The 263,979-nt window shown below is 29.9% G+C and overlaps 10 protein-coding genes and 1 long non-coding RNA gene across 22 annotated transcripts; 5 read left to right on the forward strand and 6 right to left on the reverse strand.

Moving 5' to 3' along the window:
* Nucleotides 1-939: 939 nt before the first annotated feature.
* LOC105153705 (protein Skeletor, isoforms B/C) lies at nt 940-118,133 on the reverse strand. Of its 5 annotated transcripts, none has more exons than XM_087406363.1 (12): nt 116,145-118,133; nt 70,215-70,401; nt 35,753-35,978; nt 34,376-34,487; nt 6,885-7,123; nt 5,200-5,380; nt 4,498-4,518; nt 4,049-4,409; nt 2,685-3,005; nt 1,996-2,119; nt 1,568-1,859; nt 940-1,287 (listed from the first exon to the last, which is right to left on the reverse strand). In XM_087406363.1, the coding sequence occupies exons 2-12, from the start codon at nt 70,279-70,281 to the stop codon at nt 1,144-1,146; spliced, it is 2,088 nt and encodes a 695-aa protein (XP_087262489.1). In that variant the 5' UTR covers nt 70,282-70,401; nt 116,145-118,133; the 3' UTR covers nt 940-1,143. The 5 variants fall into 5 exon arrangements, with proteins under 5 accessions (XP_087262489.1, XP_011067017.1, XP_011067016.1 ...); XM_011068715.2 differs by lacking the exon at nt 116,145-118,133 and adding an exon at nt 75,161-75,458; XM_011068714.2 differs by lacking the exon at nt 116,145-118,133 and adding an exon at nt 70,743-75,458.
* Nucleotides 118,134-142,136: 24,003 nt separating this feature from the next.
* Nucleotides 142,137-148,194, forward strand: LOC105153297 (protein BCCIP homolog). The gene is made up of 3 exons (XM_011068051.2): nt 142,137-142,311; nt 146,380-146,640; nt 146,767-148,194. The coding sequence occupies exons 1-3, from the start codon at nt 142,201-142,203 to the stop codon at nt 147,301-147,303; spliced, it is 909 nt and encodes a 302-aa protein (XP_011066353.2). The 5' UTR covers nt 142,137-142,200; the 3' UTR covers nt 147,304-148,194.
* On the reverse strand, nt 147,898-158,891 carry LOC105153283 (uncharacterized). Its single transcript, XM_087406370.1, has 10 exons — nt 158,699-158,891; nt 153,561-153,995; nt 152,105-152,218; nt 150,989-151,083; nt 150,667-150,820; nt 150,418-150,546; nt 150,195-150,340; nt 148,697-149,216; nt 148,533-148,591; nt 147,898-148,350 (listed from the first exon to the last, which is right to left on the reverse strand). The coding sequence occupies exons 2-10, from the start codon at nt 153,988-153,990 to the stop codon at nt 148,204-148,206; spliced, it is 1,794 nt and encodes a 597-aa protein (XP_087262496.1). The 5' UTR covers nt 153,991-153,995; nt 158,699-158,891; the 3' UTR covers nt 147,898-148,203.
* Nucleotides 158,892-166,960: 8,069 nt separating this feature from the next.
* Nucleotides 166,961-172,777, forward strand: LOC105153284 (hexosaminidase D). 2 transcript variants are annotated; one of them, XM_011068034.2, is made up of 2 exons: nt 166,961-168,969; nt 169,036-172,777. In XM_011068034.2, the coding sequence occupies exons 1-2, from the start codon at nt 168,750-168,752 to the stop codon at nt 170,502-170,504; spliced, it is 1,689 nt and encodes a 562-aa protein (XP_011066336.1). In that variant the 5' UTR covers nt 166,961-168,749; the 3' UTR covers nt 170,505-172,777. The 2 variants fall into 2 exon arrangements, with proteins under 2 accessions (XP_011066336.1, XP_011066337.1); XM_011068035.2 differs by having other exon boundaries at nt 166,964-168,906.
* An 801-nt stretch (nt 172,778-173,578) lies between these two features.
* Nucleotides 173,579-186,350, reverse strand: LOC105153285 (ras-related protein Rab-28). The gene is made up of 4 exons (XM_011068036.2): nt 186,074-186,350; nt 177,712-177,897; nt 176,587-176,820; nt 173,579-173,969 (listed from the first exon to the last, which is right to left on the reverse strand). Exons 1-4 carry the CDS (start codon nt 186,146-186,148, stop codon nt 173,745-173,747), a joined length of 720 nt encoding a protein of 239 aa, XP_011066338.1. The 5' UTR covers nt 186,149-186,350; the 3' UTR covers nt 173,579-173,744.
* A 549-nt stretch (nt 186,351-186,899) lies between these two features.
* FipoQ (F-box/LRR-repeat protein FipoQ) lies at nt 186,900-201,500 on the reverse strand. 4 transcript variants are annotated; one of them, XM_011068037.2, is made up of 8 exons: nt 201,416-201,500; nt 200,750-200,849; nt 191,738-191,937; nt 191,186-191,460; nt 189,565-189,831; nt 188,941-189,310; nt 187,532-187,735; nt 186,900-187,260 (listed from the first exon to the last, which is right to left on the reverse strand). In XM_011068037.2, exons 1-8 carry the CDS (start codon nt 201,421-201,423, stop codon nt 187,125-187,127), a joined length of 1,560 nt encoding a protein of 519 aa, XP_011066339.2. In that variant the 5' UTR covers nt 201,424-201,500; the 3' UTR covers nt 186,900-187,124. The 4 variants fall into 4 exon arrangements, with proteins under 4 accessions (XP_011066339.2, XP_087262443.1, XP_087262445.1 ...); XM_087406317.1 differs by having other exon boundaries at nt 200,750-201,418; XM_087406319.1 differs by lacking the exons at nt 200,750-200,849; nt 201,416-201,500 and adding an exon at nt 198,890-199,158.
* A 10,509-nt stretch (nt 201,501-212,009) lies between these two features.
* Nucleotides 212,010-236,898, forward strand: Zip99C (Zinc transporter Zip99C). The gene is made up of 5 exons (XM_011068038.2): nt 212,010-213,090; nt 226,930-227,040; nt 228,046-228,293; nt 232,932-233,520; nt 233,821-236,898. The coding sequence occupies exons 1-5, from the start codon at nt 212,856-212,858 to the stop codon at nt 233,988-233,990; spliced, it is 1,353 nt and encodes a 450-aa protein (XP_011066340.1). The 5' UTR covers nt 212,010-212,855; the 3' UTR covers nt 233,991-236,898.
* A 71-nt stretch (nt 236,899-236,969) lies between these two features.
* Nucleotides 236,970-240,790, reverse strand: Sil1 (Sil1 nucleotide exchange factor). Of its 3 annotated transcripts, none has more exons than XM_011068042.2 (4): nt 240,391-240,790; nt 239,351-239,640; nt 238,568-238,833; nt 236,970-238,498 (listed from the first exon to the last, which is right to left on the reverse strand). In XM_011068042.2, the coding sequence occupies exons 1-4, from the start codon at nt 240,503-240,505 to the stop codon at nt 237,745-237,747; spliced, it is 1,425 nt and encodes a 474-aa protein (XP_011066344.1). In that variant the 5' UTR covers nt 240,506-240,790; the 3' UTR covers nt 236,970-237,744. The 3 variants fall into 3 exon arrangements, with proteins under 3 accessions (XP_011066344.1, XP_011066346.1, XP_087262303.1); XM_011068044.2 differs by lacking the exon at nt 240,391-240,790 and adding an exon at nt 240,065-240,276; XM_087406177.1 differs by lacking the exon at nt 240,391-240,790 and adding an exon at nt 239,848-240,008.
* Nucleotides 240,791-242,988: 2,198 nt separating this feature from the next.
* On the forward strand, nt 242,989-249,698 carry LOC105153289 (nucleoplasmin-like protein). Of its 2 annotated transcripts, none has more exons than XM_011068039.2 (5): nt 242,989-243,208; nt 243,458-243,573; nt 245,185-245,398; nt 246,629-246,702; nt 248,399-249,698. In XM_011068039.2, the coding sequence occupies exons 1-5, from the start codon at nt 243,187-243,189 to the stop codon at nt 248,504-248,506; spliced, it is 534 nt and encodes a 177-aa protein (XP_011066341.1). In that variant the 5' UTR covers nt 242,989-243,186; the 3' UTR covers nt 248,507-249,698. The 2 variants fall into 2 exon arrangements, with proteins under 2 accessions (XP_011066341.1, XP_011066342.1); XM_011068040.2 differs by lacking the exon at nt 248,399-249,698 and adding an exon at nt 247,660-247,983.
* Nucleotides 243,498-245,178, reverse strand: LOC147909734 (uncharacterized). The gene is made up of 2 exons (XR_015545095.1): nt 244,576-245,178; nt 243,498-244,172 (listed from the first exon to the last, which is right to left on the reverse strand). It is a non-coding gene; the product is annotated as an uncharacterized LOC147909734 (long non-coding RNA).
* A 143-nt stretch (nt 249,699-249,841) lies between the features above and the next one.
* On the forward strand, nt 249,842-254,125 carry LOC105153298 (uncharacterized). Its single transcript, XM_087406178.1, has 5 exons — nt 249,842-250,411; nt 251,038-251,179; nt 252,097-252,500; nt 252,586-252,752; nt 252,869-254,125. The coding sequence occupies exons 1-5, from the start codon at nt 250,304-250,306 to the stop codon at nt 253,098-253,100; spliced, it is 1,053 nt and encodes a 350-aa protein (XP_087262304.1). The 5' UTR covers nt 249,842-250,303; the 3' UTR covers nt 253,101-254,125.
* The last annotated feature ends 9,854 nt before the right edge of the window (nt 254,126-263,979 follow it).

The raw sequence follows: 263,979 nt of genomic DNA on the forward strand, positions 1-263,979 counted from the left end.
ACAAGAGACCAGTTCCAAAGTACTAGACGGTGTCCTTCTGTCGAGTGGGTCCTAATCCTTGTAATTAAAGACATTTATTATTATCTGTACCCAAGGCACATTTACTTTCATTCCGTTTTAGGAAGGTCCACTCTATAGTATATACATATTATAGCATTGTTACACGTATAGGGGATAGTTTGTAACTTGCACATCACCCTTAAATATTATTTTTTCTTTACTTTCTTGTACATAATTCACATTTCGTTAATCTCTTTTCTTTCTCTTTTTCTCTTGATTGACTACTCTACGTATTATTGTCAAGTCGACAGCATTTATAAATGTATTTCTTACGTATTATCGTCGATTTAAAGTTATATTAAGATCAACTATAGTTTTGTGCAAAATTTACATTGTACATGCTGATACATCTCCATTTCTCAGCATCAAATTTATATCTATATATAATTACGTGTTAATCATCTCATCTTCAGATATCGTTTTGACATATCCTTCCCCTAAACGATCGTTCGTTACTGTCAAAATTTCAATAATTATTCAGTTCTTATTACAATTATTGTCAAAATTTTATTGATTATTCAGTTCTGATCACAATTATTGTCAGAATTTCATTGATTATTCAGTTCTGATCACGATTATTGTCAGAATTTTATTAATTATTCAGTTCTGATCACGATTATTGTCAGAATTTCATTGATTATTCAGTTCTGATCACGATTATTGTCAGAATACCTATTTCGATCGTTATTATTGTCAACTCAGCTTTATATGTCAAAGAGAATATGGAAATTTTGCGTCCATACATGTATATGTGTATGCGTGTACCTGTGTTATATGTATATGTATGTATATATAATATATATATATATATATATATATATATAATATATATATATATATATATCTCATATGTATATAATATGAAATATTGAATCTGGTAGGTCTTAAAAATATTTTGCTAATCTTTTACCTTAGAATAGACCTTACATATTAAATACTTTCGTACAACCTTGTATGTGTTTTGTCGATTTAACAATCGTACATTGTTGTATAGCTTTCGTAATTATTTTAAATCGATCAGTTTTCGTCGTCATCTTTGTCTTCTATTATTTGTTCCGCATTGAAAGAAGGAAACGCAATGATTCATCTTGAGAATAAAAGAAGTGCAATAATGGCTACAAACGTCGTAAACGTTTGAGGCAGAACTTGACTGATGCCGTTAATGTTTCTCTGCGATCCCGGGTCGACAACATGAATTTTCCAGCCCAGATGTTTGTGCGTGAAACACTGAAGAAAAAGTTGTATGATAAAAAGTTTGATATTTGAAATCTCTCGAAAAATCTAATAAATTTTAATTTTATTAGGTGTTGGAATTAATTCGTAGCGTTTTTAATGAAAGAATGTTATTTATTTCACATGAGCATTAAAAAATACATTAATGAAAGTACTTCCCATCACTTGTAAAACGCTACGAATTAATTCCAACACCTAATAGATTGTTTACTAAAATAATTTGTATCTTCGCAAGTAGTTATTCAATTTTTGACTTTTCTCTAATAAGTTATACCTGATAATAGACTAAGTCTGGCGTATCCTCTTTCACAGTCCATATGAGCTTGGCAGGCTCGCCCATGTCGCATTTAAGTTCGAGCGTTTCGAAGAAGCTCTTGAATGTCTTGTAATTATCCGCATTATTCACTATGAGACGAGTCCATTCGCAATAACGGCCGGCTGCAGTTGCGCGGAGATATCCATTGGAATCGTACTCTGCGCCAGCAAATACCCTTTCATCCGTTTGTTTCTCTAGATTTTGTCCGAGACCACCCTCCGGACTGTCAGTTATATAGAATGGATGATACCTATATCAAAGATATGAATGTTTCATAATAATGTATTTTACAACGTCTTATTGGGAATATTATATAGAATATATAGCGATCCTGTATATACGCACTTTGAAGGGTACGTATTATCATAAATGAGAATACGACTCACCTAGCGGGATTGGCAGGATCGTCTCCACCCTCCACGATGAAGGTATAAGTTTTTCCTCGCTCAACGGTGATCTCTGGGATCAGTAAATCATTAATGTACCATGCGATGCCCCAAGAAGGTGTACCTATAATTACAATAAGAATCACTGATCGATCTTAAATTACTTCTATCATTTAAAAAAAAAACACAAACTGTTCAAGATTATCACAGTACTAATATCATTTGACAGTATTGTTTTATATAATGATAGAATAAAAAATGTATCTGTAAATTTATCGATATGACAGACATTATTTTCATAATAAGATACTATCTTTTAATTATATACAGGGTGATTTTAATATATTCAGAAAATAAATGATTTTTGTCTCTTGCAGTTTTTCTATAAAGTTGATAGTATTTGAGTAAAAAATTATTCAAGACCAATATTTGGCAATTTTTAATAATTAATCTCGTTAACTATTGCGTAAACTGCAAAATGATAAATGACTTTTCGACTCAATTCGATCTTCTTTTATAATTAAAAATTATATATATATATATAATTTTTAATTAAGTTCCAAATATCGTCATTAGCAAGTAATTTATAAATAATTTATAGTAATTTTTTATCAGCGTAAGACTATAAGATTTTATTTAATAAATGATAATACACTTAGATGCGTAATTCAGTCACAACATGTTAATACCTGTGATTCGTGAGTATCCTCTTTTCGCACCAGTCGGCCCAATCTTTGCATGGAAAATATTTTTATCATTGATGACAGCCGGCGTCCAAGGTTCAAGATCAGGAGCGTCCGGAATATTGTACAGGGAATTTGTACATTCGTGAACATTTATCGACGTAAAATCGATACGAATATCCTCAGTGGTCTTATCGAATCTCTCATGAGCATTGGCTTCGCCTCGCGCATTTAGAGATCCGATGGCAGCAATCACGCTTGTTTCTCTTTCTGGAATCATTCTGTCTTTCTCTGGTTCGTTAGTCCTTAACGGACGTGTGTACGTAACTGTAAATTGAAATAAAATAATAACGCATATTAACAATAATTCCTCGTTTCGTATACTTTAATTAACTCAACAATAATTACAAAGTAATCAAAGGAGCATATAGTCACGCGTAGAATCGTCTCTTAGCGTAAAATCATATATATTTTTAAATTCTTTAAAAAAATAAATTCAACCAAAAATATGAATTCAAGCAATAAATGACCAAGATTAGACTATCTTTGGTATGTCATATAATTAAAATTTAATATATAAATTAATATAAAATTACATAGTTCTCAAGATCTTAAAATAGTCGAAAAAGCGGTAACAATAATAATTCTCCGTTTCATATACTTTAATTAACTTTATATAATAAACATAATTCAAATTATATTATATAAATACATCCAGAAATAGTTTTTAGTTCTCACATTAAAAATCGCAAATATCTATAGAAATTTTAAATAAATTTTCAATTATCAAATTTCTATATATTTATCTAATAAAAAATTTTTCATGCATGAATATGTATAAATATGTAAATTTTGTACCTAGTACGTTATACTCTATCTACTTACTAAATATAATTAAATTATTATATAAAAAAATTATTCATAAATTTTTTTTATATAACTGATTTATACATATAACTATAGTTGTATAATTATAAGCAACTGCATTTTTATAAGATTAACATTGTCTAATTGTAAGATATAAAGAATAAAATATCTATGATATAAAGAGTAAAATTGCTAAGGAATTGCCAGGGAATAAAGCAATTAGCCGTGTATTTCTTCCGTCGCTGTCGCGTTCATAATATACGTATATGGGAAATACGTATAGGACACTCAAGTAAAACAATAGATAACATTTTATATTGCATAAGATAACGAAAAGACGTTTTATATATTTTCTGCAATATACAAATTATCTCGCAATAACGTCAATATAACATTAAAATATGCAAGAATTGTGACTCATCAAAGAGTGATTTTAATAATTATTTTAAACATTTTAACCATTTTGTTTTATGATTTTTTGTTCCGTTTGGATAAAGACGTACCCGTTGTTATGCCATTCTGCCTTTCCCCATGCACAAGTATTGCATCGTTCCTTCCACCGATCCTCTGATCCGGGCATACACCCCTCTTGCCGTCACACTGAGATATGTCCGTCATGTAGTAATCCTCGGCGATAAACTTGCCAGTTTTATTATTGTATCCGATCACGACGACGTCGCCGCCGATCATCTCGGCCTTGCCATCCCGACCTGACAATCCAAATGCCACGTATTGATCCTCCTCGATGCGTCCTGAGATCCGAATCTGCACGTCCTCACCCTGTAGCTGCCACTGCACTTGAACACGGCCATCCAACATTTCTTTGCAATTGGTCACCTGCCTAGGTGCCGGTGTGCTGCTCGTCTGAAAAAATAAAGGTCGCACCTGTGACCTCACTACGGGAGATTATCGTCCATGCGACAAAATCGTGCATCGATCGCGTTGTACTTACTGGATTGTACCACCACGGCGGCTATTCCATTTGAAAATAACGACGTTATTAAGAAGAAAAAATATACAGTGATTGAATTTAAACGACAATCCAATAAACATCAATTATAATAACATTAAAATATCCAATATGCGTATCTAAAAAACTTTGTAAAGACATATCATAAGAACGTCTTTTATATATATATCTAAAAGATATCTAAAAGATATCTAAAAGGCATTATAAAGATTCTTTAGACATACGTATATATGTACAATGTTATATGGATAACATTAACATTATGTTAACTATTAATTAACTATTAATTGATGCTTACTGGAAAATGTGCTAATAGTTTCATTATATTATCAGAAAGACAGGATTGAGAGCTTTTCGAGATCTAAAATCTATCTTATTTTTAATCATATTTAGCTTTTAAGAAAATATTGTTGCTTAAAAATAACTAAAGCAAGATTTATTGAAACAATTTCTATTAAATTTAAAACATTAGCGACTACATATATTTTATCATATAAAGACGCAAACGTTCCTCTTAAACAGTACATTCAATTCATCTCTATTAAAGCGAAGCTTTTCATCATGTATATCAAAGAGTAAAGTAGAGTACATTATTATTTCACAGTAAACGCTAATGAGGGTACATAAGGCACGAAAGTTTGGATCGTATCAGACCGGCAGATTGGAGAACTCATTTTGGTTTACCGTAATTTTCGTTTGGCCAAGAGCCGGTGGAACATCGAGGTCCTTTGGAATTAGAACATGCCCGAAATTGTGTCTGTATTCAACGCACCACACCGCGAGCCAGTTGATGTCATACACCGTCAAGTTCCCCGGTAAGACGATTTCAATGTCCTCTCCTTGGTACCCTCTTAATGGTACCAAACTGTCGGTAGATCAGATAAGATTAATAATCTCGTTAAATTGAATAAAATGTTTTATATTAAGAAAGAAAATTATTTTTTTAGAAACAGACAGTTAAAAAAACAGACGGTATTTGGAAACTTATTTAAAAAATTACTAAACAAATTTATTTGCATTTTATATATTGTAATTGTAATTATATGTAACAATTATATAGGATGTCTGATAACTACTGCATTTCCTCTTAAGGATATTCTTGAGGTAATTTTGAGACGAAAATCTTATTATGAAAATGTTGAGACTACAATAATTTTTGGAATTATAAGCTAACTTTAAATGCTTATAAATAAAAAATCATTTTACTTTTATAGTATATCTTATAGTACTTTTAGTACTATAGTACTTATAGTACTTTTTTATCTCTATTATTTCTGGATTCTTTTGAATAAAATTCTAAGACAAAAATTCTAAAACGAAAATATCGAGGATAGATTTCAAATTACACACATCTTCAGCACTAATCAATTCAAAAATTATTGTACCTCGACTTTTTGTATTAGGAGATTTTCGTCTCAAAATTACCTCAAAAATATGGAAATACGGTAATTATGAAACATCCTGCATAATAAAAGAAAATTTATTTTTCATTTTTTTATGCGGAAATGATGTTATGGCATCCATATCCTTCTACAATTAGTGCATACTTCTGTGATTGCGTAATTCATATATGTTCATATATTATACAATAATTTAATACGAAGAATAAATAAATTATCTTGAATAATGTTGTAATTATAGTCCCTCTTGAGCCAAATTTTTTATTTTGAAAATCTATATTTTTTAAAGTCATTTTAAAAAAGAAATGGGCATTTTTTATCAAAATCCATTTAGTCCTTATTTTATAAAAATAAAATTAAAACAAAAATTTGAAAAATGGTTTGAGAGACTATAGAGAATTAGGAATATCTAAATTTTCATTTAAAAATATTAAAATATTAAGTTAACATGCATCTTAATAAAATATTATGTGTCTTATGATAAAGATTTTCTAAAATAACATTTTTTAAAAGAAATTGACCGTTAATCAGTATACAAAAGTATCAACAATACAAAATCATAAATGTGACTTTTCCAGGATTATATAAATATTTCGAAAATTTTTTAAACATTGATTTTTTTTCTCCAGAAAATAATTAGAAACCTTATTGATATACATCAACTCTTAAGAATCCTGGATTTTTGCAAAAATTATGGTTTCCACAATCAAATAAGTAATTACTTAAAGTATAAACATAAATGGAGAAAATAAAATTCGTATTTTAAACAATAATTACAATTATTAAAATATAAAAACTTCAAAAGTATGAAGAGAACTTATTTCAAAATAAATTATATCATTTTTGATATTTATTTACTTCTCATATAATTGTTTGTATAATTTTAGTTTTTATATAAAAAAATTATAATATAAATTTTTATGAAAATTATTTAATTCATTATTTTACAATGATTATGTTTCAACTGACCTGCCCTGTTCATTAGGGACTTTGATACCAAAATGGCTAGGCTCGGAGCCATTGCCTACCCAGAAGTAAGCGTCTGGTCCGCCACCGTCGTAATGCAAATTTGGAATGTAGATCGTTTTACTGTCTAGAATACTGATGTTGCCACTGCGGAGGCCATGCGCCAATCTCGAAAATTCAGGAAGTACTTGCAATTTCGGTACCTTCAAGTCAGGAGGTATGAAAACATCGCCAAAATCGACCTGGAATATATGGAAATAACGTATTTATTTCTCTCTCACATACAACAATTTCAATGATTCTCTCTCTCTCTCTCTCTCTCTCTCTCTCTCTCTCCTTCTCCCTCCTTCTTTTCCTTCTCCTCTTTCTCCTCCTCCTCCTTTCTCTCTATAATTCTAATTACTTTTAAAAAGATGTTGCTGCCTCTAAATTGTTCATACAGCTTTCCCAGTAACGTCTGTATATTAATATCTTTTTTTAATTGTTTAGGTTTAATTGTTTAATTTTATGTAATAATAATATATATATATATACACACACACATACACACACACACACACACACACACACACACGCGCGCGATATTCTCACAATTTGAATTCACAAAAAAAGCTAAATCATAAGTTTTGATGCAATATAATAAAAATTAAAATGCCTTTAGTAAAAAAAAGAGAAACAAACATTAATAAAATGTATCGCATATGAATTATATATCCCAGTAGAATTTTTTTTACATAAGAACATATAACACTCCCGTGACAAAAGTAACAAGTTGAAATTTTTGGAATTTCACATTATTTGCCAAATATGTTCTAAATATATCAACTTTCAATCAGAAAAAGTAATATAATTTGAATTCAAATATGAAATAAAAAAGAATTGAAGACGGGAAAAATGACACAAAATAAATAAATAAATAATGAAAGTTTAGACTATCTAACATAAAACTATAAATAAAATTAATATTAATATCTATGTTACTTTTTGAAACAAATAATTTAATTGTAATTAGTTATAGTTAATTTATATTTAATAAATAAATAATTAACTTTAAAATACACAATTTTTTCCTTTTTCCTGGAATAATTTTACATTTTTTACTTACTATTCTTTACTGTTACTATTCTTACGTAGATACAATATTTAAATATATATAACTATTTAATTATTCATAAAATACGTCTATGTATATAAATTTTTTATTCTATTTCTGTTTGCGTATGTATAAAAAGCTATTAAAAAGAAATAAAAAAAAATTAAAAGCATAATTTTGGCATTGTCTATTATAAAAAAAGCGTAATTTAAGGAAATGAGAAAAAAATGTCTATTTATATGCATTATTATATATAAATGTAATAATTATTTAAAAAGTTATATAATTGTTATAATTATATGTATATATAGAAGTTTTAATTATATATGTGTTATAGAATATTATATAATATAATAATGTAATTGTATTTTGTACCTTTCGAAAAGAAAAACAGTGCAAAAATTATTTTTCTAAATATTTTTTTCAATTATTGTTTTTAATTATTCCTTTTTCTGTTATATGATAAAGATTCTGACAAAGATTAAACAAGAGAAAGAAAACATACGTATATGGACATATTTTATACATAATTATACACATTTATGTTTTTATATAAAAATTGTTTAATGGGCATATTGTAAATCTTTTTTAGTCTTTGTAATTGAAGTTATTTTACCAAATCATTCCCGCAAACTCGCTAGTTTATCCTTTCAAAGATATGCATTTATATCTTCACAATGTCGTCGAAAGAGTCGATCTATCATCCCATACCCAGCGTTTGAGTTGACGTACCGATGACGAGGGGCTTCGGCTCGTTTATATTCTAAGTTCCGTCAAACGTCTTAGTGAGGAACATGAGAACGTGAGAGAAGAAAGTCGGGAAAAGAATGAAGAGAAGTAAAGAAAGAGAGAGGCAGAGAGTAAAGAAGCAAGTTATCGGTCGAAAGTTCGTAAAATCCAAGAAACCGATTCCACCCTCCGTACAGAGAGTGGGGCTGCATCCGTCCTCCTTCTCTAGGGAGCATTTTATGGGAGAAAATTCAACGTCCGCGACGATTTCTCAGCTCATTCCGAAACCCCGAACAAATCTATTCGTGAATGGCGAAATAGCGAGCTTATATTATACCAGCCCTCCTCGAGCGGATTTCTTTCGTTTTCTGTCTCGCGAGAATAATATAATCGAGTTTCTGCTAAAAGGTGATCCTCTTTTAAAAAGCTTTCCTACATAAGCAAACTGCTATCTCAATTCTTCGAGATTGGATCTTTTAATATAAAAATATGAAGGATATTAGGATAAATCAATGAAAATAAATGTTCAACGTTGTAAATGTCGTACGTAATTATTTTGGAATAATAAAAAAAAAACTTAGATTTTATGACCATAAAAGTTACTAATACTTATGTACGTCAAGTACTTTTATGAATATTTTTATTTTTAAATGAATAATCTCTTGAGTAATTGCATCATAATAAATTTATGCGCAATCGTCCAAATCTAAATGGAGATATTATAATTACGATTGAAAGGGATCCTTGTAATTTCGCATTTTTATTACTATCAGTAGCTGGCTAACTAAAAATTGGAATAAATTTAATTGAATTGGTAAAATAGAAATTAGGTAAATAATAGTATCTGCGAAAGACTAAATCAGAAAGATGTGTATGCAAGAAGGAGTCTAAATCCGCAAATAGCTCGTTAACTAAGATTACGTCTTTGAAATCGCGATGAGCTATGATTTTCTCTAGGAACAGCTTCCCGAGGAATATGCTCTGGAAGTTACAGAGTACATTTTGCAGAATTCCGCGTGCAGTACACAAATCAACGGCGCGGGAGTTTCTTCGGTTTTGCAGAAGTTCCTTTGTGCGATATATATGACCGTGCGCCAATTTCATCTCTAACAAGCACATCAGACGAAATGGCTGGAAAATTTGACGTTTGCATGTCGTACCCATGACATCATTTACATTTCTATATATTCCCGAGAAATATTTTACTCGCATCCTTTGAAGTTTGGAAGCTCCACAGTTCCGTAATTAATTCTCTCCAATATGTCAATTGCTCTCCTTAACAAGTTATCAAAGGTATCACATAAAGTATTAAATAAATACAAGATTGAACTTCCACTTTCCCATCGACAAAATGTTAATTATGTTCTTATAAAGATTATTATATGGAAAGAAGGGCGTTTGTCAAATATCTATAAATTTAGTTCAATACAAATTTGAAGATATTTTTATTGAGTTATCAAAATAATCATGCAAAACAAAAACGTTCAAACTGGTTACTATAAAATGTCAAAACTTTTTGCAACATTGCTTATCACGTTTATATTTCCTGCAGAATTATTTTGATGGTCTACAAAATTATTTTCACATTGTATTTATAAAAACCTTTTCTAGATGCAAAATGTTCTGTTTGCGTAATAATCATATAAATCATTAAAAGAAAACGCGAAGAACTATAAGCATGCTAACTAAATATTTTCGAATATTTATTATATTACAATAGCACAAAACTTACAGTCTGAAAGCAAATATTAATTCTGTTTATCAAATACATTTTAACGTTAAATTTGTATTTCGCTTTATCCCTTTTTCTTCTCTCAGTTTATGCGATTCGCGAATTAAACATGTATATAATTACATTGTAGGAATCATTAATTACAGATTAATTTATGGCTTATCTAAATCTTTTATGCGGCTCATGTAGAGACGATTTGCAAGTAGACAATACTTCCTCAATTTTTCACGAATCGTTTTAAATCAACGACACGCGGCCGCTCACTAATTTCATCATTAATAATAATTATTATTGACTAGTTAGGATGAACTCCCTCGAGACTTCGAAATTTGCATGCGCATTAATCCAATTTCGTTTAAGGGCTCGTCAATCATATCGCCCTCGACTAGCTGATGGCTCGATATACGCCGAGAAATGTTCTGTACGAATGAGCCACGAGATGGAGCTCTTAACAATTTGAATGAAGTATTCTTAAAATTGACCTTCCAACTGCAGCCGCTTAATATAATCGAATAGGTGCTACAGTTATCCGATAGGAATTGGCAAATATTTATCGATTAATTTGAAATTTTGCTGGAAAAATAAATAATATTCTTTGTTAATCGATAAAAAAAATGAGGAAATTTGAAATTTAATAAAAAAAATTAAATTTTTTTTCCTTATAGAAAAATACTTATTTATCGCCGCACCGTTTCTTTAATAATTTATGTATACGCGTAATCGATAACAGCCACAAGCACTGCAAGTTTCTGAACTAAATTTATGCTCGCAACTTCGACTGATTCCGGAGACTGTAGTAATAGCTCTTTGTAATGGAACGACAAGAAATTACTCCATTCAGCGACATTAACCTCCTACGGCGACGCGTATATTGGCAGTAAATTTGATAACACCCACGTAGCTTTCCTTAATTATCGATAGCCTCCGGTATTAAACAGTGATATAGCGAATATATGACGTTACTCATTCAATGAAATGAACACCCACCTGTCGACGTGTTGATTCGCATCCTACGTCACAACTTATAATAGACGGAATGATTTAATAAAATATAAAATATATAGTCTTCGGCCACATAGAGAGACAAAGAGAGGGAGAGGGGGAGGGGCAGGGTGAAGGAGAGGAAGGGAGGAGGATGGAAGAAGAGAGCGAGAGAGAGATTAGAAAAATGCAATATTTTATATTTCTAATTTGCGAATTTTTTTGCTCATATGATATGTTATTAAACGATAAGATATAAAATAATGTGACGCAGTAGAAAAAATAAAATTGGAATGTAAAACTAAAATTGCAATTACACAATTAATATCTGCAGATCAAAAAAATTCTTCCACGTGATAAACTATTACGAATGAGCTATTTTTCTCAGACGTATGTGAACAACTTATAATAAACACGAATAGACGAGACACGACATGTGTAATAACCAGAAGTTATTTAACATGCAATTTTGTGTGTGTATAATTATTCTTTTTCTATTGTAGAAAGCATAACAAGATATATTCGTATTACGACCGGATTATCAAATATCCGACTGTTATCGGAGTTTTAAAACCACTTGCACCACAGATTCAATCGCATAGATATCGTGATACATGGTATCATTCGATAGCGAAATATTGCTAATAATTAAGTGAACGGTACTCAAGTCGAGTGCACCCTCAAAAAAATCTGCATGAATATCGATAGGAATTATGACTCATATTATGATATAACATATAATGATATAACATATAATGATATAATCGTGCCAAGTAATTTTAATGCATCCTAAAGGTGAACTAATAAATTCAAGATGTAAGAATATATAAATATACATATAATTAAAACGCTTTAGTTTGTTGAATTTTATTTTTATCAGAATAAATTAATTTTATTCAAATCAATCATTTTATTACCAGACTTCGTATAGAATTCAGTGAATTCTGAAAACTCGTCGCACGCTCATTTAATCGGAGATTACAATATTAAATGGTAAAGTGGCTCTTTTAAGAATTGGCAAGAAGAACATTTAAAGTCGAAGGAGCCAGATTTAGATCAATTTTCTCAAAAGTTTTTTTTCTTAAAAGTACATTTATTCAACGTCACACCCTGCAATTCAATGATATTGGAATTCACGCCCCCGCGCCGTGATATATTGACCCTCGGTTAATTTTTCATCGAGAAACCGACACGGTCCTTCGAAATCTCTCCGTCGTTTAATCTTTTCGCGATGATTTCTCAAGAAAAGCACGTTACGATCCGATTGTCCGCGATTGACTGCTGTGCAAGAGGGCTGCGTACATTCTGGTTTATAAACCGGGATGCGGCAGTGCGGGGATTCTCCTCGTCAATCCGATACCTTTGATGTAGCCGTTACATCCCCGGTCCCTCCACTGGAGATTTCGAGCGGGTTCGCTGTAACGTCTCGTCCTCCCTAATAGACTATTTATCTCATAAGCTCAGATTTAGATTCGGATTAGGGTCTATTATGCGAACTTCCCTACGAGGGCATGTGCATACGTGCCAGACAGGAGTGTAGCTATTAAAGCAAAAAACTAAACAGTATTTCATTTATTTTTCTCTATTTTTATCTTTTTTTATAGTAAAAAAAAAAATAATTGATGGGACTACGTTGCTATCATTTTAATTTAAAATTATAGATTATTGAATTAAATTAGTAACAGCGCATCACATACAACTTCCTAGTTTGCATTTATTTATTAAAAAATTATCTGTAAGAAAATTCTAATCCTCTCTCTAATTTCTAATTTTCCTAATAAAATCCTAAAATAGTCAAGCAGAATGCAGACCATCATGATATCAAAATGACGCATAGTGACTACTGAAAGTTACTTTTCAATCAGTCACGATTTATTTTAATGTTATTCTGATATGATTTATTATTCTGCTTGGATAAATCTTACAAATTAAATAAAATTATCTACAAAAAAATTTTAAAGCTACATCATTAATTCAAGCACATACGTATATCGACGATTAGAACGTCTCGTTAGAAACTATTTTTCCATGGTACACAAAAGATTCTATGATTCACAAAAGTTGTAGATTACACTAGCCTATAAAAAAATCAATAAAACGCTCGAAGTTATGCACAAATATGATTGCGAGAGATTCAGGCGATTATCTTGAAGACTGTCGATTAAAACGTTGCCGAATTAATGCTCATCCTATGTTGTTATCTTTACAGTAAACGTTATTACTAATAGAAGTTTTCGTATATAACACGTCTGAAAACTCGCGAAAACCTTTAAAATATTTTTTAGTACTTTACATAAGCATTAATTTAGTTTCAAATGATGAGAAAATTACGGATATTTAAAACATTTGAAAATCTTAAAACTATATATAAAATATATAAAACGATTTTATAAAAAATATAAAGTTAAAATCATAATAATAATAATACTTATAAAGATTGCTAAATATTTAGCAAATATCAATTTATAGTAGTTTACGAATCTTTTTACTAATTTAAAATTTTTTCTTGAACATTCGTTAAATTTTGTTTCTTAATGCAACTGTATAAGACAATTAAGAAATACTAACTTCAACAGTCAACTCTAATGAGAAAGTAAGTTTTTCTAGAAATGAGCAAACCTCGTTTTCAAATTATTATGCCTTTAGCTCAATTATTATACCTTTAGTTCAATAATTGCTCAAGTCGACGTACTTCAACTTCATCAGCATTGAAGAGTGTTTCCAAAGAAAAATGAGAAACGAAGTACTTTATATTAATTCAACCTTTATTTTTCTCTACTTCTTTCGCGCATTTCATATACGTAGTATATTTCTTTATATAAAATATATATTTTATATAACTAAATAATAATATTTTTAGATACAAAACATTATAATAATCAATCGTTTGACATATATATATAAATGATATCATCAAAGATATGGAAACGTTATGATAAGTGTCAATATCAGTCTTCGCCTAAGAAGCAATAAAATAACGTATCTCTCTCTTCCTGTGTATGTATTACGGGGGCGTTTTTTCACTCCCCCACGCAATTGAGATCTGTGCACTACTGATACACCCGTTATAACCGTGGGTGGCTACTCGAGCAGTCGATATTCAATCAAATAAATCCCCCTAACAAACTGGAGAGTCACGGATAGCATCGAGAAACAATTCGAGAAGGGAAAAGGGATAAAGCACGGTGAATCTGTGGGAGAGAGAAAGAGAGAGAAGGAGGAGAGAGAAAGAGAGAGGGGAGAGAGAGAGGGGGGAGAGAGAGAGAGAAAGAGGCGGAAATGAGGGACGAAAATAGAGAAAGGAAGGGGGAGCAAGCCAGACGGGGAAAAGAAACGAATGAGTACGAAGGGGACATTACGTATCGCGGAGATTCCGGTCCCGAGCCGGGGCTGTATATTATTTTAGCGCCTTATCAGGTCTGCATCACCCTTCGTCGCACGGGGCGTCGTCCCCCACAACGCAATCGCCCCCTGTCGCGAGACGTACGTCCTTTCGGAAATTGAGACATCAGGTCTCGTTAGGCGACGCAATAGCATCGTCCCTTGCGGCTATTCCATCGGTTCGCTGCGCGAAGGCGTGTGACGATATAGTTTATAGCTTCTGTAATGCGATGCACGCATGTGATCATTCTTCAAGGGCTGGTAATACTATAACACGGTGCTAATAATAATAACAGCATTCATTGATAGCTTAGGATTGACCCTCTACGAGAATCTGTACTAAAATACAGAAAAAATAGATGTATAGATTAGAAGAAAAAGGAATAAAAATAGTAACACATACAAGAAGGTAAAAAAGAGAGAGTTTAAATTATAAGAAAAAGAATACTTATATTTAAAAAATTATAATAGAGAAGAAAACAGAAATGAAATGTAGTATTAACTAAACAACTATAAAATAAAGATTAAGGAGTAACAAAAAATATGGGAAGGTAAATCATAAACAAGTATTCTTGAGTGAAGCTTTAAGGTAAAACGGGGTAAGACATTTCGATAGGGAATATACCCCATTATAAATATTTAAAAAATGGCAACTGTTTTGAATAATTTGTCTATACCGCCTGGTAGGTGATCTGTTTTACCTATAAAGCTTTATAAGACACTGTTTACTATTTTAGACATATTATTCTAGATTGGATTAATTGATACAAGATTGGATATATTGCAAGGAAAAGAAAGATAAAAAAAAGAGAAAGTCGTCTAAAATCGACATTTACTAGTACAATATATATTTTTCGATAAATATTTCTTTGTTGAATAAGAATTATTCTATTAATTGTAAGTAAGGGAAGCGCAATTATGATCAAAGTTAGAATAATATTTCTATAATCTGAAATAAGTGTATTTTAAATACACTTATTTCAGATATTTGACTATGCACAGATTACTTTGAGATCTGCAATACAATCAATTAAAATAATAATTATCTCACAAATTAAATTGATCGTTGATTTAAAAATTGAAAATTATTCAATAAAATTATTCTCTCCTAATTTCAAATATCCATGTCCATTATTATTTCTCTTATTATTTCTATTTTATTTTTTTACATCGGTCGATGTGTGTTTTAATAATTTTTATACGTAATTTCTTTTCATAATAAGAACATCTCTTAAAAAGATATCTCATATGCTTTTTCATATAAAATTTTTTTTTACGTTGGAAAGAATCGAATAATTCGTATCATTATTCGACAAGAGTAAAATTCATAAAGATATCTTTGTGTAAACGCATATCGTCTTGTTTAGCAAGATCAAAACATATCCTTTTATGAATGTTCTATAGGATCTCAATTCAAAGTCGGAGGACAAACAATTGGCAAGAAAAAGATTTGAGAGAGAGAGAGAGAGAAAGAGAGACAAGGAGAAACAGTGCAAAGGAGATAGCAGGTTGAAATTAGAGTTAAAAAAGGCCTTCTATTCGCGAGATCGTTTAAATAAATGATAAATTAAACGAGTCTTCCTCGTCTCCGTAGTACCTCTATATCTTTAGCCGCCAAATTTAATGGAGCTTTTTTAACCGAAACTTTTTTACTGCCTCGGATAAGCTTTTGTTAAATATGTTCCACTGGGCCAGGGTCTAATTACGTGAGTTTCGAGCATCGTTTAAAAATTCACTTTTAGCGGAGCAATACTTGAGAGAGTACAAATAGAATTTTCGAATTTTCCGCAAAGATAACGTTCGCGAACTTTAATGAGAAACAAATGACAAAATATTTATTAGCTCGGATGTAAAAGTAAAATATTATAATAACAACAATTATTTATTCCACATATTATACTGAAAAAAAATTTTTAATTTTTGTGACTATAATTACGTGTTACTATAATTATGGTTATTACTGCTATAATGTTAGTACTGCAATAATATATATACAGAGTGTCTTACAACTATCGAATTTCCTGTAAGGACATATTCTTGAGGTAATTTTGAGACGAAAATTCTAATATCGCGCGCGCGCGCGTGTGTGTGTGTGTGTATATAAGGTGTCCGAAATGTGTGGAAAGTCCCTAATGTTTCGAAAACTAAACATTTCTAAAAGAAATGTTTCAGACAAAAGTTGCAGGGTTTAAAAAGATCTATTTAATGATCTTATCAATTTGATCTCGGGTGATGCCACCAAGGTCAAATTGACCGAGGTTATTGACCGAGTATATTTATTCTTTTCATATTAAAAATAGTTTATCTATTGATATTATATTATAAAAATGTTTACCACACAAACAAATATAGTTTTTAAAAAATTTATTTTGAAACATATCGTAGTATCTCGCTATTAAATTGATGTTTTGTTATATGCTGCGACATTAATTATGTGTACAAATAAATTCCGTAGAAGCAACAATAATTTCTTAATAAAAATGTCATTGCATATTTATGTAATTTTGAAGTTGCTGAGAGGTTTTCCTGAAGCACCTTCATCACTTGTAATATAGTCATGCCTGAACGCGTGAAATATCAGCCTGTGATTAGTAAACTTTAATCATTATTAATTAAAAACCTATTTTAATCCCGACATTTTCGTATTAAGATTTTCGTCTTAGAATGTTTCAAAGAATCCGTTCTTAAAAGGACGAGTGTCAATTATAGGACTTCCTGTATATATATATATATATATATATATATATATATATATATATATATATATATATATTTGTGATAGAATTGTTCATATAATTATTATATGTTTTATTATTAATATTATATGTATTATTAATATTATTATAAATATAATAATATTATAATATATTGATAATATGGAACTGTAATCATAAATATTAAAATATAAAAATATATAATATAAAAATTTTTCTACATTATAACAAGAATCAATGTCATGTTATCAAGAGTATTACTTTATTAATTATGAGAAAAATATTTTGATTATATTAATAAAGCACATATAATAAAGAGCATTTTGATGAGATCAAACAATATATTTGTGATTGGATTTCGTATTTTATAGCTAGAACGTTTGATAAACTTAACTATAAGAATTTGATTAGTATTTTCGATTGGATTTATAAAATTTCTAGTTAATATTCAATAGATATTTTCTTCACTAAAAAATTATACTGATCTAATTAAATAAATTTAAATTATTATCAGAAAATTCTGATACGTTTAACAGGAAGGAACTAATTACGTTCATCTGGTAATTTTTAAAATAAAGATTTGTTCATCTGATAGTTATAATATATGAATTTATCAAATTTCCAATTTATATAACCAGAGATTTTTTTCCAGAGAGTGAAAGTATTTTTTTACTTTACGCAACATGCGTTATTAAAAAAAAAATGACAAATACTTTTAAATATAAAATTATTTTATGAGAATTGTGTGTGTGTGTGTGTGTGTGTGTACTTTCTATATTAAATATTTAAATCGATTAGCTTTCTTTTCCTTCTGAATTGATACTCGGAAACAATTACTAACAGTGATATTTTTTTTCCGATTATAGTTTTGCAAAAATATCTGTGATCTCTAAAGATGACTGAGCTAGCCCTCCAAGTATGTTACGACGATATTAGTAGCAATGTAGCTTATCCTACTACAGTATGAATGACGAAACTTTCCCGGCGATAGAAGGACCGGTGGGCGGTCCTCTGGGATACCTGGAACTTTCGTAAGCTCTCGTCCAATCGGCGTGTTGGAAAACGAGAGGTAGATAGAGAGGATAGAGAGGATGCAGAGAGGGACACGGAAGGGCTGGCAGGGTGAGGAAACAGAGAGCTTTTACTCTCTGGGTAAAAATGACAATTTTTGTTGGAATACCTAACTGTGGTTAAATGCATGCGACGTTAACTTCACTTTACTTTGCTGTGTTTCCTTTTTTTTTCGTTACTTCCTTCAGTTATGTTCACATGCACATTTTGCGCGATTTCTCCTGCTTTTCGTTGAATCGACGAGCCGATGACCTTTCTCGTCGATTGGTTCCAATCGCGAGTATTGGATGTCTGTTTGAAGAGAAGGGTCAATGATCTTGTATAGAAGGAAGAAACAGTTTTACGCCAAATGTCGGACGTGATAACACGTACAATGTTATTTTTTGTTATATTAATTCTGTTCTGCGAATTTCTCCTCTGATACAAACAGAAATACATGTAGTTGGTGTTCCAACGTCGAAAAGAACAATTTCTGGTGTTTGTTTTGCAAAGCCGCGAGCAGTAATATTTTTTTTTCGTATACTGAATGCTGAGCGTTTCCGCAGTTTCAAGCCCTCGTCAGAGAAAAACACATGTCTGCTTGTCGAAAATAAAAGTACTGTAATATATGAACGTGCGACGATAAAAATAAAATACTAATAACGGTATTTATACATAGATACTGCAAAAAAATGATTTGAACTTTCTTTCCCGTTTGCGTTATTATAGACTATTTTCGTAATGAAAACTCGAATTCGCTTATTGCCCTCTTTGTACATCATCGGAAAAGTAGGGGTATAAACTTTTAATAAAAATAGCAACGAGAACCATTTGCTCTCTTTAAATTTGCGTTGCTGTTGTTTACCGTCGAAGACTCACGGAAAACCCAATTTATGTCAGCCACTTCGATTTATCCATTTTCGATCGAGCTCCCATTGATATCCAGAACGTAGCATGGGCGTGTGTACGTCAGTGCAATCGATGTCTATTCGATGGGATCCGATACATTCGGCATACATCAGCATCAGCTGGAATATACACCCACGAGGACGAGTCGACGCGTAGGTGATGCCAAAATGGCGCACGAGACATTTAATGCCCTTCGACCTTCCGTAGATTACACGTGTACTATGTGTATATTTCACTCTGAAGTTGTTTATTAAAAGTCTGTTTAAAAATGAAATCCAGTTTATTATATGCCTCAAAAGCCTTAAAAACCTTAAAAACGAAGTATTTATACATGAACATGCAACGTAAATCTGTTTATTATGAATAATAAAACATAAATAAATAATCAAAATCATCAAATACAGAATGGAACGTGTGAGTATTAATATCGATAAATTTAGACAATCGATAAGATAATGCGCAGAAGTTAACAAATACAATAGTTAATCGTACGTGGGTATCGAGTGCACGTTATTGTGAAAGAAACCATTATCGCAATCTACTCATATTTTTCGAGCGTGGAAATGATTGGATACGCAAATTACGATAAATAAAAGCAAAAATTTTTGTTCTCTTCTTTTCTTCAACTTTTTTTTATGGGATTATTTTAAATTCCTTTCTTCAAAATATGCTTTTTATTTCAAATATAAACGCTTAACGTGAGATTTGGACACATTGAAAAGTAATACAGTGTAAAGATATTTCTCGTATCTCTTCTAATATGTGCTAAATGACAAATCGAGAATCACCAATGTGATATAATACAATACAAAGAAATTAGAATAAATTCATCCTTTCTAATTATGTTACATATCTTTTGAACCATATTAATAATTCTCCATTTGGATTATTTAGCGTAATACTTTGTGTCGTATGTTATAATAATATAAGTCTATCTCTTTTTACTGACTGAATGATGAATCCAGTTGCTGAACGACTTCGAAAATTGTCTAATCAAAACTATCGTAGGAGATACTAGATAGGAGAAGATACTTTCAGGATCGAAGGCTCTGACCTTCGAAGGCAAACTCTTGGCTCTCGACCTCGATACCTCGCCGGTCATCAGGGCCGTGAGGTTGAGCCCTCTACTTTCAAAATGGCGGCGACTCTAGGTACGGAATACCGTGGCATAGACAGAAGAGACGAAGGGCAAGGGGAGGATACGCCAGTCCCGAAAAAGTGAGAAGGGACGAGGACGAAATGAAGAGGGGAAAGATGAAAAAAAGGATGAAAGCTTTGCATCATTTCACAGAAATGAAACGGTGGATAGACAGAGCGACAGCGTAGAAACGAATGTGGTTCAACGAAGAGCTACAGTTACGGAAGACGCAGAAATGCGAGAAGAGAGGAAAGGGTTGCACGACGAAAGAGAGCCGACAGAACGAGGATGAGTGATATGTACGGGATGGCAAGGGTGGAGTGAGAGAAAGAGGGGGAGGAGGAGAGAGAGAGAGAGAGAGAGAGAGAGAGAGATATCCTCGACTACCAGCCAGCCAGAGCCAGTCAGCCAGCCCCGGCCAACATCGACCGGGTATTGTCGCATCTGCGCTTGCGTCACTGTTATCCAGGACTATCAACCTTGCCTCAATTCCTGATCGTCCGTTTTCCGTGTCCCCGTTCATGCTCATGTGTGCGTGTGTACCGGTGCTCCGTGTACGTACGCACGTGTAACGCGCGTATATACGTGTGCGTTACGGACACGCGGTACGCCGGTATCCCGTGTGACTCGCGCGCGGCGTTATCCCCCGCGAGGTGCGAGAGAGCGAGGCGTTCGTCGTCTGCCGTGCCGAGCCGCGCCGACCGATGGCGACCGATCGTGCGACGCGGCGGATCGAATCGATGGACGTTGAGGTTTCTCGTGTTCGCGGATAGTCATTTTCTGCATGATCAATGAAGCTCCAAATATGTGAAAGCCAACGCGTGTTATCATCGAAACTATTGTTTCCTGGGAACGGCATTTAGCACGTTAATAATATTGAGTTATTACGGTTTTCTTGTCGTTAGCGAAGAAAATAAACATAACATCTACCAGTTGTTGTATTTTAGTAATAGTACAATATACAAGTTTTTTTAATATAAAGCAAACACTCTCTGATACAATACACGATCAAAATAAAAATATGTTTCACCAACGAAATCTTTTAATTTTACTCTGAAATAATTATTCTCTCTAATGCTATAATAAGTGTTAGTGGGAAAGTTATCAGAACTTTTTATATTTTTGGCCAGCAGATTATTGAAATAATTTAAAATTTTTTAACAAGTTGTATGTAGAAAAGAAATAAAAATGAATATGTTTAATATTTTAATCGTGTTCACGCATATAGTACTCTGTGAATTCAAGTTAATATAACTCCATTTATGACCTTTAATCTTCCGTCTACAAACATATTTTTATTTCTTCCGTCTAGATCTTTTTTCAACCCAAGTTTTTATTAATTTAGGCTTTCAAAAAGTATAGAAAAATTCAAGATTACTTTTTAACATCTCTACTAGATTACTAAATAATTTTTTAATTTAAATGTTAAAATTTTTATTTAATAAAAATTAAAATTTTTGTAAAAAAAAATAAAAGTGAAATTTGAGAGTAAAATTTTGTTTGTGCCAAAAAAGATCTAAATTGCAGATCAAGATCGAAGATTAATTAAAATGTACGTAAGTGTGTAAATGTAATTTAGAGTTTTTGAAAACCTATATACTCCGTTAAATTCATAATATCACAAATATCCAATTATATCTAATTTGAATTATTTTTAATCATTTCTGTAAGTCGCCACTGCACTGCTCCTGTTCAGTATGTCGTTAATTTAACTAAAACAATGAAATTAAATTGAAATAATTAAATTAAACATTTTAACGTAAGAAAATGTATTAAATTTGATTTAATTTAATTTATTATACAGTGCTACAATGTTGTTTAATTTAAAACTTAAGCAATTCAATAACAGAAATAGATTGATTTATAGTTTGACACACAAGAAGTTAAAAATATCAAAATATTACTCAAGGCATGAGTTACCATTGCTCTTTCGATATCTAACAGTATAGCAATTAATTATAATTAACAAGGGATTATAGGAATTCGTAAATAGAAAGAAACACCTAATTGAAAAAAATCGACAAATGCGACATCGTAACATCTACTGTGACCATCACTATTTAGAAGAAATAATTATATTATAATAAATATAAAATGGACGGAAACAATTTTTAATGAATTATATTGTAATTATCTGTCACATTGAGAATACGATAACGGGTCAAAACTGTCGTATTTTTATTATGTAAAGATTAAATTTAATTAGTTAGCAATGAACATCCAGCTTAGCTCGTAGCTCTTTTATTATTTATCTATTTTAATTATAATTATTCTTCATTAATTTAAATATATATAATATTTTATTATATATACATATGCAGATAATTCCGATTGTATAAACAATTAGTTATAGATCCTAATCGGAAATCGTAAATACTTGCTTTGGTTAATTTGTCTACCGATTTGTACATCGACATCGTACACGGAAGCGCATGCCGACTGCTACTGTATCTCCTAGTGACAAGTCGTTTGCCGATTTGTCAAGATTATTGATGGTTGTATCAATGGATAAATGCTTTACGTCTGACTGCACTTGCTGTGCGAGTTATTGTTGCTTCAACAAAATTAGTCGTACGAAAGTTAAGTACTATAGTTAAGTCAAATTAAGCGAAAATAATAATATATGACTAAAGTAAAAACGTTAATTGCAAAAATGTAAAGAAAAATAGAAATGTAATACGTGATAGAGTTAGCATGTACAATTTTTAGTCTTTCTCTTAGAAAAATATAAAAATATTAGTATAAATTAATAATCTTTCTTTTTTTTATAATCTTTCCTTATGTTTATACCCAATTTTATTAAAATGTTTATATAGTAATACATTTACATATATTTATTCTTATATCGGATATTTGATTATAATAAAAATCTAATGTGAATCTTAGGCCGAATAATTAGAAAACTCGAATACTAGAAGTTATATTTTATTCTATTGAAAAAAATCATATTTTAGAAATAGAAATTAGTTTAATATATCCTTAACTCTATATTAACTCTTCTTAAAATCTTAATTAAATAAAATTGTAAACAATAATTCTTTGATACATTATGGAACAGGTTTGGCGTGTACACGAGAACACTGTGCACAAAACCGAAAAGAGAGAGAAAAAGACACAGGGAGGGAAAGAGAGAGAGAGAGAGAGAGAGAGAGAGAGAGAGAGAGAGCTCGAAGTCGATTAATTCAAATTCTACTGTAATATACATAATACTTGTACGATTTATTTGTCTCAAAAAGAATTTTAATCCGTTGAAGAAATATATATAATATATAAGTTGCCAAAAAATAAAAATATAAATTATTAAAAAAAAATAGTTACATTAATGTCACTCATGTGAAAGGATTAGAATGATAAGAGGATATTTCATAAATATATTGTACCTCCGAACTAAAATCTCCCGCAAGACGTTTTCCCAAATAGTCTGTAAAGATATTGCGGAGATTCCATGTCCGATATGAAATCGATTATTAACGTTGACTTCGGCGAAGAACCAGGATTCAACGACATGGAACGACTCTCGAAGTTATACGACGTGCTTGGAAAGCTTTTGCATCACCAATACAATGAATGATGTCAATATAGGAAAAAAAAAACGTTTCAAAGCTTTTACGCATGCTGCCATGAACTTATCAATGTCGCTTTTATATTCTACATTGTTGACGGAATCGCAAAATCGCTCACACATGTCACTAAATTCGATTATTTTGCTGAAATGACTGACGGGTTACAGAATTTTGACCAAACAATTTTGTCATGGTATATTTGCAGATACTTATTTCGATATATGCGATGAAAAAACGATGATGAAACGATGTGATGTGTTAATGTATATTAATAATGCATTTTATAAATAATAAATTGTTCAAGCGCAACGAAAAATGCGCGTTATTTATTACTGCTCCTGTTTCACGGCTCCATTAACGTTCATTTCGAATCAATTTGGTCAAGTCAATGTAAAATAATTGGATTATATGTAAATATAACAAAGAAATAGTGGTAAATAAAAAAGCGTAAATAAAAAAGTAACAATAGTAAAGCGTATTCATTAATAATTTCACTTTTTAATAATAAATAATAAAAGCGCAACGAAAAATACGTGTTATTTATTACTGGTCCCGTTTTCCAGCTCCATTAACGCTCATTTCGGCTCAATGTAATCAAGTCGATAGGAAATAATCAGATTATAAAAATATATAACGAAGAAATAATAGTAAATAATATATAAAACGAAAGCAACAATAGTAAAATGTATTCATTAATATTGTAATTTCAATTTCTAATAGCTGTAGCAAATTTAATTCAATGTAATTATCTCATTGTCAGCATCTCTTCATAGTTTTTAGAAAGATATTAATATACAGGTAACATATACAAAAAACCTATTATTTACAGATAGAAAGTATACACGATACTGATAATGAATAAAAAAGTCTTAACACATGCAGTAACACTATTCAATGGGTCGCCTTCAATTTGACATATATAGCATTTTTATTTAATATTTGGAATGTAGAATCACGTAGAAATGGAATTATGTGCTGAAGGATTCAAAATTATGGCAAATCGTTATTTTTTTAGTAAAAATCGGAAAATCTGTAAATCCTCATATAAGCCATAAATTGAACCAATTTTGATCTTTTTTCATCTTTCTTATCGTAATTTTAAGAGAACGATGTTATTTACTGAATGTAAAGTATTTCCCATATAAATTTTATATCACATAATGGATATTTTTTAAAGTCATCATTTTCATCTTCATTTTTGTACTGATTTTTTATTATACAGAGCAAAAAAGAATATTTTTCTCTTAAGATCACAATAAGAAGGATGAAAAAAGACCAAAATTGGTGTTTACTCGATTTATGGCTTATATGAGATTTTCCGATTTTTATTGAAAAATGACGATTCATCATAACTTTGAATGATTCCCTTAGCACGTAATTCCTTTTCTGCGTGATTCTACATTCCAAATATTAAACAAAAAACGTTATACGAGCCAAATTGGGGGCGGCCCAATGAATAGTATTATTGCTTAGTGAACATAAGTCAGAAGCTTAATCGTTCCTGAGATATATATGTGTATGTAAACAATTTTGTATATTAGTATTATAATTGACTTATTGTCTTCTACATGTTGCATACAACAAAAAAGAGAGAAATTTAGATAAGTAGCATATTGATAGCCTATTTGGGAGAATCACAAATCTAAATGAGGTAATCTCTTATAATGTTCATCCAATCGTAATGGCTAGTTGATCAGTCAACTTACTGATTCTCGATGAAATTTTTTATTATAAAGTGAATATAAAAATTGAATGAGAACATTTAGAACGTGATTTGTAAACACGTCGCAAGCGACATGTAAGGTCTCATCTACAATAATAGTACAACTGTGCCGCATGTCGCGAGTATTAACGTCGCAGGAAAATGTCATATGTCGTAAGAGTGTCTAAATGAACATCTACAACAGTTGTAAGATTTACTGTGTTGTGATTGGCTGAGCTCATGCGACGCGCTTATTGTCGTAAAAAGTTGAAGACTTGTTACACAATAGGGTCGCAAGTCGTAAGTCATCAGAAATTGACCAATTATCGTCGAATATGAGAAAAATAATCGACTATAACTGGTTAATTTCTTACGGTTTACAGATTGCAGCCGAAAGGCCGAAGTTGGCTCAACTCCGTACGATAAGAACTCTTGCGATTAGAAGCAACACCCGTACGATAAGAACTCTTGCGATTAGAAGCAACACTCCTGCGACATTCTCATACGACATGCGACACAGCCTGTGCAACTATTGTAGGCTTAAAAGCCAATACAGACGTGTGCAAAAGTATTAGGCACTTATAATTTTCTCGCATTTTAAAGCGAAAAGTTAAATATCTCAGCGAAAAGAAATCTCAGAGAGGTTTTCAACCAAGCATTTTAAAGCGTAAAGATAGGATTTTAAATCTGCGTTTGAATCTTTTGTCTACGATATTTTATCCTAAGTTATATAAATTTGAAAAATTATATTTTTATAATATTTTTGTTTTACTTTAAAGCGCTATAGTTCAGTAAAATATCAGCGAACAAAATTTAATATGAAAGTATCTTAAAGTAGGCTTCCTATGCTTTAAAATGCTATGCTTTAAAATTCTATGCTTTTAAGATATTATATTTTTTATTATGTGAAATTTTATTGTGTACAAACTTTTTTTAAAATTGATGATCGAATAAAGTTTTCAAAAAAAATTTGAAAAAATTTATATGAATCAAATACATTATGACACATATTTTTTCCTTTTGTCTTTTTTCCGTATATTTTTTAATGTTAAAATTAAAAAACATTTTAGAAAAAGTAAGTTTTTATACAATAAAATTTCACATAATAAAAATACGATATCTGTATTTTAAAAGCATTTTAAAACTTAGGAAGCCTACTTTAAAATACTTTCGTATTAAATTTTGTTTGCTGATGTTTTATTGAATTGTAGTACTTTGAAGTAAGACAAAAATATTACAAAAGATATCATTTTTCAATTTTATGTAAATTAGAAACAAAATATCATAGAAAAGATTCAAACGTAGATTTAAAGCCCTATCTTAACGCTTTAAAATGCGTGATCGAAAATCTTTCTGAAATTTCTTTTCACCGAGATATGTAACAAGTGCCTAAATACTTTTGCACACGTCAGTTATGATACTAACATACAAAATTGTTTATATCTCAAAAAAGATTTACTTACAATTTTAAGATTTACTTTCATATTAAATAATTTTGTTTGCTGATATTTTATTGAATAGTAGTGCTTTCGATCTATGTTCACTAAGGCTTTTTTACTTCTTAGTATAGTCTGTACTATCTACCATATAAATGCTGAATGATTTTCTTAATACTCTGTAGAGAATTTAACGTTAGTTGAAATATGACATCTTTCATCAATAAATTAAAATAGAAGAAATTAGTCAAATAAATGCTAAAAGTTCTAATAAATATACCAATGTTAAAGAAAACATGGACATAATCTTATGGTCAATGAAAACGGGATGCGTTCCTTTATGCGTTCTCTTTTGGAGGTTTCAGGAATCCATTCTAAGCGCTTATTAAATGATGCTCTCGCGCAGGGTTGAATCGTCCACTTGGTGCCAGAAGCAATCGTACTCCGTCATCCCACTCCGAAAACTATGAGGCGTTTAATTAACTCCGGGAAGGCCGGGAAAGAGAGGCCATAGAATTCACATGCAAATGCTCTGTGACACGATTGCAGAACAATCATTTCTTTTTTCAACTAAAACTCGGCTACCAAAACGACCACCGACTTCTGACACTTCGTGCCAACTAAATTTTATACGGAAATATCATCATTTTAATCTAAAAGCAAAATTTACTCAAAAAACTCATAAAAAACACAAAGGAAAGACTCTATATCTTTTTTTTATAAATATGCTTTTTTAAATATATTATGACATAATTTTTCAGAAAAATAGAATATTCCAATTGAGAAGATGGCAAGTAAAAATGAAAGAATACATTAGAGCTGGTTATTTTTGTTATATATGAAAGAATATTCGATTAAAGATGCTAATGTCATGTTAATATCGCAGAAATAACGATTGTAATGGGATCGGTTGAGGAATGTAAAGTAATTTTGAATTATCACATCTTCTGATGACGTAACAAAAATAACAAACGTCCGCAATGTACTATTGGTAGATAGCATAATTTTACTTTTATATGGTTTGTCGTTGGTGTAGTCGGATGTGCGAATGAATCACCATTCGCAAAGGATAACGAACGCAATCGCGCAATTGCGAGTAGCAAAGTAGTCACGTCACGCATAGGTCAACCAGAAAGTAAAGAATAATGTAATCGACAGATGATGCGAAAGTTGATCGATGTTAATACAATTGCATTAATTCTTGCAGTAAAAGTCGTTACTATTTTTTATGTTTCTTTTGGTAATATGCAGAACTCTCATAGAATACTGGCGGATTCAGACATTTGTCAAGGGAAGAGGATGGATTTGTATATTTTTGGATTAACTTTTTGGTTACCGGATTTCTGAAACATTATGCACCAACTGTAACGAATTAATAAAAAAAAAGGGAAAATTTAATTATTTCACATCATTTTTTTGTATCTTTCTGTTCTTATTACTTATTATTAAATTTACGCGCCGCAAGTAAAATTTTTTTAAGGTAGACTATTTAAATTATCATTAGCATTACATTAAAAAAGTGCTCTGTAAATATTTAATTTATAAAACATTTTATTTAAAATTATATTAACAAACAGGAATAATATATACGCATAACATTTTACAATGAAATATAATTTACACTTTCTATTTCTGATAAATCTATCGAACACTGTTTCTTTATCAATCTTTATGTCTCTAAGTAACAACACAAGTTCCAAAAGTTTCTTTTTACTCATACGATCTCTTAACCAGATTTTCAAATGCTAAAGGACTGAAAAACTTTGATAGAAACGACACTTATCAGCAGACATAGTAATATTTCAAGTAGTGTCTTGCAATTAATAACTTTCACATAACGTTGCATAATGCGGTATTTACAACAGAGCACTAAGTTTTAATAATCCGTAAAAATTTATTATTTATTTTTATCCGTAGGAATTCCTTAAATTAAAAAATATTTTTGGAATATCAAAATTGTGATTAAGCATTTTAAAAAGATTAGAAATATTAAAAATATATATAATATTTTACTATAAAATATTTTTTTAAAAATGTGTGTGTATGTGTGTGTGTGTGTGTGTGTGTGTGTGTGTGTGTGTGTGTGTGTGTGTGTGTGTGTGTGTGAGTGTGTGTGAGTGAGACCCCAGGAAGGAGGGGGACAATGCCTGTTCTGCTTTAGAAATGCCCGTGGATCTGCCAGTGTCATAGAGATTGTAGATTGCATTAAAATTGATTAAGATGCAGATTTTTTAAATATTTATTGATATACCATTTTGTAAAAATGTATACCTGTTCACATATATATATCGCTCATTAACAATGATACAACTCAAAAATGTTTTCTAGAAGTTTTCTTTGAATGTCTTTAAATCATTAAAATTTGATAATATTAATTTTGAAATGCAAATCTTATGTAATAACTGATTACTAGAAGAATAAAAATATGTACTTTTAATTTTTGTCTTTTTTCTTTTTTTTTCATGTTCCAGTTCTTTTTTCAAAAACAGCTAAAGAATCACAATTTTTTAATTATATTGCTATAGCAAATGAGCGATACGTATATTAAAGTGTCAAGGTTATCTACAATCAATAGTAGGGATTAAACCGAGCGAATAAGAGCACAGTGTAGTAGCAAATGAAGATTTTTTTTTCCTTTTTCCACTTCTTTATTCCAAAACTTTGAGATAAAGTGTAATTGGCAATGTAATTAATGCAAAGTTTCAGGACGGCTACTTTGTTTGTTGGGATTTACTACATCAAGTCTGTCAATTTGTTGTTTGATTCATCCCTTTCACATAAAGGAGTGACTAATATCTATTATGTATTTACTAAGGAGGACTTCAAAGTCAGGCAAAATGTTCAATTTCTTTGGGAATAAAGAAGTGGAAAAAAAGAAAAAAATCTTTATTTGTGTACCATCAACAGCTGTACTTTCATTTGTCCAGTTTAATCCCTACTATATTGTTTTAGGTTGAAGAGTCCGTAATTTTGTACTTTTTTCATTGGTTATCTACAGTAAAATGGTTTTTATTACTCACTTATTTTATTGCTCATTTAGTCTATAATTTATACTGTTTTAATCTTTATTTTATTAACTCAAAAATTTCTTGTAATAATATATAATATAATTGTGTGTGTGAGAAATAATCATATTATAAAACTAATGGTTTCCATAATGAAGGTGCATAATGCGTTATACTATATTACTATACATATTCAGGAATATGCGGATTTACTTTCAAAAGATAGTTTTAATAATAAGAATGATGTTAAAATGTATCTTGAATTTTGCACAGTCAAACTTTATATAATTTTCTAAGTATTATCGCTCATTGTTACGTGCAAAGTATAAAAAATTCGTAGCCGGAAATTAAAGATGACGTATCCTACGTCGTTTAATTTACATTCTCGCCGTGCAACGCGATGAAATCTTAAATTATTATACATAGGGTGTTCAACATTTTTCCAATAAGTGGCATTTATAGGTGAAAGAAGTGGCGCTCCTCCACTCTGAACTCGATCGATGGCATTCTGCTCACGCGTTTATGATGCGAAACGTAGGAAGGCGATTAATCGTGAGTAAGAGTCGTCGAATCAGGAGAGAAAAATAAAATACCACAGCGTAAGGAAGAAGGAGACGAGGAAAGAAGACGATAGCAAGCCGGCTTTAACAGTTCGAGTTACTTCGCGAAAGGCGAACGTCGATGCTGGAGATAAGATTGCAACAGGACGACGAGAAATTGTTTCCATCCACTATTTTTCACTCCCGCGTGCGATATAGACACAGGGCTTGCATGACTATCTTGGACGGTGGTCCAGAAGACAGGATAGATGGAGAGGAAAAAAAATTACGAAATCCTACCTGATTCAATGGCTAAATCCATTGAGCGGCGGTTTGATATAGCCGAAGGATATATCTATGTTCTTTTGAAAGGAAGCCCGGATTTGAAGGAAGAACACGAAGGATACGTTCGCGAAGGAGCGGGTCTTTGAGAGGAAGCGGAAGGAAATCCTGAGAGCCAGCAGGGAGAGAAGGATGGACGAAAGAAGGAGCGAGAGAAGAGGGCTTACCCTGACAATACATCCGTTCTCCGGGGGTAACGCGAGGGAGTGCTGACTGACAGACAGCTCCTGTCTACTAGATATCCGAGCAAAACCTACACCACTCTCTTACACGTTGTATATTATAGTATCAGCCGTCCTGTGTTGGAAGATCTACCATTTCTTCTATAAATCACAGAAAAGTCGGAACTCTTAGAAACGTTCCAATAATGTGCATTATAAGATTTCCTTTTGTGATCGACCGTAATCAAGGAATATCCTGTTTGATCAGAAACATTTCAAGTTTTTTTTAGATAGTACCGCCATTCGGGGTCAGGACGTTCGATAAATACCGCAGAGACCCAGGGCAAGTTTTTCAACCGTAGTGACAGGCGCTATCAGTCCGATAGCAGCTATCACTGGCAGGAAATTGTTTACTTTCTTGTAACAAGAACGCTCCTCACACATTTCTGCTTAATAATAGTACTTTTGATACTTTTTACTGTACTGTATAGGTACAGAAAATCTACCGCCGCACCGTAAAATCTTTTCCCGGAACGGAATCTCCCCTCCCTCTGGGGTGGACGCTTGTCGAATGGTGCGGTAGGGCGGCCGCAAACAGGAGCGATTTATACCAAACCCTCTAGTTACGAAGACTCGCAGCGATCGTAATGGGACACCCGGTAGAATGGACCGTAGGCGGCGGACAGCGCGTTTTGCGGTGACAGAGCGTGTCTGATGGAGGGTTGTCACGGTGCGGGAGCACCCCTCAGACTTCGATATTAAAGCCCTCCTCTAATATAAGAGCAAAAGCTCCACTCTCTACCGTCGATATGCTCGCCTCAAACCTTTTTCCCTTTCTAGAGGCAGTGATATCGCGTTTGTGTGTCGTTATATTCATACGTGTAAGTCCGATAAAGGGGCAAAAGGAAAAACTAAAGGGTAGTCCCGGTGAAACGTAGACTCGCGCGGGCATTGAGATTTTCAAACACCGACTTTTAAGGGAAAGCGAAATCTATTTAAGAGAATATATATCTCTATCTTCTAATTTGTGTCTTCTTAAGAGAGAGAGAGAGAGAGGAGATGAAAAAGAGCTAAGCATTGGATTAACTCGAGAGTAAGCATATCGTGCAAAATACAAAAGAAAGAAAGGAACACTAAATTTTCGTGAATTTTAAAATATGAGAAAGTAGGAAAAGGGAAGAAAATGTATAGGACATTGTTATCTTTAAACAGAAAATTAATTGAAAATATCTTACCGAAAATTATTTATATGATATACAGAAAGAAGAATTTTGAACATATCTAAAAATTTAACTACAGACAGAAATCTTAAAATAATTTTGTTGAATCGTTAAAACAATTCTGTAGAAATCTCAAATATGATGAGCAATGCTGCAAAAAATTTTGACCATCCTACATAATTAAATTCTACATAATTTAATCATCCTACATAATTATTTTGATGATTAATGAAATTATTTTCAGATCTGTATCTAAATAAATTTTTAGACATTACAGTAAAAAAACTGTCCTTTTCGTAAGTTACTGTAAGGTTCTGTTATGAAAAAAATAAGTCATCTATCTATAAGTCATGAAATTGTTTCAAGTTGAATATTAAATTCATACATTTTGTTTCAAGCTATGAATATCAAAAAGAAATTTCAATATTTTTTTGTAAGCGTGATATCGCTAACGGTGCATGTTTACTCGCAATCACACGCGCAAAGAAGATACCAGAAAGATAAAGAGACGCCGGAATCGCACGCGCGTTTAGACAGGCGTGCACCCGAATAGAGAAGCCGGAGAAAGCCGAGAAAAAAGGGAAGGGCTTTTGGAACCCACTCACACGCACGTGCACGCGTACGGGGCCCCTAGACGCGGCTTTCGTATCCATCTCATACGCACCATTGACCTCGAATGCGACGTCCGATAGAGCTTCTCTGAACCTCCTCAAAAATCAAGTTATCTCTATTCTCCGCGCATCGTGGCGTTTGGAATAAAATGTGCGATATACCGGAGAGTCAAACAGGGAGCGTTTTGCGTCTCGCACGCGCATATCCTTTGAGAAACAACTTGAAATCTACCGCGAATGTCGAAAATGGATATTTAACTATTTATACTATCAAAAATGACGACACAGCACCTCGTGTAATCACGAATTTGTGAAATGAATGTGTGAATTATTGGCAACATTCATATTGTTTTGATATCAAAGAAGCAATGGTAATTCAATTCCTGGAGTATAACATTTTGTTATTTTTTATTTCCATATATATCGAAATGTAAATCAATCCATTTCTGTGGTTAATTTCAAAGTAAATAATATCCGTATTAACGCACTTATTGTTAGTAAATAATAAACTAACTTCTTTTTTAGTCAAACTTAATATATTTTCTTTAGTTAAATTGTTCAATTCCATTGTTTAATAAAATTATCGAAATATTGAGTAGGAGCAATGGCGACTTTTAGAAATATATTAAAAATAACTCGAATTGAATATAATTTGACTTGATTATGAATTTAACAGGGCAAAAAATATAATAATTGAGTCAATGCTCCTTGCTCTATTGATATATTCTTATATTTTTTCAAATTTATCATAGATCTAAAGATTTATTCCAATCACAGGTAACAATTGACAACTGAACTTTGTTCAATTGTCGTCAACCGTTGTAAGTTTTAAACTTAATCATTGGCCGCATTCAACAGAACGTCTATTTTGCAACTGTTGGAAGTTTTCTTCGCGTTCATTAGATTATTTTTAGATCTAAAGGAATAGTCTATTTCAACGAAGAAAACAGTTACAACAGTTGCAAAATAAACGTTCTGCTGAATGCGGCCATTAATCACGTTACTACACAAAATATTTAAAGCGCTCGGCAAGATGTTCAATTATCCATAATATTTCGATACGAGATGGATAGACGATTCGTGAAAATGGGAAGAAGTTTAAATCTCGGATTTTGTTTCAATAAAACAATATTGTATATACAATTAGCATACGGAAAATATCAAGATCGATCGCTACAATTTACTCACTGTAAATCTTCTGCACCAAACGCTCAGCCATTTAATGTCTCGTATGCGCTTTCCTCCGGGTAGCCTCAGGATAATGTCTGTGTAGTTGTATGCCTCCAATACTCGTGGATCGCTGTTGAAGAGGAAAGAAAGAAATGAGAGTAACATACCTAAAAGTAGCAAAAAGGTTTAAAACGTAACTGACGTAGAATATAATTGAAGCAATTATTTCCGAAATCGCAAGTTCGTGAATCGGAACTGCTCGGGCAACAATAAAAACTGCGGTGCTTCTATTTCTGAAATTCAGCCATTTTTGACATTTACATATTTGCATCACACATGTAATTAGATGAATTTGAACTGTTTTGTATTGTTCTCGTATTTTTAGCGTATCCCATAAATTATTTAAATTTGCGGAAGTTATATAGACTTATCTCATTTGTTATACTGACAGATTCGATCGATTTTAGATGCTTCTTGGTATCGCCGACTTTGTGTGTCGTGCGAACGATCAAGCGAGCAAGGCTTTCCGAGGGGAAATGGACGGAGGCGAGTTGTGCATGCGGTCAGGGCTGTAGAAGGCCGAAAAGGGCGCGAGTATAAGAGAGGTGGCGAGAGTGATGCGGAGCGAACGCGCGGCAGTCCGTAACCAAGGGATGAAATGAAATTCAAAGAGCCCGTTGTGCGCGTGGCCGTATATAAAAGGGGTGGCGGGGGAAACGGAAAGGTGAGAGGTGGGGGATGAAAAACAGAAGGAAGGCCGAACGAGCGAGTCGTACGCGGGAGAGTGCAGTTAATAAAACGGGAATTATACGCCAATCTCGTTCGGATTTCATCTGCGCGAGCACTTTATTACGTTTCTACTCGGCTGCTTCCTACCCACTTTAGTACACGTTCGAAAAATCGTGTGCAACGAGTATCGTTTTGGTATATATAATACAAAACGCCGTATACACTGATAGCCTCACCTTTCCACATTAACCGCGACAGTCGGATTATCAATCTCACATAAAATTGCTCGCTTATCATTATGTGGCACAAGCAATTTTATTGCTTACATTAAATAGTCTAATTAATTTTAATTAATTATTTATTTTCTTCTACAAACTTACTGACTGTATATTTTACTTATATTGTTGTAAATATGATCAATCAATTCTTTAAAAAAATACATATTTTTCTCATATGTAATATAATTATATATAAATATCGAAATAATATCAAGATTAAAAATTGCCTAATTAATTTATGTTAATTACGCGTGCTACTTCCTTCTCTATAAATAACTCTTCTATTTATATTACTATAAATTGTTATATAATTAAAAAAGAAATATATGTTTTCCCTCACAATATAATATTAAAATATCATAAATGTAGAAAATAAAATATCAGTTACCTGCCCTTATCAGTCTCAGGATAAGGTACAATGTAACCTTCAGGATTAGGTTGGCTGGTGTTGCCAACCCAGAAGTAAGCATCTGGGCCGGTGCCGTCGTAGCAAAATCCTTTTATGAATATCGTTGCATCATCAACGGCATACACTTTACCTTTGATACCGTGTGCGTATTCTTGTAGGGTTCCAATTAATTTACCATAATAATTAGGTCCGTTCCTGGCGTAACCTAAAAATAGAAATAATATAATTATAAAATGTTATCTCTCAGTACGATTAAAACACATACATATCATCTGCCCGACTATTTTATCATTACAAATAATATTTACTATGTTATTTATAATTCAGAATCTTTTTTGTCATTTATAGATATTTCATACTAAATATATGAATTAAATATATGTAGTCTAATATTTTTAACGCTATTGATTAAAAGTAAAAAAAAAAATAAAATTAAAAGTTAAGAAATACTATTAATACAAAAATTTATATAAGGATTTGTACAACTTCTTCATGAATAAAATAATTATTAATAGTTCGCGCAAAAAAAAAAGAAAACAAATTTTGTGATCATTATTTTCTATCTTCTTGTTATTTTCCTCACTCGCGCATGTATACAGCCTGCTTTTTAACGTTATGATTGTTCGACTTAACTAAAGCTCCTTGAAAGATAGCTAAAGCGATTTGTGAATTTTGTCCAAACGAGCAACGAGCCGGGGATACCGAGGAGGAAGTACGCTTCACCCTCGTGATGTAGGTTGGACGCATCGCCGCCCCGATACAAAACCGATGCGATGCCGCCTCGACAGCGCAAAGGGAAGCCGGCGTGGCGCGGTTCCGCGATTTGCATGAATTTCATTTCATTTGCTCGACAGGTCCGTAAAGCCGTTTGCGGGCGTTGCAAATATATATATAGATATATCGGGATATCCACTCATGGCAGTAAAGATCAGAGGGCGTTTAGTCCGTAGTCTGGAGAGCAGACCTTGATGATCGCACTGTCTACGCGTCTGGGAAGAATAAGTTTAAAAGCCGAAACGCGGGGAGGAGGTACTCGGAAACTTAGCCAAATACGTCCGAAGGGTAATACTGGTAATAGAGATAAAGGCTCGATGCGGAAAGATGGAATGAAATTAACGGATTAGGGCTTAGCCCTTAATCCTTGGGGAATCGGCCGTAGAACACGCGCGGACTTAAAAACCATATCTCGCTATTGGTCCTCTTAATTCGATGTATCGAATATGAAGAGTGCTCATAACTACAAGAATATAAAATGCGAAATTTACGAATGTGGAAAAAATATTTCGTTAAGTTACGGAACGTTTCAAAAATATATTTAACATCATCGGCTAAAATATTTACACAATGTCCTAGTTTTAGAACAAATAATAATAATAAAATATATGAATATTTGAAAAGATATCTTATATATATTTTCACATCTTTTCTCTTTCTTGAAACAAACATAAAGTTTTATAAAACATATATCTATATAAAAAAATATAATACTGATAACTACAAATTTTACAACGTACTTTAATCCTTTAAGGTTTGACTTTTTTTGAAAAATTGGTCATATAATATGCGTTTTTCTAATAAGGATATAGTGTAACGCAGGGAATTATTCTATCCTTAATATTGATAAATAACAGGAATAGAAAAACGCTCAGGATTTATTGTGATAATACTTTTGAGATTTTCACGGTATTTTCTTCATAAGTGCCAAAGAGTTTGAATATCTCAAACACATAGTTTGCTTGGCATCTCTTTTTTTATTTTTAATTTTTAATTTTTTTTATTTTAATAGAGGGATGCCAAGCTATACCTCCACGTGATGCATCCTGGATAACACCCAAATAGTCCGAAATGTAGATATTTATGTTAAAACACTATGAAATAAATTATAATTGCGAACAATAAATTACAATTTTTTTAACGTAAAAGTGATTATAACTCGGAAATGACTTATTTCCGGATCTATATTTATATAGCTTTTTTCCCTTCTTTTTGAGTCCCGAATTACACTTCGAAATATCGTGAATTAGTGATTTTCCGAACATCCTATATATATGTAAGTCATATCGACGGTTAAATCGTATCTCCATTGTATTTTCTAAACGAAATATTTTTTTTAAAGGTGACGACGTGACGCTAATATCATGATTTAAGTACTTACGATCATTTTCGTTTTGTCTTCGAGCGGTCCGTTTACGAATGACATTCAAAATTGATTTTGTTCAGTGTCTGTGATCTAAATTTTCGTACAATTTACTTAAGATGTTATTAATATTGTGTGAGTAATTGAGATGGAATAAAAGCACAATTCTACTTAGCACAAGTCCTTTTTCTGGAGATTAGCTTTTTATATAATATTGATCGTAATAGAGAAGTATTGTAACGAGTAACTTCTTAAAGAAATTACATAAATTGATACTGTACCCAATTTTTTATAATTAAATAATTTATTAAATAATTTATTATTAATATATAATTATTATTAAATAATTTAAATACTAAGGTTATGTCAAGATTGGAGAAGTTAACTTTTCCAACCTTAGCACAACCTTAGCCTTTTGTTATAAAAAATTGCAACGTCATTATCAAATTATAAAAATTATTTATTATAAAAAGTAATGAAAAAGTAATGCTTTCCAATTCTAAAAATAACATACTAAAATTGAATAGTTGAATAATACTTGTGTCACTATAATCTTTACATTATATCTACATTTAAGAAATAAGATGATTGAGTAATTGAATAATACTTTTGTAATTACTATATTTTGATATTTGTATAAGAAGTATAATATCTACGTTTGTGCTGAGTTTTTTAAAAATAATTTGTTAAAAATTTATTTATTAGAAATTTAGAAATTATTTAAATAAATATTAAATAGAGACAATTAAGAGTAACTTTAATACGCGGTAGTTGATGTGATTATATTATTAACATATGTTTCAAATCTTACATAAATACAATAACCGAACGTTTCGACTCAATTCGAGTCTTTTACAGTCTTGCGTAATTAAAATTCTTGATACATCATCAGGTAATCATACGAAGAAATAATAAAGTACAGCATGGAAAGTCTCTCAGATTACCAAATCTATGTAACCGTCAGTTAGCTGTTTAAGTGCGAGCTAAAGCAAAGATAATATCAATAAGGAGATCAGTTACTAAAAAAAAAAGGATAATAAATTATTATTATGGAGATTTACTCACTGCACTCCATAATTACACAATAAAATACAATATGTTAAATTAAATATAATAAGTTAAATTAAGATCGACGGATAAAACCAGTATAAATTTCTTATAAGATATAATGCTCACAGTATCAAAAGTCACGTATGTAAATGAGCGTTAAAAAATAAATATTATAAGTAAGGAAAAATAAAGTCTTAAGGAAAAGAAGTCATTAAATTGGAAATCTATGTAAATAGACAAATAAGTGTTATATGGTTAAAAGAAATTACTTGTTAAATTTTTTAAAAATTTATATCTTTCTTTGCAAAAACTAATGATTGTTTGTTAGACGTATGATTTAGGAACATAATGGTACAGTTTAACGACTTGGTCTCTAAATTGTACCAAAAATTACTTTTATAAAATCTTAATTTAAATAATAGTTTAATATTTATTTCCATAAAAATATTGTTTTGTTTTATTATCAATGAACCATATTTTGATATAAGTACAGAAATATTTTGAGCTTTTCAGTATTTTTGTTACAATTTTGTAAATGTTAAGAGGTACTATATAAGCGTTTCCCCTTATATGTATATTATAATATAGATATTAGAAATTTATACTTTATACTATTATTACTATTATAGTTATAATTCAATAATCGCCATGCAAAAGTTAAATCTTACATTGTTAATCCAAGAATTTTCCGATCTAATTACTACGCTAATAATATTTTATATTTCATGATTGTATTTAGTCCATATAATCTTTTAATTAAAATTTGAACTATTTCTTTTGAAACAGGCCTTAGTTAAACTGAGTTAATATTTACCAATGATATAATATGATTTTTTAACAGATACTCTAATATACATATATATTATTAATATGTATGTACGTATTATTAGATCTTAAAAGATTGATATAACAGTAAAAGAACTAACGCGCAAGTATGTAAAACTTATTTTCCTTATTTTTATGCGCAGTATCTTTAACATGTGACAATAAGATAGAGAATAAAATATATCGTTACATTGTTTAATATTTTCATTTAAAGAGCGATGCATAGAAATCAAAATTTCCAAGCGTCAGATTGATTCTGACACTTGAAAGAAAAATTTGCTTCACAATGATCGTTTAAGTGCCCATGTGGTATAAGTGACGTGCAGTTGGCGTTTCTGTATTTAAAGTAGCGACCCGTTAGCGTCGTTGTAGCGCGTTAATTCGTCGCGGTGATTATGGATCCATTAGCGTGGCAGCCAACAAATAGCACGGTACAATCCAATAACCGTCGTGGCCCATAATAAAAGGGGAGGCACCAGGTTTAGGCACCAGTCGGGGGTAGTTTAGCCGGTGGCGCATAGTCGCGTGTATACACACATCTCCGCAACATTCGTGTGTACGGAAAGCTTCACAGGCACAGACGCGCGTGTTCACGGGATCCGAAGGGTGGCTCGACACCCTCCCCCCCATGCAGGACGCAGCAGATAGCGATCATTGCGTTCATTGTCGCATCACTGTAATATCCTCCCGTTATAGTAGGAGGGTTAGGGGTTAGGGCGGATGGAGAAACGTTCGCGGGAGTCCCCGTCGATGTCTGCGTGAAAGTACCGAACGGGGTGGACGATGAGAGAGGGTGGGATAAAAGCCTTCAGCGTCATTTCTAAAGACCGACATCAACGATGTCTCGATCATCAACCTATTTCCGTGAAGCCGTCAACGTGGCGTAGCAAAGGATGCTCAAATTTGCGACTTCTAGTATCGTTTAGTATTAAACTGTAACAGTATTTTTAGAAATATATAAACAAACGTCAGTGCTATCAATATTTTTGTTCAACCTAAAAAATTAATTCTAATAAAAATAAGATCAATCTGAATTTAATTTCAACAAACTCAAAAACAAAGTTTAGATTACTATATACAGAGTGTTTCATAACATGTGAGCATAACTTCAGAAATAAATTCAAGACACAAAAATAACATAAAAAATTCTTATAAACATTTATTCTATCTGACCTTGTTTTCGAATTGTCATATTTCATTAATTCTTATTACAAACTGAGTTAGTATAATGTTTTCATATATTTCTGTCTTTAAAAATATTAGAAAGACACAAAAACGTATGAAGATGTGTGAAGATCCCACATTAGGTCATTTTGTAACGAGAATTAATAAAATATGCAAACATTTGTAATTAAGAAACAAGATCAGATAGAATAAATAGATATTTTCATGAACTTTTATGTTATTTTTGTGTGTGAATTAGTTTCTGAAGTTATTATAAGATACCCTATATTATATATATATATATATATATATATATATATATATACCTTCACAATTATATAATTGCAGGCAACATTATGTTAGGGATAAATTATTCGGTATGAGTTATTATATCTTACTCGATTTGAAGATTGATCTTTACACACTGGTTTAAATTCATTGTGCAGTTTTCCGAAAGACTCAAAGGACTGCACGCTGTATTGGAACTTGAATTCGCTCAACATTCGGGATGAATATCGGCTTCGGGCGGTGCAGTGAGCTCGATGGTATGGCGAGCTATTAAATGACGAATCATATTCATGCACGAGCATGCTTGGTATCTTTTACGCCAGTAAAATCGGAAGTTTTAAGCAAACAAATTGGCCAATTTTATTCATATTCCGACCCGTGACATCAAAATATAAAAAAAAATCTCAGTATATATACATATCTCTCTGCCATTTTGTTAGATAAAAGTTTTCTCGACCCGTGTTAATTTGAATCAAATCGTTGCCTCTATTTATTTCAATGGATATTTGCGCCATTTGTCTTCAATATATACATATCTGTATTTTTCCGCGACAGCGAACAATTTAAAAAATACTTTTAACTCTATGGAGCTAACACTAAAGTCTGTAACTTAATTACTGATGCTGGATATAGATATAAGGCTCCTATTTAATTTATGTTAATTAAAAGACATTAATTAATTTCAAAATAACAACATATCTCGTATAAAAAAATGAATATTTTCACGTACATATGTTGTAACTTATAATATATATAGTGAACAAAAAAATGACATGCTTAAATAATAGTTCTTAAGCTATGTATCAAATAATTTTTAAGCACGTATATCAAAGATGTTTTGTATGTATAAATGTGAGTACACATTTTATATTTTTTACACTATAACTACAAAATTATTTAATACAATTATTAAGCCATGTCTATATAACAGCTTTTGCTTATCACATTATATAAGCTGCAACATATACAAAAATCAACTATTTTCACTTAATTTTTTATAATTAGCGCGGGGTTCTTTGTTTTTGTTTATAATGCATTACAGTTTCATATTAGTTAAAAATTATTATCGTTTTCTAAAGAATGTATTACACGTCGTATTTTTTTTAATAAAATGAAAAGAATATGGAAGCATTAGATTTTTCTATATTATATTTGAAAGTAATACGAAAAGTTTAGCGATGATTTAGAACCTGAAAAAGTTATTTCAATAAAAAATAGACATTTTAAAAAAATAATTGAGATAAAATTTTTATTTAAACTATAAAATTTTGTTGTCAAATGTAAATATTAATCTTATTAACTGTTTCATACATATATATTTATATAACATTTATTTTTATACAAAAAGATTAAAATTGGGAAATATAAATTTCCAATTCTAATCACTTTTTGTACAAATACATCCTTAAAACAAAGTGCATTTCTTTAGTTCGTACATCGCAAGTGAGTGTATAAATTAGATATAATCCACACAGATACATATAAAATAACCGAATGGATTAGTCTCTAATATAGGGAAAATCAGGGCTGGTTGCCGTACAGAGTGGATTATCAAAATGCTTATAATTCAAACAGGACATGGCAGAAAAATCTCTTTTTTTGATTATAAATTGCTGATATAATATTAATTTGTTGTGTAAAATGATTTATATCAAAAGCATCGTATATATTATTATTTATAGAGAAAAGGCCCCTGTTATGAGATACCAAGTTCATTTTAAGTAAATGCTAAAAGTTTATGGGCAGAATTTAAAAAAATAATAGGTCATTTTGAAAGAAATTTAATAATCTTTAAGATAATGTTATATAAAATTTAAGTTAAATTTCATTTTCTTGAAAATTAAAGAAATGTAAAAAATGAGCAAATCGCAAAATCAAAAAATTGTACTCCTAATATGAAATGTCCCGAAAAATCGATAATAAAACACAAAGTATATCAGTATTGTAACTAAAAAAAAAACTTTATTTAATATTTCTTAAATACAAATAAACACAATCAGGGTGCGCGAAAAATGAATATGAGATACATTACATCCAGAACTCGTCTTCAGGTCTTTCAGGTCTTGAAATTAAGCATCGCAGAAATAGGCATTCATTCCGATTGTCCTTTTTATTATTGTACAATAACATTTATGTTTAGCAACGATTTTCACAATGACATGGGAGGATTATATTTCATGTTAGGAATACCCTGGGTATCTCATATTTCTATGCCTTACAGTTTTACAATCATCAAATCTAACTTCTGTAATTAAGTAATTCACATGTGTCATATTTTTCTATTAATACGACTCTTTCTTTACTCTATCATTACATGAATTTATTGCCAAATATTTATTTATTAAATAATAAACAAGGTTTAAAGGCTCATTTCAATGAAACTTAAGATATCCAAATTCTAAAATCTTTTTTTATAATGACTACATGATCTAATAATGAATTTTCTACTAAATAGTTCTCAATCCAAGAGCAATAAATTCATGGTAGAACCAATAGATAGCGTCTATTAGTTTAGCAGAAATGCCACTATTTCATATTAGGCGCCTATCATAATAAAGGGCTTTCATCTAAAGACTTTTAAGAAAAGGAAATTAATGAGTGAAATTTTTCTTATCATCTATTTTGTTGTCTGACAAGTCTTTTGTATTGTTAATTGCGATATCCCTTCATAGAAAACTACATGTCTTAGAAAATCTTTGCTACAATTAAACATTATCCTGACAAAATTTGTAAATACAATCTCTTTTATTAAAAATGACTATGGGTAGATTGACCAAAATAACGAGATTAGATGACAATCAATTTTAATATCTTTAGATTGACACATTTTTAGAGAATATACTTACAAATATATTATATTTCATACAGATATATAGGTATGTTTTTTCATTTCATATAGAAACTATGAAAACAAATTACGTATTTTATTATTAAAATAATTATTTTATTTGTATTAATATCATAATTACTATTATTTCTCAGAATATAGAACTGATATTAAATTAATTAAAATTAAAATTGTGTTGTCCACAACAAATATGCTACTGCCAATTCTAGAACGTGTGACAATCGACCAGAACAGGGATCAGTTGTTATATTTTCGTAGCTTCATTTAAAATTAAATAACTTATTTTATCCGATTAGAAATTTAGCCAAGGATTTTAGCAGAACCTATTCAGGTTGACCTTACTTCATTATTAGATCCTGATAAGGTAAGTTCATTGACCTGATCAGTCATATAACGCAGCATAGTAGTCGGATCCTCATCCGGATAGCTTCATCAGGTCTTGATAAGGACCTGATAAAGGACCTTATCAGATCCTTATTAGGACTTGATAATGAAATAAGGTCAATCTAGCTAGGACCTGCTAAAATCTAGATAAATTTCTAAATCGGGAATTGTTCAAATGCTATTAATTTAGTATCACATTCCAAAATAAGCAAAAAAATATATATTTCAGAGAGAAGGCATACTCTGAAGGAACTTTATAATCTCTAGATTACCCAAATCGACTTGACTTCTTATAGAACTTGTGGACGATTTTCTTCTTACGAGTAACTCGTCCATCTCGTGACATGGATGCGTACTAGAAACAAGGTCAACCATACTCAAACCTAATGAGAATCTTCTTATATAGGTATACCTTTCAGGATTAACTTAGGTCAACCAAATCAGGTCCTTATAACATACAACCTTACAAAGGTCGACCATATTCAAACCTTGTTAGGTTGATGAAAACCTTGTTAGGTGTATCTTATTTAGGATTATCTCACGTCAACCAAATCAGGTCCTTATAAAGTAATAAATCTAACACAAATTCTGGTCGTATGATATGATGAATTGATGAGTAATATTTTTTTTAATATGTAGGTGTATTATAACATATATAATATTTCAAAATCACAGACATCCACTTTTTTCTAAAAATTACTAATCAAAAACTGTGACAACCGGCCTTGATCTCCCTTACTCTACTCCGAGTTTATGGATAATTACACGGTATATAAGAGGGTTTCCTACATTAGAGGGTAAAAAAAATTCGATTTTTTTTTTCATAAATCGATAGTACAACTTTTCGAGAATATATCCCTAAATTTTAGAGCAAAATTCGAAATCTTTCAGTGTAAATTCAGCGCTTGTATATACAGATGCATGGAGCGCAGGTATAATAAATAATAAAAAAAACATTTTTTTTAATTATAGTTCTAAACTCTTAGAGTACTCTTAGAATATTTTAGAACTCATTTAATTTTCATTCTGGAAATTTTTTTCTGTCTCTTATATATTATAGTTTTGATGATATTCGCTTTGAAAGAAAGAAAAACCGATTTTTTTCAAAGGAGCGTTTCATTCCCTAAACCTCGAAATAAACACAAACAAAAAAATATGGATCTAATATTTTTTTATGCTCTACAATATATCCAAAGCTTATTAAAATCGGTGAGATCGGTTCCCTTGTTAGTAGCACGAGAGAGGCCTGAGTAGAATGGCTCAAATTGCTCAAAATGAATTTCACGAAGAAGCTGAAAAATTATTGTATGTCTCTGGAATAACAGATTAATCTTCGTACATTATAAGTATTCAAGAACTAAATCAAAAACTTTAAACGAGTTTTTCTCAAAATCTGTTTTTTGCATTTTTTTTCAATTTTGTGTACACGATTGAGAAAAAAATATTTGGTCGATCGATTTCTTTTAAGGCTCGTTAGTTAGTTAATAGTCAACCATCCTTGATGAATCTAAAAAGTTAAATAAAAATCAACATTAACAATTTTTTTTGCACAAACAAACGGCTGCTACTTATTGAAAATCATAACTTTTTTTTCAAAGTCATACAAAATTTTTATTTATATATATTTTTTTTAATTTTTTAAATTTATTTAAGATGGTATTTTATAAAAATTAAAAATATTTTTTAATTTTTTATTTTCTGCAAGAATTATAACCACTAGGTTGTACACAAAATCGTAATGTTGTAACGAAGCGAAAATGTTTAGATTTTTATTATTTTTAATACCTTTTTTTTTATAAAAAATAGTACGTATTCTGCAATAATTATATTAAAACGTGCAGAAATCGATAAACATTAATTTTCCTTTTGAAAAAAAATTACAAAACATTATCTTGTTTTCGATCTTCTAATGTAGAAGACTCCCTTAATAGATTATGTAGGTTATCTGACTCGATTGTATTAATTTATTTCTTAATTTATTCATTCTGTTCTTATTATATCAGTAAAGCAAAATGCAAACGTCGTGATTATGATGTAATATTTCGTAGATAAGTAATTGCTTTTTATAATGAAGAGATGATTACTAATTTTCGTAATTCATATTATCGTATAATAATATTTGTACAATATTTAGACTTTACAACTTTAATTTAATTTATATTTTCATCACAATGTTTTGTTTATAATCAGAGAGAGAGGAAGTTCCTTGTAAGTTGAACTAATATAATATGGTCAATCTTGGCATGCTGAATGAACATGCATCGATTATTTATAGTATTTTTTTTTGTTATTCTAAATTCATAGATTCTAACTCTGCTAAAAATCGTAGAGATAAGCAGATAGGTAGAAAAATAAAAAAGTATAAATAAGTCAATTGTTCGAAAAATACAATTCTTTGTGTATTTTTACATTTTAGTATGTCAATATAATATATTTTATAAAATTGACATTGGATCACTTTACTTTTTCTAACATTTCTTTAACAAATTTTTTTACAAAAAAGAAGAAAACTGGATATACTTAAGTCATATTGAATATTACATGTACAATTTTCTCTTGTTCATAAATACTATTTTCTTTATGTCTTTAATACATTCATATAATTAAAAAAATGTCTTATATTTGTTAAACGTTCATAAACGTTTTCTCTTTTGAACCTGATCAACTTTTAATTTTCGACTCATGGCAACAAAAAATTAAATCAAAATCACAAAGCTTACAGTGAAAAAGATAATGTATTCAACGGCATTTGAAAATAATCTTATTGATTTACAACAATATTAATAAAGTAAACAAAATTTTATTAAAATAAGAGCATGACGTATTTGTTTCATTAATGATATTATTGATATTAATGATGAATTGATATTAATGATGAACAAAATTAACAAAATTATTTTCAATTAAAATAATACTATTGATATACATAATTTTTTTTCAATGTAAAGTAGATCATAGATCAGAGTTCCGTTATCTTACACATATATTCATATATCCATATTTTCTCCATTTGCATATATCTTTTATAGAAAAAAAAGACAATTTCAATAAAATATTTCTCATTGATGAGGAGAAACTCGCATTTAACTAGCCACTGCATAAATGAAAGCTCGCCATAGACTCTGTGAGATTCGTTTGAAAGCAAGATATGGTGCTAGGACGATCAAGGGAGTTCGGTCAACATTTGAGCACGGTAAACAGCACCCACTTGTCAATACCCTTCCCTCATATCTCTCTCTCTCTCTCTCTCACTCTCTGTCGATCGGCTTCCGAATTGCGTATAGGTCTTTCCAACACGATCTCTCCAACATACATTGATCTTAGCTAGGGTCATCTTAGAGACCGTCGCGCCCTGGGAAATACCCACTTGGCTCAGAGCATCACTCAACACAAAGCATATTACATGCGCCACAAATGCGTTACGCGTGAGCATAAGGTTCGTTAGCGCGTGACGTATGATGGTCTTTACTATCGCTATCACGAATCCGATGGATCCTTTGTGCCGTGCATTCGGAGGATCAAGCGGACCTAATCCGCTTTTTGCTGGACAAAGCGCGAACGTGCATCGTGATGTACGTACGTAACTCGGTAACAGATCGGGACAAAGTGGCTGAATGCGCGTTTGAATTTACGGCAACGTGTCCTCCCAGAAGGAGAACGTACGTTTTCGTTGTCTCAGCCGTGCGTGGAGATCAGTCTCGCATATATTTGTCCGCAGCAATTCCGAGCCCCTCGGAAATTGTATTCGCTTTCATTGTCAGAGTATGCTTTCCACTGCTCGCGATTAGATCTCCAATTTTCAATCCCTGCCGATTACAAATCGCCAATAGCAGAGATCTTCATGAAAGAATCTCGAAGCATATATGGCAATAATATTTGACTCTTTATATTGTAGGTATTTTCTAACGATGTACACTGACGACACTGTGTAGTATAATATACGATTCCGTATTATAACATAAATCGTATAATTATACACAACTGAAATGTTATGTTCAACTATCGTCGTTTTATATCACGAACGTTTTATGTTATAAATACTAATTTTTTTACATTTTATTTTCATTTATTTTTCTAAGTGTGATATTCTAATAAGAGTGTGATATTCTTTTAAGATTTGGATTTATTCGAGTATAAACGTATGAATGATCCTTTTTTTATTTCATTCTTTCCTTTATTTCTGAGAAACCCTTTTTTTTATTTTTGGCGGTAAAATAAAAAAACTAAGCAACGTTTCAGTTACAAATCGAAATTATGTATTACTGTATCACACAATATATGACTTGCGATGAACTTTGCATAAATCATTTTGAATACTTAAAGAATTTTTTCAATTTAAATTGAGATATTTGTTATTATTTTTTAAGTTGAAATGTTATAACAATAAGAAATAATAATAAATACAATAAATAAATTTCAAAAAGATATTGTTGAATAAGAATATGCGATGCTACTCACACAACTGTTTCGTATGTGTGTATATAATTTTTATATTTATTTTTATATAAGTAAATACCAATACATTTTCCATTTCAAATTTTTAGTGGGACTGTATTTCAGATACAGCCTTAATTCTTTGACAACATATTATTTTAATTCTTCCATCAACAATAGGGATTTTTGAAAACAGAATTTTATTGCTTCGGATTTTTTATATAAAATCTGAAAAAATTTTGATATTCTTATCAAAACTTTAATAACGGATTTTTTATTATTATAAAAAGTTGAATTGTATTTTACTTATTTTTTTTTATAGATTTAAAAAGTGGCCACAAAAAATTTTTTCGCATGTTTTTTGGGCCTCAATTTTTGAATTGAACTATGTGCCAAATGATATCCTATAAAAGATATCAATTACAAAGAAGTTTCAGGTTGAGGAAACAATTATGTTATCATAACTGGAAGGGGGGGGAGGCATGTATCCATACAAAAATTTATTTTCTTTTATAGTGTGATGTTCAGTTGATCTTGCCTTGATCGAATAACTGATTGAATAACTGTGATCTTGCCTTTGTTGGCCAGGACGGAAGCGACGCACTTGTACACAGTTCAATTGCACACATCACTCACATCGACCGATTCCTAATAATTTTTATCTGCTTTACCAATGAGATTATATTAATCAATTTAAATTAGTCAATTAGTCGATATGAGCAATTGATATACACACGGCTGGATCACCTTCTTAAAATTCCGGACCTCACAGACCTATGATAATTCGATAATGGATTTTGATTCTACCCCTCCCAGCTCTGTTAATAATTGTCATCTCATCTTCAAATTTTTTTGTGTTTAATATAAGATAAAATTTGACATACAGTTTCAAAATTGAGAATCCAAAAAACGGGCGATTTTTGCGGTCACTCTTTGTTTATCAAAATTTACAATTGAAATATTATGATGGTGCTTTTAAATTCAACAGGATTGTGTCATATATTTCAAGATTACATTTACACGGAATATTTACGTATTATTTACGTAAATTTATACAAATCTTTTTCATGTAGACAATAAAAGCAATGTGAAATATGTAAACAATTATAAATGGAATAATATAATAGAGAAATAATTTAATATAATAAATAAAAATATATAAGCGAGATGTAAGAAGCTTTAGTGCAGTGTAGTGCAACGTTAAAGAACATAGACTTCAATGATCTGTAAATTGTTTACACAAATGATACGTAAAATATAGTTCACGTAATTTTCATTGATACATGTAGGTGTAGATTATTATATTTTATTGTGCTTAAACGAACAACTCTTTAAAGTAGAGTTAACTCTCTGTCTAAATCTGAATCTTTTTTAACACAAATGAAATTTTTCTCTCAAAGGACCATGCTCAATTTTATAGAGGAATTTGGGCCCCGGATGAACAACTTTAAGACATGCCTAAAATTTTAAGATATCAAAAAAGAATCAAAAATTCCATAAGCCCAACTTTATAGCAGAGATTTCCTGAGTGCTAAAATTATCCAAAGTTCGCTATCATGACCATGTATTACTAGTCTTATCCAATTTCTCTGCGTCCAGGGCACCTCCCCGCGGTAATGACGATAACGGATTGTACCAAATACATTGAAGTAATATCTAAACAGTTCATTAATCCGGCTAAGTCCCTGGTCGCGATTCATGCTGTCATGTCATAGAAATTCGGATTTGCTTGTAATGACGGCGATGTCTCTGGAGTTCGCCTTGGGGAGGAGGGGGAAAGGAAATTGGACAAGGTACCAATCGGAGTAAACCAGCCTTTGATACGGGGATCACCTCGAAGCAGCTACTAGTCGCAATGAGATCCACTGTGGGCAATGTGGAAAATATTTAAAAAATCAGTCGCGTAAACATTTGTTGGCTGAGCAAGAGCTTAGTAATTCCATGAAAAGAGTCCCACTCAACACATTTAAATATATATCATGCCTATTGGTGCCATTATAAAAGAAAAAATGTACTGAAACGAAAGAAAACGTTACAGTTAAAAATACTGAATCGCAGCCTCTTTGTCAAATCAATTAAAACCTTTTGTTTCATACTTTGAGTGTCTTTCTCCCCTCTTCATCGATATATATCATTTATAACTATTCATTTCGGGTCCAAAAAAGATTTTAGTTGTCTTCGTCAAGATTGAACATATTCCAGATACTAGATGATTCGAGAAATCGAATAAAACCAATCCTACATGGTCATAATAGCGAATGAACAGCTGTAGCACTCAAGAGACTCATTTTACAAATTTGTGCATATGGAACTTTTTAATCCTTTTTTTATGCTCTACAATCCTAGCTAGATCTCAATGCTGTTCAGCCAGCGCTCAAACTGGACATAGTCCTTTCTCCGAAATAAAAGAGAGCGGAGTCCAAATCCTCCTCTTAAAAAATATCTTGCAATATTTAATTGATAATAATGTATAATAATAGATATATATATATAAAAGAAAAAGAAACCTTGATTTTTTCATATTTTTTGAAAGCTTGGAATAAATATAAAAAAAACTGCGGGACTGGATAAAAAAAACCTAGATTTTTAACGGAGGAAATAAACATATGATTACAGATGGACGATTAATTAGCTTGAAGTTTCTAATGTAAGTCAGTACGCGATCGATTATGCGTCGGATAGCTTATATGCGCTTTCACTTTCGTCGAGCACAGATCGAGCAATGTGGTCGACCAAGCGAAAATCAGCCGGCGGCGCGGGCGTTCCTCCGATAGTGAGTGAGCAACAGCAAGAGATTCCCCCGTTGCGTCGCTCCGTATAACGCTGGGCTTTCTCTGTAAGAGAGAAAGTAACGGGGAACGGCTGTGACTTAGGACATTAACGAGACTAACCGGATTCATCGTGCAACGGTGGCGGCAGTGACGACGGGAGCGGGAGAACCGACGGGGAAACTGAAGAAAGGAGAGCACCGGGTGGTGGCACTGATTTTAATCAAGATATGGCCTGGCAGCAGCCAGCGGTGGATCAAGCGAGCCAGGGCTTATCGATTTTCTAAGTGTTCCCGACCGAAGGAACCGTCGCGTGTCGTCGCCGGCGTGAATTTGAAACTAACGGAAAGAGAGATTTGCACGCATGAATTTTGTTATCCGCCTGATTATCAATCACATTTGAATTTTTATATTTCTTTTTCTATCAACTTATGGAATATATAGGTTCTATCGTTGAATTTAAATTCCAGAATTAAGAAAAATGGAAATCTTTTATAGAAATAGCTTTCATGTTTAAAAATATTTAATATTTAATATTTAAGATATTTATTTTAAATTGCTTATTAAAAATAATTATTAATATTTTTTTTTATTAATTTCTAATATCTCCAATTTAAGTGCATACGATTGTATATCAAAAATCTAAATTTGTTGAGAGAATTAATAAATTTCAAAATTAAAAACTTTATTTTTTACTTTAAAAATATAAGAATTTTTTTCTTTTATTTGACAGTATTTTCACCAAGTATATATATTTCGAGATTGTGTCATTTGTATTTTATTAGTTATCAAGTAGACTATTTTCTTATAATCCTTTGTATGCATTGATCATATGATTTTAAAGTCAATTCTTATCTTCTTGCGAAAGAAGTAATTATTTAAATTTATATCTAAAATAATACTGTTCACACAGAAACAATAAGATATAATATCATGCTATATAATTGCATAACACGGATATACATATACATAATTTTAAACATCAATCATCAAAGCATTTCAATTTAAAAATTAATTCAAATGAACTTAATATACCCGATAATTTTAAACATTATCAAACAATTTACATGTTGCATTTTTATCATGTATGTGACATATTAATATATATAAGTGATTAAGAAGAAAATCAGTTTTGGAAATATTCGACCAAATAAAAAATTATGTTTTTTTTTTCGAAGTTAAATTCAAAAGCCATGCCACTGTAATTCTTATTTGCACTTTTGGATTAAAATGTTCAGCTTTCCTTTGATATACAAATAAGGGAAGTTTAATAAGAAACGTTAATCCATCACAACTCCAAGGTATTTACTAAAGCAATTACTATGTTCTCAAATACACCAACGTACTTTCTAGAAATGTTCAAACGCACATTGCACAATAAATTTCTAGATATATTCGTAAAATATCATTAAAACCAATATATTACGGTTAATTCATTTCTCTCTCTCTCTCTCTCTCTCTCTCTCTCTCTCTATATATATATATATATATATATATATATATATAAAATATCGTAATTTATTCTCGCATTCATAGTGAAGCCTTATATTTAGGGTTTCCTTAAATTTATCTTCAGATGCCCTACGAATTATTTTATTCGCTACTGAATATCTAAAAATAAATTTAAAGAAGCCATAAATATAAGGTCTGACTATGAATATGGGCTTTAAGTTCATTGTGTTGTAATACACAAGTCGAATACAATGAACGATAAATGTAAAAGTGTTTCGATATTATATATTTTATTATCAAAACATAAAATTATAATGCTTGCATATAATTATAATAAAAAAAAAATTCAATTTAAAAAAATAATAAAATTAATAGCTTATTTATTAATTATTCGATTATTACTTTGTCAAATAAAATATTAATTATCAATACTTAGACACTATCTATGCTTTTTCTAAAGTGCTATAACAATTATGAGCACTAATTTTTCTGCAGTGTATTTTCAATACATACACACAAGAGAATTTAAATATTATTAGTTATCAATAGTTATTTATTTGTAATTAAAATAATTAATTTGAGATTAATATCTTTACTTTATCAGAAATATGTATTCAATAAACAAAAATATTTATTTTATCAATATTCATGATAAAAGCTGATTTTTTTCTCAAAATTGGGTATAAAAACTATCTATCGCAATTACAAGATAAAAATTGATAAAAATAATTTCTGTAAATTTTATTTAAGCATCAGTTAAATGAGAAATAGCAAAGTCTAAAAAGACTGCGTTCTAAACAAAGATGGCATCGTAACTGATAATTATCGAACACACAGACGAGGTAATCTCTTAATAGAACGTGCGAGTCGACGGCTTTTATCCATTCAGTAAGAAGAGTAAGACTGATATTTTTTGTCGTTTGCCCGTTAAGAGATTAAAGCCAAGGACTTCGCACGTTTCGTTTTAGGACCATTATATCCTCTCGAAATGGAATAAGGAGAGACACATAGGAACACAGAGAAAAGAGAGACAAAGAGAAGAAGGATAGAACGAGAGGCGAGGAGAGAGAACAAGAGAGAACAAGAGAGAACAAGAGAGAACAAGAGAAAGAGGGGGGGGGGGAAGAAGAAGAGGGGTGATGCTGAGCTTGCAGAAAGGGTGCCTGGTGATGCGTACTATATCTACCTCGCCAAATGCATTAAGACTATCGTCCCGTCGTCCCTCGCAATATTGTACTGACTGAATCATGTGACTCTTGTTAATGAGCGCAGTTCGAATAAGTTATAATATTCCTCACACTTCATTGGGCGCAATAAGTGCGACGAAAAGATCTCTCTATCGGCGGCGACATGACGTTCCGCTTTTGAACGACCGATATCGGTCTGATATAAACACTCGTGTGGCTCTCGAACGCTAGAAACATCACGCGCCAAACTTCTTTCGGTCGATCGATTAACATTCGACTCAGCGAACGCTGCGTCGGCGTCAGTTGCAAAAGAGAAATGAAATCTCGAGAAAATAGAACGCGTGCCGCGAGAGCAAAACCGGTGGCTCAAGTCGCACCACGGAGTGCCGTTTCCGAGATGCTGAAATAAGAATATCGTTTTATGAGACTCCGTGGTTGTCGCACAACTTGAAAATTTATCTTACGATACGACGTGATTCTCCGCTTTCGTTTTGTTTCTTCTTTTAAATGAACTGCGCCCTTTCAATAATATAAAATTCAGGATTCCTTCAAGATGGTTTTTTAGTAAATCGAGTTACCCCCATAGAAAAGTAATTTTTTAATATAATGAAATTGAACTACCGAAATTGACGTGTGCAAAATTCTATGGTAGGTTAACGGTGAGATAAAAGAGAAAAACAATGTTGAAAATGTAACGTTTCACGTATAACTTAGTGACAGAGGGCTCGCAGACGCTTCTTTGACTGCACACACAAATCTTACCATAGATTTTTCTCAAAAAACGAGATTATAATAGTTTAAAAAATTACGATTTTAATGTTCACAAAAAAGTAATAGGTCAACGTCCATTTTGGAAAGATATTTACGAGCACAAACTTGCATATAAATTTAACCCCGAAAAGTAAACATAATCTTATCTTGTTTTCGTTCCATGAAGCATGCAGCATTTGATTTACTATCGTATATTCCATACTATTTCATTAAAATATACACATACTTTTAATATTTTATGTAAATTATGCAGATATTTGTAATTTTGGGTGGGCCCTGGTGAGGCCTCCTTTTGCAATTTGAGTTTTTTCCTTGTACAAGTAAAATGTCATTTTCAATTTCTTCGAAAGGAGGGAGGAGCCCAATTTTCGGCACTTTACTAAAGAATCACGTTAACCAAAAAACTATTTAATAATATAATAAAAATTTTAGGGAAAGAAATTGGACTCCTCCCTCCTTTATTTCGAAGAAATTGAAAATGACATTTTACTTGTACGAGGAAAAACTCAAATTGCAAAGGGAGGGTTAAGACCGATCAATTTAATACTAAAAGAATAATTAATTACTTAAATACTAAAAACACTTTTGTTCAGTGCTTTTTGTGTTCCAAATAAATAATTACTGTCTTTTAGTAATAAATTGGCCAGTATTAAGACAGACGTTTTTTTCGAGAGACATCCTGAAAATGTTCTTAGAACATTCAGAGCAAGACATAGAGATGTCCATTGGAGATCTCTGCTATATAGAAAATTATAGAGTGGATATGAAGAGAGTGGCCAATGCAAATGCCTAATGCTGATTGGCTCCGCCATTAAGTGTCCTTACTGTTAATTAGAAAGAAGACAACGTTAACGAAAGAAGAGGTTAAGATGAGAAATTGCGTCATATAGATACTCCAGATATAGGACACAAAATGGCGACTTCCGGCTAATTGGCGTTACTCTCTTTATATCCTCTAAGAAATTAGCCAGTATTACTTTTATAAGGGTAAGAATTATATAATATATATATATAATCACTCTATGAATTATATATTGTGTATATATTATAATTTAAATTAAAATTATCTTTCTTTTTTTTAATACCTACATTACTATGTATTTGAAAATATTAAATATTATGTAAATAATTTACTATAAAAATTTTATAAATTGTCTTTGGGACTGTTTGTTATATGTTATAAATTATAATATAATCATAACATTTAATTGTAGAAAATACAATTGAAAGTCAGTAATTGGCTATATTACTTCATATATATGACCTCGTATATATATATATATTATATATATATACATACACCGAACGAAAATGATCGTGAATAAAGATCGAGCCAAATGTTCTTATATCGATAACACGTACAACACGTACCATAGGTAAAGGAAACGATATTACACAGCCCGTCTCTTCTCTCTCTCTCTCTCTCTCTCTCTCTCTCTCTCTCTCTCTCTCTCTTTGATTCGCGTTTGAGTTCCACCGCGATATGAATGTCACCTTCTACGCACGTACAAGCGTACGCATATGCGCGCAGACACGTAAATGTGGGTACCGTCGCATATCGATTGAACGGCGTATATGTATTTATGTCTCCCGTGTAGAAGCAGGTTCACGTAACATGCCGTGGGAACCGAAATTGTCGAAACAAGAGGGATGAGAGAAGAGTGAGACCGAAGGCGGTGGTCTACCCCGCAAACTCATCGTCACGCCGGTTGGAGGTGGACGATGCGAGATTGGGCGATAACGGATAATGATATCCTGCCAGGTCATTTGTCATGTATCCATGTACAACGCATTACACACGATGTCGACGACGGCGCGTGGCGCGGCGTGTGAGCGTCTACCGGAAGTCGCAAAGTCGCACCCGACTAATAGCTAATCTATTCCGGGCGATACTACTTTTAACTTGTTCGAGGCTCGATTATAGTGACGATTAACGTTAATCTTGATCAAACTTCTGCTTTCGGAGTTATAAAAATTATATTATAGATATATCTATGTTTTATAAAAACATTTACTTTTTAACCACATAGATTTAAATTCATATAGGAACTGCATATCTGCGAAAAGTATTCTGTACACGTATAATATTTTAGGTAATATTTTTTCTCATTTCATAAAAAAGTTATATATTTTCATACAATATAAATTTTTTTAGTTTATAAGATTTAGTTTATAAGATTTTGTAGATAACAGAAAGAAATTTTTATAGCAACCATAATAATTTTTTATAATAATGAATCAGATTCTTTTATGCTGCAAACATGATTAAGATGTTTCTTTTTTTCTATTTTGCGATATTTGATTAAGTAATTGCAAGCACTTGTGGAAGATAAACAAGGAAGTCGACTGGTCGATAATGATCTCGTAACGGAACGTGTATCTCTTGCTTATCTAATAAAGCATCATGTACTCTGAAGATGCTCAAACGTAATTGTCTAAGGTACAATCGGCAATTTGAATATCCATCGCTAACTTGTTGCTGTAAATTACAGGCTGAATAATTTAGTCGATTGAGATGTGATGATTATTGCTAATCACGCACAAGTTTAATACGAAATATAAGATAGATTTTAAAACTGTTACGAATTACACAGTGCAATAAATTTTGACAACTTTTTATTTTTTGAGTTATAAATGTTTCTTATAGGGCTTTTTTTTACTAAAAAAGGATATGTTTTCCAATAAATTCCATTTTTTCCATAAATTTTTCTTTCAATTTTGGAAATTCTGCTTCAAATTTCTTACATATAATAATGCAAATTTATAATATACAATATGTGTATATGTAACATATAATTATCCTAAAATATTAATAGCATTATTATTAAATCGACGATCAATTAATTTAATTGTGAGATTATTTATTTCCATTTATAATTGTGTTTTAAGTCTGGCAAATCATATCGGCGGACAGTTTATAGAACTAACAATTGTATTTACATGTATATATACATATATGAATATTAATATAAGCACTAAGATCCACTTTGATAGCGTTTTTCTTTTACTTATGTTAAACACTTATTGGTTTAATAATACATAGATATTATTATTCTGGTTTTACTCATAATTACGTTTCAACATCGAAAAAAAAATTCAGCGCACAATTGCAGTCAGATATGTATATAAATTCACATAAAAATATTTACAAGTACTAAGATCCGCTTTGATAGAATATAAGAATTCTTTTATTTAATTAGACTTTTCAGTCGATTTCATTTTTAATACTTTTTTTTTAATACTTTTTTTTATTATAATTTAAATATTTAAATATTTTTTTACAATACATATAAATATGATAGTGTGAAACTCTTTTTATTGCGTATGTATAATTTTAAGTAATGAATTAAAACAATAAAAAAGTTTTATTGGCAATATTTAATATAAAAAATATTACTAATTTACAATCTTTGTTTTTCAATATCTAAATAGTCATTCTATGTATTTTATTTTGTAAAATAAAAGAAAAAACAGTTATAAGTTATTTAAATTTCTAAATTTTTTAAAAAATAAAGTCCTTAATTTTTCATTGCTGATGATGGAACATTTTTATATTCTTTTTAGCAGCTAAAAATACATAACAATCATCTCCCTCCACCAAACACACACACACACACACACACATACACACATACACACACACATTTTGGCGTTGAGAAATAGAATAAAAATGCAAATATAAAAATGCAATAAAAATGCAAATATACAAAGAGATATAATCATTTCAATTGTAGGTGAAAACCAATTCTGAAATGTTTTCAATTACATAACCTTCAGAATTAAAAATAAAAATAAGAATACACTCGTATTACGCAAAGCAAAACTATAAAAAAATGTTGTCAACAATCGAACTTTAATTTATCTCTAAAAAGAATTGAAAAGCATAAAACAATTACAATGAAATTACAAAAATATATTTGATTTTAGAAATATGTAATTGTTTACGGTACTATATTTCTAATACTTTTATGTATGTAATAAATGATTCTTCAAACGGTAATCTTTTTTTATTACGATCTTGCGCATCAAATCCTCGTGCATTCCCATGATTGTAGATACCTACTTCAAGTAAATGCCAGTCTACATCGATCGGTTTCTAGGAATTCGAATCGCGTATCAACGACGACCGTCGAACGTCGCGCGAGCATGAAAGGCACGGGGGTAGAAAACACGGAAGTACAGACAGAAAGAGAAAACCCCTGTTAATGTAATGTTGCAAAAAACACATGTAGGTTTCAAGTGCATTACACTGAAAAAAAATTTACTAAATGTTTATAAATATTTCTTTGAATATTCCTAGCGTCCTAGCGAAATATTTATTATATGTAAACATATTTATTAGATACAAGAATCATTACTTTGATTTAACTATCATATATTTTATCATTTATCTAAATATTTATTTACTGTAAGTAAATATTCCGCTGAGACTATTCGAAGAAATATTTATTAAAATTTAATATATTTTTTTCTTAATATATGTATGCATGTATGCATGTATGCATGTTCATTGTATAAAACTATAAATACTCCATATTTATATTTTAATTTTTACGACTCGATAACGATTTGACGACTTAACGATTATTGCTGCTTTTATTGCAAAACGTTGTATAACCATTGCGTAAAAACATCTTTTTTACATTTCTTTTTTGATTAGAACGGGATAAAAATGTGAGATACAATGCAATCGTAGACTTTCCCGAACCAATATCCATTAGTTAAATTGTTTCTCTCAACGTTACTGCTCAGCTTCACTCACGCAGGATCGATTTGCTCGTTTTAATAATGGGTAGACGCGATACAATTGTCGAGGTATGCTGCAAGGGGAAAGATTTGACAAAAAGGAACAAAGGACGAGGGATTAAAGAAAATTTGTGAAAGAGAGATGATAAGTTTTTACATAAAGCTTGGATGTCAATCGATAAATTTACAATACCGACACACGCGAAATTGCATTGAAGAAATTCGAAATGAAGCTGGTTAAGTTAGGACCTCGAAAATCTGAAATTATGAGAAGCTGGCGGATATGGCACAATGCATCCAAAAAATGAGGATCATTCATGAATCAAACAGTATTTCTTTGGAAAAATATAATACATTTATGTAATAGAATAGTGAAAACATCGTCCGGTAACAAAAATAAATACCTACTTAAAAGCAAATATGCAAAACAATATCTTTTGCGGATATTCCCTTTGTAATTATCCTATGCTATTCTCTGTACAAACGAGTTCAAGGAGAGAAATCTCGGTGCTTGCCTTAGAATGTAAAAGACGAAAGAAATTTATTCTCCGATTAACGAAATTTCCAGGAAACAATATGTGAGAAATAAAAATTTTAATCTATCAAATTTTATATATATAAAATTAACTGACAAACACGCTATCTTATGTCATATCAAAGTGCATCATATGTCTGCGAGAATCAATTTGTTTTTTAAAAAAACAATCCTTTCACGAATAAATTATTATGTTTCTCTTAAATAAAATAAAAATACAGCTTTGATCATAGATATGAAGCACTCAACTTATTGTATTTTCTTAAAAAAAGAGACAATTAAAACAAGGGAAAACTAACAAAAATACTAAAATTAATATAAGAATAAATATTATTTTTAATAAATAAAACCGGTTTTTAATATATTTTTTGTTAGGTACAAAATGTTTATCAATTTGTTGGAGTATTTTATATTTATGGCCAAGGCTATATCAAATCATCTTATAAAAAAAGACAATCCTTCAACAGTAAATAACGTATACCTAAAATTCGCATAAACAAAAAAATTACGCAGATATTTTAAAACTTATATCTATTAAATTTCATAAGCGAAGCAATAGCATAGAATCAAAATAAACAAATGAGGATATAATCATATCGTAGGGCTACAAATCTGCTTCTTCAAACCGCTACGTCTCGGATAAGACCAACGTGTACGAGTCATACACATCACGGAATCATTTAATTTTAATACATGATCGATAAATGTCTGCGATTACGGAAATCCGGTATGAAGAAAGGTACTGTGATGGAATTGAGGATCGCAAATTTCACGATTTGTTCAGGATTCGAACCGGATCAAAGAACGATGCGATTTCCGTAATGCGGTTGTTCACAGGTGGAAAATTACGACAGATTGTGACGATTAATGGTAGAAAAGAACGAGTAAAGGTAGTTTTCTCTTTCTTCTTTTTCCTCTTCTCTCTTTCTCTTTCTCTTTCAAATCGGCCATTTACATCGATTAAGCTTGAGCCGCAGAATTTGGGGATGGCCGACGCCGTATGCTCATCACTTTCAACGTCCATATAAATGCCACACTGGGAATCGCACATCTGGCGATCGAGCAACAAGTACACGCATTAAATGTATCCCGCTTACCGACTCCAATTACATAGAGTGCACCCTGTTGTACATGTGGGACATGTCGTACTGTAACTTTTGCAATTTTTATATCAATAAATTCGAGCTAGAACACCGAAACCGCCATTCCACGATTTTAAAACGGAGACAAATAATATTTTATATTAGAATATCACTTCCTTACTTTAAAGTAATACAATTTTAAAAATTAAGTAATTAAAAAATTTAAAAAAGGAAAAAACTATCTTTCAACTTGACTGAAAATTATTGATTAATCAAATAATATCACATAAAGAATAATCTTAATATGATTAAATTTCTCATTTTTGTCATTTTTGTCATTTTACAACCTTTGAAAAAAATACTTTTAAAGAATCACTCCGAATCACCCTTTGTAATGATTTAAATTATTTTTTATAAAATTCAGGTAATAAGTTCACTTTTAATAAGTGATAAGATAATGTTTGCTTAATTTATTGATAATAGTCCGATTGTGTTTTCTCAAACTGTGTTATTTTTAAAGTAAGCGATATATATGTATTAATAAAATATCTTATTTTCATTATTTCAAGTTACAAGATAAAAATAAATTTAATTATTAAATACGATGTATACAGGGTGCCTCTAATTATTGACACAGCGCTTGTAGTTCGCAGAGCGGACTAAACTCCAAAAGCTTCTGCTATTTTGCAATTTTCGCAAAATGAGATATTAATTTTTAAAGATTGTCGAATAAGGGTAAAATCAACATTTAAGACAACTTTAAGATATTTTTCAAAGTTCTTTATAAAATATTTTAAAGACGTTTCTTAAAAAACTCTTAAAGATGTCTTATGCGTCGACTTTAGACATTCTGCACATTGGATAATTAAAAAAAATTGCAAAATGGTAAAAGACTTTGCGATTCAGTTTAGTCCGCTCTACCTGCACATAAGCGCTGAGTGAATAATTAGGAGATATCCTATATATGGTTTGTTATTATTTATTGATCAATCTCAAGTTAATATAAATAAATTTCATACAATTCAAAAATAATAAAATTTATATGTAGATAAATTTAATATGTAAAATTTTATTTCATTAATTCTATTACCTTCGTATGTATAGTAACTTTTTTATGTTATTGATTAGAATTTATCGATAGTTCTTCGATTCATATAATTAACACTAAGTTATTCATAATGAGCAACAGATAATAATATTATCTTTCTCTTCAAAAATTTCACAATTTGAAGAAGCGATACCAATTTTAATGGTAATCTAAATCACAAGCGTGAGAAAAGATGACGTATTGCTCAAATTCCACAGGCATTCGTAACAATAAATTCTTTCTATTAATGTCAAGGTGCACAGTGAACGCAAGGTCGAAATCATAAGACGTAACCACTCTATGTAAAAATAGAAAGCGAATAAATACGCAACCATATTATTTTAGACTTTGTGAATGCTCTGTTGTTCTCCGAAGAGGCATAATTGTATCTTAATTGTGCGTAATCATTTAATGCCTAAATAATTATAGCATCATATAATAAAAATAATATATGTATATAAGTAAATAATCTATCTAAAACACTTTTGTAGGAAGTGTAATTGTCGAATGGCAATTATATACCTACAAATAGCTCTTATCAAAGATTTGCAATTTTATAGACTCTATAATTTTTCTATCATGAAATTACTATGACGTGATGTAGAATGATATTAGAATTAACTATTTCGTTTCAAACTTGTCATGAAATGGAAAATGTGACAACAATATATTTATAGTACCTACATATCTGTTTTTATATTCCATGTCATTCATTAAAGGCAAAATTCAGCAGATATCAAATTGATAGATTATTACTGTCACTTATAACAATCAGAAAAGAAGTTTTTCTACAGCAATAAATTAACGAAAATGTGCGTATATGATTAATATGTTATAAAAAGTATTAAATAGATATGATATTACAAAAATGTCTAATTTCAATGTAATATAAAGAATAAAACGTTAATGCTGACAATTATGTATCCCAAATATCTAAAGTAAGCTATTGATAGTTGATCATGCACATAAGCATCATAATTTCTGTTATACGAAGTATTGCCTATACAAATATACGATTTTCCGCGTATTGTATAATTTCTCTTACTCGTATAAATGAAGAAGAAAGCAGAGAAACAGCAATGCCCCGAGAATCAATCGTTACACTTATCAAACGATTTTCAGTTTTTTCATAATGGATAGCATTATGATAATATCGCGACGCCTGTTCGTTCCCTTTCTCATTAACCATCAGACACGATTTGCTCGCACCGCGAAAAAGCGCAGACGATTACGACATGACGTTACACGTACACACAAATCCTTTGGCTATCCAGCGCTCACAGCTCACACATACGCGCATACATGTATGTATATGTACACTATGAAGATATCTCAGCGCTTGCGCAACCCGTGCCTCCACATGTACCATTACGTGCTTTACTACGACGTTACTACGACGAGTACTACTATCGTAGCGTACCGTGAGGTTGAGCAAGCTGAACATTGTAAACTGTAGGCTGAAGCTCGATAATAATCTCACGGTACTAAAGAGTAATGGAGAAAACAAATGCTTGGTTATGTTACACGGAGGCTCGTAATCGTACAGACGCAAAAAACGTTTCCCATCACACATTAATTTAAATTTAATTTACTTTAATTTATTTTAATTTAATTTTAATGTAATAATGAAGTAAGCATTATGATATATTTATCTGTGGACTTTTAAAGCTGCATCTTTAACCTAATTTAACTTAATTTAGTTAAAGATGACATGTATTATTAAGCGCGTTAATACAAAATAAAAATCACGTTCAAACCGAAATACAAGAAGAGTCCTCCATAATTATTGCTGCCAAACTGTTCTCATGTATTTCAAAGATTTGGTACAAGCATATTTAATAGATATTAAAATAAAATAATAATTAGATTTTATTCGAAGTTTAAATTATAAACACGTCGCGCGATAAATTCAAAGCTATAAATTGAAAGCTTTTAATGTTTGTTGAAGCATTATTTTTTGAGAGATGAATAAACTTCTATGATGTGTGTTCATATACACTGAGAGAAAAAATAGTTGCAATTATTATAATTTAAATATAATTATCATATACCATATATATATATATATATATATCATATCTATATATGATAATTATTATAATTGCAACCATTTTCTTACGTCATAGCATATTATCAACTATCATAATTATCACAATCATAATTACAATCATAATTTAATTATAATTATAGTCCTTTTCTGCTATATGTATTTTTTGGTAGAACTATAAATATAATAATTATTATTATTAACATCATAATAGTAATAGTTATAAAAACGAAGCTTTTACAATAACCATTTTACCAATTATAGTTACAAATATTAAATACTTTTCTCTCGGTATACTCTTTAACGTTTTTAAAAAACAATTAAAAAAAAGACGGTCCAAGTATAAATAAAAAAAATCGTTACTACTTCTCTCGTTACTACAAATAGTTACAATAATTATTATGGCTTTTGGCAAGTCCTGTACATTCTCTCCACAGAGAAACAAATATCCGTGAAACATGAGCCGATGTGTCGAGCGATGAACGGTCGATCTCTCGTGAAATATTGTCGGTGTCACGATTCGCAATATCCAGGCTGTCGGAGATTCGGGACGGCGCGGTTCGCAGCGCAGCGCAGCGCAGCGCCCGAGGGATTCGCAGCTTATACGGGTAGACTGCGTTTCGGGATGCGCCACGCACCAACAAGTACTCCCGTATAATCTGTAAGGGCGCGGAACGAATGCGATCGAGACTGGTTCGCTGACCCGGAAATAATCCCAGGAAAAGAAGATAAAGAAAGATAGAGCTAGACAGATAGAGACTCTTTCTTTCCCCCTCGTGTTTGATAACGCACGAGTACCTGGGGGGTGCTCGTGATATTATGCCCCGCCAGCAACATGCAGTCGTATGTGTATACCCGAGAGACCTCGCGGGTTATCCTGAACGAGAACGGACGGACCGCGCCAACGGAGGTCGGGTATTGTCCGATTCGAAATTCGTCGAGAGCGATCGAACAGCTCTGACCGGGGTTTATTGGAGGCTACATGCGCTCATCTCGCCGATACTTGCGCGTCGGTGTTCGTTGTGTACATCAATTCGATCGTTTGGAATTTGCCATAGTGCTCTGAAGTGGGAGCCGCTGATCGTCAGCGAGAATTTTTATCATAGAGTATTCTTGGCCTCTCGGTCAGTTCTCTACGAGTGCTGTAGAAAATTCTCCTTGAGAATGTATTACACGTATCTTTTAACAAAATGAAAAAAATTACAGATTTTTCTATGTTTTTTTTTCTATGTTTCTATTTGTGTGAAAGTACAAAAAAATTTAACGCTGATTTAAAACTTGGATAAAAATTATTCCAATAAAAAGTAGATACATATTTTTTTTTAAATAAATAAAATGGACTAAGTAATTTTTTATTTAAACTACAAAATGGTATTGTTAAATATAAATATTTATCTCTATTATTGAACTTTCGTATGTATGTAATATTCATTTTTATATGAAATGTATTAATTTCCAATTCCAGTCACTTTTTTGCAGAATTTATACACCAAATATATTCTTAATATATACATATGTATAAACGGTAATAGACAGATAATCGACAGTTTTTCAGTTGTAAAGCATTGAAGAAACGGAGAATCTTGCAAACTGAGAGAGACTAACTCACAATAAGTTCTAAAATTATGAATTTTTATTGCTAGATTATAAATTTACAGTTAAAATAATTTACAGTTATTTAATGTTAACTACGAAATAATGTTTTCTTTCACATGCGCGAAAAAACATTCCCTCAGTTCTATAAAAATAATATTACGCAAAATGCTTTCTCTGGAAAACGTTCAGATATACGGGACAAAATTGTTTTAAAAATAAAAAGAGTTTAATTACAAAAAGATTTCGACGCAAACGTACGTTTATTAAGTGAACACTCTATAAATAAAAATAAAATGAGATACAGGAAAAGAATGATTAGAAAGTAATTCGTAAAGAAGCATTTTCAATTCAATTTCTTCTAAATGTAATTTAGATTTATTATAAGAAAAGTTACAATATTTACATAGCAATTAATTAATTAAAAATATATATAAATATTATATATATGTATATATATATATATATATATATATATATATCTCACCCGTTTATAATTAGATATCTAACGAAAAAGTAGCTATAATTTCTGTAATATTATATGATATGATATTTACAAATTAGCATACAACGTTTATGATAATACAATAAATTAAAAGAAAAATATTAATTATCAAGTTTAGAATTACATGAAATTAATAAAAGAAAAATATCCAAGCGAAACATAAAGTCATGATGGCATCAGAATGATTATTAAAAGTTATTTTTCGATCAGTTGCAATTTTAACGTCAAAATGTTGTCGTGACCTGTTGTTTTCTTTGAGTATATATGATGTATTGTGAAATCGTCTATCCAAAAAATATAACATGTACATTTTTCAAAAATTACATTTATTATTAAGAATCGACATCAAATGTATATATTGTTATATGCGTGCATATGTGTTATAAATAGCGTGTCTACATAAAGATTAAAGAATTAAAAAGCATAGGATTATGTAAAATCTTATTCCACGTTTCACTTTGATACTCTTTGCTCGTTATAATTCATGACTAAACATTTTAAAATTTAAATACCAAAAAGAGATTAAATACATAATAACTTATTTTTTTATTAAATACAAGATGGATAACTCGGTATTACTTTGTATTGTAAGCAAAGTAAGGTAAGACAAATCGAATTCCGGGAGGGGGGAGGGGGAGGGGAGGGAGGGGGGAATAGTATGATAATGCTGATTTATTCGCGCTTTTGTGTTCAGTGTAAAATCGCTGAAATGGATTATCCGACGATTTTGGCGGAGCCCTTCGATTTACAGACGATGGCGAACTGGTTTGAAAGCGAGTTCGGTCGATGAAACCGACGTTTGAGAGGAAACGAGCGACGAGACGGAAAGCGACCCAGCATCGGTAGAAAGAGACAGGTGGAGAGAGAGAAAGATAGTGATGCCGAGTGAAAGTCCTCTAGCAAAAACCAGGCCAGGGCTTCGGGTATCTTGGCGCGAACACACTGTAGCCATTATGCAATTACGACGACGCATTTACCGTCGCCTGTTCGCGCGTTGTATCGCCAAGATGCGACCGCGTCCCCGTTTTTCTCTTTGCAATTACCTTCTAAATCGCGAAAAGTTTTCAAATTACTACCGCAGTATCGCAACGAATGTCCGCACGACATCGCGATATTGTTTTTATCGATTAACAATGACCTACTCCTACTGCGATCAAATGCCACGTGAAATAAGGCCGTTGGCTTTATCTGATATCGCAGGATTATCATTTTTCTTTCCTTTTCACAACGTAATACAAATGTTCTTCTGATCTACGATATTTTTGAGATATCAAACGCCTTCACGTTTTTAAATAAAACAATCTGATATATAGGAACTCATAGATCTAAATATCAACTTCTTTATTTTAAATCGTATGTAAAGTTTCAATAATAATGTTACAAAAACAAATACAGAAAATGTAGGAAATCTTAAAGGATATCTTGCGTTCTTTGAAACCGAGGGAATAAGTACACCGAAAGAATTTATTGCATATCATTCTTCTCGAGGTGACAGTAGAAGTAAATCAAGGTTGTAAATATATTGCCTATGGTTATATTAAATTTTGAGTCCTTGCTTCTCTCAGATTATATCGCGTCAGATGTACGTTCGTGTACACGTATACGTGTATATAAATGTAACATTGAATCGTTTGACCTTAGAAAGAAGGACAAGATGACAAGGGCAATATGTTACTCAAGTAACAAACTGACATCATTTATCGTCAATAGAGGGAGTTTTTGCAATACCGTTTATCCAAATGCAGTGAACGCTCAGGTTATCTTCTTCTTAATAACTAATTAGAATATTAATAATAATAATAAGAAAAGGATAACATGATTTTAACGTTCACTGTATCTTATTTGTCAAAATGATTTAATATTGTTAAAATAGTGACAAATATCGACTTCCTACCTAAATAATTTTTACAAAATAAACATAATTCGTTCACGTTTCATGGTACCTATGTAATCATAAGTCTTTATACTATTTCTGTTTATATAATATATTATGAATAGCTTGATCAGATAACGATTGTGAGATAATACATCTGTGCAGAGAAAGAGAAAGTTAACGTGGATTACACAGAGGAATTTGACGAAATTTATGAAATTGTCACGTATTTTTTTCTTGAAAGATCGAGAGGCCAGCGCGAGTATTCCACAAGGAAATTTTCCCGCATCCTCTTGTGCCACGAACGGAAGGCAACGTAATTTAAATCGCTTTGTAATAACAAGACTTGAAATATGAACGTTACCGCAAAATAATGGAGGCGGCATAATAACAATAACTGTAGGTAACTACTTGCATTGCTTCTACAGCAATGCGATGCACCGCACGTGAATCCATTTTAAATTATTATATATATGACTGCACAACTCTTTCAGAGTATACGCCATAATGCCAGTCTATTATGAGCTGAATAAATATATTAACTTTTACGATATGCGGAAAAATAGCTGTTTGCGCATTCATATAATGTATATATTTCCATCTAAATGTTACAGACGCAGTAATATGACGCAGTAATGCTAAACTATGGATACTTGAATTAAATAAAAAATTCGGATTAATATCAAAAGTACAAATAAAATACGATAAATAAACTCTTATAATACATGATTTTATATATATATATATATATATATATATATATACATCCTGTAATTATAATGATTAAGTAAGAAAATAAAATTAAAAAAAGTATTTTGAGAAAATGTAATTAAAAATATATTCTATCTTAAGTCCTGTATTCTCAACAATACCAGAAAAAAATTACAGAAATTCATCTAAATAATTTTTCTAATTATATTTCAATTTTTTCAAAATTATACTTCATGTTAGAAAAGCGATCTGAAACACTTCCAGAAAGCAAGCAAGAATTATATTATATGCGCGATTTTTTTCTTTGTTAAGGTTTGTTTTCTAAGCGTTGTTTTCTAAGTTAAGGTTTGTTTCTTTATAGTTAAATTAGAGTATACACTCTTTGTACTTAAAGTGAATTAAATATAACTAATAAAAAATAAATGCCTTTAACGGTCAAGCGATCTTAGATACTTAAACAATTCAATGTGAATTTATATGCTACTATATATGTAGTCATTGAAATTGCGCTCTGAATTAAATTAGATATACATTTGAAATTTGGCGAAAATAAGAAGAAAACTTCCGATATACCTAATCCAGACTGCTTTCAGAAATTTCATCATGTAGTGCACCCACACTGAAAAAAATTGTTTATTTGACTAAATTAATTTAGTTGTCTTTATTTCTTTCGATGAAGAATACATGTATACGTATACATGTTTCATTGAAAGAAATAAGGACAAATTAAATCAATAGTCAAATAAACCATTTTTTCCTCAGTGCATATATTATTTTGTTTAATGAACAAGGATAAAATGATACTTGGATGAACTCGGTGAAATTACTGAACGCAGCCTAATATACAGTAAAAAAACAAATCTTTGATTTCTCTGGCATGATATCGCATACTCCGTCACGCGTTCGACAATTGCATTCTGCTCGTTGACCGTTATAATAATCGAAGGGACTTACCGAGATGTAATGTGGCGAGAGAGAACAAAAGCAAACCGGAAATAACTCGCTGTGGCGTCGCGTCCATTTTTCGGTGGTTCCGGCCACTGCGGGTCGAGTCCTCTTCTTTTCCGTTACTGCTGCGGACGGTGGTGATGATGGCACATGTACACACACACGGAACCACACGCGCGCACTTATATTCGATCTGCAATTCGAAAAGAACACCTCGAATGAGCCTCGCGTTAATCTTCTCCACGGACAAATCCCGTCGGTCACCACAATGATCTTTAATTTGTATATAACAAGAGCTATGATACGTTGGCTAATTTAAATTTTAAGTTATTCTCGATAATTATGCGATAATTATGCAATGCGAATTGAAAGAAATCTCAATTTATGGATTAAAAGACTTTAATGCGATGTATTTGAACGTCGGAAGAAAAATCATGGGTCGGCAATGAAAAAGACTTGATAGCGACAGAAACGATCTAAATCGTAAGAATGTAACATTGAGATAAATGTTTTTATTTGGATTTATAATCTTACATGACACGAGAAGAATATTTGGAATAAAAAGATACTGATACGTCGACGAGATATTTGCAGCTCTTGATGCGCGTCAAGTGATGCGGAGTCGACGAGCGATTGTGTTCAATAGTTCAATACGCACGAGGAGCGATCGACGACGGAATCGATGGTAACGATCTACCGGCTGAAAGCCGACTGAAGAGAAAATTCGACATCGATCGCGTGGCAGCACACCTTTCTCGTGTGATCACGCGGCTCACAATCCGTGTAAGATCCGCTCTTACCTAAAGATCATATTTCTAGAATACAAAAACCGAGAGCATTTTACGACACGGAGAATTTCTTTATATGTAACGACCGATATATCTTCAAAACTTAGTTACTATGTAACTTAAGAATTCGTGTTTATAATATATTTTGTTACTTATTAAGTTCGATTTACTTTTGCCAATGTATGCAAGCTCTATCTTGATTCTAGTTTATTAATTGCTGTAAATCAATTTTCTTTTTATCACATACAGTACACTTTATCAGAGGAAATATCCTGGGAACATTCTGGGAATATCCTTAGGATGTAGAATGTCTTTGGACATCTATAGGAACATCCCTTGGAGATGTACTATAGGATATTTGCGTTTTACAGGTCATTAGTTCTCCTGACATTATTATTATTATTATTCTCTCGACATGCTAATTATTTCGCAGTGTAGAGTGTAGCCACAAAAAAAATCCAAAACTAATTGAAAGATAGAAAACATTTGAAATTACATTGGTCGGCAAATAAAAAATTTTTCGACATAAATAAGCAAAGAGATTCATATATTTAGTCAAGACAAGTCTTGGTGCTTAATAATATTTCTGCATGAATTTTCATAATTTTCAGTTCAAATAAATTATGTGCCGATTTGTTGATTTTAAAACACAGTCTTAAAACTGGAATGCGTGTAGTATTACAAATTAAAAATGTCAAGCAATTTCATATTACTGATGCTAATAAATATCTTTAAGACAACATAAAAAGACTATTTTTTTATAATCAAATAAATGAATCAAATAAAGTGGTCTTTAATCGCTTTTGCTCACTAAAATATAAAAAAAATTCTGTAGTACAACTTTTATGTTATTAAAATATTTATCAGGACGTCATTTTTAATAGAAATATCTTTATTTTCTTTCAATCGCTTTTACTCGCAAGATGAATTTAAAGTTTTTTATTTCTTTTCCTTTCAATCATATGAAAAGAGATATGTAACAACGTATATAGCACACATGAGAAATCTAACTTTTATTCTGATTTCTAACTTGACACTTGAAATATAAGATATAAGCTTTCTTTAAAATTTTTGTAGTGGTTTACTTTCATGATGCAACAGTTATAAAATTTATTTGATATATTTATACAAGATCTACTAGAAAAAAACTATTATTAGATATTTAGATTTTCAAAAAAAGTCTTTTTATACATCATGATTCAAAAAGTTGAAACATGTTCTATACAAAAATGACGCGTGTTACGAATTATTTTGTTATTTTGATTGAATAAATATAATATAGAAAAAGACTTTTTAATGAAAAACAACGAAGCACAAATTATAGGTTTTATTATAATATTATCGAAATCTTGTTGATCAATATTATTAGTCTTCGAAAATATAATTTTATTAAAATTTATTTTTTCGATAAGTCCTATTAAATCTTACAGGCTGTACGTGTACACGGAATAATATTACTGTTATTCACAAAATCGCATGTACACGGGAGAAATCGGTCTATATTCATAAGGTATTTCGAAGTACTTTGCAAGCATCCGCTGAAGTATATTTCCTAGCTAGGTACTATACGCTGCGGCAAACAGGAATTTATGTGTTAGCGCATCTGGCAAACAAGAGCTCATGCTAACATGTTTGGAAAGTCTCATTACCTAAATTTACTTGCCTGACACGGTATACGTTATACGCCAAAATTGTAGAAGAGAGAGTTAAGTGTAACGCAAGGCAATGATTAAAATGTCATTGATGTCGTCAAAGAGCAATTTATTCACGCGTCATCTTCGATATCGTTCCGTGACATGCAGTTTATTGAACTTCGATAGAACGAAAACAAACTGTAATTAATAAAAACGGTTTATGGACGTTTCAATAAATTATAGTTCAGAACTAAAATTTTTTAGTGATAAAAGACTTTTTTCACGGGATAATGTGATGTGCGACGTTCAAATATTTCAAAAATGTGAAATAAAATAAGATTCGCGCGATTTTGTGAATAAAAATCTAACTCGCATTTTAAAACTCGGTATTTTAAAAAACAGATGCACGAAAGTAAAAGATCGAATTTTAAAGATATATTATAAATTATACATTTTTTCTCTTTCCTTTGCAAACAATATTTTTTATCTTTATATCATTGGATACTAATAATGAAACTTTATTCCAAATTCTGTCATTGTTTAGATTTACCGTAAACATATCGCATCATAATAATTGTACCAAATATTTCAAATTATGTGTTCTTATGAGCATAATCTCCTTTTATCACTCGATAGCGCAGTATGGACACACCCGACATTTTGGCAGTGCTTCGCTCGGAAGTAATTTCCATCTATCGCGATGTAGTTCTCGAAAAAAAAAAGTTTATTTCGGACGATGAATAAAAGTGTTATAGAAATATTATTGCACGAATAAATCACACTTACAAATATCGTAAGTCTTTTTCTTTGTATCAATAAAACCAATTCAGTGACAAATTTTGGCTTGTTTCTAATAACATTTACATTAAAACAAAATTGTTCATGATTGTTTACTTCTTTGTTATTACATATATAACTTTACACCGCGATAAAAAAGTTTCAATTTATGTCACAAGCCTTCTCATATAAATTTTTCGCGTTAATCATTTGTTTCCTTTTTGATGCAAGACATCATATATTTTATATGCACCAATTCGTCATCATTATTCCCAAATTTTTTCTATTTAGTAATTTTTGTTCATATTCCGTTTACATTTTATCTTCTTGTATCTTTCTATTTTTTATTTATTATCAAAAATAATTTTAAATATTGCTAACGTACATGTATTGCCTTTTTAAAATCTATAAAAATTACTGTAGCAATTAAGAAATTACACTAGTGTGTAATAATGCGTTTTTTAAATTATATAAATATAATTTTCCTTGACATTATAAAACTTGTATTTCTCACAAATTCATTCATTCACGGCTCAATATATGTATAATTATTACGATGTCACTTTATTTTCATGAATTTCTTATTATCGCAATAATGAAATGTCGTACAATCGATAAATCCGTAAATTCAGCAAATCCATAAATTCATAAAATCTTGTTCCTATATGTATAATTCCATAATGTGTTCGAGCAGTTTAGTTACTGCTCGAGAAGCTCTGTACTGATTAATTTGGGTGCCTCAACATATAATGACGTTTAAATCGTTTCATTATGCAATGATACATACCAGTCTATAAAGAATTTTGTATCTTTATCGATCGTTAAAGAATTCTTTTCTACAATGATAAAATAATTTCATGAAAGCATACTAAATTATCACGAAACGATTGTAAAATAGAAAACAGCTAAGAAACTAACTTGCTTGATGCAGCGATAATCAATTTTCTACATGACATTAACTTATCATCATATACAATTTAAAAAAATGTATTTGATTATGTTTGTGACATAACGTACGTGCACCGCCAATAAAGAACAAATTAAAGAAGAAACAAGTTCAGTTGCAACTTTATTTATGACAGATGCATAATCGTAAATCAAACTTTTACAAAAAATAATTAAAGTTCGCGTAACTTTAGACATGCTAACAAAAATCAAAAATTAATACATACTGTGTTGTACCATTTGAAATACCATCACGCGATCACTCCTCGATCGTAATCGAAACATTTTCTTCGTTTTAAAAGAAATTGGAGAAAGTCTATTTTGATCAAATTCTTATCATGAATGCTATAATATCATATGAAGTTTCCGCCATCATTAGAATATTCTTCGACACGCGATAATTACTAGATTGTTCCGATAATTACTAGATACGCCGTCAATACGATATACAACGCGCTTTTATAAGACCCGAAATAACAGAGATTCACCCTCTTCGCGCTGCCACGTAACCGACCTTCCCATGCACATCGGTCCACATTAGCAGAACTATTCTTATGTTCACCGACATCTCTCTCCGCGCACATAGCACATCATCGACGCGCGAATGGCGCGGTGAATCCGCGCTAATTTTCACCTGCCGACCCAACCCTCTCGATCATGCATCCCTACATATATCCCGTCGATGGACTCTTGGCCACCTCTCATCAGCGATTATGTCACCGCGGTCGTGCTCACGTTCGCAGATGATGCTCCGCGGCCTTATCGCGCGCGTTATCCTCTCACCGGGGACCTTAACAACCCTCCTGACCTGATCAGGCTACGCACGGCACGGCAGCAGCAGCAGCGGAGCCGGCGCCGAGAGGCCACCACACACCACGGTGCCACCACCGTGGGACGCGCGTTTTCGTGTGGATGTGGAAGGACTGACAGTGGCGGTGGCGGCGGCTCGGCACTACTCGCGAACTCGCGCCGTTCGGGAGCGAGTACGCGTTCCCCGGGACATGTATTGGCGGGTAGGAAAGCTCCACCTATCGCGCGACCAAGTGGGAGGGCACAGGAAGACCCGGAGCTTGCGCCCTCCGACTGGCCCGCGCACCAAGCACAACCCCTTCCTTGGCTTTTTCCCAACTTTCGAGCTTGTGGTGCGCCTCGTCTCTCTCTCTCTCTCTCTCTCTCTCTCTCTCTCTCTCTCTCTCTCTCTCTCTCTCTCTCTCACACCCACACACACACACACGCACACCTCTTGTTCCATCCCTTCAACCCTCTCCTCGCCATCGCTCGCCGCCGTCATTACCATCGCCGCTACCACCCTGCAACCCTGCGAGCTTTCGCCTTTCTCCATCCCCTCGATCTCCACATCGTTACCCTCCTCTCCTCCATTCTACATCCTCCCTATCCTCACCACGACGGGACTCCTACCTAATGCGATACAGGGAACTAAACGACGAAATTCGGACTAACAGCAGCGGACCGCAAGCACGAAGTCTAGGAGTTTCCACCGAGAGACGTGTGGAAGCAAAGGATACCCTCTGCTCGTAGGTTCTTCTTGCATTATCTCCGGCCAAATACCGTTCTTGTTCTCTGCCTTTTTTACATTCTATGTGCGCGAGTGTATCTTTCTACTAAATTTCGAGAATTTGCAACCACGTTTGTAGAGAAGTCACTGAGTAGATGATTTAATCGTTTCTCTTGTATGAAGTAGACATCCTCGCGTAGTTTTTTTTGACTTTGCAGGTAAAGTTGAAATGTAAACCGAGGATTAGACGTTCTAAGATGACGAAATCTACATTGAGTTACGTCTCTTCGGAAATACAGTGCCGTTCGATGTATCTAAAACCGTTGCTTTATCTTTGTTTTATACATATGCTTTTTATATATATGCGTTTATGTACTTAATATCTACTTGACGTCTCTGTATGGAATTTTTTTTATGAATAGTATTTCGAATAACAACAAAGTATTTATCCATGTGGAACTAACTTTTTCGTTTTAAATGGAGTCAAAATATAAATTTTTCTCCTGCTATTTATTTACCTATATATCCTATACGAATGCATTTGTATACACGTATATACATATATTCGTAACTATTTAATGATAATAATTGATTTTCCTTAACAAGTCGTTTTTATTCTGTCGTAAAAAGTTAAGATGTCTCAAATCCGATATTATGCTTTAATAACTTTAATTCGAGTAATACAGTTTTTCAAATAAAGAGAGAGAAAGGAGAGGGGGAGAGAGAGAGGGAGGAAGAGAAAGAGAGGGGGGAAGGGGAGGGGCGAGGGCGAGAGGGGAGAGAGAGAGAGAGAGAGAGCATCTTTCATTTTATACAAAATCCCACAACCGTTGTACAATTCTTTAATTTTCCCAAAGATTAATTATGTTTGAAAATCTCGATAACGTCAAGGAATTACAATAGTTCTCGAGTTATAAACGATTAAAGTTTACCATTATATCGCGGGGAATTTACACGCTCACATTCGCAACTGCATTTTCTCCACAAAATATATATAAATTTCAATTGATTATTATATTTCTTTTTTTTCTAAAATTTTTAGAGGAGAGGAGTAAAATTCTGAAATAGATAAGAAATCATTTTTTTTACGACGAGATTAAATTTCATTTTCCTGATTTATTGAAATTGCTCAAAAAATTCCTGATTTATTGAAATTACATGGTTCCGTTATCTAATAAAGATAATAATAAATCGATGATAAAATTTGATGGAAATAACGATAAATATTTTTTTGATAAAAGTAAATCTTTTCCTTCAAATATACGACAGAGACTTGATGATCCAATAACAGTTTGATCACTGAAATTAATCTTCCGGAACTGAAATTTGTAATACAGTTATTGAATATAAAACTCATTTCATTTATGTTAATTAAAAGAACTAGTTAATGTTAATTTCAAAGAACCAAAATGACATAAAAAAACACTAAATACATTTTAATAAGAATAATTTAAATTTGCATGTTACATTAACCTAAACAAAAAACATTAACCTCTGTCATACGGCACGCTTAATCAGGTTTAATAACATCTGTAGTTGAGTATGAAATTGGCCAATCATAGCTATTCTTCGGAAGAATGATACGACTGTGATTGGTCAGTTTCATAACCACGAATGTTATTAAATCCAATTAAGGATGCCATGTAAATGTAATTATTGAAATGTTTGATATTTTTGATAAAGAGATTTAAAATTGAATAGGTTCAAAGACATTATTTTTTTTATTAATTTTAAGAAATCAAAATAACATAAAAAATCAATACTATAATTGTAAATATATTTAAATAAAATAATCCAAATTTGCGGATGTAACATAAAGAAAATTGAATTGTTTGATATTTTTGACATTTATAATGGATCCAGTAGATCTATCGTGAGTTTCGAAGTATTAATTTAGAAAGAACACAAGAAACAGAAGAAAATTTCGGCATATATTTATTTTATAATACTTTAAATAATACTAGTTACTAAATACGACTATACTGTACTAGCCAGGACATATCACTCGGCATTTATTTTTATATCTTATATACACACGCAATTGTCTAGGGGAAAGAGGGCGGGGTAAGATGATGAAGAAGGTAAGATAACAAATTATTAATTTTTTAAGGATAATAATGAAAAGCAAAGATTTTATTTTGTTTATATTTTTCTCTAAAACTTCTTATAATATAATATAAAACAATATAAACACATCATAATAAATCTATTCATAAAAAGTATATTTTTAATTTAAATTGACTTTTCATCTTATCTTTACTAAAAGTCATCTTACCCACATATGAAGGCAAGATGACAAAATTGATATATCCTTAAAAAAATTAAATTTTAAAGAATTGTAATTTATTTAACAACTTTATAATTTTTACAAATGATAACTAAGACTGTAGTGAACTTAAAAAAAATAAATCAGTCTCTTTACCTCATCACAGAAATTAGGAAAAATCGACAAACCTTAAGATCGTCATCTTACTCCCCTTTCCTCTACATAAAGTCGCCGCGCTATCATTCGCCTGTTTACACTCGCGTAAACAGTAGCGTGACCAACTCTTGATCAATTTTACCTTAAAATATCAAGACACAACCAAAAAATCCAGGACTTTTTGTTATATATTTTTTGAATTACAAAAACACCTTGTAATATTAAGGGGATGTGCTGAAATGACGGCCGAACTTGATCGAGGTCGATAGTATAGACAGATTCATAAAAGAGCTATAAAACTTTTGTATTAAGGAAATATCTACGTCAAGTGATAGCTCTACAAATTGAAAAAAATGGAAATTTTTAACTTTTTTTTTATTTTGTATAAAGTCTATTGCAGCACTACCAAATTTTGCGTCTACTTTAATCCTATAAAAGCATTTTTGATTCAGTAAATTCGGAGATTTATATCAATCTGCAAAGTTCCGACAATTTGGCCACTAGCATCCTTAATTAAATTAAATAAATTAAATATATAAGAGTGACCAATTTTAAACGTCGAATATATGGAAAAATATGAAAGATACAGAAAAATGTTTAAGATAAAAGTACTGTCTGAGGGATGCAAATAATTAGATAAAATTAATTTGGTAAAATTAATTTTCAAAAAAAAAAATCTACATATCTCATTTTAGAGTCTTAATTTACATGTCTGAATTCAAATCATATCTACGGTATTTTTTACTAGCTCTATAATTTATAATCTCAATAAAATTTTTTTTTTTTCTGATAAAATGTCAAAATGTATAAAATCGAAATATTAAAACATAAAAAAGTTTTGATAATAATTGAAAAAGTTATATCAAAAAATGTTAAAGAAATATTAAAGAATATTAAAGAATATTAAAAAACGAAAACAATATTAAAGGAATACAATTTGTGAAGAAGTGCAATAATCTTTTTTTTTTCTAAGAAATCATATCTCTATGATAAAAGAAGGTGCAAATAAAAATAAGTAGCGTTTTGAAAACAGGAAAATATGAATTTTAAGAAAAAAAATACGTCATATTGTTTCATTCCAAAAAGTGTAATTATTTGCACAAGAAATAGAGACATTTTTATACACTCGAAATAATGATAGCGGAGGTATGTCGGGCATTTTCTTCTTTAAAAATGCAATGAAAAAATTTTATATTAAATATATAACATTTTAATATTATTTACTCATGATTTTATAGCTCCGAGAAAATAGAGCAATCGTTTCACTAACATGCCTCTCTCGCAAAAATGCTTTTTTTGACAATGAATATATGTTTTAATTTTAAGAAGAGACAACTATATATATACTTGAACAAAATATACAGCAAAATATACAGCACTAATAAACAGGCACTTACTAAAAAAAAATTTTCACTTTCGGCAAAAATCTGTCGAATTTATATTTGATGAGTTCAAGTCATCCAAGCAAAATTTTTATTGCATCAAGACAACAACAAAACGATTGCATCACGGTGATCGAAAGAGAAAGGTTCCAAGTTATAATATTTTACCCCCTCACGTCAACTCTGCAATATTATAAAAATAGCGTACAAAAATAGCAAAACCGACTAAAACGAAGATTAAAGTACTTATAAAATAAAATTTAGATTTTTGTGAACATTTTCAAAATTTTAATTTATAACAATAAAAATAATAACAAATAAAATAAATAAATTATAAAAATGTATTGTTCATATAGAAACGGAATGGTTTAAACACAATTTTTATGTATAGTTTGTTTAAAATATAAATATTAACGCATTTGTAAAAATGATGTCTTTACATCCTTAAAGCTGAGTTAGTAAACATCATGTCTTAAGTTATTTAAAATATGCTTAATAACATATTAATGCTGCTTTTAACATATTTTAAACAGTTTTTTTATAAGACTATTTAAATGTATTTAGTATTAAAAATATTAGGTGTTGGAATTAATTCGTAGCGTTTTTTTAATGAAAGAATGTTATTTATTTCACATGAGCATTAAAAAATACATTAATGAAAGTACTTCCCATCACTTCCCATCTCTTGTAAAATGCTACGAATTAATTCCAACACCTAATATGTGTTTGAAAAAAACAATATTTTGTTCTTAAAAAAAACATCTTTTGCTATTTCTACTTAAAACACAATCGCGGCAAATATCAAAAGTAAAGCCGATATTCATAGTTGATTCTTATATTTAAAATTATCTTAAGTACAGTCTTAAGATGTTATGAATAAAAAGAAAGCCGCATTAGCATCTTAAAACATTGCTTAAAATAAGAATTGGAATATGAATATCGGCCTAAATGACAGATTCTCACGGCTTAATTCCTATAATCAACGATAGGCGTATCGAGGCGACGGCTGATTATATTGTAATTATCGAAGCGGTTATTTCATGGGGTTTATATGTGTAAGATAGAAACCGAGACCATAAGAAATGGGAATTACAAACTGTTGCTTTGTAATATTTACAGGAAACAATTATTTCCTTAGCGAGATTCGGATTTGAATATATCTCGTGTCACGCTGCACATTTTTCGCCGATATAAATGTGATTTATCCATTATTTTCCCATTGAAAACGTGAATTGATACACGAATCGCATCCAATTTCAACTAACAAAAGAGCATGATATATCAATTGTTTGTTAATAGCATATAAATTTTATTTGAATGAAAATTTACGTATTCCAAACGCATACATTGCTGAGTTTCAGTTGTGTATCTTCAGATAGTCCGTGTTTCGATTAATTATTATAAAAGAATTCTGATTTTAAAAAACAATTTTCAAGGTTAAACTTCATGATTTTTTTTTAAAGAAATTATATATATACGTAGAGGAAAGTCCCCTATTATGAGATAGTTGCCTAATATGAGATAGAAAATGTCATGTCATGTCACAATGTCATTTTCAAACGTCATCCACTTCATTTTAAGAACCATAATAAGACTTCTTGACATCTAAAAATGTCTAAACATCGTAAAAATGACAATTCTTATATTTCTTATCATTCACGTAACGTCATAAACTGACATAAAAAATACGTCATTATTTTCATGTTATTAACGGAATAAATGTATGACGTTATTAATTGATCACTAATAATGTTACTGGTACAATTCCCAGTGAGAAATGATAATGGAATCGATGTCGATTCATTGGGTTGGTCATTTATTTGACGTCATTAAATATGATATTGTAAAGACGTCATAAATAAATGACGTCATTAATTAGTCAAAAAGATATCGTCATTATTACATCTTAAGTAGGTCACATGACGTCAATAATTTAAAATGACTAACTATCGACGTTAAAATAACGACAGCTTGCTAGCTGCATTATTGTTGTGTGCATTTACTTGAACATGGTTCTTATGATTTTTCTTTCCTCGTTCATTTTTAAAGTTTTTAATTATTGTTTAATTTTTTATTCATTGTAACTATATTTTATATACACTTCATGATTTATTAATTTTGATTTGGTAGGAGAAGACTTGGTAAGTCGAAACTGATCCAACATCATTACATTTCAAATAAAATTTATGTTTATTTAACATTTTTTTATAGTGTTCTTGACCTTCTTTCTTTATTGTAGTATTGTTTTACACAAACGAACCTTGTATTTATATTCATGTATAAATTATTAAAAGTTCTTCTAAACTCAATATTATTCTACTTTAAAATAATTGAAGAATTTGTATTCATCTGAAAAATATAAATTAATAAAATTTTTAATCTATATGAATAACGTTATTGTTCGTTCTAAAATCAAACTTTAGAATTTATATTTTTTACTGAAAAAGAAATAAAACTTTTTAAAAAATTAAAACTTTTTCATGTTTACAATGCCGAAATCTTAATAAAACTTTCTTATTCTTATTTTACGGATAATAATTTAAATAAATTAAAATTTTGTTGATTTGTTTGTTTTATAGATCAATAGAAAACTTAAAACTCTTCAATTATGTTCATTATTATATACTTTAAGATGGGATATGCTTAAAAAATATTGAGCTTACAATTAAAAAAATTTCAAAAATTCATATATATATAACTTAAACATAAATAAATATATATATCCAAAACTTTATATTTTTAGCTTTACATCAAATGACTTTTTTTTTTTAATCATATTATTCATCTTGAAAAACATCGTTTTTTGAATTGACTAGAATCCTCTCTTAACTTGATTTTATTATATCATATTTAATTTTATCGTATCAAGTTAAACAGGATATTCACTGTATTTATTTTGTAATAAGTCAAACATCCGTGATTGTTACAGACTAACACGCAACGCGCGGTGTCCGTTTTCATATCATACATACCATATGCGCTATTATGTACATAAGGTCATCGCACTATCATTCATGCTTCGATACCATTAAACTTGTGCTAGACTATGTGCGATTCGTGGTGATTCGCACTCTTCGATTTAGTAAAAAAATCGCTTCGCTGACGAATTCGCGAAAATCGTAAAAGACGAATGCAAACTCGATGAACATGTCAATTTGTGCTATTGGCAAATCTCATACGAACAGCAAATTTCAAACTGTCTCGAAATCATACGTTGCGCAAACTTTAGGCAACGACGCGAATCGTTTTGTGCATTGTTATCCCTTGGAATGTGGATACCAAAAGCAAATGCGATCGTGAAACAATTAGCGAGCATCAATTAAATCCCCGCGATAATCAATTAATTCCCATAATCAACGATTCAAATGCACAGAACGGATTGACTCCGAGCGTTACGACGCTTTTAATAAACTGCACTATCGCGATTAATTTTAAATTTTTATATTTATTAGTATAGTATTAGGAGTATAATTTAGTTTTGAAGGTATTTTTTTCTCAAAAACTCATTTATTTAAATATGATAATGAACGAATATCTTGATCAAAATACTTTCCTTCGTTTTGTATAATTTTTTCCCATCTTTCTGACAAAAGATGGATTTCGCGACGATAAAAAGATTTTCTTTGGAGTTGATCCAATTTTCAACATCAAATTTTCGCACGTCTTCGAAATTAGGAAAGTGTATATCTTCTAGAGCATGTTGCATCCCAGAACAAGTAAAAATCGGATGGAGTAATGTCTGAAGAATACGGGGTACGGCAATTCCCATTTCAGTGACTCTACTAGTGTTTGCTTTACTGATAATGAAACATGAGATCGAGCATTGTCGTGAAGAAGGATCTTTACATCGTTTACTCGCAATTGGAGGTCGTTTTTGGTCTAATGCTTGCTCCAATTTGTATAATTGTTGTCGATAACGATCAGCGATAACAGTTTCTTTCGGATTTAACAGTTCATAGTACACAACACCTTCTTGATCCCACCAAATACACAGCAATACGTTTGAATCGTGAATATTGCTAGTTGGATCAACTCATGACTTTTCGTTTAGAATTATCAAAATAGATCTATTTTTCATCACCAATTCGATAAAAAAAATTCTTCTTTTTTTTGTTTGGCAATCAACGAAATGCAAATGTTCAATCGGTTCGCAATGTCATTTTCCGATAACTCATGTGGAACCCATTTTCCTTCATTGTGAATCTTTTCCATATCATGTAAACGTTTAGTAACTGTTGTACGGTCAACATTTAATTCTCTGATAAGTTCTGAAGTGGATTATGCTGGATTTTCGTCCAATAATGCTTGCAAATCTGCATTTTCAGCTTATTTGATTGTCTCGAGCGATCTTTGTCGTTAAAATCACTACTTTTGAATTGTCTGAACCAATATTCACATGTTAATGTTAATTCACATCTTAATTGATGGAGCAACATTATCATAAGTTTCTATCAAAATTCTAACTTTCAGCCGCCGTTTTTTTCTGATTAAAAAACAAAAGCAATGTCAAAAAATGTTCTTTAGAAAACTCCATTTTTTTAAATGATATAAACACAATGTTTACTGCGTTTATTGTTAGTAAATGGCTAAATATCATGGAGTAATAATAAAGCATTAAGAAACAATAATTGTGATTGGAATGTATTCGACAACACTAACATTAGTGTGTCATCCTTTGCAAAACCTTCAAAATTAAATCATACTCCTAATAATAAAATTTAATATTCAAAGAAGCTACGCGATTTGAGTTTATCTCCATGTTTAATACATCGTTAAATGACATTTAATGTCGGATAAATCTAATAAAAACTTGCAGATTTTCAAAAAAAATTGTAACCTTGGTTGAAAATATGACACCTATTTTTTTCATTTATCTGGGATCTTTTTACTTGCTTTGTTATTGACTACCAGCATTATATATAAATTTAAGTAGTTCTTGAAACAAAGCATAATTTATAGCAAATATCATAATCAATTGAACTAAAATTTTAAATAATAATTAATGAGATACCTGATATTTTTGACCAAGGCTATATGTACAAATCTTAGATATAAATACTTTTAAGATTTTTACTATTTTTTTCAAAGAAGCTAATCAGATTCTATGTTTTGATATATTGTTAAATGGCATTTGAAAATATTAAAATTAAATATTTGTACAAAGATAATTTTTAAAAACCTGCCATCGTTCGTTAGATTTATCCACCGCAAGGAAACGAGTATATCGAATGAATTGAAACACGTATCATACTTGCTTATTCATTCGTCATAATGCAGCAAAATGCACGTTGAGTATACGATTAACGTCAAGAGTTCCGTGCAAAGTGTGATTATCATATTCTGATTATTAGAGCGCGTGATTGTATAATTAACTGTTGTCTCGAGTAAATGTTATGTGAGTGTTGTAAAGAAACAGCAAACGGAGGTAGAAGAGAGAAGGAAATAAAGGCTAGAGAGATGATGTGAGTAATTCGTTATTCATTTATTACTTGTAAAAAAGATCGATCGTAATTATTTCACGCGTAATAACTGTACATACGGGCGTGAGAAATATTTTTTTAATGTCAGTGTTTCCTCATATGTCGCTATAATTTATATTTCCAATTGAAACAGAAAAAAAATGTGCCGTGAGACCCAATGAATCTTCATCGCGGAAAAAATGCTTTCATAAATAATAGATATCGTGTTAAATACATTTTTAATTGCACAATGCAGTTTGCAAAAATCTATATTTTAGTGTCTATAGACGCATGAATTTCTCAACGTGTACAAAATACCAGCAATATGTCAACAGCTTTTTCGATCGCTTTTTTAAGTATGTTCGATCACTGATACGGATAAAATTATTGCTTTCATCGGGTCAAACAACTCTCGTGGATATTGTACTCAAAGGCTCGTAGGAAGCGCGATGTCCGGAAACGATGTCGAAGTTGTTGTGATTTATGCATATGAACATCTATCTCAAAAAGACAAACGAATTGTCTCGTGAATAGAAGGTGGTGTGTGTGTGTGTGTGTGTGTGTGTGTGTGTGTGTGTGTGTGTGTGTGTGTGTAAGATCGAAAAAAAAATATTCTTGCGCGAGAACGTAAGCGAGTTTATCGGTTTCATCGCATAAAAGACGTTATGAACGATTTTCGATGGTACTTTCTTCACGCGCGATCGCTCTCGAGCGATGAACGTCATAATCGCGATATCAACATAAAAAAAAAAATATTTTTGGAAGATATCGGAAAAAATAACTCACTAAGAGTCATTCAACTACTGCGAATAATGCTCGCATTTATTGCGAAACTTTGTCTAATAATAAACTGGAATTACATAAAACTTTTTTTATAATAATTTCAATTTTTCGTTTTGCAATTTGTCATATAAAGTTTCTGTAATTTCTTCGTTCTATTCCAATATTGTTTATGCTTAAATTGAATGTAACTGATTCTTATTAAAAATAAGCCGTAATAAAATTATAGATAATAGTTTAAAGTTGAAATTTTAAAAATACACTTGCACTTTGCAATTTTTTTAGAATATAAAACGTATAAATATACTATAAAAAGTTAACAGTTTTTAACTTTCAGTTAAAATGTAACAAAATTAATTTTTTAATATATTCCACAAAATGTTTAAAAAAATAAGAAATATATTTTTTATCTTTATATATTTAATTTTTCATATCAATATGAAAATAAGTATGAAAATTCTTTGCAATTTATCAATATAACATCAATAAACATATAAATGTATAACATGACTCTGATAATATATTAATATATGACAAGTTGATACGAAACATCAATGTAGAGAAAAGAAGACGGTAATCTAGAAATGACATAGTAATGTCTCACTAAGGCAAGCGCAGCTTCATGGCGAGATACTGCCGTGTGAAATAGACGGGAAATTGTGGAACATTACATATTTGTATAGTTTACACTGTATTCTGCGACTATCAAAATTATTTGTTCATTTGCTTAGACCACGTTATAACTACTGGTTAATAGTGTTTATACCGTAATATCATAAAAACTGCATTTTAATTTTGCAGGTGCGTATTCTTTATGTAATTTTTTCAGATACCAAGTTAACATCATTTGTTGTCATTTTGACATCAAAATGATGACAAATGATGTGAGCTTGTTACCAGGGCTGTGTTCAGATTCTCGCTCAAATGCTATCCAGGTTATTTTATCCTTGTTGCTTACAGAATATTAAACACGAATAACATCTTATATAGAGTTTTACGATCAGTACAATCGGCTCAGTACTGGGTTAGAACTGACTGCCATAATTCAGGTACTGACGCAGTACTGGCAAACTACTGATCCAATATTGGATGATAATTTGGGCAGTACTGGCAAATAGTACAGTCACCAGTAATGGCCTAGTATTGCTTGACAGAACTTTGGCCGTCATTTGTCAGCAAGTCATTTGCTAATGATGGCCCAGTACTGATTGATAGAACCTTTACTGTCAATTGGCAGTCGTATCATTGGCTAAACGTTGATTTCATTGTAACTGCTAACGACCTCATATGAGATGATACTTGATGAGCACTTGGATGGGAATCTGAACGCGCCCCTGGATTGTTAATTGTGCAACTTCAATCTACCTTAGAGAAGATATGAATGTGGCTTTCAAATAATATAGCTTAATTAAATTTAGTAACGAAATGTGTAACCGACGTAAAAATTATGCTATATAAGAATTGTATGTACTAGTTGTAGCCTAGTAAACGAGAATGGATTGGAATGGATTGGAATGGATTGGAATGGATTCAGATTTTCAGAAATACATATTCGCGAATGTTAAAATAAATCCTTTTCAGTCCGAGAATGCATTTTTATTCATTTATAGAACTTGTATGAAGCCCATTTCTATGCCTTTTAATATAAAAGTAATATTAACTTTTTCTGTGCATCATGTATACTGCTCAATTTAAAATTCTGAATAAGAGATGCAGTTTTTCAATCCAAATGAATCTCCAGTTCAATCCAATTCAATCCAATTTAATAAAGAAAAAGTTCTTTTTTTATACAATTGGATTCAATGGAACACAATAACAAGAATTAAATAAATAAGATTTAAAAAAAGAATAAGATAAAAAAAGAATAAGAAAAAAGATTTCTTTTTATTCCATTGGATTTAATAGGCTTAAAATAAAAATTTCAATCTATTTAATCCATTTTTGATTACTGAGAGTATTTTATATTCCTTTTCTATGCCATAATATTGCTTTTTTCATTCTTTAGTTTATTATAAATTATGTTCATTCTTTGTATACTCGAAGAACTTTTATTTATCACTGAAAGAAAAGATTGGCTGCTGCAGTAAATTAGATGGTAAAATATGGCATTTTTAATTGGTTGCAGCAACCAATTTTTGGTTGCGTTAGCCTATTGGAATTCTATATTGACATTGCGGATAGGCTAATCAAAGGTGCAATCAAAAATTGACTGCTGCAGCCAATTAAAAATGTTATACCATATTTTACCATCTAATTTGCTGCAGCAGGCAATCTTTTCTTTCAGTGTAGCACAATTGATATCTATGGTTAACAAACTTGTGCCAAAAGTAATTATGTAACATGAGTATTTAACTGAATTATTTTAATAAAATGAGATAATAATTTTCTCCTTTTCTTTATTGATATTATATGTCAGTATTATAATTTATCTATCTATAATTCTATCCTCGTTTCATTTTTAGCAATTGAGAACAATTAAAAAGTATCAACTAAATTAAGTTTAAATTTAACAATAGGAAATAGAACTTTTGAGACTATTATTCTTTCTAAGATAGATCGCAAAACTGGAAAGATCCGACATCCAATGTCACACGAAAGTAGGTCTTCATATCGTAAATGAACGACGCCGAGAAAATTTAACAGGACAACGATAGCATCTGGATATCTGTCAAACTTGCTGCAACCGCATTAAACAATCGCATTGGCAGTTTTGCTAATACTAGTGATATCATATCAGCCGATCGGTTATTGTGCGATTTAATTAAACATTTCATTGCATTCCAAATGACAAGCAAGACAGATATATAGATGCAATTGAGAGAATATGACCATATGCATGTCCATATGCGCGATCATTTCATGGATGCAACAGGGAAGAAGAGTTTAATTAAATATTTAATTACGAAGTTCAAAAAATGTCTAAATTTAAAAAAAGATAAAGATTCTTTGAAGCATTCTACCTGGATGGAATATCATTAGACAAAATTTAAATTTTATTGTGTAAAAACTTAATTCTTCGAAAATGTTTTTCAACTTCTAAGGTAATAAGTTGACAAAAAAAAGGCAGAAGAGAAAAAACATCAATTATAATGCTCAAGTTGCATAAATTTTTTCAATTTTTTTTAAAAACTTTTTCGACCGTTTAACAAATTTTATAAAATTGAGTCAAAATTGTATACAATAAAAAAATTCTATATCTTTGCAAAAAAATTGTCATAGCAATTTTAAAAAATGCATTTTAAAGCTAAGAAAGTCTATTTTAAAATGCTTATCTATTAAAGGAGAAGGGTCTATAAGGGCTGATTTTGACATTATTCAAATTTTGTCCAAACTCATGAAAATTTATTCTTTGAGGTTCATTATATTCAATTTAAGTAATTTTAGCTTAAACGGAACGGTGATGTTTGCCGTATTTATACGACTCATTTTCTAACACAATTACCATGATTTTTTAGGTTTTTTAATAAAACATACTATTCAAAATATTAATTTTGTATTCAAAATATTAAATAAATATGACAATATCACCGTTCCGTTTAAGCAAAAATTAAAATTATTTAATTATTTAATTATTTAATTATTTAAATTTATTTTGAATATAATTGACTTTAAAGAATAAATTTTCATGGGTTTGAATAAAATTTGGATAAGGCCGAAATCGATCCTTATGGATCCTCTTCCTTTTCACGAGATACTTAAGTTTATGTGAAATGCGAAAAAATTGCAAGCGTTTTCAAATTTATAGGGTAGTATATTTTTAATCCTTAATTAACAGTAAGTATTATACTAAAAATGTTTTTTGTATATGAAAAAATCCTAATCTGAATAACAGTGCACAAATGTAAATAAATATATAAATAAAAAAAGTTCCATTTTCCAATAATACTAAAAAAAATGAAGTATTTTGAAACTATAAATAATATAGCATTGCAGTAATATAATTTTTTTGACACAGATATAACCCGCTAAAATATTTTCTATATCAATAAATTTAGCAATAATTTGAATAAATATATATATATATATATATATATAAATTAAGATATCTCTCACACGAATCTGCTCGTAGTAACGTTCTTTGGAAGTATGATCTATCGAGGCATCGAATCCGTTCTTCCTATAAAAATGTTCCATTTTTCACATTTATTACTTAGCGACAGCGAAATGGCATCGAATCATGGATTCGGCGTTCACGTTACGCGGGCAGGCTGAAAATATGACAGTATTTCAATGAGAAATAAACTTCTTGCTCCGTAATGTCTTGGGTAACATATATATTCCCGTTTCCCTGCTTCGCCTCACCGATTCGTTCAAAAGCATTTCGAACATTCTGGCTCACTCTCTTTCTTTTATATTCTCATATATTCTTTTTTCTATCAGCTAACCGATAGAGTTATGTGATTTTTCTTTTTGAACTTACGCTTATTGTCAGAATTACTACTAAACTGGATATCAAGCTTTTTTTTTATGTATATCTTTTGCCAATATCAAGAATGAAATCAATCCACTACTCTACATACGTCATTAATGTACTTTTTGAGTAGAGATATATATATTTATCAATCTCGCAATTTCTCTTATAAAAATTTAATACTGAAAGGTAGTAATTAATTACTTATTTTAAATATTAAAAATACTATTACTAATGCTTTTAATATTCAAAATAAGTAATTGCCATTAAATTAGCCAATACTAAACTGGATTTCTGTATGGTTTGATAGAAAGCTATATAATATAATTATATTACAGAACTATAATCAATCTTTAAATTTAAATCAATTTCATCATTGTTATCTAGATATAAGGTAACTGGACTCAATTTGAGCTCACTAGCTTTGAGAATTTTATAAATTTTTTAAAAATTCAAAATTCAAAATTAATTCAAAATTTTTAATTTAAAATTAAAAATTAATGGTCACATTCGAAAAAACTTTTGTAAACATTGAAAAAATATAAATCATATTCATATATTTATATAGATGCAATAAAGATTTAAAAGAAAGGTAGCATTTTGAACAGCTTAGCAAAATGTGTACCCACAACTGCGTATGTTTTTCCTTTTCATACAAATTAAAAATATGGAAAATAAAGTGATTCAACGTTATTTTTATAAATTTATAATTTTATTGCATAAACAATAAACAAAAATAAGTGGCTAAAATTTCAAAACAATATTATAAAGAGTATACATCACTACGCAAGATATTGGCAGCAAACAATAATCAATTTATTAAACAAAGAACCATAAAATATAGACGTTTCGGTCTTAATTAGATCATCTTCAATATAAATACAGTAATTAAAATAGTTTACAACAATATGTTATCGCTGTTCATTCTACTAATAATTTAAATCATGAAATTCGTATCTTGTCAGCTATTATATAAGCTATTATTACAAACAATTTACTTAATTTGTGATAATTGAATCTTGTCATTTAAATAAAAATTAACGTGAAAAAATGCTCATTATGTACGGATTCTACAAGTTTGTCCTTTAGGAGATTATTTTCAATGTGTCCATTATTTTAAATAAGAATGACTAGATGCTCGAACACATAATTTTCAGATTCTGATAAAACAACAAGTTCATTTTATCTTATTATATACTATCGTTAGAAAAAAGAGTGAATTAATTATACATTACATACTTGTATCGAAGATATAACCAGAAACCCAAATTCGTCAAAAACAAGATTATAAGTTATAGATATCGCTAACAAATGTGCTCACTACCTCAAGATGCCATTTACATACATAAGCTAGAGGAGATAAACTTAACTGTTGTGTGGGGAACATGATGTTCAATATAGAAGAATATATAACAGGCAAACGTTCTATATTATTCTGTTTATTTAAAGGAGCAACTTGCTTTTTTATAAAAATCATTTCTGATATTAATCTTACATAAAATGATGATTCTGAGTCTAATACTTAAATATCATCCCAATTAAAATTATAATCATGGTTACTTTGATGAAGCGATACTACCGAACGAGAATTTATTGATTTTTTAATGTCAACCTTATGTTCGTGTAATCTAGTTTTCAATTTTGTTTGTCCCACATATGAGAAATCACAATCAAGACAGTTAATTTTGTATATAACATTACATTGTTCTTTTATGTCCAATTTATCTTTCCCTAATTTATCCTTCTCAATTTATCATCCTATGTCATATAAAAGAGGGGTGATAATCGGACAGCTGGACAGAGTTTTATTTCTATCACATCCAGAATACCATAGTAATAATATTATAGATTTGATTATAGTATTATTAAAAAATGTGTATCCTATTGATGTAATAGTTTCTACCATAAATAATAGATTTAAGACTCTGTCAAAAAGAAATGATATATATGAAAATCTACATTCTGTTGATAATAATATAAAAAAGTTCTTTTCAATTCCATATCTTAATGAAATTTCGGAAAAATTCAAAATAATTGCTGACAAAAATGATCTAAATGTAGCTTATAAACCTATGAATAATTTGGATCGATTCATAAAATTAGGGAAAGATAATTTGGACATAAAAGAATAATGCAATGTTATACACAAAATTAGCTGTTTTGATTGTGATTCCTCATATGTGGGACAAACAAAATAAAAATTGAAAACTAGGTTACACGAACATAAGGCTGATATTAAAAAACCAATAAATTCTCGTTCGGTATCACTTCATCAAAGTAATCATGATCATAATTTTAATTGGGATGATATTCAAGTACTAGACTCAGAATCATTATTTTATAAAAGATTTGTAATGATTTTTATAAAAAAGCAAGTTGATCCTTTAAATAAGCAGAGTGAAACAGAATGTTTGTTTGTTATATATTCTCCTATATTAAACATCACGTCCCCCACACAACATTAAGTTTACCTCCTCTGGCTTATCGGATATGTTGTATATAAGTGGCATCTCGAGGTAGTGAGCACATTTGTTAGCGATATCTATAACTATACAATCTTGTTTCTGACGAATCTGGGTTTCTAGTTATATCCTCGACGCAAGTATATAGAATTAATTCACTCTTTTTTCTAACAGTACTATATAATAGAATAAAACGATCTTATTGTTTCATTAGAATCTAGAAATGATGTGTCCGAGCATCTAGTCATTCTTATTTAGAATAATGAATACACTGAAAATAATCTTCTAAAAGACAAACTTGTAGAATCCGTACATAATGAGCATTTTTTCACATTAATTTTTGTTTAAATGACGAAATTCAATTATTACAAATTAAGTAAATTGTCAAATTGTTTGTAATAACAGCTTATATACTGACAAGATTTGAATTTCACGATTTAAATTATTAGTAGAATGAACAGTGATAACATATTGTTGTAAATTATTTTAATTATTGTATTTATAAAATGGTCTAATTAAAACCGAACTGTCTATATTTTATAGTTCTTTGTCCTTTTATTAAATTGATTATTGTTCGCTGCCAACATCTTGCGTAGTGTATGACCTTTATAATATTGTTTATTGCATAAACATATTGAAAGAGATGTATAAATATTTAATTAAATATTAAATATTAAAAAAGCTGTTTAGCAATTTTAACATTAAATATCTGTATTAACTCTACTCGTGTGAAGGAACTCCAATAATCAAAAATCGATTTTTTTCTTTTTGCATTTGTTTGCTCATCGTTTGCTCACGAATGCTCCGTTGACATTTTCGTTTGCTCTTCCTTAGTTTGAAAGTTATGCGCAATTTAATTTTGGAATACTTCTTGGATTTTTGAAAATTCTATACTTTCGATTCCTTTGAGACACAAACGATTTAAAGAGATACAAACAGGTATAAACAATGTTCTTTCTGGCCATATTATCAAAAAATTACATGCAAAACAATTATAATGAGTAATTTTGAGACCAACTATTAAAGATATATATTTTCACATTTAAATAGAGTACAAATAAAACTTTTCTTTTTTAGTATAGTAATTAAATGATTTGCAAAAGTAAATTTACAATTGAAATTAATTTTATAGAATTATTTATACATAATACCCCATCAAATTACAATTTTCTGTATTATCCATCTATACAAACGTAAAAATATTAATATATTACCATTATGTTATGTAGAGTATTATAAAAATGTGTGCGTGTGTGTGCGTGCGTGTGTGTGTGTGTGTGTGTGTGTGTGTGTGTGTGTGTGTGTGTGTGTGTGTGTGTGTGTGTGTGTGTGTGTACATTTATACAAAAACTATATTATTGTAAAAATATACTATTGTTATTGTAATTTTCCATCTATAATAAAAATATATTTACACAAAGCAAAATGTTAATATTTGTAAAATTGCACAGTTTTATATATTTCCACTATAAATTTTATAATTTTTATACATATTACTTATGTAATATTACAATACATACCATTTTTACAATGCTTTTTGCGATATCTTAAAATTAGGCTCTGACAAAAAATATAGCAGGATATGTAATATGAAAAATGCCCTCATGTCAAGTTAGTCTTGCCATCGATTGTTATGTCTCTATAAAAGAAAAATTTTCACCAAGTTTTAACCCGTTATCTTCACTGTTGTGAACAAATCAATAAACCAGGCTACCACTAACGAGCAAAATAAAAGCAAATAAAAGTCGTTTAAGTAAGTGGTGGTAAAAATTTTCAGGTGAGCTCTGACTTGATCGGCAATTATAGCATATATTATATCGAACAAAAAATATTTGTATGTCAATATGTAGATATTAATATATGAATGCATATATGTGTACATAATATGCATTATAAATGAATAATTATATGTAAAACTCACGTAGAGGGGCGCACACACAGTGCTTTTTGTTGTATCGATATTACATTTTTGTTTTGATTACCATTTTTATGTTTGTGCGAATATTGTGCACCTAATAAAAAGACGACGGTCTATACTCATTGTCAATATCCAGATGTCTACCTTTATTCCTACATCACTGCGTTAATTCAGATATCTCAATTTTAAGAATATATTTATATTTTTTTATTACATTTTTATATTCGTATATATCGGTAACAGCTTAAGAAAATTGTGTATAATTCGTTGACGAATTATGTACAAATATTTCTATAAAATTAATTTCAATTGTAAATTTACTTTTGCAAATCGTTTAATTACTATAACTAAAAAAGAAAAGTTTTATTTGTAATTTATAACTTTATTTAAATGTGAAAATATACATCTTTAAATATACATCTTAGTTATCCCAAAATTACCTATTATAATTGTAGTTTTACAATTATACTATTATAATTGTAGTTTTAATTGTAATTTTTTTGACAGTGTGACCAGAGCCATTCAGAAGAGCATCATTTATACTCGTTTATATCTCTTTAAATCGTTCATATCTCAAAAGAAATCGGAAGTACGGAATTTTCAAAAATCCAAGAAATATCTCAAAATTAAATTGTGCATAACTTTCAAACTAAAGGAGAGCAAACGAAAATGTCAACGAGACATTCGTGAGCAAATGATGAGCAAACGAATGCAAAAAGAAAAAAATTGATTTTTGAATATTGAGGGGCCAACTTCACACGGGTTTTAACTTCTTCTTAAAACTATGCTTATGAATCTTGCAATTCGGACAAGTAACACGTCCTTTATCGTTTTTAGTTGCACTCTGCATAATCTTTATAAAAAATATTTATGACAAATGTCATACTTATACATATGCTCGGATGTGACCTACATTGATATCACCATACAAAAAGTTCTTTTTCTCTAATTATAAGCAAAATGTTGCGACAAAAATATAGTATATATAAATAAAGTATGTATATAGTGATGTATGAATATATATGTATGATACAATAACATGAATTAAGGAAAATAATAACCACGTTTTCATAATTATAGAAAGCAATTACTTACTTATGGAATATTACATCATGATCACGATGTATCAGGTTTTCCTGTTTCTACACAAACAGAATATGATTTATGAATTAATGCAATCAAGTCGTACGGATCACCTGCTCGAATTACTACTGTCATCTGTTAAATTAATCATATAATTATATACAAACAGCGAGTGGTCCACTTTGGGAAACGGTCCAAATTGGGTTCAGTTACCGTATTATTTATTACTGAAATTCTAAATAAATCATTAACTCTCGATGCGAGAATTTTGCACTTTTCGTCAGTAACCTAAGTCTTTGAATTTCAATGCAGATTTTCATATTATTCCAGACTGTATAAAAATTTCAAAAAACTTTTACATACTCGTGAAAGTTTTAATGAGTTTTTACTTTCACAAAAATCGGATTGTATTTTACTTATTCTTTATAGATTTAAATTTATCTACAAAAATTCACAATTAAATAGAGAGGCCGGCGGAGAGTTAAATAAACAAATTTTAGACCTAAAAATTAGATTATAACTAACGATATAAACTAACTTTTTCATGTATCATTCAAAATTCTCCTTAACATTATGGAATTAAAAAGAAATTGAATCTTCATTAATTTAAAAAAATCTATTACAAACATAGGAATAATTTTCCTATAATTTCCTAAAATTTTAGATATTATTCTTGTGTTTCTGATATATCTAAAATGAACAGAATTCATAATCGATTTTTTAAACTTTAAACGAAATAGCATGCCGGTTACATCGATATATCGGTATATGGTATTGGTATATGGTATTGGTTAATAAATAATATAAATATCCCGACAAATTGACGCACGAATTATGGAATTATATTAAATCATATCGAATTTCTTCGAAGCTCGAGAACTTTGAAAGTCCAAAACCTGTCCTGGATTTCCCCGCGCCATAAAAGTACTTCGCGCACGGACGCGCATACAAGCCGATAAATTCATAGAACCTTCTCTAATGCGGATCATAGTTATTCGTGGTTTCGTAAATTCGTTTCCGCGACGAGAAAATTATATCGTCATTTCGCCAGAGTCGCTATTGGTTTTGCACCGAGAGAAAAAAAAAGTAATAATGTACCCACTCCTCGGAGATCCGCGTTTCCACGTCTCGACATCCCTCTCGTTCCCCTGCACTCGACAATAGGCGTCAAGCTCGCTCGTGCGACGAGCGCTGAAGGTATGGGTATGAATTTCAAATTAGTCGATTCCGACTACACGATTCCTTCGTAAAGTAGACCTATCTGTGTATTGGGTATACAGGGTGTTTAAGAAATCCTATCCTTGATTTAAACCTTCAGCCGATACGCAGCGCTCTCAGAGATTGGCTCTCGAATTTTTCAATTCATGTTTTGGAAAACACACATTAAAAGAAGAGTTTTTAGTATTTATGATTACAATTAGATAATTAGATAATTATATAGTATCATAGTTATATAGTTACAGTTATATAATTATATGATATTATAATTGTACTGCTATAATGTTAGTACACTGAAAAAGAAAAGATTAGTTGCTGCAGCAAATTAGATATAGCATAGTATTTTTAATTGGTTGCAATAGCCAATTTTTGCGTTAGCCTATCCGCAATGTCAGTATAGAATTTTGATAGGTTAACGCAATCAAAAATTGATTACCACAATTAAAAATGCTATGCCATATTCAATCTTTTCTTTCAATATGATAATAAATATATAAATTCTATCGATATATATTAAAACTATAAATTATTGTTGTTGCTATTGCTATAATTTAAGTATAATTAATAGTCAATTTTATTGCCAACTCTATATATTTGATGAAACTATGTATATAAGTATAGAAAGAAAAGTCACCAATACTATAATAACATACTCTGTTTTTAAATAATATTTTTCAAAAAAGCTAAAAATAAAACTCTACAAACACCATAAAAACTAGAAAGTGTTTTCTATCAGATAGTATAGAAACTTTTAATATTGTTTGCAATTTTAAATTTCCGAAAACCGAATCCCTCCGATTTTAATAAAACTTGACAAAAAGTTTCATTTCAGGGCAAAATTAAAGCCCTTAAAGGGATTTTTGGCGACTCCGAAAAAAAGTTATTTTTTAAAATAAAGTAAAATGAATAAATATTCGCGTGGAAGTCATATGGCCCTAGAGAGCAAGTCACTTCGCGTGAAAGTTGTGCGCTCCTAAGCAGGAGGAGAAGTGGGATAGGACTCGTTTTGCATGGAAATCGTGCGCTCTTAAGCAAGGATGGGGGGAGGGGATGAGAGTCGCTTCGCGTGGAAATCGTGCACTCCTAAGGGAGGGAGGTCGCGTGGAAGTCGTACGGCCCTAAGCAGGGGAGAGATGGGGAAGGAGTCGCAACATGCATTTCATTATTTTAATTTAAAGAATAGCTTTTTAGTAGCAGTTACCAAAAATTTAAGGACTTTCTATTTTTTTTTTAACCAAAAATGAAGTTTTTTACAAAGTTTCATCGAAATTGGAGGGATTTAGTTTTCGGAAGTGCACTCTAATTTTGCAATATTATTAATTTTTTTTTCATAAAACAAGCAAAAATGAGTTGATAACCTATTTGATGAAATGGTCCAAAATTAACACAGTAGGCAATAATGTCATATTCTTATTCTTTTTATATATTCCGCCGATGATCTTGACATATGTTGTGACCCTGAATGACCTTTTAAAGGTGCGCGCTATCAGTCATTTGTGTATATTATCCTTGTCTCACGTCTAATAGACGATGAAGATAGAATGACATAAATAACGCTAACCCCGAATGTAGCCCAAAGGTTTTACCTTACCATCCCTCTCCCTTCTGCTTCGAGGGGTATGGGTTTTTAAGCGAGGCGAAGCAGTGTTGCCAACTTTATGTTTTTTTCGCTAGATTTATGTTCCTATCAGTTGGAGTGCAAAAATTACATTTTAGCGAATAGCGGATTTTCTGAATTATTTTGAAAAAAAACGGCGGATTTTTTTAATAAGCTAATTTTTATAATAAGCTTTTTTTAATAAGCTTAATTTTTTAATAAGCGATGGTCAAAGACGTGAAAATGTTGTCATAATTATGATCTTATTAAAAAAACATTTAATATTATTGGAACAAAGAAGGCATAACCATATGTATATAAAAATTTTGAATACATCATTTTTTACATACTTTTGAATAACTAATGCACATCGCTATATTATATGTATAAACACAATACATAAACACAAAAAATATAAAAATAAAAATGTATTTTCGCTTATTATACAAAAATGTATTTTACATAAATATGTATGTAAATATGTATTTTAGTAATAAAAATGTATTTTAGTCCCGTTTATTCAATCGATTGATTAGCTTCTTTGGTATAAAATGGATTTATTACATTTATTTATAAACTAGAACTTAAGTATTTGTTGTGTACAGAACATTTATGTTTTTTATAAATAAAAATCTAAATTTAGAAAACTAATTTTATACATATATATATATATATATATTTACATATCTAAATTCATATAACGATTTATTATTTTTAACTTACTTTTTATAATAACTTTTTTGTAAAATTTAACTAATTTTTAAAGTTTTTTGTAACATTTATTTTATTTCCGGAGTTTTTGAGCTTCATTTGATGATTTACTTTCTTAGATTATTTTTTTAGAGTTTCTTTTTGTAAAATTTAGCTTATTTTTAGAGTTTTTTTGGTAAAGTATCTAGTGGAATTTTGAAATTCAGAGTTAGCAACACTGAAGTGAAATCCAGTCTACATTCTCTTTGCATGGAAAGTCGGATCTCTTTAGATAGTGAGGAAAGTAAGATGTACCTTGCTTTACGTTGAAAATCATGCGCCTCTATAGGCAAGGGGATGGTGTGGACCTCATTTCGCGTGGAAGTCTTACGCCCCCAAACAGGGGTGGGGGAGGTGGAGTGAAACTCGCTTCGCGTGAAAAGCCATTACGTAAGCAGAAAAAGGTATAGGATAGTTTTTAGTATTATATGTGGCAGAAATAAGACATTATTTTTTAAATTTATTGGTTAATAACTTTGCAACGAACAATGATCACTAAAACTTTTTGAAGATCACTCAGGGTTATGATCTTGACAACATATGTTAAAATCAAAGTCACTGCGGTATCTCTGATCAATTATACTCTCTTTTTCACAGAAATCATCTGTGTAAAGTACTTACAAGTGAATGTATATAAGATTTTTAAAAAACTTTTCATCTCGATATAAAACGTTTTTTATTGTTTTATATTATGCCTACTTTATGCTGTTCTGTAAGACCCAAGCATGCGACAGTTTTTTTCAGAGTTTTTCTGTATAAATACACGATTGCTTTCAACTCCGATAAAAACAAGATTATATAATACTTAACTATAATACTTAACTATTAACTTAGTTTATGGCCAATTTCTTCACTTAAGTTGTGAATAACCTTATCCAAGAGATATCTCCATTGTATTCTGGGAGATATCTCTTGGATAAAGTTATCTTACAAGTGAAGAAATTGGACATTTGGGATCTTATAGATAGATGTGCCGATTTATACTTCATCCCATTTTTATATTTTAAAATCATATTATGAAAAAAGAAAGAAAACATATAAATAAAACTGATTTAAAAGCTACAAACCTGTACATATATAACGACATAATATTATTAATAGTATAGTCACCACTATTGTATAATTATGCAATTTGCAAAAGAAAATTGTAAGAATTTTATATTCGCATCTGTAAAATTAATTTTTAGCTAATTTTATATAGAAATAAACTACAAATGTGAGTTTTTACTTCTTTAATCATCTAAACAGAGATCATATTTTTATCAGTATTAAGTATAATAGTTAGTTTCCGGAAAATAAGGGAGTGTCTCTTTAGAAGACTTATGCTATATAATATCGGCGACTTTTCTCTACACGTAGTTATTATGAACATTTTAGGAATAATAATCATAATTATGATAACATGTAATTATAGTTACATATATTAAAAACTTTTCTCTCAATGCAAATACGTTAATTATGGAACAGGATAAGAATTTCATATTTCTATTTTATTTTATTGTTACTAATGCGTTTACAGCTCCTGAGAACTCCGTTTCACTGGAAATCTGATATACAAAATTTAAATAGAGAATTGATTAATCGAAATATATCAGATTTATATGTGTACGTCGATTAAATGAAATTAAAAACTTAATTATTGTTTCTTCCGCGATATATTTAATTATCAATATCACATACACAAGATAAAATAAAGCGAGAGAAAAGAATATATTTTTTCTAAAAATATATAAAAATATTTCGAAACATACATCCTTAAAAAGTGAATACATTCAAAATATTAAAATACAGAAAAATAATGATGACAAGTCGTCATACATATATAAGCATGAGCTATCTCTGCAGTTTTCATAGACATTTATGTACCAATCTCTCGGTTATTTTGGAAGTTTTTCGAAAGCAGAACGATTGAGTAGACCTCTCTAAAGCCGTTAAAAATAGAGAAGGAATATTTGCTCTATAAAGGAAAGTAATACAGTGGCAGATCGCAGGTCAACACAGCGAAGAAAACGGATCGAAAGAAAGACATCAGGGCAAGAGTAGATGCGGCGGGATACAATTAAAAAAGCTCGAACTACTTTGTGTCGCGCCCAGTCCATACACACGAACTTCGTAGAACGAGCTTTCTCCAAATGCTCTCTTCGAATCTTTTGTCGTATTTTATTTCGACCTTGGCTGTAAGGAGGACCACATATTTTCCTCGGCCGTTCGCGTTATCTACTATGTCAAGTTACGTACGTCCATTTCGCTTGCCGTTGATTTTTTTTGCAGCGCGCATCATATACGCAATGACAAATCTGAAACGACATTTCGCGAAGGAAATGAGACGGACGTTTTTCGTGCTCACGATAAGTTTCATCTGGCTCTGTCTTTCGATTTTTCTCGACTTATGCGCGCGATGTGTTTATGAGTGACGATCTCGAATCGGTGTTATAAGAGGCCTTTAAATATTGATCTAAAATTTAAAAAAAATAAGTGTTTGATTAAGAATATTATCTTCAGTTCATGTCGCTGGCATACATTTGTTATTAAATTCATGAAATATATTATAATAAAATTTACTAAAATACATTTGTTATTTTTAAGTGAATTCACTGAAATTATACAAAATGCCGCGAAATTATACGAAGTATTCTAAATGTCGCGTATTAATATTTTAGTCCGAAAAACAATTTGGCGCGCAGTTTGAAAAGACTACAATATGGTATGTATGCAACTACATATATAGTGTATTACATATATTAGTAATTCAAGATTGAATTATTTTAAACAATGAAGATCCAGCTTCGACCGTAATAGGCATTTTAAATTTTACATATATTACAATTGAAAGTATAACATGAAAAGAAAGTGAAGTAATAGAAATTGTTTATTTACTATTAATTAAAACGTTATTCCTTAATTTAGAACTCTTAAATGCTCTATTAAAAAGTTACTAATTTTGAGATCATTTTTTTATAACGCGCGCGCAGCGATATGTTCTAAAAGGAAATCGATTCACTTAAAAAGATAAAAAAAAGTTTGTTTGATGATACAGTATATGTTTTGTTAACACTAAAATTTGTTCTGTACATAAAATTTCGTTGAGAAGAAATAGATACAAGAATTATTGTAACAGAGCGTTTGTGTGTGAAGTTACAAGTAAAAGTAACATTAATCGATATGACGTTCCCCTCTTCTGCTCGGGGCTGTCGCTATTGAACTGTCAATTTTCAACGATATGTTATTACGAGATGAGATAATAGTAAATATAATTTTATTAATTCAAAGAACGAGCAAAAAAGTAAACGCAACATGATATTTACGTTGCATTAATTGCAACAATGGAAGATCTAAATGATTTTCATGGTGATGGAGAGCAAAATGCTGTTAAGTATAATTTTCGCAGTCATGAGTTTCGCCCTAGCACAGCGGAGATGCGCCCGGCATTGTGTCAGAAGTTTAATATCTTCCCAAGGGAGATCTTTTGAGTTAGCTTTTGTGGCACGTGACCACTGTGGATTTACACAATAGTCTCCATCAATATCGTAACTAACAGTCGAACAATCTGCCTCGAGCTTCAAAAAACAACGCCAAAAAATAATTTGAAAAAAAATTTCATACTATTTATAAATGTAAATATTTAATTTAAATTTTAAATTTAATTGTATATATTTATTATATTAAGAGAGAGAATATAATATATTTCTTAGCAGTAAAGAGAGTTTCTAAAGTCAATTTAATAATTTCAAAAGTAAAATTCATTACTTAAAATGTAGAGATTTTTTAATTGTTACAAAAATTAATACATTATTGTATGGTATACGAATTTTGTAAACATTTCTATATTTTTTTCATATTGTTCATGATTGCAACATTTAATAGTTAATTATACAGTGAGTGCAAAAAGTATTCGTACAGAGAAAATATTTTCAAAAAAAATTTTATTTTTAAAAAGTAAATATTATCCAGCGATAAATGAGTCATTGAATTGATGTCAAATCAATATCGATATGATGATTTCAATATCAATTTGATGTCGATTTAATTGACAATTATTTCTTGCTGGGTAATTAACAATTTATTCATAAAGAAATAGACTGTATCTTAAAATAGACTGTTTCTTAATATTATATATACCAAAAGGTGTGTATTAATTATAGAAAATATATCATTTGAAAAATAAGCGAAAATTAAAAATTGTATTGTTTGATTGCTCAAAAAGTTATTCGTACAATCGAGAAATTTACCTTCAAATAACGCTTTAAAAAATTTCCTTGTATGAATCCTTTTTGCATTCATTGTTATTTAAACAGAATTAGTTTTTACATAACACATATACATACACACGTATACATATAATATATATGTACATATACATACTTATGTAGAATAACTAAAGAAATCATATTCTGTAAAAAAAATTATATAATTTCATTTAAAAAAATGGAGATAATCTTTATATCTTTTTGGTGCTTCCACCTAGAAAAAAAAACGTGACCAAAATATATCCTTCTCGAAACCGTTTCTCTTTCATTTCAAACATTTTTTTATATCATCAAAAATAGGCGAGATATTTTAGATAGTCGATTTAAGTAGACCACCTTGTATATACAATATATATTATATATATATATATATATATATATATATACACATACAGTGTCCGCCAAAAGTTCTGGGCCGGCTAAATATTTCAGAAAGTACACATTTTTTGAGAAAATATTTTAGACAAAAATTGTAGGTTTTAAAAAGATTTATTTAATCTTATCTTATTATATTTGATCTTATCAGTTTGACCTTGGGTCGCGTCGCTAATGTCAGCTCATATCGACTTTTTTAAATGAGACATTCTATTTTTTATTTCTAATAGCCGATCAAAAGCTTTTCAAAACGTTACAAGTTCATTTTCATTAAGTATTTTTCGAGTTATAACGCTTGGAAGTTACAATACCGCTATTAGTATTACCCAAGGTGTCTGACTGACGACTATGACCTCTTGAATGTTGCTAAAGATCATGCCCTGAATAACATTTTTAAGCTCAAGGTCATTGAAGATTGTTTCTCTTATTTTCATTTTTATGTAAAAATAAATTTTCAGTGAAAAATGCCTCTTCGAATCGAATAATTTTCTTCTGTGGTATTTTCTCAGGAACAACGAAGATATTTTAAAATATTTTAAATGATCAAGTTATAGGAAACATCCTGTATAGTTTTCATTTTTGTACTTATTTATTACTTATTTGTTCATATTTATTCAATTTGTCACTTGTTTAATACAGATATTGTTCAAAATGTTTGTCTTTTGCAGCAATGCACGCTATATTTTGTACGGACAGTTCGTGTTGCAGCCAAGCATTGATCTATTCAACGTAATAACTCGTTGATTCTGAACTCTTCTGTCTAGAAATCGCGCACACTCTCCCTCTGAAGGATTATCGCTAAAGTCGTACACGAAAATAATATTCCGTTTTGAAAATAATATTCTAAAAATTACTTTTATCTTTTTCTGTGATTTCCTTCAAAACAAAGCAAAAACGAGCATATCTTTAAAGAAGTTTTTTCTTAGTTTATCGATTTCCTATATACGCTCCCAAGTTTGGCCATTTAAATTTGGAATATTTTGTACATGTATATGTGATATACACAGGGTATTTAATAAATAACGATAAATCTTTCGCATAGGGCTAGAGCGGATTAAACTCAAAAAGTTCTCTATTTGAAAAGTTTCTCTATTTTACAATTTTTGCAATAATTAACAAGATATCAATTACTATACATAAAATATTGGTTTTCAATCATTTTTTATTCGAGTTTACAGAAAAACAGCAAGAGACAAAAACCAAATTATTGAAAACCAATATTCGATGATTTTTAATAATATCTGGTCAACTATTATAAAAATTGTAAAATGATAGAGGACTTTTCGACTCTAGTTTAGTTCGCTCTATCTGAGAATTTTATCATTACTTATCAAACACTCTGTACTTATATGTACAATGATTACGGCAATATATAACTTACAATTAGTATATGAATTTCATAAAAGTTAAAATATGTATTATAATAAAATTGTTAACAGATCACAAATATATCTTCTTATTTCATATAGGAAAAATACATAACGCAAGATAATGAAGTTATCCGATTACACATAGTATATATTGTACATATATGAATTTCGAGAAAAAAGATTCATTAAGTAAAAATAAAAATATTTTTTTATAAGAAAAAAGCTATTTCTTAAAATTGAACACTACTTTTTAAGAGATTTATAGTAGTAGATTTATTAAAGTAAACAAATAAATTTATCAAATACGATAAAGAAAACTAAGAACGAAAGAAGAGAACTAAGAACTTAAATTTAGATGTTTCAAATAATACATTATATATTCTTATATTACATTAATTTATTTCAAAATAAATTTATCTTGAAAAGAATTTTTTTTATTTAAAAAACCATGTTTTCATTAAATCAATTATTTTAATAAAGAACATTTTTTCTTCCAATTAAAGAAATAATTATAAAAATTTTTAATATACTTATTACAAATAAATTCATCAAACTTAAAAATAATTCTTTTCATTTTTAAAATATATGTCTTAATTAGATTAATTATTGAACAAGTAATTTTTAAGAGGAATAACGTATTTATTACAAAAAATAGGTAAATTCATTTATAAGTAAAAAGAATTTTTTTAATTAAAGAATTTACCATATTATTTATTTAATTAACATTTTTTTGTATATTCACATTTCTATTTTTTAAATAAATATTGATGCTTCAAAAATTAAATATATTTCTTTTTAAAAAAAAAACATTTTTAAATAAAATTTTGATGAAATTATTTATTTTATTAAAGCGAATCTATCTTTTAATTTAAAAAATATTGTTTTTAAATTTATTTTTACAATTTTTAGAATAGATAATGATTTTTTTGATTAAATAAATATCTTTTATTTACTTATCTCATAATATTCTTATAAAAAAAAAATACTGCAAGATTTAAATAAATCATGTCTGAAAGAGTATTTGAATAAATTATTTGTTTCTAATCAATTAAAAGTCAATTAAGATTTTCTTAAACTTAAGATTTTTTTTTTAGTGTTATTATGGAAAACATATGTTGTTTTCAATTTCTTATGAAGTTAATACCTCTAAAAATGAAAAATCGAAATTGTATACATTGTGATAGTCACATTAAAGAATAACAACAAAATTCTTTTTATTTATAAATCATAATTTCTTTTACTTTGTCCAAACTTTTCACATTTTTACATTAATATGAACAAATATCAGTCAATAAAATGTAATATAAAACTACTCTAAACTCATGAATGTACCTCATTATTGCTGATTATTCTTTGCTATTAAAGTTCATGAATAATATCAATATAGATGTATAATAAAAAGCAAATTAACGTTATAATATATAATACATACGCGTGTAAACTATTGTATGTTAAAAGAATAATTAAAAAAGTAAAAAAAAAACAATAATAAACGACATTCCTAATCGACATTCAAAGCAGATGCCATTGTGCTTTTTGTCCTTATGCTTGAATCCCTTTCTTCGACTTTAGTATAAATGAGTGCAGTTCTTCCGTCATTACTACATCGTGAACGTGATTTATCGATATCGACAACAATTATTTCGGAATCAGAACTCGAGACTATAGACAATAAATTGCATAGCTAAGACAGATGTAAAATCTATTGCATACGTAAGTATTTTTTTATATCCCAAACGAATCCTCGAAAATTATTTCAAATAAACTTATTCAAATTTAAAAAATGTTTTAATAACCTATTAATTTTTACTTGTTTGAAAAAAAGAAATTAATCCCATGTAGTAATTTATATATAAAAAGAATTTTTTTTAGACTGCATTAGAATTCAAAAGGAAATCCAAATTTCAAGTTTAATTAATAATAAATAATATAACAATGTTTAATAAATTCTTTTTTCATACGTGATGCAATTGCATTAAATAATTATTTGTAGGCATGTTAAACGTAAATGTAAATGAAGATATATTTATGCTGTAGCATCAATTTTTGATCGAATATATGATTATTAGATTTTTTATTAATTCAGCAAGTGGCAAAAGACAAAACGTACTTTCGATAATATCGTTTTTTAAATACAAAAATCTCTGTAAATATTAATTAAATGCTGATGTTAAATTAACGCAATTCTTCTTTGCATATTTATCTGAGAAAACAGTTTCGAGAATACTTTAGGATAATTACTTTGCCCCAGAGCGAAATCTAAAGCTAACAAGGCCCGTAAGTAAAGGTAACAGAGCACGTCTCCAAGGATTTGAGCGGTCTACGGAAATCGAAACTCTGCGATGTGTTGTAAGTGACATGATGACTGATCAAAGTATTACGGAATTTAGAAACAAAAGGAAAGTTATCTCCACATATTGTTTCATTATAATAATTTCCTATTAATAAATACTGTTTTTATTAATAAATATATTACATTGCATAAAAATTTTCTGACTTTTTATTAATTCCATTTTCAAAATTTAAACGGTTGAAATTGATTTATTATGATCAATTATTGTAAAAAAATTGAATAATGGCACATTTAATCTGACATGATACTACATTATACATTATAAATATATTATTTATATTTAATATAAGTCTACAAATAAATCCTACAAATTGCGCAATTGTGTCGATTGCTTCATACATAAAAGAAATAACCAGTTCACTGTGTAAGAAATAAAAATTTGATCTCACAATAGCCTAAAAAAAGCACTAATTTTATTTTCAAAGGTTAATATTTTATTAACAGTAATAATAATAATTAAATAAGAACAATTAGGAATCCGCGCTGTAATAGGTGCGCTTAAATTACTGAACCAAATCTCAGTCTACTTGAATATATTTTCATATACATTTTGGCTAAATTTTAGCCTTCTTCAACATGACGTAGACAATTAATATAATAGAATTGCTCACGTGGAACCTTTGATTGTCTCCTACTTATTCTTCATGTTCAGTAAATTGGATAGCCTCATGTAGATCGAGACCTTAAAGTTGTCAATATTTATAGGAATAACAACTACTTAAATATGTATAGATTATGCATAATTAATCAGAAAGTTACCTCAGGTAGCACGTGTACATACATAAATAATAACGTAGTTTAATTTCCGGATAAAATTATAATACAAAAATATCACATATAACTAAGAATAACGTAAAATTGTCAATGATGTAAAATCGAACTAGACAACGATCTTGACGGTTGCGAGTCAGTTGTTAAAATGATACATAAATATAATTGTCATCTAAAGTCAAACATTGTTTGTCACTGTTGTACATAATTACTGATCGGTTAAAAAGCAGTGGTAACAAAGACTTAATAACTCTATGTCTGTGTTTAAATTAATACCTTTCTTTTGATGTTTAATATTTATCATTTCGGAAATCAGTCGTTTGCTGTAATTTCTCTCATTGTCTAAAATTTCCGCCTTGTCTCAATTGAAATTATGATTGTGTTACACTAATGGAAATATATTCAAAGGGTTTCAAGATGTTACTAACGGAAATATATTCAAGTAGACTGAGGTTTGGTCCAGTAATTTAAGCGCACCTATTACAGCACGGATTGCTAATTGCCCTTATTTAATTAATATTATTATTATTATTTTATTATAAAGAATTTTACTATGACTTTTTTATATTTTTTAAATATTTTATTGATGCATCACCGGTCAAAGTTTGCAAATGCTCGCAAAGACGCTACCTAATTAATTAAGATTATAATTCGTGAGACGCGAACGGCTTGTTAATGCACCCTCGTTATATAACTAGGTGCAAGGTAGGAGGCTGGAGATGAGATCGTAGGTTTATTGATTCGGTTTTCTCCGCGGTGGAGTTTTTTCCTCCCTCCTTCCTCCGATCACCCTTTCCTTTCCCGTCTCGCCCGGTCCTTATATATTCTACCCGTTACTTTCTGTTGTGCATTCACCTCCCTTTCTCCCCATGTTCGCATCGTTAGAAGTAGGACGCAATTTTCGAGAGCTTGCCTTCGATTTTTTCCAATTCAAATGATACGAAATTAGTCTAGTATAACAGCTCATTTTTGTAAGGAACATCCATCACACATGTTCCTTACAAAAAAATCCATGTATAAGAAATAATATATTTACAGTCCTCTCTTCTCTCAATTTTTAGATAGATGAACAAACAGAAGACTATTAAAATCATCAATAATATTAAGCTAATGATCCAATTTATTCTTTTTTTTTTTATTGTATTGCAGATTTATATCATGGAAAAGTTCCACAGATGAACTGCACAAGATTCATGACAATAGTAAAGCAAAAATATCTTCATGTATTCGTTCGTTTCTTTTATGAATATTGTAACTTGCATTTGCGAACTTGTGCATATAACATTATAATATTATTATTTTTATTAGTCTATTAGTATTATTTATTTCTTTGCATCGCTTTTACGAAAATATTCATATAAAAATTTAGTGCCTTTAGCAAAATTATTTAGTTGAAACATTTTTAACAGCAATCAAATATTTTGGTTTATTGTTCACATCGATTAAACAATTTAATTTATATAAAATTACAGTTTTGTTTCGTACATTTTAAGCAAAAATTTTGGTTTGATATATTTCAATCAAATTTTGTTTACAGGAAAATTTTGGTTTATAGAACAAAACTTTTTTTCTTATTGTAGATGCTAAAAGATCGAGATATCATGTGTGACGGATCGAATACATACGTAACGATAGAGCACAAACATTTTAACATATTCGTGCACTTGAGACGAATATACAAAAAAGAGATTACTAACAGATTTTAGATATTTTATTGCTGGATGATAGATCTAGCGAATTTAATAGCTCTATTATTACACCGATCAAAAGCGCTATATGTGTCTTAAGTCTTCTTCGCGTAACAATCTGACATTATAAAAGACATTATAAACTTCCCGTTTGCTACTTTGACGTTATATGATGCTTTTCTTCCATTCACCGTGCAGTCTATTCTACCTTCCGAGCTACTTATTAGATCCTTCGTCCTACTTAGAGTACAGTTTTATTAACCATTTCCATCTCCCTTCTCCTCCCTTCTTTCCTTACCATCGATGATAAATTCAATAACGATAGAGGCACCATAAACTCGATCTTATGCGCACCAATTTTCATTAATTCTATATATACCGTTTAAACGGTATATATATTTTTTCCTTTCACTTCTTATCGATTTGAAAATACTTCATGAATTGACACAGATATATGTATATTACGTCGTTATTATAAGCATCAATTAAAAAAGTGTACCCTAAGACTGAACAATTACAAAATTTATATCAGTATATGATTTGATACATACGAGACACTAGTTCATTATTTAATATTTTATATTATAAGTTGTATATATATAATTTAATATAAAATAATATACACGGTGTTTCATTTCGAGTTTCAATACCATACCTCGTAAAATATATTAATATGCATATAACAAGTTAAAGATTATATACAGGGAAAAAGTATTTTAAGATTTAAAAATCATTACATGATCTAAACACTTTTTCTTCTAACTCGTGGTGTATTTTGGGTATTATTTTTTTTTGTTTTTAAGATTAATAAGATATGGGAATCTCGAAACTTGAAATAAAATATCCTGTACAATACGTTCCGCTACGTTTCGAAACAACTAAAGAAACGCGAAACGAGAGACATTTCGTTGGAACATTTATCGTTCAAAAGCGCTATGATATCCTCTTAGAAAAGACAACGTTCGTAACAACGGTCAAGAAACAATAAATGGTTTCGGGAAGCCAACGTTGAGGGATGAAGCAGAGGAAACATCGAAAGACAGAGCAGAAGAAATGACGGTAGCGGATCTGTGGATGTTACGATGTAAGGAGTAACACGATATTCCCAATCCGGTGCGGAAGCTTTAGAAACGAGATAAAGAAGGGCTCGCGAGTGCAATAAATCCCCGGGTTTCCTTCGCCTCCCCCGTTTCGTCTACTGCCACCGCGCAGCCCCGTCGTAAACCTCGAAGGAAGCTGATGTCGACTGCTTGATCGAAATGAATTTACTGTTTACTCGTAGCCGCGCCGCCTCTGCGATACGATTCAAGAGTGCAGCTATGAAATATAGCCCGCACGCGATATAACCTGAGAGTCGCGGTTTAGAAATCATTTCCCTCTCCTACCCACTCAGCCGCGGCCCTTTTTCCCAGTCAGTTATATCGATACCAAAATGTGACGGCAGCCGCGGAATACGAACGAACTGAAATGGACGTGTCGAGAATTAATCTCCAGACAAGTTTCAAAGCGAATTGTCTCTCCGCTCGTTTTTCTCCATTTCATAGCTTCGCCTTTGTAGTGAAATGCCTCGATGTTCTTACGACGAGAAACACCATATATGCAACGTCATCGGTTCGCAATATATGCCACGTTTGAAGGATCAATTACTTTAGTCTTTATTATTTGAGATCAACGAAGTCAAAGGCGAATCTTTACTTTCTTTATATAAAAGTTAAATTTAAAAGTGTAAAAATATCTGTTATTCAATTTTGAAAATCGCGGGAATTAATTATCTCCTACGATAATTTCGAAAGATCTTGCTTTCTTGCTTATTCTAAGGAATCGTTCCGCGATGAGATTGTTGCATATTTTATGGAATAACTTACATAATCCCCCCCCCCTCTCTCTCTCTCTCTCTCTCTCTCTCTCTCTCTCTCTCTCTGCGAATATCAAAATGTTTTTACAAAACGAGATAAAAAATGAGTTGTTTGTCTTTTTCTAATTATCTAATTAATATACTTCATATATAATTATATCATACAATATATCAATTGTCATAAAACAGTTGTTAAAAGAGTTGTTTCGCGGCAAAATTTAGAACAGATAACATCATTAGATAATCGTTCGTAACTCATTCGTAAAATTGCACGTCTCCATGCATCCGACCAGGGTTATACGCGTAAACGATCTTTCGCGCGCGATAAAAAAGAAAAAAAGGGAAAAAGAAAGAAAGGCGAAGAAGAACACCATCCCCGTTTGCGACGCCGTTTCCGTGCCCTCTTTGCAGTCTACGAAAGACACGCGACCTAAAATCGCATTTGAATAAAGCAATTTGTGCACGCGCCGTAATCCAATTCAGCCTTCTCGCTAGTTTTCGCTACGCGGAAGCACCAATAAATCAACCAGTTGCGCGGCGCATCGGCCTCAGCACGCCCCTACGATGTAGCCATATGGCTTAATTTCATTCGTAGAGCGTGTGGTACTTCGAGAGGTCGGGGAAAAAAAGCATTTTGCGTATGAACAGGAAGAATTGACATCGCGATGTCAATGTTGCGGCTCAGCGATTACATTCGCTCGATCGCTAATAATAGTGATCTCCGCGATATCGCATTGAGATCAAATTAATTTCGCGGTCACTTTGTATTTAAATTACAGCTTATCAAAGGGCAAAAGGATATATATTTCAAACTTGATATATATTTTTTATATATTGTTTTTATCTTACAGATAAAAATCTCTTTAGAGTATTTATAAAAAAAAGTTCTTTATCACAAAAGTAAGATTTGATTACGACAATTTGATAAAATGTATATATATATGTCTGTACAAGATCGTCCAAATATATATTAGATAAAAAAGTATATAAATAAAATTAAAAGTGTGTGTGTAAATAATTTTTCTTATAGTTAATATCTTAAAATTTTATTCACTCGAACTAATTAAAACATAATCTTTTCTTTTGAATAAGAGAGAAGGCTATCAATTTATTTTTAATTCAAGTAAAAATCATTGAACTATTTTATTGATTTTAATGAGAATTCAATGTCAAATGATTTTTTATGTAATGTAAAGATGAAATAATTTTTCTTCTCAATTTTATTATGTATTTTTCGATACTTCAAAAAAGTTTCCTTAACAATTTTTTTTTAATTTAAGAAAAAACTGTTTTCTTAAGTGTGTGTATGCTTATTAAAATTAAAATTACGCAATTTAAATAAATAATAATTATGATATAAAATTTTTCAATTTAAGTATAACAAACTAAAGCATTAAAATTAGAAGATGATTTTTTCTTGAAAAATTAACTTGAATCAAATTTAGGTTCGTCAGCATATTTTAGTGTAACATTTGTTAAAATGTATATTGTAAATGAATTTTTTTCATATTAAATCTTTTCAATTTAAAAAAGTATTTTAATAAATATTTATTTAAATTCATATTTCTAAAGTTATAAAAATAATAAATATGTAAATCTTTAATTAAATTCTTCACTAAAGTCGTTTATTCGCGAGTACGCTATATGGACGCGGCGGAGTTATATTTTTCGTAAATATAAAGCTACATACAGAAAAGAATAAAAAGCACAGCATTTGAGATTTTTCATCCGTTTTCTAATTAAATGTTAATAAAATAGTATCTTGAAAGCGAGTCCAAAACTATAAAATGAAAGTACAATAAATCAAGTATATTTTTTGACGGTACAATTTCGTTTTGTACTGTACATCTTGTAGTTAGAATGTAATAATAATATATAAAAAATTTACATTTATTCATTTTTATGTTCAAAATCAGTAATTAGGAAAAAGTAAGAGCTATAATTTAAGGCGCCTAGTGATCCCCAGTAATATCAAAAATCGTGGATACTCAGGAATCTTAATATACATTAATTATTAAAAAAAATAGTTTTTTCTAGTTACAAATAATTTACTCAATAATTATTTGCTTGAAATAAATATATATAATTAATAGAAAATCACTAATTAATAAAAAATGAGAATTATATTTCAATAATCATTAATCATATTGCAAAAAAATATTTGTTATAATTATCAAATTATTTGCTTTATTAAGGAATAACATTCTTCAAATGAATACATACAATGCATTTTAAAAAAATGCGTTTATAGTTGTATGCAAACAAATTATTTATTAAAATTAAAGAAATTTTCTTTTTTTAGTACATTTTTTTCTCAATATTAATTTTCCATCTGGTTTTTATCTTACAATTAGAGAAGACACGGAGCATTGCATAGGTCCTAATCGAAAGCATGTTTAAGCGCAGCTTAGACACGCTTATTATTCACGTAACAGCTCAAAGTGCGCAATGACGTATACAGAATAGTAGTTCGGAGCGGCGCGGCGCGGCGCGGCGCATCCGACGCTGCGCGAAGCGCCGTTAAAGGGGTAATCGTTATAAATCGTCGTTAGAACGTTCCAATCCTCAGACCCGCGGGGGATTGATGGATCTTTATCCGCATTACGTCCGACTGATAGAAATAAACGTCGGCTCATTTCTCTAATCTGTTCACAATTATCCCTTTGCTTTCTCCTGCAGGTTATCGCCGCGGAGTCCTCAATAATTTCAACTTGACTATTTATCGCGATGAAACAGAGATTTCTTTACTCTGTAAATGGACATTTTTGCACGGATATACAAATCTATATTTTTCAGATCATATAGAATGAACGAAACTATTTTGTGGTACTGTAATATCAAAATGTAACACTATTATACATCGCGCACTGCTGCAACAATTCACGTAAAGATATGAAAGAATGAATATATTTGCCACTGAGAGAACAGATAAAACAAGAAGAATCACTAAAAGTGGATTTACCGTAACTCTCCTTAAAGCAATGGCATTATATCGGAAGAAAGTTTTAAATCCGATTTATAAACATTATTTTATGTATGAACTTTTTGAGCTTTGTGAATGCGTGTTCTACATTTTGTATGTCATGAATCATCGTAGACACGTAGTACTACTTAATTAAATGCGAATGTTCCGTAATTGAAGCGAGTGTGTGTTGCGCAAATGCACATGTAAAATTTACTACCTAAACATCACAACGGAAGAACGAGGCGAGAGAAAAATAAAGACAGAAAGAGAGAGAGAGAGAGAGAAAGAGAGAGAAAGAGGGGCGGAGGTAAGTAATCCTCTCCTGAATTTTATAGAAATCAGGATTTCAGCCTGTTTAAGAGCTCATCGATAAATGCCTCGCAGAAGCGAGAGTTCCCGATAGAAGCAGGAGACGTAAAATAGACAGTCCAAGGCAGGTGAGACAGCTACGCTATACGAAACAGCGCTAAGAAACATCGAACAGCCAAGAAAACCAGAAGCAACTTGCTGTTTGCGATCGCGATGTGGGTATGTGTTCTGCGTACGTGTAAGTGTAAGTGTGTGTATGTGATGTGAAAATGGAAATGTGGTAGGTACACGCGATGTCACGCGCGTATATTGCCGAATGAAGTGTACGACGGAGAGTGGCAGTTGAGAACATCCATTCAGCCGAACATCTAGAGGGAAACCAGCTCTGCGATCGCGAGACGTCGTCACGGCCGCGGCACAGTCCAACTTTTGACGCCGACATTGCGGCAAAGTGGACCTCCGCGTGCCTTTCCGGAAAAAAGGAAAAAAAAACAAAAAAAAACAAAGAGAACGTTCGCTCGCGGATGACGACGCTCTCGATCCATTCGAACCCAATACCAGAGGAACAGAAATTGGGAGACAGAAAGAGAAAAAAACAGATGGAAAATAAAGAGAGGTTCGGTAGAAGAAAAAAAAAGTGAGAGAGAGAGAGAGAGAGAGAAAGAGAGAGAGAGAGAGAGAAAGTGACAGCCATCTCACCGCCCGCGCCACAGCTCAAAGCACTCACTAAACGTCACGGGAGAGCACGGACAGAGAGGACTGCCGATTGGTGGTGGTTGGTCAGTGTCGGTCAATTGTTGCTGTCTACGTTCAACGGGGCAAAGTGTCTATAGGCCTGGGACGTGCTTTTCAATAACCTACAAAGAGCACTGGCTCCTCTCCCCCGTGTTGTCGCAGTACGGTCGCCCGCGTAGCGCCCGGACCGACGTACGCCGTGGTGCCACCTGACAGACTCCGGGAAATTCGAGAAAACGGTATTTCCTTCGGCCCATGCGCGAGAACTTTAATCGAATTTCGGCGTTGCAGCGCCGACAACGGCGACGCGGCCTCGCTCCGCTGCACGTGACAGACTCCAGGATCACGTAAATTTGAATTTTGCCGCGCGCACGCGCTCGATCAGCCGATTCCCCAATTTCTTTTCCACGGTTCATTCAATAACGGGATAGGATTCGCGCGATAATAATCGCAACGATGATCTTTTGCTTGGCTTTCGCGCGTTCTCGCGATTTTCACTCTTCTTCCAATTACTTCGGGATAAATGTGTCACTCGATCTTCTCGCATACGAAAAAAAGCTAGAAAGCATTTAAAAAGAACAGCAACAGAAACCATCGCTGCATTTTCTATCATTTATCGCAATTTATGTCGTTATGTGTATAATCGCACGTGCACGTAGCAACTGGATAATATTATAGAAAATTTACATTATCTCCAATAGCGGTCTGTCCAGTTTGCTCACTAACGAAATACTATTAAAGACCTTCGGCCCTGGGCAAATTTTCGTGACTATCAATGGGACCCGAAAGACCCGGGGATAATTGAAGAATGATAACGTTACCGACAATTAATAAATGATTAATTAACAATTAATTTATGATTATTAACATAAATATTTCGAATACGTTATTAAATTCGTGATTTTTTATTACATAAAAGCTGTATAAATAAGTATGCATATTTTTAATGATAATATCTTATATATTGTCGAAAAATTACAATTTTTCCTCTGCAGTTATTATCTCTATTAATAATTAAACTCGGATGATATCATTAAAATCACAGTTTTAAATAAAAATCGAGTATTATTAAATTTTAAACATATGTACACTGCATTAATTCGTTGGGTCATAGTAGCGGCCCGACTTATCGACGTTTATTTTTTTACTCAAATACTATCAACTTTACAGAAAAACTGCAAGAGACAAAAATCATGTATTTCCTTCTTATAGAACTCTAAAAATTTTTTCAGAATTTTTTATCAACTTTTTAGTACTGCATTTTCTTGTTTTCAATAAATCGGATCGCTACTATGACCCAGCGAATTAATGCTCTACACTTTACATGTCTACAAAACTAATAAATTATAAAATTAGTACCGTATTACTAGTTTATTATTCTTAATCACTTAAATTTAACAGGTACACGAATTTCCATAAGCGCCGAGGGTTTTTAATAGTTCCTCGTTGGTATATTGACGAATAAACATAACAAATCTTCGAAAAATGAATTTTTTAATATCCAGAGAAACATTAAGAGGTTCATTGCACAATAAAGATATAATATAAAACCAATGAATTTATAAAAAGTAAAATCGACTTTTGGTTGACAATGCTTGAAATGTAAATGGTGATAAGCAGAAGCCTTAATTAGAGAGATTTGTATGAAATCATCTTTTAAAAAGTATGCACATCTAACTTATGACTATCTATTCCTATTATCTTCATTCCTTGCCCTCAAATTTTTGTGCCTCACATTTGTAACAGGCGCTGGCACAGCGTCACATAATTAACACTTGATTATGGTGGATTTAAACTGATTTAAGCGAACGGAACCGACTTTTCGCAGCCATTTATGTCAAGTTACCCTAAGTCGCCCGCAACATACGAGTGGCGCCATCCAGCTGCATCCCCCAGAATCTATCTTTTGTCTCTCGCGCCAAAGCAAAACACAACTCGAAATTCAATGACGCGAATTGTTAATTATCATGAAAAAATAAAAATCAAAGCGTTTTACTTTTAATGTCTGCGCAATAATGTCCCGAATCGGATATTCTAAATTTATTTCCGACTACATACGACTATAACGAAATAAATGGATCGAAATTAATTGCGCGTCACATTTATTTTACTATACGAATTCCTCTTTTGTGATTTTTGTAAAATCATTGCTTCCAAAAAAGTTTAAAAGAATATAAAAATTTTCCAAAGACGCGAAGTGCAAAATTACAGAAGTACAAAAAATGCATAAAGATGATTTGAATAATTTATAACTTTGACTTTATCATCGTCATGTCCAATCAGAAATAAATTTAGATTATTATTGTACAAATATCAGAATTAAAAAGTTTGAGCTTCATTGACAATTACTAAGAATTTGCTCGATAAATCAGTCTTAGCCATTAATATAAGATAAAGCATATAGTATCTTAGATTTGATAAAACGGTGCGAGGCAAAATATCAAGGCAATCTATCCTAGGGCAGCATTCATAGTTTCTTCTTATTTCAAGATTGTCTTAAGTAATATCTTATAATATGGCCCTCTGATTGGTTCGTGACTTCTTAAGACTGTACTTAAGACGGTCTTGAATACAAGATCCGACTATGACATATTAGTAATGTCGACTAATAATCGATTAATACTTGACGAATGTCTCAAAAAAGTCGACTAAAAGTCGATTGAAAGTCGACTATAAGTAGATTGGAAAAGTCAAGAGTTTTTAATGAAATCTAAATGTCGACTAATAGTTGATTATAGTCTCGAAAATAATCGACTATTATTAATCTAGCTAACTAAAATTGATAAGTTATCGAATAATCAACATCTATGTGGTTAACACTGTTCCACTTCTTTGTTAAGTTATTGGGCATTGATAACTGAAAGATATCTTATAGTTATTAGTGCCCAATAAGTTACCACAAAAATAGAAACATTAATCATCCAGAAATTGATTATTCTGTAACTTATCAATTTTGGTTAACTGAGAGGTCTTATTATAATAAATTTCATTTTCCAGAGAAGCACAATATACTCATGTAAACTCTTATTGTCAAGGACTTTTCAGTTTAGTCCGCTCTATCTACTCAGGATGGATGATGCTGAAATTTAAGGACATTCTATATAAATATAATTATATCTATAGTAACTAATTATCAACAGTAGTATGAGATATTGAAATATTATCATCACTAAATCCATGATCATCATTACTGTTTAGAAGTATGGAAGTAAATTATCAGCAGTAGCAGTAAACTGGTGAAAATCAGAGACCAATTGTTAAGTATTAGTTCGAGCACTTTACGCTATTATCATTATCTCATTCTAATAGTCCTGCAGTTGTTATATTCGTAAATTTAATTATCATCAGAGCAGAAATTGATGAATCGACCAATCTATTCATAACAGCGCTAGGTTGTTCATTTTCCGGTTAGATTTAAGAACGTGGCCGCTTCACGAGATTATTCAAATAAAGCAAGATTTCTCATAAGGAGAAAAAGTATTAACTTTTACACCCATTACATAAAATTAACATAAAATTTACACCCAAGTTCGGCAGCCGAAAAAACAAATTATCCTTCGTATAATAGTGGAACAGTGTTGCCAACTATGAATTCCGAAATTCCGCTAGATACTTTACCAAAAAATTCTAGAAATAAAACGGCGCGGGCACACTTGTTTTCCTGGGCTGCGTTCGGATTCCCACCTGGATGCTGCCCGGATATCATCTTCGTTGTTTATCGAATATTAAACAAGGATGACATGACACCCAAGTAGCACCGGGTGGGAATCCGATCTCAGTTCTGCTGGATTACTAGCTGGATTAGAATCTTGCTGTCAGTAGCCTAGTTTACACCAAGAGTTCCGAGTTAGAATGCAAGTAGCAACCAACTGCAGTCGAGTATTCCCTGTTACAGTCGAATGACAAGGGAATGCTCGACTGCAGTTGGTTGATTCTTTCATTTCGACTCGGATCGAATCCTCGGTATAAACTAGGCCAGTGCCAGCATCGCAGCCAATACGATGATAAGAGGTTTGTTTTCTGTTCCTGCACGAGGATTGCACTAAAACTGAACTGGAGGTCGATTCTGTATCTTCAAACAAGGTGAAAATTACAAAAGTGAACAAATTTAGGTGTTGATTAATGAAATAATCAGTATTCTAGTAAATTCACTTTTATAATTTTTACCTCATTTCAAAATACAGAATCCCAAGAAATTGAATCAACTAGAGTTCTTTATTTCATGAAAAGGAAGGAAACAGAGGATTCGATTGATACATTTTCTTATGCATTACGTGTTATGCATTATGCAAGAGTTTATGCTCCCCGCGTACAGGCAAAAGATAAAAAACATTTTAAGCTGCTTTTTGTAAGAAAAATCTGCTGCGAGCAAGAAAAATCGATTCGATGTCAATTCCATTATCATTTCTGACTGAGATCCCCACTCCGTCACATTTCAAATTCAGTGTTGAAAAGCTAAAGCTATTGCCTCCTTCCTTTTCATCGAGCGAAATTTCGCTGCGAAGTTACTCCCGCTACTGCCGTGAATAAAGGAACGTTGAACAAACAATTAAAAAAATTAACCAATCAAAAAATGCTTCGAAATATTTGGCCAATCAAGTGGGCCATAGCCAGAGTCAGCGTTGCTTCGCTCATAGTTGGGCAGTGTATTTTATTAAACTTTGAGCGTTTATTCGCCATTTTGATGAAAATTGATGGAGTGATAAAACCTGTAGCACAGACTTCATTTATTTACTTTTTGGAATATATAAAAAAGAATCTATATTTCTTTTTTATATTTGAAAAATTTATAAAACAAATATTTTTAGAATATCGAAATTGTAATTAAGAATTTTAAAAATATTAAAAGTATATAATCTTTTGCTATATTATTAGGTGTTGGAATTAATTCGTAGCGTTTTTTTAATGAAAGAATGTTATTTATTTCACATGAGCATTAAAAAATACATTAATGAAAGTACTTCCCATCACTTTCTACTACTTTTGACCATCTTTCGGGCAGTGAATGAATACCGCGTCGGAAGAACTGTTCATCTTTAGATGAAATCCAGGAATCGAACCATTTTGTACAATCTTCGTAAGATGTGAACTTCTGCTCGCACAAGCTATGAGCTAATGATCGAAACAAGTGGTAGTCGCTAGGTGCAATATCAGGAGAATACGGCGGGTGCGGTAGCACTTCCCATTTAAGTGTTTCCAGGTATGTTTTTACCGGTTTTGCAACGTGTGGGCGAGCATTGTCGTGCAGCAAGATGACTTTATCGTGTCTTTCGAAGTATTCCGACCGTTTTTGCTTCAATGCACGGCTCAAGCGCATCAGTTGCCGTCGGTAGAGATCTCCAGTAACGGTTTCATGCGGTTTTAGCAGTTCGTAGTATATGACACCCTTCTGATCCCACCAAATACAGAGCAGGAGCTTTGAGCCATGGATATTGGGCTTTGCCACTGATGTTGATGGTTCGCCGGGCTTAACCCATGACTTTCTGCGCTTTGGATTGTCATAATGGATCCACTTTTCGTCACCGGTAACAATCCGATGCAAAAAACCTTTTCTTTTCTGCCGTTGAAGCAGCAGTTCGCACGTGAGAAAACGTCTCTCAATATCCCTTGGTTTCAATTCATATGGGACCCAATGTCCTTCCTTCTGGATCATGCCCAAACTTTTAAGACGTTTTCCTATTGTTGAGAAGTCAACTTCCAATGACGTAGATAATTCTTTAAGTGTTTGACATGAGTTTTCATTGAGCAGTGCCTGCAAATCGTTATCTTCAAATTTTTTCGGCTGACCAGGTCGCTCCTTGTCATCCAAGTCGAAATCACCAGCTTTAAAACGTGCAAACCACTTCCTACACATTTGCTCAGCCAGAGCATGTTCACTATACACATCCACTAAAATACGATGAGCTTCAGCTGCACTTTTGTTCATATTAAAGTAATGAAGCAAAACTCCCCGCAAAAACACTTTATCTGGCACAAATTTTGACATATTCAATGAATTATACAGTATTGTTATTTATGATTTCAAGAAAGGTTATGTACGGCAAATGACGTCCTATGATAGATGTTTACAATGTATACAGAACTATAGGTAACAACGAAATAGTGTACTGCTTGTGCCATCTCTTGTAAAACGCTACGAATTAATTCCAACACCTAATAAAAAAAAAAGAGGAAGGGAGACCATGGTTTCTATAAAAATTGCATAAAAAGTTCAATGTCGCTACTGGGTATGATTATACTGTGGTATAACTATATATGTAGCGACAGTACGCAAACAAAGGGTTCAGTTTTGTTCTATGCACACATTGACTGTAAAACCAAAAATATGACAAATTGTCATAGCATTAAAATTGTGGCGACGACAGTCTACCAGTGATTGAAACACAATAAATTACGATTGAGAGCTGAATGTATAATTACACGTATTGAGATGAATAAAATAGGTGATATCCCTTGTATTTTTGGGTATCAAATTGATTTTTATCCATTCTATTCTCCGGATTTCAAATAGAACGAAAAATCATTGAAGCCTAATTCTGTAATTTTGCACAGAAATTCTTTTATTTATTTTTTTTTTTCATTTTTGTACGCGGCAACTACTAAATTTCTTATTCACTTTAAATGATTATCGTACGTGAATAATGCGTTAATTCTGGCTCAAATTTGATCTGGAAGGATTTGAAGAGTGATACTTTCCAAGTGTGATATCATCAAAACTCTTGTGAGCTCTTATATCTATTTGGTCTATATTTTTAGTTCTAACGGAATATGCCAATCAAATACAAGAGCTCACTGAGCGCTCAGGGTATATGAAACACATTACTATTAATTATTAACTTGCGATTATATTATAATACTTATTAATATCGTGATGAAAAGTCATTAATACATTTACGACAAGACTTTCATCGCATTTAAGATAATTATCCCGATAATTTGAAGTCCTTCCACGTTGTGACAAGGTTAATATCCGATACAAAGAAGAAAAAAATCTTCATAGAAAAGCGAACTTGATGTATTCTGATTCCACATCAAATTCATAAGATCCATTCGCAAAAAAAAGTTAAGCAATCCGTCAGACACCAGCTTATTACAGAAGGATGTGAATTCCAAATCTTTCAGACCACTTATGATAGAAATAATTTTGGTAGCATCTTAATTACATTTTTATTGCATTTTTAATATAATATCAAAATTTGCGAAGAAATTATATGTTCTGCCACACATTATTACAAACCATCTCTTATTAAAAATAAAAAGATAAAATGATTTCCTTTTGGAATGGTGATTACGAAGGAATATATTTAATAGTAATAAAATACATGCATTATTGTAATTTTTTATATGTATGAATACAAAAGTATCTCGGGTACCAACTGTTTGAGATAAATCGAACTTGATAATAACGAGATTTTAAAGAACTAAGTATGCTTTCTGAAAAATTTGTTATTATATAATATTATATATAAAATTTAACAATCTTTTTTTTCTGCATTTTTCCAAAATTTTAATTATTAATACCTCGCTAATATAAAGGTATCCATTCGACTTATCTCGAATTTTTTGTATCCACACATTTTTAATTAAATTCATGTAATCACGATATCATTAATAAAAGAACATAAGGTATTTTGATAAAAAAATTATCTAAATCGACAAAAATCAAAATTTGTTAAATATAATCTCGTAATATATCTGCATGTATTTTATCATAGAAAAGTTTATAATATACATATAAATTAATAATTAACAATATTCTGGAATGGCGGGATGTCTCCAATACCTAAAAAATGATATTAAAATAACAGTTAAAAAATTAACTATATACATTCGTAATCATATTTTTTTGTTAGAGCAATCATCGAAAAATAAGCAAATTATTTGCATAAAGCTTAAATTTATTTACTTAACAATTTGAATTTAAAAAAATAATCATTATATGTATATCCATACATTAATTATATAATATTAAATTCGTATTGTTATTTAGATATGATACTATTACTAACATTATTATTACTAGTGGGAGAACATTTAATAAAACAAAAAAAGCGGAAATTGTATGTTAAAGTATACTACTAAATTAATTTCGTAACTTGATTTTAAAATATACAGCATATAATTGTCTGACTCATTGACAAAATTATTACTTCCAGTGCAAGACGAGAAAATTTGGGATTAATTCCGATTCTGTACAAGAATTTCTAACAAGATGCCAAACTAGACTTTGCGAATGGACTTTACAGAAAGCGACGAGGAATAAGTCTTCGTATGGTATTGTAAAAATAATTTCGACTTTCCGTCGGTACAAATCACGCATTCACTGCATCAACATAGCATCCACTTGATGCGAGAGACAGCGATGAGACTTTCGTACATAATAAATTAATCATTAATATTTGTAATTTTTAATGTTAAAAATATAAATGTAAAAAACAAACAAGAAGTTAACCTATATTACCTCAGTCAAAGCTCGAATCTTTACTGACTTATTTAATAAATTAAATAGACGAAAAATTGACGATTATTTTAAACATCAAATTTTTAATTAAAAGTCACTTAAAATTATTAATGACTTTTTCATATTTACAATAAAATCCAAATTAAAAAAAATTTTTTTAAATAAACATCTATCAAATTCGTTAAATTAATAAACAATTTTTGTTATCATATGGTTCGTCGATTTCGTGTAATTTACATCAATAAAGCAACAATAAATTTGATTTACCACGACAAGATAAATGCTATCTGTATGGAATAGATATATTTAATATGAATATATAAACATTCCAATAAATGTATAATTTAAATTAGTAATTATTGCGGAAATTACAAAAATAAACATGATGGCATTTACCTGGACATAGTTCACATAAATTTTATATTACGTATGTAATATTATTATACATACATTTATTTATGATAAAATTAATTACAATATTAATGCGTATACATACTTCGTATAAGTATAGAATTTTATAAGATATTAAGTTTCAATTTCAGGAGAGTTGAAAATTCAATGAAATTTAAAATTATATATAATATATAATCATAAAATTAAAATTATATATAATATATAATCATATTTGACAATTGGATTGTTGACAATTAAATAAAATTTAAGCTTAATTAAAAATTTTATTTAATTTTTAATCTTTTCTTTGCAATTATCAAGTACGTACACATGATGTCTATGTATCCTTATCTACATATTATAATTTATTAGTTATAATAGATTTATTGTATAATATTTTTTTAGTTTAATTATATTTATTTTTTAAAACAAAATTTAATTACCCGATCGCGAAATCTATTTAAGTGTCATTTTATTTATAATAATTTAATTTTTCAATTTATCTACATTTATTGTCTTTACCTATACAGTCCCTACCTATCCATATACTTGTCCTATCTAACCGTATTTTCATTTATTCGTGCCTATTCGCGTATCCTATCTCTGTTCGTATATTTCTACTTCCTACATTACTTCATTAACGTGTAACGCGAATATAATACGTTAATAATGTTCAGCAGAGAAAGCAGCTTTGCAAATATTGTAAAATTCTTCAATACGATTGGTTCTTGCTTTAGGTTTTTATGAATTTAAATGAATTAATGATATTAAATCAAATTTTACAATAATTGCAAAACTGCTTTCTTTGCTGAATGCAGCAGCTAATACCTAACCATGTCCTATCGTGTACTGATAAATTCAGAGAGATTACCTAATTGCGATCGAATTAAATAAACGAGCAATAAATGATAATAATTAAAATAGACTTTTAATTTTTAAAATACAAAAAATTAATAAATAACAAAGCTAATGAGAGCCATTGCGGATAATGAAGTGCAACTAGAATTTGTAGATTAAAAAACCTACAAAACTTGCACTTCATTATCTGCACTAGCTCTCATTAGCCCTGTTATTTGTTAGTTATTGTATTTTAAATCAACAATATAAGAACTCGCAATTTGCGAGTAAGTTACCCTCCCGAATATTCAGAATTTATCTTTATATATATATCTTTCAAAAAATTAGATTGGTATTACACACCAACACCCACTTCGTTCAGATCCTCGTCTTTTTTCTGGCCAATATTCTGGCTTAATATGCCAGAGATCGACAGCAAGGAGAAATATTCCTTTTTGCTGCCGACTAAAAGCGTAAAATTTTACGCCTTTGTATGATGCGCGAAACACGAACGCGTTGCGAAGGGGCCACCATATTAATCAAATTGATTAAATATTAATTATCAATAATAATAATTTTATTAATACATGTGTGTGAATAAATTTATTCTTTATTCGTGTCTATTCGAAACTAAAAATATAAGTATTTGACTAAAAATAAATCTAAATTTAAAAAAATCTCTATGAGGGATATTTTCAATATTTTGATTTTATAAATCTCAAATATTGTGAAATTAGATTCAAATTTCTTAATATAAATTTTACACAATATAAACAAAACTTCAAATTAAATTTAAACCAGAAATTACTAAATCGATTACTATCCCATAAAATTTAAGGCCCATATACGTATTCTTCTAACGATTCGAACAATTCGTTGCTGAATCTCATCTCAAAACATGCAGAGAGATAAGAAATTCATATAAATGATGTAAGATCCAAAAGGGAGATAATTTTCCCTTACATTAATAAATATCGTATATCGTTTATGTTTTAAATTAATACAATTATTTTCTGCATAATTTATTATTTCAAAATTAAGTATTTTAAAAGATGCAAAATTCCGAACGCGATTTTTTAAAATAATTATAAGATAAAATTTTTGTATTTCTTGACACAATGAATCTATGCTGGATCTTACATCATGTTACTATTTTGACTGGTATAAAATCCAGTTACTACATATAGATAAGTTATAAAAGTTTAGGCTAAAGTAAGTGCATTTAATGCAATTTAGGTAAATTATAGTAACAATTAATAATCATAAAATATTTTTTATAATAAAAGCGAGGTTAATAAATTATACGACAAATGCGCTACATTAAAATATCTGTTATTTCACTAGTAACAAGTATACAAATAATAAATGTGAAGCAATACAAAGAATATCTTTGAAAACAGTATGTTATATACATATATGTGTATGTATATTATTTTTTTCTGCACCAACTTAAATAAAATTTAATCCTGAATGAATATTTGAAAATAGGATAGATAGAAAGAATAATAAAACTATACTTATTATACTGTAACAAACACTGTTCTATATTATTAATAAAATCTATAGACAAAAAAACAATTTCATTTCTCTAATTTCATTCTCTAATTACTTTTTATATACATATATTCTTTATATTTTTTAATTTAATGTATTTCATTTATTTAAAAAATACGAATACTTTATTAATTTTTGTTTTTACTTCCACGTGACCATTAAGACGTAATAGACAAGGTGTTTGATAATTCTGTTGACAACGCTCGTAGGTACAGCAAACTAAACTGAGTCGAAAAGTCTTGTATCATTTTGCAATTTTTACAATAATTAACAAGATATTAATAATCGCTCAATATTGGTTTTCAATAAATTTTTACTCACAAGATATTAATTATTAAATAGCCGAATATAGATCTTCAATTTCGGCACTATTTAATAATTAATATCTTGTTACTATTGCGATGATCTATTGATCGCACTAATCAATTTTACAGAAAAACAGCAAAAATTGTTTGTTTTCTTCTCATAGAGCTCTAAGATTTTTTTCAAAATTTTTATCAACTTTTTAGTATTACATTTTTTCATTGGCAAGTATTTTTCATTGGCAACATGTGAGGAAATACGATATTAAAAAATTCTGAAAAAAAATTTTAGAACTTTATAAGTAGAAAATTAACAATTTTTGTCGAAATTGAAGATCAATATTCGCCACTATTTAATAATTAATATCTTGTTACTATTGGGAAAATTACAAAATGGTAGAGGACTTTTCGACTCAGTTTAGTCCACTCTACCTGCCCACGAGCGTTATCAGTACAATTATCAAACTGTATATATTTTAATGTAAAACATATTTAAAAAATCGATTACATAGAATCAACTTTTATGATATTTTTGAGATTTAATTATTTTGTATCAATTGAATTGAATTACATACAACTGAGATTAAATTACTTATATTATTATTTTATATATATATACACACACATATATAAAATATATTTGTGTTAACATATGAATTTAGAAACAACATTTGAGCCTTTAACATTGTAATTTTCTTGAATGAAATAATAAGTTCTACTTTATTGTTTTAGTTAAATTAATGAGAGATTGAATAAGAACAATGGCGAAAGATTATTAAAAATAACTTAAACTGAGTGTAATATGATATTATAAATTTTACAGTGCATGTACAATAAAATAAGAAGAAGCATCCAGGATTAAATTTATCCTAATCTGTTCTAACTTATCCACTTTAAGATAATGGATGCATGGAATGCTACATATACATTTATAAAAAATATACAGGTATATTTTTGTTAAATTGATGCATATATGCATCTGTAGATATATTAATAAAATCACCACGCATCCGTTACCTTAACAAAAACATCAATTCATCACTCACCAATTTGATGCGCGACAGCGGAGTTTGACTTGCATCGTCGCTACGATGATTCTGTAACAAAAAGAATATAAAATCTAAATTAAAACAAAGCAAAAAAATCAATTAATATTAAAAAAAATATTTAGTAAACGTAATTCTCTTGAAAATAATCACACAATTTTCAAAATATTTTTACAAGCATCGAATTTACCATTCACTTACATATTTATAAAAATAATTATATACTCGAAAAAATGTTATATAATAGACATTACATATATAATTATATATAAAGATTTTTTATATATGAAACATTTTTTCCTGGGCATTTTCTAAAAAAATCTTAAAAATACATAGATATTTATAAAATTTCAAAATAATTTTAAGAATAAGAATAATTCTAATTCTTTTTTTTCTAATTATTACTTTTAAATCATTGTAAAATAAAGCGAATAAATAGAAAAAAGATATTGATTTTACAATAGCAAAAAAGATATTTACCGCAAGGTTGCTCCGCCGGTGCCCGATGCCTCTCCCAGACCTCCTCCTCTTCTCAAAGTTGGGGTTGATACATCCTCTCGCACTGGACACTCGCGAAAAACACTCGCGCGCGGACTATAACTTGAGTCCGATTGAACGACACTCCCGAAGAACGACGCGACGAACCGGCTGCGGTTCGTTCATTTTCAAATAAAGCGGCAACGAGAGTACGTTAGCTTCCCCGTTGGATTTTTATACGAAGAGAACGATTTTATTCAATATCTAAAAATTTATCTAGATATATCATTCAGATCCGAAAATTTTTAGATTTGAGAAAAACCTTTTCTTTTCGTATAAATATCCTCTGGGTACTGAGCCCTCCCATCACATCAAGGTGTACCCGTGAGAGGAAAGATAATCTGAAAAATGTAATAGCTATTATCTATATTACATGCAACCGGTTAACTTTTACAAACGAATATCAAACACAGTCTGCAATTCGTTATCATTGTGAAATAAATTTACAGCAGCTAAAAGAATTGAATCTTTTATTTATAGATGATGTCTGTAAGATATGATTAAAGTCAATGAAATGGGCTATTTAAAAAGCGATATAAAAAAGAAAAATGTTTCTTTTATTATATCGATAATAATAGTTTCAAAGAATTACGTTTAATTTTTAACCGGATCGTATATAACGGAAGGTGCACAAAAACAAAAAAATAATTAAATTATTAAACTATATTAATTCTGAAAGCAGGAATTGCATTATTTGCATGAGAGTTTTTTATTATTCATATTAACGTTTTATGACTGGTGTGATACCGTTCGTACAGACAAATGCGGCCGTGTCGCGTGCCGCTCTTCTTCACATTTCTTTTTGAAACATATAATAATCGCAAAAATGCTAGATATATAATAAGAAATGTTGTATTTTATGAATGTTCACGTAATACGATTACTAGAATGATTAAACATTCATAAGGTACAACGTTTCGTATTATATTTAGCATTCTTCGCGATAAGATTTTAAAAAGTAATGTGAAAGAATCGCACGCGACACGACTACCTATTTCTAAGAATCTCAGTAGGGGACCGCGCAATAATTACGCGTAAACGTAAACATGACGCGCCGCTCCGTGCCACCCCGTACCATCCTCAACACAAGGTCGCGCCAACCGTAAAATCTGTCTAACTGCCGAAATAAAATGAATATTACGAATAAGTAAAATAATATATTCTTCCCATTTTTAATGATTTTCGATTAATAAAACGATTATTTCTAATTTTCACGGCGCGAGTCGTTTAATGCGATATCATAATTATATTGCGATATAATTATGATATCGCATTAAACCGAGGAACATATTTGACGTTTATTTTATAATTTTAAATATCAATTTTTCGTATCAATTACAATGTAATGCTGACAAAAAGGCAAGAAGTAAAAAGAGATTCTTATTAGCGTGGTCTTCCTTACATAATTGCTCACGTGAAATAATTTTAACATCTCAATATTATATCTCAATTTTAGAATAATAGTATGCATCTAACAATAAGAATCTCATTTTTATTGTTAGTTATCGTACATCCGCGAACGCACGAAATATTTAAAATATTCATGAACTGCGTATGTGAGTAATGAATCTTAGAAGTAAAGGGAAAAAGTGCATACAACCTATAATCCTTTTCAATCCTTAATATACTCCTTAGTTTTAGGCAACCTTATGTAATTCGCGTTCGTAGATATTACTATTAATTAATGCGACACGCGGAGCGACTCGAAAACACGTGCATCTTCCACCGAGATCGCCTAGCGAATGCCAAATGACGATCGACCACCGCGCCGCGCCCCCCTTCGCCTTCGCCTCGCGACCCACCGCTTTTCGTCGCGCGCGACCCCCTTCCCCCCCAAGCTTTTCGCCAGATGTTTTTAGATTTCACCCAACTATCGCGTATGAAAAATATTCAACGATTTATTCAATTATATTTTTCATATTTTACATGATTTTGACAAACGGATATCGCCGTACATTTCACGTTTTGCTTTGTGGCATCTCGGGCACAATCCTATATTATTTGCATGGTTCTCTTAAACGAATTAGTAATTATTCGCGTGAGATATTTTTAATATTTTCAATAATTCTCAATTTTCATAATTCTTTTTAATGATCCATACTTCAATAAAGATAAAATATTCTATATATGTTCTTTATATAAAGATAAACGCAAAAAATCTTAATAAAATTAAACAATTTGTACTAAATACAGGTTTGGTTAAAAGTACGAAATATCTTGTTAATCGTTATTTAATTTTTCAGTTAATAAATTAAGGCACTCTACTTTTACTGCAAATTATTCTGTGTTTCAGATATTCTTTAAACGCACGTATAATAAAATATAAAATAGATTCCGGAAACTTATTTAAAATATTAAATGAGTCAGAAATGTAATTATTTAAAATAATAAATACTAAATTTCTCTTTTAATTTTTTTAATTTAAAATGTATACTTTAACTTTCATCGCTTTTACAAGTATGTAAAAATTATTAAACGATTTTTACGTATATTTTGGTAACTTTAAAAAGAATATGTAAAATTATATTTACAACAAATACTTCTGCATTGTTGTAACTAAATATAGTTAACAAAATGAGAAAAATGTACTTTTTCAAAAATGTATAACTCTGAAACATAAATATTTAAACGTTTTAATGCATTTAAAATAATCTAAATTAAAAGTTAGTAACTTTTTACCTTTTTTGTAACTTTTAACGTTTTAACTAATTACTACCTGACAATCCTGAACATATTTTTCGTTTAAATATTAATTCAATTAATTTTAAATGCATTAATTTTTAACATCATTTAGTTACTTTTAAACTTTAATTTATTAACTTCTTTTAAATTAAAAATTTATAAACTATTAACTCTAACTTAATTTAGTTCAAAAAAGACATTAACGTTTAAATATTTATGTTTCAGAGTTATACATTTTTGAAAAAGTACATTTTTCTCATTTTGTTAACTATATTTAGTTACAACAATGCAGAAGTATTTGTTGTAAATATAATTTTACATATTCTTTTTGAAGTTACCAAAATATACGTAAAAATCGTTTAATAATTTTTACATACTTGTAAAAGCGATGAAAGTTAAAGTATACATTTTAAATTAAAAAAATTAAAAGAGAAATTTAGTATTTATTATTTTAAATAATTACATTTCTGACTCATTTAATATTTTAAATAAGTTTCCGGAATCTATTTTATATTTTATTATACGTGCGTTTAAAGAATATCTGAAACACAGAATAATTTGCAGTAAAAGTAGAGTGCCTTAATTTATTAACTGAAAAATTAAATAACGATTAACAAGATATTTCGTACTTTTAACCAAACCTGTATTTAGTACAAATTGTTTAATTTTATTAAGATTTTTGCGTTTATCTTTATATAAAGAACATATATAGAATATTTATCTTTATTGAAGTATGGATCATTAAAAAGAATTATGAAAATTGAGAATTATTGAAAATATTAAAAATATCTCACGCGAATAATTACTAATTCGTTTAAGAGAACCATGCAAATAATATAGGATTGTGCCCGAGATGCCACAAAGCAAAACGTGAAATGTATGGCGATATCCGTTTGTCAAAATCATGTAAAATATGAAAAATATAATTGAATAAATCGTTGAATATTTTTCATACGCGATAGTTGGGTGAAACCTAAAAACATCTGGCGAAAAGTTCGGGGGGGAAGGGGGTCGCGCGCGACGAAAAGCGGTGGGTCGCGAGGCGAAGGCGTAGGGGGGGCGCGGCGCGGTGGTCGATCGTCACTTTGGCATTCGCTAGGCGATCACGGTGGGAGACGTACGTGTTTTCGAGTCGCTCCGCGTGTCGCATTAATTAATAGTAATATCTACGAACGCGAATTACATAAGGTTGCCTAAAACTAAGGAGTATATTAAGGATTGAAAAGGATTATAGGTTGTATGCACTTTTTCCCTTTACTTCTAAGATTCATTACTCACATACGCAGTTCATGAATATTTTAAATATTTCGTGCGTTCGCGGATGTACGATAACTAACAATAAAAATGAGATTCTTATTGTTAGATGCATACTATTATTCTAAAATTGAGATATAATATTGAGATGTTAAAATTATTTCACGTGAGCAATTATGTAAGGAAGACCACGCTAATAAGAATCTCTTTTTACTTCTTGCCTTTTGTCAGCATTACATTGTAATTGATACGAAAAATTGATATTTAAAATTATAAAATAAACGTCAAATATGTTCCTCGGTTTAATGCGATATCATAATTATATCGCAATATAATTATGATATCGCATTAAACGACTCGCGCCGTTAAAACTAGAAATAATCGTTTTATTAATCGAAAATCATTAAAACTGGGAAGAATATATTATTTTATTTATTTGTAATATTCGTTTCATTTCGGCAGTTGACGCGACCTTGTGTTGAGGATGGTACGGGGTGGCACGGAGCGGCGCGTCATGTTTACGTTTACGCGTAATTACTGCGCGGTCCCCTACTGAGATTCTTAGAAATAGGTAGTCGTGTCGCGTGCGGTTCTTTCACATTACTTTTTAAAATCTTATCGCGAAGAATGCTAAATATAATACGAAACGTTGTACTTTATGAATAATTAATCATTCTAGTAATCGTATTATGTGAACATTCATAAAATACAACATTTCTTATTATATATGTAGCATTTTTGTGATTATTATATGTTTCAAAAAGAAATGTGAAGAAGAGCGGCACGCGACACGGCCGCATTTGTCTGTACGAACGGTATCACACCAGTCATAAAACATTAATATGAATAATAAAAAATTCTCATGCAAATAACGCAATTCAGAATTAATATAGTTTAATAATTTAATTATTTTTTTGTTTTTGTGCATCTTCCGTTATATACGATCCGGTTAAAAATTAAACGTAATTCTTTGAAACTATTATTATCGATATAATAAAAGAAATATTTCTCTTTTTTATTAAATAGCCCATTTCATTGACTTTAATCATATCTTACAGACATCATCTATAAATAAAAGATTCAATTCTTTTAGCTGCTGTAAATTTATTTCACAATGATAACGAATTGCAGACTGTGTTTGATATTCGTTTGTAAAAGTTAACCGGTTGCATGTAATATAGATAATAGCTATTACATTTTTCAGATTATCTTTCCTCTCACGGGTACACCTTGATGTGATGGGAGGGCTCAGTACCCAGAGGATATTTATACGAAAAGAAAAGGTTTTTCTCAAATCTAAAAATTTTCGGATCTGAATGATATATCTAGATAAATTTTTAGATATTGAATAAAATCGTTCTCTTCGTATAAAAATCCAACGGGGAAGCTAACGTACTCTCGTCGCCGCTTTATTTGAAAATGAACGAACCGCAGCCGGTTCGTCGCGTCCGTTTCTTCGGGAGTGTCGTTCAATATCGGACTCAAGTTATAGTCCGCGCGATTAGTCCATTTTCGCGAGTGTTTTTCGCGAGTGTCCAGTGCGAGAGGATGTATCAACCCCAACTTTGAGAAGAGGAGGAGGTCTGGGAGAGGCATCGGGCACCGGCGGAGCAACCTTGCGGTAAATATCTTTTTTGCTATTGTAAAATCAATATCTTTTTTCTATTTATTCGCTTTATTTTACAATGATTTAAAAGTAATAATTAGAAAAAAAAGAATTAGAATTATTCTTATTCTTAAAATTATTTTGAAATTTTATAAATATCTATGTATTTTTAAGATTTTTTTAGAAAATGCCCAGGAAAAAATGTTTCATATATAAAAAATCTTTATATATAATTATATATGTAATGTCTATTATATAACATTTTTTCGAGTATATAATTATTTTTATAAATATGTAAGTGAATGGTAAATTCGATGCTTGTAAAAATATTTTGAAAATTGTGTGATTATTTTCAAGAGAATTACGTTTACTAAATATTTTTTTTAATATTAATTGATTTTTTTGCTTTGTTTTAATTTAGATTTTATATTCTTTTTGTTACAGAATCATCGTAGCGACGATGCAAGTCAAACTCCGCTGTCGCGCATCAAATTGGTGAGTGATGAATTGATGTTTTTGTTAAGGTAACGGATGCGTGGTGATTTTATTAATATATCTACAGATGCATATATGCATCAATTTAACAAAAATATACCTGTATATTTTTTATAAATGTATATGTAGCATTCCATGCATCCATTATCTTAAAGTGGATAAGTTAGAACAGATTAGGATAAATTTAATCCTGGATGCTTCTTCTTATTTTATTGTACATGCACTGTAAAATTTATAATATCATATTACACTCAGTTTAAGTTATTTTTAATAATCTTTCGCCATTGTTCTTATTCAATCTCTCATTAATTTAACTAAAACAATAAAGTAGAACTTATTATTTCATTCAAGAAAATTACAATGTTAAAGGCTCAAATGTTGTTTCTAAATTCATATGTTAACACAAATATATTTTATATATGTGTGTGTATATATATATAAAATAATAATATAAGTAATTTAATCTCAGTTGTATGTAATTCAATTCAATTGATACAAAATAATTAAATCTCAAAAATATCATAAAAGTTGATTCTATGTAATCGATTTTTTAAATATGTTTTACATTAAAATATATACAGTTTGATAATTGTACTGATAACGCTCGTGGGCAGGTAGAGTGGACTAAACTGAGTCGAAAAGTCCTCTACCATTTTGTAATTTTCCCAATAGTAACAAGATATTAATTATTAAATAGTGGCGAATATTGATCTTCAATTTCGACAAAAATTGTTAATTTTCTACTTATAAAGTTCTAAAATTTTTTTTCAGAATTTTTTAATATCGTATTTCCTCACATGTTGCCAATGAAAAATACTTGCCAATGAAAAAATGTAATACTAAAAAGTTGATAAAAATTTTGAAAAAAATCTTAGAGCTCTATGAGAAGAAAACAAACAATTTTTGCTGTTTTTCTGTAAAATTGATTAGTGCGATCAATAGATCATCGCAATAGTAACAAGATATTAATTATTAAATAGTGCCGAAATTGAAGATCTATATTCGGCTATTTAATAATTAATATCTTGTGAGTAAAAATTTATTGAAAACCAATATTGAGCGATTATTAATATCTTGTTAATTATTGTAAAAATTGCAAAATGATACAAGACTTTTCGACTCAGTTTAGTTTGCTGTACCTACGAGCGTTGTCAACAGAATTATCAAACACCTTGTCTATTACGTCTTAATGGTCACGTGGAAGTAAAAACAAAAATTAATAAAGTATTCGTATTTTTTAAATAAATGAAATACATTAAATTAAAAAATATAAAGAATATATGTATATAAAAAGTAATTAGAGAATGAAATTAGAGAAATGAAATTGTTTTTTTGTCTATAGATTTTATTAATAATATAGAACAGTGTTTGTTACAGTATAATAAGTATAGTTTTATTATTCTTTCTATCTATCCTATTTTCAAATATTCATTCAGGATTAAATTTTATTTAAGTTGGTGCAGAAAAAAATAATATACATACACATATATGTATATAACATACTGTTTTCAAAGATATTCTTTGTATTGCTTCACATTTATTATTTGTATACTTGTTACTAGTGAAATAACAGATATTTTAATGTAGCGCATTTGTCGTATAATTTATTAACCTCGCTTTTATTATAAAAAATATTTTATGATTATTAATTGTTACTATAATTTACCTAAATTGCATTAAATGCACTTACTTTAGCCTAAACTTTTATAACTTATCTATATGTAGTAACTGGATTTTATACCAGTCAAAATAGTAACATGATGTAAGATCCAGTATAGATTCATTGTGTCAAGAAATAAAAGAATTTTATCTTATAATTATTTTAAAAAATTGCGTTCGGAATTTTGCATCTTTTAAAATACTTAATTTTGAAATAATAAATTATGCAGAAAATGATTGTATTAATTTAAAACATATACGATATACGATATTTATCAATGTAAGGGAAAATCATCTCCCTTTTGGATCTTATATCATTTATCTGAATTTCTTATCTGTCTGCATGTTTTGAGATGAATTCAGCAACGAATCGTTCGAATCGTTAAGAATACGTACATGGGCTTTAAATTTTATGGGATAGTAATCGATTTAGTAATTTCTGATTTATATTTAATTTGAAGTTTTGTTGTTTATATTGTGTAAAATTTATATTAAGAAATTTGATCTAATTTCACAATATTTGAGATTTATAAAATCAAAATGTTGAAAATATCCCTCATAGAGATTTTTTTAAATTTAGATTTATTTTTATTCAAATACTTATATTTTTAGTTTCGAATAGACACGAATAAAGAATAAATTTATTCACACACATGTATTAATAAAATTATTATTATTGATAATTAATATTTAATCAATTTGATTAATATGGTGGCCCCTTCGCAACGCGTTCGTGTTTCGCGCATCATACAAAGGCGTAAAATTTTACGCTTTTAGTCGGCAGCAAAAAGGAATATTTCTCCTTGCTGTCGATCTCTGGCATATTAAGCCAGAATATTGGCCAGAAAAAAGACGAGGATCTGAACGAAGTGGGTGTTGGTGTGTAATACCAATCTAATTTTTTGAAAGATATATATATATAAAGATAAATTCTGAATATTCGGGAGGGTAACTTACTCGCAAATTGCGAGTTCTTATATTGTTGATTTAAAATACAATAACTAACAAATAACAGGGCTAATGAGAGCTAGTGCAGATAATGAAGTGCAAGTTTTGTAGGTTTTTTAATCTACAAATTCTAGTTGCACTTCATTATCCGCAATGGCTCTCATTAGCTTTGTTATTTATTAATTTTTTGTATTTTAAAAATTAAAAGTCTATTTTAATTATTATCATTTATTGCTCGTTTATTTAATTCGATCGCAATTAGGTAATCTCTCTGAATTTATCAGTACACGATAGGACATGGTTAGGTATTAGCTGCTGCATTCAGCAAAGAAAGCAGTTTTGCAATTATTGTAAAATTTGATTTAATATCATTAATTCATTTAAATTCATAAAAACCTAAAGCAAGAACCAATCGTATTGAAGAATTTTACAATATTTGCAAAGCTGCTTTCTCTGCTGAACATTATTAACGTATTATATTCGCGTTACACGTTAATGAAGTAATGTAGGAAGTAGAAATATACGAACAGAGATAGGATACGCGAATAGGCACGAATAAATGAAAATACGGTTAGATAGGACAAGTATATGGATAGGTAGGGACTGTATAGGTAAAGACAATAAATGTAGATAAATTGAAAAATTAAATTATTATAAATAAAATGACACTTAAATAGATTTCGCGATCGGGTAATTAAATTTTGTTTTAAAAAATAAATATAATTAAACTAAAAAAATATTATACAATAAATCTATTATAACTAATAAATTATAATATGTAGATAAGGATACATAGACATCATGTGTACGTACTTGATAATTGCAAAGAAAAGATTAAAAATTAAATAAAATTTTTAATTAAGCTTAAATTTTATTTAATTGTCAACAATCCAATTGTCAAATATGATTATATATTATATATAATTTTAATTTTATGATTATATATTATATATAATTTTAAATTTCATTGAATTTTCAACTCTCCTGAAATTGAAACTTAATATCTTATAAAATTCTATACTTATACGAAGTATGTATACGCATTAATATTGTAATTAATTTTATCATAAATAAATGTATGTATAATAATATTACACACGTAATATAAAATTTATGTGAACTATGTCCAGGTAAATGCCATCATGTTTATTTTTGTAATTTCCGCAATAATTACTAATTTAAATTATACATTTATTGGAATGTTTATATATTCATATTAAATATATCTATTCCATACAGATAGCATTTATCTTGTCGTGGTAAATCAAATTTATTGTTGCTTTATTGATGTAAATTACACGAAATCGACGAACCATATGATAACAAAAATTGTTTATTAATTTAACGAATTTGATAGATGTTTATTTAAAAAAATTTTTTTTAATTTGGATTTTATTGTAAATATGAAAAAGTCATTAATAATTTTAAGTGACTTTTAATTAAAAATTTGATGTTTAAAATAATCGTCAATTTTTCGTCTATTTAATTTATTAAATAAGTCAGTAAAGATTCGAGCTTTGACTGAGGTAATATAGGTTAACTTCTTGTTTGTTTTTTACATTTATATTTTTAACATTAAAAAATTACAAATATTAATGATTAATTTATTATGTACGAAAGTCTCATCGCTGTCTCTCGCATCAAGTGGATGCTATGTTGATGCAGTGAATGCGTGATTTGTACCGACGGAAAGTCGAAATTATTTTTACAATACCATACGAAGACTTATTCCTCGTCGCTTTCTGTAAAGTCCATTCGCAAAGTCTAGTTTGGCATCTTGTTAGAAATTCTTGTACAGAATCGGAATTAATCCCAAATTTTCTCGTCTTGCACTGGAAGTAATAATTTTGTCAATGAGTCAGACAATTATATGCTGTATATTTTAAAATCAAGTTACGAAATTAATTTAGTAGTATACTTTAACATACAATTTCCGCTTTTTTTGTTTTATTAAATGTTCTCCCACTAGTAATAATAATGTTAGTAATAGTATCATATCTAAATAACAATACGAATTTAATATTATATAATTAATGTATGGATATATATATAATGATTATTTTTTTAAATCCAAATTGTTAAGTAAATAAATTTATGCTTTATGCAAATAATTTGGTTATTTTTCGATGATTGCTCTAACAAAAAAATATGATTACGAATATATATATTTAATTTTTTAACTATTATTTTAAAATCATTTTTAGGTATTGAAGACGTCCCGCCATTCCAGAATATTGTTCATTATTAATTTATATGTATATTATATAATTTCTATGATAAAATACATGCAGACATATTACGAGATTATATTTAACAAGTTTTGATTTTTGTCGATTTAGATAATTTTTTTATCAAAATACCTTATGTTCTTTTATCAATAATATCGTGATTACATGAATTTAATTAAAAATGTGTGGATACAAAAAATTCAAGATAAGTCGAATGTATACCCTTCTATTAGCGAGATATTAATAATTAAAATTTTGGAAAAATGCAGAAAAAAAAGATTGTTAAATTTTATATATAATAACAAATTTTTCAGAAAGCATACTTAGTTCTTTAAAATCTCGTTATTATCAAGTTCGATTTATCTCAAACAGTTGGTACCCGAGATACTTTTGTATTCATACATATAAAAAATTACAATAATGCATGTATTTTATTACTATTAAATATATTCCTTCGTAATCACCATTCCAAAAGGAAATCATTTTATCTTTTTATTTTTAATAAGAGATGGTTTGTAATAATGTGTGGCAGAACATATAATTTCTTCGCAAATTTTGATATTATATTAAAAATGCAATAAAAATGTAATTAAGATGCTACCAAAATTATTTCTATCATAAGTGGTCTGAAAGATTTGGAATTCACATCCTTCTGTAATAAGCTGGTGTCTGACGGATTGCTTAACTTTTTTTTGCGAATGGATCTTATGAATTTGATGTGGAATCAGAATACATCAAGTTCGCTTTTCTATGAAGATTTTTTTCTTCTTTGTATCGGATATTAACCTTGTCACAACGTGGAAGGACTTCAAATTATCGGGATAATTATCTTAAATGCGATGAAAGTCTTGTCGTAAATGTATTAATGACTTTTCATCACGATATTAATAAGTTTTATAATATAATCGCAAGTTAATAATTAATAGTTAGTACGATCTAATTGTTGTTAGTATTTCCATTCCACATTTATCAATACTTCATTAAACATTAGTTTAAGAAAATTTGTGTTATCGTATGTATTTTCGACATTTTCGTATAATACCTCATTTCTAAATTTTGTTAATTGTGCTTCTATAATATAATTCTTATTACATTTCGAACAACATTTTTTATTTTACATTGTATTGTAAATAATTATTGTGTTATTAAAGTATTACAATAAAATATCATATTAAAAAACTATGCAATGTAATTGTTAATTATTTTATTGTATTTCGCGAATCATAATGCAATATGATTTTAGCGAAATATAATAATATAATTAAAGACAAAAAGAGAGATATAAAAAATAAATTTAAAACATACTTACCTGCAAAAACTGACTAAATTTATTAGTAACTCGTTTTTTTACGGGGGAATATATTTACAAAGAAAAGAGGATCGCCATTAAAAGTTGGCGGGAGTGGTGGAGGGCCTCTTAGGTTGATTCATTTTTATTCATATAAATTTCCTTCACAATTTTAAATTAAATATAATTTGCTTATACAATTAGAAGAGTTCTAACTTTATTCAAATTGCAAATTGTAAATATAATTATAAAAATAAGAATGGGGTAGAGAGCCTACAATCAGAGTGACGCCATACGGGTATCACTTGTGATTGATCCGCCATGTTTTAACCATTCCCTTTAGTTTTTTAAACGCATTATTTTCTAAATTTTGAATTCATGCTAAAAAATGCTCAAAAATTGTGACAAATTAAAAAATGATAATAAATAAATATTGTATATAAAATAATAAAACTTTTACATATATTATTTATTATAAAATTTCATTTATTTTATACTATTGCAATATTGTACATTTTGTAATATTGTACATTAATGTAGGAATAGAGAATGGATAATAAACTAGCGCATTTAATAGCGCAAATAATGTGCAATAAATAACATTTTGTATAAAGTAATGTGCAATATTATAATGTGCAATATTAATATAATATTAGAAATTTTATAATAAATAATATATGTAAAAGTTTTATTATTTTATATACAATATTTATTTATTATTATTTTTTAATTTGTCACAATTTTTGAGCATTTTTTTAGCATGAATTCAAAATTTAGAAAATAATGCGTTTAAAAAACTGGAGGGAATGGCTAAAACATGACGGACCAATCACAAGTGACACCAGTATGGTGTCACTCTGATTGTAGGTTCTCTACTAATGTGAATGTCGTTATGGCTGCTCCGGTGAAGAAGCGAGAAATTCAACAAAAGTTGCACGACGATGACGAGAATCATATCTCGTCCAGCAGTGAGGACGAGGAATATGAGATCGCAAATAAGCAGGTGAAGCAGATTTCTGTTTACTTATGAGATATGCTTAATAATCAAATGGTTAACCTCACTCAGCAAACACGCGGTCGTGTTCTGCTGTCGATCTATTTTGTTATTTCATTATTTATAGCATTTTCGAGTAATGGGTTTTAATCCGATTTGGGTTAGTTTAATGATACCGCAAACTTTACTATTAGTAGAACATGTTAAATCCAATCTACAATTATGTAAGTGTAGTTGACAAGTGATAATCGTAAGAATTAACTGATCACAGTCGAATATTTTCCTCATATGTGATTATAATTGTTAATTCTCACAACTACAACCACTTACAACTACGCTTACGTAATTGTAGAATGGATTTAACATCAATCAATAGCAAAGCATTAATCTAATCTAGGTTGGTTTGAAGGGTTTGTCCAGTGGGACATCAAGCAGGTGCTAGGCTAGTTTCAGAATCATCATCTGGATGCACCCAGATATTGTTTTAGCCTTGTTTAACATTTTTGAACAATAAGGATATAACATCTAGGTGCATCTGGACAATGATTCTAGCCTCATCTACAATAGTCACATAGGCTGTGTTGCATGTCATATGAGATTTAGTGTGTTTAGTGGATTCATCAATTGAATGAATAGCTTTCTGCTATTCTTCTAGATCTAAAAGTCTGATTGAATAATCTAGAAGAACACATCAATAACAGCGAACACTTACTTAATTGTTGAATTCACTGAACACAACCAATCTCACAGGAATACTGTTTCTAGTATTCATAAGAGCTCTTGTTGTAGAAAGTTGAAGTTGGCTGAATTCTGTACAAGAGCCCTTGCGACTGCGACAATCACAGGACTAAAAACAATATTCCTGTCCATGATATTGGTTGTCGATGCGACTATTGTAAATGGCTTTCTGAATGCAATCCTGCAGTCAAAAATTAGTTTGTTCCAGTTTATCTAAATATAAGATTAACAAAGACATAATACATTATGACATACATGCGAAAATCATTGTTGAGGTAACTTCATGCAGGTGAAAGCTTCATCTATATGCTATTCCAATATAAATGATTGCTGCCTAATAGAGAATGAAATATCATCAACTCTATAATTTTTAATATTTAGTGTATAGATCCTAAATTTCAGAAAAACTGAGAAAAATATTTTTACAAAGATGAAATGTGATGTAAAAGTTTTAAATTCTATATTTATTTTTAAAAATATTTATCTATATTTAGGGTTGCCACATCAAAATTTTCAAAACTTGAATTTATAGGTCAAAAATCTCGGACATTTTGCTTGAACTTCCAGAAACACATATTAAAATGCATACAGGTTAATAAAATTGATCAGAACAGTAAACACTTATTTCACATCTGATTGTTCATTAGTGTTACTAATTGAATGTAAAAGATTGACCAATCATATATTGCAATCATATATAATTGATTATTCTCCTCACATTCAACTGTAATTAGTTAGTTATAGCTAAAAAATTACTGCAACTACTTATTGTAAATCAATAATAATACAGAATAATGCACGAGAAAAGACAAATAGTCTTGTTGTTAAGGTCCCCAAATATTTTTGTATTTAAAATGAAATAGACATATATGTATACGTTGAAAAGAGAGAAAGCAAAGATGTTGAGTGCAAAAAATGTGTGCAACGCGAATAGACCTAAAAAATTAAAAGATTCCCTAAAACTACAGACTCATAATTACCTCAGATGTCTCCAGATATCCTAAAAAAAGAGAACAGTAGAGAAAAAGCGTATGGATGGCAATTCTATCTATATTATATATTTTCTTGTCTATATTATATGAATTATTTTCATTATCAAATCTTCGTTGAATTAGTATTATCAAACAGTAATAGAAAAGAGTATTAATATATAATAACTTCATGAATCTGGCTGATATTTTTGAGTAGAAGTAGAAAAAATATACTTTTGATAAGTTTAGATTTTGATGCAATGTGTATGTATACATGCAATAATAATCTATATATTTATTAATGATAACAAATATGACATGCAAGTTATATTTTTTCATTCTGTTAGCCTCTATAATCAAATTGTACTGATTTGTATCAATTTAGACTTATTATTTATATCTATTGCATTGCAGATAGTAAGAAATTGTAGGAAAAGTTAATAAAATAATGTTTTTCTAAGAATATTTATTAATTATTAATATTCTAATAATATTTGAATACTGCAGTAGTGTTGAGGAATGGATATATATATATATAATTATTTAACTTTTTTTTTAATATATGCATATATGTTACATGATATTGTACAAGTAATATATAATAGCAATTCAGAATTATCTTTCATATTTTTGAAGCAAATTATTAAGATTGTAAATATAATCACAATAGGAACAGCAAATTGTAAGGTAATTAGAGATCGTATATACTCCTAAGCTTTGCGATTTTTTTCTAATTTTTTGCTGAGCTGAAAATTGAGAATTAATGAAGGGAATCAAATTAAAAAAGGGAACATTTCTGTAAATGTTAAAAAAATATTTTCAAATATTTATATAAGTACAATAAAGATTTAAAAAAAGCAGCATTTCGCGCATATTGAGAACATGTGTACTCAATATGATCCATGTATATGTTTTCTCCTTTTCATACGAAAATATTAGAAACATGGAAAGTAAAGATTCGCGACGTTATTTTTATAAGTTTATAAGTTTATTGCACACAAACATACTAATAAATAAAAATTTAAAAAATTTTTTTTTATACATTTACAAGATACTTGATCTGACATTTTACATATGAACATATCATATTTTAATCTTTTTCTCTTAATATTAAATAAAGGTTGTAAAGATTATAAATATCTTTATACTGATATAAAAGAAAGCTATTTTTGTCAGCGTATTTATAAAACAATAATAACTTAATCAAACATTGTTGAACATGTTAATTTCTGCTTTCTAAAACTCTGTTTGCTATGAATGCTCACAATTCATGAACATGTGTAACATATGTTATAAATATCATATTTATGCATGACTCTCACTATATCTTCCTGAGATATATTTCACAGAGCCTGTATTCTGTACACGACTATCGACAATTGTCGGTGTCAATAATTAACAATCAATAACAAGAACGATTCTGAAAAAAAAAACGCGGTTCTTCTTGATCGTCGTTACTTAATGATACTGACAACTGTCGGTAGACGTGTACATACAGTAGCCCAGAACCACAATTCTTTCAAGACTCCTGTTTTTTTTTGTCGTTTTCTTGATTACTTTCTTGATTGCTTTAGATGAAGTACTTAAAGCAGCTGCTTCTTTTAGAGAGGAAAATAATTCTTTCTATATTGATTTCACTAGGTAAAGAGTTCCTTTTGTTTAATTATAAACGAAATGTGATAAAAATATAATTTAAATAACATATTATTGAAAGTTGAAATACAGAGCTATACTAACATAAAATACTACTGAAAGTAACAATTACATTTGATTAATTATAGAAAACAATTGTTTATGTTTAAATAACAAAATGAATAATATGATTTATAAATTGATACAGTCATATGGATCACCTGCATAAGTTATTACTGCTATCTGTTGAATTAATCCTATAATTATCTACAAAGAGTGAATAGAGCGTTTTGAGTATACGCCCAGATTGAATCCGATTATTTTTATCTTTATGACGTAAAAAAGTATTTTAAGAAAATATTAATCTAATTGAATAATTACATACCTGCAAATTAGTATAAAATTAATATAAAATTTATGTATAGCGTAATTTATGTATTTCTTTCTAATTTGTTTAGAAAAATGTTAAGTAATAAGACGCGTAGCATATTTTATTGTCATATTCTTATCAAAGTGGGAAAATGCGATTTTTTTCCCAGTCAAAGTACAACATTTCTGTATAATTCAAACTATTATATATCAAACATTATCGATACATCAGCATCATGTAACATATCGTCAAACTGACGTAATGAATGTTAATTAATTTTTTTGAAGTTTAATTATAATCATAATTAACATTATATTTATTTTATAAAACTAGATAGTGCAATACTGTAATAAGTATAAATTTTAGGGGATAGAGTTTCAAGTGGATTTTGAGGGTCGCAATCCACAAGATCCAGATTATCATGGAATTAAAACATTACTGCAACAACTTTTCCTTAAAGCACACATTGATTTGGGTGGATTGACGGATTTAATAATTTCTCAAAATTATGTAGGATCAGTCGTTAAACAATCTGAAGAAATTGATGAATCTGATGATGATGAGGATAGTAATGATATCAATGATGTATTTGGTATTACAACTGTCATTAATGTTTCTGATAAACAGGTAAGTAAAAAATTGGTAACGATATTCAAATTAACGATAATAAATTATAATCATTATCAAACTGAGAAATTTATGATTAATATTTATCTATCAATTTTATTTATTAAAAAAGTTAATTTTTTTCAGAACATTTTATGTATACAACAATTGAGAAATCTACTGAAACAGCTAGCAGATGAACACGCAACTGATGCAGTTAATACTATGATAAAAAATGTACTGGAGAACGACGCAGCGCAATTGGGTTTGCTCATTAATGAAAGATTTGTTAACATTCCCGCCAAGATTTCAGTACCACTTCTCGAAAATCTAATTTCCGAATTGAAACGTGCCAATAACAGAAATATGCCATTCAATTTTTCCTATTACATACTTATATGTAAATTGTACAAGTCAGAAGATAAACGAGCCGGGAAAAAGGCGAAAAGTAAGAATAGGAACGGTACTGAACCATCAATATTGTGGAGTAACCCAGAAGAGGAGATCTTTGCGGAAGAAGCAATTGTTAGTTTCGAATTTTCTGTCGAAGAAGAAGCGGACAGTGGTTTATCCGGAACGTGGACTGAAACAGACGACGAGATGATACCTTATAGACGAGTACTACTTTTTGAAGCTTCAAAATTGCAATCAATATTTGATAAAATACAGAATCAGTTTTCTTAATTAATTTCATAAAAATATATTGTGCTAACATTTTCTTAAACGAACGATATGGCTAACAAGAGAAGTTCGACAAGTGTAAAATAAAAAAATCTCTCTTCACATAAGTTTAGAATAGATAGACCTAATAACAATTTTTTTTTATACTTAGATTTGTATATTCAAGAAATGCCGTGTTACGTGTGAAAGCGACGGACTCAACAGATCGCGAGTTCAAATCCCGCATCCCGTATATACAGAAAAATTTCGTAATCCGTACTGACTCAGTAGGAATCGTAGAGGAACTCTTTAAATCTAGGTCTCTTTGAGACATATAAGGATTGATATGATTCTATCCATATCCTCCAATACTATTACTTGGTATATTACTATCTATTTTAAACTTATATAAAGTTTGTTTTTTATTTTACATTTATCGAACTTGTGAGTTCTTTGCAAAATTTTCTATTTATGAATGGAAAATATATTTCTCATAGATAGTTTTTTTATATATCTACATGTATAACGTACAATATAACGGTACATTACATTAAACTTATAATATAACTTTTACATAATGCTTATATTACAAACTATTTCTAAGAATTTCGCATATGGTTCCTTTTCATTCTTTTTATTTTTATTTCTCTTAACATACTTACAAAATATTTGCAAAATGGCCATCGATTTGGACTCGTCTGACTTAAGATTTCATAGTATAAAAATTACTTTTACAGTCGAATAAATAGATTTTGTGTAAATTTAGGTTGAGCAAAGCAGATCTATAAGAGAAAATGTACACATAATATAACAGATCGCGTACTGTCAAATAATATTGTATAACTTAATCAATTGTTTATATAAAATTTGTCAAGTTTTTGTTGGAATTACAATGTATTCATAAGTATCAAACAATTCTCATTACTATGACGCTGTGTCTGCAAACTTTAATGATTGTCTGATTGGCTTGGCTCTTCGTCTCATAGTACCGAGAATATTTAACATTTCAGAAACTGCTGGCGGCTTACTTTCTGCTTCTTGTCGTCTTTTCCTCTCTTCTTCTCTTTGTTTCTGAAATCAATGTCTTACTCAAATATGCATGTTAAAATCGGGCAAAAGAAATGTTGCATTTCGTTTAAAAACAAATATCATTCAAAAACAAAAGACATACAGATTTAAAGAATGTTTGAGAAGTTAATGGTACTTTAAACAGCTTTATAATGTATTCTAAATATTTATATAATTTAACTTACATCTGTCTGTTTTAACGTGAAACGTCCGCCTTTAATTTGATTAATAATATCGTCGATAGCTGAAAATCACATACATATGGTACTGCATTGTATAACTTTTATACATTTACAATAAAACAAAACAATTCATGATGACAAAATGACATAAGATTGTGTATAATTACCAGGTTGTTGCACAACTGTAGGTGTTTTTTTCGGCGTAATACCAAGCATATTTTCCATATCGCTTACAGCTGAAGTCAATTTTTCTTTAGTCAATAATTTTATTGATGACTGACTAATTGTCGACATCGGTGGTGGTGGAGGAGGTGGCGGTGGCGGTGGCGGTTTTGAAACTTTCTCCTCTAACTCTCTGATTTTCTGTTTTAAGCAATGTACAATGTTTTCCAATTCTTCCATCGATTTCTCCGCCCTTTCGGCTCTCTGAACAACTACTTCTAACTCTGATTCCGCGAGCTTTAATTTTTCTTCGACAATTTCAAATTCTACATTCGATTCTTTCTCCTCTAATTTCTCCTGTAACATCTGTATTTGAGAAGCATGATTTTGCTGTTCTTCTTCTAGTAGCCTCTTTAGGGATTCCACTTCTTGCAAAACGGTTAACAATCTCCCATTTGGATCGTCTCCGACTCCGGCCATAAGAAGAGCGCTTTGATGCGCTAAGATGTTTCGTTCTTTCTGGACCTAAACAAATAACCAATTATAATCAGCGCAATATATGAAAATGACTTCCATTTTTAATGTTCTTTAATTCCCCAGATTTTATTTTCTTTTCGCATATCGTTTAAAAAGTAAAAAAATTCGATTTCTTATTTTAAGATAATCTAAATAGTATGAACAATTATTAATACTGTCCGATACAGATTTTATATCAAGAAATCATCTATGAATTCATTTTCAGTGACAAAAATCTGTAGATCTTACTTGTAGTGTATAAAAAAAAGTTTAAAGGAGGATATCTAAAAATGGCCAATTATTGAGGGAGTCTAAAAATGGCCAAAATTGATCGTGAAAGGATACTTTTAAAATTTGTGTAGTTATATCAGCTTGAAAATACATACATTCATAAAAGAAAGCTTTTTACCAGAAAAGCTTAAAAAACCTAAAAATAATAAAGTAGGTTGTTTGAATGCTTCGCAAAAAGTTCATTTTGTTTCTAATGAACAACAGATTTTGAATCTGTGATTAAAAACGAAGGATGTGTTTATATTGAACACATGTTGGACCATTAAATATTATACGTTAAATATATTAAGACATCAGAGAGATCCACAAACATTTGTGTATCTCCCTGGTAATGTATTTTTACAGTATTTAATGGTCCGACATGTGTTAAATGTAAACACACCATTTCGAAATCTATATTCATTAATAATAAAATAAATTCTTTTTCAAATAATCTACTTTATTATTTTGAAAAGGTTTCCCAAACTTTCTTGGGTAAATAAGCCTTTTTTTCATGAATGTATGAACTTTCAAGATGATAACTGCATAGATTTTAAAGTGTCCATTCACAGCCAAAGTTGACCATTTTTAGATTTTTCCTTTGTCGAACAGTATAATTATATATTTATAATTATATATTTTGTGTATGTGTGTGTGTGTGTGTGTGTGTGTGTGTAAAATAATAATGAAATTAAATTGACGATTGTAATGACGCACCCTTTCAGCTTCCAGTTGCAGCATTTTCGCGCTTTCTCTTTCGCGATCACATTGCGTCTTTAAGGTCTGCACTTCCTCGGCTACCATTTTTGTAATTCTTTCCATGTTTTCCTTATGCACTTTCATTTCGTTAATTTTTTCCTCGCCTGCAACAAAAACGAATCGATAGGTTTATTGTGTTTTGCATCACGATATCACGATATTATGAGAGATTTCATTTTACTTTTTTGTCGGAGGACTCTTTCCTCTTCCAGCTGCGTAGTTAGCTGCGTTACCTGCTCCTGCGCTTCGAACTCTTGAAGTCGCGCGGAATGAAGTTCCGTTTGTAATCGTGCTATTTCACCGCTCAGCTCTGGAAACGAATGTTTCATTTAAGACTAATTTGTTAACTTTATTTAAACTCGATTGTTAATGCAATCTTGAGAGCAAATATAAGTAACATTCGCGAAAACCGAATAAAATTAGCACTGACCTTTCACCGTTTGCCTCAAATGATCCAAATCCTCGAAGTTTGAGTCCACTTCATCGGATATGTCGAGATGCAACGACTCATCTGGATTGTTATGTAGAAACTTCTGCGCCATAATTTGAGATCTCCGCTTCAGTTCGCGATTTTGTCGGTACCACTAATATAACAAAATTGTGTATTATTTTACAACAATTACGTATCACATATACAACAATTCTCATTCGTTATTGGTTAAGATTACAAATCACTTAATATATTTTCTATGTATCACCACACAGATCACAAATGAGATACGCAAATTAAATTATCATGAATATATTGTTACCTGAGAGGCTTGTTGCATAGCTTTATGCATTGCGTTCGTTTCCACGTCATATTGATGTTTTAATTGTTCGTATTCTTTACATACTGCTTCAGAAACTATGAGAAAAGAATAAGAATTTAATAATTTTAGAGAAGATTCGGCTATATATATTATAAGATGAAACTTCAATAAGACTTGAAAAAATCTGAAAGACTTAAAATTTGCAGATAATTTCTTTTTTACCTATTGAAAATTAGGAATTTTCATGAAGTTTTGTCAGATTTTATCAGGAAAATTTTGGAATTTTCCTTTTTTTAAGGTCTGTCTTTTTCTGAAAACATTATTTTTTTTCTTGATAATGTTGATCAGTTAGCATAACATCCGCATATATTCACGTATATTCTCATATGTCTCATGAGTTTTATTTAAAAAATCAAGATGACACACGAAATTAAGTAAGAAACAGTACTCAGCACAACAGAGTAGCTAACTGTTATTATAATCATAACTTCGTCGTATTATATTCTGGAATGTGATGCACAATAATATTTTAGCAATTAATAAAACTGGATTATTAAAATATTACATAAAGTTGCAGCAATATTTTATTCTTATATCCGTAAAAATAAAATATTGCTATAACATAATGCATATAATATTTTAATAATTATTCTAGTTTTATTAATTGCTAACATATTGTTTAGCATCATATTCCAAAATACATATGATAAAGTTATAATAAAAAAATATTCGGAGATCTAGAAAGCACATCCAAGGCTATATTCAGATTCCCCGAATACATCCAGGTATCATTTCATCCTTGTTTATTTACCAAATATTAAACAAGAATGACATGACCCCGGGAGAACACCCCGGATGGGAATCCGAACATGTCTTAAAAAAAGATTAGGAATCTCCAGGAAATTTGCTAACTCGATTTGCATACTCCTTACAGGATTCTTGGACGTTTTCCTTACGAGAAACGTATCCCTCTCATGGCAAGGCCGCGTACTTATTTATTGAATTGTAATATTGCAGTAATATATTGCAATATTTTCTACAAAATATTATAATTACAATATTTTGCAATATTGTTGCAATATTGTTGCAATATTTCGTGCTGTAAAAGTTACGCACCTGTCCGTAATTTTAGCAGCTTCTGTTCCTTCTCTTGAACTTGCGATTGCAGCACGTTATTTTCTTTCTGCAATTGTTGGTATTTTTTTTCCAAATCTACGTGGTCTTTATTTGCTGTAAAAAGTGTTCGAGATTATAATGCAGAATGCAATATTGTATCGTAAAATATTATAATTTCTTTTTTCATGGAATGGCACGGATGTGCGTGGGCTAGATGAGTCAGTTATCATCGCGATTAAGTCAATAATCAGATTAAGGTCATATAATCCTTAGAACTATTGAGAAACGATTGATGATGTCATCGTTCTGAAAAAAGTTGAACAAAATACATATTCCAGCGATAGAATGTTTATCAAACGTGATAATATAATAGTCTTTCAGTTAAAATAAACAATTCAAAAAGCAAAAAATTATATTATGTATATGTATACATGCATGTAGAAAATTACTCTAACGTTTCGCGCAAAATTCTGGTGAACATATTGTTCTCCCATCATTTCATTTTTTTTTTCTTTTTGATGTTATATTCCAAATATTATCTTTAAATTTCTTGCTGAAATTCTGACACGTCATGTTATATGTATTATGTATGAATCGCTTACAAAGCGTTTGTGATTAATTAATTATAAATCGTATTCGAACGACTTTGAGAAAGTTGTTCAAAATATCTCACTTCCTGATCTTTTTACGTAAATTCGATCGATCAACCTGGCTAATTAATCAATGCAACATACCGTTTTAAGAATATAGAAATTAATAATATTTTGCCTCGTCGATTTATAATTCTATCGCGTATAAACAGTGTGACTAATACAGCGTCATTGCCTTCATTTTATATGCAGAAGTGAATCATGACATGATAATCGAGTACACGACATTCTCAGTCGATCCATGAACACGCTTTCCATTATTTATAAACTTTTGTTAATAAAAGTCTAACAAAAAAATCAACGCCGAATAATTTGATAAGCTTATGTTCGTATCGTATCGAAGGAACTTTCAAAAATAAGAATGATCTTGTTTCTGATATATTCAAGTATAAATATGTATACGAATTATTTTATAAATACTCGTTTAAGTTTACGCTTTTCTTATTTTATGAAGTATAAGGATGCTTTATTGTTTCATCATGAAATCGGATGATGAATATCATTGAATCGAAATATCAATCCAATAATGTAAACCTCGCACTTCATATATTTATATATACACGTGTATGTGTGTGTGTGTGTGTGTGTGTGTGTGTGTGTGTGCGCGCGCGCGCGCGCGCGCGCGCGCGCGTGTGTGTGTGTGTGTGTGTGTGTGTGTGTGTGTGTGTGTGTGTGTAATTAAGCACATGTCTACTTATTAACACAGATTCAAGATTCAGATTCTAGTAGCTATTATTTAGTACAACCACATGACATCAGTTTTATGTTTGATATCGCAACATTCGACGCTTTTAATTAATAATTACCAGCTTCGCTCTTCTGCAACAGGTGTTTCCGCCTCTTTTCCGAATCCTCATATTTGCTCTTCCACTTGCTTTCCAAAAAGCTGTTGCTTCTATTGAGTCTGGCGACGTCGTTCGTCTTACAAACGTTCACCGGCGTCGTCTTTTCCTCGGATTTTCGCATCTCGATGCTGGAGGTCGACAATTGATTGTTATTGCGTGACCTCAGCTGTGCGACTGAAGCTTCGAGCTTCTCGAAGGATGCTCTTTGGGCTGCCACATTGCCTGTCCCGCGGCCGAGCTTCTCGAAGGATCCTCTGCGCTTTGGAGGACATCTCTCTTGAGCCTTGATCGTGGCCGATATTCTCGGCACCGGAATGTGAGAGTGAATCACGTTCGGAGACGTCCTCGATGGCTCCGTGCTCAGGACAATGTTGAATTCGGTCTTATTCATGGTGCCTGTGGAAATGAGTGCACTTGTTATCTCGTTTATTTTAAGTTTTGTTGTAGCGATCACAATGAAATATGATAGAATTCCAAAATTGACTATTTTCTGATTAGAGTATTAAGTCCACGTGTCTTTCTAAAAATTCAACTTTAAGTCTGTTCGTGTTGCCTGAAATTCCTAAAAAATATTTATTACACTTAAAACGAGATAAATAGATATATAATCGGGCATTGAAAAGAGAGAAAGTAGAGATTCTAAGGGCAAAAAGTACAAACAAAAGTACGAACAGACATATCATTTATGTAAAAAATTTACTTTCTAATAAAATACGTGCGAGAATATTTTGTAATTAGTAAAAAAGTTTTTCATTATTATCATTATTATTATTAAAATAATCATTGAAAAAAAAAGGATTAATTTAGCGCCTTCTTATTTAAAAAACAAAAAGATTGAGCTTCTCACAAAAAGAAATTATTTTTCAATTTGATAGAAAATTATTGACTAATGAAATAATATCGTAAATAATAAAAATAATATGCTCTTATGATCAAATGTCATTTTTCTCATTTTTATTTCACAATCATTCTTTGAAAAAACCATCCTTTTTAAATTGTGATGACTTTAAAGATCATTTTTTTAATAATTTTGTATAGGATAATGTTTACCTGATCCATTCATGATAATAACTTAAACATTACGTTTTTTATATTATTTTTTAATTGTCACTTTTTAAGTAAAGGATCGATATATTATTGAAATTGTATTTTGTTCTATATTATTTTACAAAAAATGGTTTTTTTATGCTATTAAACACGAACACTGGTGGATCAATAAGGAGGACACGATCTACCTTTGGAGTATCTTTTTTAAAAAATATTTATAGCAATGTTATATATATTTTTAATATTTCTAAAATCATAATTTTGATATTATGAAAGTATTTTTTAGTGTGTTTAAGGGACTTCTATATAGATATAAAAAAACAAATTTCATTATATATATTTTTTTATTAATACAATTTAAACTAAAACGTTTTATGAATTATACATTTAAATAATACTTTTTTTTAATGTAATAATTTAAATAATAGTTTAATATTCCATCTTTTCATATTTGACTTATTGTTAAACACAATTTTGCTTGCGGCGCGTCCCTCTTCAGAAATTTCTGAATCCGCCAATGAATTATTGATTCCGATAAATATATCGATATGCCTTCGTTGATATTTGAGAATATATTTTTTTGACAAGTGTCTTGGACGAAGAAACAAAATTCTTAAAACGTATATGCATCTTGTGTATATACTTAATTCTTCACTATCATCATTGATTCATTGCATAATCGACATTCACAGAAAAATAACGCGCCACGATTAAATTTTCACGTATCGCTTTCTTATTTCAAAAATGAATATAACTCAAAAAATTAAGTTTGCCAAAAAAAAAATAAAAAAGCTATTTTTAAATTTGACAGAAAATTACTGGCTAAACAAATATATATAATATCAAAATGAATATATTTTTAACATTGATCAAATATCATGATCAATAATAAATTTGTTATTTGCAATTCATAATCCCTAAAACCCACTGTTTTTAAACTTGTAACAATTCCGACAATTTTTTAAAATCATTCTTTTTATGCTTTGATGTTTTAAGGATTTTTTTATAAAGTTAAGTTAATTCACTTTCGATGAATTGTGTATGTAATACTTACTTAATTCATTCATAGTCATAATTTAAAAATTGTTTTTGAGTTATGTTATTTTTGAAGTAAAAGATCAATATGCGACTACTCAAGGAATGAACTTATCCAAATGCATATCATCACCGGTTAAGATTAATAACATTGGACATTTCTAGAAATAAACATATTATTCTCACTTTCGACAATCAAGTTGAAATAACTGCTATGTCAAAATATTCTTATATGCCCAATTTTTATTGTACGGACCGTATTTTATCACCTTATCTTATTTACCTATTGTTATCTCATATATTAGATTTATATCGATGAATTAATTTAACATTAAATAATTCGTAAAGAGAGAAAATTTCGAGAATATCCATATTTTATTAACTATTATTTATAATTTAACAACATAAAAATTATCGAATTGATAGTATTGTACAATATTACGTAATTAATTCATAAAAAATTATCAGATTTTAAATAAAGATTATTGCGATTATTAAGTATTATTGTGTTCAATATCTCATGTATTGTTTTATGATATCACGGCTATTAACGGAAAGAGATCTTGAATACTCTCGATAAGACCTGTCGTATACACATACGTTCATTCACGCCGCAAAACACGAGTTCCCGGAACAGAGGTTAGCGTTTCTAAAATAGGATTCCACCAAAAGTATACCCAAGAGTTAGGTTTAGATGCACGTGCTGAGCTTCGCGGGAGTAAAGCAAATAGCTCTCCTGCGAGCCATTTAAAGTTAATTCGTCGGAATGCGTGTCTGTGTCGAGACTCGTGCGGCTCGATCGTTAAACCGACATAGGCTCGAACGGTTTCGGTTGTTTCCCTAAATTAGAAGTCCGCCAGGTGTTACGATAATTATCATTCTAACTTCCGCCAACGTCAACGTTCCCGTGCAAAATTTCGAAAGGCTCGCAAAAATTCGCTCGGGCGAAAAACGAGACGGGATACTTCAGCGGAATACACAATTCGACATTCGAGACGTCAATTAATTCTTTCATTTGCATTCGAGTGCATGCCTAAAGTAGGAAAGACGATCCAATGTTGAAATCGATAAACTGAAACGTATTTTCAAAGAGCATTCAAAGCAGTCCGTTTTATATATAAGCAAAAACATAGAATATTCAGTACTCGATAAAATAATAGTCAAATAAGAGATTTATTGAACTCTTGCAGAAATCCCGTTTAATACCTCAATTTAATATTAAAAATTACTTCTCATACAAAATTGACTAAATTGCAGCAACATTGCAACGTTCCAGCAATATTGTAAACGTTGCTGCAATGTTGCTATAAGCTTCTGTGCTGCATAAGTTATTTAATTAGTTATTTTGTATAAGTTAATTATTAATTATTTATTTTGAGTATTAAAAGCACCCTTACATAAAGTTGCACAAAAGTTGCAGCAATATTGCAGATTTCGCAGAGACATTGCCGTAAATTTTGTGCTGTGTAGGCACTGTTATTCAATGCTTTTAATACTCAAAATTAGTAATTAATCTATATATTCCAGTTTTTAAATATTTATAAAGAAAAAATGCGCCGAATTAAATGCAACTACAGAATTAAATGCAACTACAGAATTAAATTTTCATTCGTTATTTAATTACAACTTAATCATTTTTCCAGTATTAAAAATCATTTTACTTAAATCAGGAAAGATTTAATTTAATTTGGAACAGAACGATTATACCTATACACTTCATACTTATCGAACGATTAACACTTGCAATCGTTTTTTTTTTTACCTCGCATTCACTACAGTATAACTAATGTCATTGATCGTTGCATCGCACGTTAATTTTATATATATATACATTTCTATATACATATCCACGGTATACATAAATACTGGCATGCGGGTATTCGACATCATACATCAACGAATGTCCGATAAAATCCGGTTGATAGTGCAGTAAGTTTACGTGTTCAAAATTAAGTATTCAATATTAAAAAAATATAGAAGATAATCTAAAATGTAGCTCTACGAATCATAATTGAAATGACAAGTCAAGAATCTTTGACACACGTCACGTTTAAAGGGAATTAGCAAAGGAACATGCAATAGTTCTATCATAAATTTATTTAGATATTATAGATTTGAATATTATTGAATGATAATTTTAATGTAAAAATATATATTATTTTTGTAACATTTTGTAACAGAATACATTTATTTCATTTAATATCTCTTGTTCGTTGTCAATTTAATCAATTTTCTTTTTCTGCTTAAGAAAAATTTCGATTTACTTTTCTGTAAAATTAAGAGGGTCTACCTCTTTATTGTAATAAAACGAATATCGAATGTCGCAAAGTATTTTTGCAGTAATAAAATTCCGCAAACGCGCACGCGATATTCATGCATGCTAATTAAATGCAAAGTGTGCAATTTTCGTTTTCTTTTTTATACCAATCACAATATAAAGTCTGCAGTTGAACTTCTGGCACGATTCATTTCTCCTCTTTTTCTGTCCACATTGGGGAAAAAGAAAAAAATGAACGATGCAAGTAGTTTAGCTACAAAGTCTTATAAAAAAAGGCCTCTACTGCAACGACTACCAACTTGCACGTGCAATTGCGGAATAATTTAAAACAAAGACTAATTATATATGATTTTAATTGTCAATTACGTCGTGTATGCGACGTAATGGACTTTGGAGTTGTACGTCAGGTTATGTGTTCGATAAGCACCGAGGTCCTTTCACTTTACCTGTTTTGCATCAAAAAACGATGTACAACCCGTCGTATTTGTTATATGCAAAACACTTAGAACTCATTCAAAAAAACACAGAATTCGGATTCGTATTCATGCGACTCACTCATTCATCTCACAAATCATGCCGTTGCAGACGAATAATCAATAATCGCAAATGATCACTCTTCTCGAAATCACGCGGTTCCTCCGAATTGGATTCCTCGCGAAGATGATCGACATGAAAATCGCACGACCGAGACGGTGAGATAAATTTTTTTTCTTACGAGCGACAGATGGTTTGCACTCACTTTGTTCGTTGCACCACGTGAGGTCGAAAGTGTCAGTTTCTTTCTTTCTTCCCTCGCTCTCGCGATGAATTCAGCACTTTAAGTACCGCTCGGTTGGACTCGGGTTGTGGCCAGAAACTCGTGCGTACGTCCTCTCCGACGCACGTCCACGAGCGTACTAACTTCGTGCGGGAAGGCCGAGAGCGCGTGCCTCGTTGTAACGTTACATTATCTCGTGGCACCGCAGAGAACTATACGCGAAAGAGAATGCGGGAGAGCGCCGTTTTCTTTAAGGAAAACCGATCGAGTGCACACTCACTCGCATCTTCCAGCGTGCTACGCGGTAGCCTTCGATGTAACATTGTTCGATGCTGAAGGTTTTATCGCAATTTGGATAACGGATTAGCATTAAGGATATCGAACCTCCTTGAAAAAAGTTACATCGCCTTGGAAGAGGGGAGGGAGGGGGGAATGGTGGTAAACTTCGGTTAAAATATTACTCGAAAGAAAGCATATATGTGTAAGACTGATAATGTGCGAAATGTAATGACGTAGGGAATAGAAAAAACGATTTAAAAAATTAGCTAGATACAAATCTGAGAATAATTATTTTGTAAATTATCAGGACGCTTGAACGTTGATATAACAATGCTGTAAAAAATTTTAACATTCTAACAATTGTTAAGTCTTTTATAATTATTTTGATAGACGATTTTTATTCATATCTCTCGGATAGAATTACTTATGATTTTATTTTACTTATGATTTTATATACAATTTAATATTTTTTATAATTTACAATATATTTTACATATTTTACATATAGAAAAAAAGATTTTAAATATTTAAAATTTTGCCTGATACAAATTTGAAAATGATTTCGTTGAATCATATAGTTGAATCAAATAATTATGTTGTAAATTAAAAAATAAGCAATGCTACAAAAACATTATTCTAATAACTTGAATTTCTAATAAAATAATTTTGATGAATTCAAATAAAATTATTTTCAGATTTATGTATTAGGTGTTGGAATTAATTCGTAGCGTTTTACAAGTGATGGGAAGTACTTTCATTAATGTATTTTTTAATGCTCATGTGAAATAAATAACATTCTTTCATTAAAAAACGCACCTAATATCTAAACATTTTTAGATACTTTTAAAGCATCATTCCGTGTATATCTCATATTTTTTAAATAATTTTTTATATCTCGCTCTTTAGGAATTTAGAACTTCTTTAAGAATCTTCTTTTATATCTTCCAAGAATTTGAACAAATAAACATATGGTGTATTTCTCTTTTTGAAGAATCCTATCTGACGATGAGTTGAAGAATATTGTCAGCAATAACATTTTTCATCAATTTTTGGAATTGATGTTGATGATTGATTAAAAAGAACTTTAATTCTCTTTATATTTTAACATAAATAAAAAAATACAAAATTCAATTATTTCAAGTTGCTTTCGATCAGCATATTTGATACTACGCATGAGAGAGGAATTTACGCAGTTAGTCAGCAGCTGAGTATACAAAAGGCGATTTGTATAGAGTTACGAATAATGAGTAAAGACTCATTATATATTTATCGTTAATAGTAAGTAGGATTTTATGGATTATAAATCGAGATCTGTATCTATAAGCTATTGAAAATAGAATAAAATTAACTTAAAATATTAATCAATATATAATAATTTAAAAATATAATAATAATTATAAATATAATAGTAATTTAAATATATAGTAATTTAAAAAATCAATAAATATATAGTGATGCTTACAAGAGTCAACATTAGATATTGATATATATTTAATTTATTCCAATATAACAGTCAATAATATAATATTACGTTTCGATTCTCATAGGGGGGTATGTAGATAATATTATTATTGACTATTACATTGAAATAAATCAAACATATTAATATTTGCTGTCGGCTTTTATAGGCATTATTTATTGATTTATTTTGTCACAGTCTTTAATTTCTTAATTTGTATTTAATTTAAAAAATTAATAAGATATTCGCATAAAGTCGATAAGTTCTCAAGAAAAGCATTAATTATAAAATGAAGGATTAAAATCCTAATACGATAAAATTAATTATAAAACTGTTTTAAAATAATCTGTTAATGTCAAAACATTAAGCTTATATATCAAATAAAAAAAAACAATTTTGATCAATTTTATTATTATTTTCTCACATTCAATCTAAAAAAATTTCTGCGATACTTTATTTGATAATAATGCTATAAAAAGTTTTAATAACCAGTTTGAACATCCTGCATATTTATTATCTTGATGATTCAACAAAATTTTTAGATATACATATGGCTATATAAATTTTTAAATACTTCTGAAAAATGATTCTTTTCATTGATAATGCTTTCGATGCTTTCACGGGTATTTTCTTCAAAAATATGTTCTATTCATTATTATTGCAATTCTATTCTGGAAATATTCTCCATCATATATGATTCAATTTTTCTGCAAAAAATTTTTTAAACTTGACAAGATTTTTTTATTTCGGCGAATGATTTAGCTGCGATAAAAATACAGGTGCGTAATATATGTTACATAATATATGTTACAGATACACTTCAAGAATTCTGTACAAGATAACGGCGGAGACATAGCGGCTATACGATTACATTGATAGCAGTTTTTTTTCGTAGCAGCTGCATATGCACATAGAATCGTGCGAAACTTTGTAAGCTAATATATCTCGTATAAGTGCTTGATGAGTCACTATCTTCTGAATAATCACTTGATAATTCTTTATCTGCATAAGTCACCACACATTGTTGTCATAGTTTTGTAAGAATATATCACAAGAAGATTGGAAGGAATTGAACTATATAATAATATCAAAAGACAAATATAAACGAAAGGCCCTTATTGTAAGATATCGGGTTCATTTTGGATAAATGTTAGAAATCTGTGAACAGATTTTAAAAATAATAGATCATTTTAAAGGGAAGTTAATAAGCTTTAAGATAATGCCATGTAAAATTTAATTTAAATTCTATTTTTTTTAATTTAAAAAAAATGTAAAAAGTGAATAAATCGCAAAGTTAAAAAATTGTGCTCCTAATATGAGATGCTCTGAAAAATAGATAATAAAATGCAAAGTACATCAGTGTGTATTGCAATTAAAAAACTTTATTTAATATTTCTAAAATATAAACAAATACAGTCAATGCCCGCATAAAATAAGCATGCGTTATACATAAGATTCAGATAGTTGGAACCAAGTATCGCAGAAACAGGCACTCGACGTTCATTCCAATTGTCCTTTTTATTATAGCAACTATTTTCACTATGACATAGGTTATTTCATATTAGAAATACTCTGGGTATCTCATATTATAATTTTCACGTCTTACGGTTTTACAATCGAATCTAACTTGTAATTAAGCAATTCAATATGTCCCATATTTTTCTAATAGTACAATCTTACTCTATTACTACATGAAGAATTTATTGCTAAATATTTCCTTAATAAATAATAAACAAGGTTTTAAAGACTCATCTCAATGAAACTTGAAGACATCCAAATTCTAAAATTTTTTTTACAACGTAAAAATATACAGGAAGTTCCGAATTTAAATGGCCAAACTTTAAGAGCGTGTACGACATCGATAAACTGAGAAAAAAAATCCTTTAGAGATATGCTCGTTTTTTATTTGTTTTAAATAAAATCACAAAAAAGATAAAAATAGTTTCCATTTTTGTAAATACTTATTTATTACTTATTCATTCACAGTTATTTATTCACATTATCACTTGCTTAGTGCAGATATTGTTCAAAATATTGGCCTCTTGCAGTAATTGCATTTTGTATGGACAATTCGTGTTGCAGCCAGCCACACTGATCTGGTCAATATAATGACTCGCCGAGGCACTTTTCTGTCTGGAAATCAGCGCACATATCTTTTGAACCATTATAAGTCAGTCGTCAGAGATGAAAATGGCGGCAAAAAGGAAGAAATTATTTACAGGTATTTTATTGTTTTAATCGATAGTTTGAGATATAAAAAGATTAAATTTAAAAGTGCTACAACATTAAGGGGGACACTTAGAAGTAATTAAGCAATAAAGTTTTTTTTTGGTTTTTCAATTAAAACGTAAACAAAAAGAGATATCAAAAAAATGACAAGAGAGAACTTTTTTGTTGCTGCTGAAATTTCCTATAAAATGAGTTTTTAATGAGCTTTGTATATGAATAGAATCGGAGATATAGCGTTTGAAGATGAATGAAATTTCTTGAAAAAACGGCAAAAATAGATACTTTTTCAATTATTGTATTTACTTCTACGTCGTTTTGAGTGCACATTAAAGCACCTTCGTACACAAAATAACGATAGGAAAGATATGTTTATACATAGAAATCGATTAAATTCTGAAATACTCAATATATTTTATTATACTGTTAGGTAAAATATTTATTTTATAATTCAAAATATTTGCATTTCACTTTTATATTAAAATTAAATCAATGTTTACAACGATTTATTAATATGCACCAGTGTGCATTAGTGCTTCCAATCGAATTCGTCATTAGTTTATTGATTCCCTACACGTCCTCGAAGTTTGGCCATTTAAATTCGGAACATCCTGTATATTAATCATATATTAATTAACACTTTAATTAGTACAGTATGTACATATTACATACTACATATGCATATTATATTAATATCTACATATATGAGAAAAATAATTTAATAATTCATTAATCATTAATCTTTTGTAATAATATCTTTATCTACTAAACTATTTATTTTTTGATAACTGTACTTTTATTCACAGAATAATGAAATGAATCAACTGATGTAAAGAAAACATAGTTGCTTTTCAAAAAAATTATGCAATTTTCAATACACATACTTGCAAATTATATTTTTTAAACTGCTATTTTCTTTATTATTTTATTATTCTATACATAAAAGCAAGGTACAATTATATAGTATAAAAGTTAATAATTCTCCAATCAGTATTGAGTATCAGTTACGTTATCTATAATATATTATATTTAGATTGAGTATGAAATTATAATATAGATGTAACCGGTGTTAACTGGGTAGATAAATATACTTTTCAGTTTAAGTAATCCAAAACAGCAAAATGTTACTACAGCAAAATCTATTCATTTTTGACAGTTTTGTCTAAAGAAATTTTCTATCTATATAATCTCATATAATTTACATAAATATTAGACTTTCAACTAATTTACTGAAACCATTTTCTTCATATGATTAACGAAGAATCCTTTATGTTTAAAATATTAATTGATGAGTGGACGTCATACCATTTTAAGAAGATTTAGATACCAATTCTCAAATATACGATTTAGAAGTTTCAGAAATCGTACGATATCGCTAGATTTTAACAAATTATACATATGTGAGGCATATTTCACGTCAAATCGGGAAATATCGTCAATTTTTTTTCAAATTTGTGAACTTTTATCTCGACCGACTGAAAATGAAGAAACAGGATAAGAGGCAAAGAGACAAAAGATAAAAAATGATAAAAAGTAAGAAAAGAAACAAAAAGCGCATTGTAGATTGAACTTTAGACACAGATAAACTTTGTAAAAAGATACAGAATGTCTCACACGTTTTCAACAAAGAGATTGCGAAAGAAAACATCGATTATTATTTTACGCATGTGCAAATAAGTGATCAGCGCGTATCTTTCGCGACCTCGAGTCGCGCTTTCGACCGTGTCTATATAGTGCCTCGGACGGTGCCATCGTTAAACGGCTTTATTGTCTGGAATCATGCTCCTGCTTCCCTTCGTGGCCACAAAGATGTGACTCACTCTCATCACTCGCGTAACGGGTGTCCCGGCATTCCATGGAACTGGCGGTCACGGGTTGGGTTATCCATGCTCGAGATTACGTGAATGATATATCGAGTGTTTCAGACTGATGACTCAGGCACAAAAATCCTTTCCTAATAGGCAACTCTAAACCAGGATAGTCTCTTTCAACCCAAACTCTGCCGTTCTTGAGAAATTTTAAATCCTTATTATAAGGAGGATTCGGAAGAAAATTATAAGTGATAAGAAAACTAAAAAGATTCATAATGAAGATGGAAATGGTTTGAAATCGTGATTGATAGGTGAAGCGGAAGAAGAGAGATTTTAATTTTATTATAAATTTTGTTTATTATAATACATTTTTTATATACTTTTAAATGTCTCGACTTTGCATTGTTTGCATTAATATGCGGAAGGCATAATGCTATTGTAACATTACACACTCAACCAGAGATGTAATTTTTGCGAAACGCTTCAACCGTGATGCAACGCACTTCCTGAGCATATTTTAACGCTAGATAATATAGCCATTTCGATTGGAATGCGAACGTAAACACGGGGAAATATATATACTCGCAATTTGGAGTGATTGTTCCATCATTAATCGTGTTTATTGGTATAAATAGAATCCTATCCTGAATTCTGACATGAATTACAAATCATTTGAAACAAACTTAACGCGAAAAATTTTTAAAATTAAAATACGCACATATAAAATCTATTATAAATTATAAAAATATTGTATTATAAATTGCATAAAATTATAAACAGGATTCTGTTCTAAAATCTAACATAAATAAAAGATTTTAAGTATTTTAAATTAAAAAAACTCTATTTTCGATTAAATAAGTAATGCTTAATAATAAATTTTATGTGTTCTTTTTGCAAACATGTTTTTCAGTATTATAAACTGTGCATCGATTTGGTTTGTCGAACTTGAAACATATTGTAGCTGAAGCTGAAATATTAAGTATAATATCTCAATTTATGTATGATTCGACCGCAGCTGAAATAATAATTTTCGCAATAAGTTCTTTATACATTTTTAAGACATTAAATACATTATTAAATTGACGATCAATTTATAATTTCAGTTTCAGCTAATTTACGTTTTAAGTTAGTAAATTGGCATACAGTTTATAAAACTAAAAAATGTATAAAATTTGCGTATAAAAATATTATTAAGCATTATTATTAAGATCTGCTTTGACTGAAAATAAGATTTTTTTTCTTCTTTCATTTTATTAATTTTTATTTAATTTAATATGTTTACTTAATTGTTCAAGACTTCAAGTATCTTACGTAACATATATTAATGATATTTTCTCATAGAGAATTGTAAACCAACAGGAATTACCGACAATTACAGATCGCCAATTTCTCCGAATTGACTTTATAGATCATCAAATCCTTTTACGCAATAAAAGTACGCAAAATACCGACTACATTAAATTTGACGAGAAAATTGGAAATAAAATTAAAAGTTCACTTTATTTCTCAGCTCTCACAGTTGTCACCTCAGATTATAATTCCCTTAGTGCAGAAATTTTGTAGATCATACGTATCAAATAATACCTTCCTTCAGTTTGTGAAATTGTGATCGAAGGCTTAACAAAAAAGATTTTCCAATTAAAGTTGTATTTTTTATATAACAATTACTTTTTCCTCTTTTACGAAAATTCTTTTCCAAGATTAAAGTATATGCATTAATACGTGTCTGTGAGTTGGAGTTTATTATGCCGAGAACGACAAAAAATTTCGAAATTGAAACCTTAAGAAAAATTTTTTGTCATTTTCAACATAAACTCCACCTCACAGATATTAATGCGTATACTTTAATCCTGGAAAAGGATTTTCAAACCTGTAAAAGAGGAAAAAAGTAATAGTTAAACAAAAATTATAATATTAGTCGGTAATACAAACAGCTTTAGGATCCCCTTAAGTATCTGTCATTTTTTCATTATTTATCACTTCTATATGATTTTTTAATGGATCGATAAATATTGTTTATAAAAAATATGCAAAAATAATAAATTTATGGCAGGATTTGATGATTCAGCTTCCCCATATCAATCCATTGGATTGTGGGATGTGCCTACGTCTCGACAGATGTCGCGTCGTTTCACGATTTCGATGGTATTACAATGTTTCTTATCAATTTATTTTATTTGAAATATCTTTTTCACATTCATATTTAATTTGTATATGACAAGAACAAAATTGTTGCTATCTATATGTAAACTTGCACCTGAGATAAATTCCTCACGCATTCTTCTATTTCTTTAATTAAAAAAATTAACAGTCATGTTATGCCGAGAATGCTTGCGCGCATCCGGTAAATTAATATTTAATTGATATCCATGCGACGGAAATGCAACGCGATGTAACGTGCGGCGTGACGACATTCGCTCGACTTCCCGCTTATGAACGCAAGCGATGGCTTCCGGTTGATTGAATCGATCATCGACAATTTTGCCGAATAAGTAAATCGTTTTAAAGCTAATTAAATTAAATGCGCGACTGGATTGAGTAAATTAATTCTCTCTTTAATTAATCTCCCTCCTTTGTCTCATTTTTTCTTTCTTTTTTTTCTTTTTAATGTGTATATTTTATTTTTGAAAATGTGAAGGAATTAATAGACTGTTAAGCAGATCTATATCCAATTAGTCATCTAAAAAACCTTTTTTCTATACATGTGACAACAAAAATGTTATACATGCTGTATTTTGTAGATATCTTATTTAAATAATGATATAATACTAGGTTACTCATTCAAATGGTTTATCAATAACTTATCGGTTGTTAAAAAAATCGAAAAAAATTCGATAAAAACGGCAAACATGAAATAATAAAAAAAAATACATCTGAAGCGTTGCAGATTACCTACTTAGAATTTACAATCTGGAATAAGCAAACTGTAGAATATCAGCACATTGACAACAAATTCGATCAGAAAAATGCAATAGATTTAGTACCATTCGAATTAAGCTTATATTCAACCGACAGAGCTTAATATTAATTAGATGGCAGAAATTGAATAAAATCAAACGTAGATTTGCCCGATTTCTGCTGCCAATCTGCATCAAACTATCTGTGCAAACCTGAGTTTCTGCAGTTAATCTGCTGTCAAATCATGTAAACAAACTCGAATCTGTCATATTTTTTGTCGTATTCTGTCTCTAACATCTGATATAACAGATATATTCTGCATCAAATTTGTAATCTTTCGTCTGACAAAGTTTGTTAGTAAAATGAATCTGTTTAAACAAATTTGGCTTTGACGAGAGAAAATCTTCCGTACTCTATAAAACTTTTAGAATGAATTTCGCTCTAAAGAATGAAATTTTATTCTCAAAAATTGAAAATTGAGCCATTCTTTGGATTAGTCAGTTTTCATTCTTCAGAATGAGATTCTCCTCCAAAAAATTTATAAAGTAAATAATTATGGTACTGCAGCTCTTCAGCTGCAATCTAAAGTTTATAAAATTTTTCGTCCATTTATCGAGTGTGCCTTGTGTCACACTATGGATAACAACTGTAATTTCTTTTTCTCTCTACTCGCTGAAAATTCAAAACGGGCTGCATTGTCGCTCGGCGTAGCGTGAGATGCAGGAATCAATAATTATCGTGCCGCTACGCGTATCTACGGATCAGCGAGCGTGCAGTAGGCCATGTATAGAACTGGAGCAGCCGCGTCTCTATCTCCTTCTCCTCTTCGGTCCGGGTGTCTCTCGGAGATGCCGACAGACCGCGCGCATGGCTTACACCGCGCCTGTACATACTACGTATCAGGCCACACCAGGCCACACCGACGTCACCGACCAGTTAGATTACTCCGAGACGGATCCGACGCCGCTTTATCCTCTTCTCTCTCTCTCTCTCTCTTTTTCTTATCCATAAAAGAGCTCCGAGGACGTTGATGGTCCGCGTAGGAAGCTCAGCCCCGCGTGCCTCGCGATTTATCACGATTTTTCTGACACTCGAGACATTGTCCGTTGAGAAACGTTCGTCTCTTGAGACGAGAATACATGTGGTTCGCGATTTTGTGATTCGATGAGTAACACCGAACGTGTCTCTCGCGTTGCTCCACAATAATTTCTCTCTCTCTCTCTCTCTCTCTCTCTCTCTCTCTCTCTCTCTTTCTCTCCCCCCGTCTCTCTGGAGATCGCGCGGTTCGTGAACGATGGACGTGACAGCGCGATAGGTTTGACGGCGATTCGATCCCCGGAGTGCGAATCTTCTCGACATCATGACGCGTCTACGGGGCCGTGCGTCGCTAATGGTCGTCGCGACGATCAGCTTCATCCTGTTGGTTGTCATATATCATATACTGAGTAACGAGATCGACGAGATGTCATCGGGCAAAATCAGCACGCGTCTGAGAGCCGAGGATGTGTATCCACCAGGTGAACTCATGGACAGCCCTCAGGGCGCTGCCAGAAGGCAGCTAGTAGATGGACAGATAACGGGTGATTTGAAGAACGGTAGGAACAGACTGGTTAACGAATTAACTCACTATGATAAATCGTTTGCAGACGGCACTCCACTGTTCAAGGGTCATAAGATCGTCCACCTAGATCTGAAAGGCGCCCCGCCTAAGATGAGCTATTATAACTACCTATTTCCTCTGCTGCGAAAACTAGGAGCCACTGGCGTGCTTGTGGAATACGAAGACATGTTTCCCTTTGCTGATAGCATTGAAGACATACACGCCGGCAATTCTTATTCTAAGAAGGACATTGCGCAGCTTCAAACTATAGCTAGGAACAATCAATTAATCATCATACCATTAATACAGACTTTTGGTCACATGGAGTTTGTTCTTAAATTAGACAAGTATAAAGATTTCAGAGAAGTTCCACGTTATCCTCAAGTTTTATGTCCTACGTATAATAAAACACTACCCTTGATCTATGAAATGATAAACCAAGTCGTATCGGCTCATCCAACGTCAAAATATTTGCACATAGGTGCGGACGAAGTTTATCAGATAGGAGAATGCTCAAGATGTTTAGACGTCATGGCCAAAAGGCAATGGAGCAAGCGACAGTTGTTTCTGGATCATGTCTCTGCAGTAGTTAAGTACACCAAAGAGAGATACCCAGAACTGACTGTACTTATGTGGGATGATGAATTTCGTGATATATCGCCACAGGAAATCATTGACAGGGGCCTTCACTCGATGATAGAACCAGTTATTTGGAAATACACCACCGATCCTGGCATGACGCTAACGGATCAACTGTGGGAAAGTTACGCCGCCGTGTGGAAGGAAGTCTGGGTTGCGTCAGCATTCAAAGGAGCTACTTCACCTGATAGATATTATACAGACATTTCATATCACATGGAAAATCATCAACGTTGGTTAGAAATTATTCAGAAATACTCAAATCAAATCACATTCAAGGGTGCCATATTGACTGGATGGCAGAGATACGATCACTTCAGTGTCCTTTGCGAATTACTGCCAGTGGGATTACCATCTCTCGCCATTAATTTAGCTATATTACAAGCCTCAGATGTAAACGTCTTTCCTGTAGAATTACCCGATCGTATATCTGAAACTTTACAATGCGATGGTATCATCTCGTTAAGCATACCAGAACCACAGTACGGCTGGACCAAATGCAGTTTCCACGGAGTATCGGTATACGCAGCTATTTTACGTCTTTATTCTCTGACACAGGAAATAATGAAGATGGAACAGGATAATACCTATAAGGGATGGTTAAAATCATACAACATTAAATATTCTTTCGCGAGTCCTAGTTACGTCGAACGTGCGGTTACTGATTTGGATAGACATAAAATGGAAATAATATATATCGAAAAAGAGATGCGTACAGCTATGGAAGATATTTATGACGATTATACAATACAAGAGTGGCTTGAGACATATGTTACACCTGTAAACGAAAAGCTCAATCGATTATGGGAAATTAAGGAGAAACTTTTAGAGAAAAATACATGGCCAAAGAGACCTCTCACAAAATCTGATTTATAGTATAAAATCGGCAGTTTCTTGGAATAAATAAGCGAAAATATTCATGTTCTTTGTGGTATAATATATTAGAGACTGAAATTTTTATTAAAATACGAGAAAAAGAACGCGAATTTTTTCGCGAATAATTGCGAAAATTTTTTAGCAATTATTTTTTAAAAATGGCGTGGATAATCAATGAAATGTAAAAATGTTGAACTCGTAATTTTACATCTTGAGCAATTGCTGTACAGAATATGTGATAATATGTAATTTAATAAGGAAGTAATCAAATCAGAATTGCACCGTCCGTATAAATTAGTAAATTTCATTTATCTTAATGGAAATAATTGCATTATTTATAATAGAAATAATAACAGATATTTCTTATTTATGTCGCATTAAGTTTAGAAGGACCATTTATATTGATTATTCTTTTTCTTCCAAAAAATATTCCAAAAATCAAATCTTAAATACACTAATAATATTCTAGATGATTTATAGAGATAGACGGTGTATAAAGATTGAAATCTATTGAGAGATATATACGTATACATATATATGTGTATATATATATATATATATATATACACATATTAAACAAAGCAATATAATTTGCAACATTAGAATAAATAATTTATTGTCATTTTATTAAGAATGCTAGATCTCAAATTGATTTTTAGAGATTTTAAAAATGATTATATATTGTATACACACACACACACACACACACACACACACACAACATATTGTGTATATATATATATATATATATATATATATATATTGTATATATGTGTATATATGTATGTATATATATATATATATTTAGGTCATTTAAAAAGTATCCGCGATTTTTTGTTCAATTTTTGAATGAAAAAACCACGGATACTTTTTAAATGACCCAATATACACACACACACACACACACACACACACACACACACACACACATACATATTTATATTTTGTGTGCGTGTGCGCATGCGCGTGCGTGTGTATGTGTGTATACATACATGCGCGCTCTTATATATGAATTATATAAAGTTAGTCTTTTCTCAATCATGTATGCACAGAATGCCCTCTATTTGTCTTCTGATTATAAATGAATTATCTATTAACAACAAATAGAATTCGGTTAGACACTACTAATGCACTGATGCATATTAAAGTCGCTGAACACTGATTTAATTTAGGTGTAAAATAAAATGTAAATTATAAAAGAAAAAAAATTTATCTAACAATCATTTATAATTAAGAATTGTATATTGTTCATTGTAAACACAATAAACAATTTTTTTAGAAACAAAATAATTCAGTATTGAGAATGTCGCGGTTTTAATATTTATCCGTTTCTATATTCATATTAAACATATATTAATCTTTACGTCAATTTGTGTATGATGGATTTAATGTGCATCAATGCGCACTAGCAAAATGTCAAACTAAAATCGCTAAGAGTCACATTTTACTGAAATGTTTAACAAAAAGATGTTGACAATTTAAATTATGTAATATATATTGATTTATGCGTATTAACGTAGCATCTGCGGTTTTAATAAGAGCAGAAATTCGTGCCATATAGACAGATGATTGCAATATGGTATGCCCCAATTAGATAAACTTTTTAAAGATAAAAGATTATTGTACATGTGATTGAAGGCTTTTTATAAATGGCAAATGAGAAGAGTTTTCAATTAAAAAATATCTACATACGTTATATGACACTATAAAAAACTATAAATGCTACTAGTAAGCATTATTTGTAATTATAAGAGATAATACGAAGTACCTTAGAAATCATTCTTTTGATATTAAAAAAAAATGAAATATTCTTTTATTTAGAAAAGAGAAGACACTTCTTTCTTTATCTGAAATTTTTATTATTGTTATATCGAACTTTTTTATATTGAATCTTTGTTACGCTGTGTCTGACAACTTCGACGAATGAAATTTGTAATAAATAAGAATAATTAATTTAAGAAGTCTTCCTAGTAATTTTGAATTCTTTTGTGAATTCTCATATAGCACATCCAGAGATGTTCCTGTGAACATTCTCAGAACGTTCTTAGAATGTTCTTCAGTCCCTTGTCTGTGTTATATGGGTTATTACTATTTATATATATATAATATATATTTATATTATTTTATATGCTTTGTTATTATTATTTTCTAATTCTTATTATTATAAAGGTATTTTTAATGTTGATATATAAATAATATATTGCGCGTGTAACTATTATTACAACTAATGAGATGTGATTAATAAAATCTGTTTTCAATCTATAGTAGACAAATTCTGTGATGATGTTTATCTGTTGGCCCCACACTATTAGGTGTTGGAATTAATTCGTAGCGTTTTTTAATGAAAGAATGTTATTTATTTCACATGAGCATTAAAAAATACATTAATGAAAGTACTTCCCATCACTTGTAAAACGCTACGAATTAATTCCAACACCTAATATATAAATATTCATTCACTCATTCGATGGCGGAACATCCTAAAGTCGAGATGGGGCCTCTCTACTGAAAAAAATCACGTTATATAATGAAATTATCTAATTAAAACAAATAAATTACATATCCGATTATTTCAAATCAGTATGTGATTTTTTAAAATTACATAATTTGAAAAGTCAAATGATGATATATTCTTTTTTTTATATTTCTATTATTCAATTCTTTAATATTTGATAACTATAAAATCATAGAATGAATGAAATTATTTCTATCATGTGATTTTTCAAATCACGTGATTTAAAAAATCACGTACTAATTTGAAACAATCTGTTATGTCATTTATTTATCTTAATTACATGATTTTGTTACATAACTTTGTGACATGATTCTTTTCAGTAGGGCTACATCTCGTACCTATGCCCGCACGCAGGTACGAGATACACAGGTTTACGGAACCTACAATTTAACGTCGGTCCCGAACGGCAGTTTGAGAGATTTTCTTGATAATAGATACTCTTGGTTTGAAAGACCACTGAAGAGGAGTTAGGAAAATTTTTGCCGGGAATTAAACACAAGCTCTTAAACATGATAGACTCATTCGTTGCCCATCATACGCTCGTATTACATAAATATAATTTTCATATTTTCTGCTATACAATGTATTATTTAATATACAAATTTGATACATTCACACAATCGTAAAAAATACATTCTTGACATTATGTATTTTGTTTGTTGTTATGAACACATACTCAAATAAATAAAATTTATATAACATTATTCAAAAATGTCTGATCATTATCATTGCAATACACACACCGTAGATTTTGAGGTGGGAAAATGGGGATGGAACGCAATTGGAAATTGTTTTTTAGTAGGAAATCTTTTTACGACTTTGTGTATTGAATTTACATCTACTGTGTCACCAATTTCAGCGATGATAATGGGCTTATGAAAATCTTGATCCGTTCTTGTTAATCGAACACCTAAAACTTGAGCTGCCAAACCTGCTAGGCATAAAGATACCTGAAAGTACAATACAAGCCCACATTGATATTAATAACATATTAATAAAAAAAAAATTATACAAGGAAAATCATTTAAAAAATCTTATTTGTAAAAATAGACATTAATTAGCAATTTATTAATAAAGAATAAAATAGATTATGTATTTCTTAAATTTATTTATTTTATCTCTTAAAAGATGTATAAAATAGTAATTAAAATATATTATAAATATATTCTAAAATGAAAAAGTATATTATTCAAAACCACAAAAAGTACAGTCGAGTTTAAAACGTATTCATAGTCTGTTCTTATTTCAAGATTGTCTTAAAGTAATATCTTAAGATGCTAATACGGTACTCTTGGATTGATCTTGATGTCTTAAGATTGTACTTAAGACGATCTTACAAATATAAGAACCAACTATGAATATCAGTTTTAGTTTTTAAGATCAGAAACACGAAAGTTCTTTTATTTATATGTATGAGGACAAAACGTGTACACTAGATCTGTTTTCTGTGACTAAATCAATATATCCGTTTTTGGAACTTAAAATGAAATAGGTATGTTTAATATTTGACAAAAGTGGAAAAGAAAGTTCTAATACAGTCCAGTATTATACACAGGAATTAAAAACAAATCTATTCTATTTACAAAAATTAACTGCTAATTAATATTTATTTTTTACAAAAAAGTTTTGATAAAAATTTCTTCTGTACGAATATTTTTTGCACTCACTACATTTTTTCTGATGTATATTAATCATTATAGAAATATAAAATTAATACTCATTGTATACATATACATATATGTATACACATATACAGTGTATATACATACATAGTGAGGTCCAAAAGGGTAATTATCTCAGAATGTAGGGTTTATTGGAAAAATGTTCAGACAAAGTTGTAGGGTTTAAAAAGATCTATAATTAATCTTATCAGTTTGACTTTGAGCGTCACTAATGTCAGAGCTAAGGTCATTTTGAATTTTTTAAATGGAAACTCTCCATTTTTCATTATATATTCTCGTAGCTTACCTCAGGAACTTGTCAAAACACTGTGATATTTTATAAATTTTTTTTTAATTAAGTACTTTTTGAGTTATAAGATTGGAAAGTTACCGTACCGCCATCATTAGAATATTACTCAAGGTATCCGACTGATGCGCGCGCGCGCACAGTTGGTTAAAAATAAATTAAATGGACAAAACTAAAAACTAAAAAAATGAATGATAAGATTAAAACATTTTTAACAATTATTTATAAACTAGATATCTTAATTAAGAAATTCTTAGAATCATTACGAAATAGGTCGAATAAAACAAGAAAATTGGATTGCAAAGATGCGCTTTTATAGTGTATTGCTTGTACAGAAATAATCAAATACACAACTTATTACGAACTCTTACGTTAAATGAATATCTTCTCTTAGTCTGGAATTTGGAAATAACTGTTTTTATAATAAATATTCTTCAGATAGATATATACACATTTCACACTTTTTTACTTTATTTTATTTTGTTCAATTATTAAATTTAATTAAAAAATAGAAACATATGTAAATTTTTTTTTACTTGTTCTTTAAAATGTTAAGTATGTGAAAGCGGCGAAATTTTTGTACGCATTTGTATATCATGAAATGGTTTTATTTTATAAAATTAATCGTATAAATTTTATTGACAATAATTTAATATGCATATTTTTACAAATCTAAAAAATGTACCATTTTTTGCAAGAAGAGAATTCCATGTAAATAAAAGAGTTTTAAATTTAATTAAGATTCTTAATATAACAGTCATTTTTTGAGGGATACAGTCATTCTGATACTTCTGTCTCTCTGATTAGTTATTTACAAATGTTTAACGTAATAAGTATTCGTTTTTCAATGTTTCCTTTTGTTTATTCATAGCTTTTTTATGTAAAAAATGTTATATAAATTACAAATATAATATTTTTTGTTGTTGAATAGTTTTGTTCCGCTAGATTCGCAAATTCAATCACTGTGCGACGACTTAAACCTCTTAAATTTTGTTCAGGACAACATTTGTTAAAATAAAGGCTATTGAAGGTCTTCTTATTTTCATTTTTGCATTAAAAATTCATTTTTACGTAAAAATGAAAATAAAAGGAACAATCTCCAATGATCTTGATCTTGACAAATGTTACCCAGGTCATCCAGATCCTGAACAACATTAAAGAGATTTTAGCCGTCGATTAGACACCTTGGGTGATACTAATGTCAGCGGTACTGTAATTTTCAAGCATTATAATTCAAAAGTATACTTAATGAAAATGAACTTTATTATGTATTCTGAAAAGCTATTTTGAACTTTATTATGTGTTTTATTATGTGTCTTGATATCAGCCATTAGATTCTGGAATAAAATAGGGCATTTTATTTTAAAAAATCGATATGACCTGATATTGGCGACGTCATCTAAGATCAAACTGACAAGATTAATATATAAATAGATCTTTTTAAACCCTACAACTTTAGCTGAAACATTTTTCCAATAAACCAATACTTTCTGAGATAATTAGCCATTCGGAGACTTTTAGATCTCACTGTATACACACACACACACACACACACACACACACACACACACACACACACACACACATTTTTTAAATTACCGATTCTCCAGTTCTCGCAGACATATCATGATAAGGAAATCCGTTTTCTGCGGCGAATCGATGCGACCTGTCTCTCTTAACTGTTCTTTGATGTTCCATGTCACATTTATTACCTATTACCGCTATTAGAGGTATTTCATCGTAGGCTTCAATGAAACTTTTGATTTTGCTGAGCCACTCTTCCAAAATGTCAAAACTTGAGCTATTCGTTACGTCGTACACCAAAAGAATGATCTGATTCAGAAATATATATCCAGTTTGCAACATACAATCGTAGCGCACAAAAGAGACATGTCCATGAACGATAAAAATGGAATTATATGAAACATTATCATATATTCAAAATTTAGCTTATTGTGAAAATCCCTTAAAACTCAAAAAATCCAAGGATTAAATTAAAAATCAACTGTGAATTTTGTAAATGTTGTGCGCGGATGCCGATCAATATTCGTGATGACAGTATAATTGCGCGTATAGCAAAGATTTAAAGCCGTTGTACACTTTAATTTGAATTTAAAAGTGAAATACAAATATTTCGAATCATAAAATACATATTTTACCTAACCTAAGTACAATAAAATGTATTGAGTATTTCAGGATTTAATCAAGATTTCTATGTTTATGTAAACATATCTTTATATTATTTTATGTACGACGGCTTTAAAGTGCACCAGTGCGATTGAGCGTCCAATCGAATTCGCTATTAGGGCCGTAATTGTGTGCTGTATGCTGTAATAAGAATTGACTAACCACAGTCGAGCATTCCTCTTTTACAATTGAGTGAGAGGAGAATACTCGGTTGTGATTAGTCAATTACAGATTACGGTCAATATAAATCCCTTATTGACCGTTAGACAGAGCAATTCGCAATTGTAAAAAAGGGGATGGCAAGAAGCACAAAATAAATAAAAAGTAAAAAAAACCGTCATTTTGTACTCTCCTTCTTCTCTCTTTTTGTTAGTAAATAATCTATTCCCACAGGCGAGATAAATTGTCGCTCTTGGACATGTCAAAATTAAATTAATAAAAATAATTCAAATAAAATTAATTCAATAAAATTAAATAACGAAATAAAATTTTTATATTTTATTTAGTAAAGTAAAGATAGCAGCAAATCAGTCTTACGTGTGCTCCAAAAACGTATTTATCCAACATGTTGCCATGCAGAGCGAGTCCGCCAACGTCCCATAAATGTAGATTGACATTTTTATAGCTGCCGATGCTGATGTTCTTAAGAAAGAAATCGATGCCTGCGGTGGGTATGTATTGCCTAGTGAAATCGTTGTTGCAAAACTTCTGAACGATGCTGGTCTAAAGAAGGATCCTTGAATTTCAATTATCAAGAATAACAGGCATCATAGTAGTAATAATAATAATTATTTACAATCTATTCTAATCGCACACTTTATTCGAGGGACGTTCTGGCGAACGTTCTTAGGACATGCGGATATCCTTTGAATATTCTTTGGAACAGCCCTTGGAAATCTGTGCTATTAGAGTATATAATAATGACAGTCATACAATAATTACCAAACGACAAATAAAAATTACAGTTAAAACAAAGAATTATTTTCTTGTTCTGTACCACAAACAATCATCGACCTGCTTAATTTTTATAATCACAGTTTATTTCTAACATATTTATTATTCTTGAAAAATTGTAACAATTAAAGGTATCGTTACGTTGATAGAAATGAAACAAGTAAAAAATTTGCATTTTTTAGATAATGAAATTTATCTTGAAGACTAATATATTTTTCGTGAAGAAACAACTTATTTGTAGCTTACTTGCTTATATGGAAAAATATCACAACTCTGACATAGGATAAAATTTACTATTTATATATACTAGAATTACAATATTCAAATCTTGAAAATTCATAACATCCCTGGTGAAAATTTTTCTTATAATTTTTATACGAAATTGGAATATTTCAGAAATATTCGGAAAATTTACAATTTCTCTCAGAATTTTTCATACATGTGAATTCTGAACTATTCTGAGATTTCTTATCCTATAATTTTTAAAAAATATTTTTTAATTTTTTAGGTTTTATAACATTTCATCAGAAATTATACTTACAAAAAATCTTAGAAATCTTTTAATTAATATATATGAAAAATTTTGAAAAAAAATTTTCTGAGAAAAGATGAAAATTTTCTGAGAAGTGTTTCAATTCGTATAAAAAATGTGAGAAAGTTAAAAAATTATATAAAAATTCTGAAAAATTCTGAGAAAAATTTTCACCAGGGATAGTTTATTTTAAAGAATACATTATAATTGAAAATAATAACTCAGAAAGAAAGTGAAAGTTGTAGACATTGCATATTTACCGTCCTAATAAAACGTTGTTCCAATTCAGAATTTAAAAATGCTGTATTAAGAAGTTATTAATTTTGAGATAAGTATATTTGAATTTAGGAGAGAAGTAGGATTGTATATGTGTATGAGTATTATAACATTGTAGGTAAGCATGACCCTATTTCTGCAACGGTTGATATTAATAATATCAATTATTATAAAAAGATACATCTGTCTTCGCGATATTCCAATATACTGCGAAGTTTGAATTAAATTTATGTATATACTTCGATTATTTATCTGAATTTATCATATTAAATAAGCAGATACGTTTTTTATTTCTTATGTTTTTTTTCCAAACTTCATAAAGTCCCCAATTTACATTGATATAAATAAGATATTTTGTTCTGCAGATTAATATTTATAAAGTAAATAATACGAGTATTGAACCACTGTAATCTTACAAATTCCCATTATTGATTTATTAGACACAGGAGTTTTTCGAATAGATATGCATGGTCGTTTATTATAAGCATGTTTATTATTCTTTATCGTATACTGAAAAAAAAGTTCGGCAAGTCAACCACTATAGCAATTAGTGTACATTTCATTAGAAATATATTGCGATAATATAATAATAAAACAGTCGATGCTAAGAGTACAATATTAACAATGCTAGCAATATGCTAGCAATACATAGCGATACATTAACAATATTTGGCAATATATGTGCGTAATAGGTGGCAATACATATAGGAAAATAATACTAACAATACAATGGTAATGCTAGCAATAAAGTGTGTTGTATTACCATATTAGCAATTACGTTTTTTTTAGTAGTGGTTGATCCCTTGGAGTCTGCATTTGGTAATAGCTATTAAATGTATAGTGATATAATGCCAATCGAATATTTGGTTAATATAACCAAAAATAATGTTACTTTTATAAATATTTAATAAGTATTAATATTGTTACTATTTGATAATACTTACTCTTAATATTTGTAAAAGTAACATTATTTTTTACTAACCAAACATTTGATTAGCATTTATTCTAATAAAATTCTAATAAAATTTTATATACAAGGTATCTGGTAAGTTTTGACAAAACACTCGTGTACAGATAGAACGGACTAAACTGAATCGAAAAGTCCTCTATCATTTTGCAATTTTTGCATTAGTTAACAAAATATTAATTACTAAAAATCGCTGAATATATCTTCAATCATTTTTTATTCAAATACTATCAACTTTACAGAAAAACAGCAAGAGATAAAAATTGTTTATTTTCTCATATATAAAGTTCTAAGAATTTTTTTAATACTGTATTTTCTCTTGTTGGTAAAAATAATTGTCAATAAGAAAATGCAGTACTAAAAATGATAAAAAATTCTGAAAAAATTCTTAAAGCTCTATAAAAAGAAAATAAACAATTTTTGTCTCTTGCTGCATGTTTTTCTGTAAAATTAATAGTATTTGAGTAAAAAATTATTGAAGACTAATATTCGGCAATTTTTAATAATTAATATCTTGTTAACTATTGTGAAAATTGCAAAATGATAGAGGACTTTTCGACTCAATTTAATCCGCTCTACCTGTTCAGGATGGGTGGGGCCAAAATTTGGAGCCATCCTGTATATATATATATATATATATATTAGGTGTTGGAATTAATTCGTAGCGTTTTACAAGTGATGGGAAGTACTTTCATTAATGTATTTTTTAATGCTCATGTGAAATAAATAACATTCTTTCATTAAAAAACGCTACGAATTAATTCCAACACCTAATATATATATATATATATATATATATATATATATACATATATACAGAAAGTATTACAGAGTGTTAGTTAAATATGTTTTCATACTTAATAGAGCGGTTCTTTGATTTATTTCAAGTAAAAAAATCCATATAAACATGTGTCTTAAACGGCTTAGTTTTAGAAATACAGGAATATTCGCAAATATTTGACGAAACGATAAGTTGCGTTGGAGATGTTTTCCTGCATCAATATGCCTTGCTTCACGTGAATTATCATTCGCACAACCGTAAACAAAGTGACAAAATCAAAGTTAAAGTCAAAGTCACAAAATCAAAAAGGACTTCGGATGTTGTTGCGGTTCAATTAGTTTGTACATAAGTTTTCGGACCAAATTGTTTCAGTCCATCAAAATCGGTTTCATCATGCCTTAGTTTACAAATTTTGAAATGGTAGATGCACTTTGCCTACGGTCTTGCAAATAGTAACTCTCATGAGGCAAGGCGTATTTATGCAGAAAGATATCCCTAACGCAATTTATCATGTCGTAAAACATTTGCGAATATTCACCGCTATCTTCGAGAAAAGGATTCTTTCTTAAGAAATAACCCGTTTCTATTTTTAACTAGTTTTTAACTAGCTCAAGCTATATTTCTTTTAAATAAATAGATTATTACTACACGTTTAAATTTTTTTATTTCGGAAACTAAGCCGTTTAGGACACATATTTATATGGACTTTTTACTTGAAATAAACCAAAGAATCGCTCTGTTGAGTATGGCAACATACTTAACTAACACCCTGTATATATATACATACACATATATATATATATATATATATATATATATATATATGTTTGTATCAATTTTTCATTTCTGCATACTTTCTTATAAAAAATTTCTTGTGCTCATTTATCCTATTCAGAAGGTAATATAAGTTTGGGAAGGGGTAATATAATAAAAGCATCCGCCATTTTAACATTTGCATTAAAATAATCAATTTCGATACTAAAATAAAATATCAATAAATTTAAATAAAAGACTCCAGAAAACAATACAATAAATAACGAAACCAAATAATGGCTATAGAAATCAACGGGAGACAGTACGCAAATCAACAAAGTTGCTATTCAATAATTTGCTATAAAATATTTGTATGTTTCGGGTTTGAACCTTCCTCAGCAAAAATTACAAATAACAATATAATTTAAAATTGATTAGACCATATGACCGAATAAAACCATAAAAAGTATAAAAGATAAAATGTAGTAATGAATAAACATAGCAATAAAGAGACATTATATAAAAAATTTTTAAAAAATCGCAATAAGTTTCATCAAATCAGGTGCTGCAAATTGCTACAAAGAGAAACGTGAGACCAACACGATAATCAATACAGTTGCATGGCTGGTTGAATTACTTGCGTGTGTCAACAGTTAAAATAATGTTGTATATAGTAATAAATAAGAAGATTTATTAAAATTTTACAAACAAACACACTTTTTTGGTACACTTATGGATTTTCAACTTCCTCCTATCCTTGCAGAATTGGTGATGCAGGATTTGGAAAGCAGGATGCTGGATTCTTTAGGTATTTGTATATCCTTTTTTTATAGATACGTTGACAATTTAGTTATGGTGGTCCTTTTCTCTTTCATCGATAACGTTTTAAAAGAATTTAACTATCATCCAAGATTGCAATTTATCATGGAGGTGGGTGGTAAAAAAATCAATTTTCTAGATATTATCGTTATTGATAATCATCATATTAAATTTAATTGTTATCAGAAACCATCGTCCTCGGGTAGATTCTTGAATTTTTTGTCGCAGCACCCTGTTACTCAAAAAAGAGGCATTATTATTAGTTTAGTTGACAAAGTTTTTCTTCTTTCACATCCGGAAAAGTTCCATCAGAAAGATATTGAATTAATTATATGCATGTTACAGAACAATGATTATCCATTGGATTTCATTTGCAATACTATAACAAACAGAATTAAGTTTTAAATCTATAATAAAGACGTTAAATGTTACATACAAATTCTATTGCCAATGAACAGTCGATACCATAAATTAAATTATGGCTCGCCTTTCTTTATGTGAAATATTTCTTGAAAATATTCAAACATAGAATAAAAAATTACTTTTTACAGCATGCGTAAATTAAGTCAATTCATTAAAGTACAGAAAGACCCGTTACCAAAGAACAATAAAATGAATGTTGTTTATAAAATTGAATGTGCAAGGACTGTGATGCATTTTATGTAGGACAAACTGGAAGGAAATTAAAAACCTGAATATCAGAACATGTTAATCATCAGAAGAAAAACGTTGACTCATTCTGTTATTACTGATTACAGAATGCACCACAGTCATGATGTTCGATTGATCTGATGTTAAAATTCTGGATGTAGAGAAAACATCAAAAGCGCCTCATCTCAAAAATGATATATATTAAGCGTCAAGCAATGGTCTTAATTTGAAAACAGATACAGAAAGCTTAACCCAAGCATATGATGATTTCATTAACTACAATGATTTCATTAACTATTTATAAAGATATATTCATTGTTTATATGTATTGACCTACTTCTTAACTTCTTTACATTACCACTTTATATTTGACCATTGAATTATTATTTTACATTATATTGACTGATTTATTTGTTTTACTGTTAACGATCTGAATTTTTCAACGCTGGTGCATTTGATGTCACAATGGGGGTGAGTTGATACGATGCAGTTTGTAAATTTTGATAAATCTACTTCCTATTTATTACTAAGAACATACAACATTATTTTAGCTGTTAACATACGCAAGTGATTCAACCAGCCATGCAACTGTATTGATTATTGTGTTGGTCTCACGTTTCTCTTTGTAGTAACAATTTGCAGCATTTGATTTGATGAAACTTATTGTGATTTTTCTAAGATCTTTTGTATAATGTCTCCTTATTGCTACGTTTTATCTTTTATATTTTTCATGATTTTATTCAATTTTATGTTATATTATTGTTTGTAATTTTTGCTGAGAAAGACTTAAACTCGGACTCGAAACGTACAAGTTTTATATGATATTAAGCAAATTTTATTGAATATCGATTTTGTTGATTTGCGCACTGTCTCCCGCGCTGACTCTTATAGTCAGCTATTATTTCATTATTTATTATATTATGTATCATTAAATTTATCAAATTATGTATCAATAAATCTATTAAATAGTATGCATAAAATTTTTTTATTCTTCAGTATATGCTAGATATATTAAAATGTTTCTTTTTGATATAATTTGAGACTATCAAGCGGAACTCTATGCGACAAATAGTTTCAATGATACAGAGGTTTAAAGTTTTATAGTAAAAGATAAGAATTAATCGCTTGAAAATATCAATTTTTTATATTTTGAAAATATCAATTTTTTATATTTTGCCTTCGCAAATGTTTCCGACGTCTCTGACGAGGAAACTGCATACGACATTATTTGAAGTAGACTTTATGATAAAAAAAATGTGGCTATAGAGAGCTGTCTGCAATTAACAGAATCGGAGATATGAAATCGCGAATGAATCTAAAATTACTTTTTTTAAATCCAGTTTTTAATTTCGAAATCGCTGTAATTGCTATTATGTATGCAACTGCAAGTGTAACTTATTTTGCAATTGTTTACCGCAACTCCTAAAAATTGATAAAAAAATAACACAAAAAATAATAATATAAGTTCCAATCGCAGAATCTAAAATATAGAAATGTACAATTGTAGATAACTAAATGATTATAAATAAATAAATTAACATGAAATACATTAATTATAGATTAGTACAGATAAAATATAAAGTACAGATTTTTTCCGTCTGCATAAAAAAAAACCGAAGATTCATTTAAAAAGCCGAGGTTTCCTGCTGAAAATAGGAAAAGTGAACAACTGTGATTATAATCTATTTTTTTAAATTATTTTCAATATTTATTATATACATAAAGATGAAAATGTGGCTTTGCTGGCTTAAGAGGGTATTCTAATCTAGCGGGTAAAAAAAAATCAATTTTTTTTTACATATTTTACAATCAAGTATTTGATATAGAAAATACGTCTGTAAAAGGAATTAATTTGATTCGCAAAATTAATAAAGTTATTGCACCTGATGAACAGCTTTTTTGCATGTTTTGTTGAAGTGAGAGTAAAACGTCAGCTTTTCTTTGCTGCACAAAATTGCACCTTAATACTTTATACGATAAAAAAATAGTAGGATTAAGTTTTATACTGAATAAGTAACAGTAGAAATTGTGCCCAAATATATAAGAATTTATCCTGAATCACGCAAAAAATATTGTCGATCTTTTTTCCTCGTGACGTCATTTCGCGACAAATATAAAAAGAAGAACAGAGAATAGCTTCTAAAACTAAAGGTTAATAAATTCATACTTGACCTACATGATTAGCCTTGTTAATGCAAAAATGCATCGATTAGAAAATTCGTTTTTGCCGATTTGCTTTATTATTCTATCATTACATAGCAAGTTGATGGATACGATAAATCGCGAACGTCGCATGTTGCGAAAGTTTCCACATTGGATCCAGAGACACGAAGTCACGACCGGAGATTTCATCGATCCTAGTTCGCATATTACATTCATCGTTAATCTATATTGCACAATACGACCGTATATTTGTTTTACACAGAGAAACATATATAGTTATCACTACATTAACAAAACTGTAGTAATATTAACATGAATAATACAACAATTAGACATAAAGAATAAAATATAAACATCCGCAAAAAGAATTGTGAACTCGTTAACTTTACCGCCCGTCACAGTCACGAAAAGACAACGGAAACCCCGCGCCAATCTTATGTTATGAAAATGTCTTTCTGCGGATTTGACTAATTTTTGGATATGTTGTAGTTCTCTTCATTCTGAACAAATGGGCACAATTTGATCCTATGAGCCGTTTCCGCGCTATACCTAGTGAGAAATGATAATGGAATTGACATCGAATCGATGTCGATTCGACATCGATTTCATTTCTCACTGGACAAGCCTTGAAAGGCCAGTAATCGTGTAAAATCTGAACCTTTCAAGGCTTGTAACAGAAACGGCCCATAGAATCAAGTTGTACCCATTGAGACGTTTGTACATATCCAAAAACTAGCAAACAAATTTGAGAAAGACATTTTCCTGTAAGATTGGTGCGGGATCATTTATCAAGTACTCTTCGATAACGAAGCTCTCCCTATCACCTGTTGAAGAATTCTTGCTATAGCGTTTTTCACCATGGTGATCACAAACAAATTTAAACGAACAGATACACACTAATAATAAATATCTCTCGTTAAGTGCCGAGCACCCCCGAAACTAGGGATCAACCACCTCTTTCGACCGCCGCCGCACTTTCTAAGCGACGCTGACAAAAACTCACTTTGCCGGCACCGGAGTCACCGACGAGCACAATTTTCAGCCGCTTCTCGGCGGACTCCTCTTCAACGTCCGACATTGGAGATGTGACGAAGATATAGACCGAATCGACAATGATCCTCGATGATGATCATACGAGCGGCATGACTCGTCCGTCGGGACGATCTTCGACTATAATGGCGCAGCATGAAATGTGGCAGCTCGCGTGTTGTGGCCGACAAGCGAGGTCCGAATCGACCGGCAGTGGTGGCCAGTACGCCGTCGTCGTCGTCGTTGTCGTCGTCTACTCGCAGGCATGAATAAATTAGCGAATAATCGATAATAGAACCGTGGCATCGCCAACGTGCGTACTTCGCGGTTAGTAGAAGTTTTCGACTTGAAAAGTGATCCTGTACAGAAAGAACAATTTTGCTGAAATCTTTCTAACAATATATCTCAAAATTTAGCTAAGATACAAATCTGAAAATAATTTTGTTGGATTAACAAAATAATTATGTAGGATGCTCAAGCGATGCTATGATAAGTTTTAACATTTGAACAATCAACTTGAACGTATTTTATATATATAATTATATATATTTTGATGATCTAATAAAATTATTTTATATAAAATTATTTACAAAGTTATTTTAAGATATAAGTATATAGCTGAATTTTTAGATGCTTTAACAAAATTATTCTTTTCGTGTGATGACAACAACGACAATAATAATGACGATGTGCGTAACATTTTGGATGACGACGATGTATTTGCGTTTAGTGGGACACTTTTCTTTACTCTGTGCAAGTTTCGATGTTCTTGGATAATTTGAAAGTTTGGAAATAAATACTGTTCAGCGTAAAAAATAGTGTTTGCGATATTAAATTACAATTTGTTGTATGATACAATCTTGTTTCCTTATTAACTAATCTATACATTAATACTGGCGTAATGAAAATATCGTATTTTATACATAAATATATTATTTTGTCGCTTTATTTTTAAGCACTTTTCCATGTCAACAGAGTCGTGGTAACACTCACAAAACAACTTGAAAACCTATCATCAACGTGCCTTAATTAAAAATTAGATCCTTATAATTTTGCAAAAGATAGTAATTCGATACTCTGCAACACGTAATAGTTCTCACAACTGTAAGTCGATCGGCTCGCTCGAAATTCGCTTTGACGATTTCATAGTATCTTCCGTCACTGCAACAAAAATGTTTTATAAATATCGCTTATTCTACAAGATAAATTTGTTTTAACTGTACCTATGCCTAAATCGTACAACAATTGTAATTACAATTTAAAGATTATAATTCTTGACAAGATACAATAAAATGTAACCAATAATTAACGTTTTAGACTAATGTTTTGTATCAGCAAGAGCGTTGTAAATGTCTTTAAATCGAAATTATACAGTATAGTTTATGCGCAGATATGATTTAAGCAATTTTATTTTTTATCGCTAATTTTTTACCTGAGGCTTAAACATTTCATCTTGATACACTTCACACGTAGAATATCAATAGCTTTCTGACTTTTGTCCGAAAATCGTAAGTTTTCCGGGTCCCATCGCAATTCCAAACGCTCCAAATTAGGACAATTATTAGCAATTCCGTCCATCAACTGATCCACGTGAATATTAACGCCCAGTCTCTCTTGAGTGCCCATCACAAGTATTCTGAAATATTATTGGAATTCTTAATTCTCAGAAAATGTTTATTTTTAAATTTAAATTATAATTAAACTTAAATTATAATAATACAAAGGGAAAGTCTTTAAATAATATAAAAGCCTTAAACTGGCCTTTGTAATCCTGAAGTAGAGCATGTGCATGTGAAGAAAATTACAAGTATACAAATTCATTATTCAAGACTGAATTGAATATTACATTTAACGAAAAAAATAGAATTAGTTACTACATAATTACAGCGTTGGGAAGTAATGTCGTTTTCTTTTTTTCGGTAACGATCGTTACTTCTTTTTGTCAGTAATAGAAATATCAAACAATCTATCCGGCCGTTTTTTTACAATCCAGTCAGATAGTTCAATCCATTCAGTCGACTATTAAGAAAAAAATCATTTTTCACAATTTGAATAAATAATTTTAGACTGCGTTCCATTATTTATTGCAAGTACTGAAAATCTGAAGTGTAATATGAATTACAGATTTCTAGTATTTACATTGTATAGTAAATAATGGAACCTAGTCTTGATAAACGCCAACTAATCACTTAAGTGATTTTCTCTATAATTGGCTAGAATAATTCTTTTTTGTTCTGAATCACGTGAGTCAGTTGGCGTCTCTCTTTAATGTAGGTTATCTAGTCAGTATTGTACGTCAGTACTATACGATTTTCCTCTATATATATAGTAAATAAAAAATTATTATATTATGTAAGATTTGAACTTTGCTCCAAATTTTTCAAAACACTATTTAGTTCTACTGGATTATTAACTCGTAAGATATTTAACTTTAGATAAATTTAATATAGATATAATATTGTTGATTCTTAATACATAGAAAATATATAGAATAGATTTTCATTAAATTTATTATGAATAATTAGTTTTATTAAAAGTTAATAACGAAATATTAAAAAATCATTTAATACATATAAGTTATCACATTTTTGTAGTTATAATGGTTTTTATTAAAAAATCTTCTTTGTTACTGTAAAAAAAAACAATTAAATTTTTTTTTAAACAATTAAATTCTTTTTGTGCAATTGCCGGGTAAAATTCAGGTATCACAGCTTATCGGGCTTTGTCGAATAATTCGTTTATTTAGTAGAAATAAATGACGAATTATCCAGTATTTGATTATTCGACAAATTATTATCTATTTCTTACTTGTATGGGATTAGTCACGTATTGAATACTTACTTTGCATTAGTGAGAATTGGTAATACACTTTGCCAAAGTTGGTCAGTAACGTGCGGCATTCCTGACAGCGCGAGGCCATACAGCTGATGGCCGTACCTCGACAGGAACTTGTGTAGAGCATCGTCGCTCAAATTATCGGATCTATCTAAGTCCAGTGCTATCAAGTTCCGCGTATTTCCAAGCTCAGTCCAGGCTTTCAGCACATTATCATTAAAATTGTTTAATTGACCGGCGCTCAGAAAACGCAGTCCGGGGATTCTGCTCAACATGTCAATCAGGCATTCCGTCGATAGATCTGTAGCAGTAATGTCGAGCTCCAGAATGCTCGACTTTTCCCATTCAACTTGCATCACATATTCGCTCTGCAGATCTAAAATATTGTATGACTATTATTGTACACTATTTCTTTAAAATATATCAGATAAAAAAATTACATTTCGATTCGAGTTGCGTAAGAGACATTTGTTTATTAATATTCTAACTTATAATTTAGACAATTTAATTTATTTAATTTATTTAAACAAAAATTCGTAAAGTAACAGATTTCAAAAATTTTAAGTAAATAAAATTTTTTATCAAAAATAGCAAATAAATCAAGACGACATAAACATAATCGTATCTTACTTGTTCCTTGCATAAGAAGACACGTCAGTCTTCTACTCCTTTGAAAGAGAGTTTTCATGGTCGAACCAGTCACTTTGGAACAATAATTCACCGCCAAGCATTCTAATTGTATACAATTAGAGGAAAAAGCATCGATATGCGAATCATCCACGAAGTTAATTCCGTATAAATTGATGACTCTTAAATTTGGCGTTGCCGATTTTAGTTTATGTACATTGATTACCTCATAAATCTCTTCTTCTTCTTCTTCAACCTTTTCATATGTCCCTAAAAAATAGATAAAGCAATTAAAAGAAATATTTAACATTATATAATAAATATATAGATCCTTTAATAATATTTTTTAATATACTATACAGAATCTATCCAAAACACCAGAATATTTTAATTAAACCCAGTAAATAAGTAACAGTGTTTCAGACAAATTTGTATGATTTTAGGTGAGATAAATAATAAAAAAATTAATTTAAAAAAAAATCAATTTTTTAAAGTCATATGAAGATCGAGATGGCTATACAAATCGATTGTGCCTACAGCATCTCTCTCGTTTGCCTACATCATTTTTGTCGATAGTTCGTTTGCACACAAAAATTATTGCCTACAGCGCGATTGCCTATAAGCATTTTTGCACACAAATATAATATGCTTCTCTAATTGTTCTCTAATTATTTATGTTATTATATATTAACTAGAAGAGTTACATTACATTAAAAAATCATCCATATTACTCCATTTTAAAAAGTGGAGATGACCTTCATCTTGGAATCTTGAAAAATCAATTTTTTCAAAAATTTATTTTATTATTTGTCTCTCTTAAAACCATACAATTTTTGTCTAAAACATTTTTGTTTTGACTAACGGGTTTAATTTTCGAAATATTCCGGTGTTTTGTTTTAAGTGCCTCATCTTATATAAATATAATGCATCCATTTGTTTAAAGACCGGTTGTTCCGGCTTCAGATAAACTATGTGGTGATTTATCTATTGGATAAATAAAAGAGTAAAAGAATAAGAGAATAAGACAGTGAGCTGAAGTTTACCGAAAAGTGAAACAACTCAACATAAATATCAGATTTGATATTCAAATTTATAACAAATATGATATATGAATCAATGTTGGAAAGTAATGTATTACTTGTAATGCTGTTATAGTTATTGTAATCTTTTTCCACCTGTAATGAAAATACTTGTTATATTTTTACAGTAATAATAACGAAGTCGTTTCTTTTATCATTATTTCAGTTTCCTATTATCTTTATTTGTTCAATAGATGGCATTATTTTTATTATATTTGATTTAATAGAACCGTTTTATTTTTTTAAATTTATTTTTTTATTTAAATAAAAATTTATACATTAAAATATATCTTGTATTTTATATCTCAGAATGTATTTCGATAATCACTATTATTATTAAAAATCTGTAATATATACACACTATGTAAAGTGAATTATAAGTTTTCAATATTGGTAGTGAATGTCGGAATGCATTTCTAATTTTAACTTATAACGGCAACGGTAATTATTTTTATTTTTATAAAATGACATTCTCAACTTATGATGTAAGTGATATATATGTCATATATAAGAGATAATACAAAAAAGTGAATTTAATCAATTACCGATTAAATGAAGTATTTCCAGGCCATTAATAAAATTATAAATCTTTCGCATAAAACCTTCCATGAAGATTACTTCGGATAAACAAATACACATATATTTCAATTTCGTAGGAAACGCTTGCATTTCTGAGAAGTCGTGCAGTTGCATCGCAGTCGAAAAGTCCAGCAACATATGTGTTAAATTTGGACACTTATTAGCTAATTCATGAAGAACCGTATGAGTGATCAGTTCGATCGGTAATTCGATGTACCTCAATGTAGGTCCAAAGCGTACGCTGGAAATTTTAAGCCATCATTGTTTCATAATACCGTAATTCCGTGTCTAAAATAAGAATGGACTTGGTTCTTTCATGTCTCTTTAAATATTAATATCTCAAATAAATACTTTCGCAATTCTGAATCTGGTTTTAACAACAAGATCTTCAGATGATTCGACATCATTGCGATAAGTGCCAAATGTTTGCACTAAAATTATTTCTATGATTATCGTACACTAAACAACTAAGAGACATTCGAGAAACGTGAGGATTACGTATTACGTTTTTCTCTTACCTGATTAAATGTAACAAATTTTCTAGAGAGTTCACATGGAACCCACTTACTTCCGGTCTTAGGGATACATGCTTCCAGAGACGCGTATCATACGCGATTTGTCGCCAGCGTTTGCAAACTCGAGCAACTCTGCATATCTCGCGGTGCGAAAGGTAGCAAAAGACATTCAGAAGAACTTTGTCCGGCAATTTTTCTATCGTCTGTAGAGAAAAGACATTTTATTTATATCTACAAAAATCAACGATGTATTATTAATTATATTATTCAGAATTATTTAGGAAATTAGGAAACAAATTAGGAAGTTTCTTAAAGAAATTTAACAATATCGTAATTCCGTGCCTAAAATAAGAAATAACTCTAAAGCTGTAAATCCTAAATAAGAATAACTGTAATTATTAATATTGTCCTTAATTACTTATTTGAATATTGAAATATTTTGAATATTGAAATATGTTATTTATTTTAAATAACAATTAACAACAATACTTTTAATATTCAAAATAAATAATTAGCTACTAATTAATTTAATACTCACAGTATTAAATTTCTCTAACGTTCGTATCAGATTAAAAAATGAAATTGAATTTAATCAATCAGAAGAAAGAAAATGAAGTATCAAATTCAATATACTTTGCTTTGGTCAAATTCGATCTCAATTTCTAATTTGATATGGATGTAAGGAATGACATCGATCAAATATCTTTATAAATTAAATCATTTTATGTAATTTTGTATTCATGGTCTTATGTGCGTTATTAATATGTAACATTTATATACGTTAGCGCAATTTCGAAGTGAATTGAGTGTATGATATAAATACATTATCATCGAATTTGCCCTTTCCGTTAAGTTATCAAGCTATATTTATCAATTTTGGACCTCAATTTTGACGCTCCTTTCCATAGAATCCTTATATAAATGTATATATCGAGTGATTTAATGTTTAATATTATGTGCTAATTTCATTTCTTCGATAAAGATTCTGAACCTGTTGCGGGATTCTCTAAACGTTTTATCGACAATTGTAGCTATCATTAACTAGCGACAGTCAATGAGAGTCGCTTTCTTCCAAGATTGTCCTGCCATTATAGTTAACGAAAGCGACAATCATCAATAAGTCGTTTAGAGAATCCCTACTGATGTGTGAAGTAAATGAATTCAGATAGTCATGCGAAAAGTAGAAGATCAAACAAACAATCGTATTACATCGGTGTTAAATAAATCAACTTACAGTACGACTTTTAGCGGCGCCGCCTTCAGAAACGTACATCTGAGACGTTTCTAAAGCAATCTGACCCCAAACATCCACACCACCGAGATCCATGGTGCTGCTTCTTTTAACGTTAGATTAAAATGAAGACGTTTGGCTTTCGTGATAATTTTCGTCACGTATACAGTCTACTTTCTCTCTCCGAAATTAGATCCTTAAATCTTTATTTTTCGGTTTTACTATTTTATGTTGCAAGGTCACCTTTATTTTTTTTTTTTTGCTGTTAAACGTCACCATACGATTACGGCTTATTTCATCATAATTTTCGCGAAACAAATGTTATATTAGGATTTTCAATTCGTGCACTTCGATGTTTTTAAACGTGGACGAAAATTTAATAAGCGGAAAATATTACTGTTCGCAGTTATATGCGATTTGTTGGAATCGCGACACAACAGACAGAATTCGGGGAAGCTTACACTACAAGTCTTCAGCAGAGTTTTAATCGGATCGCGCTTGCGCGTCGCCCTAAATATAAGACTTGGAAGGCTTGCTTGAACTTTATTTTAAACCCCACCGCTATGCATATCTACTCGGAATACTAAGTCTTACATTTTTAATGAAATTTATATTTCCTGATAAAAAATCAAACTTGAAATGATCATTTTATTTACAATTGCCATGGCAATTGCCACACGATCGATTTTGCAGATTTTATATAAATACATATTTCATTTATCATTATATGGAATAAAGAACTGCGTTTATATTTTTTATGTATTTTATAGTATGCATTTATACATATACATACAGGTATTTATACATGCAATATAATTATATATCGCGCACAACTTATTAATATGTAGTCCGTCAAAAGTTCTGGACCAGCTGAATAGCTCGGAAAATATGCATTTCTGAGAAAAATGTTTTAAACAAAAATTGTAGGGTTTAAAAAGATTTATTTAATGATCTTATCAGTTTGATCTTGGGTGGCGTTGCCAGGTTAAGATCACATCGATTTTTTTTAAATTGGATCTTATTTTTGATTCCAGAATCTAATAGTCAATGTCAACAGCTTTTCAAAACACTAGAATAAAGTTCATTTTCATTAAATACTTTTTGAGTTATAAAGTTACAGTACTTGAAAGTTACAGTACTGCCATTATTAATATTATCTAAGGTGTTCAACCGACAATTACGATCTCTTGAATATTGTTCAAGATCATGCTCTGGATAACATTTGTTAAGATCATTGGAGATTGTTTCTCTTATTTTCATTTTTGCACTGAAAATTCATTTTTGCGTAAAAATAAAAATAAGAGAAACAATAATCTTGATCTTAATAAATGTTATCCAGAACTTTTTTTAGCGAGCACTGTATAATTTATATATATATAAATAATTCGTCATTTATATAATTATCTTTTCTGGAATATATATATACATATATATATATATATATATATATATATATAATTTTTTGTACATATACACAGAATATATCTATAAATATATATTCTAAATATTTTTGGAAATTTTGTAATAATTACATTAGTTACTCTTGGCATACTCATAAAAGTGAATACTATTCGGAAGAAACAAATTGGCATTAAATTTTATTATTATTTAACATTTACATTTAATAAACAAATATACACTATTAAATATGTAGTATCAGATTTAATCTAATGTGAGTCTCGACTGTTCCTATTCAATTATATCCTTATTTTATACTAAAATAATCGTTATATTTGACTATAGATTGTCAAGTTTAATTTACTATTGCGAAAATTGCAAAATGATAAAAGACTTTTCGACTCAGTTTAGTCCATTTTATCTACACAAAAGCGCTTGGCAAAAACTTACAGGATACTCTGTATATATGTATGTACAGGGTGTCTCGTAAATTTTTGCCAAGCGCTTTTGTGTAAATAGAGCGGACTAAGTCGAAAAATCCTCTTCCATTTTGTAATTTTCGCAATGGTTAATGAAATATTAATGACTAAAAATCGCTAGATATAATACTAGTTTTTAATGATTTTTTACTCAAATACTATCAACGTTACAGAAAAATAGCGAAAGATAAAAATGATGATGATGTTTATTTTCTTCTCATAGAACACTAAGAACTTTTTCAGAAATTTTTTGACAACTTTTTGGTACTGCATTTTCTTACTTTTACCAACATGAGAAAATATGGTATTAAAAAATTCTGAAAAAATTCTGAAAAAATTTTCAGAAAATTACGTTGTCTTCCTTCACTCAAGCGATGTGTTATTTGTAAAAGCTTTGATATCAGTAACTGTCACCAACATTTTATAACAAATTAAAAAATAAAATTCAAATAGTACTATCTTCAATTTTTATACAATATTTGGATGTTGCCTAAAATTTACAAAGCTTCGTTACTTACAATTAGTTGTAAGTGACGATTTTATTTATTCGATTAAAAATGGTTTTACTAAAAATTAAGCATTAAAAAAATAATATATATAACTCATACTAACATTAAAAAAGCAATAAAATATTAAAATGATACTCTAGATTTAGCTCAATACTGTAATCAACTTGGCACTCAAAGTATTATTAAACTTCATACAAATGTATCTATAGGATACATGTGATCTTGTATAAATTCAACGCTGAATTATTCGTGAAACATCCTTCCGTGTACTTTTGGCGTAATGATTGGCACGATTTCAATATACACTTAATGAATCACCAGCAACAGGTTACACATCTGTCGCGTAATTAAGGTGCACGAGTTTCGTGTTGATCAGCGAAGTTAGTGATTTATAATATTAATTACACCTAGAAAGCTAAATTATCTCTAATCGGGGCATCGAATTATAACAATAAAGTCTATGGTGATTAATGATCAGTTTATTATCAAAGAAGCTTAATAGATAACTGTTTTTATAAATATTAATTTATTAAATTGTGAAATAAAAATAACGCAAAAAATGCTGAATAAAAATTGAGAAAAAGATGATCTTTTTTGCGTCAGGATGAAAACATGAAAAGTATAAAAATTTCTCTATTAAGGGATGTTAGAGCCAACGGAGCATTATTTCGTATTTCTCAAATCGTTTTGTTTTCCTTATATAGAATAAAAAAATCTTTCTCCAGAATAAAAGAAAAAACGCAAATACCTTTGAAAAAATACAACTGGTATGAAAAAAATCTTCCAAAAATTGTAAAATACAGGTTTCTATTACCATGTAGGTTCGCTTCCTTTACGTATATACAAATGAATGCAAAGATATATCCAAACAAAAAGTACTTTCCCATATTTGCGTAATTTATAAGAATATCATGAGACCTTCAAATTATGATTTTGAAGCTTACAAGTGGCTTAAGAAGTACTTTGAGTGTAATGTAACCTCGTATTCATGTGATATATAGGATATAGCAGAGTAAGAAATGTACGTAACGTTTTACTTAATATTTTTGATTAATATATAACGTTTTATATAACGTTTTAATTAATGTACGTAACGTTTTCTTGTACATTCTCTTCTCTACGTAATATTTTATTTGGAATTAAAAATCTGTTTTATCGACATCGATCAAGTTTGGCTGTCGCTCCCTCCAACATCCCTTTAACTTCAATGATAAAAATTTTCATATTTCTGTCCTAAAGAGGAATATGAAAAAAATTACATATTCAATGTTTTAGAACAGAAATAAAAAATTACTTACAGATCTTTATAAATATTTAAAAATATTATTTTAAAAAATATCTGTTATTTATAAGATTAATAATATATAAAAATATTGAAAAAGGTGGCAAAATTTCCTTTGAAAAAAAAAGATCTTACGGATTCGATTCAGCATCAAAAACTATAACATCTATTTTCTATACGATTAGAGTTAACTTAATTAAAATCTTTTTGTTGATCGGAATTATTTTATGAAATAAAGACTGACTTACATAATTATGAAATAAGTACAATATATAGGATGTTTGGAATTTAAATATCAAAACTTCGGGAGTATAGAATCGATAAACTAAGAAAAAAAGTCCTGTAGAGATATGCTCATTGTTGTTTCGTTTTGAAGAAAATTGCAAAAAAAGACAAAACGTAGTTACTTCGTTCTCACACTGCCTCTGAAGTATTAACTGAACTTTTTGCATGGTTAATTTATCTTCCTTTTCGTGTTGAGAAAAAAAAAGAGAAAAAATGAATCGTGTAAGAAGTTCGAACAAAAAGAACAGGCTTATTATCGTCACTGAAATTGTGCATGAAAACAATAATAATAATAATAATAATACAATAATAATTCCGTTTTCAGGTGAAAACTTTTTTTTGTTTATTTATATTTCTGCCTTTCTCTTGTAAATTTGTCAGTTATTCGTCAGAAGTTATCAAGTGAATTACTCCTGTGACAATATATCATGTATATATTCTAACATTGAATATGCTGATATGATTTTCGTGTATGGTTTCTGCGATAAGAGGTCAACATTTTGAATAATATCTACATTAAGCAACTGAATAAATACAATAAATAAGTAATGAGAAAGTATAAGAATAAAAACTACGTTTTGTCTTTTTTTTGCGATTTTCTCCAAAATGAAGCAAAAACGAGTATATCTCTATAGGACTTTTCTCTTAGTTTATCGATCCTTTACACTCATATTGGAATGTTAAACAAGTCCCGCAAAAGAGATTAATAGTAAAAAAGTAATAAATTAATAGAATAAGATTTTAAAATTAGATTAAAATATTGTATGAACGTTGAACAAAATTTATTAACACAATAAGAAGGGAAAGAAAACCTTTATAAATAGTCAAGCTGGATCTTAAACTGTTTAAATAATACTATATGAATTTATATTACATTACCTGTCATTTTAAATTGCGTCCCAAATTGTTTCTTTTTTTTCTTAAAATATAAACCAGATTAAATTGAACTTCAATAGTAACATCACAAATTAAATTGCCTAACAATTTAATAATTTGATGCTCATATTATAGACATCTTATAAAGATCTTGATAACATGAACATATTAAAATCTAATATTTTTTTATTGCAAAAAATATTACCTAGAAACTCTTTAATATTGTTTACACAGTTTAAAAAAAAACATTTCTACATATATTATACTAAATAAAATTTAATGAATTTTAATAAATATTTAGGTACTTCCGATATTATCAACTTAACGATATTATTTCCAAAATTTTTAACTTTAGAAAATAACTATAGTATTTTTTTTATCAATAATATAGATAAAAATTTTAAGTACGACCGTATATATAAATACATTAAATACGATAAAAAACCAAGATCGGTCAAATTTTGGATATTACAAATAATACATTATATATTCTTTTATTAAATCAATTTATTCCAGATATAATTGCGAGCCGATAACATTCGGTTTCAACACATTCATTCAGAAATGCTACTAATCCCCCCTAAATTAAATAGAAAGAAAGAAAGAAAGAAAGAAAGAAAGAAAGTAAAAAATTTATTGCGAAAAATATTACCTCATCCTAGCTGTTCCTGGCTCTATTTAATTTAGGGGGGATTAGTTGCATTTCAGAATGATTGTGTTGAAACCGAATGTTATCGGCTTGCAATTATATCTGGAATAAATTGATTTAATAAAAGAATATATCGTATAATATATTATTTGTAACATTCAAAATTTGATCGATCTTGGCTTTCTTTATTGTATTTAATACAGATAAAGATATTTATATAATACAAAATTTATAATTTTAGGACATATTACAAAGTATTTTTGTGTAAAAGAGAGAGAAGAGAGAGAAAGAGAGTGAAAGAGATCACGCATAAAAGTGATAACATTTTTGTCATGAAAGCGAAAGGGAAAATTCATAGCTATCTTTTAAAGTAGATATTACAAAATATTTACGATTTAACATGTTGCTCTTTTGATCGTATGATGAATTTAAATGATCAAAATTACCGTCGATTTTCCTCGATGCTTCGTGCTAAATTCTTCCTTGGATATTGCGCTGACGTGCTCCACGGCTAATTGTGTCCAAGTAGTCATTGTTAGAACAAATAATTTTACTGAACGAAAACTGTATGAATATAAGTAAAAAAAAATTTGAGTTCGCGTTTGCGTTTCTCGCGTGAAATGTACCGATGATTCATACGAGAGAACCGAAAATCGATCCCGACTAGTCAAGCGGATCGGCGTTTGACCGTCCTAAGAGAGTCAGCAGTTGCGACTGAGTTAATTAGTTATAAATAAAAGCAAGCAAACAGGCAGATAGGCATCACGCCAAAATGGGAAGACCTATTGACATTCCCCGACGGCTTGATGTGACAGCTCGCTACGTGGAAAAGAAACGTGAGCAAACGCCGATTTAGACATCGCGAAATTTCCACTCATTTCTCTTCGGCGGAAATAAAAAAAGATTTGTATATCATGCATATATGGAAAAAACAATTTTATTAAAGTATCTAGAAATTTTACTACATAGACATATGAAAAGTAATTATGTTGGATTATCAAAATAATTATGTAAAACGTTCAAACTGTTATTAAAGTGTTAAAATTTTTTGCAGCTCATCACACTTGTGCTTCCTATATAATTATTTTGGTGACCGAACATAATTATTTTCAGATCCATACATGGAAAGGACGGTTTTGCTGTAGCATTTAAAAATGTAGCTAAATACATATCTGAAGATAATTTTCTGTTCTTTATCGAAGGACTTTCTGAACTGATACATACCGATGGAATAAGTTCAAACAAATATACATATTTCACTTCAATTTATTGTTCATGTATCAATTTAGAAAATTCTTCGATAAAGATGAAGTCTTTTGTTGGATTATCAAAATAATTATGTAGAACGTTCGAGCTGGTTGCTAAAATGTCAAAACTTTCTACAGCATTCTTTATCAAGCTTGAGTTTCTTACATAATTATTTTGATAGTTCAACATAATTATTTTTAGATCTGTGCATGAAAAGGATGGTTTTGCTCGATATCAGATCCTTCACTCTCTTTATTTCTGCAAAATCCAGTTAGACATAATCACATTAAAAAAGATTTAAATGAATGGAATCTCTTTTTTTCTGCGAGAAAGCAGATCACTAGATTTTTTAGTCCGTTTTATATGCTATTGTGTTGTATGATACTGTGATCCACCTTAGTAGAATGGGAACTTTATTCTATTGAGAAAAAAAAGAAATTAAAGAGAAGAAAAGGAAGTTTTGATTATATCTAAAAATTTAGCAGAGGTACAGATTTGAAAATAATTTTGTTGTACCATCAAATAATTGTAGAATGCTCAAACTAGTTACTAGAATGTCAAAACTTTTTAGCATCGCTGATTATATTTGAAATTGCTATGTATGTAATTATTTTGATGGCCCAACAAAATTATTTTCAGATTTGTATTTATATTGAAAAACGAGTCTCTTTGCATTAATCAGGATTCAAATTAAAAATAGTCAAATCAGAATTTTCTGATTAAATCTATTATAATTTTAGCAGAATTCATATCGATGTGATTAGAATTTTCTGATTTATTCATTTTTAACTAAAAATTTTTTTTAGTGTAGCTATAATTAATTATTACATATTTCAATAAAACTGTTTATTTCCGTGTGCTTGCAATTTGCAACCTCGAGTAAGTGTGAAATAAAAATTCATAATCTTCAATTATTTAAATTGAATTAATTGTAAATTATTTCCGATTTCATAAAAAACATAAAGTTTAGAAGATGCAACAATTTCATCGGTTTTTTTTCTCTTTTTCCAGTTGAACAAAAGACAGATCTTTGATGTAGCAAAAATAAATTCGCTTACTGTATTAGGGCGCCTTATTATCTTTTCGGAATCATCTCCCTCGAAGGCGTTCAGTTGTTGCAGCGCAGCCTCCACGCTCAGCACATTCCAATTCGACATTCTTCGCATGTCCATGACGACAAGATTATAGAGATGAGATAATTTATTAGAAAAAAATCGCAAAGTGCGAATTACAAAGAATAGAAAACAGATAAGCAAGAAGCAATTTTCACGCTATTATTTTGTAAGCCATCTAGGAATGACGAACGCATAAGGATGTTTGTCAATACTTTATTAATTATGCAAAGGGAAAACGGACCATAAAAATCATGACATCACAGTTTTTTTGCACTTATCATAAAATTCCCCATGACACTTGAAAGATCGAAACGTAAACTTAACCGAATAGTAGCTTTTTGCAAGAATCTCGTGTATATATTATTTATGAATTATATTAAGATCGGAAAAACGCACGTTCTCGATTGTTGAGTACGATCTTTTTCCACTCTCGCGAGGCACAGTAACTTATCCGCCAGGTTTTCACAATCGCAGAACTATTGTGTCGCAGCCACCGTCACAAAACTTCAATAGATTTGGTAGAATAATCTTGATTTTTGATTCAATTCTGACTTTTTCGTGCTTATTAGTCGAGAACAGGCGTCGTTTAATAGATGAAAAGTAGCGTACTCAGTCATCTCGTCGTGATGTTCGTGTAGACGTCCGTTTGCGTTCTGCGAGTTGGAGGAGAAAAATTGTAACTAAAATTATCGCGTGTTTCTCACCGTTTTCTCAAAATAGATCCACTGGAGTGCTCCGCGAGCACAAGAACTTCGCAAGCGAATCATTCGAGCGAGAAGAGACACCGATGTACATTTTTTATGTGCAATCCGCCAAGAAAACCGATGTTCGTTTTACATCATGAAAATGAAACAATGGATCGCTCGTATGCGCTCCTTCCATATAAAACATTGGTCGTAATTTTTATCAAAAGCTAATTATAGCTTTCCCATATATCATTCACATATATATGATTACGATATTTTTAAATATGTAATCACATTTAAAATTCAAATATATAATCTTTTAATTTTTCTAAAATTATTAAGTGACAGCAATATAAAAAATACAACAAAAGAATAATACAAAAAGAATAACACAAAATTGTAAAAAGGGAAAAATCATTCATTTCAGTAAATCTGTTATCATTATCATACAGATAATGAAATATCAAATAATTATGCTGAATGTTCAAAAATATATTGCAACTAATGAATATATTTCAATACATTGTCTGCGCCAAGAAGTAAGATTGTGTGATTCATAATTTATGACTCATATAGTACCTATATATATTTTAGGAGATCAAAGAGATATACATTATTTTTTCCTTTTTTATGTAGCCAATTACGCGACACACACACACACACACACACACACACACACACACACACACACACATCTTATAATTTATCAACAAAATTGTATATTCTATTCTTTCACCCGCATTTTTCGAGATTACATATTATAAATTTACTCACGGAAGTTCTATGACATTTTCTGATTCTTACTTATTACATTTTCTGCCCAATTTGGAAATTACTCTTATGAAAAAATTACGTATATTATATTTAAATAATTAATTTGTGAATTCGCAGAAGTTATAAAAAAATTCTTTTGACGCTTTCTTCTTCAATATTCTTCTTCAATCGTGAGATTCGTACGTCACGCATTACAAGCGAATTTCCCTTTGACCGAAATCCAAGCGGAAACCCCTTGGCATTCTGCCGCGCCAACTTGATTAATTAAGGCCGATGTAGTAAGTAATAAATATAAGATACAACGATGATTGAGATACGTATTTATAAACGTTTTGATCTACAGCATACCAAAGATAACTTTCGTTCTTCTAAATAATCTAAATTATTAATGCATCATCGAGATTCTTTGATTTGGGAAAGTACCAAATGGTCTCGGAGGTAGTATCATATAATATCTTCAAATAAAATTCTTCAATCAATTAAGGCTATCTAAGAGATAAATATCCCTCTCGCCACTTTATCTCAAATTCTAGAATAGTATGAAGGTAATTAATAATCTTATTGTTAGCTGCAAATTTAACAGACAGATTTCTTATTAGATTTGTCTTAAAAATAACAGTAAAATTGAATAATATTACAGAATAAGATATACGAGAGATTTTTGTATACAAAGAAGAATTATCTTCAATAATATTTACTGTATGTTTCTACCAAAAAAAAAGATCAGGAAGATAAGAAAGATGTTCTCTTTAGAACGAGATGGAACCTAAATACACATACTGGTATAGTACTAATTTGATTCCCACATAAATTATATTCGACATGCATTCAATACGGGCAAAGCATGTCAAATTTATGCTGTCAGGAATACAAAAGCTAGACTATACAACTGATCCATATGAATAGCTTAAAGATATAAGTAAAAAATAAAAACAGGATATATTTTTGTTATTCCATTTACGAGTTTCTTTGAGAAGGTTTAAATTTAAATCTCATAAATATATTTTTGGCAATGACAATAATTAAAACTTCCGTTAAAAAAAATTTTGCATTGTTTGCCAAAACAATTTTGTTAATCACGTATAATATCAGTGATTTATATTTTTTGGAAAAGAATAATATTAATAATTTTAATAAGTTTATCTAGATCTTTAAACTGTTCTTATATGAATAAATCAAATAATTAAGAAAAAAGATCCATAAATGGTCATGGCTAGATTTTTCAATAATATTTAATAATATTTTTATATAGGGTAGATTGGGAAATAAAAGTCTTCGGGAAAAAAGGTTCACCCTTTGTATCTTGGTATAATGCATTCATTAGAAAATTCCGCCACACCATTCGTCAACTAAGAGTGGAAATCTTACGCTACACAATTTGTTGCCGCTTGGTAATTGTCAGAAAGCTTATACGGATGTGCCCGTTTGAGAGCCAAAAAGTAAAATATTAGCGTCGTAGTCATTTTGGTCTGAAAGGATCATTTTTGCAACTAGATAGATTAAGTAAGTATATTTATGAATCTTATTCTATTGTTTTAATAATGTGATTACTAAAACGATCATTTCTATTATACTTTTTTTAATAACAATGCTGCAAAGTTTATTTGTATTATTGGAGTAAAAAGGATGTTCTTATTATCCTTAATATTGATTGTATAAAAAATGAGTCGGTAATCCTAAGTCTTATCAGTGAAGTTGACCAGTAGCCAACTTGTACGACTAATGCTGATTGGCTAACTTCACCGATTAAGGTGAAGGCTAAGACTTCTGATTACCGACATTATAGAATCAGCATTAGTAGTGTTTTTTTACAGTAAGACTGACAATTATTCAGAATGCGGCCTTCACTTCCGATGCGTTTTTGCATAAAACGAAAGAATTTGTAAGAACAAATTTTGGATCGGCGAACTGAAATATTAAGCGTTAAAGTTGATCTATTCAGATCAGGAAATCTATCAAAGTAATGAAGTATAGTAACGCAAAAACGCATCGGAAGTGAAGTCGAGCCTAATTTCATCGAAATCAGAGGTGAAGGTCGCATTCTGAATAATTACCGAGAGACTTTCAATTGTATTTTTATTAAAAATAATCCTATATTTTCCCGAATGGAAATCGTAATGGGGAACTGACAAATTTCCTGGCAGTTTTTCTCGATGTCTGGACAGACAAGGAAAGCAGACACTGACAGGGAAAGCAAACTTTCTCAGTTTTTTAGAAAGAATGTTAGTAAGATCTTTTTTAATTATCTCATATGTGCTTTTATCAGTAATGTAAGCATTTTTTCTTCCTTTCTCATTGCCACTATCACATTACTCTTATCGGCTGTAGTCATAATATCATGGTTGTTTCTCAAAAATGATTTTGTTGCTTTCCACGTATCTGCAAGTTTATCCTTCAAAGAATCAATCCGACTAAAACTCGATGAAAGATTATTAATAATTGATATAATTTGATTCTTAACGTTTAATTTGCTTACATATAATTTATTAAGATCTATTATTACCATTTTCGATGTTTTTTATAAATTCTAAAATAATCTTTTTATAATTGGAAGGAAAAGTTTTCTCCTAATTATAAGAGACACTGTACGTTGTTCAAAATCAGAGTCGAAGTCAAGTTGCCGAACCAATTATTCTTCACTATTGTTAAAGAAAAATCAAACCTTTCTAATCTGAAGTCAGAAGGAAAGATATGAACTTCTGACCTGTTTACACCTAATTGGGAATCAACTAAACTCGATTGTGATGTAGGAACCGGAAGTTTTGATTTTACCGTACTTTCATTAGGTAAGCTGTGACAATGATTCGAAAGACCATAGTGTATCGGTTTTAGTGCTGCACAGTCATTGTCAGAAATGCGAACATCAGATCATCTCTGATCGCTAAACGTAAAGGACTTTTGTGTTTATTTCGATCTACCTTCCTGTAGACGGTTGGAGAAGTCTCACGAGACATCCTATATATATATATATATATATATATATATATAGGAGCTAAATAAAGTGCACGGTAAATTATCAAGAAGATATATGCAGAAAAAGACGCAATATCATAATAACAGAAGAATTGTGAATATTAAGAACAATTGCAGCAATCTTTAGAAGTAAGAAAACGAATCACTAATATATAGAAGCAGCATAAGACCAAGTAGAGTAACAAGCAGAGATGTTGATAGAATGATATGTTACGCGTGACTAAAAGCTTTTTCGATTCTCAATCTATATATAAATATATTCTACATAGCTGAACTAATTGTATTAGTTTAGAATTTGTTTTTTTTCCCTTCACATTGGAAGAAGAAAGGTAAATTCTGCTAATGCATAGAGCTAATCATATATAGATACATCAGAAACTAATTAAACACTCTCTCTCTCTCTCTCCCTCTTTTTCTCTCTCTCTCTCTCTCTCTCAGTTCTTCTTAATGTTCCTTTTTAAACTCAGGCTCCATTTATTTAAAACTCATTTCCTGCTTCCATCAGGGAATCCGAAACACTCGTATTTAAACACGTACTATTTTGTCAACTGCGATAGCGAGAATTGAGATAGCTCTCGTTCTCATTTAAGCATATCGTCTTTCTGATCGCTTGTTTTATTCTCCGTCACCTACACTTTTATGTTTATTCTCGTGTTTTATTATTGCGAGTGTATTAGAAATATATTAGCTTTCGCGTATTCTTCATTACAACATATCTATACATTTTCTTTTTTTATTTCCTAGTTCACTTTTCGTCAAATTCATTCTTGTATTCTCGAGTTATATTATTCACGTTCTTCTTTATTGCTTATTCTTTATTAACTGTTTTACTCTTAGAGATTTTCTTTATACACCTTTTAGAATACGCGTAAACGATTTCTCTCTCTCTCTCTCTCTCTCTCTCTCTCTCTCTCTCTCTCTCTCTCACATTATGGTCGTAATTATGATTTGAGTTCCTCTGCATATTTATATAAACATATAATATTGTATCAAATAATCCCGAAAAAAATGTTTCATATATAATTATATATATGTCCATATATAACATTTTTTCCCCGGAATATTTTTTAATTTTTATTTCTCTTTCTGCATACACACATACAAATTTTAATAGAGAAAAGTAATTTTTAATCTTTACTTTCTGCCCAGATAGCAACGTGTCTGTCTGTTAGCATGTTGCTTATTAAATATGCATTGTTAAGCATGTGTTGCTACCAGAATTGCAACTGAATCCTCATTTATTGGCAACTTGATATTTTCACGATATGATAACTTTGAGTAGCAACTCGCTAGCAGTCGGTCGACATTTAAAATCGTCATCAAAATTCGTACTACTGCCATCATATTGCCATAATAATATACATCAACAATGCTGTTATATTGCCGACAATAAAGATAACATTGATGCAACTATCTTGTTAAACTGCTAGCAATATACACATTGTTGCTTGCGTACAATATCGGTATATTCAAAATCGTTGAAGACAAATTTATGGTAAGTTTCCAGCATCACAGATTTGTACGATTTTGTGAGACATGCTTTGCTATCTGTGCCTACTTATGAGTATAACCGAAAAAATTGTTAGAAAACTAATTTTTATAGTTTTGATTATTTTTTAAAGAACCGAAACTAAAACCATAACATTTAGGCCCATAAAACCATAACATTTATTTCACGATTAACTCTTAATCAAGGTTTAACTTGTTTCTCATCTCTTTCTAATTCTAGAACCTAAGTTGTGAAACTAGGTTTTATTTGATGTTTTATTAAACCATAACCGGATATACCATAACTGAAAAAGATCTTTCAGTTCAAATCCAAATCCCTGATAGAAAAGATACAATATTATGAGATTTTTCACCTATATTCTAATGAAATGATTCCTTGAAAGCGAGGCTCTAAAATTAGGCTCCAAGATGAAAATTAAATATATTTTGACAATATAATTTTATTTAATTTTGTGTAAAATTTAATTCAAAGAAATGTGTATGATATTGTTAGAAATCAAATGTGTAAAATATATTAATATAATTATATAACTGTGCTGAATTTAGTCCTTACATGTCTACATGAATATTACGAGAAAACTCTTAGAAGAAAATCGATTAGAAATATCGATTAAATTTCCATATAGATTCTAATACAATTATTAAGGAGAATATGTCTACTCGACTATTCACTGTGGATTCTTCTGAATAATCCACATGATAGATACATCAATTTCACGTACTTATTTCTCATAGGATAGTAAATATTTTCGTTTTTGCAAATATGTCAAAAAAACATTTTATTCATCGAAATCAAAGAAGAAATCAAGGCTCATAATCATAACTAAAATATTTATTAATTTCATTGCAATAGACATGAATGAATATTATCTCATTTGATAAAACGCTAAAATAAATTTTTTTATTTTATCATAATTATATTTTTTTCACACATTTAAACACTATCAAACATTGTCTTCGTAATAGATTATCTCTAAACGTTTGATATAAGAAAAAGCTTTATATCTCGCCGGATTTTTTAGCAAAAAATTGTTCTTATAGGAAACGTCGATTGCATAAAAATTATGTCTCGAATTATCGATTTGCACGATTACTCGGTATCTTTTGTTGTCTCTTCGCTGTGTATATTCTGAGGAAGTTTTAAAACATCGCGCGTTTAGACAATCAAATGTTACATAAATCTTACTGCTTTCGAATCGACTATGAAAGCCGATAAATATTATACCGGATATGCGATTTATACATATTCACTTGTGATATCTGTTGATTTATGTCTAATTATAAACATCGCGTTTGATTGCGCGAATTTATCATACATACTTGTAGTACTTTGCAACAAACTGTGTGTCTTTTTATTTCTTTTTTTATTTATTCTATTATCTACGGCTAACGAATGGTAAGCGCGAAATAGATAAGATTAGTAAATCGCAATGAGGCGCCGATACAATCCACTATCGCGCGAGAGAAAAGTAATTATGCGATAACTCTGCAATAATTTCATAACTCTCGAATCAAAGAAATTGATTGAAGATTAGTTAGATAATATACGTCAACATGATAATAATAAATATCATTAAAAAATATATATAAACATCAGATCTATGGTTGTTTTCTCGTGATTTAATTTTACTGTATGACAAAATTTTGCTGTAAACATTAATTAATTCTTAAATAGCACGCAACATTTTATATATTATACATACATTCAATTCGACATCCAGAGAAAGTCTTTAAAAATAGGGATATCTTATAAACGACTTTAAGATATCTTTGGAAGTGCTATATGCATAAGTTATAAGTCAAAATTTAAACAGAATTTTAGAGAACTTGTAAAATCTATGAACGGATTTGTTTGAAAATCTCAAATATGACGCATTTTATATCATTACATTTGTTACTTTTTTAATTTTTATGAAAATACTTTATCAAATTAATAAAGATATTGTTTCATTATACAACCCATTGATAACATAACAACTTGTAATTGTTTGTATACGCTTTTCTAGTACTTTTCCAAGCGGAATACTGTGCAATATTAATCCTTCTTAATTAGAATATTATTAATAAGAGATGTTATAATAAGTAAAAGGACATAGTATTTCTCGGAAATACTAGTCTCTTTATTTATTAATAACATTTTGTGTAATTCAAAATTTTTTATATTTGAAAAAAAGTTTTAAGTGCACATAACATTAAATTATAATATAAGTTGAATTTGTCAATCAGCGATTTAAATCATATTTATCTAAGAATAATCGTATAAGAGACTAATAATCGTGTAAGAAAGAACAAAGAGAAAAGAAGAATAAAATTTCTAAAGAAGAATAAAATTTCGGCACGTATTTATTTAAAATCGAGTCGATTACTGCGTGTATTTTATTTTCAAAAAATATTCCACTATCAAAACAAGCTACGCAAATAATTAAACTACTCCATATTCAATGCTCAATGCAGAGAAAATTCGCTGCGATGAATACTTCGATGATCACTCGTTAAAAAGCGTATGATGAATTCACAGTTTCATTCTTCGTATTTTAACAAGTCTTTGAATTTGTAAACTTCAAAATATATTTAATATACATTTTAACGTTAAACTCAATGACAATTTCAACATCAGAAAGATGTTACATTTTATATTTCTTTCTTTAAAATAAAAATTTACAAAAAGTCGGTTTTGAACAAGTTTTATTGTCAAGGCATTTTTCGACCACCATTCTTTTTTTTACGCGTGCATGTGCGTGTGATACATAAGAATTATCGTCCCTGTCTAAATGGGACGAAATCATTATCAACGACTAAACGTTATTGGACAAGCAGTATCAACTGCGGGCATCAAAAAGTTATCTATAATTGTGTAAAAAAAAGATAGTCTTAAAGGATAATGATCCAGTTCGAGGTACAACACATTTAGATGAAGCCGAGAAACGCGTTATATAGGAGGATTACATCCTCGGATCATAAGCTATATACACACACACACACACACACACACACACGCGCAGAGAGAGAGAGAGAGAGAGAGAAATACTTACTGTACGCAAATAATAATTGCTTGCTTAAATATTTCATATTTCCGCAAATTTATCATAGTTCATCACAAACATCAAATTTTCAAAATATTTTTTTAAATCTAGCAACAGTGTATTCAATCAAGATTATTAAATTAAAACAAATTCGATTTGCTTATTTATTACATTACATACATTATATTTATTTATTATAAATCGCTTCTTTGATCAATTTTATAATATAGAAAAATTGTTGCTACCGATATACTATTTTGTTTTACAATATTTCTTAAACAAAAGCTAAAATTTAGAGACATAAATACAAACTAGTATTTAGAAAGTATCTGCTCTCAGAATTTTTTCTTGAATAATACGTATATAACAGTTTTTATTATCTTAAAATAAACAACGATGAGCGTCTGACAAAATGGATTACATAACTGATACAGTACACTGAAAACAAAATCTTACTTTCAAAGAAATATTTCTTTGAAATTAAAATGTTTTTTCAATAATGCTACATATTCTTATTCTTTTTCTTTTACAGGATCTGTACAAAATACTTACAAGTGAATGTAAATGTATAACATTTTCTAGAATCTTTTTATTTTAATTTAAATTTTTTTTGTTGATTTATACGCATACTTTATGTTATTTAAGCTGCGGTCGATTTGGACGCTTTCAGCGTTTTTCTATTCTTACTATTACTCTAATAAACGATAAAGACAGAATGATGTTTACAAACACTTAAAGCGCGTGAGTGTCCAAATCGACTGTAGCCTTTGGAAGACGCAACATGTAACGTGGCAATTTTTAAACTACGTAATATAAACTAAGATAATTGGCTGTTTAATTTTTCTTATCATAAATTGCGCAATTTGCAAAAAAAAATCATAAGAATTTTATTTTCGCATTTGTAGAAATTCATTTTTAGCTCATTTTATATTAAAAACAGCCATAAATATTTAAATTATGAGTTTTTATACATCTTTACAGTGTTCAACAAAATTTGATCTTTTTTCCCATGACAATCACAACCCGTATTTCTTAATAAATTCAAGGTCGCTGAATCCAAATTCGCCAGCAAAAAATGCTCATCACGTCAAGTTTTAAAATTACAGATCAAAATTTCGTTTAATCACATAAAAATAGTAAATATGGCAAAAAAAAACGCTGTTTATACAAATCTATCTACTTTCCAGTTTCAATCCGTCAATTTGCATTTTATTTAGAAAACATTCGTAACTCGATGAAAAAAATCGCACAATAAAAAATAAAAATTCCTTTTAAGGAACAGCACAAAGTGGCGTTAATGAAATTGAAAAATTTGGCCACAAAAAGATTATAAATATGGCGAAAAAACGCTGTTTTTGGCTCATATTACCCGATTTATCTAAAAAATCTGATGTGATGGGTATTTTTCATTGGCGGATTTGCATTCAACGATCTTAAATTTACTAAGAAAATACTGGTACTCTGCTGGCTGCATTTTTTGATTTCTGCTTGATTTTCTTGGACTGTATTATCTAAACATGTTTTTATCAGTATTAATAAAATGTAATAGTTTCCAAGAAATAAAAGAATATGTTTTTTTAAGAGACCTATTAATAGGCGACTTTTTCTTCTATTTTTCGAAAGAAAATAAATTCCTATTTTAAGGACATTTTAATAAGTTTTTCTCAAATTTGTGACAAGTGTATTTAAAGATTATTATCAAGAAAATATTGTTAAAGATAATCATTACTTGATAAAAAAAGAAAATAAATTGAGTAATCACTTTAATTTCTTCCAATTAGTAATAGAATTCATTTCTATATAAAATGAGCTAAAAATAAATTTTTACAAATATGAAAAAAAAAATTCTTATGATTTTTCCGTGTATACGTACTCAATCTCTTTGCTTCTGAGTAAGGCAGTAAAGAATTGAAGGAAAAAACAAAAGATCGAGCTGCATTTAAATTTGTTCGATATCAAAGAAAGATTGAATAATGAAAAATGATAAAGGATCAAATGCGTTTCCGTTTTTGAAAAGCAGCGCCTCTATCAAACTCGAACGAACGTTCTTCCACTGCACATTCTCGCTCTTTCTCCTCCTCCCTCTCCTCCCGCAAATTCTCTTTTCTCTTTCTTCGCTTCACGATCGCAACGTTCTCTCTTCCTCTCTCTCGTTCGACGTATCATGCTCTCCGTTACTCCGCCAGTCCGCTCTCGCATCGTATAAACTAACCTACACATCGGACGAACCGACGAACGTTCCCTCTCGCTCCGGCAGGCTATAAAAGGGGCCGTCTACGGCGCAACGCGCGTCAGTCGCAGTCAGTCGTTACGACGTGGTGTTGCAGTATACAGTGATATCAATCAAACGCGAAGCAGAAGCGAATCTAATTGAGCACGGAAGCAGCGTGATAAGAAAAACGAGAGCGACCGAGTGCGGGTAACAGGGGACGCGACGCGCGTCTTCGAGATCGTGAGCGCGCATTTAATCACCACGGCGTCGGTGGTGCCTTTGTCCGCGACTCGACACGACGGCATGAAATAACAACGGACCGGAAAGAACCATCGAAGCGGTAGGCAGCGGCGACGTCCTGACTCGAAGCGTCCGTGCTCAGTCCTCAGTGTAGGCTAGTCGGTCGCTCGACGGTCGTTGTCTTAACGAACCATCTACGGCGAAATTCCATCCATCCGATAGACGAGCGGTGTGGAGTCAACGTGGAGAAGAATTCTGGAGATGATGAGAGTTTGAAAAGAAAAACAAAATAACAAATAACGGCTATGATGAATGTCTCTTCCACTTGTCGTTGCGAACCTGTAATCTAAACTTCATCGATCACGTTGCGACGATAACATCGTCTTCTTCAAGGCGAGAAGTGTTGTTTCGGCAAACGAGGAGGTTATCTCTCCGGTAGGCACCTGGAGATTCGTTCTTCGATTCGTCATCAGTTCGACGTTGTCCACGTGCGTGATTTCATCACGAGAGGCTATTCCCGTTCGGGCTAGGCGTTGACATCGACGTTTATTATTATCGACAACCCGTTTCCTGGCACGAGCTCTCCCGAGGAACGGCGAGGATCTTTCTTGACAGAGCATACGACAACAAATATGGCCGCCGTGGCGTCGTACGCGTGCACCCACAACTGCACGGACGCGGAATACCCGCCGTCTTGCGACATCCTCGGAGGCACCGACGAATGGCTGCCTTGGCACGAGATCGTGGGATATTTCTCGTATAATCCATGGATATTCTCCCTGCTGGGTAGCACCATGGTCGGTCTCACGGGTATCTTTCCCCTATGGCTCATCCCCATCCAGGACGGTGTGGATTTGAAAACTGGCGGTTAGTTGTTTTCTCGTGCAACTTATTATCTATTGTCTTATAGATGGCACAACACGAGAGGAAGTTTTATCTAATTTTCGTTCTATCTTGTTCATCTTGATTCGTAATTTGCCGAATAACTTTTAATTACATAATTCAGTTAGATCTAGATATAATTAACGAAGAAGAGGGAATCTATCAAGTTTAGTTCATGGCTTTCTCTCTCTCTCTCTCTCTCCTCTCTCTCCCCTTTTCCCCCCTTCTTCTCTCTCTCTCTCTCCTCTCTCTCTCTCTCTCTCTCTCTCTCTCTCTCTCTCTCTCTCTCGTAGTCTCTTTTGACTCTGTGGCCGAGTAAAATCTTTTACTTTTTCTATTTCTGGTTGTGATCGAGTGGAATTTTTTATTAAAAAAAATATAGTTATTTAAATTTTTAGATTATTGGTGAAAATACTTGCTTCCGGATAATGAGTCAAGATTCGAATTTTGGTTAGGGTGATATTTTTATAAGAAATTCTTTACAATAGTTTAAAAAATATATCTAAACGTTTAAACTTTCAATCTTAAAATAACAAAGACATTCAAGACTATAATAATAAGAGGTTGAGCATAATTATTAGATTCTAAAAAAATTACTTTATTCCATTACACGATGTCTTCTTTATTTAAAATTGTATACTAATTTAAATCGTATTTAGTTTAAGACTATATTTTAAAACCAATAAATAATCGACGCGCAAATTGCATATGAAACTGGAAAATGTATATAAAATTCATGTAAAATATTATTAAGCATCAAGATCCGTTTTGATCGTATAAGGCTGTGTGGGATTTCATTTGTAGGATTTCATATTTTTTCCATTTTAATAATTAATTATTTTTGAATGTGTACAACGAAATGAAAAAATGAATATTAAGTTTCATTTTCTAGCCGTGTAAAATTTTTATTAAAAATTTTAATAAAAATTTTTTTTAATAAAAATTTTACAGAAAATTAAATTTAACATTTATTTTTTCATTTCGTTGTACACATTTAAAAATAATTAAGTATTAAAATTTAAAATCCATGACAAAACTTTTAGGAATAAAAATTTTAGGAAGACGATATACTTCAATATTCATAGACGTAGTGTCGCAGATTAATATTTGATTAATGTATATGTATCGTAAGAAATTTATCGAATATTGAACGGGAAAAACAAGGACTTTAGTCGATGAGCTGTTTTCATGAAAAAGTTGAAGAATTGAAGACGATTACGTGGCTACAAACTTAATGATTGCGTGTGAAATATAAGTGTAACTTATATTTTATATAAAAAAATACGAGGCATTCGGATTCCCTATTAAGATATACTTATCAAAGTAGATAAGCTTAATATCAATATCTGACGCCACTGCTTTTCCTGATGGAACAAAATTCGTCCTACTCATAGATACAAGAATAGATTACACATTCCTATGGGGAATATTACTACCGGTTTAGAAAAAAATGAGATAGCATGAATTATCTCTTCTTTGAAGAGAGATGTTGATATGATTCAATTCTTTCTAACGAAATACAGATGTTAAAATTGAAACTGCGCAGTTTATATCTATTATGTCTGGTTATTGGTTGTATCAATAAGTCGCTTTATACGTACAAAATTTATATAAATTCGAAAATTCTCGATATATTAATTTATTCGTTTAATAATTTTTTTGAAAAACTGAATAATGCTATACACAATGAAACCGATTAATATTATACACAATAAAACTATTGAGGAATTTTACACACAATGTGCTGCACAAAAGATCGTTGTAGTGATTATCGCATATTTACACAGTCGTAGAATAGGAGGGTGGAACGTGTTTTGTGATGTTATTCTTGTTTTTCCTAGCATCATAGATTAGTAATTGTGTTACGATTCTCGTTAATAACGCGTGATTATCTTGACAAAAACTATTAGCCTTTGATTCATCGTATACAGTTCAAGTTGTGCCATGCGATAAACTGTGGTTGAAATTGTGAAATTCAATTATCTTGGCTTTGAAAGTCTTACAAATATATATAGATTTCCAAATTTCCTCGCATTGCTCTACAATATTTTCGGAATGTGCGCATAAATTGGATGTTGATTTAACTTTGAAAAGTTCCTATTCTTAGTTCGATTGTCTTTATTTTTTAAATTTGAAATGACAATTCTAATAATTTTCCGTGCTTTCCAGTATTTTCACATTTCAAACTTAATATTAATTGTAGCTGAAATGTTATTGTTAACATCTAATGACCTCTGATACAGAAGATATGATAACTTCATACAAAGCATATAGTTTAATAAAATCCTCGTAACTTTGCGTTCAAAAAATTACGATCCTTACTGCTGTGCAACTAACAATTACGAGATAAGATAGAAATAACACAACTAATAAATAATGAAACTTAATGGATCAGACATGATAGAAACGAGAGGGAATAAATTAAATTATTTTCGTCTATATTATAATTGATTTTTGTTGTATTCTTATTGTATAGCAAAATCCGTTATTGAACTCGACATTTTTTGCTTATCTTCGGATTGTAGAAAAACCGCAGGTATTTGTCAATATATAACTATTCTATTATTATAATAAAAACGAGTTGCATTTTCCTTAATGGCAACAACGAAGCGATTATTTGTTGAAGTTTTCCTTTTCGCGAAGAACGAAATTAAAAATTTCACAAGAGAAACGCAATTAAAAATGGAATGGCTTTAAATACGCTATTTATATAATATAATAAAATACAAGCGAAATTTCACTTTTTAATATTTATTATGTCAATGTATAAGTAAACACATTCAAATACAGTTTTTTTTTTCGTAAACATGCTTAACATGTTAATTAAATGCAGATCCGGAGGCTACATTTAAGAGACATTGTTATATAATTGTATGCTCATACTTGTTTCAATGCTGAGATAGAATAACAGAAAATGTTGGGAAATGGAAAGATAAAATTAATTGTGGCATTAATTTATCGCACAAACCGGAAATAGTTTCTGGCTGATTACAAAATTTGTAAACTTACTTATTAGGTGTTGGAATTAATTCGTAGCGTTTTTTAATGAAAGAATGTTATTTATTTCACATGAGCATTAAAAAATACATTAATGAAAGTACTTCCCATCACTTGTAAAACGCTACGAATTAATTCCAACACCTAATAATTTGAAGCTATTTAATTTGTTTAAGAAATGTTGCATGTAAAGCATAAAAATGGCTTCACATATGTATAGATGTATATTTCCAGCAAAATTTTATTGTACGCAATTAGATATCATTCAATTATGATAGCTGCATTCGCATTGGTTTAAAAGAGATCGGTATCGTCACATGTTGAAATTTACTAACTACGCATAAGGCAACGGAAAGTCTGTTGTTGACGATAACTGTAGATAGTTGCCAACAAAACAGCATACATTTACTATTTAAGAGTTGCGAAATAATGGCAAATTTGATGAATATAATAACGCTCTTAGTTCATTTCTATTTATCATTCTGATAAGTAACATCCGTGAGGTTCAATGACATTTCGAAAGATGTCGACTCTCCCCCAACTTGAAAATTGGTTTAGTATGTGGTATAAAATCGATAAGTTAATTCCATTCGATGAATTATTACAATATTTATTGTACGATTTGAATACCATGTCACAGCATATTAATAGCTAAAAATAATTTTGTATACATTATTTTAATACAGCACGTAGTTTTTAATATCGTTTTTTAGAACCTTCCGCAATACTTTTGGAAAAGCGATAAATATCTCAAAAATTCTAACAGTTCGTTTACACAAAAATGAACGCTACATTGACGACATAAAGCGACAGAATTGCGCATTTTTATATTTTTCTGTAAAAACTCTTTTCAAGAAAAGAATATATCTATTTTTTCGTTTGTTTAATTGTTTCATTACAATACTATACGATAACATATTGTAAATTATAACGTCGTAAATTTCACATGTACTTGTTCGAAAACTTGGACTGTTTTGGTATAGTTATTCGTTCAGAATTTCTTTCAGTTGAAGGTGATCGTAATTCGACAAAAACAACTATACACAAAGCTTTTGTACGGTCGCAGCTGGACGGAAAAAAGAGGAAGCTGTCTCGCACATGTATCTGCGTTACATACATCTTCCATGATAGCTTTGAAAAAGTGAAAAATATCTTCTCAAAGCTACAGCTCGTTTATACAAAAACGTATGTTAGCTATACATCGACGTCAAAAATTTCAAGCTTCTACATCGTGTCGAATCATACCTCTCTCAATAAAATTCACATCTGAATAATATTTCACGAAAATGCGTCCGTTTCGCCAAAATTCCATTTGTGTCGATAGTGTTTCACGAATTTGTGGATGCGAATCTATAATAGCGACAATTGGAATCTATCGTGTTCTCGACCATCGCTAACTTTAATTAACTTTCGCACGCGAATCACGTCGATACGACAGTGCGAAATGTCTATTTCGCATCCGTTAGTTTTCCCTCTCTTTGCGGAGATAAATAACACATTGTTTTCTCACAATTGAGACGATAAGTGGTATCCATTATTCGCTAAGACGCCCAAGTTGATCGTACAACATAACAACGAATTTATCAAGAGTAAGTGATTTTAATTGACTAGATAAACATGTTTCTAACACGAATAAAATTAAGGAATTGCAATTGAAAATTACAAAAACTCTTAGTGTTAGTTTTAGCGTCTCAAATGTTAAAATTTTTTGTTAGAACTCTTGTAGCAATATTCAAAACTTTTAATAAAATGCTGGAAATCCGAAATAAAAATGTATTTATGAATCCTATGAAAATTTTGATCTAGCAGTTTAAAACAAAAACACTTTTAATTTCATAGCTTTGAGGTAGCATTGAAATTAAATTTGCAGAATTAAAAGTTTCAAAAAGGAGTTAATAAGTATAATATCATCAAAATATAGATTGTCATTGGTTGCGTTCAGCAAAAAAAGCAGCTTTGCAATTATTGTAAAATTCTTTAATATGATTGGTCTTGTCCTTAGTTCCTTATTATATCTAAATATATAAACCAATCGTATTCAAGAATTTTACAACAGTTGCAAAGCTGCTTTTTCTGCTCAACGCAGCTATTAGCTGTGGAACACTTAAAGGTCTGTTCTTTATTCCTGCACCTTCAGTATCATCAAAATTTAGGGAACATTTGCAGCTTCATGTGCATTGAAATAAACTTTATAAAATTAGAGTTAAGTTAAAAAAGGTGTTAATAAGTGTAATATCATTAAAATAAATTTTTTATAATTATATAAAGCATTCAAGTAGGCACAAACTATCCTTAAAAATGTATCACAATTTCGATTCAGGCTCTTTTCGAAATATATCAGAAATTCTAAAAACTCTTTGAAGAAAAATCGAAACTTTATTATAATTAAAGTCAGAACTCTATTTAAAAACTTTGAAAATATGGAGTGCCAACTTTACGGAGATTCTCACATTTCTCTCTCAATTTCAGATATATCGGGTTATTCTCTCATTTTGCGAATAATACCGCAGTTATGTCCGCGTCGGAGCAGCATATCATAACTTTCTCTATTATCTCGTATTTTCCAAATCAACGATGCGGCAATTCCAAGTTATATGCGTGAGATTAACAGCGTTACATCGCCAAACTTTAACAGCACGAAGTTTCGTACAAATGTAGAAAGTTTCGAGAATTTACTCTCGTTTCCTCAATACACGAACATAAAAACTTGTATTACAACATCGATCTTTTTCTATCAACGATTAAATTGCGTACCGGCGCGGTGACGAGATTCATTCGCGCGTCAATCCGGAACATCGTCAAACTTTTTTACATCGTTTCAAAAGATATTTCACAAAGTTTGCATCCAATTTTGTATTTGAAAGCGTGTAAGTATTTCAACAAAATTAAAATCAAATTTTTACCAAACATGTAAATCTATTTAAATCGATTCTAGATAGATAGTATTAAAAATTAAAGGTTTTTCTACAAATTAAACTAATAAATTTTTAATTTAATTGTTCATTTAATAAATCAAATTAATAAATCAAACAATTAAGAATTAAAAAATATTAAAATTGAAATGTTAACAGTGATTGCAGTCTATTAAAGTATTTAAAATTAATTTCAAGTTTATCAAGGTTTATTAAGCGCAATAAGTGCAAGTTATCGCAAATCTTATAATATTATATTTTTATATGTATACTACAATCATTCCAAAGAGATAAATTTTCATTTCGTCGTTAGATGAAATTAAATTCGTGGAAAAGTTCGTATCACGTTAAGAAGTTAAGGCGTGTTTTTTTTTTAAGTCAGTTTAATTAAAAATAATACTTTAATCATTTTACACTTGAATATTTTTTACTTTTTATCTAATTGATCTTCCGAACGATACCAATCTAAAGAAAAAAAATGACAAGAAGATTTATATGTATTAAGATTCGTCTCTCGATACCGTGAGTTATCTTTTGTATCGATATTATAAAGATAAAGTTTAGCATTCCGATTAAATCGATATTTATTCTGAAAAAGGGATAGTAATTTCAAAGAAAAAATTAATTAAACTTTTAAATGATTTTTTTATTTTACATTTCCTTGCAACAATTCTTTAAATAAATACAATGCGGATTGCAGAACGAATTTTGTCTTTTATTGAACACGCCAACTTATACATTAATAGATTTTGTCGTGAACTTTGCTCATCAACTTATCATCAATGCTGTACGTTAAACTACTTTTGGTACTTTGATCGATAAATACTTCACATTTGCGCCAGTCTAATAGTTATTGCCATCGCAGGGAGGGGGGGGGAGGTCATACATTACATATTTCTGCAACGCTAAAACAATTGATTTCAACTTTCTTGATGTAAACTTAAGACCGCAACAGACTTCTGCATAACACTGCATAATGCATAAGAGAATCAACCAATCAGAATATGAAATGAAGGGCTTTGGTTCATTTTCTTATGTATTATGCCGAATCTATACTACAATCTTTATCCTTTTAAGGATCCTGACTAAGCACGGTCACATTGGAATCGTGACGTCATAAGCAAAAAAATAACATGTTGAAGTTTTTTGCATGTTATTTGTACAAAAAGAATTTCGTTAAACTAAAATAATGAGAACGCATTAAAACACTTGAGCAAAAGCTAATCTTATTCTTTCTTCTGACAGTTAGTAAGTAGCCGTAAAAGACATATAATAGACTTTAACTTACATTTTTACGTGTTTTTAAGGAATACTTACTGTCAAGAGGGATAAGAAAAGCATCTACTTTGGCAACTGTTTTAAAACGAAGTCTCATTATTTTATTTTATCCTGTAAATTCTCTTTTTTACAAATGGCATGCAAGCCACTTCAACGTGTTATTTTTTGCTCATTACGTCACGATTTCAATTTGATCGCGGCGACTACTAGTCAGGAACCTTAACTTTATCATCTGTTAAATTTGTTCTTTTAGGGAGTTTTAATTAATTGATATCTCAACTAATTTTTTAATCCCACAATTCTTTCAATTTACAATCGAATATGATTTATTATCGGTATTTGATAATCAATTTATGACAGCTATATAAAGATAACGAAGTTATTTTATCGCTAGTTATATACTTACGCCTAATTATCATGTAATTCTTTAAATACCACAAACGTTTTAATTACTTATTTTCTTATTGTTTCTTAATTTTAATTATAATCGATTTATCTTAATACAAAAATATAATAAAAGTAACTAAATGTTTTTCTATATTTTACAATGCAAATTAAGGGAATGTAACGAGCGTAGTATTAATTTGCATATTGTTCAATACATATGTCAATATTATTACAGCATGTTATTCTTTTAGAAGAAAAATATAACGATTCTTATTCTAATCACGTATTGTATATGGTAATCAGTTATCATATTTGTATTCTCAAGATGCGCCGAGATATTACTTTGGAATTTTTATCAGTTATACGCACTATGAAACCGCCATAAAAGGGATAAAGGATAATCAATATATAATCAATGACAGAATAATTATATAGAATAATTATATATATTACAATATATAATAATGACAGAATTCTTGAAGACATTCGATTTCCTTTATATAATAAATATTTAATTTTCTAGTATATCTTCATGATGTATAAAATTTTTTTTTTAAAGCTTTAATAAGTTTTCTATAATAAACTATTAACTAAGCTTTAAATTTTAAACTATAAGAAATTAACCAATCATAATTGATTATTCTTCTCATATTTTCAGCTATGATTAGTTGACTTCTTATGGCATATAACTTCAAACTAGGTAATGGTTTATTGTAGAAAGCCTCTTAACAATAGTTATTTCACTAGAAATTTCCGATAGAAATTTAAATTTGTTTTATATTATGAATCTTATTTGACAAACATTAAAAAGTTGCGTGTTTTTATGTAATTCATTTTTAATCTGCCAATTAAGTGTCAGAGTAATCTGTTGAATGATATCCTCGTGTATAAAAAAGAAATTGTCATACATTGAAAAGAGACATCATACACTTGTTTTTTTTTTAAACATCTGATAAAAATGTAAAGATTTTGCCGTCGCAGTTCTATACATTGCGGCCTTCTTCTAAGTCCCAAGAATTCTATTGTTATGATTCTGCTACGATTTTTCGTATTATCACCTTCTCGAGAATATTGGAATCTCTGCACTGTCTATTCCGTAATCCCATAGGATGATCATTTATTTATCAATCATGTATCACGAAGTCTCATCCGCATCGAGGGTATAGATAAAAAAATAGAACATAATTTAAAGTATAAGAATATAATTTATTTATTAATATCAAAAATAGATTTGCGTAATTAATAACAATAAGATGTAAATTTTTATATAAATCTTGTGAAGAGAGCAATAGTTCGATTACCGATATACTGAATTTACAAGACAATATGAAAATACGTTTCTAATATTTAAGATAATTTTCTAAAATTAGAAAATTATCATGTTTTTTACGTTTGCTTTGTTTTTCTAAATGTTACGAAAATTAAATTTAAAATTTTGTCATGTAGTATGGAAAAGTCTATAATTTATTGTCAATAAATTTAATACTTAAAATAATACACATGTATACAATAAAAAAAGCGCATGATTTTGCTCCGAAATTAAATCGGAAAATTTTGATATTCGCATATCGTAAATTTTTCTATTATATTTACAAAATAATTCTGGTAATTATATTATTATTGATTTTATTAACGCGACTTTTAATATCTTAAAAATTCAACTACAGCGATTCTTCATATTCTTTGCAATTCCTAAACTAATTGCATTGTGCAATAATTATTTTGATAGCAATTCTGACATTTGTTATGAATTTGTAACATGTATGTCATTATATTCCTTGATTACAAATAGCCATCTATTATTTTTCTTTGTTGCATTTTTACGCATTTTAACAGAATTTCTAATTTTATCTTTTGCATTTTTTTGTGAGCAATTGCTTATGACTTACGGATAATCGGCACGTTCTGTTAAAACGTCATCATATAAGACTAAAAAAAAGGATGCGTAATTGCACCTTATTGCACAATACACGGTTTTGGACAATGTTATGGAGAATTTTCTGGAATACGGTATCACATAAAAATATCTTTATAAAAATCAGCATGACTCGCTTTTTCTTTCGTTTTTATTATATAAATATGCAATCCCAAAATTAAACCATTTTATATTTATATAAATTTGAATTATTTAACATTAACTTTTGATCAATAGAAGAAGAATAAATTTGGCACATATATTTAATATATCGAGAGCTCGATATATTAAAAGAAATAAATTAATTGCATACTTTTAGAAGTGACGGTAATAAGTCTAACTCTCGCAATGCGTATGATTATTGCAACATGTAAAATGTCCTTCACGATAAATTTTCAAGTACGCATCGCGAGTCATGCAATGGCAAGAACAGAAGTAAACAAAAGCTTGCAGCTTTCTTTGGAGACAACAATTGTGAATGAAACGTCAATTCTATTTCGTTAAAAATTATTGATCTCCCTGAAAATTTTATGATTTTTATTTAAATCCAAGTAATACTCTATTAGTTATTATTTATACCTATTAAATATATCTATATTTCTCTTGCATAGTAAAAAAATCCAAGTCTCGCTTTGCATATTACGACTAATGCGAGTCATGCTGATTTTTATGAAAATATTTTTATGTCATACCGTACATGCATTCCAGAAAAATTCCCCGTAATATTATGCAAATTTATCGTATGTCGCGCAATAGGATGCAGTTACGTATCCTTTTTTTAGTTTTGTACGATGACGTATTTTAACACAGAAACGTGCTGCTTATCACCGTAAATCGCAGTAAGCAATTGCTCACAGAAAACAAATGCAAAAGATAAAACCACTTCGCCACTGTTATGTTGTCAGTTACATGCACGATACATGTTTGCAAGTAGAATTTCAAATGAAATACATATGCCTCGCGTTGCAAGCCACATGTTTCCCTTGAGAGATAAGAAGAAGACCAACTCTCAAAGCTCATTCCGTAAATCAGCTTTTGATCGTACACAGGTCATGAAACTCGAGCTTTTGCCTCAAGACTCTTGCGCCAAAAATGCGTTTTGAGAATAATATAAATTGTATAAAATTTCCTAATAAAAAATTATTATATGTTGCATATTTTTTGTCAAACTTATTGTCTAAAAAAAAAACATTTAATCAAAAAGACAAAACCTATAAAAATACTTAATATTTAAAAACTTCTCGATTTTTGTTTATCTAATATACATATCTCTAACCGAGAACTTTCTTGTTATGATACTTTGATTTTAGCATTCTGCATATTACAATATAATAACAGAATAATAAAATTATACTGTAAAAGTGGAATTAAAATATCCTTATTATCCAATCTTATCTGCATGTTGCATATTCACTTTTTACATCTTGTCTCTTATGCCAATTAAACTAACTAGATCAATTGAATATTTTTTTATATTTTATAAAACTCGATGCAATTTAATATCAACATAATGTAATAGTAATATGTCTCTGTTAGAAATAGGTCGTGATATCGGATAAGTAGTCGATCTATCGACAACACGAATTTACAACTGGCTGACTGCTGACAAACCGCTTATTCTTCTATTTCTTTTTCTTTATCTGATTCTTCGTGACTAAATTGATGCTGACGTATCATAAGTACTATTTCCTAAGACTGAGCTATAATCTTATGAGGAATAACAAATAGCGATGTATGTGCATCGCTCGCAGCTCATGAAAGTGATACGCGATGCTTTTACGAAATAATATTGATAAAACATTATGAAATATTTATTTCAGATATAAATAAACCTATATCTACAAATCTACTAAAAACTTTTAAGACATCACATTGATATGTCTCGTTGGAAGTTATAATGACCCAAAATTCATTTTCAAGTAACCAAATCGCGATATTCATTTAATATTTGACAAATAAATAACGTTTGATAAATAAATAGCATAACGATTAATGTTTTATGTTCGAGGAAGATAGTTTTTGATTGCATAAGAGTATATATTAAAGTTTTCACAAGGAAAAAAATGTAAGACATTATTTTTAATGTTTTTTTTTTCGCAACAAAGCTTTACAATCCGAGAACAGTAGTCGACGAGTTCGCCAAGAGATGAGCGCTAATATAATTATAGTCAAAATGAGATCAAGGCTCACTCAGACATTATTTATATTCCTTTTTCTCTCTTTTCTCCATGAATCATGCATTGATATCACAATGGTTATCATCGAATGGTCTCTTCATATAGTTGCTATAACAGAGTAGATATAATGGTATTACTGATTATGAATTGTGTTGAACATCATATTATACTTACATACCCGATATAAATTTTCCATCACAGTTAATCATGAATGTTTAATATGATGTGCATCATGCCACATATGTACATAATTTATTATACAATTCACCATATTTTCCGCTAAACTACAGATATTAACTTTTTTTTTATACTATTTATTGTTATAATTATATATTTCATATTTATAATTTATAGAATTATATTTATAATTCCATACTGTATACTAAACTGCAGATATTGACTGTTTTTTTACGCTATTTAATTTTTAGCCTTTACAGTAGTTAATTAATTTTGGCATCGCGATATTTACGATCATTTGTTCCTTTTTCTGTGAATTATATAATTATAATTTAAATAAATTATTTGCAGCGGATATAACCAAGTAGTGTAACAAAAAGCCTGTAATTATTAAAAGAATTTTGTTACAAATGTCGAAATATGAATATACTTTATAACTTCTTAAAATTACCATTAAAAATTTTTTGGTTTACCTTATATTACTGAAAATCCTGACTTTTGACTCTTTTACTACTCAACTAATTTTCGACTCGTACTTTATCTCGGCAAAGCTAAGATATTTATTGCCGAAACATAATTTGAAAAAGTTAAATCGTTTTTGAGAAATCTTGCAGACCGATAATTGGACGGTCGAATCAATACTGAAATTGTAAAGAAATTTTTTAAACTTTACGTCGATTCATACTCGCGGCAATGATAAGAATCGATAAAAATTAATTTATCTTTCTAACTTCGCAATATTTATTAAATAATATAGCGTAATAATAATAAATATCGCGAAATCAGAAAGATGAATTAAATTTTTACCGATTTTTATGCAGACAATTTTTAAGAAAAAAATTCTTGGCAAATTTTACGACCTAAATATAAATATGCATAGATAATATCAAAGCAAGTTGCATTGAAAGTACAAGTTCTATGATGTACACACAATGAAACACAACATTCATACTTCATTTTGTCGTATAAACTCGCTTCAGATTTATCTTCGTCTACCATACATATTTGCAACGATATGATTAGTCACAAGATTTATGATTTCCATCGTCGATGCATTTTCACATATCGCACATATTTTATTCTTTTTGCCATAATATTTTTTTCTCTTTAATGTATTTATAATAGATACGTTCCAAAATTTTCTTTAATCTATTATAATTCCAAAGGCGAAGTAAGAATCTTTATCTACTACAAAGACCGTGTATTGAAAAATATTAGGAGTGTGATTTAGTTTTGAGGGTTTTTTTTCTCAAAATCTGATTTAAACAATCACGTAAACATTTAATAACTGTTGTACGATCAACATTTAATTCTTTGGCAAGTTCTGAAATGGATTGTGGTGGATTTTTATCCAATAATACTTGTAAATCTGCATTTTCCAACTTTTGTCGTTAACTTGAAGTCATCGACAGAATCAACATTCACATATTTTAATTGATGGAGCAACATCACCATAAATTTCTATCAGAATTCTATGATCTTCAGCCTGTTTCTTCTGATTAAAAAACAAAAACAACGCAAATGTCGAAAATGTTCTTTAGGAAGCTCCATTTTTTAAATGGTATAAACGATGTTTACGTCTATTATTAGTAAACGACTAAATATCATGGAATAATATTAAAGCATTAAGAAATAATAGCTATTATTGGAATGTTTTCGACAACACTGACATTATTCGCTATCTGTTGCAAAACTCTCAAAACTAAATCACACTCCTAATATATGAAGCTCATAATTATCATTGAACTTATAATTATCTTAGGTACTTAATTAATGAGACTGTTGTATTTGTTTGAACACTCTTATTTTTCTACATTTTTTAAGCATACTTTTTATCACACCAAGAACAAAAAGAATGCTAATTAACATTTGTTCTAATCGCTCGAGATCGATAAAATTCTTTTTAATATTCTATTTGTCTAATCCATGTATAAAATAAATCCACATTTGTGAAATATTAATTTTACTTTTTTCGTTACAGAAAACGGTGGCACTTTGAAGATTCTTTTAAGTTTTGCCGTGGGCGCATTGTTGGGCGATGTTTTCCTACACCTTCTGCCGGAAGCATTTGAAAGTGAATTTCAAATGAGAGGTAATTTAATTTATATTTTGTGTTCTTTTTTGTGCGCAACAATATAATTAAATATATCTATCTTATCTTATAAGGAAATTTTAACGTATCACAAAAGATATTATAATACAGCATATCACCTATTATTGATAAGATTGACCTTATCGTAAAAAATATAAAAAAAAGACAATTACAACGCGCGAATGAATAGAATTGTTTTATTAAGAATAATAAATCGAAGTAAAAAAAACAAATCTTATTACGTATAAAATTTATATTCGTACATAATAAACGAACAAATAAAACGAGGTGTATATGTCGTGCAAAAACTAACATTAGCGAAAAACTGTTACCGAAAATAGCGAATAGCCTAGATCGTTTACAATGAACCTTTATCCTGATATTTTTGTCATCGCGAAATCTGCTCAGCGCGAATATGGAACGTGAATATCTGGTATTTCTGAATTGTTCTATGTAATATCGCACGCGTATTACATATGTGCTCCGAATGCATTTTGCAACATTCTGCACGTTAGCAGAGTACAGCTGCGGTCTCGAAGGGCATCACCGTGAGCAATTATGAACGATTTAAGCGGCGACTTCGAACTCTATTGTACGTTAGTTGCAGATCTGAATTGCCAGCTGCGTCCACGTAAATTAAATGTCCTTCCGACCAAACCGCGTTAGGAATTCGAGGTGATCGACAGACTGATAATATCCATGTAAATTGCTCAATTTGAATTGCAAATTTCTTAACTTTCATTTTATATTTCTCACGCCTTTGTTACTAGTGGAAAAGGGTGATACATTTCGTAATTTAAATGAATACTAAAGATTCATTAAGAAAGCAATATAATTATGTATCTATATAAAGCTTTATTTATTTATTTATTAATATTACAAATGCAATGAAAATTAAATAAAGTGCATTTTCATATGAACTAATTATAAATCATAACATTTGACTTATTCTTGAATTCTTTTTATTTATATCCAACTTATTAATTTTATGTATTTTATTTGCAGCTAAAAATAATCACACATCTACACCTGCAGGCTTATGGGTATTGTCCGCTTTTCTGTTCTTCGTAATCGTTGAAAAACTCATTGCCACTGTAAACGAGGAAGCCCCGGTCATTGTAGAACAGCAGACTGATGAAACTCTGATCAAGGATACGAATAAAGAAAACGAAATGGATAATAATAATTGTATCATGATGACGAGCACTGAGAAAAATAATGTATTAAAAAAATGCTTGAAAAATACAACCGAGGTAAATAATGAGAAAAAGGTTTTATTATAATTTATAATATTTAAAATTACTATATGTGAGAAGTAGACTTTCAAAATACGTTTTGTACAAAATTTGTAATTTTCAGAAAACTAGAAAGAAAGCAACAAGAAAACTGCACCTTGTAGAAAATGATAATTTACCAATCAGTAAAATGTGAAATGTTCAACAAAATTGTTAAACAGTTGCTAAAAATGTTAAATACATTTTGTTTGTCTCTAGTTAAAGGACATAATGCATTTCGAATGTCAAAATTTTTTTCATAAATTTGTGGTGTAGAAATGCTTTCAGAACATCGTAGAATAACTTAAAATATGAGTCTCTTAACACTAAACACTATGCCATTTTGCACTCAAAAAATGAAATTTTGAAAGTCTGCTGCTTATGTGTATATAGAGAAGAGTGGCCTAAATCGGATATATTCCAAATAGGACTTTTTTAATTTAAATGACCTATAGACTTGGTTGTAATATGATGATGATCAGCCGACCAGATCTAATTCAAGAAATTAAATCAATAAAATATCAAGAGTCATCAGACTCAAATTAATTGAGTTTTATTGACTTCAATTCTAATAATATAAACTGTCAGTAATTTTTTTTCTGAATAAAATTTTTATCTTTGACTGTCAAATTTCTGGTTTTCATTCAATACTAACAAAAATGCATTAAAATATTTTAAAATTCTATTTAAAAGTCCATAAAAACAGAAGTGTCCGGTTTGGACCAGGAGAACCAATAGTTCCAAATCGAATCGGAAAAAGCGTTTTCCATTATATAGTTCAACACAGGTGAGAGATATGTCAAAATTATCTGAAACAAAAATAAAGAGAATTAAATGATCTTTTCAACGATATCTTTAATTTTACGAACTTTATTTACGTCTTATAGGAGAGCAAAAACTACAAATAGGTCCGATTTACCCCACTCTCCCCTATATATATGTATATATATGTATACTTTTTTCCTCTGCATATATGTATATACTTATTTTAATTTATATAATACTTTTATATAGGGTGTCTTAAAAAGGTCGGGGCACCTAAATATCTTGGGAAATATAAGTTTAACAGAAAAGTGTTTAAGACAAAATTTCCTTTTTTGGAATGTGTTTTTTTTTATATAATATGATTCCTTCAATTATTCTGCATATTAAAATGCTTTATTCTTGCATATAAGATACTAAATATATCGTATATTATTAATTATTTTATAATTGTACCTTAATACTTTTATTTTTGGAAGTGAAGAAGATGAAATTTTGAACTAAAAGTTCAAAATTCTTCCTTTCCTAATTTCGGACCATTATTACTGATTGTAAATTATTGTATTAACGATTAATAAGTGTCAATCAGATTATGTCCAGCCAGAGTACGCAGAAGCGCATCATAGGGCTCCTCACGCTTACTATACAAAATAATAAGATTAATCAATTGGTGTATTGAAAAAAACACATAATTCTTTAAAAGATTATATATTTTGCCTATATATTTTTTCTAAAAAAACTATGTGTTTTCATCTTTACACCAATTTTTTAATTTCATTATCCCATTCACAAAAGAGTTAAGGTGCAATTATAAAAAAATTAATTTTACGAGACTTTATATTTCATCAATATGTGTATCAGAATAAAGTATAAAATAAATTATTGATTTTTTTATATTTCTATTTTAATACTTTTATATGCAGAATAATTGAGGAAATCATATTACTTAATTATAGAATCATGTTATGTAATATAAAAAAAAATCACAATTCCTTTTTAAAAAGTAGAGGTGGACCTTTTTAGTGTCCAAAAAAAATAACGTCTTTGAAATTGTTCTTCTTTCATCTAAAACATTTTTTTGTATCTTATATATTTTTTAAGATATTTGTCTGGGACAATTAAAATAGGATGCTCTGTGTATATGAGTGTATACATATAATATTGTATATAAAATAATTTTTCATATTAAATCACTCTAAATCAATGTGTAGATAAATATATAAATGAATCTACCTATTTGTCTACTCATTTATTGATTTATTTATTCATCCATTTTTTCATTATTATGAAAAATTATAATAAAATTTTAATTGGGAAAACGTACAGTAAGCGCGAGGAGCTTTGTGCTGCGCTTCTGCGTACTCCGGCTGGACATAATCTGATTGAGCAACTTTAATCGTTAATAACTCAGTAATAAGTTGGTCTGAGCCAAAATTAGAAAAGAAACTTGTTAGTTCAAAATTTCATCTTCATTCCCAGAAATATTAATTAAGAGTTATGGAACACTATATATATATATATATATATATATATATATATATATATATATATACACACACACACACACATACATACACATACACATGAGGTCTGATAAAAAAATAAGCGGACTTTTTGAATTACTCGGCAACGGAGCGTCCTAGCGACGTGCGGTTTACAGCATTACAATCGTTATAATCTTCCGAGTAACTGGCTTTTTAAAAATTGTTTGTTATCTCGTTTAGTTTCAAAGTTATTGCTATTTGAGTGCAACGTATTTTAGTGTTCGTATTTTAGTTTTCGCCTCGTACTGAATTTTTATTTTGGAAACTGATTTCAATTTTGAGAACAAGAAAAAATCGCAGGGAGCAAGGTCTGGGGAGGTTGGGAGAGGACAGTCGTCTGATTTTTGGCACAAAACTTGCGGATTGACAAGACTGAGTGGGCAGGTGCATTGTTATGATGAAGGAACTATAAGTTGTCTCGCCATAAGTGATCTCTTTTTGCGAATTTTTTCGTGCAATCTTTTCAAAACGCCATCGTAGTACTGACGGTTGATTGTTTGACCTTGAGGCAAAAATTGCAAAAATTCATTTCGAGGCGAAAATCGCCACGAACATTAAAACATGTTGCACTCAAATACGAGTAGCAATAACTTTGAAACTAAACGAGATGTAAATAATTTTTAAAAAGCCTAAAAAGTTACTTGGAAGATTATAACGATTGTAATGCTGCAAACCACACATCGCTAGGACGCTCCATTGTCGAGTAATTCAAAAAGTCCGCTTATTTTTTTTATCAGACCTCGTATATGTGTATATGTATATATACCTATATATACAGGGTATTCCAGTTTTTTTTTAGGAAAAACTTTACCAACATATTCTACAAATGAAAATAAGAAAAAATGTTATATAAACAAAGCTCATAAATGCATTAAGTGATAACAAAAATACAAAATGATAACGGACTGATATTTCATCAACATAGGAATACATTGCTGAATATTTACATGTTTATTGAGGTCATTAACTTGGTCGTTGACTTGCGTTAACTAATAAAAACTAATAATGCATTAGAACTCTGTATGATTTCATATTAAGATGTCGCGAATCTTTTAGATTCATGAATGCGATGACATGCATTTCATTTGTGGTTTTTGTAATGGAAATGCTATAGCTGTTGTAAGAGAATTCCCTCAAAGGAGAGTATCACATCGGTCAGTGTCCATAAGAATTTATGAAACAGGTTCGGTTTATAGTATAAGACAAGAACATCAATTTTATGGATCAATATGTAATCGAAATCGCTCTGAAAAAAATCTCAAACGTCTTTGACAATGATTCGGGACAAAGTATTCAACGAGCTTCATATCAACTATAAATATCCAGATCTACAATCTGATGAACATAGGAAAGATATCCATATCATTACACACCTGTACCGAAACTTTTACCGACAGATTATGAGAAGAGGATATGTTTTTGTGAATGGTATGTGCGTGCAGTTCATGATAATAATTTTCAGTCAAATATTTTGTGGATGCATGAAGCAATATTTATGAGAGCCGGTGTTCTAAATATGCATAATAATCAATGGAGATATGAAAATCCTCATAGTGTCTGAGAGAGAGGGTTTCAACAGCAATTCAAATGTAATGTATGAGCGGGAATATGCAATAATCAGATACTCTTGGACCTTATTTTTTACTTGAAAGATTAACTGCAGTCTTTTTTGGATTTCCTACAAAATGAATTGCAGTCAGAATTGGTAGGAGATATTCCATTATTATTTCATCAAAATTTATGGATTTAATTAAATGGTTGTCCAGCACATTATGCAGCACCAGTACGACAATGGTAAATTAAATGATTATTACCCTCAACGATAGATAAGGTTGAGGAGGATCAATTCTTTGGCCCCCCAAAATCACTAGATATCACGATTTGAATTTTTATTTATGGAGAACTGTGAAAGAAAAAGTTTATCAAACACGAATTAATACACATCAAGAATCAATGCAAAGAATTTGTGATGTATTTGCTATAATTTAAAAAAAATTAAGATGAAATTAATGCAATAGATTCTATTTTTCTCATTAGATATCAGTTTTGTATTTATAACGACGGACAATATTTTGAACTGGAGTTATAATAAGCAATCTATTTCTATATAATATCGAACAAAGAAATAATTCGTTGTTATTTTTGTATTTTTGTTATAACTTTTCAATAAAGCATTTATGAGCCTATATTTATATAACATTTTTTTCTTGTTTTTATTTGAAGTATAGCTGGTAAAGTTTTGCCAAAAAATCTGCGACACTCTATATACATATTATATAATTATCTGATAACCAAATGTATTCTGTGATAGGTACAATTCTTGGAGAAACAATCCAGTAAGATGGAGTTTGCTCAAATGTTGAATGGTATCAAAGATCTACGAAAGAATGGTTTTAAAGAGGCTGACATTATGAAATCTGCATTAGCAAGCGAATGTCCTAATGATGGTCCGCTGGTTGACGAGGCAAAGAACTGCTTGAAGAAACTCGCGAAGACTAATGGCTTCACATCAGTGATTTCACGTGTTGACTCTCCATGCGTACGCTCACCAAGCAATATTGTTAATCGTTTAACCGCATGGGCAAAGAAATTCACCTTCGACTTATTTCGCAAATTTTTCGATCCCAAAGCCTTTCCCGGATACCTAAATCTTTTAATGAACTTCCTCGACAATTTTACTCACGGTTTATCCGTGGGTGGATCGTTCCTAATTTCCTTCCGTGTAGGTGTTCTCAGTACGTTCACTATTTTGGTGCATGAAATACCTCATGAGGTTGGCGATTTTGCTATTCTATTACGAAGTGGATTTAGCAAATGGGGTGCTGTGCGGGCACAGTTAATTACGGCTGGCGGTGGAGTCGTTGGTGCTTTGGCAGCCGTCTCCTTTTCTGGTAGTTTAGGTAAATAATATCTTTAAAAATTTGTTAAGTGTAAGATAATATATAAAAAACTTGATAAAAATAATGCAAGATAAATTAATCTAATAATAATATAGCATCTTTTATTAGCTTAACGATAAAAATTTTGATATTGACATTACATTTTATTAATTTCATTTACCTGTATTTCATTATATCAAATAATTTTGGAAATAATATTTCTATACTATAGATAATCTTACTAATAGTACCTATTATCTATTACGTAGAATTTATTTTATTGAGTAGAATTTATTAATTTATATCTTTTTTCTTTTTCAGAGGAAAGAACCAATTGGATATTACCATTGACTGCAGGAGGATTCATACATATTGGTTTAGTAACCATCCTGCCCGATTTGTTAAAAGAAACGAATACAAAAGAGTCTTTGAAACAATTTGGCGCTTTACTTTTGGGAGTTGTTATCATGGCTGCACTAATCTTTATTTAGGTCAAATATATTTCGTTAAAGAATTATAGCGAATTCAATTACCGCAGTGCATGTTAAAGCCGTTATATTATACAATAATCTAATTTGAGTATAAAAATGAAATATAAATATTTTAAATGATACATGTGTATACACGCGCGCGCGCGCGCGTGTGTGTGTGTGTGTGTGTGTGTAAAATACATATTTTAAACAGCACAATAAAATCTAATGAAGCTTTCGCGATTTAACTCGTTTCTTTTGTTATATTTATATTAAATATACATCTTTATGTTAATTTGTGCACGATGACTTTATATGCACTAGTGTATACAATCGAATTCGCTATTAATTATGCAGAGAAATTCCATTATGTTGATGTAAATTTCAGTTATGTGCTGAATTGATAGAAAAATAAGACAAAATTACCAACTTTTCACACAGAATATTTTTACAGTTCTGAATTGAAACAACATTTTAATTAGAATAGTTTGAATATGCAGTTTCTTTCCTTCCATATTATACTTTCAATTATAATATGATTTTTAAAATTATATTATGAGTTTTCAAAATTTGAAACCTTAATACAATCCTATAGTATATATATTTTCCTTAACACAGTTATATAACTTTTCCATATGAACAAGTGAACTACAAATATATCGTTTTTTCCACAAAGATATATTGATTTTCAGAGTCATTTTTCTCTCATCTAAAAAAAATTGTATTTTTGTGTATCACTTTTCTATCAACACAGCGATATGTATCAGTAATATTTTGAAGTTGCCATAAAGTTATATAATACTTTTTCTCTCTATATTATTTAATGAAAGAAGACTTGTGCACATACAGGGAATGCCTTAACACATGAAGTTGCACGCGTATATATAAAAGAACGTATAAGAAGAAGTGAGAAGAAGGCTTGAAAAGGCATGTCAAGATATTCCTGTCCCCATCTGTACACACAGTGCAGCGTCACAAATGCCTTAACGCTTTAACATGCCTTTTTATGCCTTCTCAGATACTTTCGCAATTTCGCGTGTTAAGGCATTTGTGACGCCATGTACAAGAGTGCTATATCTTATTTTGATCATCATGATTATTTTGAATGTTGAGTACGTAAAAATAATTTTTGTTTAAATCATATATAAAAGAGTCTATTGTTCCTCCTTGATAATCCAATTTCCATTTCGAGTTAAGTAACAAGGGCTAAAAAATTTTGTACTAAGAATATTTTTCAATACTGATGAAATATTAGTCTGAGATTATTGCATTCTTTCAGTGAATATTATAGAGAAAGAGAGGGGAAGAAAGGGGTGAGTGAGCGAGCGAGAGAGAAAGAGAGAGAGAGAGAGAGAGAGAGGGAGGGAGGGAGGGACAGAGAACGAGAAAGAGAAAAAGAGCGAAAGCGAAAACAAAGAATTTGTATATTATTTTGTCAGAATTAAATTATTTGTCGCATTATGACAAAATGATATGAAAAATCCTGTTATATCTTGTATAATTTATATTATAGACACATAAATATAGAAATTTTTCATAGCTAAGATAATATTTTCCAGTTTGTATATTAATAATTTTTTCTAATAATAAAACAATTGAATACCAGTTAAAAATTTAATTTGAAGTATTGATAATTTTTCATAATAACAATTGAGATATGAATGTATAATGCATATAGATTTATACATATTTTGAATTTTTTAATATTTCCTTCATGCTGTGAATATTTGCTTCAAAATATAAGCTGTTTCTATATTATCCAAATTTGTAATTCTTGAATTTAAATCATAAAATTTTTAATTGATATTGTTTTGTTAGAAAGAATACTTGGTTATATATTGCCTTACGACAAAACTCGTATATTTATGTGTCTATCATAAATTATATACTGCATAACAGAAATTCACATTATAGTTATCTTGTCATTAATAATGTGATAACAATTACATGTATGTACATACATGAGGCTATGAAGAAAAAAATTACAATAGCGTTAAATAAGTTCCTTTCTATTCATTGCAATTTAATTATAATAAAATAATATACAAACTCTTTCCTTTTTCTCTTGCTCTCAAATTTGATAAATTTCGAGTTCAGATATAGCAACCTTTCTAACCATATTTAATAAAACTTATAAAATCGCGCGTAGAGACGTAAGATTTTAAACTAAAATCTAAATGAGTAGACTAGACAAAATGAAATTAATTATATTCCTTTCGTCTACGTCTTTACTATTATAATTAGTATTAAATATTCACAATATATTCTTATATTTTGTTATAAATATTCACAGCAAAAAGGAAGTTCCAAGAAAAATTCAAAGTATGCATAAACCTCCAATATATTTGCATCTTCATCGGTATTAAGAAAAATTGTACGGTGATAATATATATTTTCATTAAGATTAAAGTATATCAAAAGACATAATTATACATTGCGTTAAGTATTGATATATCCATAAAAGATACTCTATTACGTATCTTTTTCAGATCGAGCTTCGTATTTCATTAGATATTTCATTAGACATATATAATTCAGATATAAAATTTAGATAAATATACCTACGGGATTTGTTAAATTTTCAATTTGTAAAGACGAGCAGAACTTTCAGAAGGAATTTAGCTGTTGTAATTTTCTCCGGTAGCCTCGTGTATCATGCGTAATGTTCATACTTTATGAGTTACAAAAGATAACGCAACCCTTGTACTTAACAGGTAAAAAACAAGGTATTATTTCATTCATATGCATGATACACGAGTGTTCTTTCTTGCACCTGTAAATAGAAACCCTAGTTGGGGAACTGGTTAAAATTAACATCTTTTACAAAAATATTTTCTATGTATCATACAGTTATATATAAATGAAACTGTTCATATCTATGTAATCTCTAATTCGCTATGATTTGTAAATAAAATATACTATTCTGCGATTGTTTATATTTTATACTTCTTTTATATTAAATATATATGCTACAGGAACTTTCAGATAATATGGCATATAATTGGTACAAAATAATTTATTAAGTAATTATTTCTAAAACAAAAAATATAAGTTATTTATACTTGCTATGTGATAGCCAGATATATAACTAAAGTCTTATACATATTTTATGTACATATATCTCAGTCGTTTTACTTTTCAAATGATATTTTTCAATTATTCCTCGCATAATTATGAGGTATACATGAAATATTAATTGAGCTGATTAAATCAAATATCAAAAGTTCCCGTCTCTTGAAGGGAAAAACATACAGACTTTTAATTGTTTGATAGGCCAATAGAAAAGAAAAACTCTTACAACGGGAAAATCGCTACAAGTATAACTAATTACTATGCCATTTAAATAATGAATTAAAGTTTAACTGACATCTAATGACTAGTATTTCATACTTTGAATGCAAGAGACGAGAACTGCATTTTTCACTGATCAATCCTGTAAGTATGACAACCTATTTACAGTAGGAATAGAATAAACACGTTTAGAATAACAAAATATTTTTTTATACTTAGATTTTCCAAAGATCTGGAAATTGTAGCTAATCATCTTCATCTGCAAATAGTAAATCTCCTTTTCAAGATTATTTTAATAATTACTACGACAATAATTTTAATTTTCTTCTCTTGACAAAACTTTTTACACTGACAAATACATATTAAGTAAGCTCTATGCTCTATTGCACATGATTGCATATCTATTAACATAAGACTGGAATTTAATTTGTAGTCTTTGATATACTTTCGTATATTTTTAATTACCTTAGACATTAATTCATATTCATAGTTCATCATGAGGTGCTTCAAAAATAGTTTCTTTTAATCTTTCAATCAGTAATATTAAACTCTTCAAAACGTCTGTTTCATCCACAGTGAGTTTAATATTAGGATTTTGATAAAAGTGTAAGAGATTATTTATAACAGGTAAAAGCAAAAGCTCAATATTCTTAAATTCAGTTTTACAAATAGGAGATATCGTGATCATGCTATCTGAGACTACTTCGAGAAAATCATTATTTTCTATACTAAATTGGCCAGTTAACTTTTCTTTGAAGCATTTAACCATTAAGTTGCTTAGGAGTTTACAGTAATCGTGCCTCAGTAATTTTAGCTCAAAATCTGTAATAGCGTACTCCCTCATTCTCTGTTGACGCTGTTCGGCATCATGAATTTCTTCTAGGTTTCGTCTTTCGATTGTTAGATCATTAATTAATTTCATTGCTTTCATTTGTATATGTAATTGATCGTCATATAGAATCTTGCCAAGTAACTGCAAACCGCCATGATCAATCCAAGCTTTCTGAGCAGCAGGAAACTGGCGTATTAAGGCACTTAGAGCAAAGAGACATCTGGATTTTACTTCAATTTTATTATTTGTAGACAAGACGTGCAACACTTTTTGAATAAAATCATTTTCTAATGCCTTAGCTTGCACTTTTGGATTTGATTGGGCGGCTGCTCCTAAAAGGCGTAATGCTTCTGATTTTATTTCATTATTAGTTCCATTAAGACATGGTGATATGATCTTAGTCAACCTACAATAAAAAAAAGTTGATTAAAATTGTATTGATAAATTGTTGTCTCCAAGAGAAATATTCATTTACCCATCCATGTCTGAGAATATTTTAGCATTGTCTATTTGATGAAGAAGATATTCTAAATTATTTAAAATGTCCAATACTTCTTCAATCTCTATACTAGTTAACGTTCCTGTAGTGATACTACTTTTATAAGATTGAAATTTCTGGAAAAACCTTTTTAATAATTCTGAATCGCTTGTAACATTAACTTTAAGAGCATTAAGTTCCTCTTTCAAAGTTTCATAAAAACGTTTAAAACGTTTCTCAGTTTTTGGTCGAGTTTCTCCATTCTAGAATGAAAAAGAAAAATATAATAGATTTTAAATTCTTACTTGTTAATCCTAAATTTGTAATAAAAAATAATTTACATCTGGGTAAATTAACAAACAATTATTGGTATAATTTAGATCAAGATAATGCAATATGTTTAAGGACGGAAATATGGAACGAAATCTTAAACATAATTGTAATTGTTAAATGTGTTAATCTGTTTCAATTCCAAATTCCAATAATTACAAATTTCTAATTTCTAATTCTCCGTCTGCAATCACATTTTTACTTCCTACGTCTATTAATTTGTGTCTATATCTAGCCCAAGTTTTCTTATTTTAAGCTTTCAAAAATTCAGGGTTAACTTCTATGTTACATTGCTAAATAGTTTTTAACTGAAATGTTAAAACCCTTATCTAACAAAATTTGAAATTTGAACAAAAATAGGATAAAATTTAAAAGTAAAATTTTGTTTATGCTAAAAAAAACCCAAATTAGAGACGGAAGATTAAATATTTAAAATTAAAAAATAGTTACATTCATATTTGATACTTCTGCTGCTTCATCTTGCTTAAGCTTTTTCAATCTCGCTTTCAATTCGTCGATAGGAAATTTCAAAGAATTCAAAGATTCTGAAACTTTCTTTATTTTCACAGACTCCGGCTCTTCGTTTTCTAGAACCGACTTATCCGGATGTAATGTCAATGACTTGGAATTGGATCGGTTTGTATTTTCATCATCTTCTTCTGTGTCATCCATCAATTTAGCCTCTGTTACTCCAGTTGCAAAATTATGTCTAACGTGAAGTCCTTTGGGAATAGGAGTTCCTGATAAAAATTAAATTTTATTAATCTTACTAGAAATTAGATCTTTATTCTTACTATCAGCACAAAATTTTAAGATATTTATAATTTAATCAAAAATTTGTAATCTACAATTCTTGTATTAAGATGCATTTATGTGACAAAATTAGTTTTATTCATATAGTTTAGCATCATACATATTTCATTAAAAAAAACACAAGCTATATATACTTTCATGATTATTGATTATTCAAAAAAATTCTCATTTGGAGCTTTCTTGAATATTTATATAGAACAAATCCTAATCATATCCATCTCAAAAGTTCCAATAAAATTTTAATATTTGTTAAAAAAAGAGAGACAAAAATTATTGTAATACGCAATTCCGAACGATTTTAATTTCTTAAGATTATGCCTTCTTGAACCACGTAATCCAATCCGCACGTACGTCACTGGAGGCACCCATTCGGACAGGACGACCACAAAATTCTCTCTCTCTCTCTCTCTCCCCCCCTCTCTCTCTCTCCCCCCCTCTCTCTCTCTCTCGCGATTCCTTATTTAAAACAACACGAAGTAATCTCAAAATTCTCGCATTATACAAGACTGTGCTCTGTCTTCTTTAGAAATGTCGGAAGGATTGGATTGTCGCATTTTCGCCGCGGAAGGGCTGCACGTACGGCGGATTTGACTGACGTGGTGTCAAACGGAGCGACGGATCTCGGTCGGCGTAAAGTAGTCCCACGGTCGCGGGCACGACCTTGATGAGGTACTTACCCTTTTTCACCGTCTGCCATTCGTGCGTTGCCACGAAAGCGCTCTCGTTTTTTTCAGCACTGCCGAAAATTGCAAGCGGCAGATACAACAGCAAGATGCACGTGTCAACACGCATTCTGATAGGGACAACACGACGTCGTCGTCGTCGTCGTCACCGAAGTAGAGGAACGCGTACGACTGCGATTGTTCACAGGCGAACCGTTTATGCGCAAATCTCAGAATCGTTCGTCATCAGCTGGCGCAAAAGCGATGTGAGATTGTCAGCGTGATGCTCGGCATGACATTTATCGCGGGACTCGCGAACAACTCGTTCACGTGTTGCGTCCGCTATTTATTGCGTCTGTGTGTCAACCAATGCGCCGACGGTAGTTGCACGCGGTCGCCACCAGAGCCGACCGACAGCCAATGAAAAGACGCGACGTTGCCGCATCCGTCGCATTCGAATCTTCTCGTGCATTTTGAAAAATCGAGTAATATTTTATTGTAAAAAAAAAAAGGTTTATTCTTTTTTCATCGCTACAGTGGGCTGCACTAAAATTTTCCTTCTCCTTTTGTCAAGTATCAAACATATATAGATACTTATTTCAACATATACATTTTTTATAGACTTTATGAATAAAACTAATTTTTTTCATTATATTTGATATTTTGTTTAAAGTACAAATTGAAGCAAAACAAATCAAAATAACATCAAAATGACATTACTAATTGAAAAGTGACTTTTAGTAATTTTTTTTTCAAGATTGGCACCAACTTTTCAGTAATAGTATATATATTGAACTCGGCATAATTCACTACATTGGAGATTGAGGATTACAAATTGAAAATTAAAATCCAATCAGAATGATGTGGATTAAAATTATAAAATTATCGAATTCTAATGGCTGTGTTTAGCAAAATATTTATTTACAACTGTTGGAAGTTTTCTTCGCTTTTGATTAAATTGTATTTTTTACTCTAGAGGAATGATCCTATCTCAGCAGACAATCATAAAACGATTATAAAACTGTTGTATTCTGTTGAGCGCAGCCATTCTTTAATTTGTAAAAAAAGTCTCTAATACATAATATTGGGTCAGATATGATCATCAACACACATCTAGTGACAAAAAACCGCGGATACTTTTTAGATGACCTAATACATAATAGTACTTTAATTAAATTGTAAACAGACTTATAATTTTCAACTGTTGATCATTACTTAAAGAATGAACCGACTTTACTTATTTATATCCGTGTGAAATTATTACGCAATAGTAGAATCAATTCGCTAAAGAGTATTATAGCGTTATGATATAACGCTTATATAAATTTGCGTAACAACTGCAAATTCTTTAGATCGAATTTCATGTGAAAATCAATGTTTTCTTTGAGAAGAATTCTACACCACGCGATGTTATATACACATGTAATTGCCATAATTTGCTTAATACTTGATATTAATTAATCTTTCAATCTAATTGAACAATGTAAAGTTAAGTATTTTGTACTTCGAATAATACATCGATATGCATTACCGTCCATAAATTCAAAACGATTTTTTCGTATATCAGAAAACGAAACCGTAGAGAAACTTTCAAAAATGCATTTTAAAAAGATTAAGCTATTAAGTTATCTTTAAGTTTTATTTGTACAATATTTTGTTCTTAAATTACATAAAAACTAATATTTTTTCAATATTTTTGTTTTATTTTGAAGCGTTGTAGCTTGATAAAATATTATGGGAAAAAATTAACGAAAAAATATTTAAAAATTAGATTTTTTAATTTTAAAATAATTTCTTTTAATTGGTACGAGATGATTTTTCATAATAACATCGAATTTTGTTTGTAATTTTATAAAAACTCATTTTTGTAAAAAAATATTTTTTATTTCGAAATTAATCGATTTACAAAAAGAAAAAAGGAAAAAATTTTTTTCTTTTAATTTTTTAGATTCACATAAATTTTGCCAAAATTTTTTAGAAACTCTTTTATAAATTTAAGCCTGAAACACACAGGCAATAGAAAAACATGAAAAATGGAAAATTTTTTCATTACTATCTTCTATGATAAAAATTTTCATTTTTCACACTTCATTTTAGGAAAAAGATTACATGATCGCTATACTTATAAAGTTAGGTTGTTCTACCATTCAATAAACTTGAACTCACTCTCTTACTCTCTTTGTTCTTATTCTTTTATTCTTACGTTTATCTATTAATTAGATAAATTATCACATATAATTTATCCGAAGATATACCTTAAGAGTCATATTATTGAAAATATCGCACAGGAAAAATAAATGTACAAAAATATCATAGTATATAGATTTCTCTAGTACTTTCGTATGCGATACTTATCAAAAGTAAGGCTTGAAACTTTAAAAGAATTTAGAAACATTCGAGAATTGAGAGTAAAACGCTTTAGGGCCGTTTGGCAACGAGCGCGAGCGGCGAACGGTACGGATCGCAACGGCAACGCTGGACGGCGCCCGACAACCGACCAATCAACGCACGGAACGTAGTCCTGGCGCGCAAGGCCAGCTAAGCGAAACTCATTTTACTACGCGCTCGTACGATGACCGGCACGTGCGGCGGCGGTGGCGGCGGCGGCGGCGGCGATCGTTCCCTACCATCCAGACCCTACTTCCCTCGCGCAGTAACACAGTAACCGTTGCGCGCGCGGCGTTTCGCTTTCACGCCTCTCACGCTCTCGGCTCTACTCCATCACCGCGCACGGCACGCACACGTCCACTGCACCGTCCTCACGGGTACATCCACGCGTCACGAGAATCCGTTAATAGCAGACCGATCGCCATGGCAGAGGAATATCTATACGGTAAATATGAACGGCCACGATGCCATGTTCGCTGTGGCTTTGCTATTTCGCGACGCACGCGGATACTTACGTACCGTCGGCCATTTAAGCGCGAAGGGGATGCACTGGCCGGAGACGCCGGCTGGGCTTTCGGCCATTGCGATACGGCAGACTCTCGACTCCCGTTGCAATCTCCGGAGCCAGCGTGCTCGGTCACCGACCGGTGCCGCTCTCTCGCCACGAATACGACTTAGTGTCTTCTGTGTTCAGGAATCACCCTAGAGGGACCGAATGCAAGCGAGGTATGGGACCCGGAGCACAAGAACGATGACTCGGACGGCGCGGCCCAAGACATCGGCGCTGATCAGAAGCTCATTATAAAAATGGTGAGTGTGCCACGTTCCAGTAATCGACGGAATGACAACAGAGACGTCGCCGTCGCTCCGTGTCTAATGAACTTTTCTCCGTCTACGGTTCTCCGCTGTGGCTAGGAGAGCCACCACGCTATCGTAACATTGTCGTCATCTCCACGAGCTAGCATCTTTCGGGCGCCTTCCTTCATGGTGGGGCGTACAGTTTCCATCGCACTCGTCGGTTACCGTTTTTTCTATCATGCCGCGTGTTTCCATATACCGCATTTTCAATCGTTGTTCAACTAGCATCATTTAGGAACACCTAGATTTTTTTTCTTTGTAGCACTCCTTGTCACCGTCGCCAATTACCGTTTCGCGCGCGAAACTCAATCGCCAATTTCTAGTGGTCTCGTTCAATTCTTCAATCGTGAGAGATAACCTGGATGACAGTCGACCACATTGCTCGAATTTTTTGCTTTTCCTAGGATCGCAAACGTTCCTCTATGCCTGAATTATTCAACGATTGTCACGAGTCCTTTGAAGCAGATAAGAGGCACCTTTTTACAAAATCGCGCTCGTGACGTTGTGACCATGATTGATTAGTTTTCCCGTTATAATTGCCCAACTCGTCTCTGGAAGAATAGATACCGGGAAGTTTGATGCTTGGCGCCATTTTTTCACAACGGCTTCGCCCTTCCCCCCCACTTTATGTTAGATAAAACAGGGCTCTATTATATGTCGGGAAATAAAGATTTTAACGGAAATTTAATTTGCGGTTAAATTTGATTTGATTCGATTGAACGAGGAATCGAAATTTTTGGATGTAGATCATAATATGCGAATTAAATAGAACTTGATAGTATACCGGTTATCGAAATATTGCGGCACCAAAGTATAACGAAGTAGATATTAACGAGCATCCTCATCGCGAGTAGTTTTATAAAAATTATATGTAGTACATCACGTTTTATCGTAACATTATTTTTTAATTTTTTAAAAGTTTATAATGACAAATATAATTTTTTATTACATTACCTTAATCGTTTCCTCTGTTATATGTGTGCGCTTTGTGCTTCTCATTGAATTTGAATGTTACAAGAACATTTTTTTATCTCTTCTGTTTATTCTTTTTTTTATACAACATAATAATATTTATGTATAATTGTTTTTCGGGGCAAGCTGTTTTCTAACCTAAAAAGATAGAAATTGATCAAACTATAAACGTATGACATACGTGATAAAAATATTTGAGATAAAATACATTTAATGGGTCTGTTCTTTATTCCTATACTGTCTAAACTGGCTCAGACAGTGCAATAAGTTAAAGCGAAACAAACTTATATTTGTTTCACTTCAACTTATTGCACTGTGTACACCAGTTCAGATAGTGCAGGAATAAAGAACATATCTAAAAATAATACAATTATGAGAAATTTAAATATATAACTTTCCTCGTCCTTTGTTTATAAGAATAATATAATTATTAACTGTATTGTTATAACGTTAAGTTTGAATTTTGTATAAAATCTTAGATTTATAAGAATTAATAACCAAAATAATTTTTATTAGCATCCAATATTATATTTTATTATTCTACATTTATATAAATAATTTCTTGTATAATGTTTATCGTAAACTTTTTAGGCTCTTCTAGGACCGGAGGCTAAACCTGGAGAGCTTAATGTCTTGCAAGTTGAAGCAATGGGATTAAAAGGACCCATAAAAACTCCAATTGCCTTGTTGGAGATGGGAAAAACGGCGCAGATTATTCTTGATCTCAGTTTCCCAGATCCTCCAGTCACGTTCACGTTGGTTAAGGGCAGTGGACCTGTTCATATAGTAGGACACAATCTTCTTGGTATGTATCTCTATATTAAAAACTACGTAATTTTATTTAGTAAATTTATAAGTAACATCTGAAAAATTGTGTTTGTTTTATTATCTTGGGATTAAGTTCATGTTTTAGATACTATATTTCTTTTTTATAGTGAGATACTTTTCTATTACAAATTCTTATTGTCATGCAGAATGAGAATTGAAGTCTGATGTTTTTCTTGACAAGCGACTGTTCTAATACTTCGAGTTATATTCAATATCCCTGTGTATTGTTTCAAATTAAATATTGTATATACTACTTATATTGTATACAATTCAATATAAAATATTATCACAAACTATAAAAATCAATGCCTTAAACAATCTTAAATGCTTGTATAATAAAATATTATGTACATCACATAGACATTTTCTAACAAACTTAAAAATAGACTTTATTACTAAACTTCAGTGACTATTTCTTAAATTATTAATAAAATGTTGATATTTTTTTTATTTTGTAATATTTATAAAAGTTTATCAAGGTATGCCAAGCAAAGGCGATAAAGTTTAAAATCGGATGTCTTCTTAAAAAACATAATTCTTTTTAAAAAAAAATAATTTTAATAAAAATAGATTCTGTTCTATGGGGCAGGAGGGGGGGGTTAAAAAAAGTATACATATATAGTATATGTTTAGTATTATGTATTTTTTATCTGCTTTTGCTCTTGAATATGTATATGTGATATATGCTAATCCTTTTTGAATTATAAAAAACATAAACATTTTAAAATATAAAATAAATTTATAAACTATATATACATATATCTATGAATGTATGTAAAATATCAACCTATATTTAATTATGAAGTAATACTTCAATTCATTTAATACGTTACACGATTTTACTCTTTAAGAATTATAATATAACTTTTTTATATATTAGGTGTTGGAATTAATTCGTAGCGTTTTACAAGTGATGGGAAGTACTTTCATTAATGTATTTTTTAATGCTCATGTGAAATAAATAACATTCTTTCATTAAAAACGCTACGAATTAATTCCAACACCTAATATTATGAAAAATATGATAAAAAATACACAACTTGCAATAAATACTACATAATAAAATATTTATTATTTGTTTTATTTTAATTCGTTATTTATTTATAACATAGCATTGTTTTATACATGGCATTTTATAAACTTATTCAAATATTTATTTTTTTTTATTAAAAATTAAGAAATACTTAAATTTTTTTTCTTATCATAGGTGGCCACATTGAAGAATTTGTGGATATGGATGATGAAGTGGAGGAAGAACTTGATGATGAGGATGATGAAAAGGTATGAATTATTATATGTATATTTTTAACTATATACATATATATATATAGTTGAAAATATATATTCTATCTATATCTAGCAAATTTTATTATAATAATAATAAATTTAGTAAATTTTTGCTATAAATCTTATGAGTGAGGATAAAAGAGGATAATGCTGTATTTAATTTATTAATATCAATTTATGCATGTAGAATGCTTCTCTATAATAGTAGTAGTAGTAATAGTAGTAATAGTAGTAGTAGTAGTAGTAGTAGCAGTAGCAGTAGTAGATGGGTGACAAAACCATATCAATTCTCCTGAATGTTTGAACCTGTTCAAAAGGAGGTAATCATAGTCCGTTCTTATTTCAAGCTCATCTTAAGTAATGTCTTAAAATACAAATACGGCTCTCTGATTGATTCATGACATCTTAAGACTGTACTTAAGCAGTTTTAAATAAGACTTAAATATGACTTAAATAAGACTTAATAAAACTTAAATAAGGCAGTCTTTAATAAGAATTGATTACTGAAGAATTGACAATAAGAATGAATATTGGCTTCTGATTAATTCATGACATTTTAAGACCTTAAGACAATCTTAAATATAAGAATCAAATATAAATATGACCAAAGAGTCACATAGATCTGAAAATTTCCTCTGCGACTTCCTATGTCAGTACAGATTACGAATTTTTCCGTATATATGGGATGCGGGATTTGAAGTCGCGATCTGTCGGTTATGAGTCCGTCACACGAAGATACATCCCTTATGGTTCTCTATAAAAATATGATAAATTTTTGAATGCAGAATACGTCCACAAAAATGTTATGATATAATTTATATTATAAGTTGTATACATATAAATAATTTACTATAGGAGAATTTGCACCTCATGATAGTATCTTTAGTTTATCTTTACTTTCTATGTTGCTGTAGAACATATGAAATTATATTTAATAAATATCCATTTCAGGCACCGCGAAAGAAACGAAAACTTTTATCAGGAGATAAAAAAAACGGCGTTGAATGAGTACGGTCGTGAACATAGACAAATAGAATATTAAGATAAAAATCGACATTGCGCCATAGTATGTCTAAAAAATATCAATATTGCATTAAGAATATTTTTTATTTTACTTCAAACTTTATCTTTTAAAATACGTTTGAGGAATTATAATTTTTAAGGACAGGAAAAGATGGACGTGAACCACTTATAAAAAAATCATAAATGTATCCCTTGTATTCTCATTCATGTTTCATGTTTTATTTTTGTAAAATAAATCTTATTTTGCAAAGAGTTGCTTTTATTTCTTACTAATCACGCTTCCTTTTTTTCCATTTTTGCAAAGTAACGTATTATAATTTTTTATTGGATTCTAAAAGATTAAATAATATTTATTAATATTTATATCGATAAATAAAATAAATAAAGTAATTAAATAAAATATCTTTAAAAGTCAAAGTTAGACTAACATATTGCGATTTTGAAATTTTAATTTGATTATAAAACGTAATAAAATTTCATATTTTCTTAAAATTTTCTTTAAACTGATAGATGTAAATGAATTTTATATATAAATATATATTCTCATTTACTTCCTTACGTAATATAATATATTATGTTTAATTATTATTAAAAATATGGAAATATTATCAATTATCTTGCTTAAAATAAATAAATTGCATATGACTACATTTTATATTTCTTGTAGGATCCTGAAGATGAAGACGATGAAGATGATGAACCTAAGAAGAAGAATGCTAAATTAGCAGCTGCAGCTAAATACAAAAATCAGGCTAACAAGAACAAGAAAAAATAAACATGAGCCTTAACATTATGAAAATAAAACAAACTCTTAAGTTAAGATATACACATAAGTCCATCACTATCATCCGCATTTGTGCGACTCTAGTATCATTTCATCAGATTATCACACGACAAAACGATTGCCTTCCACCTTTTTAAAACACAACTGGACCAACAAAGTAAGACAATTATATTATGTGTAATTTTGAAATAATTTCGGACGATTTTGTTAATTTGCGTATGAAAAAATTTGCTTAAAAAATATTTTTGTGCTTTAACTAATCTTTTTATGCGTCTATCCAAAGTGAAGTTTATTACAATTACCTCAATTATATAGATATTTGTATAGCATACTTGTATGTGTGCTCTTGAATATTTTTACAGGATAATGTATATTTAGTAACATAGGATTTAACATTTGTAACAAAAAATATGTTTATGGCAAGATTTTTATAAATGTAATTTCTCTATCTTCAAAAAAATGATATATGTATATTCTTATCGTATTGGAGTATATAATTTGAGACAAAATTGAATATTTTTTTCTTTTGATGATACTTTGTCATTGAAGAAAGAGAATATCTTGATAACAAATATTATGTTTTTTCCTTTTTTACTAGACGACTTATTGAAATTCATGTTAAATATATAGTTTTGGTATGATAAAATAGTGTATTAAATGATTTCTGGCCCAGTTGTTATTGTAAAATTTATGGAAAGCACGAATGGGGATCCACAATGAGATTTTGTATTTTTTGTTTTTTCCGATATCGTGTTCATATTGACACAATTCTTTCAAAGATGCGAAAATATATTCTATCTGTTTAAACCGATTTTTGAAAATAATTCTCATGTAAAGAATGGCAAGGCTAAAGCTTCAATATAATTTATTATTTTCGTGTGTACAAGATGGGGAGAGGATTATTAGTTACTCAAAAATTTTACTTACGTCTCTAAAGATATCAATATTAAAGAAAGAAAATATACACGTCATCTCAACATTCATTCCATTTGATGAAAGATAATAGAAATGGGAGTTACAGGTGTACTGGGTATATAAATGCTCTTACATCAGTGTCATGTGCTATTGAAGCATATGTGATGGCATGTATAAAAAACGTACGTGCGATTGATACGTAGTCTGTACACCTATTTTGTACATATACGATATACAATAAAAAATTTCACAACTTTTAAAATCCGTATTGCTTGGGTAAATATTTATTTGAGAGTAACCTGCCATACTGTAACAAAGAATAATTTTTAATCTCTTTTGGGAAACATGTCTTCATTTTATTGTTTGAAATAAGTACATAAATATACGATATTTGTAATTATATTTGATATTTTTAATGTTTTTTTATTTAAAGTGAGTTTTATAATCTATCGATCAATCGCATTAAATGCGTAAATGCAGCAATTGCAATTGCGCATAAATTGCGATTGATCAATTGAATAAAAAAAAACGTCTTTATTCAATGATTATGTATTTGACAAGTAACTTTTATGTAGGTTATTTATGTATAATATATAACATGTCATGTTTCCTTTTACTTTGTCTTACGCATAAAGAAAGAACATCATAACTTTTTAGACACTCTAAGAAGTTTTAAATACAAGTTTATTGTATGTACATATAGAGGCAATTCCAAAAATTCGAATGTCGTAACTTTGAAACTTGATTATTAAAATTAAATACGAAGTGTGCGATATGATATAACCAATGAAATAATATAACAAATAGAAAATTATTGAATATATCTAAAGAGATTACGGAGAGAGATTGGCTTTTGAAGTTAAAAATTGTGATATGCAGAATGTTAACTTAAGTAAATGTTCTACTAATGTAGAAAACAAAGTTTCCTATGGCAATGCGGAATCCGACATAGTTGATCATGAAATAGTAACCTCACCACAGGTATGTTATATTTCGCTTAATTATTAACTAATTATTATGAATTGTAAGAGAATCAAATTTCTGTGTATAATATGAGATGTCCTGTACAAATGAATAATTGATTAGAAAATCATTTTGTATTTTAAATATTTATTATTGCTAAATTTCTTAAATTAAGTTTAAAATTAAACACAATGTAATAGACTCCAACGAATAAAATTCGAATAAATTGTAAAAAGGCGAAAGAGTTTGTTGTTCATGCTGTATAATATTTATATGTTTATAGTAAACTAACAATTCAGCAAATATACATATAGACGTTTCGACCTTTTCACATCAGGTCCTCTTCAGTGTAATAAAAATAAACCCAACTATTTTTCTTGATATGATCTCGTTCTTGTGAAAAGTTTGAAATGTAAAATAGTTGCATTAATTTTTATTACATTGAAGAGGACTGATGTGAAAAGATCGAATGTTTGTATGTATGTTTGTTCAATTATTAGTCTACTAACATATAAAATATTGTACAGCACGAACAATAAGTGTGACTTTGCCTGTTTACAATTTCATTATTTGAATTCTTATAAATTGTTACTATTTATAATTTTGAAATCAATAACTGATTTATATATATATATATTTAATAGGTAACGAAATTGAATGAAATTATAGCAAATTTAACAGATTCTATACAGATAAAAGATGTACAATTAGAAAATTCACATCGTGAAAAAAGTAGGTTACTAGCAGAACTAAAGAAACAACAAAGATGCAACAGGAATCTGAAACGTAAGATTTAATCATTATGATTTTTTTTTAGACAGTATACATATATTAAATCTAAAGGTATGACTGTAATTTCTGATTGAATTATAATATAAATGCAATATTTTGCGTACTATATACTGTTTTATATCTATCTAAATTTATTCCATAAAATTAGAATTTTATCAATACAGCTTTACAGTTTTTAGTTTGAACTAATTCAACAAATATGAATGAAACAGTACACAGAGGTACGTTCAGGAATTGCATTCAGATATAACTCTAGATTCTAGTTTACGTTACAAATACCAGTTCATCTTTCTTCCTTTTCTCTCCAGGAAGAAAAAAGAGGAAGAAAAATAAACTAGTATAAAAGTTCAGTCAAAAAGAACAGGCTTTACATTACGCTAAAGTACACACCAAAATTATCTAGACGTAATTCTTGAATGCACCTCACGAAGTGTGTTCGGGAAGACGTTATTAGTGCTATTTGTGTCATTCTATCTTCATCTTTTATATTAGACATAAACAAGGATAGAATGATACAAATGACTCCTCGAACGCACCTATAGTGTTTCTCGGATTGAACCATCAAACTTAAAATATGAATTTAGGACCTCCTCAAGCAAAACGACATAATATCATTTGATATCATAATTCATTATGATATCAAAATAATGTCAAAATGACTTCCAAATGATCATTAAAAGTCATTTTTCAATCATTTCATTTTAATATCATTTTGAGTCATGACTTGTAGCCTGGGTTAAAACAAACAAAATTTTCCTGTAGTTATGTAAGTCAATATCTCTTTTAAAAAACAAAGCGTTTATCAACAAACTTCCAGAGAAAAACTTTGTTTTTGAAATCTTAAATTCATATTTTAAGTTTGGCGGTTTATAATTCAGGAATATCCGGTATATTAATTATTTTTATTGTAGAACAGTTAGATAGCGAGAGAATTTTCTATCAAAGAGAAAAAGACTATTTCGTTGAAGAAATGCAACGATACAGAGGTAGATATATAGGCAATGTGTCGAAGTTTCAACAACAATGGCGTAAGGAGCTCGAAGAAGTGCAAGATTCCTTAGAACAAGAAAATAAGCAACTGAAATCAGAATTGTTAGATAAAAACAAAGTTACTTATAATCTATGTGTGAAGTTCCTTCGTATGAAACATGCTAAAGACACATTACGATATAAATTGGACCAGTTGTTGCATGAGCATTTGCTAGTAATGGCGGAGATGATGGAGAAATTAGACGAAGCGAGGAAGGAACTTAATTTAATTGTGTCAGAGAAATTTCAAGAACCGTTGCCTCTTAATAAAGCTAAATTCTTACAAGTAAATGATAATATATTTGTTTTTCTTTTTTTTTTTTTTGTCTAAATCTCTTAAATTAGACTGTACATATCGTATGAATCGTTAGGTTGTACAAAGGAATAACAGATTAACATATGAAAACACAACATTGAAAGTGCAGGTCCATCAACTTACGCAAAACATAGACAAATTGAAAAGTCATATGCAAAGACCGAAAAAGATTAATGTAGACGCTAAAATCATTGAGAAATTAGCAACGCAAAGCAATACGAGGTACGTTGTACGTGGAAAAAAGAAATCATATCGAATTTTCATTGTAGCATATTTTCAATATTAAATCAAATTTATCTAACATTGTTGATACAAAGTATAATTATTTACACTTTTAGATTTACTTTAAGTAAAGCAGAAAAAATCGCTTTGCTGTCTAAGTTATCTCAACCTGCTGACTATACTGAAGATGCGGAGATGATCTCACAGGTGAATTCTGAGAGTGCAGATGATTGTATATTTAATGATGCGAAAGATGTTAAAAGAGATTTTAAAGAATCTCATGCAAAATGCGCTCAAAGTGTGTCAGGAATTGTAGAAACGTCCATTATTTCTCGACAGAATAGATGATTCTTTGAAATAGATAATATGTGTATTTGTATAAATACTTTTTTTGTAAATGTTCATTAATTTGTTGAAGACACACGTGAAAGTATTATGATAAAATTGTCCCTTTTTTTTATTTATTAGAGATCGTTTATATAAAAAAATTTCTTTACATAGTCGAAAGACAAAAAAACAAGTCCTAATTTGAACATAAAATATTTGATAATATAAAGTAATCTTGGGTATAGCCAGGATTTTAATCGAGAGAAAAGGGGAGGGGGGATAAAAATTTATCTTCACACAAACTTAATATTAAAACTTATTAAAATATATATATATATATATATTTTTTTTAAAGTTAGAGGATCTTCAATGAACTTCCTTACAAATAACGTGAGCTATATATTGAGTAGTGAGCGTTTAATTTTCCATCGTAAGAATATTTAATATAATGTACTTGGCAAACCATTAATATAATATAGATTTAAATAATGTATATTTACATATATGTATAACAGTTATATGTGTTGCTGGGTAATTGTTTCTTCTTGCCAAAATGGGAGAAGGAGGATAAGCACCCTTCCCTGTCTCTTTTTGCGCTTGCTTATAAAAGTAGTTAATATACCAAATTAGTTAAAATATTACTATTATGATAAACTTTTCCTCTTTTATCTTTTTTGTAAACTTTGTTTTGAAATTAAAAAATATTTTAGAAAAAGTTTTTATAATAAAATTTTATGCAAAGAAATTCAATATCTTTGCGAAAAATCATCACACCAAATTTTTTCAAAAAGCATTTTAAAGCTTAGAAATTCTAATTTAAAATACATTTATATTAAATTTTGTCCAATAATGTTCCATGAAATTGTAATACTTTAAAGTAAGATAAAAATATTACAAAAAATATCAATTTTCAATTTTATGTAATTTAGGAACAAAATATAAAAAATTTCGCAGATTTTACTACGTAAAACGCCCTATCTTTGCGCTTTTAAATGCATAGTCGGAACTTCTTTATGATTTTTTTTTTAAAGATATTTAATTTTTCGTGACAAAATTGAAGTGTTTCCAAACTTTTGACCAGGGTTGTAAAATTCATAAATATATATATAAAACTGTAAGATTTATAAATATAATTTTTCTATTTATAAGCACATTTCAGCAATATTGTAGCAACATTTGCAACATTGCAACAAGCTTTTGTATATATTACATAGGTATATTACATAAATAGCTTACAGTAGTGATATCAAATATTAAAATCGCCGTCTAATTGTAAGTATTTTTCTTCTCTATTCTTCATCAAACTATCGCTCTCGATTTTCTGTATCACCAATGTAAACAAACTTCAACACGTATTTTGCATTATCTTACAATTAGTTACGTGTCGACGAGAGAGGTCATTGACTTAAATTTATTTTCCACACAACCTATATATATATATAGTGCCGATCATAATAAGAATTTCAGAGTAATTAAGTGACACTAATTATTCCACTGTATTGACATCGTTGGGCTATTCTCTTCGTCTATCTAGTTGCGATGCATATTATTAGGTTCTATTAATGTGCAATTATAAAAGCTATTGTGGAGAACGTAGGAAACGATTAACCAATACTTTTTTTTCACATAAGCCGATCTGCCTCTTTTCTCTCTCCAATAAAAGGTATCGACAAAATGCAGAAGGGACGTCAATCCGAGAATGAATTCGTGGGCGTTCGGCTATTCTGTATCGGACTGTTGCGACGATTAAAACGATAAAAACGTACGATATGATGCATATATTTCTGACGTTTCTGAGAAAGTATAATTCTATGCGCAAACCATTTGTCATATATGTACAATTTCTCTCCGTCATCCATTCTCAGAAATATTATATATCTTTGCTATAATACAATACATTCGAGAAGATCAAACTGACTAATAAATAAACAAAAAAGTTTCAAATTAATTATTAATTACTAAATAATTCTGTAAAATTGCATATCTCGACGTGATTTCAGAATTTTATAAGTGCTATCTGACATTAATTCCACTTTACTGTGACTAATTATTGAGAGTCGGTAGACTTCATTAAAGCCGATATCACCGATATGAAAATCACATTTCTATGAATTCCGGAGAAAAACGGATTTCTCGACGTTCTCTTCTCTTATCGAGAATCGAGGGGAACTCAGGGAGTATCGAGTTTGCCATCGGAGTGAACCGTAGTCGCTTATCCTATTGTTGCAGCAGAAAAGAAAGAGAAATGCGGGTCAGCGGGTGGTTAAGTGCTACCACGGAAACCTTTAGGACAGTTTACCGCTTCGGCCGTGAGCTCCGGTCGTTTCCGAGTCCCCATTAAATACGCCGAGTTGCGAGAGTTGGACACCCATCGACTTCCGACGACGTCACGCGGGAGATGTTTTCGCGATTCCACGGATCGAATACCGCGTGGCTCGCGCGCTCAGCTCCACGGAGGGTGGTATGTATTAAAATGAAATGAAATGAAATGTGAATGTTGCCTGATGTGTGTGTGTGTGTGTGTGTGTGTGTGTGTGTGTGTGTGTGCGCGTATAATTCGCGAAACCGGGAAACTGCATCGACAAAGCCTGATATTCTCATCACATATTTAGCGCTAAATGCGGCGACTGTCCAATACCGAGTTTTATTTATGCGCGCGAATATCGCGTTCGCGATGCTAAATGCGTCTTGCGTGAAGAATATAATAACCTCATGGCTTTAACCTTTCCATGTGGAAGTGAGGATAATAATATGATTAGTAAAGCCAGTTCCATTCTAATATTACCACAAATGATGATTGAGAGCCATGCAAATGGCAATCTTCTTTTATAGATATACATATAGATGGAGAACGTTTAATGTTTGATTTATATTCCAATATTAGAAATATTCCAATGAGCGATTTAATACATCTGTAATCTCCTGTATATAAACGTAATTATATTTTTAAGAATCTTAAGTCTATACATGTTTTATATTTTATCTTGAAAAGAGAACATACTTACTCATCGTTTTATCTTAAAATTATTTCAAATTGCCTAAGAGATTTAAAGTAGTTTTACGATATCAGATGAAATCTACGCGGATTCTTCGTCAGGCGATATATTTTTCATTGTATTATAATAAAAATGATTGAAAATGGTAAAAATGAACTTTTCAATTTCCATGCAATAAAAATTAAAATCAAATACATTACTGGAGCCATATTCTCGAAAAATATTACATACGAAAATATATGAAAATATTATAGCATACGTTATATATATTATAGATTTTCTTATTATAGATTTCCTTAGTATTTTTATATATGATATGATTTGAGGATGCCCCTTAGAAAATTACATTATTTTCACTAAAATTTGATTTCATTTAGAATTAAACATTTGAAAATCATTCAGTGAAATCAAATTTGAATAATTTTACATTATATCATACATATAAAGTAAGTATTACAAAGAAATACATTTAAATAAAAATGTAATAAGGATAAATATGTACGTTAACTAAATTAAAGTGCAAAGAAACATTCCATCATGATTTGATGAAAAAAAAAGAAAGGTAGTATATAAGATATATCTCTTGCAAAAATTGCAATGTTTCTTATGCATAGAACAGACGTAGGAAATTCAAAACAAAAATAGCTGAAGACCGCAACAATAGAAAAATAGGCAGTCTGTTATTACTGAACACAAAATGTAATTTATAATCATAAGTTTGAGTGGGATAACACGAAAATTTTTACAATTTAGGAAAAAGATAATTTCTGAAATACCAAATATTAAAATTCAAGAGAATAGTTTAAATTTACTGAACTCTTGCATCATATTTATATTAACATTTCTGGATTGTTATGGTTATTCTCTTTATGAATTAACGGAATTGACTGCTTGGACATCACTGATGATGGCTCAAATGAAGCCAAAACGTTTGAATGTTTTATAATTCTAAGGAATTTTTAAATATATTGTATAAATTATAACGCACAAATTAACGCGGTTAGTGCTCTCATTCACCCATCTCTTTAATGATATTAACTAAATTAGATCGAATAAATTAATATATAATCTCAAAAATTATAAGTCTAGAAATTAAGGTGCAGCCACAATAGAAGGTGTAAGGAATTAAAAATAAGGAATAAAGATTTTAATCAGATCCTATCAGATATCGGATACACCAGAATACACGGTTTCTGATAGGTTGGAAATCGTTATTCCTTATTCTTAATTTCTTACTCCTTCAAGTGTCGCCGCATCATTATAAGTTTAAAAGTGTAAATATTACATGTTTTAAATTAAATTTACATATATATATGTAATGAACAAATATTTCTATTGATCTTTATACAATAATTTTATCATATTAACAATAAACCGATTACAAGGATAATATTTGAAAGAAGATGATTAATTTGAACAGAATAATTAATTCATATCTATAAGTATATACACACAATGCATTACATAATGAATATTAGGTAATATATTATGCGTATATTTACGAATTAATTATTCAATTTAAACTAATCACTTTTTTTTAATATTACCCTTGCAGCTATATATCGGTTTATTGTTAAACGTAATGAAATCATTATTATTTGTCCTATGAATTAACGAGGCAATCACAATTCTACTTGTAGAATTAGAGTTATATATATTAGTCATATAGAGTAACTTCAGTATAAACGCCGTACCTAAAACAAAAACTAATTCATTATTTACTATGTTTAAAGTAAACGAATTATATCAGTAAAAACTTTGTACTGTCTACTATTATGAAAAAAATATTGGAAATCCGAAATATTTATATTTTGTGTGTGTATGTGTGTATTAAAAAATGAAGTTTTTTAACCCCTTGTATTTTTGCCATAGGGGTGGGATATATGGCTACTCATAGGGGAAGGGGAGATATATACGATTCATGAAAAATTTACAAATAATGCATATAAATAAATAAAATGACACAATAACTCATAAAATGAGTTTACAAAGTTTTTATTAAGGAATAAGAATGATAAATGTGAAGTGGAAATGTGTAATAAATAATAATTACAATCTTTCCACATGTATTACAAGTGTTATGACATGAGTACATATTGCATGCAATACGTTTATTGCATTTAGTGCACTGAATTCAATCTGCCCACTTTGTATGCTTTGGGCATAAATTCCGCCTGCTAAAAATGCCGAATATCTCAAACAGGTGGGATATACAATACAAAACAAACTAAATAATCAATACAAGAGCAAACTGTACTACTTGTATTTTGTTACACAATATGCTTTACTATTCCTCTACACTCATGTATCACGAAATAACCACTAAGTCTTTTACACGTCCTACAGTAATCACTTTATGTAGATTATAATTTATGATGGCGCTACTCACAAAGTGACAAATCAATTCAACTCACAATAATTTCATTAATATTAACAATAAAAATCCGAAATCATAACACAATACTAATATAACATAAAGACATGTACCAAAGTAATTGCGGGAAAATTACCCCCACTCCTTTTATTTTTTTCTGACTTCTGCGACGTAAATCCCAGCGCGACGTATTTGCCGGAGTTACCCTATATATCTTCCATTGACATTTTCCATTATATTGTAATATAATGGAATAAAATATTGAGAACTAATTGTAATTAAGTATGGTACGTCGAGAGAAAATTACAATTTTTTATTCGACCAAATAAAAATTGAAAAAAAAAATTAAAACAACAAAAAATTTATGTAAAGGCTAAACACTATGACTTAGATTTGTATTTTACGAGTCGACGTAGTTACACTTAATATTATACTTGATTCGCGGCTGTTCTTTGCCGTGGGAGAATGCGTTTTATGTATATTTTATACGTAAATATAATTAATAAATAATGTTTATATAAATGTACGTTTTTCGTGTAAAGAAATAATCGTATGAAATTAATGAATAAAATTAATATTTCATAGAATGTTGATAAGGAAATAAGAAAATATATTTATTAAGCTAACGTTAATATAAAATTATTATAACTTTGGAAAAATAATACAAAAATTGAAAAAATCAATTATATAAACAAAAATCGCATGTATAATTAATTCTCGGCTCCACTGCATCTTCATGGACCATTTAGAATACAGGCAGCTTTGAAACGATCCAGTCGACACAAACTAAAAGTAATATAATGTCAATATTATAATTTCGCTCTCTACAATGTATTATAATATAACACTATGTCGTTATATAACACTATGTGTTATATTACATTTATATCGTGGAATACAAAATTACAAAATTGATATCATGTTAATTTTAATTTATTGACTGAGCAGAGTACCATATCTACCGAATTCTTCGCAAATGCATTTTTCATTGGGAGAAAACTTTGAATTATTTATGCGCACAATTTTCTGTCACGAATTGATATGATAGAAAAACAATTATTCAAAGATTTTTCAACTTAATTCAATGAATAAACTTAATTCAATGAATTAGCTCAAAAAAGCATATATGTAATAATAACATATTTTAGTAAGGTATGCACGATTAAATAAAAAAAAATGAATAAGGATTTACCATCTTATTTTCTAAATGTCAAAATTATTACCAAAATGTGTAATTTCACTTTTTCTCACTTTCGTGTCGTTAACTACATTTTCAAATTATATAACTTATGTTTATATTTGAAAAGAACTACCTCTAGCTTAGAAATTTAATAAATAACAATATTATTTAGTTTTTATAACAGTTCATTGCTTACGTAATGAACTTCTCAAAGCGAAACTCGTATCGTCTATGTATCAATGAATGAAATTCAAATTTAATCCCGCTATAATTAGCTAATTAATCGTATGGCCGCTAATTATGTAATGAGCAATTTAACATTCACAGTAACATCTATTAATAATATTTAAAAATTTGAATAATTTTGATGAAGATATTATTTTATGAGACTCGGCAAAAAAAAGAGAGAGAGAGGAAGATTGTAAGAAAAAAAAGTTTTCAATTTAATTGTAAAAAATAAAATATTATCTTATATATAGGATAATACTTTTTTCAACATGTAACTTGGAGAATAACATTTTTAAAAATATTCGAACGAGCGATCGTTTATCATGTAGGAGGCGACAAGCCGAAAGTTATTAGTCGTTAATTATTGGACGTACGTGACACTGGCAGACCTTTAATTAAATCGTTTTTCCTTTATGTCATGAAATACTTGTCGCAATCGCAATTTTTCAACAGCTTCATCACTTTTGGATAGAAAACATGGATACTGAGACATTTTGCGACAGTCGTAGACTCTAAACTTTAAAAGTACCTCAAATACAGACATATGTACATTTATATGAGCTGTAATCTTCAATTATTAATAACGTCTCCTCAATTTGATTCTAATAGATATATTTTAGAATAACTATTAGGATTACATATGAGATTAGCATCTAAATGAAATTGATAATAATTCTAGAATTTTCTGTCCGATGCGATTGTCTTCTGCTCTTTACAAATACGATCAATAAAGTGGAGCTAATATTCCTTTATTCCAATTAATATAAAATAATATTCTCAAAATTAACACAAATTACATCATCTTAAAAAGAAGATTACAGAGATGATAGTAGTTTCTCATAAATCTTTTACAGATTATGTTTGTCGAATGGATAAAACGATTTTAACATTTTTATATTATATTGGAAGAATAAGCGTGCGCGTCCGGTAAAGACAGCTTTGACTGGGAAAAATCACCGATTCTCGTATGTAATTTCGGTGAGAACGGGAAAAAGGAGAAAAAAGGTCGCTGATGAGAAGACGCACGGTACAGCGTCACGACGTTGACATTTCTAAAAAATGGTCAACCTTCAACCTCTTTACAGTTTTACCTTTGTCGTTATGCTTTCGAATTCTTACTCACGTCTGCAGGCAATAACTCCCACTTACAATTATAAGTCTACTGAAAGACGGTGGTCGATAGAACTAGGCTATTTTGTGGATAATTGCGAGTGACGCGTTCTGTCTCCACGTTCGTCCGTTAATGAAAGACGAGTACGCACTGAGAACTTTCTCACGATGATAGAAAAATTTTGTAATCTCTCTGGAGAAACATATATTCCCTGATTCCTCTTACAACGTACATATTTTCCATATACTTGCAACTCTCTGTTCATTCTTTTACAATTGATTTTTTTGGAATAATTTGAATTCAACTTTTTTGATCCATACATCTTATAAATCATCGAATAAACGATTTTTTAGAGCGATATTCATAATTCTTATTTTAAGATCGTCTTAAGATGCTAATGCAGCTCTCTGATTGGTTCATGACAATCTTAAATGATTCATGAGTCTTAATATAAGATCCGACTATGTATCAGTCTTAGATCCATATTCATATCTCACTTTTATCGATAAAATGCGCATCATCTTTCTGAGATTTTACAGTGTATGTCGTAATTCTATAATATATGTATAAACATACATTATAAACATATATCTCTTACTTTAAAAATGATACAATGCAAAAACCAATAATTTTTAAGTTATTAGCATGAATGAGTTAAATAAATAAATTATCTCCTATCAAACATATTATTCTATCAAATATAAAAAAATAAACTTTATTAAAAAATCAAAATTATTACAATTCATAAGGGATTGTTTCTCCAAATCTTCAAAATCGTCGCAATTTAAAAGGATGATTTTTTAAAGATTATGAAACGAAAATAACAAACGAGATTTCATTATATTAAGAATATATTCTTTCTCTCTACTAAGATTATTTAATTAATCAATAACTTTCTGTCAAGTTGGGAAATAGTTTTTTCTTTTTCTGGGAAACCTAATTTTTCTTATGTCTTTTGAAGTAAGAAAGCAATATGTTAAATTTGCACATTTATTGATAAAAGTGTAAGTGGGATATAAATATAGACCAGGAGTTACTTATTTTTACGAGAACCTTATTGAATTAATTGAATTTATATAAATTGAATTAATTGAATATATATATATATAGTATATATATATATATATATATATATATATATATATATACATTGTAGATCTTTGAAAAATGTCTTTAAAAACTAGTCAATGTTGCTAATAAAATTTCATATTGTTTCTTATTTAATACTTCTTTAGTTTATTATTGTTAATCAATTTTAATGTGACTCCACTGAGAATGCATTATAATTTATCACTTACATATATAAGTAATTCTATAAAATTCTGTATAAATTATTATATAAATTAATTTATAATTCTGTGATAAATTATAATACTAAAAGTAGAAATGAATTTTCATCTCTAAAGTTATCTTCTCCACTGAATCATCGACTTTGTTCCCTCAGCCCGACGCGACATCTTTATTTCCAGCTACGTCTGTTGTGCTACGTCAAGAACCTGTTGAAATATGAACTATAAATTAAAAGAATCACGTAAGATATCAAGTTAAATATGGTAAATCGTTGTAACTCAATGATCTTTATAATTTCTTAATTTTGATTTGTGAAAATTTATTTATTTTAGGAAACGAACAAAGATAAAGCAGATTTTATTTCTATAATGAAACTTTTATTTTTCTAGAAAATACGAAGATCATAATTTTAAAAAATATACTACTTTGCTTTACCTTTTTTTAGCAAAACAGAATCTAATAATAATAGATAATAGATAATAATACTTTAATTTTATTTCGATTAGTTCGACTTTATTTTATTGTTTGACTTTACCTCTGAAAGGAAATAAATATTTTAATAATTTTTGATTAGAAAAAGAAGTTAAAAATTCTTATTACACAACTTGTCTCGTTATTGTGTAAACTCAATATTTACGCAGATCAAAATATACGTAATAACAAGAGATATGCGCTTTTTATTTCCTTAAAGGAAGTTCTCGCGCTACTTTATATATTTTAATAATTTTTGATTAGAAAAAGAAGTTAAAAATTCTTATTACACAACTTGTCTCGTTATTGTAGCTGTGTAAACTCAATATTTATGCAGATCAAAATATACGTAATAACAAGAGATATGCGCTTTTTATTTCCTTAAAGGAAGAGTTCTCGCGTTACTTTCTAGTTAATAGACAGTTTATTCATAATAATATGTAAAACAATTAAAATAATGAAGTAAAAAGATTACTAACAATATCTTATGCCATTATACAATAGTTATTATTAACTTTATATGCTGCCAAATATTTTCAAAATGACAAAATAAAAATTGTAAGATGTTCATTTGATGTACACGCATCGTCCATTTAACATATATTCTAGCTTTTTTTATTGAAGAATATAAATTTCTTGTAAATTGTACGGTCAGTTCAAATGAAACTTTACGAGAACAAACTTAAGTGTTTATTTTATAATTATAATGATTTTTAAATTGCTGTTTTATGTAGGTGTCTCAATTTAAAAGAGAATAACTACAGAGAATAAGATTATACCTTCAACTTGTAGTATAAAATTCTATAAATTTAATATCTATAGAATTAAATATCTTCAAAATGGTATGGTAAAAGTCAATGAAATTTTTCCTAGATATTATTGATATTAGATATGTATTATCTAATATGTATTATCTAATTAGATAATTGTATTACATGTATGTTATAGACTTGTTTCACATTTCGCGAGAACCTCCTTAAGAAAAGAAGACAATATTGATTCATTAATTTTGTAATTGTAATTAAAATCTTCTTTTAACTTGTAAGCATTAATTAATTTACAAGTAATGGTTTAATTAATTTTTCACACCCACACACACACACACACACACACACACACAAAACATTGTGCTAAATATTTTTACGCAAACAAAAGAAGGAACATGTCACTTGCATGATACTTTTGTTAAAATTTTCGAAATGTTGCAGTTTAGAATTAAAGAAGATAAACAAGTAACTTCGACTTATCTT

This window comes from Acromyrmex echinatior, chromosome 5 (genome assembly GCF_024713525.1).
Source record: "Acromyrmex echinatior isolate Ae372 chromosome 5, ASM2471352v2, whole genome shotgun sequence".
NCBI lineage: Eukaryota > Metazoa > Arthropoda > Insecta > Hymenoptera > Formicidae > Acromyrmex > Acromyrmex echinatior.

Excerpts from the sequence above, each read along its gene's own strand:
- Zip99C (XM_011068038.2), top strand. The coding sequence starts at position 212,856 with ATGGCCGCCGTGGCGTCGTACGCGTGCACCCACAACTGCACGGACGCG. Across the intron at positions 213,091-226,929 it reads TGTGGATTTGAAAACTGGCG|AAAACGGTGGCACTTTGAAG; the intron begins GTTAGTTGTTTT and ends TTTTCGTTACAG. Across the intron at positions 228,294-232,931 it reads GCTTGAAAAATACAACCGAG|GTACAATTCTTGGAGAAACA; the intron begins GTAAATAATGAG and ends ATTCTGTGATAG.
- LOC105153297 (XM_011068051.2), top strand. The coding sequence starts at position 142,201 with ATGGCTGCTCCGGTGAAGAAGCGAGAAATTCAACAAAAGTTGCACGAC. Across the intron at positions 142,312-146,379 it reads ATGAGATCGCAAATAAGCAG|GGGATAGAGTTTCAAGTGGA; the intron begins GTGAAGCAGATT and ends TATAAATTTTAG. Across the intron at positions 146,641-146,766 it reads TTAATGTTTCTGATAAACAG|AACATTTTATGTATACAACA; the intron begins GTAAGTAAAAAA and ends AATTTTTTTCAG.
- LOC105153283 (XM_087406370.1), bottom strand. The coding sequence starts at position 153,990 with ATGAATAAGACCGAATTCAACATTGTCCTGAGCACGGAGCCATCGAGG. Across the intron at positions 150,821-150,988 it reads CTATGCAACAAGCCTCTCAG|TGGTACCGACAAAATCGCGA; the intron begins GTAACAATATAT and ends TTGTTATATTAG. Across the intron at positions 150,547-150,666 it reads TTTGAGGCAAACGGTGAAAG|AGCTGAGCGGTGAAATAGCA; the intron begins GTCAGTGCTAAT and ends ATTCGTTTCCAG.
- Sil1 (XM_011068042.2), bottom strand. The coding sequence starts at position 240,505 with ATGCGTGTTGACACGTGCATCTTGCTGTTGTATCTGCCGCTTGCAATT. Across the intron at positions 238,834-239,350 it reads CAGAAGTATCAAATATGAAT|AATGGAGAAACTCGACCAAA; the intron begins GTAACTATTTTT and ends TTTTCATTCTAG. Across the intron at positions 238,499-238,567 it reads ATATTCTCAGACATGGATGG|GTTGACTAAGATCATATCAC; the intron begins GTAAATGAATAT and ends TTTTTATTGTAG.
- LOC105153705 (XM_087406363.1), bottom strand. The coding sequence starts at position 70,281 with ATGGACGCGACGCCACAGCGAGTTATTTCCGGTTTGCTTTTGTTCTCT. Across the intron at positions 4,410-4,497 it reads CGCCGTGGTGGTACAATCCA|ACGAGCAGCACACCGGCACC; the intron begins GTAAGTACAACG and ends TTATTTTTTCAG. Across the intron at positions 1,860-1,995 it reads GATCCTGCCAATCCCGCTAG|GTATCATCCATTCTATATAA; the intron begins GTGAGTCGTATT and ends TCTTTGATATAG.
- LOC105153284 (XM_011068034.2), top strand. The coding sequence starts at position 168,750 with ATGACGCGTCTACGGGGCCGTGCGTCGCTAATGGTCGTCGCGACGATC. Across the intron at positions 168,970-169,035 it reads AGTAGATGGACAGATAACGG|ACGGCACTCCACTGTTCAAG; the intron begins GTGATTTGAAGA and ends AATCGTTTGCAG.
- LOC105153285 (XM_011068036.2), bottom strand. The coding sequence starts at position 186,148 with ATGTCGGACGTTGAAGAGGAGTCCGCCGAGAAGCGGCTGAAAATTGTG. Across the intron at positions 176,821-177,711 it reads AATACGTTTTTGGAGCACAC|ATCATTCTTTTGGTGTACGA; the intron begins GTAAGACTGATT and ends TTTCTGAATCAG. Across the intron at positions 173,970-176,586 it reads CTGCGAGAACTGGAGAATCG|GTATCTTTATGCCTAGCAGG; the intron begins GTAATTTAAAAA and ends TTGTACTTTCAG.
- LOC105153289 (XM_011068039.2), top strand. The coding sequence starts at position 243,187 with ATGGCAGAGGAATATCTATACG. Across the intron at positions 243,209-243,457 it reads GGCAGAGGAATATCTATACG|GAATCACCCTAGAGGGACCG; the intron begins GTAAATATGAAC and ends TTCTGTGTTCAG. Across the intron at positions 243,574-245,184 it reads AGAAGCTCATTATAAAAATG|GCTCTTCTAGGACCGGAGGC; the intron begins GTGAGTGTGCCA and ends TAAACTTTTTAG.
- FipoQ (XM_087406317.1), bottom strand. The coding sequence starts at position 200,863 with ATGGACATGCGAAGAATGTCGAATTGGAATGTGCTGAGCGTGGAGGCT. Across the intron at positions 191,938-200,749 it reads TAATAAGGCGCCCTAATACA|ACGATAGAAAAATTGCCGGA; the intron begins GTAAGCGAATTT and ends TTTTCTCTACAG. Across the intron at positions 191,461-191,737 it reads AATTTGTTACATTTAATCAG|CGTACGCTTTGGACCTACAT; the intron begins GTAAGAGAAAAA and ends TAAAATTTCCAG.
- LOC105153298 (XM_087406178.1), top strand. The coding sequence starts at position 250,304 with ATGCAGAATGTTAACTTAAGTAAATGTTCTACTAATGTAGAAAACAAA. Across the intron at positions 250,412-251,037 it reads AAATAGTAACCTCACCACAG|GTAACGAAATTGAATGAAAT; the intron begins GTATGTTATATT and ends TATATTTAATAG. Across the intron at positions 252,753-252,868 it reads GCAACGCAAAGCAATACGAG|ATTTACTTTAAGTAAAGCAG; the intron begins GTACGTTGTACG and ends TTACACTTTTAG.